Source organism: Pituophis catenifer, unplaced genomic scaffold (assembly GCF_029215685.1).
Source record: "Pituophis catenifer annectens isolate HBS135680 unplaced genomic scaffold, rPitCat1.0.hap2 SCAF_3, whole genome shotgun sequence".
Classification (NCBI taxonomy): domain Eukaryota; kingdom Metazoa; phylum Chordata; class Lepidosauria; order Squamata; family Colubridae; genus Pituophis; species Pituophis catenifer.
Genome location: NW_027256883.1, coordinates 27,334,649 through 27,623,006, shown reverse-complemented (window position 1 = coordinate 27,623,006; position 288,358 = coordinate 27,334,649). Strand labels below are relative to the sequence as shown.

The 288,358-nt window shown below is 39.3% G+C and overlaps 2 protein-coding genes and 1 pseudogene across 3 annotated transcripts; all 3 read left to right on the top strand.

Annotated features, from left to right (window-relative positions):
- The first annotated feature begins 6,623 nt into the window (after nucleotides 1–6,623).
- On the top strand, nucleotides 6,624–92,940 carry SDC2 (syndecan 2). Of its 2 annotated transcripts, none has more exons than XM_070940442.1 (5): nucleotides 6,624–7,264; nucleotides 79,844–79,955; nucleotides 85,439–85,578; nucleotides 89,847–89,985; nucleotides 91,728–92,940. In XM_070940442.1, exons 1-5 carry the CDS (start codon nucleotides 7,205–7,207, stop codon nucleotides 91,889–91,891), a joined length of 615 nt encoding a protein of 204 aa, XP_070796543.1. In that variant the 5' UTR covers nucleotides 6,624–7,204; the 3' UTR covers nucleotides 91,892–92,940. The 2 variants fall into 2 exon arrangements, with proteins under 2 accessions (XP_070796543.1, XP_070796542.1); XM_070940441.1 differs by lacking the exon at nucleotides 6,624–7,264 and adding an exon at nucleotides 31,663–31,879.
- A 16,696-nt stretch (nucleotides 92,941–109,636) lies between these two features.
- Nucleotides 109,637–275,404, top strand: CPQ (carboxypeptidase Q). The gene is made up of 10 exons (XM_070942106.1): nucleotides 109,637–109,721; nucleotides 136,947–137,397; nucleotides 142,275–142,482; nucleotides 157,026–157,233; nucleotides 212,590–212,701; nucleotides 223,918–224,009; nucleotides 238,305–238,506; nucleotides 272,896–273,044; nucleotides 274,328–274,385; nucleotides 275,305–275,404. The coding sequence occupies exons 2-9, from the start codon at nucleotides 136,968–136,970 to the stop codon at nucleotides 274,352–274,354; spliced, it is 1,428 nt and encodes a 475-aa protein (XP_070798207.1). The 5' UTR covers nucleotides 109,637–109,721; nucleotides 136,947–136,967; the 3' UTR covers nucleotides 274,355–274,385; nucleotides 275,305–275,404.
- On the top strand, nucleotides 206,962–207,970 carry LOC139315692 (transgelin-2-like; annotated as a pseudogene).
- Nucleotides 275,405–288,358: the final 12,954 nt, after the last annotated feature.

Sequence of the window (288,358 nt, the reverse complement as noted above, 5' to 3'; positions counted from 1 at the left end):
TCTGTTGAGGTTGTATAGCTGCCAGTATCTTCTTGACAGTTGCAGTAGCCCCCTTAGAAATGGAGGACAAAGGAAACTGGGCCTATTATAGCTTCATTGGAGAAAGTTCTTATGGATTGACAACAGCTGTGGGAATCAGATAAGGATTACAGCAATGGGTATTTGAAAGTATATCATCAGAGGGCACTAGAGTGCTTAGCACAGCTTTTGCTTGAGCAAATGTACCAGACTATTCCACAGTTGTGGGCCCAAGACATCTGAAGTATACAGCTACAAGAATTCTACTGTATTGTAGATGTATTATTTAAGTGTGGAAAGTGCAGTGCTGAGACTGATCAGAATTTAGTCAAAAGTTATTATACAACGTATAGATGGGTTTTTTTTAGCCGTAGGGCCATCACTTATTTTAGCCTTGCTGAAGAGTCCTATATCTGTTACTTTATTGGTATTTTGTTGTTTTTCTGCACTAATATTATTTAAATTATATTATTTAATATTATTTAATATTATTTAAATTATAAGCTTTTCTGAGAGCATGTGAGATGCAGAAGGACCCAAACATATTTTTCTCAGAGTCAATCATTAGTTATAAATGAATTTTAACAGGGCAGATTTTGTTATCGTACAACACATGAAACTGTCCTGTTCAATACAAAGAGCAGAGGTCTTCAAACTTGGCCACTTTAAGATTTGTGGACTTCAACTTCCAGAATTCTGGGAGTTGAAGTCCACAAGTCTTAAAGAGGCCAAGTTTGAAGACCTCTGACAAAGAGCATGGGGGTTGCCTGAATTGCTGGATCTGTTACATCCTTTCCCACCATTCCATCTGCATCTCATCTCTAAGTGTACCATTCCTAAAGTCAATGCCCTGGCAACAAAATCCATGATGCTGAGCCACATATATTCAATTCTACTCAGAAAAAGAATCAAAACTCCCCAACTACCACAAATAACTTTCTGAGCCAATCTGCCACATAGATAGTCACTTAAAAGCACACTTCTTTCATTTTCCAGGACTAACAATTAGTTAATTGTATTCTGGCTCCAACTTGCCTGGAGCAAAATAAATCTAGGGAGCTACTATTCAGAAAACGTCAGTGATATGTTTGTCTTGTTAAGTTAATATTTCCTTTCTACAATTACTAATTCAATTTTAAATGCTCACGGAGAGGGGAAGTGTTATGAAGCATGTTGAGTGGGCACTTATGTAAGCTAAAGAAAGGTTTTTTTAAAGATTTTTTTAAAAAAAGAATTACTTATTTGTATGCTGTTGCTAGGAGTTAAAAATGACTTGATGACATGTAATTGATCAATTAATTACAGGCATGGGTTCTAATACATTTGAGCTGTTTAATCATTTTTGAAATGTATGTTTGTAGTTCTACTTTACTAGTACATGCCTGTGTGCATGCACATATATAATACACAACAGGAAATTGAATTTCTGGTTTTCAGATAATGATTTCCCTAATTGCTAAAAATCAATTCTCCCCCCCCCCCCTTTGTTCTTTGTTGAGATTCTTTGAAGGTCTGAAGGAGGACTAATAACTTCTTAATGCTTTTCATGTGATTCCAGTTCTAGCTCTCTTCCATTTCCAGAGGAGAGAAAACCATTGATGGTTTCTATAACAAATGTTGTCTAGTGCCAAATAGTAGTGCTGGTTTTTTTTTGTAGTGCTGGTTTTACTGTTGTTGCAAGACATTTAGTCCTGCTCTAGATGCTGCTGACCAAAAAAAATCTCAAAGCTTGTTCATGGGTTTAAAAAGAATTTGATTCCCTTTCTAATCAGTTATAAATACACCTTTGTGAAAATAAGTTCTGCTGAACTCAGTGAGTCTTTCTCCCAAGCAAGCATGAGTGGACCCGTGGCAAGTACAGCGACTGTTGAAATCAGGAATCTGAATTTCAGCTGTTTTAAAATCTGTAACATATTAATAAATCTACTATTTAAAATATATATTTAAACTGTCACTACAGGAGAAAATAAAAACTTTAGAAGTAAACCATAAATAATTCAGTGAGACTAGGTAAGGAGACACGTATATCTTCCACTGTCAAGATGACTACTACAATTTATAAACAGAGTGACCATGCTGATGGTAGCTGTGATGAAGTCCGGCTTCCGGCCTGGGCACAGCACGGAAACGGCATTGGTCGCGTTGGTGGATGATCTCTGGAGGGCTCGGGATAGGGGTTGCTCCTCTATCCTGGTCCTGTTAGACCTCTCAGCGGCTTTTGATACCATCGACCATGGTATCATGTTGCACCGGTTGGCGGGGTTGGGGGTGGGGGGCACCGTTCTGCGGTGGTTCTCCTCCTACCTCTCTGACCGGTCGCAATCTGTGTTGACGGGGGGGCAGCGGTCGACCCCGAGGCACCTTGCTTGTGGGGTGCCACAAGGGTCGGTCCTCTCGCCCCTTCTGTTCAACATTTATGTAAAGCCGCTGGGTGAGATCATCCGTGGCTTTGGGGTGGAGTTCCATCAGTACGCTGATGACACCCAGCTGTACATCTCCACCCCAGGCCACCCCAACGATGCCCTTGAAGTGATGTCCCAGTGCCTGGAGGCCGTGCGGGCCTGGATGGGGAGAAACAGGCTCCGACTCAACCCCTCCAAGACCGAGTGGCTGTGGCTTCCAGCGTCCCGATATAGCCAGCTGACGCCATCGCTGGCTATTGGGGGCGAATCACTCGCCCCCACGGAGAGGGCTCGCAACTTGGGCGTCCTCCTGGACGCACGGCTGTCTTTAGAAGATCATTTGACGGCCGTGGCCAGGGGGGCTTTTTATCAGGTTCGCCTGATACGCCAGCTGCGCCCCTTTCTAGATCGGGACTCTCTACGCACAGTCACTCAGGCACTAGTCATTTCCCGCCTGGACTACTGCAACGCTCTCTACATGGGGCTCCCCCTGGGGTGCACCCGGAGGCTCCAGCTGGTCCAGAACGCGGCCGCGCGGGGGATTATGGGGGCGACGAGGCGCTCCCATGTGACACCTCTCCTGCGCGAGCTGCACTGGCTCCCAGTGGTCTTCCGGGTGCGCTTCAAGGTGTTGGTGACCACCTTTAAAGCGCTCCATGGCTTAGGGCCAGGGTACTTACGAGACCGCCTTCTGCCACCAATAGCCTCCCACCGGCCAGTACGCTCGCACAGAGTGGGCCTCCTCAGGGTGCCGTCCGCCAGACAATGTCGGCTGGCGACCCCCAGGGGGAGAGCCTTCTCTGTGGCGGCGCCCACCCTCTGGAACAACCTTCCCCCAGAGTTACGTATAATAACAGACCTCCGGATTTTTCGTCGGGCCCTGAAAACCTATTTATTTCAACAAGCTGGGCTGGCCTGAGTTAAATTTTAAATTGATTTTAAATTGGGTTATCTTAATTTCGGCCAAAACATTTAATTATTTTAATATTGTTCTTAAATTTTGTATTTATCTTTGTTTTTATCTTGGCTGTGCACCGCCCTGAGTCCTATTTGGAGAAGGGCGGTATAGAAATTTAATAAATAATAATAATAATAATAATAATGAATTGTATTTTTGGAAGCTACTCATCTTTGTCACAAGTTCCCACTAAGCAATGAATCATCAAATCATAGAATCATAGATTGGAAGGGACTTCTGAGGTCTTCTAGTACAACCCACTGCTCAAAGCAAAAATCAAATGGCTGTCCAGTCTACTTGAAAACCTCCCATGTGGGAGACCCATAACCCTAGGAGGCAAGCCATTCCATTTATTAATTGTTCTCACTGCCAGAAAATGTCTCTTTATTTCTAGGTTGGACCTCTCTTTAACAACTTTCCATCAATTACTTCTTATCCTGCCCTATGATGCCTTAGGCTTAGAGAATAAGTCAATCTTCTCTTCTTTATGATAGCCCCTCAAGTATTGGAAGGCAGTTATCATGTCCCCTCTAATCCTTGTCTTCAATAAACTGGACATACCTAATTCCCTCAACCATTTATCATACAATTTAGTGTCCAGATCCTTCATTATCGTTGTTGCTCTTCTCTAAATACTTTCCAGGGTCTCAACATCTCTATTGTATCATGGTGATCAGAACTGGGCACCATATTCCAAGTGTGGTCCCACCAGCACAGTGTAAACTTCTCTAAACAGCTCTCAAGAGAATAAGTAGAAAGTAGACTTAAGAAACAGGATATGGAAGCTGTTCGGTACAGATTAAAAAGTATTTTAATAAAGAATGTGATAGAAGTATTGTGAAATTACACTTACGGGAAGCATATAAAAAGAAGTGGATGATGATGAAGTGGAAAAGGCTATGGATAATTTAAAAAACAGCATATAACAGAATGGCCATTGCTGCAAATGAGGATGCAATAAAGATATCGAACCATGTGTATGTAGAGAAAATTCTGACTGAAAGGGAACAAGAGGTGACAGAGACCAAATTTTAGGAAGTGAAGAGTGATAATGGCTAAACAAACTATGCTATTAAGAAGGAACATTAGAATAACTGTTTGAAATACAGCTTTAACTATCCTGAAGTTTTAGTTATAACATTCTAATTTTAGCCCTTTCTTTGTTCCAATTCCATTAGCAATTTCCTTTTTTTTTTTTTTTGCTATTACAGATCTTGTGATAATAACCTTAAATATATTTCCCATTTATGAAACTCCTACTCTTGCAAGATTGGTTCTTCCTAGCTTGACATTTAGTAGTTTAGCTGGACTATTCCTTCTGTAATATTATCAGTTTGTACCTATACAGCATGTATGTCCAATCTTTTGGTTTGCCTGGACTGCATAGAGTGAAGAGGAATTGTCTTGGGCCGCATTTAAAATATATAATGTATTTAATGTGTACAAACAGCAAATTTCCCTTCATTTTCCCTTCATCATTTTTTTTTAAATTACAAACTTGTGGGCCCACATTACTAGCTATTCAGGACTGCATGTGCCCCATGAGCTGTGGATTGGACATGCTTCCTCCTTGGATTGCATAGCAACGTTTATTTAAAGTCATATCTTTTTGGATTTTTTATTGGTACAATACCATGGGAACCAAATAGGCAGAAACTGATTTATTGCTCTAGATAAATATTTCTGATCAGTTTGGTGTCCTTTTATTCAGGGTGTTTATAATGTCTGCTCTCGCTGTCAATATTTAATTTAATATAGCTGACGTCTCAATTTTTACTTAGAAAAAAAATGAAGAAAGGAAAAAGCTCACCCAAGAAACAAATGCCATTCATGTAATGATAGAGTAGTACAGTATGTCAATACTTTTTTCTTGTAGGAAAAAAGACCAAATGAGAGATTTCCAGTAAAAGACTTTGTCCTGGATTCCACATCCGTTCTGTGAAATTAGATCAATAAATAAGACGATGGCACAATAATAGCTTCCTCTGGAATCCAACCAACTTTCTAGGGAAACTATTAAGGATGTAAATGCCTATTGGAAGCCAAAAAGATGCCCCAATTGAATGTATACAAAGGGCACAATATTGAGTACATCAGATACACAATAGGCATTTGATAGGAAATGATGACACTAGCACAGCCAGCTTGTTTTTTGCTCCAGCGACTGATACTGAGAAGTATTCAGGCTTATACTCTTACCCCATCATGGTAGTCAAAGGTGGAAACACTACAAGAAAAAAGGCCATATGCTCAGAAAAAAAAATGTTTTCAGTAGTCAAGCAGTTCCTTAGCTACCTAGAGGAGATGGTCTGTGGTCAGGGAAGAGAGTCAGTACCAGTTTGGCATAGTGATTAAGGCACCAGAATAGAAACTGGGAGATGTGAGTTCTAGTCTTGCCTTAGGCAGGAAGTCAGCTGGGCAAACTTGGGCCAGTCATTCTCTCTCTGTCCTAGGAAGGAAGCAATGGCAAACCATTTCTCAAAAATCTTGCCAAGGACACTGCAGAGACTTGTCCAGGCAGTTACTAGAGCCAACACTGACTTGAACAGAGAGAGAGAGAAAGAGGGAGAGGGAGGATTATTTTTGGAGACTACAGGGACTCTGGAAACAGGAGGAAGTGCTTTTTCAGAGCATGTATGAAAACCCCTCGAGCAAAAAGCGTAGGGCAGCTTTAATCATAAGATGCCTCTGCACAGGGCATTTAAATAGTCCAAGCAAACCAAGATGCTTCTTCAATTGGACGGAGATGCTCCTTCATTAGCAAATGCCAGCAAAGCCCCCCCCCCCCTTTCAGTTGCACCTCTGCAAGTATGCGGCGGCACTTTGCTCAAAACTCTGCCTTTTCCGCCGGCAGAAGAAGCTTGAAGCGCCGGGGCCGATGTCGAGCGACGCTCTCCCCGAGCAGGGCAGCGCGACTCACTCGCGGCGTGGACCGGGAGCGGAGCGCTTTCCCGGGGCATCCAAGGTGGACTTGGAGCAGGCGCGGGAAAGCGGGGGAGGCTGGGCGGCCGGGCGGGCAGACAGACAGGAGGCGAAGAAGCGGAGGAGGAGAGGTGGGTAGCGGTCCCGGGGAGGGATTAGCCGGGCTTCGCAAGAGGCCAAACCGAGCCCCGGCTGCCGCGGCGAGCGCCCTCCCAGTGGCTGAAGGACCTGCCAATCTGTGTTGTAATCCTGCAGGAATTTCGCCAGGCTTTAACTAGGAGTCGCTTCTCGCAGACGGCGGAAGAAAAGCGAGGCCAGGCGAAGTGGAAGCAGCTGAGGAGGACCGGCTCGCTTGTGGCTCGGCTCGGCTCGGCTTTTCTTCCCCATCCTCCAGGGGGAGCGAGGAAAACGCTCGGGAGCGCGCGCGCCTCGGTTGCTCCGCTGCTGCTGCTGCCGCTGCCCGGACTGCAAACTTTCTTCTTTGCGCCCGCAGCCTCGAGAGCGGGAGAGCCGGGCAGGCGAGGTCGCGGGCCCGCGAAGCGCCGGGCAGCAGCCCACCCACCCACCTACCTACCTACCTACCCATCCATCCATCCGTCCACCTACCTCTCCATCCATCCACCCCCTCCGTTCCTCGCCAGCCGGCCAACTCCGCCCTGAAGCACGCCGACAAGTGAGGAGCGGCGGGTGAAAGGAGCCGAGGGGGAGAGAGAGAGAGAGAGAGGAAGGCAGGGGAGCGAAAGGGGAGCCAGCGAGGCCGTCGCTCCCGGCCGGATCGTTAGTCAGCGCTTTGCTGCCCGGCTTGGCAGATCGCTCCTTCGGGGGGAAGGAATCTGCGGGGCGCCTCTTTTCACGCCGCCTTCCTTTCGTTGCGGGCCGCAGCGAGAGCTGCAACGCGGGAATAATGTGGAACGTGTGGATGGTGCTTGCCTTCGCCTTATCGGCCTGCGTCTCGGGCGAGACGGTAAGTGGGGGTTGTTTTCATGTCCTGTGGGGAGGGGGAAGCTGGGCAAAGGGGCAGCTGCGAGGGGCGCTGGTGTGGATTCCCACGATTTCCGTCCACTCGGTCAGTGGGTGCCTCTCCTTTCCTGCTCTAACTCTTGGGGAACTTTTCCCGTCTTCTCCGCTCTGCCTTTACGGGCAGTCTAGCTCGACCCTGGGGCGATGGAAGAGAGCGGGTATATATTTTTAAACCAGCACCGAAATCCCCTTGCTTGGTTCGGAAACTGGCTTCGGCCTCAAATTGGAGAAAGAGGCGCCGCGGGACGGGGATCAATCCGGAGCGGGAGGAAGGATGAGACGCCCCCGCTGTTCCCACATCTGCTGCGCAGAAGTTTTGCGAAGGTCATTTGCAAAGATCAAAACTTTTTAAACAGGAGGGGCGCCCTGCTTAATGGTATGTGAAACGGGGGAGAGGGGGAAGGGCAGAGAGAGCCATTATATTTTTATTTGACGGGTGGAAAATGTTTTTTCCTCCTGGGATTTGGCGGGGTGATGGTGGTGGAAGCAGGCTTTTGAACTGGAGATTCTTTATGGATAACTCTTGGGATACGTTTTTATTTAAACAAAAATCTGCCCGAAAATTGCATATGGAAAAAGATGGGACAAGACAGAAAAACGGGTCGGGGAAAAGAGAGGAGCGTAAAAACAATATGTGAAGGTGGGAGGCCTGAGTGTTAAAGTGATGATTTAGCACTCCAGTTAAACTGTATGGTGTATTTATCATTCAGACCTCTCCTTCCTTGCTTCAGTCTGTTGAATTCAACGGAGGACTCTAGGAGAACATGATACCATGGTGATTCTGAATGTGACAGTTTTTGGATGTGTTTGCAGATCCAGTCTGGCATCACTGAGTTGTGTTTGATAGATCCAAATGGAAATTTGGATTATGTTGGGAAGAGGTGGATTCAGTTGGGTTGTTTTTTTTTTTCCTTCTGGAAGGGAAAAAGGGTGATGAACAATCATATTGTTTTTCTTGTAAATTAGAGGACTTATGAGAACGCTGGAATCATAATTCATGATTTTAGGGAAATAATATTTTTTAAAAATAATTAGGGTTTTATTTGCAGTTGTTGGCTCATTTCCAAAACCAGTAGGTTTCATCTTGTGAATACTCAAGAGTAGCGAATTATACACTACTTTTTTCCCCTACAATAATACACAAGAGTAGTGAATTATACACTACTCTTGTGTATTATTGTAGGGGAAAAAAGGACATCAGAGAAGAAAGACAATGTTTTGCAGGTCTCTTCAAATATTCTCTGGACTTTGTCAAAGGGTTTATTCTCTGGCAAGGATGGATAAAGTTGTGGCAAAAAAAATAAATCTGAATCTATTGCAGAGGAAACTGTGTCCTCCATTGCCCAAATTCTTCTGTGGAGAAGTTGTTGGAGAGAAAGTCTCTTTGATGGATAAAATCCCTGATGATCTCTGCTGGTTAAAGTGCTTGTGCCCTTTGAGAATATGAGTTCAGCTGCAGATCTTGAACATGCCTTTGTGGTTTATTCCAGTATATTTGTGGAATAATCAAAATACTGTTGCCTTATTCTTCTAGCGTTTCTTTTCCCCTTGTTCAAGGTTAGATGTAGTTCATCTTATGTTGAATCTGAGAAATTTGCAATAGATACTGAATTTCACTCTCTGGAGAAGAATGCTTGTATTTGTGATTCTCCATTTGTAATGCAGGCATCACTGCTGAATACCAAGAGTGAAAGCCCAGCTGAAATCTGAGAATGCTACAGACTTTCCTTTTCCTTCTCTGTGTTTTGATGTGGCCTTAATTTTACTTTCTCTGTTCTTACATAGTTTGATTCCCCCCATATGTCCCCCCAAAGAAATGAGGAGAATCCCTCTGCATAGCTTAAAATATTGTTTCGTCATTGAATTCTTTTTTTTTATATGTTAAAAATTACTTTAGTAATCTTTACATATAGTCAAACATGTCCTTCAAACTGGTTTTAGATATTCAGTTTGCTGTAATCAGTTACTATAACTGGTAGCCAGATCTTTAAATATTTTATATAACACATCTCTTGTGGTGGTGACTGGGAGTTGGATTGAATGTGGAGAGAATTAATTGTGCTTATACAGAAGTCATATGATCCTCTATTTACCTCAGATATGTATCTCTGAGTAAACTTAATGAGATGCATATATGTTTCTTGACTTAGGACCAGGTACCTGAAGGAGCATCTTCTCCCATGTGTGCCTACCTGGACTATAAGATCATCTAAATTAGGTATCTTCATCAAAGGAGATGAGGTGGGCCTTTCCAAAGAGGGAGGTTTTTCTTTGGTATTATCCTATTTTTGGACTTTTTTTCCCAGAGAGGCTCTGGCGCCTACGTTGGCATTATTTTATTACCAGATAAAGACCGTTCCAGGTTTTTTAATTGATTTTTATTTGATTATAATTCTTAGTTTTTGAAGAACTGCCATGCTGTTGCTTAGTTCATATGGTGTTTTGATCAATCAGAATAGAGCTGGAAGGGACTTTGGAGATCTTTTAGTCCAACCCCCTGCTCAAGCAGGAGACCGTATACCATTTCAGATAGGTGGCTGTCCAGTCTCTTCTTAAAAACCTCCAGTGATGAAGCACCTACAACTTCTGAAGGCAAGCTGTTCCACTGGTTAATTGTCCTCACTGTTAGGAAGTTTCTCTTTAATTCCAAGTTGCTTCTCTCCTTGATTAGTTTCATCCATTGTTTCTTGTCTTACCTTTTGTTGCTTTGGAAAATAAGCTATTATATAAATGGGTATTCTGCCGCCAATAGCCTCCCACCGACCAGTACGCTCCCACAGAGAGGGACTCCTCAGGGTGCAGTCAGCCAGGCAATGTTGGCTGGCGACCCCCAGGGGGAGGGCCTTCTCTGTGGCAGCTCCTGCCCTCTGGAACAATTTGCCCCCGGAGATACGAAGGATATCAGATCTCCGGGTCTTTCGCCGTGCCCTAAAAACTTTTCCATCAAGCAGGGCTGGCGTGAACCCCCCCCACCCACCCTTTTCTAGCTTTTTTAGTTTTTTAAATTGTCAATGGGTTTTAGTTTGAATGTTTTAAATTTTGGGGCCAAAGTCATGAAATTCTTTTAAAGATTTTAAATTTTGTATTGGTATGTGTTTTAGTTTTGGCTGTGCACCGCCCTGAGTCCACTAGAAGAAGGGCGGTATACAAATTGAATAAAATAATAAATAAATAAATAAATAAATAAATAAATAAATGAATGAATAATGAATAAATAAATAAATAAATAAATAAATAAATAAATAAATACAGTTGACCCTCTCTTCTTTGTGGCAGCCCCTCAAAACACCAGAATACTGCTATCATGTCCTCCCTAGTCCATCTTTTCTCTAGACTAGCCATACCCAATTCCTGCAACCGCTCTTAATATGTTTTGGTCTCCAGGCCCTTAAACATCTTCGTTACTCTTCTTTGCAAAGTCTCAACATCTATTTTGTAATGTGGTGACCAAAACTGGATGCAGTATTTCAGGTGTCGTCTTACTAAGGATTTATAAGGTGGTACTATTACTTCAGGTGATTTTGATTCTATGCCTCTGTTTATACAACTAAGGATTGTATTGCTTTTTGGCTGGTGCCACATATAGGTCTCTCTCACAGTTACTGTTTTTGAGCCAGGTTTTGCCTAATCTATATTTGTACTTTTGGTTTCTGCTGCCTAGGTGTAAAACCTTGCTTTTCTCCACATTAAATTTCATGTTGTTGGATAGGGCCCATTGTTCAAGTCTGTCAAGATCTTTTTGGATCCTGAATTTGTCTTCTGGAGTGTTGGCTATTCCTGCCAGCTTAGTGTCATCTGCAAATTTGAAGAGTTCCCATTCTATTGTTTCATCTAAGTCATTTATGAAGATATTGAATAGTACTGGGCCTAAGCTTCCTTCCTTCCTTGTAGATGTAGTACAGTTAAGGACTATTCGTTGAGTACAGTTTGTCAGCCAGTTACAAATCCTTATGCTGGTGATGCTATCTATCCTACATTTTTCTAGTTTACCAAGAAGTAGGTTGTGGTCTGTTTTGTTGAATGTATATTTCATATAAACATATCAAATATTTTATTTTTCATTTTATATGAATATTTCATTTTATATGAAATATATTTATTTCATATAAAGATATAAAATATTTCATATTTGATTTGATTTTATCATATGTTTTTACTCAGATTATATTTTTAGAGTGTTTTGTATGTTACCCAGAGAGTTTCAGCTACTGGGTATTTTAAATAAACAAGTGGAATATATTAGACGATTTTCAGTCTTAATTGTGGAAAATTGAGCATTGGAAAGGATACTTGTCAATTTCATCATGTTGAAAGTGAAAAATGATAAAGGAAATAATACATATCTGCTGTACTCCTGTTTTGGATTAACATCTGTACATTTTTGTGAACAGTAATCTAGTTTATAGATGTGAATGTGATTTTGAATTGTATACCCCAAATTGGAATCCTCATTATATAAAAAGTTGACACTATCAACTACCCCAGATTTACAGTCTAAGAATGATGAGATTTATATGCATTTTGCTTGTGAACTGGGTCTTTATTGATGTAATAGAAAAACCGATCAATGTAATTTTGCATGATCAAGATTTAATGCTGCATTTAAAAATAATACTTTTAAAAATAATACATATAAACAGAACAATATGTGTAACAGGTACATTGAATTGGATTGAAATTACCTGATGTTGAACCAATAGTAGTAAGAATTCCATGTGAGTTTTGTAGGAGACCATACCCCATAACTGACCATGCAGCTGAGAATATTCTTCTTGAGAATTTTGGCCCTTCTTTATGGGAGTTTGTGTTGCTTCAAAATCAGCCTCAAAGTAGTTCAGCTTCACAGTATCAATGATGAGTCCATGTATTGTGGGTTCACGTATGATGTATCTGAGGCTGAAGCAAAAATGGTCATTTTATTTGAATCGTTTTATCTTAAAAAGGGCATGTAAGCCACCCATTCTCTCGCTGGCAAAAATTTAGTTCTTGTCTCCTCCCCTTTCCTCAAATTTCAGCTGCTATAGCAGGGGGTGGCTAGGTAATTCTGGGAATTGAAGTCCATAGATCCTAAAGCTGCCAAGTTTCGACACCCCTGTTCTATAGCATTGTTCTCAAAGTTTTAAGGTGAAATCTGATTGTATTCAAACTCTGAAGAATGGAAATGCCCTTTGGGAGGTTTTTTTTTGGATAAACAGAAGGAAATTCCTCCATCTGGTCTCTTCCATATAATCCTAACTACAAGTTGCATCACCCTGAAGCACCAAGCTGGTTACTGTCCAAGACGTGAGGTACCTATTCAGATAACTCTGAATCACGTTTAACAAATGTTTATGTATATTTGCTTTGAAGTCTCTGTGAAATCATTGGGGACTGTGGTTCAAGGGAATATCTGGAGGAGTGTTTTACTGACTGCATTTCTGTTCAGCTTTCTCACTTCAGCTTTCTCAGGTTTTTTTCTGAATTAAATGCAAAAAAATCCCCACAGTTCTGTACAATTTCTATTTTATCACTTACAATTGACAGCATAATTTCATACAGATTTCCTCTGTATGGCTGGAAGCATATAGTCTTGACTCAGTAATGCTATGGTTGTGGTATCGATTCTTATTTTCAAATGTATAAACACAATTCTTTGATATATTAAACCAAAAAGTTATACTTTTCCATATCTAGTTATTCTTTTCTGATTTGTTTTGTTTCCGTTTCTTTGGAAAGGTACACAAGTTCTAGTCCACAGTTTTTTTAAAAAAAAAACAAACAAACAGAAGGAGAGTTGGTTTTTTGGCTGCAGTTACAAGAGAAATAAGGAATTACAGACGTTGTGGTGTGTTAAATGAGGGAGCATGTGTTGCGAAGAAAATTGTATCAGGATTACAGTAAATGCAGAAAGCCATCAATTGTGGTGGCAGAACTGTGGTAAAGTACTTGGCATCCTCTCCTTCAACTATATTTGGATGTCTTCAAAACATACACGTTGCCACCACAGAGTGTTTGTTCCAGCTGCAGAATTGTTCCTGCAGGCAATTATGAGGATATGATTTCATCAGCCACAGCTATACACTGTGATGACAAAGCTCAGTCTTTGCCAACCTGGTGCCCACCAGCTATGCTGGGATATCTACTTCCAATATTTCCAGCTAAGTTGATGTTTAATAAAGGAGTGATAGAACATTCCTGTTCTCCCTGCTCTTTTATCTGGCCAGTTGTTAATGTGGTTTGACACTTCTTATATATGGGAAACCAAGTGCTAAACTATTATCTTCGTAATCTGCCAAATCTACAATATTTTATTGTTGAAGTCAATACCCATAATCAATCAAAAGCTAAGGAATTATGAGAGTTAATCTAATAAAGGTTGGGATGCTTGTTAACCCAGTAAAATGAATGTTTATGAGTGCAATTTTAATTTATTACTATTTGTGACTAGAAATATGTGTCCTTTCCTTCCCAACTGAATTCCTCTGAAAATTCTCTGCATTTTACACTGCAGTTTAAAAAAACACTTTCATTGTTATTAGCAGTTTTGTTTTTTAAAGTCAAAATGATGGCCTCTCTGGGAGCAGAAGGGAAGGCAGAAAAGAGATCCATGGAGAAGTTGTGATTTCACCTATGGGTGGCCCTGATAGTAGACAATGTGATTCCAGTAGAAGATAGTCCTCATCTTATGACCACAGTTGGGACTGGGAAATTCATTGTTAAGTGATGTCATTAAATGAGGCATCACGTGATTGCACTCTTATTTTTATGACCTTTAGTGCTGCAGTCATTAAATGAATAACCATGGTCATTAAGGGAGACATCACATGATCACAATTTACAACCTTCCCTGCTGGCTTCCCCATTGACTTTGCTTGTCAGAAGTTGGTTGGGAAGATAGCAAATTGTGATCAGGTAACTGCAGGACACTGCAACCATCATACATGTAGCTAGTTGCCAAGCACATGAATTATGATCCATGGTGCGACAGTTGTAACTCTGAGGACAGGTGGTAAGTCACTTGTTTCAGTGCTGTGGTAACTTCAAATCATTGTTAAACTGGTTTTTTTGAATGGTCGTAAATCAAGGACCACCTATATGTAGCTCAGGGCTAAACTGTGAAATCCTTGATGTTCTCTGAGGATTGTTTGGTTGCAGTTGTAGTTCTAGTTGGGTAAGCAAACAACCAAGCTCAGAAAGCATCGGAGACTCCATAGACAAAATGAGGCAGGTGCCTCAGACAGCAGATATTAGGGTGCCGGAGAGCAGAGCTACGAGCATTCTTGTTATCTGTCCTGCATGTCCTATAGCCGTGCTGGTAAACCTATGGCACATGTGCCCAAAGTGGCACGCAAAGCCATATCGCCCGGCACGCACGGCCTTGTTTGTCTTCCGGTTTTCTGGTGTGCATGTGTGTGCAATGATCAGCTGTCCTTTGTGCATGCGGCAGTGCCGAAAACCAGGGTGCGCATGTGCGCCGGCCAGCTGATTGTTGGGTACGCATGCACACCAGAACCCAGAAGTTCAGCTTTTCCAGAGCACAATCCCTTCGTGCACGCCAAAAGCTGGCCTACACATGTGTGTTCGGCCAGCTGATTGTTGGGCACATGCATGCTAGAACCCGGATGTTCAGCTTTTCCGGAGCGTGGCATTTCCATGCGAGTGCCAAAAAAATTCACCATCACTGTCCTATAGTCACTTTGTAGTAAAGTTCAGCTATCACTCTAGTTGACTTCTTTTGGGGGGATATGGGAGGGGTGAGCACCATGGTTTGGGTTGGCCCTGTCTCTCTTGCTGCATATGTCACTTGAGGATTATATTTGTATACATTACAAATACATTAAGTATTTTACTTAATACTGTACATTCAACATTAATCTGAGAGATCCACCACATTTTTGCTTAGATTTGTCAGACAGGTAGAAGCTTTGAAAAGAAGTCCTTTTAAGTTCTGCTGAAATATTTCAAAGGGCCAGATGGAATTCATTTCTTCTACTAAGAAGTGGAATGCCGTTTATATGCACCCAGAATGACACCAGCCAAACCCAAGATTGAGATATTAGGAAGGCTTGAAGCAGTCCTGAGATTTGTAGAAATATTAAGAATTTTTAGAGAAAAAACTGAGGGCTATTATGGGGCATTAGAGCTAACGTTTGAGAGAGAATACATTCCCTTTTCTTCGGAGACAAAATAAATAGAAAATCATAAGAAAATTTATTGTGGAAGTGCCCCACCTATGGAAACTTTTATCCAGATATTTTCTTTGGTATCTGTTTTCTGCCACCATCTGAAGAAGTTTATAATTAAATGGATGTTTGATGAGAAGAGGAGAGGAGAGTTGAAGAGAAGAGAAGAGAAGAGAAGAGAAGAGAAGAGAAGAGAAGAGAAGAGAAGAGAAGAGAAGAGAAGAGAAGAGTTGGAAGGGACCTTGGAGGTTTTGTAGTCCAACCCCTGCCCAGGCAGGAAACCCTACACCACTTCAGACAAATGGTTATCCAACATCTTCTTAAAATTTCCAGTGTTGGAGCATTCACAACTTCTGCAGGCAAGTTGTTCCACTTATTAATTGTTCTAACTGTCAGGAAATTTCTTCTTAGTTCTAAGTTGATTCTAGAGAAGCTTATCCTATTTGTCATTAACTCTCTTTCTTTCAGTAGTCCTCTCAGGCTATTTTATGAGTGGAAGGGCGGGAGGATAATTTCATTAAAAAATTACTGTTTTATTGTTTGTTTGCTCTTTTGTTTTGCTAACTGCGTGGGGCCACTCATTTAAAGGGGGGGAAGTGCAGCATTAAATATTGTATGAGTTAAGTAAAGATATGGTATATCCTGGAATATGAAGTACTATAACTGAACAGAACCGTTGTGTATGGCAAGATATACAAGCCTCCTGTTTTGAACAGAATAATATAAGGATGCTTTAAGTCTCAAGTAGGGGTTTGAACCAGGGCAATTTCAACTCTGTTTCTTCTTCCTAATTAAGATGAAATGCTTTGGTGGTCTTTAGATGGATTAATGAGAGCCTGTCACCTATAATAATTATGATTATTATTGTGATTGTAAACTGATTTGTATATTGGCAGCAAGCCATGGAGAAGACCAGGAAATTAATGGTAGTGAGTTTGAATAATTATTTGCTCTAACTAGAGGAAGGAGTGAATGTAAACATATAAATAAATAGCATAGATAAATAGGATTTCTTGCAATTTTCTATTTCTTTATGAGGGTTTTCCACATGAAAAAGTCATACGCGGATAGTATTTGGACAATTGTGTATTCATTCACAATTCATTCAATTATTCTTAAACTATTTTATTTTATTTTATTTATTAAATTTATTGGCCACCGATCTCACCACAGGGTAGTATTGCCATAATACATCAGTTAAGTTTTTCCATTCACCATTTCCAATGTTCTACTTGTGAGAAATAATTATTTATGTTGTAGAGGACATAAAAGGGGACTTGGCCCCTTTTCAAAAGCACCCTTGTCATCTTATTGAACATCACTATTTCTTTTAAGCTATGCTGTTCTTTGAAGATGGAGTGATGGCATTTAGTCCCCCATGAGACACCACTTCTGTAAAAGTAATAAAAATCCCCTTTTTTCTGTTTGTCTCTCATCTTAGTTGAGTGAGTAGTTTGAGTTCACTTCAACACACAAAGTGCTGTGACATGGCTTCCTGTTGTAACTGGGGCTGGAGGGTGATTTCAGGGTATTATTCTCTGAACAATATTTTGTTTTGTTGACCATAGTGTCTGCTCACAAGGCAAGGGAGAGCTTGATGATCTGCTGCCCCAATAATTTATTCTAAGACTTCCCATGAATCAACAGTTCTCCAAAGATAACATCATTCTTGTTCACAGTAAAGCATAATTTGCAGCCCTCTTGAACAAAAACAACTAAATCATTTAATATGTAATAGAGATCCAGTTTGGTGTATACGTGGTACACGACTTAGAACAATTCATTCTCCTCCAGTCGGGCACGGCATTCAGGATGGGTGGTGACTTGGTAGAGTTGCTATTGGACCGGGTTAAGTTAGAAAGTCGGAAGTCCCTCCTCCTGCCTGCTGACTGACAGTTTTTCGACTCGGTCGAGTCAGGACCGGTCGTGTTTAGGGAGACTTCTGCAGCCTTAACTAAAAAAAAAAAAAAAAAAAGGCGAAAGACATCGGAAGGCAGAGATTCAAGCGAGGCGACTTCTCAGCTCAGCGTGGCAGCTTCTTAGCTCCGCTGTGCCTCGCTAGGTGGATTTGCCGGCTGGCGATCCACCTGCCACGCGCACGAGTTCGCTCCGTCGCGTCGGCCATTCTGCCTTGCAGCCGAGAGGAGCGCTAATTGGCATCGAGCGCCGGCTGCTTAATTATTGGCGCGAAGACTTCCCGCGCTATTCCAGTGCTTTGCCGGCTGGCTAGCACTCGGATTGCCATTTGTTTGCTACGGGAGCCTCTGGACAGCGGATCGAGGCTCACAGTAATAGCGGCGGCAACGGGAGCTCTAGAAAGACGGCAACGAGCCTCATTGGGACAGCGCTGGCCTAGTTAGCGCGGGAGCGGCCTCTGCTCCGTTTTCAAAGTGCTACGACCGGCTGGCTAGCACTCTCCCTCTATTGCCCTGACCTCTACTCTGGTTCAAGTGCTACGACCGGCTGGCTAGCACTCTTCTTCTATTGCCCTGCCCTGACCATCTATCACCGTTTGGACGCAGTGAGTACAGGGTGACTGCAGTGGCCTATTAATCTGTGAAGGAGCCTCCATTTTGTGTCATACTTGGAACCTTGCTTGTCCCAGCGGCCATTTTCTACAGGCCTCTATTATGGCTGATTCCATTACTAATAAGGGCAGGAAGGGAAAACGCCATCACCATCAGCGTGACCCTGAAAAGGAGATCCCCTGTGACTCTCAGGCTAAGAAATCTAGAACTAGTACTTCTCAGGAACCTCCTAGGTCCAGGGATGAACAGAGGAGGCACAAGGCCATAGAAAAAGTATGTAATAAAGCAGCCTCGGCCTCTAAAGGGATTCCGGAGCCTACCTCAAATTCAGAGTCTCTTCAGGCTTCTTCTAGAGGCGAGGCCTTATCCCTATCCAACCCGATACCTCCCCTTTCCCCAGATATCTCCGTTACAGGGGATTCCTGGGTACCTGACACTGCCACAGTCTTTCCTACTGAGATTACTGGAGTAGGCCTCTCCCAAGGGGTTCACAACTCAAACGAGGTCTCTGGTGAGTCGGAAGATCCTGAGCTGCAGGCCTCTCAGACTCATAAGCTGGATGTCACCCCAGCCTTAGCTCGGTTAATTGCTGATTCCATACCAGGGGTTACAAGAGAAGGCATCATCTAAAGTTTCAGAATACTTAAGCCACCGAGCTCCTTCAGTGAACTCTCAACCCTTGCAGGCCTCTGCTCATGCTCCTGACAGGGCAGCTTCCCCTTCTAGGGACAGTCAGGGATCCCTTTCGGGGGAGGAAGACCAGGCCGTTATAGAAAATGATTTGTCGGAGGACGAGGGCTTGGAGCCTGATCAACCCTCCTTTGTCGGTTTGTTCCGGCCCCAGATGTTTAGATCTCTCTTGCACAAAGCACAGATCACCACAGGGCTTGGCCTTCCTGCAGCCTCTGACCAGCCTCAACCTGGGACTTCAACGTCTTCTTCCTCCTTATTTGAAGTGCCTACAGTGCAGGCCGAGATAGTCCCAGCTCCTAAATTATTTACAGATGTTTTGCAGAGGCAGTGGAAGAATCCTAGCACAGGGCCAATCCCTAACAGCCTGGATAGACGCTTATTTAATGTGGCGGCGGAGTATGCCTCTCTCTTACAGATCCCCTCCGTGGACGCCCCGGTGGCAGCTTTATGCTCTCCTTCGCCTTCTTCGGGTCCCGCTGAGGAGTCCCTTCGTCCGGAGGAGAGGAAAGCGGAACGTACCCTCATCAAGGGCCACCAGGCGGCTGCCTGGTCCGTCCAGGCTTCTTCCTCTGCATCATTCTTTAACCGAGCGTCAATCCTATGGCTCAAACAATTGCAAGAGCGGATACCTGCCTCTGAGGTGAGAACACACCAAGACATTAACAAGATTCTGGCGGCAGTTGAGTATTCTGCGGACGCCACGTTGTCTGCAGCCAGATTTTCGGCCAAGGCCATTGGCTCCGCGGTAACTTCTCGACGGCTGCTCTGGCTGAAATATTGGCAAGCCGACGTTCGTAGTAAATGGCGTCTGGCTTCTGCCCCGTATTCGTGTGACAAGCTCTTTGGCTCTGCTCTGGAGCCTCTCTTGATCGAGACCCGAGATCACCGGAAGATACTTCCAGCCATGTCACGAAGATCGGATGGTCGCTCATCGGGCTCCTTTCGTTCGCAGTCCTTTCGAGCTTCGGACGTCGGTTATTCCCAGCAGAGGTCCCATCGTGCCTTCCAACAACGTGGGACCTTCCACCACGATGCTCAGGTCAGACAAGGTCCTAGATATTCCCCCAGGAGAGGGCAGAGGGGTGGTAGGGGCCGTCCCTTTCGACGGTCTCGTTAGTAGCCCTTCTCCAGGGGAGCTTGGAGGTCGTCTGGCCCTTTTCTCCCAGGCCTGGGAGGAGACGGTTTCTGACGCATGGGTATTAGAGGTCATTAAATTTGGCCTTTCCCTAGACTTTTTGTCCCGTCCCCCTGATAGGTTTATTCGTTGTCCAGTTTCCCTTGATAGCGCCAAAGGGCCCCTGGTCTCTGCGGCAATCCATCACTTGTTATCGATAAAAGCGATTGAACCAGTGCCTCCCTCCGAATTAGGGCAAGGATTTTACTCTAGGTTATTTTTAGTTCAAAAAGCTTCGGGGGGTTGGCGTCCTATCCTGGACTTGAAATCCTTGAACCGGCATATAACTTACCGCCGGTTCAAGATGCACTCCTTGCAGTCAATTTTGCTTGGCATTCGGGAAGGGGATTTTTTATGTTCCGTGGATTTAACTGAGGCCTACCTCCACGTCCCTATCCTTCCCGCACACCGTAGATTCCTTAGATTTTGTTTCAACAATAAGCATTACCAATATAGAGCCTTGCCCTTTGGGTTATCCTCGGCCCCAAGAGCCTTTACCAAAATAATGGCAGCCCTGATGGGTTATGTAGCTATGCTCCCTATTAGGGTGTCCTTTTACCTTGACGATGTTTTGATCTTATCGAGATCGTTACAGCAAGCACAGTCTGACCTTTCTAGGACCCTGCAAATTCTCCAGTCTCATGGCTTCTCGGTAAATGTCGCTAAGAGCCATTTATCTCCTTCTACTCGGATCCTTCACCTGGGGGCGGTGATTGACACCTTGTCTTCGGAGGTATATCTATCTCCAGACCGGGTTGATAGCCTTAGGGGTCTAGCTGGCCGAGTTCAGAGCCAAGGGTCTTCTTCTATCTTAGTTTTATCCCGGCTACTGGGAAAGATGGTTTCCACCTTTGGGATAGTCCCTTGGGCCCGTTTGCACAGTAGGGACTTACAATGGGCCCTGCTGCCCTTCCAACGCTCACACAGGGATTCTTCAACCATGACACTGGTGCTCCCTCCCTCGGTGATTCGGTCTCTGTCATGGTGGACGTCAACAGCAATTCTAAAGGGGTCCAAGTTCCGAGTACCGAGCCGTCTCCAAATCACAACGGACGCCAGCTTATCCGGCTGGGGAGCTCACCTGGGGCCCCATCTGGCCCAGGGTCTTTGGTCGGCACACGAGCGAAGGATGAACATCAATGTGCTAGAACTGCGGGCCATTTTTATGGCTCTAAAGGCCTTCGAAAACCAGGTTCTACGTCGGGACGTCTTGATCTTAACCGACAATGTAACGGCCAAGGCGCATGTGAACCGCCTCGGGGGCACCCGCTCCAGAACTCTAATGAAGGAGGCTCGGAAATTAGGCCTCTGGGCGGAGAATCACTTGGCGTCACTACAAGCGGCACATATCTCCGGAGTTCTGAATCGCACAGCCGACTCCCTCAGTCGGTCCCCAGTCGACCACTCAGAATGGTCCATCTCGCCTCGACTGTTTCAGGAAGTGGCCCACCGTTTCGGCCTCCCAACGGTGGATCTATTCGCCAGTGCCACCAACCACCAGCTACCTCGGTTCTTCTCCAGGTTTCCCTGTCCCGGGGCAGAGGCGGTGGATGCCCTGCGGAGTCCGTGGCCAGCCAATCAACTTCTTTATGCCTTTCCTCCAGTCAACCTGCTTCCCAGAGTGGTACGGAAGTTACTCCAGGAACGCGCAGAACTGATTCTCATCGCTCCTTCTTGGAACCGTCGCCCCTGGTTCGCAGATCTCAGATCCCTGTCAGTGGCTCCTCCTTGGCGAATACCAGACGATCTGTTGGTTCTCAAACAGGGACAGCTGGAACATCCAGATCCGCTCTGGTACCATCTCACCGCGTGGCGATTGAGCGGGAGTTTATGACAAGGCTTCCCCTTTCGGCCGGGGCTATTGCAACCATCCAGGCGGCTCGACGGGCCTCTACCACCCGCATTTATGATGCTACCTGGCGGGCTTTTTCTCTGTGGTGTGGAAGGCAGCTTATCTCACCGACATCTGCTTCAGTTCCCTGCGTCATCGAGTTCCTGCAGGAAGGCTTTGTGTCTGGTCTTTCTCCTAACACGCTTCGACGACAGGTAGCGGCACTTTCCACGGTCTTGTCCGGTTCCTCGTCTGATCCAATGTCACGGGATCCTCTGATTCGCCAGTTTCTCCGAGGCGCTACCAACATCCGCCCTCCGGCACTCCACCGCTACCCATCTTGGGATTTACCCAAGGTCCTCCGGGCTCTTACGGGTCCACCGTTCGAACCTCTACGGGACGTTTCTTTGAAATACCTTTCTTTCAAGGTCGCCTTTCTCGTGGCGGTTACCTCCGCACGTAGGATCTCTGAAATGGCAGCTCTGTCCATTCGTAAGGAGCTCTGTATCTTCCACCAGGATCGGGTGGTACTGAGATTGGATCCATCTTTCATTCCCAAAGTAAATTCTGTATTCCATCGAGCACAAGAGGTGGTGCTCCCTAATTTCTGCCCTAATCCTCGGCATCCTCTCGAAAAGCGATGGCATACCCTGGACGTTCGTCGAGCATTAAAAGTGTATGTTTCCCGTACGGCGACGTTCCGTCGATCGGACGCCCTCTTCGTATCCTTCTTACCAGCTTCCTTGGGATCAAAAATCTCCTCTACCACCTTGGGTCGATGGATTCGAGCATGCATTTCGGCGGCGTATGAGGCCTCGGATCTTCCAGTGCCACGCAGGATAACTGCTCATTCGACAAGAAGCGCGGCCACTTCGGCAGCTTGGTCTACCAGGGCCTCCATTGAAGAGATTTGTCGGGCGGCGGCCTGGACATCGCCTTCACCTTTTGTCCGCCACTATCGCTTGGACACGTTTGCATCGGCGGATGCGGCCTTCGGACGTAGAGTCCTACAAGGGGTTCATTCGACCTCCTAACTTGGGACCGGCCTCCTCCCTCCCGACTGGACACATGGCTTTGGTATGTCCCATCCTGAATGCCGTGCCCGACTGGAGGAGAATGGGCGTTGGTTCTTACCTGATACGCCTCTTCTCGGACTGTCGGGCACGGCATTCAGCCCCACCCTGCATGGGGAGCCCGGTCCCGGCACTTCTCTTCCGGGAGGGGGTTGGGGTCTTCTAATGTTGTTGGTTTCTCTCCCTAGACACGTCTTCCTGGGTTTACTCCCTCGTCTCAAAACTGTCAGTCAGCAGGCAGGAGGAGGGACTTCCGACTTTCTAACTTAACCCGGTCCAATAGCAACTCTACCAAGTCACCACCCATCCTGAATGCCGTGCCCGACAGTCCGAGAAGAGGCGTATCAGGTAAGAACCAACGCCCATTTAGCAACTGTTCGAAGATATGACAGTGCTGCAAAAAGAGACTTACAACTCGTTCTCACACTTAACAGTCGTCATAGTCCTTGCAGTCACATGATTAAAATTCAGGCCCTTGTTAACTGGCATGGATTGATGATGATTACAGCATCCCAGGATCATATGAACTGCCCCGTTAGCTTCTGAGTGTATGAGGGAAGCTGGATTCATTAAATGATTGCATGTTTCACTTAACAATCATGGCCATGGCAAAAAAAGCCGTAAAATTGGGCACAAGTCACTTAGCAAGGGAAGTTCTGGTCCCAATTTTCATCATAAGCTGCGGACTACCTGTAGCGCTTAAGGCATCAGGCTAGAAATCAGGAGATTGTGAATTCTAGTCTGCCTTAGGTATAAAGCCAGTTGGGTGACTTTGGGCTAGTCACTTTCTCTTAGCCCTGGGATGGAGGCAATGGGAAATCACTTGGCAAGAAAACTGCAGGGACTCCAAGAATTGGACATGATTGAATGGAAAAAAGAAAAGTAGCTGCTTGTTGTTTTCAGTTCTGTATTAATTGAGGAGCAATATAAAAAGAATGTAACTATCTTTAAGTGCCAAGCATTTTCTTAAGGGAAAATCATATGCAGAGAGTTAAGCCTTCAGGGACCTATTTCCAACAAGCAACGAGAACTATTTTTGTCCGGTTCTTGGTTTGCGTTATGTGAGCTATTAAGAAATACATAAAAACTATATGCATTCATATTACTCATAAATATCTAAAAAGAACAAAATAGTTATAAGGCTGGGTGTTTTTTTTAAACACACTAATGCACAAACTTTAGCCCAGTGCAAGTAGCTTTAGATCAAAGGTAAATGTATTTTGGTAGCTTCGCTAAAATTTGTAAAACTTCCCGGTGCGTGCATGTGCACCGGGTGGCTGCTTTTCCAGTTTCCCGCACATGTGCGCGTGTTCCTGTTTCTGCACTCAGTGCCGAAAAGGTTTGCCAACATTATCCCCATTTCACTAAGTTACCATTAAAGCTACTTTATGCTGAACTCAATGAACTTGGCCAGAGTAAACAGATACAAGATTACATAATTAATCAGAATTTTGTCCCTGTTAAAATAGGTGAGGACCAGTGGTGGGTTTCAAAATTTTTTATTACCGGTTCTGTGGGTGTGGCTTGTTGGGCATGGCATGGCTTGTTGGGCGTGGCAGGGGAAGGATACTGTAAAATCTCCATTTCCTCTCGATCAGCTGGGACTTAGGAGGCAGAGAATAGGTGGGAGTGGGGCCAGTCAGAATTTTTACTACCTGTTCTCCGAACTACTCAAAATTTCCACTACCGGTTCTCCAGAACCGGTCAGAACCTGTTGAAACCTACCTCTGGTGAGGACTCACAAATGTTTTAGTGGAAATGAGGTTCTGATTAATATAGTAGTTGCAGTAGAAAGTTATTTCAGGCTGAGTTGAACTCTCAGTTATGTTTGACATGGCTGTACATACCTCCATAGTTTTAAACCAAAAATTTGTTCAGGAATGGAATTCTAAGGAAAACAATGGAAAAGCAAGGTTTAATGCTCTCTTTAAGCTACATTGTCCACACTTTGCTAGCTGTTTAATAAAAAAAAGCAACTATGCAGGACCAAAGTATGTGACTAATGCCATGTTTGGTTTAACTCATAGTTAAGATCCTAAATAATTTACAGAGAGAATAAAATGCACAGAAGGTTGATTTTCACAAAAGTGCCTTGGATGTGGTGAGACTCCTTGATTCTATCTACTTCAGTTCCACCCTCTGTAACAACAATATGAACAATCAGCTCAGTTTCATGTATTAATAAGCTATCTTTGTATATCTGAGCAAACCCAATATTTGATTATGTAAACAAAATATATGTTGTGTAAAACTCATCTGAAGAACTATGTTAAGCCTTCTTTAAACCTTTATACAAGTCTATGCTTTTTTTTTTTTACATTATGATAACTTACTCATCTTTATTATTTTGTAACTAGTAATATCTCCACTGGTTTAAAACAAATAGAAAAAAATACACTTTGAGATGAAGCCCTCACTACATATCTGTGATTTGAGCAGAACTAAAGATTCACATTTCTATTGCCAGTAGCTTGCATTATTGCCTCAGGCAATTTTCCAATCATGACAGTCGAGCTGACACCAATACGCTCAATTATACAAGTTGATCATAGCCCACTAGCCATGGACATGTGGTACATCATCCTATTTTGATGCCTGTTTGACATTTAAAGTTGAAGTTTGTCAAATAACAATCCAATTATATTAAGTAGCAGAAATGTTATGTTTGGTCTGGTGGGTCAAAAGTTGCATCATAGATCTATCAATACTCCTGTTATTCCTGAGATGTAATTTATTTACTTCTGTCATATTGGCTCCAATATGTATTCCTATAGTATGTAGGAATTGCTCTTGGATAAAAAACAAAAAACAGCTAAGACACATTCGTGTTAGGTTATTCTGCCAATTTGACGTTTCCCATAAATACATTTGATTGATTCCAAATGAATCTGAATGAAATGGTAAAAATAGGGATATGAAAAAAATTGTATTTGTTTTAAAGCTTTTATATTAAGTGGTGTTTCACTTCATGGAGGCAGAATTGCCACCCCAGGATAGATCTTTGAACTAACATTATTGTTGTTTTTATTACTCTGAGAAATTTTTATATTCAGAATGCTTCCAGTTTTTTGTGGGTTTGCACATTATTTCTTTAGCCTAGTCTTTTTGATTATTACTTAGCTACGAGGCTTGGCATTTCAATTGTAATATGAGCTTTAAAATAAAGAAATGACATGAATCATGCCAGAGACTAAAGGGATGTCAAACCCTTGGTTTTTCTCATTGATCGTGGGTCCGGCGGTCAGGTTTGGGTTTACACCCCTTCCGATATGATGGATTGGGTCTGCTAGCTGGAAAGCTCCTCCTCCTGCTGTTGCCTTCCAGCTTTCAGACTCAATCCGATTTGGATAGACACGAAAAAATTGAGCTGTGACTTGATCGCTATTCCCATGATCAATAATTTGGTATTTTTATTATTTCTCAAATTTCCTAGCTTAGTTAGTGTTACTTTTAGGCACCAGCTCCTTGCGGTTTAACTCCCAGCGAGAAGGGCTTCGCACCCAAAACCGCTGAGGATCTCCTTGCGGTGGGGGTCGTAGGCTCCCTTGGGTAGAGCCTCCCCTGGCAACGCGAAGGCTTCACCACCGAAAACGTTGCCAACGGCCATTTCGGAGCCGTTAGAGCCTGCCTGAGCCAAGCCTCTTGCGCTCCGCTTAAAAACAAAAGACTTCCAGCCGAGCCTTTTGTGCCGTTTTAAACGGCGATCCCTGCCCCCTCACGCTAATCAGGAGCGCCTCGCTGGTTGCAGGCTTCGAGCTGGAGAGCGCGGCCCCTTAACGAGCGCCTCTCGGCTAATCCACAAAAACCGCTCATTCTCGGCATCGCGCTCCGCTGCCTCCAAACACCTCAGCAGCAGCGCGGAAGGCTCCCTGACTGCCGGACGGCAGCCACAGCAACTACAGTCTCCTGGACGTCGCCTACCACAGCGGACGAGCCGGAGACGTGGCAGCAGGACCTTGGACCAGCTAGAGTAAGTCTTCCAGCTGGACATTGGGGGATTGGGGGCCCTGTCCCTTTAGGCCTTCTTCTGACTGTTACCTCGTGGCGAGCCTCCATTTTGCCTGCTCATTCCCCCGGCCGCCATTTTGTTTAGATTTCGCTCTTAGTGAGGCTCCCATTGCTTATTCCTAGGATGGCTTCTTCCAGACTGCCCAAGGCTTCGAAGCATGGCATGCCAGACGGCCAACAACCGGGGACATCCTCCTCTGTTCCGGCCAAGTGCTCTAAGAAATCCTCCTCAAAAACATCTGATTCTAGATCCAAAGAGGAGTTGAGGCTTCACCAAGCCATCGAATGCTCAATACAAAAAGCGATTCAGAACGCCTCCATTAAGGAGGTGGAAAGCCCTGCTCCTCTCTTAGTCCAGGCCTCTACTCCATCAGGCCCCATAACAACACCCCCAACCCAAGCCCCAGCCTTATCCCCAGATGGGGATCCCCTCAATCTACCTACTCAAGGGCAAGTTAGTAAGGAACTCTTTGGAGCTCCAGAGGATGAGATTCCCCCAGTGGTACAGCCTTCTGTACCTGCCTCTGTCATCCCCAATTCAGACCCTCAAGCGGGTGGAGAAAAACCACAGACACCTGTGATTTCACCTTCCCTTGCGGCCTATATCCAGCAGGCCATTTTACAGGGCATAGCAGCGGACTGGCAACGCCGCACGGCTTCTTGGGTCTCTGAATCCCCATCTCTCATCGATGTGGAGGGCTCTGTTTTTAACACCGACAGAGGCCATCTCGTAAGCAGGGCCCCTTCCTTGGGCGCCTCCGCTCAAGCCTCTGTGGCTGGGGAGGATTTGAGGGATCCAGATTTATCTGATGACGATGATTTATCCCCCGACCAACCATCCTTTGTTGGTCTTTTCAAGCCCCATATGTTTAGGTCCCTTTTGCACAAGGCCAAGGTCACTACTGGCCTTTCGGCTGCACAACCCGGCCCTTCTTCCAGAGAAGGGACTTCCTCAGCTGTCCCCTTGTTCGAGGAACCCACAGTGGAGACAGAGGAAATTCCAGGTCCCAAATTGTTCCGAGACGTTCTTACCAAACAATGGGGGTCTCCTGCCTCTGGCCCCATTCCCAACTCCTTAAACTGACACATTTATAATGTGGCCCCGGAGCTTTCCTCCCTACTACAGGTTCCTTCGATTGACGCCCCTGTGGCCGCGCTGTCAGCAACCTCAAACATCGCTGGTCCTCCGGATAAGAGCCTCTGCCCGGAGGAACGTCATCTTGAACACGCACTCGTCAAGTCTCACCAAGCCACAGCATGGTCAGTCAAGGCCACCATGGCGGCCTCCTTCTTCAACCGAGCATCCATCCTCTGGCTGCGACAACTCCAAGGTCGTCTTCCAGTGGCTGATACACGCTCACATCAAGACATCAATAAGGTATTAGCGGCCTTAGAATACTCGGCTGATGCAATCCTTAACTCCTCTCGCTTTGCTGCCAAGGCCATGGGAGCTTCAGTCTCTGCCCGTAGATTGCTGTGGCTTCGACAATGGCAGGCCAACGCCAAGTCAAAGTGGCGCCTCGCCACTTCCCCCTTTCAGGGCCCTCTCCTGTTCGGTGCCCCCCTGGAACCTCTCCTAGTGGAGTCCAGGGACAAACGCAAAATCCTACCTTCTATGTCCCGTAGATCTGTGCACCAGGCCAATTCTTCCTTTCGTCCCTTTCGGGCGCCCGACAGTGCTTACTCAGGTCCCAGGTCCCAACGACCCTTTCAGGCCCGTCAGTCGCGTCCCCAGGACCGACAGGGGTTTCCTTCCCAGCGGGGCCAGTTCAGGCATTCCTTTCGCGGGGGTCGGGGGCGCCCCTCCCGCAGATCATGCTGACTGCACGTCCAACCCTCTCATTGGCGGCCGCCTGGCGCTCTTCGCCAGCCAATGGGAGGTCACGTCCTCGGACACTTGGGTCAGGGAGACGGTCAGGGTGGGCCTCTCCCTAGAATTCCTCTCCACCCCTCCAACGCGATTTCTGCGGTGTCCGGTCTCCAGGGATCGGACATCTCGGCTCCGGATGGTGTCAGCTATCCAACATCTTATCGAAATTCAGGCCATAGAGCTGATACCTCCGGGGCAGCACTCACGCCTGTTCGTGATTCAGAAGTCGTCGGGGGGATGGAGGGCAATTTTGGACCTCAAGTCTCTGAATCGACAGGTCGTATACCGTCGATTCAAGATGCAGTCCCTCCAATCCATCCTGGAGGGCATCAGGGTAGAAGATTACCTCGCATCAATTGATCTGACAGAGGCGTATCTCCATGTCCCCAGCCACCCCCTTTTTCGCAAGTACCTCCGGTTCTGTTATGCGGGTCGTCGTCATCAGTATCGGGCCCTTCCATTCGGCCTCTCCTCGGCCCCCCAAGTTTTTACAAAATTAATGGCCGCGCTAGTGGGCCACCTCCGAATGTTTCCCATCAGGATCCAGTTCTATCTCGACGACCTTCTGGTCCAGTCCAGCTCGGAGGTTCTAGCGCGCCAGGACCTGGACACCACCCTCCAGGCCCTGGAAAGCCATGGGTTTTCCGTCAACCTGGCCAAAAGCCACCTGATGCCCACGACTCGCATACAACATCTCGGGGCCATCATCGATTCTGTCCAGGGCAGGGTGTATCTTTCTCAGGACCATCTCTCCAGTCTGCGGTCACTGGTCGAGTCAGTGTTATCAGGGAGACCTGTTTCCCTGGCATCACTGTCTCAGCTCCTGGGAAAGATGGTCTCCTGTATAGGGATCATCCCGTGGGCACGTTTGCATTGCAGGGACCTCCAGTGGTTCCTGCTCCCATTCCAGAGGAAACGACTGGCGACCTCCAACCGCTCAGTCCTCCTCCCACACAAGGTCCTCCTGTCCCTCAGGTGGTGGATTTCAGGGGCGGTTCTCAAAGGCCGGGAATTTCGAGAACCACACTGCTTAGTTCTAACCACAGATGCCAGCCTTCAGGGCTGGGGGGCCCATCTAGCCACCTTCATGGCCCAAGGTCAATGGACCCAGGACGACCTGGGTCACAACATAAATTTTTTGGAGCTACGGGCCATCCACCTAGCTCTCAGGGTATTTTGGGACAAGGTACAGGACAGACACATCCTCGTACAATGGATGGACAATGTGGCCGCCAAGGCCCATGTAAACCGCCTGGGGGGGACCCGCTCTCGCTGCCTCATGGCGGAGGCCGAGAGACTGGGAGCCTGGGCGGAGAGACACCTGAGGTCCCTCCGGGCCTCACATATCTTGGGGGTAGCAAACGTCCAAGCGGACTGGCTCAGCCGAGCAGCAGTGGACCACGGAGAGTGGAGCCTGAACCCGGATCTGTTCCGGAGGATTACGGACGTCTTCGGCTACCCAGTCTCGGACCTGTTCGCCACCCGGGCAAATCGCCAGACAGAGAGGTTCTTCTCTCGATTCCTGGAGCCAGGGGCAGAGGCCGTGGACGCTCTCTACAGCGACTGGCCACCCGGCCGCCTCTACGCCTTCCCTCCTCTGCCCCTGATACCCAAAGTAGTCAGGAAGATGCTCCTCCTGCGTGCGGAACTTCTGTTGATCGCCCCTTATTGGCCGTGACGCCCTTGGTTCGCGGACCTCCGAGCCCTGTCAGTCGGTCAGCCGTGGCATCTTCCTCAGGGCGACGTGGTTCTCCGCCAAGGATCCCTCCTCCATCCAGACCCTGCTTGGCTACAGCCAGCCGCCTGGCGGTTGAGCGGCAATTGCTAGGCGCGGCTAGGGTTCCGGACCGGATTGTCACCATTATCCAGGCCGCCCGTCGACCACAAGAATCTATGACTCTACTTGGAGATCCTTCTCATCCTGGTGTGTCCAGAGGTCCATTGTCTCCACGTCGGCCACTACATTACATGTCTTGGAGTTCCTCCAGGATGGCTTCGAGGCAGGTTTGGCTCCTAACACCTTACGCAGGCAAGTGGCTGCCCTTTCTACCATCCTGTGTTGTGGGTCTAAAGGTTCCCTTTCGAGCTGTCCCCTTATACGCTTGTTCCTCAAAGGAGCTTCCAACCTCCGCCCTGCGCCCATCCATCGCTATCCCTCCTGGGATTTGCCCTGCGTTCTAGACGCCTTAACTCGGGGTCCCTTTGAACCTCTTAGGGAGGTAGCTCTCCACTTCTTATCCTACAAGGTAGCGTTTCTCCTGGCCATTACCTCGGCCAGGCGTATCTCGGAGTTGGCGGCCCTCTCAATCAGGGCCGATTTATGCATTTTCCAAACCGATATGGTGATCCTCAGATTGGATCCCACGTTCCTCCCTAAGATAAACTCCCCATTCCATCGGGCTCAGGAACTTATCCTGCCTAACTTTTGTCCCCATCCTTCCCATCCCTTAGAACGGGCGTGGCATACCTTAGACGTGAGGAGAGCCCTCCGGATCTACATCCGTCGGACTTCTTCCTTCAGGAGGACGGAGTCCCTCCTGGTCTCCTTCCAACCTTCCACCATGGGCCAAAAAATATCATCAGTCACAGTTGGGCGTTGGATTAGGGCGACAATAGCCACAGCCTATGAGTCACAGGCTCTCCCGGTTCCTCCCCGTATAACGACCCACTCCACTCGCAGTGCGGCCACTTTGGCTGCTTGGGTCACTCAGGCCTCCTTGGAGGAGATCTGCCGGGCTGCAGCCTGGTCGACTCCTACCCCATTTATTAGTCATTATCACCTAGATAGATTCACTTTGGCGGATGCGGCCTTTGGCCGCAGGGTGTTACAGCAGGTCCACACAAGGTCCACGGATGCGACCTTCGGCCCGGGCTTCTCCCTCCCTATAAGGTTGGCTTTGGTATGTCCCAAACCTGACTGCCGGACCCACGATCAATGAGAATGGGCTTTGATTTACCTGAAAGCCCCTTCTGATTGTGGTGGGTTCGGCGGTCAGCCCCACCCTGTTCTGACCCGGACCGATCCGGCATGGTCCTGGGGTTTCCTTTCTTCTCTTTCAGCTCACCGTGTCGGTCTGCTCCAAATCGTATTTCTTCAGAAAGCTGGAAGGCAACAGCAGGAGGAGGAGCTTTCCAGCTAGCAGACCCAATCCATCATATCGGAAGGGGTGTAAACCCAAACCTGACCGCCGGACCCACCACAATCAGAAGGGGCTTTCAGGTAAGTCAAAGCCCATTTTGGTTTTTTTTTTACGTATTTGCTGAGTTTGGCATTAGCTTTATGTTTATAGTCTCACTTGTGTATCTAGCAGCCTGATGTACAATTGGATCTACCTCCAAGTACAGATTTCGGTTGAGTAACAGCCCAACACTGTGCATGTTTATTTGAAACCTGAACCTCTGACTCAAAGAATCAAACCTAAATTCAGCAGGACTTTTTCTCTTGGGGCCACCCAATTTGTGGTATTTGCATCATTTCTTGAAAATCTTTTGTGTAGTATGTCCCACGTTATGTTCCATTGGGAAAGCTTAACTAGCTTTTCTGCTGTATAGATGTAACAGAACCTTCCCTGTAATTTTTGGCAATATGAGAGAAGGTTTAGCTGCAAAAAAACTTTGAACTAGAGACTTACTGTGTACGGTAGGGTAGTAATAGCAATAGCACTTAGACTTATATACCACTTCACAGTGCTTTACAGCCCTCTCTAAGCGGTTTATAGAGTCAGCATATTGCCCCCAACAATCTGGGTCCTCATTTTACCAATCTTGGAAGGATAGAAGGCTGAGTCACCCTTGAGCGGGTGAGAATTGAACTATTGGCAGTCAGCAGAATTAGCCTGCAATACTGCATTCTGACCACTGAGCCATCATGGCTCTTCCATGGGTAAGTCCCTAAAGGGCTTTAGGCAAGCTACTGATACTGATCTATTTTGCAGGATGATTGGAAGGTTAGTTAGATGTGACACAGTGGTGGGTTGCTACCGGTTCACCTCAGATCGGACAAACTGGTAGCGGTAGCGAGAGGTTCCACCCACCCATCCGGATGTCTCTGCGTATGCGCAGAAGCGTCATGCGCATGTGTGAGCGTGTGAGCGCCCACAAACGAACCGGTAGCGGCCGAAATTGAAACCCACTACTGATGTGACATCTAGGATTGGTACTCTTTTCTGAGTCCTGAATTGTTGCATATTCTCTCTTGGGCTACCCTCAATGATGAGGATTGCAAAATTCAGCAAACTCATCCAAGGGATTTTTTTTCCTGCAAAAACTTCAAAGTGTTCTTATATTATTTTCTGCAATGAGAGGCTGAAAAATACAAATATGCTATAATTAGTTCTCTGTAGAAGCAGTTTTTGCTTTACTATTTATGCTTGTCAGAATGCCAAGTTGGTTAAATAAATGCCCACTGGAGCTTATGTATCTCTCCCACAGAAGATATTATTGCACAGCTCTGTTCTCCCATATGCAGATATATTTGTTCAGATTGCTTGGTTTTTTTTCACACCACTCATTTTGTTTGCATTCATGAGTGCAGACTAAGTAAATTGTTGTTACAGCATTTATTTAAATAGTTTTCAGATTATAGTAGCATGAGTGATATTATACAGTACCATAGTATGAATGATACACTACTATTGCATGGTAATATTAATGGTGTTTCATTGTATTCTAAAGAACGCTGTATTTGTTTTGTAAGAAAATTCTCTGAAAAAGTTCAGATTGAATATCATAATGGCATAATGAGTGATGATCATCACTCACTCCAACTCATCTCACTGAGTGGTTATGGGGAAAATAGGAGGAGGAAAATGTATTGATATGTTCGCCCCCATGAGTTATTTGTAAAAATAATAGAGGCGGGATAATATAATATAGTATAATAATATAGTATATAATATATAATGTGATGTAGTGTAGTATATTGTAGTGCAGTATAATATAATATAACATATGCAATACAATATAGTATAATATTTATTATAAAAATATATATTTCATATATAAGTAATATGGCAGCCTTCTGTAATCTGGGTGGTGCTAAATTAGGGATGTCTATGTTGACTTGAAGGCATTACCAATTACCAATAATGTAATGTAAGTAATACAGGAACGTGGTGGCTCAGTGGCTAAAATGCTGAGCTTGTTGACTGAAAGATTGGCAGTTCGGTGGTTCGAATCCCTAGTGCCGCGTAACAGGGTGAGCTCCCATTACTTGTCCCAGCTTCTGCCAACCTAGCAGTTCGAAAGCATGTAAAAAATGCAAGTAGAAAAATAGGAACCACCTTTGATGGGAAGGTAACAGCGTTCCGTGCGCCTTTGGCATTTAGTCATGCTGGACACATGACCACAGAGACGTCTTCAGACAGCGCTGGCTCTTCGGCTTTGAAACGGAGATGAGCACCACCCCCTAGAGTTGGGAACGACTAGCACATATGTGCGAGGGGAACCTGTACCTTTTAAATGTATGTAGAATGTCAAGAATGTTATATGAATGGGCAGTCTTTTGTGGCTGAGTATACCACTTGACATTTTTGGAGATCTACGTGGCAGTGTCTATGTCTCATCCCCAATTGTTAATATTTACCTGATCCAATATGAAAGTAGTGTTTTTCTTCTTCTCTCAAAACAAGCTTTGTCATAAATGCAATTTACAGCATTATGATGGTGAAAATATAGTCAAGGATCTTTACACTTCCTTTTGATTGCTTTGTGCCCCTGTAGCTTCTGGGCATTTTTTCCTAGGTCTGTTCTGCTCATTGCAGAACTCGATTCCATCATGTGAGATTCTCCTTCTGTACCCATCCATTTGTTTTATCCTACTTATCCTTTATCCTCTTTAGGATAAGAGAATTGGCAAAAAAAAAAAAAAAAACCCAAATAGAGAGCAAGATCTCCCAACTTCCCCTGCTATCCCGCCTAGCACAAGTGGCAAGAGAAGCAGGGAGGCAAACAGTATTTTTAGATGCCCCACCAGTGATTGCACTGAATTAAAAAGTTGGTTCCCAGCCACCTGTCAGCCTGTTCCCACCCTCTCCAAATTTGACAGGAACTCAGTATATGTATCAGCGCAGTGAATCAGGAGAGATCCCATTAGCCTTAGCACTGAGGCAGAATAATTCTTAGGTGGGAATGAGAGCAGAGAAAAGTACGTTAGAGTACTTTTGATATGCCTTAAGAACTGGAGAAAATCATAAATACATTGTTATGAGGTATAGATCATAGATGTAGAATGGATGAGGTGATATCACGGGGAGGCCTTCTGATTTTTCCTAAATTGGGTGGGGAAGGACTTTTAGCATTTTAGCAAAAGTTGTTTATTTCCTTGTGCTTTGCTTGGGGGGATTCTGCCCAATTCATTGTTTGAAGTAGAAGGTTGGGGCAGTGAGTAGAATAAGAAAGATTAAAACAAACAAGACTCAACTGCATCTTTTTGAAAAGAAGATTTTTCAGTCTTTCCAAAAGTACAGAAGATGGATTCTAAACTTTCTTTAAACATTGCCTTTTCCCTTTGTATCTTTACTGCATAGTTTTCATAGGTAACATTCTGCTTAACAGTTGAATCAGTGCCTCTTATGTTAGAAGAGGCTGAGTTGTGACTAAATCAAAGCTTGGTTTTTTTCTCCAATTTTTTTTTCCAGATCAGTGTTCTTTGTGCTGCTTGGTATTATTCTTTTCTTTTAGTACTTTGTATTTGGTATAGGATACACTCTAGATCTGAATACTGCACAAAGTTTCTTCCATGCAGTATTCTCATCCAAAGCATAACTCGGTAAAAATACGTTGATTAAAATATAGGGATATTTTAATCACCACAATATCCCTTTGGTGATGAGGGATATTGTGTTGATTAAATTATATTTCTTCAAAAATAGATAATGTAAATAGCATAATCAACGATCTCCAAAGACAAAATGGAAATAAAATAATAAGACACAGAGAAGCAGAGATTTTAATTTGATGTCATTTAATATGACAGAGCACTCAGAAATAGGCAATATTGTAACTTTTGTGATTAATATATGATTGCTTTCTTTGCTCAGGATCCTCCAAAGGCTGGCTTTACAGCTCCCAGAGGGCCATAATGTAGAGGCATCTTCAGGAAATCAAGATTACATGAAAATGATGGCATGGATGCAGTGACTTCATAATGCAAATGCTACCCTTATTAATGTCACAGTATTTGATGCAAGTCATGGACTATATTATGACTCAGGTTTAGTCACATACCCTCTGAAGATATTGAAGCTGGCTTGACATTTTGGGAATTATGCTGTAAATTAATTTGGAAGGGAATAAATTGGGGAAAGGATGATTTATAATGGTGAAGAGATCTGTTAATGTGGTGTGTTAGTTGAAATGTTGGACTGGCACGGAGAAGACACAACTTCAAGTGTCTCCCAGCCTTGGAAACCCACTGGGTGACTTTGGGCCAGATACTGTACACTCTCAACCCAATTTATTTCTCGGTGTTTTTTTGGGAAAGAGAGAATACTTTGCATGACCTCTTGGGCTCCTGGACAAAAGTATAAATAAAGAAGACAAATATAAGACAGCACATACTCTTTCCAGTCTTCTTGAAGTAAATTTTGCTTCTAATACAGTGGATATAAATATTGGCTCCTATCTTTATTATTATCTTCTCTCACACCCCACCCTATGAAGCAGTTGCTGAGGTAATAGTTGGCTAGGAGAATAATGGTTTTGCAGCCTCCCCTTTGGCTTTGTCAGGAAAGAGATAAAAAAGAAGGTTGATTATTTAGAGTTTAAAGAAAGCTCTTAGGCTTCTGAGTCCTGGTTGCTGCTTGGTGCAGGAATCCAAATTAAAGCATCTTGATAGATTGCTGTCTTGTCTCTCCTTGAGCATTTCTGGAAATTGAGCACTCACTAGTTGATTAACTGTTGAATAGTTCTTACCCCTAGGAAGTTTTTGCTACCAACTGGAATCTAAGACTCAAGCCCTGGGGAATATAGGAGTGAGTTCTCGTTGGAAAGGGTACTTGGAAGAATGTTATATTACCTGATCCCTTTCTTTTTCAAAGCTAAATTTACCATGTTTCTCAGATCTCTCTCTGTGGAACTGGAAACTTTGTACTTGCTTTTTTTGAAAGCCCAAAGAATGAAAATTGCTCATATACATTTCAGTGGATCCTTTTTTGATTACTTATTTTGTGGAACAGAGGTGATTAAACTGTCCATAAGAAATTAGCTATCATCTATTTTCTTGGTAATAGTTATATATAAACTTATTTCTTAGGTAACTCTTTTGAATCTTATCGAACAGCATTTTATCTATATTCTAAACAATGTCTTTAAATGGAGCCATTTAGAGAAGTCATGGCCTATTGTTGTGAGAAAGGATGCAATCTGGCTTTTTCTTATTTATTTGTTGGGAAAGTCGAGGTAATTTTTTCATGTATTCTGTATACACAAAACTTTGCTGTAGAGCCTTTGGCGCAAACAGCAGCTTTTGCTAGGCCAGTGTTAAATATAGCATGAAGCTTAAGAGAACTGACCTACAATTAAGTTGTGGCAGTCCCTCATTTGGTGTTCTGCAGTTGTCAATTAGCCTTTATTATGAAAGATTTGTTTACTTGAAGCTTTTGTGAATGGAGGCTGAATTGAAACAGTTTGCTCCTTACCTGAATAACAAGAATGTAAATTTGTATGCCATTCTGCAGGTGCCTATTTTAAGGGCGAATTTTGGGATGTTCTCTTTACTTCTAATAATGTGTTTATTTAAAAGAGATTTTTTTCTCTCAGCTCCTTATTCGCAGAACGATGTATTTTAAATCTCTTTACCTAACCACTAACATATGCAATATTAGATCAATCAGACCTAGGGAGAGTAAAACAAGAGATATCAAAGAATCACCATCATCATCATCATCATCATCATCATCATCATCATCATCATCATCATCCTAGTGTTATCCTCGCAGGTGCTGGGTTCACTTTTTGGATTGGTGAACACCATTCTTGCACAATCAAACACAGCATCCTGGTCCAACTGGGCAACTTTCATGACTGCATTTACTGTGTCTTGCCATCTTTGCTTCAGCCTTCCACGCAGGGCGCTTGCCATTTGTGAAAGTGGAAGGCAATGCAAGGAGTGGTGTGGAGGTGCTATTCATATATAGGATATGATGTGTAAAGAATGCTTAAGCATTTGGTGGTTGACGATGTTCTAGGGGGCGATGTTCATCTCTGTTTCTTAGCCAAGGGAGCCAGCATTGTCTGAAGACACTTCTGTGGTCATTTAGCCAGCATAACTCGACTCACATTTGCCACCCCAATTGGAGAGAACCTGGTCAAAGAAGGCTGGTATAAGCTATGATTTTCATATTTTCCATCTAATTGACATCCTATCTAATATTTACCTTATAACTATCTCATGTCAGGGCACATTTAGATCATATAAAAAATAATAAAATCATACTAATAGTATTGAGTTCTCCCCTCCCCCTTTCCCTTTCCCTTTCCCTTTCCTTTCCTTTCCTTGAAAACCATAAAAGGATGCTATATTTGCAGTAGAAAAGGCTCAAAATTCATAGCTTTTGCTGAGTCAGAAGCATCAGTCAAAAGCATATAATGTGTCTGGAACATACGGTCTAACAATCTCAGGCCAACTGCCAAACTGTCTTGCTCAGCAAGAGAGAACAGAGACTTCATAACACAACTCTTGATGGATTATCTCCAGTTCAGCAGCTGCTATTTGAGAACGTGCTTATGAACATTCTGCACTTTGAACAATGTATTAACTCAGAAGACCATCTTTCTTCCAACCTGGTACCTGCCAAATGCATCAGGCTTCAATTAAAGAAGGCCGCCAAGAGATGGTGTAGCAAATCCGGAAGGTACCAGGTTGAGAGTAGGAAGTCGCTTACACATTAGTGAGACAATCTTGCCTTGAATGTATTCAGTCTGTCTACTGAAAGCTAACAAAAAGACAGATTACTTGGAAGTGAATATTCAGCAACTTCCTAAGTCTTTTTTAGAAATTCAGACTAAGGTTACCAAAGGGAATTCTGTAATAGAATGTGTCAAATTAACCCAAAACTGGTAGATATTGGACATTTACTGTTTCTTGGTGGATTCCACCCCCTCTCAAAAGTAGATACGTTTCTGGTGCTGACTGAAATCTGTGTAATGTGGTTGGCATAAAAAAAAAGAGTAAAGGAGGCAGGAAAGTAGATAAAAAAACTGGGAAGTGGGGGACAAGTGCATGTATGTAGCTTTAAAATATTATTTTGAATATTATCTTCTGAACTAAGAAGGAAAGTTCCCAAGACTTTTGGGAATCTCTTCCAAGAATTATTATTTTCTGTTTGGGATTTGTATTAATGCTTGCTTTTGTGTTTCTCTTTTTTTGAATTGCTTTTCCACACACAAATAATGGAGATAGTTACCCAAAGGGTGCAGCCTACATTGCAAATATAAATACTTGCTAAGTAGGTTAGTCTGCCTTATTTTCTCAGAGAGGTTAGAGAGTTGGATTTTTCAATAGTACTAGAAGTTATCCATTTAAGATTTAAAACCCATCTTTCAAAACTAGAGTTACTGTTGTTTTCTGAGGCATTGCTTTTAAAGTGTTACTTACCAAGTGGTTGCACCACATTATTTTTTTTACAATAATTTTATTAAAATTATAATTAAAAAGATAAAAACGAATAAAAACTAAAACAATAAAAATGTAAAAAGAAAAATAGAAAAGAAAGAAAAATAAGAATTAAGGAAAAGGAAAAGAAATATATGAAAAAATGGCTTCCCTCTTCATCACAAGTATAAATAATTATAATAATTTATAACCTTTTCTTAAAATACAACTGATCTCTTTGCATATTCCATCTCTTATCTAAAAACAAAAAGTTAAACTTGTGCTGTAAAACTTGAAGAAATGTTGGAATGAACATGGTTAAGCTAAAAGCAGAATTGTCTACCTTGGCGGAATGAAGAGCCAATGAGTTGACTGGCTCTTTGTAATTTTTGTCCAGATAAAGATAGGACTTGAGATCACCCATAAGTGCTCCATACAGTTGCTCCTCCCAAATAGATTGCAAGACCGTGATCTTTGTGGTTTAGAACTGTGGGAGATGAGAGAATAGCCATCTTTTTGTAGTCAGGACACTGGATTTGTATAATTTCTTTTCTAATTACTTTTGGAAATTGTTTGGTTGTGTCACTTTATTTGTACAACTCTGGAATTATAATAGTCCATCTATGTCTGTCCTGAGCTTTGTTCCTGAAGAGCTTCTGTTGTTTTTCCAAATGAATGCATTTTTAGCCAGAATTAGCTGATTATAAACTACTATTGTGAACTATTTCAGCTCAAAACATATCTATAAAAATTTGATATATTGATATATTGAATATTGAAATGGTACTGACTTTGTCAAGTATACCTCTAAGTATATAATTTGATCCCTTTAAGATATTTGGACTAGCTATTATAGCTGAGAACAAGAGATTATTAGACATATAGTCCAAAATATTAGGAGAGTATTAAATTGCTCAGTGTAGCACTGGAAATACAATGACTTGCTTCATACCTAATGCTAAGCTAACCTTCACTAATTTCAGTGGTAAATATGAATTTCACTAGGGAATTCTGAGACCTGCAGTCTGAATTAATGTAAAGCTAATCAGTTGAGAAAGACTACCATAAGATTCAATATAATTTGTCATTTTTTGCCCTGATAAGAACTCATCTACTATGCTTCACATTATTTGTTATCCAGGCTACTATAGCTACTTTAACAAACCACTATTTAAAATCCCAAATATAAATAATGCATTACATCTGGATTCCTTTCTTTGTCAGTTCTTCATTTAATTTGGAAGTTCCTCAGCAGTTTTTGTATCTTGGATTCAAAATTATTGTTATTTTTTTTCCAAACTATACAACTTTGGTAGACCATAGACAGGAAGCAATGGTTGCTGGAAGAATGTAGAAAGGTGTTCATATATTCTAATAAACATAAGACAAAATATATTCCTATCCTTAGAGGGTAAGGGGAATTTTATTTTCTCTCAGCATTGATTAAATCCATAATTGTTTAGCAGATAATTTTTACTTATTTATTTGTCATATTTCTACACCGTCCATCTCATCTAAATGAAAGTGGGTGGCTTACAATAAGAAGTGTATAGTTATCATAGTATAAAAGCACAAATAATAACAAAGTTAAAAACAAAATTTAAAAAGTAGAGTTACAGTATTAAAAGTTAAAAGCCTAACATGGTGGAGAGAACAGCCTCACAACATCAAACAACTCTAGGGTTGTATATCCCTCTTTGACAATTGGCAGGGCCAGGTCTTAGCAGTCTTTCTGAAGGCCAGAGAAGTGGGTCCCACAGGACTCTGAGGGTTAAGGTGTTCCAGAATTTTGCAGCAATGGTTGAGAAAACACCCTTCCTGGATCCGGTCAGCAGAAATTCTTTAAATGATGGGATCTCTCTCTAACTGGATAGAATGGGAGGTAATAATTGGGACAAGATGGTTCCCTAGGTAACTTGGCCCCATGAAGATGTTTAAAAGTAATAATCAACACCTTGACTTGGACTCGGAAGCAAATCGGTACCCATTTCTATCTGCACTTTTGGAATATTTCAAAATATGTTTTATTCTCTTCCCATCTTCAGTAAAATATTAAGTGCCCACGTAGGCTCTTGTACTCCAGAGAGACAGAGAGAGAGAAAAACAGCATTTTCATATTTTTTTTTACCACTCAAATATTTATTACAGATATTTGTATGTCTTTTGCAGGTATGGCTTTTATATGGGCAAAGGGAAAACCAGGTTGTAAAAGTTTGCATTTTTCAATTTATTTATTAGCTTGCGCATTGTGAAAATGAAAAATCTTCCAACATATACATGCTGTAATTTCACTACTGCTTCTATTCTGTATAAGATTTCTGCTGTTGTAGGATGCAGTTACCGAACCATGTGTATTTTAGATGCTCAATATTATCAGTAAATCAGCCTTAAGGCAATGAATACAGCACAAGAACTTTGTAATGGCTGCAAAGGTTTACCTCAAGCTCTTGAAGCTCGGTAGAAGAAAGACTGTGTAAACCTTATTAATACTGTTTACCTACAATAGGTCATTGCTTTTGAAAGCTTTGTTGTACTTGCATACTGGGAATCTAGTTCTTCTGGGAGAAATTAACCTCCTTCTCAGTGGAAAGGAAGAAAGAACAACAAAATCAAAAGGACAACAATAAGTAGAAAATATATTTACACAAATGGTTTCTGTTCGGGAAGCCATAAAATGTATATACAGTAGTTCAAGGGGAATATTTTATAGCAAAAGGAGAACAGGTATCTGTGGAGAACTAGATTGTATTTCTTGTTTTTAATTAATTATTTTGAATCTTTTTGGGGAAGGTAGACAATAGAGAATTTGTCTTCCTTTTTTCCTGTTCTTGCATAAAGATGAATTCGCATTCTACTTTCCCCTCTCAAAAGCTTACAAGATGAGAATTTAAGGAAGTTAAAGTGAGTTTGTAGGGGAAAAGATTGTTTTGTTTCAAATAGGTAAACTTGGAAAGATAAATCTATGTTAGAGGGAAAGACATTTTTAGTAATGTAGGGAAAAATTAAAAATAAATATTACAATAAGCCAAATAATTTCCCATTGGTTATTTTTTTCCAACAACTTATATGTTAGGATGTTTTCACATTTTATGTTTTCATTTTGTTCAGGAATTAAGTTTAAACTGATTAGATAGGTTTGTTGTTACAAAAATGACTAGTTTATGTTACTATGTAAAAGTAAAAAGTTGAGTTGTGATGCTATTTTCTTATTCTACCGCACCAAAGGGAGTTGGACGTCAACACCTTTTCTTTTCTTTTTCCCTTTGCCCTACACTTTTCCCTTCGCTTCTCCCTCCCTTACTTTCACACTATTTTCTTTTGTATTTTGTATTTATATTATAAACTAATAAAAAAAGGAATTAAGGTTTAAACTTCTACATGATACGTTTATTCATTTTATTTATTCAATAAATTTATACAGAGCATGCAGTTGTCTTATTCTTTTGTGATTATAATCACAATAGTGGTCTCCCTCAGGTTCCGTTTGTGCATTTTCTATTCAAGAATGTCAGGTTTTCTAACTGTCCTAAAGTCACCCAGCTGGTTTTCATGCCTAAAATGGATCTAGAATTCATAATCATCTAGTTTGTAGGCCAGTACCTTAAGCACTACACCAAACTGGCTCTTATATTTATTATAGATTTATGTATTAATATTTGAGATAGGTCAACATTTAGAAATGCTTTATTACTTCAAATGTTAAAATATCTCTCTGTTTTGCTGAGATTGCTAGTGACAAAATACGATGAGTATAAATTTGAAGAATACTAAAAAAAACTTGATCTTTTGAAGGCTTACATCAAAATCCATGCCATGTTACATGAACTAAACAAATTTATAATCAACAGTCAGCTATTTAAAGTAATAATTCCATATTTGTAGGATGAGAGCATGGTTCTCTTGCTGTTATAGAATAGAATAGAATTCTTTATTGACTAAGTGTGATTGGACACACAAGGAATTTGTCTTGGTGCATACGCTCTCAGTGTACAAAAAAGACAAGATTCATTAGTCAAGAATCATAAGGTACAACATTTAATGATAGTCATAGGGAAGAAATAAGCAATCAAATCGTATAAGGAAAAAGTCAATATAAATCGTAAGGATACCAGCAACAAGGTTACAGTCATTATTATGTTACATAATATACAGTTATTAGATCTCTCATCAGTTTTTTTATACTACTGGCCATGGTATTTTACTGGACCACCTACGAGGTTTTAGAATAGAGCACCAAGCTTTGATGGTTCTACTTCTGTTTGAGTGAACAATTCTGATCTGTAGTTATGGTGGGCGGGGATACTGTTGACAGTTATAAGTACTCTAGTATAAGGTACATGCAGATACATAAATATTTTTATAATTAATTATAACTGGATAAAATACATGTACTGTTATTATTAGCCAATTGCATCAGCATGCTTTTTCATTTATGATATGTTGGTTACTTTGCAAGAAAATATATAAACTAGAGGTAAGCTTAAATTACTGGAAGTCAGATTTTGTATGAATATATATCACACATATATCCATCTTGCTGTGGTTTTGGGGTGCATCACTCTCCCCCAGCTCAACTTATTTCATAGGGCTGTTATTATAAGGAAGAATTGGAGGAAGAAAAACTCTGTCCATTGGTTTGACCTCTTGGAGGAAATCCTGGATATAAATCTAACGAACAAAAGCAAAACAAAAGATTAAAAATGGAAGTTAAGACATGAGTTTAGGAAAAAGAGAAGGAATTAATCCTAGGCTACATCAATACATCTGTGTTCCTTTCCATCCTTTCAAATCAGTCTTGCCTCTTTCCCATCTAAACACTGTTTCATGCAGTGTCTTTATTCCTTAACCTTCTCATCTCCTCTTTTTGGAGGATCTCCAACTCCTTCCACTCACAAAACCTTCAGCCTTCCCCTTCCTCTTGGCTGAGCTATTTCAATATACTTCTTCATATACTTTTGTGTTCCCTCCACATTCACATAACAACCATTCATTCTTGACTGTATCCTTTTCTTGCTTTAGTGTGTGTTTCATAAGTAGGCCATTCCTCCTGCATTCAGTTTACATCAGATACATGCAACTCTCACCTCCATAATAAAATGAGCAGAAGCATATTATTAAAAATATTTAGAAATGCTTATTTTGACAAAAAATTCTCACAGCAGACTACATGCTAGCCACTTCTTTTCTGCAGTATCAGCTTTTTGTGTCTTAAATGTTTTCCATCCATTTCCCCATCTTTAGTAAGCATTCTATCAAGGTATGCAAATTCATCTACTAGGACCATTTGTGTATAAGCTGAATCTTTGCCGATTTTTCTCTCTTTGACTGTATTCTTTGCCACTATCTTTTTCTTAATACACACAATATTTTTCATCATTTTTCCCAGCAATCATTCTCTAATATTCACAGCCTTTTTACTTTGTTGTGATTCCTCCAAGCATCTCTTTTCATAGTTTCCATTAGCATAACTTTACACCTTTATGCGGAACATAATTTAGTTCCATTCACTCTGAAACAACTTCTGCATCTTTTTTCTTTACATCTATTTCTCATTCATTCTACTGGGAAATGTAATCTATCTTCTGGTATGTTTGCATATAGGACTTTTTCTTCTTGCTGTTGATTCTATTCTGTTCTATTCGGATCTGTTCTACCCTACCCTACCTTACCCTACTCTACCTTACCCTACTCTACTCTTCTAATTTTTTATTTTATTTATTAATCAAAAGATCCACTTTTGACATGACAGATTGCCTATCCCACATTCACAGTTCTTATTATAACACTATCCTTCCCTAATTCTCTTAACTTTTTATCATAAGCAAATTATTATACTCCTAGATTCACTCATTTGTCATGTGTGAATAGACTTGTGCTGAAACCACTTACACACCCACACCCAAACGCACAAAAAATATTCTCTTAACAGAGGCTCACCAGTCAACAATCTCATTTATTCTTAGTTTCCAGAAGGCCCAGTCATCTTTTCTGTATTTTCTCATCTAGTTCACACATGTCACTGAACATATTTTCCCTCAAAACCTTATTCATTCAGAACTTTGCACAATTTTCCTGCTGAGGTCATCCCCAGATATTCCACAATAACAATTCACTGCTGTATAAGACATAATTATCAACAACCTATGGGTGTGTATTGTTATATGGACCCATAATAACTTAGGTAAATCAATGCAGATATTGTACCTTATTGGATCATAAACCAAACATGGACCAACAGTGTGGTGCAGCTGCAAAAGAAAGTGCCATCCTAGGCTACAACAGCAGAAGGTATAGTGTTAGGATCAAGAGGAGTTATCCTTTCCTTATATGGTCAGATTGCAACTATGATGACTTCCTACCTTAGAAAGAATGCTGATAAACTGGAGCATGTCCAGAGGAGAGCAACCAAGAGGAATAATGGGACTGGTGTCATGAGAATGTTTAACCTGAAGAAGAGAAGCAAGTATATCATGATCCATTTTTATCTCTTCCCCAATAATTCTAACAGTGATATTGGAGGAATAATATAGCAGATGATTTTGTGGCATTTGAATTGCTTGGCATCTGACCATACCACAAGCATAGCATATCCAGGCAACATCTTTTTATGGCCATTTCAGGTTGATACCAACACACCTCCTTCCTAACATACTGAGACCCATTTTTGGACAACAATGAAATGCATCGACTACCAATTTGTAAAGTGCTAGTAGCACACAATACTGAGCTAATGACTTGGTATTAAGAGTGTTAACATCAATTGCAATGGCTAATTTTTACCATGCAAAAAGTCCTTTGCATTATTTTAAATGATATTAGAAGAAAAGGGGAATATCTTTTCATTTTGTATTGAAGAATGACAGTGGGCCTTCTTACTTCCATTGATGTTTTCACCTTGCACAAAATGTGTTGCTTAATCCATAACTTGGAGCCGTGTGATGTTGATGTTTCAAATCTATCCTTTTTTTTTTCAAACTGTCTCTCAGTTCTCAAGCTTTCTAAGAATTCTGCAGATGGTCATAGCCCCCATCTCAAAGCATTTGTTAGAGAGACATTTTACTGGCTTTACTGCAAATTTCCTTAGAAACACTTGGATTTCTAAACACTTTTAGGACTCTGTTTGCATTGAAACAATAAATTAAAGTTGAATGTAGAATCATGGAATAGAAAGAGGCCAATGCCTATTCAGTGTTGAATTTTGTTTTGGGCAGCTGAAGGAAACGTTGCCTGGAATACAACTAGCTGAAAATTTCTACAGAATTGAACCTTTTTAATAAAAAATATTTTATTTTAAAAAGTAAATTCTAATTTTAAACAGGTGCCATACAGTACCCTGCTGACCTTGCGGATCACAGAAAGATGGCCAGCAAACAAATTTAATAAATGATAAACAAGGTCCTGGGTGACAAACCAGCAGGAAATACCAGAACTGTAGACTTTACCACATTTTTATCAAAAAAAATCCCCCCCCCATATCCAGAAACTAGCAATGGTAAAGTCAACAAAAGAGTATGTCATCACCATATATTCACTAGAAGTTGACCTGAGCTCAAGGGAGAGTTTACCTTAATTCTAATATCATCGCTATCATTTTGAAACACGTCATGGAGCCAAATAAAAGCAAGTAAAAATATGATTCACATGTCATTAGTCGCCACTAAGATGACACTTTTAATTTAGTTTGTTTGGACGAGGATAAAACACATTTATGGGAGTGAGTAGCTTCAGGCCTCTCTTGTGACTCCATAACATTTTGCCTTGGTCTTCATAGTCCTATTCTGCCACCATGTGGTGACTAATCTGGCATCATTACAATAGAAACATGGGGTAGGGAAGCATAGGTTATGGAAGACATGGAATGCGTAGTCCATAGTCAACACTGAGGCATTAGATTATGTGCCGTAGCTCTGGAAGAATGTTGTTCGTGAAAGGTTTGCTTATTGTGACATTTAGTGCCATTGCTTGATACGGATAAGGCAGTTACTGCATTCTGAATCTTCTAAAGTGAAGCTGAAGATCCAAATCCAAACCATTTTCTACAGCATCAGGAACTGTGGGAATTTAATTTGTGGCTGGACCTAGTACAGTATGTATGGTTTATGTAACCATCGTAGTGGTTATTTACTTGTGTTGAATGAGCCACTATTATCTGGGCTTTACAGCATGCTCTAAAAATCACAGCGCCTGTGTTGAAACATTGCACTTTGCTAAATCCAATGAGGCATAATGTAACATAGCACAGTCTATGTGAAATAAGCCTTTCCAGATGGGTAGGTAAGTGTACATGTCCCCAGACATTGGATCAAAATTGTTTAAATAAACAGGCTTTTCCTCCTTTTATTATGATCTTTCGCAATCATTGTGAGGAATTACATGCTAATTCTGGAGTTTAGTGATGATTTGATTCACTATTTTGCAGTATTGCCATGATGAAAAATAAGTATTTTATTATTCCTTTACTTGCCTACCAAGTGTCTATGACAGGTATTACTACCTAGGATTTGGTACGGATATTTACTAATTTTAGACAATTCTTAAACTATTACCATTTTTATTCTAAATGCTATTACACTTTGGGTACAGATCTGCATCTACTCTGTGGCCTTTGATAGTTTTCTCAAGAAAGACCTGGGTTTTAAGATGTTGACAAAGCCTTATCACAGCCATCTACAGATTTCTGAGTTTAGCTCTGCAAAATTGGACAGGACAATGTAGTTCCTTTTTATAAAACTATTTCCCTGCCCCATTTATGGGCTCTCATTTCCCTCAGATGACCTGCTCATGAAATCAGTTTATGCAAAATGCACTTCATTTAAAGATCATGTTCATTTGATGTAATTAATCCAGAATTAAATTGGACTTGCACATTGCCTACATTTATCTTCACAATATGGTGAATGTTCCCTGTTTCAGATGATATAATAATATTACAATAGAAATCTTTTTAATGAGTAATCTTTTTATAGCAGAGTAGTAAGAAGATGATGAATTGTTCCATTCTGTTGCATGGAGTAACAGTAACTATACTATTGCATAGTAGGGAGCATGTAGCAAAGACCTTTCTTTCCTCTATAACTTCTGTTTTGTTTTAAATGATCCTTATCTTTTTAAAGAGCGGTTTACTAAAAACTCTTTACTAAAGGTTTTTAATTAGCAATTAAGCTGCTTTTTCATTTTCATTTTTTAATTTTTTGCATATTGTGTTGTTTAATTAGTGTCAGTACTCAGCCTTGAGTACTATGTTGAACAGAAAAGTGAATTGCTGTCACAGAGAGGAGGGGGTCAACCTATTTCCAAAGCATTTGAAGTCCAGACAAGGAATAATAGATAGAAACTGATCAAGGAGAGATTCAACCTGGAAATAAGGAGAAATTTTCTGACAGTGAGCGCAATCAACCAATGGAACAGCTTGATTTCAGAAGTTGTGGGAGCTTTATCACTAGAAGCCTTCAAGAAGAGACTGTACTGCCATCTGCCAGAAATGGTGTAGGGTCTCCTGCTTGGCAGGTGGTTGGACTAGATGGCCTACAAGGTCCCTTCCAACTCTGTTACTCTGTTATTAATAGTTTGTACTGATTTTCCATACTTACTTTTACTAGAAATGCCCACTCTCAAGATATGAACCCAGGTGCAACGGACAGACCTAATAAATGCATATTTGATTAAGCTGCATACGCATGTGTGGCATCTCCTTGTTATATTTAGTTTGTTAAAGTACATAAGCAATGTAAATAGTGGATTGCTGCTAAATCTTCTATGGATAAGTGGTCATTGAATATTCTAGAAACTGATTTAGAAAGATATTGCAAATTGAGAAGACTCTTGTACAAGGACAGTGGTTGCACAGATTCTTTGTGACAGAACAATTGGATATTTGGACAGGATTTTTAAAAAGATCTCTCTGGCTCTTTAGCGTTTTAGTCTTCGGGAGGTTAATAGAAATCGCCTTGTTCTGGAATGGTGTCCATCCTCCCCCCCCACCTCCAACTCCCCAGTTTGATCTACAGCCCAGGTATTTCTTTGGATTTCTTTTGGGTTGCCTTTTGGTAGCATTTGTTATTCCAGCCAATAAATCTTACGAACTTTGGATATAGGAAAGTTGCATATTTTTCTGCATTTCTTGCGGGGCATTTCTCCGGGGCATATTGGCCGGGGTGAAAATATTTCAGCATTGTTAGTCTTAATCCATGGGCGAATAGGTGGCAATATAAATCTAATATTCGGTTGGTCCTCTCGCCCCTCCTGTTCAACATTTATGTGAAGCCGCTGGGTGAGATCATCCATGGTTTTGGGGTGGAGTTCCATCAGTATGCTGATGATAACCCAGCTGTACATCTCCACCCCAGACCATCCCAACGATGCTTTGGAAGTGATGTCCCAGTGCCTGGAGGCCGTGCGGGTCTGGATGGGGAGAAACAGGCTTTGACTCAACCCTTCCAAGACCGAGTGGCTGTGGCTGCCGGCGTCCCGGTATAGCCATCGCTGGTTATTGGGGTGAATCATTGGCCCCCATGGAAAGGGCCCGCAACTTGGGTGTCCTCCTGGACACACGGCTGTCTTTAGAAGAGCATATGACGGCCGTGGCCAGGGGGGCTTTTTATCAGGTTCGCCTGATACGCCAGTTGCGCCCCTTTCTGGATCGGGACTCCCTACGCACGGTCACTCAAGCACTCGTCACTTCTCGTCTGGACTTTGTAATGCTCTCTACATGGGGCTCCCCTTGGGGTACACCCGGAGGCTCCAACTGGTGCAGAATGCGGCTGCGCAGTGGATTATGGGAGCGACAGGGCGCTCCCATGTGACTCCTCTCCTGCGCGAGCTGCATTGGCTTCCGGTGGACTTCCGGGTGCGCTTCAAGGTGTTGGTGATCACCTTTAAAGCGCTCCATGGCTTAGGGCCAGGGTACTCACGGGACCGCCTTCTGCCACCAATTGCCTCCCACCGGCCAGTTCACTCCCACAGAGAGGGCCTCCTCAGGGTGCCGTCGGCCAGACAATGTCTGCTGGCGACCCCCAGGGGGAGAGCCTTCTCTGTGGTGGCACCTACCCTCTGGAACAATCTACCCCCAGAAATACGAGTGATCTCCGACCTCCGGACTTTTCATCAGGCCCTAAAAACCTATTTTTTTCAGTTAGCCGGGCTGTCCTGATTTTACGGCTGGTTTTAAATTTGATATGGATTTTAATTGAAAAGTTTTAAATTACGGGCCAAATTTATCTAATTATTTTAAATTTATTTTTAACTTTTGTGTATAAATGTTTTTTATCTTGGCTGTTCACCGCCCTGAGTCCAAAAGGAGAAGGGCGGTATAGAAGTTTGAAAAATAAATAAATAAATAAATAAATAAATAAATAAATAAATAAATAAATGGTTCTTGTTTTATAAGTCGCTGTGTTATACAACTATTCCTCATATTGCACCAATATTCTTTTATACAGGGGTGAAATCCAACAGGTTCTGATAGGTTCTGGAGGACCGGCAGCGGAAATTTTGAGTAGTTCCAAGAACTGGCAAATACTACCTCTGGCTGGCCCCAGAGTGGAGTGGGAATGGAGATTTTGCAGTATCCTTCCTCTGCCACACCCACCAAGCCACGCCCACAGAACCAGTAGTAAAAAAAATTGGATTTCACCACTGCTTTTATATTATCCCTTCCAATTTTATGTTGGTCCATTCTCTTTGCTCTTTTCTCTTGCGGGTTCTCTATCCTCTTGTGAAGTTGTTAGAAATGGGAGAACCTGTGCAGTATTTTACTATAATTCCATTTTGAATTACTATTGCAACTTTCATGCATTTGATGTGGATTTTAGATTTCTATTTGTTTGGATATTAGTTCATTGGCACATGCTTTCTTTATTATTTGCTGTACAGTGATTGGCAATGGTTCTTCAGGGTTTTCTCATTGCATTATTGAACAGGAGTCAGCAACCTGCGGCTCTGGAGCCACATGTGGCTCTTTCACCCCTCTGCTGCGGCTCCCTGTCACTCAAAATATGCATCACAACCGACAATGTGTGACACCCGCTGGCACGCGATTTATTAAGCTTTTCAACCCCCGGTAGGCCAACCATGGATAAATCCAAGAAAAGAAAAGTTTCAGAAGAAAACAGAACGTTTAATTCAACTATATATGCTAGTTTTGTGGCCGTTCAAGAAATAATAGTCAGGCATGGGGAAGGTTTTGTGGCTCTCTGTGTTTTCTTTTCTGTGGGAAACGGGTCCAAATGGCTCTTTGAGTGTTTAAGGTTGCAGACCTCTACATTAGAAGATGCTGAAATGTGTCATGGCCTCCCAGTACCTCAGCACCCAGTACCTCATATCTTATTGATTATGGTCTGTGTCCCTCAGTGTTCCTAAATTATCTCTTACTCATATTTTTTTATTACTTTAATGGTGAACTTCATCATAGTAGGACAAAGATGGTAGACTTTTCTGTCTACACCATATATTTCTTCTAATTTACTATTGAAATATTCTTTGAGCAGGTTGAGCCTCACAAACACTTGTTTCCCTAGAAAAAAGGAATTTTGAGACTGTCTGCATTACAATCATGAGCCTTGGTACAAAATTAAAACATTTGTGTATGTTGATTAGCTTTGGAAATTAGTTTAAAATATTGTAAGGTTTGAATGTTATGGGAAACAAAAGAAGAATTTTGAATCATTTAGAAAACTTCATGTCATTTGAAAAAGGTTACAATAGAAACATTTCTGGGAAGCTGCGTGTAAAACAAGCAAGCATACACTCATATTCTTGATTTCTTGAAAATATTTGATTTTGATTTGATTTTCAAATATTTTTTCAAATACATTTGCTTTGTAAGAGTAGGCATAAAAAACTCAGAAATGTTTTATCAGTTAAGCAAACAGATTCACTATTATTAAAAGTCCCTAAGCATAGATTCCTTTTATCTATATTCTTTCCCCATACTTTCTGCCTTAATGGTTTCTGTGCAGGTTTTTAATACTGAATGGACATTCCTTCTGTTTCCTGAAGCATCTTGTCTTTGTTTGAGGATAGTATTTCTTCCTTTCATTAAGCTTATAAGAGTTTCTTAATAGTGAATGAAAAGAATTATTGGTATTTCAGGAATCTATGAATAGCTATTTCATAATAAAGGGCTTAAAAAGGAGGGGATTTGTTTTCTTTGTAATCTGATTTTTTTCAAGTTACAATACTGAGCCCTTAATCTTCTCTACATTTGGCTAACATTTGATATTCTGCCTTTGCAAACTTTGCATAGACTTCGCTGAGAGGTTGAAATGGTAGAAATACCATTTTCATCTGCTGCCCCCCCCCCCAAAAAAACCCTGGGTACAGAGTTCAGATTCATTGAAAGTTCAGATTCTTTAAACATAAAAGTTCATGTAGCTTTCGTAATGGTGCATATCATTGTAATTATTATTTAAGGGGTATGAAAACCCATAAAATAATGGAAACAGGATGCTTATCATTTTTATTAAAAACAATTGTTTGGATATACACCTCTACTGTTGAAATGTAGAGAGCTAATTTTGATTCCGATAAGATTGTATGCTTTATTAACTTTGTAAAATGCAGCTGATTTGCCTGATTAGTTTATGATAAATAGGCAGAATATCACTTGGCTTGAATTTTCATCCCATAGTGATTCTATCTTTCCAAAATTATATGAACATTCTTAATGCAAAGTTGAAAACAACCAGTGTAACAAAACTGGAGGCCTTTCGTGGAAGAATAAGATCCATGTAATTCTGGAAAAGAAGCATTAATGAAGAGCAGTTAAATCTCCCCTGTTAGTATATGACAGACCTGACTTAAATTAGGATTTCATCTACTTCCTTTCAAGTTCTTTTTTCCCCCCAAGAAAAAAAAAAAACTTAAGAAGATCAACTGTTACCTAATAATATGATATGCAATTGTATAAAAACAACTAAGTTTCCATCAAATGATTATATAGTTCTTGCATTCCTTTGCCTGCTTGATAATACTAACATCTGCCTTTGTAAAATGTGCAAAATTGTTACTAATTGTGTAGATAATGATGCCTCTTTAGCAGTAATGGGTTTCAAATCCCATAACTTCCGGTTCGCTTGTGGGTGCGCGTGCGCAGAAGCATCCGGGTGGGTGGGCGGAGCCTCCCGCCGCTGCTACAGGTTCACCCGATCCGGGGCGAACTGGTAGCAACCCATCATTGTTCTGTAGGTGACAGCACTTGGCCAACACTGTCTGGGCTTACTAGGCAAAGTCTGGCTGAAAAAAAAAAAGAAAGGGAAATAAATCCTATAAATGAACAGTGTTAAACCAAATTTTGCTGTTGCCAACAAGCATCCATATTGCCCAGTTCGACTCAATTCTATCTGTATAGGTAATCATTATAAAAGTATGGTTGATCACTCAAACCCAGGTTATTTCAGCAAGAATTGGATCCTCCCATTTTAGTATACATTAAAATCAGTATTTCTATGTACAGGATTGGGATTTTCATTAGAGAAAAGAGAGGATTAGGCAATTTAAAAAGATAGCTGAGGCACACAGAATCACTGCTTTTTTCACTTTGGCATTTATCTATTCAATCAAATCAAATCAAATCAAATCAAATCAGGTCAGCTGTTGAAATCGCATCATTTAAAAGATAGAATAATACTCTTTTGAATTTGCCTAACATACAGATTTCTTTCTTTCTTTTAACTGAAGTAGTTTTTTCAACAGAATTAAACAGTACAACTTTTGAATTGAAGAAGAATAAAGGAAAATAATAAGAAAGTGAAAAAGAAATACAGAAAAAGAAATAGGAAAGGAATAGATTCTAAAGAAGTGCTTCCAAATATGTTTATATTTTATCCTCTCTCTCTAAGGTTACATCATAATTTATTTCTTTCCATAAGCTTCCTTAGTCTTCAAACCCATACATCACAAGTTCATTTTTCTCTGTTTTCAACAAAAAGTCCATAAGGGGTTTACAGTCACTAATAAATTTAGTCGTTGATCTTTCTCTAATCAAACAAGTAATTTATCTCCATTTATCTTAGTTCTGTTGTTTTTACTAACCAATCTTCAGATGTGGGTATTTCAGAGTCTTTCCATTTTTGTGCATATAATAATACAGCAGTAAATATATAAAACAATAATCTTCCATGGTTCTTATCTAATTCTTTTTATAGAAAAGGGTATACTTAGAAAAGTGTAAGTTTCATGGAAAAGTGAATTGGGTAAACTCAAATTTCCTGACAGTTAGAACAATTAATCAGTGGAACAACTTGCCTCCAGAAGTTGCGAATGCTCCAGCACTGGAAGTTTTTAAGAAGATGTTGGATAACCATTTGTCTGAAGTGGTGTAGGGTTTCCTGCCTAGGCAGGGGATTGGACTAGAAGACCTCCAAGGTCCCTTCCAACTCTGTTATTCTACTTCTAAATGAAAATATAAATCAAAGGAATTTCTCACAGATCCCTGGGACTTTCAAACTGATTACAGAAAAGGCAGGAGCAAGAATTCCAATTTTTAATAATTACTGATATCATATTATAAGTGCATCCAAAATTTATTTGCATTCTTTGCTTAGGTAGCATAAAAATCAAGCTAATTATAAAACTAAAACTAAATATATAGACTCTTCCACCCTGCTTTTTTGAAATTACAAAGAAGATTAATTACGGTATATTACCAAAACATAATTTATTCTAGTGACTAGTTAAAGGTTTACTTGTCTGTTAGGATGCAACACCTAACTATATTCTGCAAAAACTATGGGCTATACAATTTAGATTCAGATTAAGGTTTGAATTACAGATTAAATAGCTGTCCAGACAAAATACTTCTTGCTCGTTTAAAAATTCAAAATCCATAGTGGGTGTGGTACTAATTGGAACAAACTAAAATTAGGCAAAAGTGTACTAGCTTCTGAGTTTTCTAGAATTCTTCCTCAAAAGTATTTTATAAAAAGTTGAAGTGGAAGAAAATCCAGAAAGCTGTAGTTCAGAATCATCTAAGGCAGTGTTGGTAAACTGAATGCATTTGTTAATGAGAAATAATTGACTCAATTCAGATCTTCCATTCAAATTTAAGAACTGGAAAACCATAGATCCATGATGGTAAACCAATGGCACGCGTGCCACAGGTGATACGCGGAGCCATATCTGTGGGCATGCGAGCGTTGCCCTAGCTCAGCTCCAGCTGATTTTTGGGCCTTTCAGGCCCACCGGAAGTCGGGAAACGGGCTGTTTCCAGCCTCTGGAGGGCCTCGGGGGGGAGGCCATTTTCGCCCTCCCTAGGTTCCAAGAAAGCCTCTGGAGCCTGGGGAGGGTGAAAAATGGACCTATTGGGCCCACCGGTAACCTTTTTGCTATCGTGTGCTGGGAACGGGGATGTATGTGTAATGCGCGCATGCGTGGGGGCGGGGCATAGGGAGCCATTGAATTATGAGTGTGGGCTCGTGCGCGACCCCCCCCACTCTCCCCACTTTTGGCACGTGATGGCAAAAAGGTTAACCATCACTGCCATAGATAATTTAGGCATGATAGCTTAAATATTGCACCAAGTATTAGTCTAGCTTTATATCTAGATGTGTATTTTAGTGGAAAGTTCTTTGACGTGTAGAGCAGACAGGAAGCTTGGGTCCTCCATCTATTTTGCTCTGTAACTTCCGCAATCCCTTGATGTTAGTCATGCTTGCTGAGTCTGTAGAAAACAGCTGAGTTGCACCAAGTTGCCTGTTCTTAGAACATTGGAGGAGAAATCTGTATTTACATAAATTGGGGAACATATGCCAGTAAAAGATTGTAGTCAATCCCTTTTCTGTTAATTTAATTCTGACACCTACTTTTCTCCTTTCTTGGGGCACAGCCGACTTTGTAAGATTTTTCAAGTGTTTGTTTGTAGAAAGGGTTGAACTCAGCTCAAGTGTTACGTGTGATTGTATTATCCACAATCAACAGTGAGGTCTAAGCTCTCCTTAATCTTCATTTTATGCATGAGCAAGGAATGTTGTTCAGAAATCCAGGTTTGTTGTATCTGTATGTTTACAAACATGTTAATTTAATCTTTTAAAAATGTGTTAATTTAGCCTTGTAAATAAGCCTGCAAAACTGTTCTGAGCTCACAGGGCTTTTTTCTTTTCCATACATGTAAATCCTATCACATATACTCATCCATCTTTACATATTGATTATATTTTCTTAACGTGATATTTTTAGCAGAGTTTCCTCTTCGTTATAGTTTATTTCAAGTGTTGGAAGAAATGTCCATCTGGGTTCAGTTCCAAGTGGGGAGAAAGACACTGGAAACATGGAGGCTGCTTGGAAGTATGGTTTAATGGTGAACAGGACCACATGGGTTTGAAGTCCTGGCTGAACACATGGAGTGCAGAGTGAATGTTATTTATGCTCTCTCTTGGGCTTTGAACTTGAGCTTCCTGTTACTGTGGCAAGGGTATGTATCCTATTGGTTGCAGACTTCCATGTGGAGTCATGTTTGTCTGAATCGAGTTTGGTTGAACCTTGCTGGGTGATGTAATATAGGGGCTTGGTTGTGCCATGTGGTGAGCTCTGCTGATAGATAATCCTATTATGTCTTGTAGGGTCATGTCTTAATCCCATCATCCTGGAGCTGAGGTCTTTTGTTTTGTAGATAGGCTGTCCTAGTCTTAATGTGCACCAAATATCTGCTGGGGGCAGGGAGCTGCTCTTTGTTTTTAAAAACCTGTTTCTTCTTTTCTCGTCCAGAGAAATATAATATTCTGCCTTTTTAATATTTCCTAAAATATTTCATTCTTATAGGAGGGGTGGGTGCTAACTTTCTTCACAAGCAAACCACTGTAGTGTAGGCACGGTTTCCTTAATTTCTTTATCTACAGTTCCATTAATCTCATTTTCCCCAAATGCATGGATCGTGAATGGACAGTCTTAGTTTGATTGTAGGCCAGAGTCAATCTTCTTTAGAAAGGCACATTTAAGGGAATAGTAATACAGAGTAGACAAGGCCAGACTTTCTGTATTTTCCTGAATTTCTTGAAGGAAAGAAAGGCATGGAATGTTTGCTTGTTTTTTGCTAATTTTGCAGGCTCCAATCTGAATTGGTCATTGGGACTAGAGGTTTTGTCTTTCAAGTTTTCAGACTCATGCTGGAGCCCATCCTCAGGGAACTTCTCTCTGTGCTTTGGGCTGTTTTGAGTGTGGTGCCTATTGTCTGTAGCTTTTTAGATGTAGAATGGGGTGTTGATGGCTGTCTATTAAGTTGTTGACTGTAGTTTCCTTGTGTTGTCAAGCCCTTCCCTTCCTACCTAAGTACTTCATAAGTTGGGGGTAAATCAAGATTCACTTCCCTGGCTGTTTCTGTGCCTGCTCGTCCAACAATCTGAGTAGCAGTTCCTAATTATCTTAAGATCTAAGATATTTGCGTTTCAGTGTTATCCTACTTCAACTGCTACCAGTTGATTTTGGTAATGATAATGAGGCAGATGTTTCCAGGTCATACTTTATGGCTTTGAGACTTCTATTTTCCTATAATATGTTCTTATATTTAAACAACAGTTTTGTTGCTGTTGCTGCTTGATTGTTCATTTGGGCTTTGGATTCACAGTATTACCTTCAGCAGAAACTGCATAACAACTTGCTAAGTATTTGCCTTGCAGAAATCATCAGTATCAAGAAGGAATGTTTTCCAACATTAATGAATTATTTATTTGAAACAATGCTATTCAAATCATATATTTAAAAAAACCAAACAGAAAAAATGGGAAAGGGTGGTAATAAAAATAATTTCTACAAAGCCAATGATATTTTACACGATATCATTAAATAAGTGATCAGAATTCATGTTAAATAAAAATAATAGTTATTTCCCCAATATTTGGTGCGCTCCAGGTACCCTCCCTTAAACATTGCCTCTTGATAGGATCTTGGTGTTTGCCCCAACCTTTTGAAATAACCTCCCACTGATATACAAGGGATCCCTATACTTTTAGCCTTTTGGAAGACCTGGTTCTTCCCCCCAAGAATTAGGATAGGATAGGGGTTGAGCTAGGAGACTCGTTTGGTCCTTGATGAGAAAGGGTATTTTTGTTTTTAGCAATGTTTTTATGGATTGTTGCAAGTTGCCTACAATCATTATATGAGCTAGGCAGCCATATATGTTCTTTAAATAAATCAATACTACATTTTGATAGCAAAGCCATCATGGAAACTCAATAAATTCTTCATGGAACAATGGAGATAAAATAAATTGAGGAAAATTAATCTCAAAATCTCTATCATAAAAGGTTATAAAAACAATATAAAAGTATAGTCTAGATATTGATTACAATGGCAAAAAAAATATTATCACTGTTAATTGCTTGGCAGTACAATTTCCGTTTTGTGTTTTGCAAAGGAACTGTGGTAAGTATGTTATTTCCTGTAAATAGCTGCTTTGCAATTTCTTGTAGATATTATTATTTGTCTTGGATAGACTCTTTGCTGAATAACTTTCTGAAAAGAACTTGAATGAATGAGCCTGGAGCTCCTGCTACAATGCAAGTACTATATTTGCTTGGAACAGAGCTCCTAACTGGAATGCGCATAGCAATCATCCATAGGGGGGGGAAAAACCATTAAAAAGGTGAGTTGGGAAATGATTCCAGATGTGGCAGATGTGCTCCACTTTTCCCATGCTGTGATCCAACACTAATTGTTAACTGAGGCAGTCTCCCCTTCTCTATCCAATATTCTTGGACATCTTTGTGTTCTATAAATGAATTACGGGTGGACCACAATTGAGCCCAAAATTTCCATTGCTAAGCAGATGAGTTTTGCTCCATTTTACGACTTTTTTGTCACAGTAGTTAAGTGAATCATTGCAGCTGTTAAGTGAATAATGTGGTCATTAAGCGATTCTGACTTCTCCCCATTGACTCTGCTTGTTGAAAGCCAGCTGAGAAGGTTACAAATGGCAATCAGATGACCCTGGAACAGTGCAACTGGCATAAATATATGCCAGTTGCCAAGTGCCCAAATTTCGATCAGATGCTACAATGGTTCGTGTGAAAAATTTAACAGATTAAATTTAACAGATTAACAGAGTTGGAAGGGACCTTGTAGGTCATCTAGTCCAACTTCCTGCCCAAGCAGGAAGCCCTACACTATTTCTGACAAATTGCTGTCCAATCTCTTCTTGAAAGCCTCCAGTGATGAGGCTCCCTCATCTCCCGAAGGCAAGCTGCTCCATTGGTTGCTTGTTCTCACTGTCAGAAAAATTGTCCTTATTTCTAGATTGAATCTCTCCTTGATAAGTTTCCATCCATTATTCCTTGTCTGGCCTTCGGGTGCCTTGGAAAATAGCTTGACCCCCTCCTCTCTGTGGCAGCCCCTCAAATATTGGAACACTGCTATCATGTCTCCCCTGGTCCTTCTCTTCACTAGACTAGCCATGCCCAGTTCCTGTAACCGTTCTTCATATGTTTTAGTCTCCAGACCCCTAATCATCCTGGTTGCTCTTCTCTGCACTTTTTCTAGAGTCTCAACATCTTTTTTATACTGTGGTGACAAAAACTGGATGCAGTATTCTAGGTGTGGTCTTACTAAGGCTTTATAGAGTGGTATTAGTACCTGATCTTGAAATGGTCATAAGTCACTTTGTTCAGTGCTGTTATAACTTCAAATGGTTACTAAACGAATGGTTGTAAGTTGTGACAGTCCCAACAGTTGTGTAAATTGACCAAATAATTTGCAACAGTTGTAGTTATAGAGGTATAGATTTGCTGCATTGAATAGTGTTTTCTCCACTTCAGAGATATTTGGTAAGTAAGTGAACTGCTATATTCACGTTTACATTTTATACTATACATTTTACTGCTGAACTGCGTAGTTTGACACCGCTTTCAACTATAACATTACATATGAGACAAGTTAGTTATCATGCAACCATCAATTACGAAAGTACAAATCTATAATCTGATGGACTTGTATTTTTAGATTCTACATATGTCAGCAGTGGAAATGAACAGTTTTCCTTAGTTGCCTATGATTGCATCGTGATTGCTACTTTGAAAAGATGAAAGGATTCTTTTTTATTTTTCAGTAAGGTATATGCATTTATATTTAAACATTCAGAATCAATGTTCAGGTCAGAAAGGCTGGGATTCAAGCAATAGTACTTTCGCATGGATGTTATTCAAATTTAACAAGGTTAAATGTTCCACTAGCTGTATGTTGTAAAAATATGTCTTCATTCACACATAAAAAAACAATGTTGTGTGCAGTCCAAAAGGAATTGTTACCCGGCTTCCAAGTTTTCTACAACACAGACCCCTCTCTAATCCAAACACCTCTGCCAAAACATTGATGAGATCTTCCCAAATGGTTCCTCAGAGAATTGGAGGAGCCATAATTGAGGAGATAGTCACCAAAGAGCAAGACCAAGTAGCTGCAACACATAACTAGGATCTGAATTCTTAATCTCATATTCAATTTAGTTCTCACTTAAAACTGGCAAATAATTGTTCCCAGCCCTATTCGGCCTCACGGAAGATAAACGTGCTTAGTAACATAGCCAATTACATCAAAAACTGAAAATTAGGTTTTGCATTTTGAAATGTCAATTCAAATTTCAGATTTTTTTTAACCTTCAGGCAGGTAGTCCTCAACTTACAACATTTGAAGTTACCATGGGCTTCCCCAGGGGGTACTTAGAACCCAATTCCAAAGTTCTGATAGCCACTCCCCTCATGGTCATGTGACCACAATTCAGACACTTGGCAACCATCCTGCATTTACAGCTGTTTTCAGCGCCCCACAATCACATGACTCCATTTTATAATGGTTTTGCCAAAAAATAGCACTTACTTTTAAAAATCAAAACCAGCCCATAGCAAACCATTCGTTTGCTTAATTATCATCGCAAAAAATGTCATAAAATTGGTCTGCCAACTGGGTGACCTGATTTATGATAATCACATCTTATGACTGTGATGGATAGGCTCCATACGGTTGTAAATCAAGGACTATGATTTACAGGGTACAGTCACTGGAAAGCTTGCAGATCTGGTAGCTAAATGGCTAGCTGCAAGAGACTGAAAGATGTAAAGTAATGCTTCATTAATATTGGGTAGGAGGGGAAGAACATATGAAAAGAATCAGTGTTTATTTTAATCAGATTGCAGAAAATTGGTCAAGTACGGTTACAACAAATCATCTTATGAATAAAATCATAAAAAGCCAGAGTGTTTTTCCAAAAATGCAATTAGCAGCAAAAAAAAAAAAAGAAAAGAATCAGATGGAGCAAAGGGAGCTTTTTGGGTGGATAGCATATGTCTCAGATGTTTTGTTCTCCTTTGAATCCCTGTTTTTTCTGCAAACCACACTTCACAACACAATTATTTTCCAGTGGTCCAAATTCCAAAGATGCTAGTAAGGTTTCCTTTAATATACATAGTTAACATGACATCATAGAGTAACTATTTTTGTTCTTTGTAAGTCAGGAAGACAGATGGTTCTAGCAGAATGTGAAGATATTCCTAACCTTTTACCCCATTGCCCTTGAATATGTAAAAGACACAACATTTTCCCCTGTGGACAGCAGGAAGGGGGAAAAACGGTTAGCTTTCAAGATGGCTATTTTCTCTTTAAAATAAACCTTTTATTTGATTTTGGCCAAACATCACTCATTTCTTTCTTAAACCATTTCCTACTTCATAATAGACGTTCTACAAAGAGCTGAAATGAAATTCTGTTTGGGGACAATTTATGGTGTTTCGATTGTGTGTGCGTGCGTGTAGAGAATTCATGTCCTTAGAACAAAAAGTACACCAATGATTTCATAAACCTTTTTATAAACCACTTCAGAACGGTGTATGTTGTTTTTGAGAGAAAAGTGCTGTTTGTAGTTTATGGACTGTAAGTGCTGTTTTGTCATGGTAAATGTCTAACAGTACTACCTCCCTGGCTATCTGGCTCTGCAGGGGTTAATTGACCACATATCCCATAACCCCTATAGCCACTCCTTACCTTCTAGCCCCTCCTCCTGGGTATAAGAGCTCCAACCACGAGGTACTCGAGTTGTTCCAGATGTATACCTGAAAGAGAAAGGTACAAGGTCAGTGACCTCTGGTACCACAGGGCCTAGGACCCACCTAGGCCTGCAATAAAGAAGTTAATTAAAATCCAGAACTTGTCTTTGAGTTATTGGGCTAGATCCATCATTGAACATGTTTAAAATATCTTCACTTGGTTTTGGGAAGAATAGAGATTTTTGTAGAGGCATCTCCTAAGTAGTCTGAAACGGGCCATATGTTGGGAAAGGCCTTTGAGATTGTGGAATCCGATGCCCTAATCAGAATAGGAATCCAAATTAAGATTTCTCTGACATCCCCAGTCAAGGGGAACCTACCATTCCCTTCAAGATTGCTGCTATTGTTAAGTTCAGCTGAACAGAACTTCCTGTCTTCCCGCATTTTGCCCTCTGGGGTGATAAAGTACAGGATTTGACTTTCTTTTGTGTGATAACCCTTCCAATGCCTGAAATATGTTGCTATTATGCCCCCTCAGGCATCTTTTTTCAAGACTAAACATACTGAGTTTCCTCTGTAGCCATCCCTGGTGGCGTTACTTTAATTTTTTGTTTAAAAGTTAATGTTCAGAACCAGAAAAAAAACCAAAACCTTCTATCTATATTTATACCGTTAGTTTTCTTACAAGCTGGAGTCTCATGACAGTGATTGTAAATTATCCTCTTTTATTGGCTAACAGCAGCTTTTGAAATTCCTTTAATCTCTTAGAGAAAAAAGAATTATGCACTTAGTTTTGAACTCCTATTTGCTTTTATTTACTATTGCCTGCTTATTGCACATTTCTTGTCCTTGAAATTAGCCAAATGTGATTACATCCCATGGTGCCTCTTTGCCTTAGAGAAAGAGTTTCTGTTCCTTCACTGCTGCAACCTTTCCTTCCATTCTCCATACTTTCTTCTACATTTAAGAGTAGCTTTTGGAGGAAGGAGTTGGGGGTAATAGAAAAAAAATTAAGGACCCTCCCTTGTATTTTCTGCAAATATAAAAGCATTGTTGGATACAACACACATACTATTTACATTCTTTCCTTTTAGGTCCTAATAAAAAATTGAATTACTGGCATTATTAATGAACTAGATATAAAGAGAAGGGAGAAGACAGAGACACAGAAACAGAAATACAGCAAAATTAATATATTTTTTTATTATAGCCAGCAATATGAGTAGAGGATTTGATTGACATTTATTAGTAACTGACTCTCACTTCTTTATTTTTGTTATAAACATTAGAATTGCAATGCTTCAATATTCAAGATTTTCATACTGAAATATAGCTGCTAGAATAGATGTTTGCCATATATTTCATGGAGATTAAATTTGAATCAGAATGTGCCATTGTTCTCCATCACTACACATTGGGCAAAGATAATATATTGAGTATTTTGCAGTGTAATATCTAAATGTATTTCAATTCAGTCACAAGAGTTGAATTAAGGGTTGTATCTTAAACTTGCTATGACATACAGCTTTCTTTTGCACTCAAGGATGTAGTTCTTATTCTCAGTGGCTAATAAACTCAGTAAATCAGAATTTTATGTGTTCTCAGTATTAAAATGATAACATATATATACATACCTTATTTAATAATATATGAAAATAAAATTTGAAAAATAATAGATAAGAGTCAATGTAAAGATTTCACAAAATGGTTTCCAAGAAATTCAGAATCATATTCAAATGCAGAATGCAAAATATATTTATGCAAAACGATGGGTGCCTTCTTTCATTCCTCCAGTACAAGAAGTGGTTGCCAAGAAAACAACATGAATGTTTTTGAAATCATCATCAGTCACTCTTGACTGGCTTCTCTTTACACATCAGTCTTTCCAATTTGTCCTCTTCAGATACTGTGGAACAAAAAAATATATATCCTTGAGTGTTTACCAAACAAAGACTACAACAATATATCCAAAGCACTAGACCTGTGATGGCGAACATATGGCATACGTGCCGCAGGTGGCATGCAGAGCCATATCTGTGGGCATGCGAGCGTTGCCCTAGCTCAGCTCTAGGCCAGCTGATTTTCAGGCCTTCTGGGCCCACCAGAAGTCAGGAAACGGGCTGTTTCTGGCCTCCGGAGGGCCTCCGGGGAGTGGGGGGAAGGCCGTTTTCGCCCTCCCCAGGCTCCTAGAAAGCCTCTGGAGCCTGGGGAGGGCGAAACACGGGCCTACTAGGCCCACTGTGCCATTGCTTGCCAAAAGTGTGGGAAGCATGGGGGAGTTGCATGTGCATGCGCGGGGGGACGGGGAGCATTGAATTATGGGTGTGGGCATGCACACATGCGACCCCCCGCACTCCCCCCGCTTTTGGCATGCCACGGCAAAAAGGTTAGCCATCACTGCACTAGACAGAGAAACATACATCCAGGCATATCTGGAAGGCATTGGCTTGAGATATCTACCCATGTTTAATGTAACTTTATTGATCAGAGTGTTTTCACTGTTCTGTATATTGAAAGATAGTAAGAACAGTCCACTTCCTTAGAAGAAGAAAAAAGGATGTCTTGAATCTTCAGGAGGAATTGGTTCTCTGTAGGATACATGAGTAACTCCCCCTTGAGATTAATTCCTCATACTGATAAGAAATCTAACCACACTTGTCAAAACAGTCAACAAATGCAGACTGTCCTGCCTTCATAAAAGAAATAAGTTTCCTTCCCTTTGCACCAAAAACGTGAGAAAAATTTACTAGAGTTTTGTTGCCATAATCTGCCTTTTATATAAATATCTCATTTACGTGTACTACTCATTGGGAATTCCTGAGTTGTACCTTTGGCCAGGACTACTGTTGCCGTGAGAGATTGTATTTGTTTGTTGCATGACTTGGCTAATAATTAAAAGCAAAATAACAAGATAAAACAACCACAGTTTTTAAAAACAACGCCAATAACATAGAATAGCTGCCAAGAACATTCACAACGTTCTACATTTAACTCACCTGTAAGATGACCTCACCTGTATTGTCAGTACCCCAAGCTAGATGGCAAAGCCATGTTTTTAATGCCTGGTGGAAAACCAGCAAGATTGGGACAAGCCTAATCTCGGGGGAATGATATTCCCAAGGATGAGCACCATGGCAAAAAAGGCTCACTTCCTAGATGCTGCTAGGTGAAGCCCTCTAGTGGATGGGACATGGTCACACCTCTCCTGCCAGATCTAACAGGATAGGTAAGACACCATCATGGGGAGAGATGGTCTCATAAGTAACCTGGCCCCAAACCATGAAGAGCCTAAAAGATAACCATCAACCCTATGAGTTGCAACCAATGTGTCAGTCTTGGAAGCCATCTTTTACTTGGATCTTCAGGACTGCCACATTTAGTGCTGTGAGAAACTGGGAGGGGGGATTGTATGGAGTGAAGTGATATCTAGCCACAATAACATTCTTTTCTTTGAGAGTCAAGGACATCTTGCTCTGTGACTGGGAGGCATCTCCAATTGGGACGGTGTATTGATTGGACCATGTGATGGACATGTGGGTGTGGGGCAGGGATTTGCATATTCTTTTGGATGGGGAAAACCTGGAAGCTTTCAGATTCGGGTTTTCCCAGATGTGCCAATATGACATCTCTAATAAAATGGAACTTTGAGGAACTTCTAGCCTCGGAGTCTTCTTTCATTGGGGGTGTTACTTGGAACCCTGACACAGTGCATAACACAAAGCTATGCAAAGGCCCTCCCAACCACAGCTTCCACTTTCTCTTTGAGTAGGAGCCATAGTCCACGAGGAACCCCAGATTGCACGTAGGGTAGGATAGGATAGGATAGGATAGGATAGGATAGGATAGGATAGGATAGGATAGGATAGGATAGGATAGGATAGGATAATTTTATTTCTATACTGCCCCTCTCCCGAAGGATTCAGGGTGGTGTACAGCCAGATAAAAACACAATACAAATATCACAATTTAAATTTAAAAATTATTAAAAGTATTACATTCAAGGCCAATTAGCTAAAAACCCCAAAAATTTAAGAATTCCGAATTTAAAACTCAATTATGAAGCTAGCTCTGCCTGTCGGAAGAGCAGGGTCTTAAGAGCACAGCGGAAAACTCGGAGGTCAGAGATCTTGCGTATGTCCGGGGGCAGTTCATTCCAAAGGGCAGGTGTCCCCACAGAGAAGGCTCTCCCCTTGGGTGTCGCCAGCCAACATAATTTGGCCGATGGCACCCTGAGGAGTCCCTCTCTGTGGGAGCGAACTGGTCGGTGGGAGGGTATCGGTGGCAGAAGGCAGTCTCATAGGTACCCAGGTCCTGAGCCATGGAGCGCTTTAAAGGTGGTAACCAGCACCTTGAATCGCACCCGGAAAACCACTGGGAGCCAGTGCAGCTCACGCAGGAGAGGTGTTTCATGGGCGCAACGAGTTGCAATGTAAGTTGCAACGCAACGTAGGATCTGACTGGGGTGATGCAACCCCATCTAGGACCAGAGTTAGAAGGAAGGCCCCCAGAACCAGAGGGTCCTAAAACCCAAAGCTATTCAGTCTTACTAAGGTTGAGTCAAAGCCTATGGCTCCCCACCCAGGCGTGTTTGATGGATTAACTGTTAGTCAAGTTAACCCAATGAACCTCAGATGATCATTTTCCTTAAAAAGGAAGTCTCGTGAAGTATGTGAAGTCTCCTCCTCTGCCACCACTAGCATTATCATCACTACTACCACCACCATCACTTCCTGGTCCTTCAAAGTTAAATAGTATATTCTATTTTTAATTTATACATTTCAGCCATATTGGAAGAATAACCAAATTTATTTCCTCAGACTGTAATGAACTAGATCACCTAGTCTTCTTTATTACACCAACAGGTCATGGTCACAAGAAAGTTTTCAAAATGAGATTCCATTGCTCTGACTGTCATTTTATTTTTTTGTTTTATAAATTTAATAAGTTATTATTATGGTTGATTGCACAAGTCAGGTGTTCAGACTGAATGTGACATTTGTATCCATCTATCAGTTCCTTGCCAGGGACATGGTGGCTCAGTGGATAAGACGCTGAGCTTGTCGATCGAAAGGTCGGCAGTTCAGCAGTTCGAATCCCTAGTGCCGCATAACGGGGTGAGCTCCCGTTACTTGTCCCAGCTTCTACCAACCTAGCAGTTCGAAAGCATGTAAAAAATGCAGGTAGAAAGATAGGGACCATCTTTGGTGGAAAGGTAACAGTGTTCAGTGTGCCTTTGGCATTTAGTCATGCCAGCCACATGACCACGGAGACGTCTATGGACAGCGCTGGCCCTTCGGCTTTGAAACGGAGATGAGCACCGCCCCCTAGAGTTGGGAACGACTAGCACATATGTGCGACGGGAAACTTTACCTTTACTTTATCAGTTCCTTGCCAAGGACCTGGGATAGATAGATAATGTTTAATAAAATTAAAGGTATTGTTGAAGGATATAAGCTTTTCCAAGTAAAGCTGCCTTTTGGAATTGATTGGTAGTGATTTTCTCAATGCTAATGCTATTCCAACGGTCCTCCAAATGTTTTGAAACTATTGATTCTCCCCTTGCTTTTTTTTGCCACAGCCCTGCAAGTTTTTATATTGTGTAATTTTCTATATTTCGTTCTCTTCTAGTCTACTGTCTCCAGGTATTACAGTGTCCAGTATTCTTACAGTCAAGTGCTTTTTGTTGCAGATATTCCAATGCACCATTGTCGTTACTTTATCATACTGTTTGGTTGTTATTATGATTTGTCACACAGTCAGCCACATGTTCAGGCTGGATTTGGCATTTTTGTCTGCCTATTGAGTCCTTCCCAAAGACCTGGAATAGGCAGATGTGGGTGTTTGATGGTGTTACAGATAGCGTCGCAGGATGTAATCTGTTCCTAGTAAAGCTGCCTTTAGCAATTAACGTAATGGCAAAAGATAGATGTATTTTATTTGGAATGTTTATCAGTGAGCCTGAAAATTAAAGGTCTGGCCGTAACATAGATATTAAAATTCCTGTAGCATTTTGATAAATTTAATTGGTTCATTTTATAGATTTATATCTGTTTTCCTAAGGAAAATAGTGCCAAAAGTAGATTACAATTATTCTGAAAGCAGCATTTTGTACAAGAGTAAAAGAGCAAATAAGCCATAAAAAAAATAATACTGGGAACACCATGTCGCTTCTCTAATGGTCATAGTAATGTTTTTCAAAATTATTAAAAACTCTCCAGTTATATTTGTCTAATTGCCTACTTCAGTGTTACCGTATTATGTAACAATACAATGCATTCATTGTTGACACTAGTTATTGCTCCAAATTAGAAGCAAGCTTTAGAAACGGGGCTTTTATTTCAGGTATGGTATTTAACTGGGGGAGGGGAGTTGTTATTTCTATTTCCCTACAAATAGAAATAAATGTTTTGCCCTATCTGTCAGGAAAAAAAACAATCAAAGTGAGACTTTAATAGGGTTGCAGATCTTTTCTTGGTACATCCAATTACTTATGGATATACAGTTGCTCAGATGAAGATGGAGGGAGGGAGGGAGGGGGAGAGACAGAGAGAGAGAGAGAGAGAATGAAATAGATAGATAGATAGATAGATAGATAGATAGATAGATAGATAGATAGATAGATAGATAGATCGCTGTAACCTTTAACAGGTTACCAGGGGAATGTCTTGCCATTTCAGCACTTAACTCCCAGCAAGCAGGACCAAAGAAAAGATTAAGGTTACCAGCATATAGGCCAGCTATGTTTAAATAATATGATAGGCTGGCCCTGGGAGTGAGGTCTTCCACGAGGAAGGGGGGAAAATAAGGGGCAGAGGAAATACAGGTGTATAAATTCATGCACCTTACCCTGAACTTCCTGGTTGTTAATAAATCGAAGAATAAATCTGAGTCATTAACAAATAGAGTCCCAAATGTGTGAGCATTACATTGACTCTAGTGCAATCTGGAAAATGTGTGTTTTCAGCCTCAGCAAGCATTTTGCTGTTTTCAAGCCTTTTTAGCAGGGATTTTTCTCTCTCAATAAGGAAGAGCGAGATCCGTGGAATTGTTAATTGAAGTAAATCCATTGATGAGGCAGCAGTCTAGTTAGCTCACTGCCTTGCTGCTGTTAATGGTTTGAAGAAGAAATTCTCTTTGTAACTCCAACTTGTAGTGTCTCTTACCAGTCTTGAGTAGTTGATTTTCTCAGACGTGCCTTTTTCAGATTTCTTCAGAGCAGTGTTCATCCACCAACCATTTCAGAGAGAAAGCTAAGAGCTTAAATATGGTGGCGGCTAAAAGCACCAGACTTTAAATAAATCGAGAAACAGAACATTTTTTAAAAATAAAACTGAATGTTATTCTTATGAAAAAAGAGATTTTTGGCTCCTAAAAAAAACAATACAGAAATACAACGGAGTAAGTACACAGTTAAATCTAAACGAAAAGGAAACGTGAAAAAGTCTTTTTAAAGAGGTCAGAGGAAGAAAGAGAAGCAATGCAATTCACACTGGCATGTTAATTAGGGAGTATGCACAGCCAGAAATAATTGAATAATAGACGTTACCTACCTAAGAACAATACAAAACATTTCCTTGAAAGTTGTTACATAATTTGGTTTGTTTCCTGTCTGGATACTTAAGGCTCTGTGCTTAAAATGAGGAGAGAGGATTTACATTTCCACATTGCAGTAATTTAAAGCCTGAGAGACACTTTTTTACTGTATAAATGTATACAGTTAAACAAGTACTGTGTTTCCCCCGAAAATAAGACCCTGTCATATTTTTTTGAACCCCGAAATAAGGGCTTGATCTTATTATTGTGGGGTCTTATTATTTTGGGGGTGAGGAGGCAGCAAACATGGCCACCTCATGGCTGCTGCTGTGTTGTGCTGCTGTGGCAACACAGCCGCTCATCAGCTGTTCGCTGGGGCAACCAAAGGTGGGAATCTCCCCAGCGTTCTTGGCACTCGCCCGCCTCCCATCCATCCATCCATCCATCCATTCCCCTTGCCTGCAAACTCCCACTCCAATCCCACCTCTCCGCCAACCCCAGCAGCCCTAGACGCCCAAATCCTGCGCCCGCCTGGCTCCCTTTTCCACAGAACCTGGCTCTTTATTGAGGGGAGTGGCATGTGGGGTGGGCAAAGAAGCAAGAGGAGCGAGATGGGGCTCACTCCTCTTGCCATCTCTTCTCCCCCTTCCTTGCTGGGGGCCGGGGTGATGCAAGATGCGCATCTTACCTGCCTTGCAGCTCTGTCGTGTGTCTCTCCGTTGTCTGCTAACAAACACATTGTAGGGTTTAAAAAGAACTTCTCACAAATTCAGTCAAACTTCTCGAACTCATGAGAATTTTTTTTTTACCTTACAACGTGTTTGCCTGCAGACAATGGCAAGACATGTGACAGAGCTGCGAGGCAGGTAAGACGCGGTCTCACATCTATCGGGCCCCAGCTCTCACCACCTGCCACCCCCAAATTGCATCCAATTTGGGCAGGGGCAGGAAGTCCTGCCATACCCAGCAAGGGGTGGGGAGAGAAGAGACAGTAAGAAGAGCAAGCCCTTTCTCGCTCCACATGTCTTGCTTCTCCCCCACTCCATCTACCACCCCCCTTGATAAAGAGCCGGGCACTGTGGAAAAGGGAACTGGGCGGGTACGAACTTTGGGCATCTGGGGTTGCTGGAGCCGCCCAGCAGAGAGGCAGGAGCAGGTTGGGAGTTTGCAAGCAATCGCTTCCCCTTTGCCTTCTCTCCCAAAAGCGCGCCTTGCGCGCAGCCACTTCTGCAGCAGGAAACTTGTGCCTCGCGCCAGCCTTCCGAAGGGTACTATAATATCCACAATTTTTTAACCCTTATTTCGTCCCGACTCACGTGGCCCAGTATGGTCAGGATGAAATAAGGGTTAAAAAATTGTGGATAGCTTCTGCTATAGCACCCTTCGGAAGGCCGCCGTGAGGCACATGGGGTGCATCGCCTGGCCTCCTGCTGCAGAAGTGGCCGCAAGTGGCACGCTTGCTGGAGGCGCTGCCGGAGCGGCACCCATGAGGCAGCTGTTCCATGGTCAGAATTGCCTGCTGTGACTGTAACCATTAGCTAAGGTGGGTGTGAGACGTATGGGGTGTGTCGCTTGGTCTCCGGCTTCTTTTGCAGCCGCAGTTGGCTGCAAAAGCAGCCGCGCTTGCTAGAGACGGTAACCTGAACGGCACTCGCGAATCAGCTGTTTCATGAATGGTGGCCTGAGTGGCTCAGCTGATCCGATTAAGGAGCCGAGAAGCCCTGAGGTGACCGGGAAAGGGAAGGGCTCCCTCCTGTGCTGGCCATGCCCACCCCTTCACTAGGGCTTATTTTCGGGGGAGAGCGTATATTTATGCCCACCCCAAAAATCAGGCTTGGCCTTATTTTCAGGACATGTCATATTTTCAGGGAAACACGGTAGGCATACTTATCTTGTATATTTTTAGCCATTTTAGTGGTGTACAAATACTTGCCTATGGAGATTTTCTGTCATCAAGGTCATGGTTGTCCCAAAGGTGCTTTTTCAAGAGGTCTGTCTTGTTTTTTCTTTGAAGACGTTTTGCTTCTCATCCAAGAAACTCCTTCAGCTCTGAAGTTGTGGGGAATGGAAGGATTTATATTCCTTGCAGATAGCTGGTAATTTGCATCCTTTTAGAAAGTTGTTAAGGACACTTAGAGGTTTATCTGTGTATTGTGTATTGTGTTTATCTGTGTATTGTGTAGAAGTACTCCTCACCAACCACAATTTGAACCAGCAACTCTGTCGCTATACACTGCAGTTGCTAAACAAGACATCACATGACAACAACTTTTGATTTCACTTCCATGTTCTCCATTAATTCTGCTTGTTGGATGCCAGTTGCAAAGTGTCCAAAATGGTGATCATGTGACCCTGAGACACTGCAAAGGTTGTAACTATGAGAACTGGTCATAAAGCTTTTTTGAAACTTGTTGTAAATTTAAATGTCGCTAACAAGGCAGTTAGTCACCGAGAACTACCTGTACTGGATTTTGTAAGCTGCCCTGAGACTACTGAAATAGATAGTAACAAATTTAATGAGATGAACGAAGTATTAATGTTAATTGGCAGTCATCTGTCTATGTCCAACAAAAGTACTTTAAGTCAAAGTATCATTACCAACTCGGAAGGGGAAGACTTCTGTGTTGTGGAAGTCAGAAATGTAAATATCTTTTAGATGGAGCACTCAAGAAAATTGCGGGGCTGACAATGGCAGTATAGCACACACACTGGGTGACTACACTTTTTGTCTTTAGCCAGTCATTGAAGACCTCCAGCCAATGGGGATATTTGTTGGTCCACAAGTATGGGAATAACAAACAGTTTTGCTATGGGGGATGGGGATGTTGTATTCTTACATGTTTGGAAGCAATTAATGAAGGATACTTGCAGAGCCTTCCTTATGTAAGTGTCAACCAATATTTACCATTCATACTTGTACACACAAAAGCATTAGTTTACGAATCTGGTGTTTGCCTATGGCCGTGATGGCGAACCTATGGCACGCGTGCCACAGGTGGCACGCGGAGCCATATTAGTGGGCACGCCAGCTCAGCTCTGGGGTGCATGCGCGCACCGGCCAGCTGATTTTCGGGCCTTCTGGGCCCACCAGGAGTAGGGAAACAGGCTGTTTCCTGCCTCTAGAGGGCCTGGGGGGGTGGGGAAGGCCCGTTTTTCTTTCTTACCTGGCTCCAGATCCTCTCTATGCATCTGGAAAGGGCGAAAACAGCCTTTCCCACTCCCTTGGAGGCCCTATGGAGGGTGAAAGGGCCCATTTCTCAACTCCTGGTGTGACAGGAAGTGACGTTTTTTCCTGTCCCCAGCCTCCAGAGACTCCTAGAGAGGCTCCTAGAGACTCCTAGAGAGGTTCTGGAGGCTGGGGATAGCAAAAAATGTCACTTCCTGTCCCACCGAGAGTTGGGAAATGGGCCCTTTCAGCCTCCACAAGGGAGTGGGAAAGGCTGTTTTTGCCCTTCCCAGATGCATAGAGAGGATCTGGAACCAGGTAAGAAAGAAAAACGGGCCTACCAGGCCATCATGTGCCAGGAGCGGGAGTGGGTGGGGCACGTGCGCGTGTGACCCTCCCCCGCCCCCCCTCTCCTGGCACGCGATGGCAAAAAGGTTAGCTATAACTGGCCTATGGCAATAAAAACTCCAGATCTCAAGATCAAAATTCTGCTAGTATTGTATTGATTGGATTGTTTTCATAGTTACTATATAATGTGGAGGAAGTAACAGCAATAATTCACATATTGTGTATCTGATGATGGATATGTTCCTGGGGCTGTATAAATAGTGATACAGCAAGAGCTGTAAACTTTCATTCTAAGTCTTTTAAAAAGCCACTTTATAAAAAAGTTGCAAACATCTGAAATTACATTAAAATGCTGCATAGTGGGATGAAAGAGATTCTTGAAAGTAAGGTCATCTATCAAAGTATATAAACATGATCTGAACTGTTAAACATATCTCATATCTTTGACGAGAGAAAGAGAAAAGAAAGAAGAAAGAGAAGAAAACAGAATGTTTTTGAAGATGCTTATTTTCAGGCATCATACAACAATTTTTGTGATAATCCTATACCATTTCAGACAATTGGTTGTCCAATCTCTTCTTAAGAACTCCAGTGTTGGCACACTCACAATTTCTAGAGGCAAGTCATTCCACTGATTTTTTTAACTGTCAGGAAATTTCTCCTTAGTTGTAGGTTGGTTCACTCCCTGATTAGTTTCCATCCATTGCTTCTTGTCCTGACTTCTATTGCTTTGGAGAATAGGTTGGCCCCCATCTTCTTTGTGGCAGCCCCTTAAATATTGGAACACTGCTATCATGTCACCTCTAGTCCTTTTTTTCCATTAAATTAGACATACCCAATTCTTGCAATTGTTCTTTGTATGTTTTAACCTCCAGTCCCATAATCATCTTTGTTGCTCTTTTCTGCACTCTTTCTAGAGTCTCAACTTCCTTTTTATATCATGGTGACCAAAACTGAATGCAATATTCCAAGTGTGGTCTTATCAAGGCATTATAAAGTGGTATTAACACTTCACATGATCTTGATTCTATCCTTCTGGTGATGCAGCCTAGGACTATGTTGGCTTTTTTGGCAGCTGCAGCTCACTGCTGGCTCACATTTAAGTGATTGTCCACTAGGGCTCCAAATCCCTCTTGCAGTTACTCCTATTGAGCCAGGTACTACCTATTCTATACCTGTGCATTTGGTTTTTCTTGCCTAAATGTAGAACTTTTTGTCACCACTGAATTTCGTTTTGTTTGATAGGGCTCGGTGTTGAAGTCTGTCAAGATCCTTCTGAATCTTGAGCCTATCTTCTGGAGTGTTGGGTATTCCTGCCAGCTTGGTGTCATCTGCAAATTCCCCCTTCTATCCCCTTGTCTAAATCATTGATGAAGATAATTGAAAAGTATTGGGCCTAAGACAAAGCCTTGTGGTACCCAACTGCATACTTCCCTCAATGAAGATACTGTTTCATTAAGGACTACATGTTGAGTGCAGTTGGTCAGACAGTTACAAATCCATCTTGTGGTGATGCTGTCTAACTCACATTTGTCTATCATATCAAATAGTAGGTTGCAGTCTACTTTGTCAAATGCCTTACTGAAATCTAAGTATACTATGTCCACAGCATTTCGCTGGTCTACTAATTCTGTCACTTTGTCAAAGAATGCAATAAGATTTGTCTGGCATGCTTACTCTCCATTCAGAGGGTGAAACCAGGACATGTCATGCTCTTCTCTTTTCAGCTTTAAATTAATTCTGTGAAGCAAATCATGGTTCATGAGTTTCATCACCTAGAGCTGATCAATAGACCTGTTTTTGTTCTTTTGTCTGTTGGTACAGCTTAATTCTTCTCACAAAGTTGGGCTGAGATTGAGTCTTCAAGCCTTGTTTCTCTGTCGAGGAGAGGAAAGAATAGTTGTTAACTATGATAAAACCCAAATAATTGCTTTCCCCAAAAGAACTGTCATAGTCATCTCGGCTGGAAAATCAGCAATTTAACTTCTGATTTGTGTATTTAAATATCTAGGTATTTCTTTTCAAATATCTGGAAAGAACAACAAAAGGCTGTCATTTTACCAAGGTTCACAATTTCTCAAAAGCTATCCTATAATGCAGCAAACTCGGTAACAATCATTGCCAAAAATATCTAGAGCAAGGAATCTTGTATCTGGTGGGAAGATTTGATATTTTATTATCTAAGTTCTTTTGAAGCTAGGGAGTCCAAATTCATATATCTGATTTGTTTCTGAGATTGGAAATTGATTTAATTGCTGTAAAGTAGCAGCATCCATAGAGGAGTGGGAACAGGAGGGGCTAATGATGAAAGTAGCATTATAGCACTGTGAAGCAAGTCATGCCACATGTATGTTCAAAAGGGGCAGAGCTTACACTATGATGCTGCTGATGAAAGCAACAAGCTCCTGCAGATACCCATGCAGGGGTGTCAAACTCAAGGCCCGGGGGCCGAATCTGCCCCGCAGGGCCTCCCTGGAAACAGCGAAGGACCGGCCCGCGGTGCCTCTGCCAGCAAAAACAGAGCTCGGGAAGGCTGCGGGCACCCCTCTGGGGCTCCATTTTTGCTGGCAGAGGGTTGCAGGAGGCTGTCGCAGTCGAAAACAGAGCTCGGGAGCACATTTTTGCTGGTAGAGCGTTTGGGCCACCACAGGCGCCCCTGACACGAGTGACATCAGCCCCCTGAGGTCAAACACAACCCTTTTGCGGCCCTCAATGAAATTGAGTTTTACACTCCTGCTGTAGAGATTCACATGAAACCTTGCTGAAATTTGGGCTCATATTTGGTTTCGCTTGCAGGTTGTAAGGATGTCATCATGGAAGGTAGTTAGTGACCTACATATAAAATTCCATAGGTTATCAGCTCAATACTTGATCTGACCTAACCTTGAGAAGCTTTGTGACAGCTGAAGCAATAGGCCCATGACAATAATATTCAGTATGACATTGGTACAACTTTTCCTTGAACCAGGTAGTTCTGTTTGCAAGACCTTTCTTCCATGCCAAGTATCTGTCTAATATCTTTGACCAGCTCGCAAGAGACTTCTTGCTCTTGTTCATTTTAATGCTCTGCCATCCAAATTTGCCCCTGCCTGTTAAGGGAAACACTGTCTTTGTAAATGGCTTGATGAACCTACCTATTAATGCCTTTATTAAGCTATAGCATAGTCACTGAGAGGTGAATGCTCTCATTTTAGCTACCAGGTCATCTGAAATTCCAAGAAAGCTTGCTAATCCCCCCCCCCAATCGTGACTCCTGTTTATTGTAGCATAACATTTATGTTGACCAAGATACCCATATAAGCTATTTAATGCTATGATAATGAATAGACCTGTGTTTTCAATGCATTCCTTTCATACACAATCTTTGTCATTTTGCTCGTTTCTTGGTTTTGACAGTAAATCAATAAAACTACAGTAACTATAACAAATATTACAGAAAGGCCGGCCCTAATGGATATTGCATTTAGAGCTTTTAGATAGTTTCACAGAGAGCACAGTTCTTGTAGCAACGAATGGCAAACCACTCTTTGCTGTTGCCAAGGGAAAAAAAAATCATGGACCTTTCTCATGTAGTCATTAGGAATCAACTCATCTTGAGAAAGTCTTCATCTTTTTTTACTGGATGAAAAAAATAGATGCACATACACATTCTGCATAGAACTGAATTCCTAATAAATACTGCATTCCTTCTAGCCTTTACTGAAGCAATGGATAAATTCAGTTTCCTTGAACTAATATGACCTCCCAGGTTTGTGGGGCTCTATTCATCTTCCTTTAGCTAGCAATTGCTGGAAATGCTAGGAATCCATAGGGTACCATCATGGGGAATGATAATGTCTATAAATAGGCAACCTTTTTTTGTGCATTGACAGGAATATTTGGGAATATTTCAGGTTGATATTCTATGTCACTGAAAACTTCATTGTAGAAAGAATGCTTAATAAAACTTATTGAGTCCTGAGGCAGATTCTTCCTTGATCCTTTATTAAATGTTACTCTCCTGACCCTGAAGAATTTGAGACGCTCAATGACAGAAAAGTGTGTATGGCTTACAGTGCCATTATTTGTACATTTACACAGACTTTTAAATAGATCTATTTAGAAATGAAATGCTATCAAAACTATTGATATTCTTAGCAAAATGTTTTAAATGCATTAATATTTTGCTATAATTCTGAAGATACACTATATATATTATACAAATATCAAGTAAGAAGAAGTAGTGAAAGTGAACAGGAATGGAAAATCATTTCAGGGAATACTTTATCTCAGCATTTCATATCAAAAAGCATCCTGAGAGTTATAATCTCTACAAGGATTTTGAGAATTCTTATATCTCTAAATCTTTTATTGAATTAGATATCATAGAAATAGCTATGAATCTATTATGTAGATAAATGAATACTGTTATGACAGAATAAGTATTTTTTTATATTTGCTTTGCCGTATTTCTTCTCTAGTTATTATGAAATGAATATTAGAATACTTCTATTTACTTAAATATGTTAGCTGAACAGGGAAGGGAAGCAATTGCCATCCTATAAACTTTATTCTTCTTAACACCAGAGAGTATCATTGAATATAGGTCTAACAGGAAATATTTTCAGTAGAAATACATTTTGAAATGTGTTGATGTCTTGTAATAGGGTAGCTATTTCTGGATGTCTGCATTCAGCAGATATTTGAGATGAAGCAACCTGTATTTAGTGCTTAGTAGGCACTAATCTATTGCACATCCATTTAGATTTATTCTTGTTTATTCAATATTCAACGGGGCACCAAAGATCATTGCCTTATAATATGTGAAGAATTTAGGTCAGAGGATTTTTCAGCATTTATACTCTAAGAATATCAGTGTAAGTGGGATAATAACTGCTGGATGGGAATGCAATCCATGATTAAGTGTGCTGAACAGAGTTTCTGCAGCTTTTTTATGAGTCTAATGCTAAATCTTCAGAAGGAAACCTATACAAACTGTTCTGGAAGTAAATCCTACTAAATTTTGCTGGATTTTTCTTCTACGTTACGTATCATATTGCATAGTAAGCATATTTACCTTGATTTAAGCTTTTTAAAAACATACTTGTTGCACACTTTTACTTCTAAGTTACGTCTCATATTGTATAGTAAACATATTTGCCTTGATTTAAGCTTTTTAAGATCATATTTTTGCACACTTTTACACATTAAACTTGAAAGTAATATGAATAAACTTCACTTAAGTCATCAATTATTTGCATTCAAGAGCAGCAGCTTTTCATGTCTTTTATCAAAGAGACAGAACAATGTTTACCATCTGGTAGTCTTGGAAGTGTTCTTCCCCTTTAAAAGGGTTCAAAGAGAATTCTTATTAGGAGCGTGCCTGTTTTGGAAAGCTTGCCTATGACTCCTAATATTACATTAGTTGTAATGAATGGTGGGCTGCATATCTGTGTGTTTGTGCATACACACATTTACCTTTTTATTTTGTTAGTCACATGATTGGAATGGCAGACGAAATATTAGCCAGAGATAATCCACCCCAGTTATCTGTAACTGGGATCAACAAACACCTGTTTTCTTGAACAGCTGTAAAAAAGCTTGGTTTATCCTGATCTTGAAACGAACAGTGCCTTCTTGCCCCCATGTTGGTACAGCTGAAGCTTGATAGACTAGGATATCTTCTTCTGGAGCCTGGAGCCCTAAACTGAAAACCTTAACCCTAGATTTTTGCTTGTCCACACTGCTCAGTGGCTAAGACGCTGAGCTTGTCAATCAAAAGGTCGACAGTTCAGTGGTTCGAATCCCTAGTGCCGCGTAATGGGGTGAGCTCCCGTTACTTGTCCTAGCTTCTGCCAACCTAGCAGTTCGAAAGCAGGTAAAAAATGCAAGTAGAAAAATAGGAACCACCTATGTTGGGAAGGTAACAGGGTTCCGTGCGCCTTTGGTGTTTAGTCATGCCGGCCATATGACCATGGAGACGTCTTCAGACAGTGCTGGCTCTTCGGCTTTGAAACGGAGATGAGCGCCGCCACCTAAAGTTGGGAACAACTAGCACATATGTGTGAGGGGAACCTTTACCGCTTTTACTCATTTATCTGTGAATTGTCACCTAAAAGGAAAATAAAGAGATCTCTCATCTCTTTTTTTCTAATACGTGGATCATGTCAGCAACTAACAATTTGCAGCATTGGGAATATTCTCCTGGAGGTTATGATGCACAGATATCCAAAGAGACGGAGGAGCTAGGGTCATTTTAATTTTTAATGTAACTTTTAATGCCCTCTTGAGCCAAAGAAATACAAACTTTACGCTTCAACAAATTCATTAAGCTCAAAGATGACAGTTAATGAATCCTCCATTTCTCTTGTCTAACTGTTTGGTAAATCCGTTTCAACACTGACTGTGATTTATAGTCTCATGGCACCGTTCCATTTTAAAAGTTGATATTTTAAAATAATTTGCCACTATCTTTTTGTCGCAGTTGCTTCCTCCATTCTTATACAGTATTGATGCACCAGGGCATCTCTAAATCAGAAGTTGTTTTGGTTGTTTTTGTAATATGGCGGTGAACTAATGATGCATTTGTTTTATGCTCATTTCCAGAGAGCAGAACTGACCTCTGATAAAGACTTATACCTTGACAACAGCTCTATTGAAGAAGCATCAGGAGTCTACCCATTCGATGACGATGATTATATTTCTGGATCAGGCTCTGGTAAGTCAATAGTCTGTAAGAAGAAAGGATTATGAATTATAGAACATGTTGCATGAGAGAATTTATTAAATCCTTAGCATCGCTAGGGTTTTGAGTTTTTTTTTCTTCAAATAATAATAGGCAGTAGGAAAGATTGGTCATCTCACTTGCCATTCTCATTAGGACAGCCAGTTTTTGGAGAGCTGAAGAAGCACATCTTTCTTTTGAGTCTGAAATTAGCCAGGAATGTCTCCTTCACCCTAATATCCCACCACTCTGCAGTGCAGAACTGCAGATTGAAATCAAGTCGGAATCCCATTTTTGCACCTGAAAGCTGCTCTAAACCTTGGTTACACACAAAACCAAAGCAAACTACAGCTAGTCCTTGATTTACAACCAACTACAGCCCTGAAAAAAAAACCATTTATGACCAGTTTTCATATTTATGACCAGCATCCTATGGTCACGTAATCAAAATACAGGCCACTTGGCAACTAGCATGTAGTTATGACAGTTGCACTGTCCCAGAATCATATAATCACCCTTTGTACAAGCCACATGTAATGACTGCATGTGTTATGGCCTGTCAACCACTGGCCCCTCCAGCAGCCGAATCAGAGGAGGAGGACGCGTAGGGGTCAGGGTCAGCATCAAGGCAACCTGAGAACTCTGACGGGGAAGAGGGAATAATGGAGCTGGCAGAGACAGAGGCAGAGTCAGAGTCTGGGCCGTCCATCAGTCCTCAGATAGAGAGTGAACATCCCCCAGGTCTGGAGGTGGCTGATGACGAAGAGGAGGAACAGCTGGGTCCAGTGCCTGATGTGCAGAAGGCAGAGGAGAGGAGAGCAGTGGAAATCTGTGGGCTGATCCTTGGGAAGGAAGAGCCACTGCTGTTAGTGAAGCCCCACCCTAGCTCTGGGGATAAAAGGCAGGGGGCGGAGATGAATAGATTTGGCATTCATCTCCCAGCCAGATGGACTTGTTAGCCTGCGGTGAGAGAGAAACTTTTTGCTGGGGCTGCTGGCACTCCTAATAAAGGAATCTTTGAGTTAACTTCAGAGGGTTTGTCATGTTTGGGTCAGAACAGCATGATTCACTTAACAACTGCAGTGATCTGCTTAACAACTGTGGCATAAAAGGTTGTAAATGGAGGCAAAACTCATTTAACAACTGTTGCTTAGCAAGAGAAATTTTCTCGTAAGTCGAGAACTACCTGCAATGTGTTTTTACTTCTTCCAACCAGATTTGGGAGACAAGAGATACAGACTCCTGTGCGGGTTTGCTGTGTACCCAATAGTTACTTTAAGACCTAGACAGCAAAACAACCTTTGTCTGGCTTTCTCTTCCAGCTGTTGGGTTTAGAGAGGAGTGAAGTATGAGCTGTCAAAGCAGATGGCAATGACTAGACAGAGCAGTAATCCAACTCAGTAATGCACAGCTTTCTATGTTCTCTGTATGTATCATCATGGCTGGTATTTATGTCTTCCTAACGGACTGTAATATGTGAGGCAACATTTACTCAATATGTACAGAATGTACCTAATTCATAGACTGTAGAAAATTCAGAAAGCATCATATGTGTGTATAGGGATGTTTGTGTGTGTGTGTGTGTGTGTGTGTGTGTGTGTGTGTTTATGTATTAATTAGAAGCAGAGGTGGGTTTCAGCGGGTTCTGACCAGTTCTGGAGAACCGGTAGTGAAAATTTTGAATAGTTCAGAGAACCGGTAGTAAAAATTCTGACTGGCCCCGTCCCCATCTATTCTCTGCCTCCCAAGAACAAGCTGATCGGGAGGAAATGGGGATTTTACAGTATCCTTCCCCTGCCATGCCCACCAAGCCATGCCATGCCACGCCCACCAAGCCACACCCACAGAACTGGTAGTAAAAGATGTTGAAACCCACCACTGATTAGAAGTATAATCTGGAACATAGATAGCATGTGTATATTCCTTCCTACATCTATTTTCCCTCAACAACAGTCCTGTGACCTAAGTTAAATTGAGAGAGAATGATTGGCTGAAGGTCACTCTTAAAACAGTGGTTCTCAACCTTCCTAATACCGCGATCCTTTAATACAGTTCCTCACGTTGTGGTGACCCCCAACCATAAAATTATTCCTAAAACCATTGAAAATAACTGTTTTCCGATGGTCTTAGGCGACCCCTGTGAAAGGGTCATTCGACCCCCAAAGGGGTCGTGACCCACAGGTTGAGAACCACTGCTCTAAAAGCTTCTGTGAATAAGTTTGATTCCACTCTTGTAATCTGATATCACAAGTGCCATGCAGCCTAACAGTGATGCTGTTTACATGAGATGCATTTTTTTTTAAAAAAAAATGTCTGTTTTATAAGAATGATTTTACTGGCCCATTGGATGAAATTATATGGAACCATGGAATGGATTTTGGGAAAGAAGCTGTGTTCATGGGTTCAGATAATATGAATTCACAGAAGTGAGGGCTAAAGAGGATTTGTGACTGGCCCAAAGCCAGCTAGGTACTCTCTCTCAGCCGAACCTACCTCACAGGGTTGTTGTTGTGGAGAAAATAGGAGTAGGAAGGTGTTGGGTATATTCACTGCCTTGAGTTATTTGTAAAAATAGGTGGGATATAGATAGACAGACAGGCAATGGGTAGAGGCAGAAGAGAGAATCTAATTTTAGATTAGATTCAACCTATAGAAATCTAATTTTAGATTAGATTCAACCTATAGAAACTTGAAAAAATAAAAGTTGTTGCTCAGCTAACACCTATATAATGGATTTGAGTTTTTCATTCAGATGACCCTCATATATTCAAATTATTGTCTTTTAAAAAAACACAAATCCTTCTTGTTGGCACTTACTTCTGTGCATATCTTGAAATGAATCAAAAGCTACAAACCCTAATTTTATACCTATTAGTTTTTAAAATACCACAGCATTCTTGAAATTGGACTTACTACCGTGTGTCAGATCTGGGCTGCCAAAATCCAAATGACCAGTAGATGGCAGCTACATGTTTTCCCTAGCTATTTGCTGTTATCTAGTAGTCATGTCGATTTTGCAGCCCAAATCTGCTAGTATAACCAAAACAAGTATTGCTTATGGAAACAATCCAACTATATAAGAATAAATCATTGTATATTGAAAGTTGTCATGTTGTCGTCTCATGTTGTCATGTGTAAATAACAGTATAACATCAAAAAATTGCCATAATAAGGCGAAGGGAAAGCTAAACAATACTGAGGTTTAAAATTGAAGGGTTTGACCAATGAGGTTTCTTTAAATCCACTAATACTGTGTTTCTCCAAAAAATAGGACCTACCCTGAAAGTAAGTCCTAGCTTGAGTTTTACACATGCGCCCAATATAAGCCCTACCTCCCAAAATAAGCCCCAATTAAGACTGCCCACTCCAGGGTGCACGGATAAAAATTAAGCTAGGGTGGAGATGGGGGTGGAGTTTACTTACTTTTGGACAATTGTAGCCAGGCCTCGCACCTGCACCTGCCCTGCCGGCCCATTTCACTGGCATGGCCGGCCAGGCTTTTCTGAAAGTCTCTGTAGCCGATAATAGAGCTCCAGATCAATCCGGAGCTCAGTTATCAGCTGCAGATACCTTCAGGAAAGCCTTGCCAGCTGCAGAAGAAGTTCCTGAAGGCTTCTGACAATGGAAAAGAGGCTGGGGATGATGCGCGCAAGTGAGGTGAGTCAGTGGACGACATCTCCCCACCCCACCCCCATGAAAATATGACCTGGTGCCTTTTTTGGTGGCAAAAAAAATATACGACCCAATCTTATTTTTGGGGAAACACAGGAAATTTCTTCATTTCTTAGGTTTCTTTACCCTAAATAGATAATGATAGCCTCTGACTGAGCAAAGGTATTTTCTGAAATTGAAGTTCAAAGATATGCCTTATACTGTATAAAATCAAAGTCTTTGCCTAACAAGTGATGTTTTGAAGATGGTTATTAGCATTTATTTTATTTTGAAAATAGTAGAAAAGAAGCCAAGTCATTATGGATTGGTTCTGAAGATTTGTTTTTTGCTTTTATTATTTAAAAATGTACACTCCACGTTTCTTTATAAAGCTCAAGTTAGATACAAAGGTGGGTTTCAGCAGGTTCTGACCAGTTCTGGAGAACCGGTAGCGAAAATTTTGAGTAGTTCGGAGAACCGGTAGTAAAAATTCTGACTGGCCCCGTCCCCATCTATTCTCTGCCTCCCAAGTCCCAGCTGATCAGGAGGAAATGGGGATTTTGCAGTATCCTTCCCTGGATTGGGGTGGGAATGGAGATTTTACAGTATCCTTCCCCTGGAGTGGGGTGGGAATGGAGATTTTACAGTATCCTTCCCCTGCCACGCCCACCAAACCACGCCCATCAAGCCAAGCCACGCCCACCAAGCCATGCCTCGCCCACCAAGCCACACCCATAGAATCGGTAGTAAAAAATTTTGAAACCCATCACTGGTTAGATTATCACCATTATCACATCCTATGCTGCAATGCTCTTTGCTAGTTACATTAACACAATTCCTCTTACTAAAATCATATGAAAGTCAAGCAGAAGTCTTAACAACCCAGTGCAACAAAATGGAGTTAATGCTTTAAAAAACACTAAAAGCAAAAGAATTATGTTTTAAGCAGTTTTAAGAAAAGGGACTCCTTTTCTTGTGACCTCCAGAGCTGATGAAAGAGGAAAAATATTTTGTTTTGTTTAAGTGGTTTTAACTCTGGCTTTCATGTGTCATTTTGTTTGCTGGTTTAAATCAGGTATGAGAAATCAGTACTTTTCCAGATGTTGCTAAACATTTTCTATCATCTATCATCTTTGGTTATATCCAGAGGCTTGCAGGTTCCCGACATCTGGTCTATATAATGCTTAGATTTCTCTTGCAAAGGCCTTTTTAAAGATTTGCTTGTAACACATAATCAAATGTGCTGTGATCCAGAATTTTCTAAAATTAACATCTAGCATAAAATTGTTTACACAGCCCTATTTAAAACAACACAACTCCTTAAATTACTGCTATGTCTCATCTGCCTTTTTCCATATCTACCTTTTCTGTGTCACCAGATGAAATTGGTTGTCAAGCTATTCATAGGTGGAAATAATCATCATAAGAAGCAAGACCGTTTAGTGTCAGTGGTCATTTGTTGGAATTTATTACTTACAAAAACTTGCTGAGTTGACTTGCTTGTAATTTCTTTTAAGATCATGAAACTCTTCTGTTCAGGAAACTAATTGTTTTCATTACTTTCAGTTGAGTCTGGAAAACATGGATTGAAATTTTCATTCTGCTAGAGATCTGAAATGTATTTCTACCTTTTCTCCTAAGTGTCCTTAGAGATTGTTCTGGGAAAAAAATGCATCTCTGAATGTCTTGGATTTGACCTGTAAATGCTTAAAACTATGACGTCTTTAACAAATTTATTATAACTAGTCTTAAGGAGAGCACATATAACAATAAAAAAGAATAACTGTATAAAACTAAATTTGCATCTCTTTTTTCATACTCTCTAGGAGATGAAGAAGAAGAGGAAGAAGAAAACACAATAGTGACGACCACTAGAATGCTTCCAAAGATGCTGCCAACAAGTGATGCTCCTACGATTGAGAGAACTACATCGAAAACAAAGACCAAGGTACCTACACAAACAAAGGTGTGTACAAGAGAAGGAGATTCCAGTTTTGGTTGTTTCAAATACTGTAATAAATTTTAGAGATACCACTTGGTTATGTTTTAAGATTTACTAGATTTCGGTGCAAAGCTGTGGGTCAGTTGTAAGGGTGACTGTATTTGATATTATAGCAGTGCAGTCTGTTAAGAGGACTATTGGACTTTCTCTTCTCTGTTAAAAGTACTGCATGCCTATTAAAATGAGGCAAATCTTCATGTGAGCTGACATAAAGCAATTCTTCAAAAAATTAAAACAGCAGTATCTTTCTCCAGATTTATGTAGCTACAGTCATATGAAAAAGTAAGTCCACCCCATGTAAAGCCTTCTTTTTTTAAAACATACTTGGAAATATTGATATGTTATCTTCAAACAGTATGTAAAGATAAAAGTGATGTTAATTGAGCAAAAAACTGAAAAATTGACTATGCAATCATTAATTCAAAACTACACCATTTCCTCCTGTGAAAAAAATAACTATAACCTTGCCTTTAATACCTGGTAGTACTCTCTTTGGCAGAACCAACCATAATATGTGTTTCTTATACTATAATTGTCTACCAGTCTCAGAGATAAAGTACAAATAATTTCCCCCACTCCTCCATTGCAGAATTTTTTTTCAGTTGTGTAATGTTTGAGGGGTTTCCTGCATGCACAACCTGTGTCAAATCACCCTACAACATCTGGATGGGATTTAGATGCGGGCTTTGACTTAGCCATTCCACAAACCTCAATTTCCTTTTTTCAGCCATTCCTTGGTGAATTGTTTAGGGTCATTGTCATGTTGCAAGATCTACTTGCAGCTGAGCATCAATCTTCTGACAGATGGTTTCATGTTATCCTCAAGAACTTTTTGGTACAATGAAGAATCCATAGTGAATTCTGTGAGGAGCTGCCCAGGCCTCATGCAGCAAGGCAATCCCAAACCATAACATTTCTACCATCAAATTTTAGTCTTTCCCTGATAGTCTTTTTGGATAGCAAAGGGTTCCTGCTTGCACATCTGCCATGTAAATCTAATTTGCATAGCTGCTTTTTAATGGTAGAATCATGTACTTTGACATCAATAGTGGGGAAAGCAAACTGTAGGTCATGTGACAAAATGTTGGAGTTCTTAACTACTTCTTTCAACAACTTGCATTCTGCTCTAAGGCTGAACTTTCTGGAACAGCCAAGTTGGCAGCTCTTTAAAATCTCCATTTGTAGATGATTTTCCAGGCAGTGGAATGATTTATGTCCAGTTTTTTGGCAACCTTTTTAATCTCTTCCCAGATTCATAGGCATCTATAATCTTTCGGAAGGTCTCAGACAGCTCTTTTGATCTAAGCATGGTGATGTCATACACTTCAACAGGAAGAGCAAACTCAAATGTCAGATTTTTAAATTACATAAGTTCTTCCCAGATTATCTGTCACAATGTTCTAATCATTAGCACCTGATCCTAAATGTAATTATTTGAGATGTCATAAATATAGGAGTGTACTTACTTTTTCCACATGTGAAATTTGCATCTATATTTATTTAAATTAAATCATGTAAATAATCATGATCCTTGTTATATCCCCTTCATTTGTCAATATTGTTGAATTGAATGTCAAATATTTGTATGGTGAAATATGTTGAAAAAGTCAAAATTTCAATGGAGTGTACTTTTTCACATGACTGTATTTCAGAAGTTTATGTCACTGCTATAACAATACAAAAAGGTGTTATTTTGGAATATACCCATAGTCCAAAACACTTAACTTTAACAATTTGCATAGCTCTATCAGCTTTATAAAATGTCATATTAAGCACACAATACTGTTTTCAGTTATTTATATCTCTCTTGCTGAAAACTTGGTTGCAAAGAGGAAAAGGGTTTTAATGGAAAGCATAGAAGAACATATGGAATTGTTTTTTAAAAAAGTATTTTTCTCCATTTAGGAATAGGGAGCCCACATTAGTTTAGACATTTTCTTTCCAGAACCAGATTGTTCTAGTGAAGAATCTTTAACTCTAAAGCTTCAAAATGCTTGTGTCCAGTTCAATATACATGTAAAGTCTCCTTTGTCAAGTTCAATTTCAGATATCTTTAAAGAAACATGGTTTTTGTTTTTTTGCTAAGGAAGTGGTTTATCGTTGCTCTTTTCCAGGATATTTTTTCAACTTCTCAGTCTAATTTATGATCCTGGAATTTCTTGGTGTTTTCTCCACAAAGTACAATTTTGGTCTGACCATCCCTAACTTTTCAAGATCAGCCAAATTTGGCTATGCTATCATTTACATGGGCAAATTCAACATACCTATAGGCAAAAAGATAGAAAGTAGGGTTTCCAGTCTTATAATTGCAAAAAAGAAGTACTAAGAAGGAAAACAGAGGCACTTAATTCTTGCTTTGCTCAATTGTATATTTTAAATCAGGAATGGGTTAAAGGAATGGATAATCTTTTAATAACCAATACCTGCTTTTGTTATGTGTTGGAGGATGGACTTACACTTCCAGAGTGAGTGAAACTATATAATGTATGTAGATGTGATTGGGACAGGGAGATGTTTTAGAAATGTTATGTTATTTTTAAACTGTGATGTGCCTTTTTAAAAGCTAGAATTATAGTCTTCTTTTGTTTCCCACCTAGAAAATGATAGGTAACTCAGTTTTAAACAGTCATGGTTAGAGAGGTTTCAGAGGGCTACAGTAATGGAATTCAGAAGCTGCATGCTTGAGAACACAGGTTGCCCACTTCTACTTTTATCCTTACTCTGTGGTAGGATTGCACTCATGTGGATTTCTGGAGGGATTTGGGAAGTTTGATTCCTTCCGTATATGAACTTATGATTATTAATCTGTCTGTGTGCACACGTACATCAGAGGTGGGATTCACTTACCTTCCCTACCGGTTCACAAATGTGAGTGCACGCGCCACCTCTGCGCATGCACAGTAGTCGCACATTACGTCCGGGCAGGTGGGCAGAGCTTCCTGCAGTCGCCGCTACTGGTACACGCGATCCAAACAGAACCGGCTGAATCCCACCACTGATGTACATGTGTAAATTGGATCCCTCAATTCTGAAAAATGATTTTATGGCACAGCATAGTTTTGAATAAGAAACTAGAAAAATGATTATTATGCAAATTGGGTACATTTACATCTGGTTGCTGGACTCCTCAGTGACAAAAAGAAAGTTGCTTCTCCAGGACGATTACTTAAGCTAGGGAATGAGCAGAAGCAATGCAAATACTGCTTCTAAGCTGCTTTTAGATATACCAAATATGATATCCTAGATTATTTGGCAGTTGTAAGTGTCAGCCATCCCCACTGAGTTATCTAATGTAGAAAGGCTCCTGGCCATTTGTTTTGCCAAGAGTGTACTTTACTGATGCTTAAATGGTTACCGAAGTAGCATAAGCTGAAATCTGAGATTTTCCTGAGCAAACAACACAAAGGAAAGTTGTCTCTCAACCACCCCGGCCATCCCCCAGTTATCTGCAAATGTCCTATCAGGTGCTTGTGTATTGTCTAGGAAACAGCCATGACAGTAAGTTTGAGGGATTTACTATTATAACAGCTTCAGTCCTTCAGTCCTATTCAGAAGGTAATGGTGTGAACTCTTGTTCTGCCTCATAGCTCTTGCCTGTTATATTGAGTCTTGCCTTTTTTTTTCATGCTTGAAGCCAAGAACTCAATCATAGTGTGATCAATATGCAGATTCTCTGCAGCTCTACTTTTTTCTTTCCTCCAACAATTTGCTGGAGTCACTACATCTAAATGGTGCCTGGAGACAGTATTGGGATGGATGGGAGGAGAGCAAACAAGCTGTGGTTTCGTCTTGATAAAATGGAAATACAGTTAACCTTTGAATCTGTGGAAGTACAGTATCTGACCAAGGTTAAGTGGAATTGCAGGTATCCTGAGGAACCAAATGGTCCTTGACTCAGTACGATCCATAGAACTCTATCTGATGTTGAACGTTTTAAGAGAAAATGAATAAATCGCCACATTCAGATTACCAGATGAAATATTATTGAACCGTATAATAATATATTTGAATCATTTTATATACAATCTGTAAAAAAAAAAAAAAAAAAAACTGAATTGCAAGGACAGTTTTGAGACAGAAGTTGAAGCTTCCAGAAAAGGAATGTATTTTCCTGTGCCAAGTAGCAAGCCTTGAAACAGTACTGTAGAAATGTAAAGCCAGAATAGTAGGTGTGTGGATGTTTCTGTGTTTTATTTGTCTGTATTGATTTGGTATTCTTGTTTTTCTCACAGTCACCTGAGGAGATTGATAAAAAAATACTTAAGCCTGATACAGAAAACAGAAATGCTCAAAATGAGCCAGTTGAAGATACTGATGTATTTACTCGGAAACATTCAGAGAACCTTTTTCAGAGAACAGAGGTTCTGGCAGGTAAGGGCCATGCATCAATATATTTTTAGTTTTAGAAAAAGCAAAAAAAGAAAAAGCAGTTCCTGATGGGTTCTTGCAACCCATTGCTATATAGGTTATACTATGTGTCTTCCCCACTTGAATAGATTTCCCCCTTTTTCCTTTTGTGCCCAAGTAAGTTATGTCAACAAGATAAGGCTGTTATCCTAAAGGTGCTTCCTTTTTTTTCTCAAAAGGCAACTGGACTTTCTTTGTAGTCGTCATAAAATACAAATAATTGAAGTTACAACTGCCAAAAAATCTTAGGGAGATATTTAGGTGAGCGAGATTTGAACAGCTTGACACAATGGTCAGATATGGGAGATTCCATTCTACATCTTACAATAAACGTCTCTGCATTTGGGGAGCGGCAGCGGTAGAAGACTTGGTTCACATCCTATTTGATTGTTGCTTGTATAAGGGGGTGAGAGACACCTTGGTCAATATACCAAATGAATGACCCATTGGGATCCCCATATCAAAACAACTTACTTTATGTGCGGCCAGAACCTGAAAATAACATTTAACACAGCACTTAAACAAAATGGTTCAGTTGAGATCTGCATACGTGGGACTGATTGGGTAGATTTTATGTCAATTTATGCTATTTTACATATTTATGTATTTATTTTATTTTATATCAAATTTATATACCGCCCTTCTCCCTGAGGACTCAGGGCGGTGTACAGCCAAATAAAAACATAAACTACAAACATTAAAATACTATTAAAAAGATATATATAAATTTGGCCCCGTAATTAAAAAACAATGACAAACCAGTTAAAAACATTTAAAAGTGTTAAGCCAGCCCGGCTTGCTGAAAAAAGAAGTTTTAAGGGCACGGCGGAAGGCACCGAGGTCTTGGATTCTCCTTATCTCTGGGGGCAGTTGGTTCCAGTAATAATATTATATTGTATCTTATCCTATAACTATTGTATTTTACCCTACTCTTATTTTAAATTGTTTGTATAGGATTTTATTGGTGATATGTGTCTGAACCTTGTGCTTTGATATGGACTATAGGCTAATCAATAAAGCTATCTATAAACAGTTCCATTCCCCACCAGTCAATTAGAACTGAAGAAGCTTCTTAGATGAGAAGCAAAATGTTTTCAAAAGAAATAAAACTAAGAAAGCCCAGTTGCCTTTTGAAAAAGAAAAGCACTTTTGGGACAACCATGACCTGGATGATAAGAGAACCTCCATAAGATATAAGACTTCTACTTTATAGAGTGAAGCTACCTTTCCTTACATCTTGATAATATTAAAACACTAAGAGGAATCTTGAGTGACAACCTGGGGGAAAAGTAAATATCCTTTACCTGTGCAGGATTGTAGCCAAGAGAAGGAGAATCTCAAGTATGAGATTCAAACACACGCTTTAATGTTGCTTCTTAGGATGCAATGCTAAATACAGCCGCCAAAAAATAAATCATTTTGAATTTGGCAGGACTTAAAAGTAATGATGATTAGCACTGAGCTGTCAAGAAACATTAGATACTGTTCTCTCCAGAAAATACTGTGATCTCCCTCCCATCCCCATTTTATGATCTGAGTTACTGAATCCAAGGACATGTTAATTTTAAGTTGTTATAGTCAGTCATGCTGTTACAATAAAGCACTTATGAAAAATCAAATTCCCATTTTCTCTCAAAGATAGACTTTGCACGGTTAAAAATAACTTCATGGAATTCAGTGGAACTTTTTTTTCTTCTTGTTTACAGCGGTTATTGCTGGTGGAATCATTGGCTTTCTTTTTGCAATCTTCCTTATCTTGCTTTTGGTGTACCGCATGAGAAAGAAGGACGAAGGGAGTTACGACCTCGGGGAGCGTAAACCCTCCAGCGCTGCCTATCAGAAGGCACCCACTAAAGAGTTTTATGCATAAAACTCTAAACGTAGTGTCTCTATTTCAGAGATCACTGAACTTTTTAAATAAAGCTTTTTTTTTTTGGCCTAGAATAACGAAGAACTTTTTTCTCATTAAAGAGCCTTTATGGCACCTTTATGATAAGAAAAAAAAAAGAGATCCCATTGTATTTAAAACTTTTCATGTATTCCTTTTAAAAAATGTAAAATAAAATCTTAACATTTTGCAGTATTCTGTGAATAGCAGTGGCAACGTATGATTTTATATAGCCGTTGATGTTCACCGAATTATTTACAAAAAATTATGCATAAGTGGAAATGATTGTTTTATCTGATGGTTCAATGGAAGTTGTTTAATTTTGTCAGCATGTCTGATGACTCTCACAAGTTAGTTTTTATTTCATTAATTTATCTGTTCTCCAAAATTAAAAATAAAATGACTTTTTGTAGTTGTCCTAGTGCAATTTGTGTTCATATAATTCAGATAATGTAACACTTAGTGTAAATGTATTTTTTCAGCTATGTAAACCTTAACCTCCATTTTGTATAAATTTTATTGTCAGAAAGTACATTTTACCCCGTTTGTTTCTCAATGGTTTCTGTAGCTTGATTGAAATTTAAAGCGGCAAATGTGTAAAATTGGACTACTACAACTTCCCTTTACAAAACAAATCTTTATAGGAGATCTTTCAGCAAGCTACTGACAAGCCTACATAAACCCAAAGACTCTTAACAGTATTGCAAGGAGTTGCTGCAAAATTTATTTGGCCACTTTTTTTTTATTAATTTCAATTTGAAGGTACGAGATGGAATTCAAAATGAATCTGAATCCTTTGTTCTTTTTTTTAAGCATTTAAAGTAAATGTCTTTTAAAGCCTTTGAAGTGCCTATGATTCTATGTAACTTGTTGCAGACTGGTGTTAATGAATATATAACATTAAAACAAAGAAATGTTGATATTTTATAAGCACAGACAATTCTAATGGTAACTTTTGTAGTCTTACATGGATAGACATAAATTGTAATTTGGAAGCATAAACACTACTGAATAAATCATGTGGCCTAATACTGAAATATATTATTTGGGGTTTTTATTTTCATCATCCTGCATATTACAAATAGCACCTTTATGTGACAAAGGGATTTGTGTGAAAATAAGGATCTCAGAAGACCATTAGCAACATTTTGCAGTAGAAAATCAATATTGCCTTTCTGTGCAGCTTATATTTAGAGCTGGGGTGGCGCAGTGGTTAGAATGCAGTATTGCAGGCTAATTCTGCCGATTGCCAGCAGTTCGACTCTCATTGGCTCAAGGTTGACTCAGCTTTCCATCCTTCTAAGGTCCCCAGATTGTTGGGGACAACATGCTGACTCTGTAAACCACTTAGAGAGGGCTGTAAAGCACTATGAAGCGGTATATAAGTAAGTGCTATTGCTATTTATATGGTTTTCCCACCCCCACCCCCACCCCTTACTTGGCTATTGAAATTAGTAACTTGATGTTAAGTAGTTTAAGGAGAAGGGACACAATTATTCTATAAGCAGGGAGGATTTAAAATATCTGTAGCTTGGCCAAAACGATTGTTCTGATAGACACCGAGTATGGCAGATATACATGGGAGAAGTCTGAAACAGAGAATGGGACAAATTAAGCAATTCTGCCATTGTTGCTAAGATATATTTGAAAACCAATTTATAGTAATATTATATACTAAAAAATCCAATTTTGGCCAACTGCTGCTTCTCTGAAAATCTCCTCTTTCCTTATGACTTTTCTCTGACCCAACTTCTATGCTCATTCTTGCCAAGCAAACAAGGATATCACAATAAAATGCATCTAATCAATTCATGTAAGCAAATAGTTATTCTGCATTAAATCATATTCTTCGCTGAGGTTACAATTTACAAGAAGGGGTTATTTAAGTATACTCACTGCAGTGGCTTATAAATTACAGAACAGAGGAAATTACAAACAGAGGTCTCTGCACACAAGAAAAACGTAAGCTTCTGTGCATTCAAAGTTCAACCACAGCCAGGTCAAACATCCCTCAGAATGTTTTAGCTATATAAATCTTGTTTCGTTGATTATAACTGGTTGCTTAGCGACCATTTGAAGTTACCATGGACTTCCCAGGATGATTTATAATCCAGATTCAAAGCTGCCCACCCCCCACATGTGATCACATTTTGGATGCTCAGCAAGCAGTCCACATTCATAGTTGTTTCCAGTGTCCTGTGATCACATGACTGCCATTTACTATGTTTTTTGCTGAAAACTGGTGTTTACTTCTGGTTTCTAGAAAAAAAATCATCCATTGCGGACAATGGATTCACTTAATGACCGCCGCAAAAATCGGGCCCAGTCACATGGTGAGTCATTTAATGACCGGAATAACCTATGACCATAATTTCAGGCTCAATTATAGTCCATCAGTAAAGGATTTCATTAATTTGATTCTTAATTCAAACAGTGATGTTACAACTGGTACCATTTTAGCAAATAGGTAAAACGCATGACTAATACAATTCCTGCCCATTTGGCTTAAGACATAAAAAGTGGACATCTTAGGGTTTTCTACATTCCAGAAAGGTTCTTAGGAGTAGCTGAGACTTGGAGATTGCATCAGGAAAACACATATATGGTTTAAAGGATTGTGCTCTTATAAATCAGTGACAGATGGACCATTTTTGACTCTTAATCTACAGATATTATTTTGGATGTGACGGGGGAACCACATTTTTTCACTTTATATTAAGAACAATGCTTAATAGAATGGATGAACAAATCTAGCAGAAAGATTAGAATTCATTCTTAGATGTAAAAATTGGCCATTTTGAAAAGATATCCCTGATATTGGGATCATGATGTTAATATACCCTGCTCTGGCAATATTTTAAAAAAAATATCGACAATTTTATAAACAATAAAAGACAAATCTAAATGAAAAAAGAAAAGAGAATAAAAGAAAAAGAATAAAAAGTGTGAAGAAAAAGAAAAATATCTAAAGCAACAAAAATAAGTGACTTCTGATTTTCTTTGCAACAGAAATTAACAAATTGATTAGCCATCCTCCCTCCCCAATATTATGAAAATCCCTTCACCTGCATATTACTTTTCAGTCATCAAATCCATAAATTGTCATTTACTTTTCTCTGATTTCAGCAAAAAATCAGAGAAAAAAATTATAAAGATTTTCCCTTCTAAGTACTTACCATTTCCTCTCTAACTAAACAGATTTTTGGGGGGTTTTTTGGCCATTTCTGTCAATTCTGTTACAGTCCTTTCTTCCATTGTAGGAATTTCAGTACTTCTCCATTCCTGTGCTTACAACCTTGCTGCAGTTACCATATATAAAACCAATCTTCCATGAATTTTTCCTAATCCAGTGTCCATAAATCCTAATAAAAGTAGTTCTTTTTTCCCAGTATTGGTCTTTATTTTTTTTTTATCACTATATATTTTTATTCATAATTTTTAACTGCTTCATAAATCTACCATGCATTCCAACATTGATTTGAAGTACCTACAGTATATACATCTTTTTTGTCTATGTAATATACCAGCAGTACATACTTTTTATACATGTTCTCTCTTAAACTAAAACAATGTGAATTTCAATCTATTTATCTACATTTTCTTATTTATCCATTTGTATATCATTATCAAAATTCATAGCCCATTTCATCATGTAGTTCTTAACTTATTCATCTCCAGTTTCAATTCTTAATTCAAAGCTGATGCATGTTTTGCCTCGAGTTACTTATAAAAGTAATGTGAAGTAAAAAATCTTATTAAAAAAATCTAATAATCTAATGTTTGCAATTACATGTTCATTTGTATGTAATTCATTTTCAAATTCTGTCTTATATTGTTCAATTCCACTCAGATTTTTTTATCTATATTAAATCTTTTTCTTGATTGTGCATATGAAAACCATTGAAAACTTATCAGACATGGGTGTATTTTTCTAGTGGTCTTTATTTTTAATTGAACCTTAATGCAATTTTACTATTTTAATGTAATTTTTTGTTTTTGTTTTGTTTGCTGCCCAGAGAGTTCCTTGGATAGTTGGGGGGAGGGAGGGAGGGATAGACAGACATACAGTACATTTTTTAAAAAACTGATGTTTAATATTAAATGAAGGTGGAATCCTCCTGCCTGTCAATGAGAACAATTAATCAGTGGATCGACTTGCCTTCAGGAGTCACTGGAGATTATTAAGAAGAGATTGAGACAGCCATTTGTCTGGAAAGGTATAAGGTACTCGAGCAGGGGGTTGGACTAGAAGACCTCCAAGGTCCCTTCCAACTCTGTTATGTTGTTATTAATTTTGCCTGATGGGAAGAGCTGCTGCAGACAATGCTTGCTCCCAAGTCCCCTCTTGTCACACCTCATAAGGATTAGGGTTTTCAACAAATGGTCTCTACAAACATGCTTTGGATGAGCATATTTTATTTGAAGCACATCCTCCTGGATTTATGTCTACTGCTGGGTGGGCATTGATCACGAGGATTTTTGCCCAGCTTTAACTTACCGTATTTTTCGGAGTATTAAGACACACCGGAGTATAAGATGCACCTACCTTTTTTGGTGAGGAAAAGAAGAAAAAGAAATCTGCCTCTACCTCTGCCTCTGAGCAATTTTGCCTCGTTGCAGCAAACAGCCTGCTTTACTGTCATTTTCGTTTTCAGCATAGCTTGATTAGCACAAGGAGAAAAAAAAAATCTGCTCCAGCAATTTACCTCTTTGCAGCAAGGAGCGGAGCCCTGCGCAAAACAGCTGAGCAAGGAGGCAAATCCAATCAACTTGTGCTAATTAGGCTGTGCTGAACCTGAAAGGAGCTGTTTTTTTCTTGCTGTTTGCTTGCAAGGAGGTAACTGCTGCGAGGCAGAGGCCAAAGGGTGGGGGTCAGTGGGTGGGTGGGGCTACATTCGGTGTATAAGACGCACCTAAATTTTCACCCCCTTTTAGGGGGGAAAAAGGTGTGTCTTATATTCCGAAAAATACAGTAAACAGCTCAATCTAAAGTGAATGGATGTTCAGTGATAATTTATCCCAACTTATTATAACAATAGCAAGGAGCTCTACAAAGGGCTGCCTTTGAGAATCACTTGGAAACTGCAGTTAAATCAAAATACAGAAGGCTACTTATTAGCCTCTGCTACTTACCAAGAACATTGATTATGGTGCAATTCAAAGTGACAGTTTTAACCTATAAAGCTCTAGATTAGGGGTGTCAAACTCACAGCGTTATCAATGAGTTTTTTCCCCTTTGCTAAACTGGCGTGGCCAGCATGTGACACATCCGGCCTGCGGGCATTGAGTTTGACAGCCCTGCCCTAGATGGTGCCTAGCGAACCACTTTCTATTTAAGTCTTTATTTAATATGAGTGAAAATATTGTTAGGTTATCATTTTCATGAAGTAAGGAGACTGAAGCAAGCAGATGTTGTTTTTCTGTAATGGCTCAGTTTTATGGAACAGCTATCTCTAAGAAATTAGATTTGTTCTCTCAGTGATTGTTTTCTGGAGGCAGGTAAAAATGGATCTTGAAAATTTCTGATGGTCCATTGGATTTATCTGTGTTTTGATGGGTTTTTTTTTTCTGTGATGGCTTCAATTATTATTTTAGCTAATTCATTTTAATTGAGCATTAATTTGCTGGCTATTAGCACATATGTTGTAATTTGGGTACCATAGATATTTTAACTATTTTTCTAGTACTTGTTCATCATTAGAATGATATAGAGATATACAAAAAGAATGAAAGGGGAAGGGATCATGCTGGTGCCAACAGAAAATAATGTAGTCATCAAAAATAGAAAAAAGAAGCATGGAAGCCAGCTAATCTGAGCAGGAGAGATTTAATAGCATATTTCCCATTGAATAAATGGTTCTGTTTTCTAGGCAACTGTACCTTTTCTTAATTCAGAAACTAATGTGGAGTGACATTTAAAATGATATATTATGTTTTTAGGGCACACAAAGCTGTAAAATTAACCAAACATTTTAGGATATGTATCATGAAAACAAACTTGGTTATGCTCACGTAGATCTACTGTAATTAGTGTTAAATCTCACTGATTACAGCAATACAGATGAATTACAACTGTCTGAATGCAATCTTTATTACGATATCATTTATAATTTTTTAAATCTCAGTATTCGGTTGAGCTAATTCCTTCTTTCTTGATTACTTATAAGAGGTTAAACAGCTATTTTTCTGCTATGCAAAGTTATTGAATAACACTTGAAAATTAATGAAATGCTACACTTTGGATTTGTCACAAGTTGAGCAATTTTAAAATTGTGTTCAGCAAGTGTTCCTTAATTGCACAATATGTGGCAAAGCTGAGTTCACAAAGTAGTAAAATAAAATGGCAGAATGTAATATTCTGTCAATTATCCCCCTCGACAAAGCAAAATAAAACTCTTTAACTACTGTTGTGAAGTATACTATGAATTTAAAGTTTTAAGATGAAAATTACTGTGGTCAAACAGTTTTCTTTGTACAGTTTGATGTTTTGTTCCTGATAGTTTACAATTCAATAGATCAGTGGTTCTCATCCGTTTCTTCAGCACGGATTCCCTTTAAATACCTTTTGTGGCCATGGACCATGGCCACAGCCCACCAAGACGTAACTCAAGATTTAAATCACATTTCTTCAAGCCTTCATAGACCCCATGACAACATCGTGCCCCCCCCAGGGGTCCACAGGCAACAGGTTCAGAACCTCTGCAATAAATTCCTTAAAGGTAGCCATATACTACATGGGAACAAATGATACGTTCTTGGGGTGATCAAAAGCATCTAAATAACCATCCTCCAGAAATCCTTAAATGGGTACAAAATATTCATTTGTTTCAATGTTTATATATTTCTAATATAGTGTTTCTTAACCTCTGCAACTTGAAGCTGTATGGACCTTCAACTTCCTGGTCTATTTTTTGAGGCCTTTTCAAGTTGATGCTGTCCCAGACAGCTTTGAAAATCCACAGAGACAGAGAAACAGTCACTCATTCTGGCAATGAGTTCATCCTTCACCAGATCTCTCATCTTAAGAAGGCTTTTTGTCAGACTTTATTGATAAAGCACGCAGAATACTACATCTAATCAATATTGATCCAAACCATAACTGATTTACTAAGATAACTGACTTTGTCTAGATACACAATATTTTTTTGTTTGTGTATGTGCTTTTGAACCAATGTTGATGACACCAATCCTGGAGTCGGCCTGGACTGGTCCCTGCAGTTTTTTTGGCAAGATTTCAGGAGTGGTTTGCCATTGCCTGCGTCCTACGGCTGAGAAAGAATGAATGGCCCAAGGACACTCAGCTGATGTCAGGCATAAAATGGGACTAGAACTCAAAATCTCCAAGCTTCACTGCACTACATCAAACTACCCCCCAATATATACAGTTGCTAAAATTAGCCAACTTCATGTTATTCCAACATTTTTTGGAGCAAGAAGCAAAATTTAGAGGAGCTACTTCTTTTTTTATGTTCAAAGGAGACTCTGTTCTAAAAAGGCATCTTTTTCAAGATAACTCCAGCCTCCTGAGAAATTGGACATTTTACACTTCTTGATGCATTTATGTATATTTTCAATTATCCCAAAAAGAATATCTGGAAATCGTATTTTGAAACTGGCAAATAAATAAAGCTATTGTACTACATATCCTTTCCCTCATATGGATTATTCCCACTGTCACTTGACAGGATTCCCATGACATCCGATTCCAGAAAATTAACTTTATGAAGAGTAAAAATCTGCAGCATCTGTTTTGTTGGAAGAGGATCAGGTACACAAACCCTGAACTGATACACAAATCCATTCTGTATATCATTTCCACCAAAATATTTCCTTGGGAACCCAGCTGCAGGAATAGTTTCCCTATCAGAGAAAAATACGTTGCACGAGACAGTATTAATGTAAAAAAATACAGTTGCATGAGACACCTATTAGCACTCTAAATGATTGCAAGAGGATATTCTTTTATATGTTGTTAATGGAAAAAAGCAATGTTATTGTTACATATTCAGAAAATAGATAGTCCTGCCTAGTCCTTACTAGGTAGTACTAATGTATCTGGGCTTCATTCCAGCTTTTCTCATGTCTGTTGTGTGCAACTAATTTGCATTTCTAATCTACATTAAATACATAGATTAAATTTAGTTATATCATACACATGCAGATAATACTTGTTCAGCTGGCTATTGTAGATATTCATCCTTAAATGGAAAATCACCTGCATTCAATTTTCAAATTATAACATCAAAGATTCAGTCTTTTTGATACCAATGTCAAGCTTGCAATTTCACTACTGTTGCCCAAAGAGTTCAGCTTTTGAGCAGAATTGCATGACTTTTACTTTTAACTGGCTGCAAGTTGTATCTCAGGACTAATGGACTAGTACAAAGATAGCATAATGTTTACCAGAAATAAAGTCCAAGCAAAGTCCAAGGACCAGCACATAGGATCTCATACAGAAATAGCCACTAAGATAGGGTAAGATGTAGTCTGCACTGTACATAATCTAACACTCCAGAAAATGAACATTTTTAAAGATGAATTGTTAAAGCCCTGCCTATCCCACTCTGTTGCTACCTACCCTGTTGAAAATAACATACCTTAAGATTGCATTTCATGTCTCCTTGGATGTCTCAGTATTCTTTTAACAATTAAGGACAACTTAAGCCTGTATATACTGACAATGAGATGAAGATGAATACCAAAAGGAGAAAAGACACTGAGAGTGTGAGTTTGTCGCCTGATTAGATGCAAATTAGAGTGTTATGCTATAGTGATGTCACATGTAGGTTGGAAAAAGCTGGGTTGTAGCAAAGTCATCTTATCTCCTAGTCATCTATTGTAGTAGTCATCTGGACTTTTCCAGCCCACATAGACTAGCCTGTTCCAGTTGTGAAGAGAGTGAAGAGATATTAGTTGATAGTTGGACTCTCTTTGACATATCTGCACAAACATTCCGGGCCAAAAGAAAGCAGACAAAAAGAAAATTTTCAATCAAGCCATAGGTTAAAATCCATCCCCTTCCCCACTTTCTCTAACCTACATTAAGTCGGGTGGAGGTTTCTGCACTAACAGAATATGGGTTAGAGTAGGGCAATCTGATGACATTTGTGGGAGGGAGGGAAAAAAACCAAGGGAGCCCATCAATCTCTGTCTCTTAGCATGTCCAATGTAGTGTAATTAATAGAACTATTTGCCAGCACTATGTCTATGATAGCATAGCATCTATATGAAAGCACTAGAAGGTAAGAAAATTGCTTGGAGTGAAGAATCACGAATAATGTCAACCTACAGCACTTGTAACTATGCTTGTACCGATAAGTGGTGGGAATGTCTTAACATTGTCTGAAAGCCATTGGGGTTTGAATAGGACAAAACAGGCTAAAGGTGAATCATAGCAAGATGGACCTGTTCAGCATGGCCTTCTTTAAGTTCAGGTTTTAAATCTGAATCAGTTGCACTCTGCACAAGAAGCAGATTTATGACACACAAATCCTCCTAGATTCAATGCACTTGCTGGAAGGGCAGGTGGAGGACCTGCCAGGGGGTTCATTTGCCCAACTTTGACTGATATGTCAGTTGTTGCTCTGTCAGGAACAAGAGACTTTAATGATGGTGACTCAGTCTCTGAACCAGTGCCATGGGAATGGCTTTAAAGCCAACAGAAAAATCAGTGAGAAATGTAATGGTCCATTTTTTGGTGACTATGAACTGCTTATGACGTGAATTTTCAACTGGTTTTCAATACATCTACAGATTCAACATATAGACCTGGTTTTAACCTGTAAAGCCCTATATGCTTGATTCCACGTAACTTCTGAGTTGCCATCTCCACATGGAATCGACCAACTCAATCTTTAAGCAAGGATTTATTATGTGATATCACATAATTTCTCATACACCATTACACTTCCCCAGATGTTGACATCAGATGTCTGGTTTTTCCAAAGATTTGCATAGATGGAATTGTTCTAAGGAATGAGGGCAGGTTGCTCTTAATTTGATGGCTTAGATCAGGGGTGTCCAACCTTGACAACTTTTAAGACTTATGGATGTCAACTCCCAGAATTCCTCAGCCAGCCTGGGTTAGAATATTATTGTTCTGATGAGTTTTCATTCTATTTTAATTTTATTCTACTATATATTTAATATTTTATTTAATATGCAACGATCATTCAACTCTTTCATGTAATCAGCTTTATATTGTTAACCATGGGGTTTCATTCTGTGACCAAGGCAATATATAATACTGATAAATAAGTAAGTAAATAATGCTATGCTGGTATAGTTTACTGCCAGCTTTATGTCTGGTGAATAGCACTTTAATTTTGCCATGAGAAGGAGCTATGTGCCCCTCCCCTTTCTTTTGGAAGAATATCAGTCACTGGCCAAAAGCTTGTTTATCTTCAGCTGTGAGTTGCATAAAGCCTCATTAATTGCAATAAATGGTCTATTTCCCAACTGGAATTCTGAACCTAGACTAAGTATACTTCATGCAAAAATACCTTCTTAAGTGTTTCATGGCCTGCTACTAAAGCAATACCCCAAAGAATCATGAAACTGCAAAAGTACTGAGTGGTATAAGCATTTTTTGGCAGCTGGCTTGCAGCTGTGGAACTTATTCCCAATTCCTATCATAGGATCTCAGAACATATGGTGATTCTTTCTCATCACTCCCTTGCCCTAAAACCCAGAAAACATCAAATGGCTTAAACTATCTCATGCTTCTGAAGCTCCTCTTCCTTCCTGTCTCTGAAGAGATTTTAATATGAAATTGATGGTAAATGGAATCAACAATGCAATGAAAGAAATAACCCTCTCTCCAAAGTTCATATTCATAGCAGGATTATACAGCTATAATGTAAAATCATGTTTCACGGGTGCAGCTTTATTATGATCCATTGTTGTTTAAATGCCACTTATTAAAGAGTTCTGAATTAGAACTAGTTAGTTAGAGTTAGTTCTGAATTAACTAACCACAGCATGAGCGTCACTGCCTTCATTTTGTCTACAGCCATGACTGAGGCACATTTAAAGAGGTCCATACAGTGGTGAAATTCAAATTTTTTTACTACTGGTTCTGTGGGCGAGGCTTGGTGGGCGTGGCAGGGGAAGGATACTGCAAAATCTTCATTCCCACCCCACTCTGGGGCCATCCAGAGGTGGTATTTGCCAGTTCTCCAAACTACTCAAAATTTCTGCTACTGGTTCTCCAGAACCTGTCAGTACCTGGGTCCATAGTTGTATTGATATTAAAAACAGTATTTCCTTCTTATTTTCTTCCTACCATTCAAATGCAGCCTTGAAATGCAGACAAACTTTACATTTTTTCATCCTTTGGGGAAAATTAAGTAATGGCCAATGACTGGGAGTTGATGCCATAGAGCAGGTCAGGAGGAGTGGGCCATTAAGTGATGTCTCCTTGATTAATTTCCATCCATTGCTTCTTAACCTGCCTTCATATGTTTTGGAGAATAGGTTGACCTCCTCTTTTTTGTGACAGCCCTTTAGATATTGGAACACTGCTATCATGTCACCCCCAGTCCTTCTTTTTATTAAACTAGAATATAAGAATATAAACAGATCTGTGCTAATTCATCCAAAAATTTGTCTAATCCATCATTCTGTTTCCCTGGTGAACATCAGAACAAGAGGATAATTGCCCCCTCCAATTTATGCTTCCTGTAATTAGGATTCCAAGCCTACCTTCTTTATTAGTAGATATAATTATGACAAAAAGCCACTGACAATCATATTCTTCATAAATTGTCCAACAGTCCTTCAAAGCTATTCAACTCCTGGGTATCTTATAGCAATGAATCTCCCCGAATTCCCCATGTTTCAGCTTCTGTATTTCAGGACATGGAGCAAATATTCATTGGTATCAGATGCACTGAGGACTACAAATTTCACAGAATCGTATAATGTAAGTTTTGAAATGTTCATTGAGATCATCAATTCCCATCCAAAGCAAAGTTCCACTTAAGAAGCTATGGCATCTCCCAGCACCTGTTATTATCCTCCTTTCTACCATACCAGAATTCTGCTGCTAATTGTGATTTTTTTTTTAAATGATAACGTATACTTTTGATATGTTTGTATATTGCTTTTCAACTTGTTTTTATTGGACTATTTTACCTTTTGTAAACCACCCAGTGTAACTTAAATGAGATGGGCAGCCATTCAAATCAAATCAAACAACAAAAGAAACAAAAGACAGAGTTGTTGAACGCCAGCTGAGAGTGAATATGACTTTCTGGATTTGACCAGCTGGTTTTGTGCCTAAGGCAGGATTAGAATCCACAATCCTCCCATTTCTAACCTAGTGCCTCTAACTACTATGCCAAGCTTAGCAATTTGCCTGCCCTGTCTTCTTTTTGAATGTGGCTGATTTATGATGTTTCAGAACCAAGACTGGGCTGAACTTGCTTAGAATTAGAAAGAGCTTTGTTGGTTTTCAGCAGACCTTCCTAGAATACCAGGGCTCTATATCTTGGAAGAAGGCAATGGCAAACTGCTTCCATATAGCTGCCAACCAAAATATACCAGTGTCCACAGCTGAACTCAGCAAAATCATACCAATCATAATCATATTTGTTTTATCATTTAATATATAAAGGCTTTGTGATAGCCTATTTTACTTTAAATTTCTTTGTTAATTAATCCTCAGAATGGAATTTGCCTTTTTCACTGCAGATGCACGCACATTAAATTTTCATTGAGCTATGCACCACAACCTTTTCTCACAAGTGTTATTACAGGTTTGATGCAGGAGTAGGAAACCTACTGTCCTAATCCCATGTATTTGTTTGCAGTTTGCAAAGCCAACTCAGAGGCCAAACCACTTTTCGAGCTTGCAGCTGATCAACACAAAACAAATTTGAATTCACCCTTACTGTTGGCCATGGTAAACCAGCAATCTCTAACGGGGTTATTGAGAGAAAGAAGGAAATGTAATTGCTTCCTCTAACCTCTTAACGATTGTGTTGGGAAAAGAGAGAGAAAGAATACTGGTGGGATGTGGAATGGCTAAATTGTTTCAAATCCTGGCAAGACAGCAGCTCTAAGAGCTGACAAAGATATCTACTTACAATATTTTTTTTTATTTAGTAGGAAAAACAGAACTCTAGAAACAGAGTCAGCAGCTCTTGAAACCTTATTGCTTTCCATTTAGTTAACTGAAACTAAAATTGTATCAACAAATCAGAAAGATTTAGTCTTGCTTGGGAGATCACTGTATAAAAGTACTCTTATCAGTAGCAAAAATCAGTGTTTGCATTAAATGCCACTGAAAGACCTTGTATTAAGATGGTGCAATGATTCTGGGAATAGCAGCGTTCAAAATTTCAAGTTGAATTCAGTATCAGACTGAATTTAAATAAGTTTTTGGTGGAAAGTTCATGAGGAAAAAAATAAATTTAAGAACTTTTCACCACTAGAAAGAAAAGATCTTATTTCCTCTGTTTGTAAAAATGAATAGAGGGTATGACAAAGATACAAAGTTAGGAGGGAGGGGTAAAGGAACAAATTTTCTTATAAAAGGAAAAGCACTATTGATAGATGGGGGGGGAGACACCTCCCCAGTCATGATGCTTTCCTGGTTAAGCATAATTGCAGACCTCAAATGTGGCAGTTTTATATGGATTCTCACATTCGTATCCTTCCCTTCTCCTTTCTTCTCTAATCTGAAGATGGTGAATGATTGACTAGCAATTCATTACGCTGGAGATATAACAATTTGGTTAATTATTTCTACTGTTAAATGCCAAATCCCTTAAGCTTACTTCAACACTGCAAATATGTGTACTATAGTATTCCCAGAACTCAGCTGCCTCCAAGAGAGATTCAGCTCATAACATACCGTAATTCAGCATCATAAAATGCTCAGAACTAATTAATGCCATCCAAAAGAAATCCCTCAAAACACCCAATTTTCTGCCTTTTCTCTATCAATTCTTTTTCAACATGATAAGAATTTATCCTGAATATTTTTGTCATAGGAGAATATAATTTCAGAAGAATTTCCATGGATAAAATGTGGTATACTTCAACAAGATGGACTAAAGAATGTGCATCTCAATAATACTGTATTTCTTTGTACAAACGTCTCTCCAGTGAGTTTCAGCCATTTCACACATTTTTTTCAAATTCAATATTTTATTCAGATTTTGAAGTGTGGGCAACAAAGAAGGCTTCAGAATGATGGAAAGTTGTGGAAAAGAAAATATATCATAGTGCCAGATGTAGGATCTTCTACCACTTCCAACAATAGTTCAGAAATACAACCAAAATAATAAATCAGAAAAAATCAAGGAAAAAAACATTTCTAAAAAAAAATGCAATGTGAATTTTTGCACACCATTACTTTCAATACACTCAAGGAAAAAAAGGCATTTTCCCAACCTATCTCCCCTCCTTCTCAAATATAAAATATGGGGGAAACAAAGTTGTTTGAAGATAAAAGCCGATTACACTTTTCTCAGTATTAAATTAGGCAGATAAATTAGTGCCGAGGAAATGTAAGAGTTGGTTCTCAGACTGTTCAAGATTTAATTGGTCATTATATAAACAACCAGCTGCAGACTTCTCAATTAACAGTGGAAAGAGCTGCTTTCCCTCATGTAGTATGAAACTGTGAGAAAAAGATTCACAAACTTTCTACCTAATGCTCCCTGTGATATACCGAGTGAAAATTATTTCACCCACTGAAATTCTTGAAAAACTACTCTTTTAATAAATCTTGCTTATAATGAATGCTGAGTTCATGCATGGGGACAAAAGTTATTTTCCAAAAATTATTTTTAGTTTAGGTTTAGGCAATGCCTGAAGGCCTGACAGCAAATGTAGGACATCTTTATTTGGAATGCAGAGCAACAGAATAAATTATTTTTCAGAACAAAAATAAGGAACTCAAGATAGTTGGGTTTTTCACCCACCTTTGAATTCCAAATGTCAAGTATGGTTTGTTCCTCCAACTTTGCTGTAAATCCTTGCCCTCCAATCTTTGTTTTCCTACTGATAATAAGCGGAAACAGCAGCCACAGAGAAGCACCCCTCATGCCTTGAATGCCATGGATCCTGCAAAAAATAATTTCCTAGGATATAGAAAATTTAAATTTCCCAGGTGTCCCAGCAGCCAATATACTATTTCTGCAATACTGATTCTGTTGTAGAAAGCAGCACTCAGTTGCACAATGAAATTGCCCAATTAATGTCTATTGCTAAAACAGGAGAGCATTACATTTCTGGCAATTTTATACTGTAACTGAAAAGCATTTTGGAATTCTAATATACTAATTGGAAATTTATGTACAGGTAGTCCTTGATTTAGGGCCAGTCATTTAGCAATTGTTCAAAGTTATGATGGACCCTCCCCAGGGTCAGATTTGAAGTTGCAATGGCCAGGCCCCCTCCATGGTCATGGTGATTGCATTTGGGGATCTTGGCAACCAGCTGGCAGATTTCACTCTTTTGCAGTGTCCCGCAGTCATGTGCTTCCAGTTTCCAGCAAAAATGGCCTTTGCAGACAAAGGATTCATTTAAGGACCACTACAAAAAAGGTCATTAAACAGGGCACAATCATATGGTGGTGATCCATTTTACAACCAGCATGACTTATGACCAGCATGACTTATGACCCATTTTACAAACAGGCTTAATTACTCTCAAAAATTGAAGACTACATGTATCCTGACAAATTTATAAGTCAGGAAGGAGGGGACAAAAATCTGAGAAAGATGATACCACTGAATAAAAGCACTGTTAATACTCCATAGGAAATAAACTATGAGAAAAGCATTTTGTCACTTTCCTCTGCTTAAATGCCACATAGAGAGGTCTTTTGCCCTGGCAGCAAATAGGAACATCTTCCAAGAATAATGTTTATTGGATAAAGAAATCCATATGAAGGTTTAGACTTGCACTTAACAATAGCAAAAACATGCCGGGGCAACAATTCTTTTCTGCCATATCCCCATAATACCGCCTTCCTCCCACTTCAGTTCATAAGCGCAAAGCCTTCAGCGCATTTCCCATAGCATCTCAGTATGAAGGCATTTTCCCCCCTTAACCTGACCTTGCTGAAAGCCAGTCCTGAGAGACAAAAGCTTTGGGCACCCTTTATCATATAGCAGTGTTGGTCAACTTTGGCAACTTTAAGGCCTGTGGATTTCAACTCCCATGCTGGATGGGAAAATCAAGCCACTCAAGTAGCTGAGCAGAAGCACCCAAGGAAGGATAGGGTTCAGCAAACAGCAAACAAACTTCTTGCTCTAATTTTCTGCTGATCCCAAGACAGATGAAGTGCACTTCAATTCAAACCCCCAAGATAAACCCACCAAGTTTCCCCACTACATGCATTTAGAAGTTTTTTTAAAAAAAACTTGGAACATTGTTTATATTACATTTTCCCCCCTTCTCTCTCAATAGCCCTCACTTTGCAGCAGACCACTGGGCTGTAGCTAAGAGGACTCTACTACAAGGGGTATGAAGTTTGTTCCTGTCGACACGCCAGCTGCTTGCCAAAAGTGGGGTGAAAGTGTATGTGTGTGGGGGGTGTACACTTCAAAGGATGGAAAACCTATTTGGCATTTTAAAGGCAGCTCAAAATAATGAAAGACTTCTCTCCTTTGCTCCAAGGACCTGGTGGGCTCAGGAAGCCCACGGTGATGCAATCCAAAAAGACCCTGCCCATGGAGAATAAGAGGGGGAGATGTACTCCATGTTGGCTACAACAGGGGTCTCCAACCTTGGCAACTTTAAGCCTGGCGGACTTCAACTCCCAGAATTCCCCCGCCAGCAAAGCTGGGGAGTTGAAGTCTGGGAGTTGAAGTCCTCCAGGCTTAAAGTTGCCAAGGTTGGAGACTCCTGTTTCAGATGACTGTTCTATGCAAAGGAGACTGCAGGACAATAGTTTTCTGGGGTTTGAGTGCCAGGAGACAACGGGATGAGCCACAGTACTTGCAACTGCAGTGGAGCCTTTTAAAGGACACTAAGATTGCAAACCTCACTTTCTAATCACTTTTGGGAACTGCCTGTTAATCCTCTTAAAATTATTAGAGACCTTTGGAATGACAAGTTTGAAAAGTCTTCATCAGGGTGAGTTTATTTTCAACTCTGAACAAAAGAAAAATTAATTATAAGCTTAAGACTTTAAAGAATTTGAAATAAACAGCAAAAAGCAAAATAAAATTCTGATCTAAGAAATTTATAATCTGATTAAGGATCCAAGTAAATTTGGAATATTGACTTTTACTATAAGATTTTGGAATTAACTATAAAAAATAAATAGCTTCTCATGGGAAACAGATTGTTTTGACTGTCCTGGTTATTGCAAGTCATAACAAAGATAAGTGATGATTTAGAGAGAACTAATTCTAAACATAAGAAAAAATATATATAAGCCTGTTCTTGATGTCAGTTAATACTGGGACTTCCAAAATGATGCAACATGTTGTAACATCAGAAATAGTAAAGGGGATCTTTGAAAAATGGAGCCATAAATTAGTAACCACAATATCAATATTGTCAGTAATAATGTCTGCTTCTATGGTTAGACTATGTTGCTGGCGGGGGAATTCTGGGAGTTGAAGTCCGCCAGGTTTAAAGTTGCCAAGGTTGGAGAGCCCTGGGCTACAATATACTCCTAGGCAAATCCACACCTGAAGGCTCCTCCTTTAAGGCCTGGGCTTCGGTGGAGCCGCCCCACTCCCTCATAAGAGCGGGCTCAGGAGAGGCTCCTTTCTTCCGCTTCTTTCTCAGAGAAGTCGCAGGCTAAAGACAGACGAAGGGGCCGCAGCCAAAGAACTACGAGGAGGTAAGTTAAAAGTTGCCTCGAGCGCGTGCACGTATGCGTGCACTGATTCGGGAGCGCACAGAGGGAGCGCGCTGTTGAGGCTGTTCCGAGCGGTCGAAATGGAAGCCCGGGAAGCCTCTTCCCTTCCTGAAAATGTCGAGAAACGGGAAAAGGAGGGAATCTAACTTTTAAGTTTGACGCTTTCTTTTCCCTCTTACGTGCCTGTGAGATGGACGCTCTTGTCACAGCCCGCTTGACTTGTTAATGCACGGCTGCGTATTGTTTTATGCAATAGAGAATTACTGAAATGGAAAGGGGGAAAAAAACCATGCGGAAGTTACAATGGGAGTAAGCGGTATTCTTCATTCTGTCATGCATTTAGTCTCGAAAGTAGAACTTTTTGGGTCAGGTGTTGGCACCTAAAGGGAAAATGAGCATTTGGTAAGGCTGCTAATCTGAAAATAAGGGTGTTATTTATATATAATACCGTGGATCATTAAGGATATTTGATCTTTCTATCCTGAACCAATGCAGCTACTGATGCCTTTCTGGCAATAGTTTTCTGTCCTTACTTGACATGCAGAAAATTTGCGTTTTTAGCCCAACTTTATCTGAATAATAGCAAAAACAACAACAAACACATAAGAAATGGACATATTTATCTGTATAAACAAATATAAAGATATCTGGATGGAAGAAGCTCCTTAAACATAATGTAGACAACATGCAAATTAGATTAACATGGCTAATTTACTCACTGACTCCTTGCTAACAACAAACAATAATTTGCCTATATGAATGAATGGTTCTTCTACAAGAAAAGATTGTGTAAGGAGCTTATACAAACTGTCCGCAATTGTGAAATGAGCAACATATAAATTAAATAAATAAGAAAAGACTGCAGCAGCAATTTAAAGACAATTAAATTGTGCAACAAGTCTTCATGTCCCAAACTCCCTTCACCAGATGCTTGAAAATGTTCTTCCTCAGTCTTCTTCACCTACATAGAATAGGGATAATTATTAAGGATAATAAAAATAGTATTGAAAATATAGATGCCAATATTATAAACCAGTGATGTAATTGCATTTGACAGATTGTGTACAGTTTTGGTCAGCACACCTCAAAAGGGATGTAAGAGAATTATAGAAGATTTGGGGGATGACATCTAAGATGATCAAGAGGCTGGAGCAGTTTCCCTATTAAGAAAGGTTGTGTGAAATTAAATCCTGGAATAATCAGGATTAATGAAAGGATTGTATTTTTACACAATATGTAATTAAACTTGAAATTTGCTATCATGGGATTGGTGCTGATTATCATCTTGGCTGGCTCAAACAAAAAGTGGGACTAGTTCATGGAAGTCATGGGAATCAGTAGCTCTTAGTTTTAATGGAAATGCAACTGTCTCTGGAAGCCATCTTCTGAGAGACTAAGGGGTTTCTTTGTGCACTTAGTTGGCTGCTGTGAGAAGAGACTGCTGGACTAGTTAGGGCAGGGGTGTCAGACTCATGTCACGGTGGTGTCACATGATGTATTGGGACTTTTTCCCCCTTCACTAAACTGGGTGTGGCCATGGCCAGCACATTTGGCCCACAGGCCGGGAGTTTTGACAGCCCTGAGTTAGGGGATGGATGGATCCCATCCACCTGGATGCTGTTTATAATCTATGTTTTTAAGAAGGCTGAGTTTGAGGAAAAGTGAATGAGCTAGATAGAATAATATTGACCTCACCTAACTTTGACTGAATTGTTAAACACATGGCCATCCATAACACAAAAAAGATTATTTTATGTTTTTGTTTTATATTTAAACAAAATATTGTAGATCTCATTGATTTTTCCCCCAAGCCACAGGATCTTGATTTTTGCCATCTCATTATATATACAGTACTTCTAAAGATGTGCTTTAAGTGAACATTTTGTTTGTACTTCATCTATCAATGAATAGTTCATTCTTCTAGCCCAAGGTATTCTCAGCAATCTTCTCCAGCACTACAATTCAAAGATACCAATATTTCTTTATAGAACCTTTCTGGTAGTACAAGTTTCATAGACTTATGCTAAGCCAGTGGTTCTCAATCTTCCTAATGCCGCGACCTTTTAATACAGTTCCTCATGTTGTGGTGGTCCCCAACCATAAAATTGTTCCTAAGACCATTGAAAATATGTGTTTTCCGATGGTCTTAGGCGATCCCTGTCGCCTAAGACCATCGGTCTTAGGGCCGGGGTATCTGCGAGACCGCCTTCTGCCGCCAATAGCCTCCCACCGACCGGTTTGCTTGCACAGAGAGGGCCTCCTCAGGGTGCCGTCGGTCAGACAGTGTCAGCTGGCGACCCCCAGGGGGAGAGCCTTCTCTGTGGCAGCACCCGCCCTCTGGAATGACCTACCACCTGAGACACGCACGATATCAGACCTCCGGACTTTTCGTCGGGCCCTGAAAACACACCTAGTCCATCTAGCCGGGCTGGCTTGATCCCATCCTCTCAGTTTTAATTGAATTCGGTTTTAATTGGGTTGTTTTTAATATCTTGGGCCGAAATTATTTAATTGTTTTTTAAATTGTTTTTAAATTTTATATGCAATGTTTTATCTTGGCTGTACACCGCCCTGAGTCCCGCAGGAGAAGGGCGGTATAGAAATAAAATAAAATAAATAAATAAATAAACAGTATGAATCTTAGTTGTCATTGTGATGGCTCTGAACTTTTAATATTTGTAGTGGCTTATGTTTTACTCTCAAATTTAGTCAACGAGCCTATAATTTTCAGATACAGATAGTCTTTGATTACAATACTTCATTTAGTGACCGTTTGAAGCGATGGCACTGAAAAAAGTGACATGACCATTTATCACGCTTACAACCATTGCAGCATCCTCATAGTCACGTGATCAAAATTCAGACACTTAGCAATTGACTCATATTTATGACAGTTGCAATGTCCCAGGATCATGTGATCACCTTTTGCAGCCTTCTGACAAAGTCAGTGAGAAAACCAAATTAACAATTTAACAACTGCAAGTATTCAATTAATGGACACAAGAAAGGCGGTAAAATGTAGCAAACCCATTTAACAAATCTTTCACTTAACAACAGAAATTTTGGGCTCAATTGAGGTAATTTGAGAACTATCTATAGTTCTCTACAGAAAGAATGCTTCATTTTCGAAACCAACCAAGGCCAGTTTAGTGGTGCTACAGTATAACCCTGTGACGGTGAACCTATGGTACGCATGCCACAAGTGGCATGCAGAGCCATCTCTGCGGGCACATGAGCTGACGCCCAGGTCAGCTCCACTGCGCATGCCCATGTGCCTCCTGCTGGCCAGCTGATTTTCGGGTCTCTGCTAGGAGATGTACGCTCATGCATGGGGCATGGGGGGGGGGGTCACGTGCGCATAGGTGGGGGGTGCAGCACACCCCGCACCCTGTTTTTGGTTCCAGGAGGCTACTTGCACAAAAATGGGGGGTTGCCGCAGCCCCTTCATCCCCCATTTTTGGTTCCAGGAGGCTTCAGGGAAGCCTGCTAGCATGAAAATGGGGGTGAGGGGGTGGGCGTGTCCCCCATTTTTGGTTCCAGGAGGCTTCAGGGAAGCCTGTTAGCATGAAAATGGGGGTCTTGCGGGGGACCGTGGAGGGGGTCGTGTGTGCATGCACGGGGGGGCGGGGCCTGAAGAGGGCATTGCATTATGGGTGTTGGCACGTGCGTACGCTATAGCGCGCATGCACGTTTTCGGCACCCAAGGAAAAAAAGGCTCGCCATCACTAGTATAACCTATGGTCTGGTTACTCATACAACATAAACTTTAATTTATACAATTTGCTGCCAAAAGATATGGTAGCTGCGACATGGACAGTCCTAAATAGACTTAGATAATCTTAGTAAGAATGAGTTATAGCGTCCATAGTTTGGATAATAATTGTTGGGAACAAATAGAAAAACCACAAGATGTTCATGTGAGCTTAGAAGCAATACACATCTATCCTGAAAAGGGAACTGAACTGGACAGACTCTCAAATTCTACAATACTCTTATATTTCAATTTTTACATGAATATTGAAGTAACCCAAAGGAATCACATATTTTAACAGGTGGTTTTTATTTCTGTAGGTCAAATTCATAAACTTAATTTTTCTATCATAACTAGTGCATGTCATCAATATGTTTATTCCACGGTTTCTAAAAATATTATTTTTCTTGACATAGAGATTGCAACAACTTCAGATAGTTTATCTAGAAATTCTTAGAGGAGATACATGTATAAATGAGATTACTTTTCTCTCTTTTTGTCATTCTCACTTTTAAATTACCTATACGAAAAGATGGGTGCACACAACCTTGCAATTTATATTAGAAACAAAGGAAATTGAAGTTGTTTGCTTCCTAATCTTATTTGAAATCAGTATCTTATCTGAAGCCAGTGGCTGAAAAAGAAAATAATATAGTGAGAGTTATAGGAAAATGTCACAATAAATTATGCATATGAAAATGGAACAAAACAAGAAGCAAAGTGTTTGATTGTTGCAAACCACAAAGGTTGCCAAGAGTCAGGTGGCATATAAGTTTAATAAATTAATGTAATTTTTTAATTATTAAAAAAAAACAATTTTTGTTCAATATTTTAAGAAGTGGCCTAAGTTCTTTTGTCTCTTCAAATTCCATTATTGTCTCACCATTTCTAACTGCAATATAGCAAATTCCAAAGTATTACTATATTTTGTGTGTAATTATTTTAATATCCTTGAGCCATTATTCAAGGCATGATCCTATGTGCATATGCATAAGGATTTTAAGCAGAACTGAATTTTCACCTATACCTGTACTAATGGAAAATATGGTAAGGCTATAATTTATAGGCAGTCACGGGTTTTTATGTTTAACATATTTAAAACCACATAGAAAGCCTTCTTAGAAATTTCACCTCCTAAAAACATTGCACATCAGGCTTTAGGCAACATGGCTCACAAGTATTAAGTATCTGATTACTGGTGCATTTCATGCCAATTCATGTAGTCCAGGGGTGTCAAACTTGTGGCCCGCGGGCCGGATGCATCACGTGCTGGGTCCGCCCCCGCCCGGTTTAGCGAAGGGGAAAAAAGTCCCGATATGTCATGTATTGGTGATGCCGCTGTGACAATGCAAGTTTGACATCCCCTGATGTAGTCAATGTAAGGCAGGGAGAAAGCTACAGAGGGCAAATGAGAGGTGAGAGAAAGAAAAAAAAAAGTAAAGTATATCCCAACATTATGCTAACCATAATGTGATTATAACCTTAATCAAGACATTGTTTATCAGTCACGGGTTATTGCTTAGTGCCACCAGCCCACTGTAACTAATTCAACAAATCATAATTATGCAAATCATAGCAGAGTTTGATTGATGAATCCTGTCTATGGTTGTGTCCATCCATCCTGCTGAGTCCTAATATAGGTAAAATCTAATCTTGGTTTTACCATGGCATCTGCAATTGTGAATAATCTACAGTTCTATGAAACTTTCTTTCTTTCTTTCTTTCTTCATTCAGCATCATTGCATGAAACAAAACTACAATGTAGATTTTTCATCCAATGGCAAATGTGGCATTGGTTTCTGAGGTTGTATTGATCTTAGAGAAACCTTAAGTAAGCAGATAACTCTTGAGTATCAATATTTCTGTTGGCAAATGATGCCCAATTATTTATTTTCCTTTCTGTCTTGTCAGCTGGGGTCTTGAATTAGTATGTGGCATAAATGGCAGAGAAGGTAAAGATTATCATTGAAAGTTAATCTGCATAAGGCAGAAGTATTGATGATGGGTAACCAAATGATTTCAGAGTAATGTAATGGTAATGGCATAGTAATGGTCTTGCATATCACACCTTACTTCTAAGATCTCTAAGTAGCACATGTGGGGAGAAGACTCTTATTTTATTATTAAAATAATAGCAATAGCACTTAGATTTATGTACACCGCTTCCCAGCACTTTATAGCCCGTTCTAAGAGGTATACAGAGTCAGCATATTGCCCCCAACAATCTGGGTCCTCATTTTACCGACTTCGGAAGGATGGAAGGCTGAGTCAACCTTGAGCCTGGTGAGATTCGATCTGCCAAATTGCAGGCAACTGGAAGTTAGCAGAAGTAGTCTGCAGTACTGCATTCTAACCACTGCGCCACTGTGGCTCCTATAATAACCCTGTAATATAAATTGGGTTGACTGGAAACTTGAATCTAAGTCTCCCTTCGCCCAGTTCAGAATTTTTTTTAAAAAATGGCTCCATATGAGTTTTGATATTGCCATGGTTCTTAAAATTTGCTTGCAGAGTACAGCAGCTATCTCTGTATATTTCATCTTTCAGGAGGCCCTGGATCTGCTTGCTTTTTCTAAAGTTAAACACAACTTTGGCTTATGTCTCTGTTGTCCATGTCTTGTAACATCTAGTAAAGCTAATAATGCAATGAAAGAATGTCTAGTTTCCCTGTGATCGTTAGTTTAGTTTCCTTGCAATTTCCTTGCAATATGTCCTTAAATTCTAATAATAGGAACTCATTTGATATACATGTAGGCTATACTAGATAACTGTGGCCCTTGAGTCATTGTTTCAGAGATATTTCCTTATCAGATTCTTCAATGCCTTCAACAATGGCAGAGCTTCTAATGTACTTGAAAAGGTCTTAAAAATTCAGGGAAATATTCAGAGAAGTATCCGCTTTGAAAGTAGCCATGTTGAACTGTACAGACCAGTTGGTCATCAGAAACTGACCACAGCAAATGTTTTATGACATTTTGTATTATCTCATAAAGTACTTAATGATCATTTTTATGCCATAAAATATTTTATAAAAGTTGCCAAATTTCAATTCTGTGGGAGTCATGGATCCTGAATTTTGGATGCACTTTGTCAATTAGCCCATTTGAGGTATCTTGGTTCAAAATACTTTGCCCTCTGTTGCTCTGTTTCACCCAGTTAAAGGTTACAGACATGGGAGTTTTAGTAGTATATTGATAGATGAAGATGAGGCTACTGTTATGTACCTTTCTCTGCCAACGTGACACATGCAGTGAGATATTACTGCTTAAAAACTAAATCACTCTAGAAGATTATGGCCTTCAAGCAGCATTAGCAACCTGTGTGTTATACAATCCAAGCATCCTGAGGCCACAGGAAGCAAACAAACGTTTATTCGGCAACTTGAATAAGAAATGATTGATATTTTCTATTAGGGTCTCTGCATTTCATTGAAATACCAAGCAAAAAAGCATGCACCCTCAGACTTTTATGTTACTGTCAAATTCTTTCCTAACACTGCCTGACATGATTATTGTGTCGTTGACTATCGATTTGAACTGTTTTCTGACCATGCTTAGTTTTGTTTGGATGTATTTTATTGTTTATGGGCTTTTCCTGTGAACTATATTGAGTATTATGTTAATAAAAATAATTTGCACTCTGATGAAATTGATTGGGGTTTGGGCATTTGTGGTGATCAATGTATATATTGGATGGAGAGTTCATCCACTGCAAGACTGGCATGTAAATAAATATAATCTCAACATCAAAGAGTTTAATATTTAGATATTGAGTTCTCGGTCATTAATAAACTTTTAATTATCAATAAGGTAGTCTTCAGTGTATTTGGTACAATAAGTGCCTGGGTTTAGGCTATGATGGCAGTTCTAAATATGTTTCTAGCAGGTTTTCTGTTGGAAATAGAATAAGAATACAATGCTTTATTCTTGCATCTTGCACAGTACGAACATCCCCTGTTATCATCTCTACTGTGCCATGTCTTATGGCCAGAGGTATAAATCAGATGCTTTCCTCATCTGTAGGAAAACCTCTCCATTGTTCTTTTTTCTTTGTCCCACAGAAAGAGCTGGGAAGTACCAGGTTTTGAAAACAGTCTTCTGAAAGCAGGAGACTTTTGGTCTTTAAATATTCTGGCCTTTCCAGAAAGGCTCAGTTATGAAAGCATTTGTGTGCGATTTTAGAACTATTTCAAAACTCTGTATAACCCCAAAACTATTCAGCTATTCAGTGGGGTTGTTAGTGAATTTACCCTCACCTGTTTTGCTAGGCATCATAAAGGACGACAGCATGGATCAAGCCATCAGTCAACAATCATTCCATTCCCAAGCCCCTCAGCCTTACTGCATCCTTCTATGATTACTATGACTAGAGGAGGATTTCCTGCCAGTAGTGATACTTTGAAGGGAGGGTAGCAAAGCCAAGAAGCAATTGCTTTGTGTAACCGTTGTGGCTCCGTTACCTGAGCCTGTGTCATTGGCAGGAGAGGACTCCGAGAGTGAAGAAGAGGAGTTGGCAAGGCCTCCCTCTCCAGGACCCTCCTCTCTGGCAATGCCTTCGGTGTCCGCCGAAGGGCAAGAGATAGGGCCGGGGCCAAGCATGTCCACCCAGCCACAGATGGGCAGTGATGAGGGTAATGAGTCTTGGCTGGATCCACGCCAGCGTCACAGAGATTAGGCTGAGTCACTGGACCACACCCCACAGGATATAAAAGGAAGTGTGGTTCGTCAAACCTTGTGACGAACAAAGCTGAAGGCTTCCACGCCATTCTGCATTGCCGGACTTTTGCTATAAGACTTTGCAGGATTATCTCTGGACTTGATTAAATCCATAATTATTGAGCTGTTTCTTTTGATGTATCAGAAGTGGGGAGAAGTTATCTCTCCTCTTCGTAAATAATAAACTCTTGGCAGGCAGCCACTAGGTTGTTGCCAAGTTCCGTTATCATAAGGAAAAGATTTTGCTGGCTGGTTTGGTCTTTAACTCTTGAACGTCTGTTGGTGTGTGTGCGTGTGGTTGGGGACAGAACAGTAACCTCCATTATGCAATATATGAAGTTAGGACTTCATCATTTGGCAGCAAGCTGGAACAAAAGTAATAGATGCAGGATAAGGATTAGCAGCAGGGACAGCAATTTCATGCTGGTATTGTTTTCTGCTGACTGAATGATTGAATTATTTTAATTTTGTAACAGAGGACAGCCCTGTATTAGTCATATTTTAGGACTGTCTATTTTATTTTATTTATTTATTTTGTCAAGCATGTATTAGATAACAGATATAAGTATAGACATAATTATGAATATATGAGATGGATACAAATAAAAGGGAACATTAGGACAGGGACGGTAGGCACACTGGTGCTCTTATGCACACCCCTTACAGATCTCTTAGGAATGGGGTGAGATCAACAGTAGACAGTCTAAGGTGAAAGTTTTGGGGGTTTGGGGAAGAAACCACAGAGTCAGAGAGTGCATTCCAGGCATTGACCACTCTGTTGCTGAAGTCGTATTTTCTGCAATCGAGTTTGGAGCGGTTTACCTTAAGTTTGTATCTATTGTGTGCTCGTGTATTGTTGTGGTTGAAGCTGAAATAGTCGTTGACAGGACATTGTAGCAGATGATTTTATGTACTATGCTTAGATCAGAACGAAGGTGGCATAGTTCTAAATTGTCTAAGCCCAAAATTTCAAGCCTGGTGACATAAGGTATTCTATTGCGGGTAGAGGAATGGAAGACTCTTCTCGTGAAATATCTCTGGACTCTCTCAATTGTATTAATGTCCAATATGCAGTGTGAGCTGTATTCGAGAATTAGTCTAGCAAATGTTTTGTATGCTCTAGTTAGTAGTACAATATTACCAGAGAAGAAGCTACACAAGACTAGGTTAACAACTTTTAATGCCTTTTTGGCAATGCTGTTACAGTGAGCTCTGGCAATTAGGTCATTTGAGATGAGTACCCCAAGGTCCTTGACAGAGTGAGGGTCGTCTACGAGGTTGTATCTGCCCAGCTTGTATTTTGTGTTTTGATTTTTTTTGCTGATGTGTAAGACAGAACATTTGTTGGTTGAGATTTGGAGTTGCCAGTTGTTTGACCATTCTGACAGATAGTCAAGGTCTTTTTGTAGGGTTGCAGTATTGTCAGTGGTGTTGAATAGTTTTACATCATCAGCAAAGAGAACGCTATTGCTTATAATATGATAACATCGGTCGTTTAAAGTATAAAGAGTGTGGGTCCTAAAACGCTTCCTTGGAGGACACCGCTGTTAACAGGTACAGGGTTTGATAGGGTGTTCCCTATTTTGACTACTTGTTGCCTTTTTGATAGGAACACAGCCATCCACTATGGAGATTCTCAGGCCATGTTTGTCCCAAAGGTGCTTTATCAAAGGCAACAGGACTTTCTTGTTTTTCTTTGAAGACGTTTCATTTCTCATCCAAGAAGCTTGTTCAGTTCAGTCTTCAAGGAAAAACAAAGGAAGTCCACTTGCCTTTTGAAAAAGCATCTTTGGGATTTAGGATCATCTGTTCATGTTCAACTTCTCAACATTTTCCTCATGCCCTTTGAAACTGACTTCTCTTTTTCAATTTCACCAACATGGTGTTTAAGAATGTATTTCACTTCAGTTTTGATAAAGCTTTTTGAATGTACCGTATTATTATATTATGGCAAATAATATTCTTTTTTTTCTACTCCAAACTTATCCATCACTTTCTTGTTGGCTACCAGAGGCCATCTGCAGTCAACAGGGGTGGGTGACATCAAATGATGAAAGCAGCATATGCATCCTCTTGTGCATTGCATCATGTTTCACAAAAGGGGTGAGTCTGAATGACAACAGCGCAACACTGCTTTGGATATTTTGAGGGAAATGTTGATCATATGAAACACTCTACTGGCTGACTACCCACATTTCTTGATTTGCAGAAGCCCAAGAGGGAGAGTTTCAGATTTTGAAACCTAGGAAGCCAGGGAGGCTGAAAACAGTTGGATGTTTAGAAGAAAGGAAAGGAGATTTGTACACTCTGTTCGGCCACATCCAACTAATTTCTGTCTGTAAAATATTCCTGGGATATTCCTAAGAAGAGAAATAGCATTGCCTTTGCTTCCTTTTCACATCAGTTTCATTGGAAAAAGAAAAAGATGGCTGTCCCCACTTAAGGCTTCCATTTTGAGTGTTTTTTGCACATATGCTTGTACATGCAACACAAAGCAACCCATTAGCTAGACTTAACTTTTCTAAAAAGAAAAGAATTGGTTCTCTACATTTACAAAGGGGAGAGAGAAAATCTATACACCACAATGTTCCATTTATTCCAAATATTTTTGTTGATTAAGTGAAGAAATTGCTTTTTTATTTGTATCATCTGGATGGGAGTGGATAATGGATAAATTAAAGAAAATACGAATTTAGGGAAGAGTAAAAAATAATCAAATAATACTGGGATGAGTGAAAATTAATTGGCTAGTTTATTTGTTGAATTGAATTGGATGGGAGATTGGCATCCTTCAGCAAAGCATAAATACTGCTAATTTCTAGCCTGCATGCATCTATGTCAATTAATGTGTGCATATATTATGTAAATTTGAGTTCAAGAGTCTTTTTAGAATTGAATAATGTGTGTTAGTCTGTTCTCAGATGGCTGTAAACAAATATAGGTGGACAGTGGACCAACGTGTGACTAAAAAAAAGAAGGTGCAAACACTCTCTTTTTCTTGTCCAAAAGAGACTTTCTATCATTTTATATCACATGGACTAAAGAGAGAAATATAAGAATTTAAAATTTGAAGGTGTTCATTATTCAGTGTGAATTGTATATCCTTGCAACCCAGGGAAATTTCCCACAGATTACTCCCAGATGGGACTTATAATTGCATTCTTCTTTCTTCATTATTCATTTATTTCCCAAGGTTATGACAATCATAAATCAGTCCTAAGTGGGATGCATTCCAATCTAGTGGCAATTTAAAATATAAGACCACACTATACCTTAATATGTGACAATATAATAAATAATATAAATAAATCATATCAAGCCGTGGAAAAACTACACTGAAATAACTCAAACTGGGAAGTTGCAAAAAAACAACAGCTAATCTAATGCCCAGACTAAATATGGGTTTTGGTGGTCTAACTAGACAGGCCACAACCAACTATAAGATCCAACGATTGTGACACAACAGCAAGTTTTATTAATGGCAGCAGGAGAGGGAGGCCTCTTTGAATAATGTTTTCAGTAACTAGGAGTTTCTTTGATTTATGTTTCTAGTTCTTTGAAGTAACAAAACAAGTTCTCCATGATGAATGTAGAGTTTAATAAAAAATGGTTCACACCTGCCAAGGAAAAGGATCATAGATTTGAACTTTAGTAACTCACAAACTCATTATAATGCAATAACTACACTTCTTGAACATGAGAATGAGCATTAACAAGCTCATGCTAAGGATATATGGGATGCTATGAAATGTTACATGGTACATATAAAGTTACTGAGCATACGTGCTACATCACAAATGAGTCAATTGATGCTAACCAATAAAGTGATTTTCTACCTTTCTGAGTTCTCTTTCCCTCTTTTTGGGTGAGATGCCTGTTCTTATTTGTGTACATAAAGAGATATTAATCTACTTTTCCAGCTTGGATCCTATTTGACACTCCAGGCTAACAGATCTTGTTGACGTTTACAGTTAACAATATATTTCTCCTCTTTGGAAGGAAGAAATATTGAAGCTTTGTTATGATTGCAAGATAGTGAGTGTAGTTAAGTCTATCCATCTTTCTTTAAGGATTTTTGGTGGGTCTTGTGTCCAAACAAATGTCAAGGCCTATGAATCTTCATGTCACATTTTCCACCGTATCACCGTATCTTTAACTTCTACCCTCTCAGTAGGAGACTTTGAACACCATTTTCTTGGCTTTTATTTCTAATTTTCATGTGAGAAGGATCTGAATACCATCCTGCACTGGCTGTTGCTGATGTTTTCGAAGATGACTTATTACATCTCTAGTGGCAATGGTTAAGACGTTGGGCTTGAGGCCTGGAAGGATTTGAGATCCAAGCACCACGCAACAGAGTGTGTAGTGGCCCACCAATAGCCTGTGCGGATCGTGGCTAATCCCGACGAGGAGGCTGGTGTGGAGTCGCGCCAGCAGCCTGCGCAACCGGCACTCACGTCGGACAGCGAGGAGGCTGAAGAGGACGTGGTACCAGAAGTAGAGACTCAGCCTGGGCCTTCAGAACCTCCAGAGACTCCTTCGAGTGGAGAGAGCTAAATGGAGGAGCCTCTCCTCAATGCTCGAGCACGCAGGGCTGCCAGAAGGCAGGAGTGGCTACTGAGGAGGAGGAGGTCTCCTCGAGAATAAGGTTTGAGGATAATTGGCCACTCCCTTAGTCTATTTAAGTCGCACGCAGTTAGTAATTTCTTGCTGAAAACGTGTACTTATTACAGAGCATCTTGGAGAGTGAGTGTCTTATCGTATCTTGTTTTCTGGGCTGTTTGCCAACCTTTGCCGGACTTTGTTTATTTTTGATACGTTATAACTTTGATAAGGACCGTTGGTGTGTGTCACAATCCTTGGGAATCCGGAGCTGGGGCAGAACAGAGTGAGCTGCCCCAACTTCTGCCAACCTAGCAGTTCAAAAGCATGCAAATATGAGTAGATAAATAGATACCACTTTGGTGAGAAGATAACAACACTCCGTGACATCATGCTGGCCACATGACCACAGAAATGTCTTCAGACAGTGCTAGCTTAATAGCCTTGAAATGGAAATAAGCTATTTATTCTGCTAGTTGTTGGCAACAACTAGCAAAATAAAATCCACAGGGACTCCTCTTTTTATTTCATCTTTGGCCAGGTCCTCCCCCATCCCTCAGTACCAGATTCTACCCAGTTGTTCATCTACCCATACTTTCTGCTAAATCACCTTACCAAATAGAAGTGCTCAATTCATTCTCCATTTTGGAGAGGGCTTTTTTTTTTTTTTTTTTGGTTCCCATTTTTCCTTAGGTCATTATCCATCACCTACTGTACATCAGATTTCATTTTAAATAGGTCGTGCATTTGATACACGACAGTTGCAGAAATTCTTTCAAAATGGCTTGTTTAGTTTTTCGTACAACAAATTTACTTATCAATTGTTCTATTTCTATTCATCTTGCTGGGAGAAGCTTGATATAGTCTCCCTTGGAGTAACATGAAAATGTGTCCTCTAGAGCTTTCTAAATGTCTAGCAGTGCTTCTTGATAGAGGTTTTTTCTCCTCCCCCCTCTTCTATGTAATGTGGGGAATTGAGAAAATCCTCTGTGAAGAATTGAGATTGAAGTCATCCGAAAGGCATCTGGTTGCAGTCCCCACTGATTGTAATAATTGGAACTTTCTATTATCTATCTAAAATCCTTCCAGAGGTATATTCCATATTCTGTTTGAATTTTTATTTTTCAATATTCAAGTTTGTCTTTAAAATATATCAGACATCTAAGTAATAAATGGAGAAACTAATATCATAAAAATAATCAGATTGTCCTCTGTCAGATAACCTGAATATCGGTAGTCCTCGACTTACAATAGTTCATTTAGTGACTGTTCAAAGTTATAATGGCACTGAAAAAAAATACTTATGACCATTTTTTACACTTACGACTATTGCAGCATCCCCAATGGTCACATGATCAAAATTCAGACAACTCATAGTTATGACGGTTGCAGTGTCTCAAGATCATGTGATCATCCTTTGTGACCTGACAAGCAAAGTCAATGGGGAAGACAACTGCATTGATTCACTTAACAACTGTGGCAAGAAAGGTCATAAAATGAGGCAAAATTCACTTAACAACTGTTTTGCTTAGCAACAAAAATTTTGGCTCAATCATGGTCATAGGTCAAGAACTATCTGTAATTTGTAATAAATATATAGCTTTTCAAAATCCAAGGCCCACATCACCGATATAAATATCTGTTTTAGTCTGTTTTAGCTTTCATTCTGGAGAAGAAAAAAATGCAGTTCAGTTTATATCACTTTATATCTTCAGACAATTGGAAATTATCAGTCTAATATGGGGTTCTCTGCAGTTCTTTGACCCTTCATGAAATTTCAATTTGTTCATCAACCTCCAAAATTTAATGAATGCTACTTTAACTAATAGTACCAGGAGTAACAATAATATCAAGCCCTTGGATAATCCATCAATCCTTAGAACCCTGGTGCAACACATGTTTTGGGAAATTCAGAAGAAAGGGTGTCTTTTAAATTACTTCTTTAGCCTAAAAAAGATTCTCAGCTAAATCTGAAATGAAACTCAGTAGAATTGGACATGTTATCTTCTGGAATAGGGTAGTATTTTCTGCTAATGATTCAGGGAATGTGGTTGCAACTCTTTGTCAAGAGCATGGGTAGGCAATTGATGGGCCACATGTCAGTCTGTTGGTCCCTTTTTCCATCCTTCAGGGTCCCCCAAGATTGCATCAGCAAAACATGTAGAAGATTGCCAGATTATGGTAACTGCCAATGTCAAGTACTTTGGCAGGGGTGGGTGGTGGGTGGGTGGGTGCCCCATCAGTGTTAAGTCCCAAAAATGTAAACAAAAAGGGCCATAAATTCCAGCCTCATCTCCTCTGTGACATCATGGTATTATTGCCACACGTCTTCAAGCCCTTGAAGAAATTCATTTAAGGTGCATAGATACCAACTACAAAAAGATTGCTTCCTCCATCTGCTATGTGATAAGGTGTCGTGCTAATGTTATTAATGGAGGCCTTGCAAGAAGATTGCACAATAAACTATAATTAAGTCAGAGATCAGTTTGACAGCATGGAAAGACCATGATTAATAATGACATCGCTGCAACAGCTATGAAAGATAATCAGAAACTTTTTGAGACCAACAAATAAATAAATACAAATAAGTTCTCCGCAATGCTGATCCAGTTTCAAGAACGTGTTATGTAATTTATTTTATTTGTTTATCAAATTTATTGGCCAACTATTTTACCACAGGATAATAATCTTTGATATTTCCCAAGTAACAATTGTTTAGAAATCAAATGTGTTTCCCTGAAATTAATGGAAATCTCTACTCTATATAAGGTATTGAAAATTAGGCTGATATATAAATGAAGAAACCTCACAACTATTTAGCTGCAGTTCAATGCATTCCACCATTTCCAGAAAAGTTTTCCAGCAAGTTTCAGAATTTGCTATCTATTTTTCAGCTTCAGAGGAACATTTTGCTAAGAGATGCTTAAGAGTGCCCAAGAAATGCCTTTATTACTAATATGTAATTTGACAATTTGATTGCTTTTGAATCCCAGCGCAAGAAGCTGGCAGAAAAAGAGACAGGATATACACATGAGAACTTTCACAGCAAGTACAGTTTCTTGCGTTATCCAGCTTACCTCGGGGTTGATAAACTTTTTGACAATCCAGAGGCCTTTTCATTGTTTCATTTCAGTGTTGACTTGGCAAATACAATGTAGTGTGTTAATCTTTTGCCAGATATGCTTTGCTTGCAGTTCTGTTGGAAGAAGCAGAGCAAATCAAATGGAAGTCCCCAGACTCCCGAAGATTATATGTTTTGCTTCTGCCTGAATACTTTACTTTTGTTTTCATATCTTATTGTTATGAACGCTATTTTTCAGAATGGCCTGTTGAGGTTCCCCAACTGGATGGTACTTGTGATCACAGGAATTCCTACTTTTTTCAGCTGTTCTTAATATTTGTAATAGAAGCAGAAGTTAGAGCATTATCTGAGGCAAAGAAGGGTAAAGACACGAAGAAAGACAGGCTGCAGATTGGAAATTCTGGCAACATCTATGGTCACATGAAAATGGCAAGAGCCATAGTTGACTTAACCTAAATAAGTAGATACTATTTCCCAGCTAATGAGAAATATACAGGTACCATAGTCCTCGACTTTGATCACAATTGAGCCCAAAATTTATGATGCTAAGTAAAACATTTGTTAAGTAAGTTTTGCCCCATTTTATGACTTTTCTTGCTACGTGAATCATTGCAAATGTTAAATTAGTAACATTGTTAAGTGAATCTGGCTTTCCCATTGATTTTACTTATCAGAAGGTCACAAAAGCTGAGCCAGAGACACTCAGTCTGTCATAAATATGAACCAGTTGCCAAACATCAGAATTTTGATGACTAAGGGGATGCTGCAATGGTTGTTAAGTATCATAAGTCACTTTTTTCAGTGCCGTTGTAACTTGGAAAGGTCACTAAATGAACTGTTGTAAGTTGAGGATTACCTGTGTAAACAAAAAAAGATTATTAAACATGATACTTGTCAAACTGTTCAAGCTATCTGTACTGCATACCTAGAACAGGGCTGTCAAACTCATGGCCCATGGGCTGGATGCGTCATGCACTGGCCACGCCCATGCCTGGTTTAGCAAAGGGGGGAAAGTCCCAATACGTCACGTGACGACAACATGACGACACGAGTTTCACAGCCTTGGACTAGAGAATGCATACCTAAGGGACTAGAAATTTGTACATAAAAACCAAGAGACCATGTGTTCTATTCCTGCCTTACAGTTGAAAGTGGGTTTGGTGACTTTAGGCTAATCAGTTTCTCTCAGCCAACCCACCTCATAGGGTTATTAATGTGAGGAAAATAGGAGGAGGAAGGAATATTAAGTATGTTTACCAGCTTAAGTTATTCATAAAAATAATAAAAGTAGGATAAAAGTAAATAAAGTAAATAAAAACAACAGCCCTATATCCTAAAAGGTTCCTGCAACTTTGTATTATTTATAAGTAGTGCTCATTAAGCTTCATTATCATTGTCAAATTCTTTAGAGCTAACATACTTTTTAAAAAATAATTCCCCTCATCATCTTCCACAGGTTGATGTTTATTTTCAGTAGTGCACAGAAAATAAGCTTCTTCATGCATGGAAAGAACCCATGAGAAATACAATGGTTTGTCCTTAAATATGCAGACCTGTTGCCTCACTGTTTGGGTATCAATCTGCTGTACAATGTATGTAGAAGGTTATCTCATTACATCACATTTAAGCAAGAAAGAGTGAAGTTGTAATTAGGAATAATGCTTGAATATTTGTTTTTCTAAATATTTATTTTTATATCTGTTGTTTTTATATCTTGTTTCACTCAATTGTTGTATGCTGCCCTCAAAGTCACTTTTAGTGAGATGGGCGGTGATGAATAAATTTGGCAACAGATAAAACAATGGTTGAAAGAGATATTAATGCAAAATATAGAATTAAAACCAGAATTCTTTTTACTGAGTATTATAAAGGACAAATACAATAAGGGTACAACTTATCTAGTGTTACATATATTATCAGCAGCAAGATTGGCCTTTGCACAAAAAATGGAAAATAAAGAGACGCCCATAGAAGAAGTATTAGCTAAAATCTTAACTTGTGCGGAAATGGACGGGTTGACACTGGAACTCAAGGATAAGAGCGATTCAGAGTATTATGAAATCTGGAACAAATCTTATTATTGGATGGAGAAGAGGAAGAATGCTGGGATAAAGGATTATTGATGAGTTGAATGTTTAGAAACTTTTATGTTAGTCGTCTGTGATAGATAGGAATGAACTGGGAATTGATGTAACATTCACAGATGAAAGAACTCATGTGTTTGAAATGTGATAAATAATACAAATATGTATAGTAATAAGGAATTGTATTTGTTGCAAGGTAATAATTGATGAAAATGTCTAAACTGGAAAAGTCAAACCCTGTCCAATGTTTTTAAATTTGTATTATTAATAAAAAACCCTTTTTTAAAAAAAACACACACACAAATTCGATGAATAAATAAATACATTACACGGACAATACTTTTTGCAGCTATTGTGCGGTTGTCCAGAATTTTGCACTCTGTTTTGCCTGGGTGGAGAAAACTTGTCCAGATTCTCAAAAACATAGTTAAATTGGTAAACCAGTTCCTGAACTGTATTTTAAATTGTGAGGGTTGGTGTAGTTGAAAGTCCTCTTATTAAAATATTATATAAAATATTATATATATAATATTATATATATATATATATATATATATATATATATATATATATATATATATATATAAAATTTTATATATTTAAAATATTAATAAGTTAGATGTTATCGAGACAGATTATTAACCATAGATTTTTCTTCTATACAGCAGGTTTTTCATAATTATGACCTTTCCTGGGATGGAGGTTCCATTTTTCTCCAGTCTCTGTAAGAGCTTAACAATAAAGATCACATAAGGAACAGGGAGAAGACAGTTTGATTTGAATCATAAATAGATGTATATTAAGTAAAAAATAATTTGTATATGTTCCTATTACACTGCTTACCTATCTTGGGTATATTTCTCTTCCGTAGATGATTTAGGGGAATTTTTATCAGCATGAAGACCTCTGGGTTGGCATTTTTCAAGATCCAGCTCTCTCAGGGTGTGTCACTTTATATGTCAGGGGTGTCAAACTTGCAACCCGCGGGCCAGATGCATCACACACTGGCCACGCCCACGCCTGGTTTAGCGAAGGAGAAGAGAGTTGTGATGCATCACGTGACGATGCCATGACAACACGAGTTTGACACTCCTGTTATATATGGATGTACTGTATCTTGTTTGTAGCATACACAAATATAAATGAGTAAATCTAGCACTGTGAAGTAGAACAGTCCATGCTACAACAGTTAAGAATAATTGCTTGTTTCTAGCTAATCTTAACTGATACCAGTTTTTAAATGCAAGAAAGAGATGATTTTGCCAAATATGTTACCCAAGAAGTGATGAAGTTTGCAGAGTGATATTGAAGATGCCAACAAGTAGGGGAATGTGTTTGTATTTATGTAGTTTTGTTTTACAATCTATGTGTTCTCATTTACTTAGGGCAGGGGTCAACAACCTGCAGCTCTAGAGCTGCATGCTGCTCCTTGGGCCCTCTGCTGTGGCTCCCTGTCAGGTGATCCCACCACTGGCTGGCCCCGTCCCTTGCCCTCCCCCCCCCAGTCCTCCGCGCCTGGCCTGAGAAGGTAAGGGTGACGGTGGGGGATGAGAGAAGTGGCCAGGGCAGAGACAAAGAGATACAGAGAGAGGGGGAGAGGGAGAGACATAGAGAGATACAGAGAGAGAGGGAGGGAGAAGAGAGGGAGGGGAGAGAGAGAGAGAGAGATGTCAAAAGGATTTTGTGGTTCCCGGTGTTTTTTAACAACTGGTTCTCTGCCCTAATGACCGCCTGGGTAGGCGTGACTAGGGGGTGTGTCATGTGACTGGTGGAAGTGAGTGACATCGAGTTGGCCACGCCCACCCAGGTTTTGTGGCTCCCAGTGTTTTCTTTTCTGTGGGAAATGGTCCAAATGGCTCTTTTGAGTATTTAAGGTTGCAGACCCCTGATTTAGGGGATTTCATTAGGCCAAAATAGTTCCGTGCAAAATCCACACCTCAGAGCACAGCACCGAGTTCCCAAAGTACAGAATAATGCTTTCTGGGAGAAAGTTTCAGTTTCTTTCATATTCCCATTTTTGGCCATTTTTGCTCTCTTTTCATGAAAGGAAATAGCTCCATAACTTTAAAACTCATAATTCCTCTTCTACTACATATTCAGCCAACTTCTGAGCCAACTTTTTCACAGCTGTCATAACAAACTTACTTCTGCATGCTACTAATGAAATCAGACTCATCAATGTAGTACTTGAAGTACTTTACTTTTCCTGGAAGTTTTAAAGTATAAGTCAGTGTTAAACAGATCACCTCTTGTATTTTAAGCATGTGATTTCATGTATTCCTTAGAGGAAAATAAAATAGAGAACATAGAAAACAAATTCATTAAATTATGAGAACTTTAGTTATTAAGTTTAGTCATGAACCTTATTTCTTTTTCACATTTGTCATTCTGCATTAAAAACAAACTGAGCCCCTTTTAAAATCCTTATGTTTGTTAGAATATTTAAAAAGTCTGCCAGATAAATAATAAAAGTATTGCTCAAATTTTATTAATTTGGGCTGTTTTAGTGCTTTCGCTCTTCTGGAGACTTTTGATTTAGCCCTTTATTGATACCTAAATTTTATGTTGTTTGGTTTGTCTCAGAGTCAGCTAGATGTTCAGACTGAATTTGGCATTTTTATTCACCAATTGAGTCCTGGGATAGGCAGAAGTTTATCCATCTATCCAAGGATCTGGGATAGACAGAAGTGGATGTTTGATGGTGTTGCAGATATTGTTGCAGGATGCAAGGTGTCCCAAGTAAAATTTCCTTTTGCAATTGACTGATGGTGATTTTGTCAATGCCTATGGTGTTCAAGTGGTACTCCAGTTGCTTTGAAATTGCAGCCAAGGCACCTATTACTATTGATACTACCTTTGATTTAGGGGTGAAATCCAGCAGGTTCTGACATGTTCTGACAACCGGTAGCAGAAATTTTGAGCAGTTCGGAGAACAGAGAAATACCACCTCTGGCTGGCCCCAGAGTGGGGAGGGAATGGGGATTCTGCATTATCCTTCCCCTGAAGTGGGGTGGGAATGGAGATTTTGCAGTATCCTTCCCCTGCCACGCCCTCCAAACCACGCCCACAGAACCAGTAGTAAAAAAATTTGGATTTCACCACTGCTTTGATTGCTTTTGCTACAGTCATTTCATTACTATTTGCAGGTCTTTGTATTTTGTTATCTTTTCCAGTTCTTTCTCTTCTATTCTGCTGTCTCCATGTACTGCCAAGTCCACTATCCAGATTTTTTGCCTTTCTTATTGACAATTGTTAAATCTGGCGTGTTATTTGATAGGTGCCTGTTGAACTCTAAAGTCCCTGCAGGTATTTTTTGCTAATCTTTCAATGCACCATTGTTGCTACTTCGTCATGCCATTTTTTGTATAGTCTTCTTGCAGCAGCTAACCAGGCGATCCACAGTTTCTTCAGCATCTTTGCAGAGGCAGCATTTGCTATCTGTTAGTATCTTTTGAATTCTGGCTTTGTTTACATTTGTTTGGGTGCTTTCCTTTCTGCTCAGGTGGAAAGAGCTTATTTTCAACTAGATGCTCTTGGACTGCATCAGCCAAAATAGTTAGCAATTTAAAAATTGTTGGTAAGCAGGTAGTTGGCCTGTAATTTCCTGGTGCTGCCCCTTTTGCTGGATCTTTCATTTTCAGGTAGGTTTTGCCAGATATTAGTCACTCTTCAATTTCATCTCCTTGCAGTATGTTGTTAAACTGCTTGGCAGCAAGTGGGTATAGACCAGTCAGATGTTTCAACCAAAAACTATGCGTTCATCTTCACCTGGTAATGAACAATTCTTTTCCACCTCCTTTAATCATTGTGTCCTTATTGTATTTCTTTCGGTTATCCCACATCTGTGCCCAGAACTGCACTGAGCTGTTTCTTTCTCGTCAGGAGTTGACTGATTCATTGCAGTCTCTTCATTGATGGATTGGTAGAAATGCTTCTGACTGGATTGGAATTGGAGATTCTGCCTATAATTTGCCATTCCAGCTTCTTGTGCTAATTGTCTTGTCTGTAGCTGTTATTTGGTGCTTTGCTATTTCCAGTGCTTCCTTGATCTTCCTTGTTTCTAGGTGATGTCTTGAGAAGATCTTCTTTGATTTTCTTGTGCTTATGCTTTTTTTCTTTCATCAGTTCTAACTTGCTTGCATCTGATCTTAGCTTGCTGATCTTATTTTCCAACCCAATCTTCCATTTTGATGATGTACTGTCTGGCTTTTTTCCTCTTCTTTGTAGATTTTGCTTCCCATGTATTCAGTTATAACTGCAGCTGTGTTGTACATTAGTTGGCTTGTTTCATGTAGTGAGATGGTGCTTATATCTGATATTATAATATTAGTATCTTTTAATGCTTGTGCTAGCTGGAACAAGCTTCAATGCAGGCAACCTTATTCTGTTGTTTTTATGTTGGTCAGTTATTCTTTGTTTCAGTTCTACTATTTCTTTAATTATTAGAGGGCTTTGTTCTTCCTAAAGAGGCAGAGGAGAGGATGTCTGGTTTCCTAATGAAAACAATTCAATAGCTATGCTGGCTTCCTCTACTGCCTAGTTCTCCCGGTTTGCCTCTACAGTCTGAGCTACTTCTGGCAAGGCTTTTATTTCTTTGCCCTGGATAGACCTTTGCAATTCTTTCAATTCTGCTTCTGCAAATACTTTATAATTTTTATTATTATTATTATAAATCAATGTTGCTCTGCTAACCTCTGTTCTCTTATTTCTGATTCTGGATATTGTTCTTTCCAGAATCGATGCATTCATTTCAAATATCCGCTTCTTGTTGGACTTAATTTGTAACACAGATAATTATTTCTTTGTTTTTTATCTCTGAATATTTGCAATGGGTAAACACTTCCCTCCCCCAGTAGTTTTATAGCTCCTGGCCCTAGGTTGCTTAGCCAATAATCCTGAGCCTTGTAGCCCATTTTTCACCAGGAACTCCAATACCTAGCATAATCCTTGTTGACTCAGATGACAATCTGGTATGGGTTTCTTTTTATGTCTCATCATATTTTTTAATGGGAGAGACACTCTTTGTCTGACTCCTCTAATGAGACCTATCCACTATGGTTCAAAGTCTGGCATAACTCTCCCTTCAGAACACATAACCACATTAAGGTAGTACCTCATTAGGGAATATTATTTTTATTATTAATGTATTTATTTATGTCATCTTTTTACTATCATTTATGTGTAGGGCATCAAGAATAGCAGCTTTAACTGCCTTAGGGACTTGTAATATCACACCTTTTACATGAATCTTTTTGTTCTAGTAACTAAGAGTGAGTAAAAAAATATATTCAATTAAATATGCACTGTATAATCAATTCTCTGTTTTGTATTCTAAAGCCAGTGAACCCTTTAATCAGATAAGTAACACAGCATGTGGACAGAGGAAATTCTCTATCTGTATTAGGGAAGGGGGGGAAGATGAAAAGTGGGCTTTGGTGAGAATGAATTCTGGAAAATCAGCATCTGGAAAGAAGTTGAAACAGTGTATAGGGGTGCTGAGCTGAGCTGCTGCGCTGTGGATTACAGAAGAACAATATGCTGTTCTACAGCTGTGCTTGTTCCCTGAAACCCATCTTTGTGGTCCTTCGTGTCATGTAGCATCTCTGATGCTCTCTAATCTTGGTTGTTTCCTTACAGATGCTTCATGACCCAACTAGGTAACTTCATGGTTCAACCCTGAACTACATATATTCTCCTAGGTATCCTGGCTATTGAAAACTGATAGCATTTTGAAAGTGAATCACACAAAAATTATAATGAAAGCTTTAAAGTAGATATAATAAGAAAGAAAGAAGAAATAATTCTCCACATCTGTATCATGGTCCTCTCCACTTTGCATTAGGACTCACAACACCCAGAAACCTTGCTCTTGCCTACTAAAGGCCTCTCAGTAAAACACTTAAGGGTCCGCTGTACTTTCTGTAATTAATGTAGAACCAGTTTGGTGTACTGGTTAAAGTGATGATTTAGAAACCAGGTGATGGTGATTTCTAGTCCCGCCCTAGGTGACTTTGGGTTAGTCACTCTCTCTCAATCCAATTCACCTCATAGGGTTATTGTGGAGGAAATAGGAGGAGGAAGGAGTATTATATACAATCACTACCTTGAATTACTTGTGACATAATAAAGTCTGGATAAACATATAATCAATATGTTCTTTGACTCTGGATGTTGCGTAATAAGGGTTCCACAAATATTTGGTCTTGCTAAGCAAAGATAGTTGCTTCCAACATTGAGACACATGATTGGAGATGATATGCAAATAGCCATCCAAAAGGAGTTAATATTTTTCTCCCTATCAAAGTCCAATCCCTAGCTTACCTGTGAAATACTACATGTATGAAATACAGCTTACTTGTGAAATATTACAAGTGGTGGGTTGCCCCCAGTTCGGACCGGTTCGAAAGAACTGATAGTAAAACCATCGGGAGGCCTTGCCCCCCATCCCGGATGTCATCATCAGTGATCTGCGCATGCGCAGAAGCAAGGCGCAATCCTGTTGCGAACCGGTAGTAAAGGTAAGTAGAACCCACCCCTAAATATTACATAGCAACAGCAGTAGCACTTAGACTTATATACTGCTTTACAGTGCTTTATAGCCCACTCTAAGCGGTTTGCCAGAGTCAGCATATTGCCCCCAACAATTGATCAAACAGAATATGTTGTTATTTGGCAAAGTTCCCCCTCCGCACGCTATTAAAAATAGTATTTAACAAAAAATAAAACCAAACTCTATTTGGTTTTTTTTTTATGACAAAACCTCTTATGATGTGACACACTCTAAAGCATTCCCAAGTGCTACCAACTGAAACAAGGCAAAAGAAGCCAGAAAAAAAATAGCTATTTTGGGTTGCTTTTTAAAATTAAAATCCATCCATGGCCAGGAGGCACCACTTGTGACATGCTAGAATGAACACAGCCATGCAAAGTAGTTCATAACAGAGAAAAGTTCTTCTCACTCCTGTGAAGTTGGAATTGGATGAGATCCACTTTCTCAGCAGAGCAAGTAGAGCAAGGCACAATTGACTGTTTACTGGAACAGAAAGCGTTCTTTCCATCGCCCCTGCTTCATTTCTAGGAGCACATCGTATTCGAGACTCGAGATGTACAAATCGTGATCAGAAACTTATAGAGATCCATCTCCAGACTGAAGCTGTAGGGGGTTTCTAAATTTAACTTGGTATTTGAATTATCTTGCTTCAGTTCTAGATTCAAGACTCATCCAATTGCGATGACAAAATTTCCTGTGTTATTACTTGTGTCAACAGAAATTGCTTTGGAGTTAGAGATATTCCCAGCAGAATGTACCCTGTAGTCCATGAAACGTATCTCAAAACAAAGGAGAGTTTAAAAAAAGAAAAAAGAAAATCGAAACAGCCATTTCAAAGCACTTTTAAAAATGAACTAATTAGCAGTCCACCTCTTCATGGAATAATTTGAACAACATTCTTTGTAGAACAAAATTCAATTTTGCATCTGGGATTAGTTCTTTAAAGATAAGCCTACTTTATTCTTATGACAATTATAATTAGTTTTTAATAAGAGTTTTTGAGACTCTAAGAAACCAAGGACTGCTTAGTTTTTGCTAAAAATTGAGTTTCAATATGAGATCCTATTGTTGAAACACCTCTTAAATATAAATTTAAATAAATCTATAGATTTATTTTCCCCTACCATTTAATATATAAGTGAACATTTATCGAACATCTCGACTTACTAGGACTAGAACCTGCCCAGTAAGGTTGTAAGTTGTGATGGTCATAAACCAGGTCACCACATGAGCAGCCTGATTTTATGACTTTTTGTCAGTTATAAAGCAACTTCTGGAGTCATTAAACAACTGCTTAAACTGTCACAGCCATTAAGCAACTGCTGCAATGATTAGGTAAACCCATTGTTTGCTGTGGGGCATTTTTGCCAAAACCCAGAAGTAAATGATTTTCAGCAAAAACATCATAATTGTGGTCATCTGACTGCAGGATGCTGCAAACAGCCATAAATGCAGGCCAGTTGCCAAACACCTGAAATATGGTCACATGATCACAGGAGTAATCCATCTTTCAGAACTTTGGAACAGGGAAATAAGTACATTGAGGGAAGTCCCACATACCTTCCAGCAAGTCTCTAAGTGACTGGTCATAAGTTAAGGACTACCTGTCAAATATTTGACATTCCATTTGAAGTCTGACTAATACTGTATTGAAATGAATGACTAACAGTTCTGGCCTCTTTTATATTTAACAATATTTGATTTTAATTCTGCATCTTAATTTTTCAGGTGGTTTCTGTTAGAAAAACATCCTTCTTTTAAAAATGTTTATATTAGAAAAAAATCCTGCTTTCAGTTTTATTTTTAAAATGTTCGAACACGTTACGTTTTAAAGCCTTAAGAAAGTACAAAATACCAGACTAAAGCATGAGCTAAATGCTGTCTAAAAGACTGGAAATAAGATTTAATCTGTTTGTATAGTATTCCTGTAGAACAATGTTTCTCAGACTTGGCCACTTTCAGATGTGAGGACTTTTAGCTATCAGGATTCTGAATTCCACACATCTGAAAGTGGCCAAGCTTGAGAAATACTGCTCTAAATGTATTGGAGATGGGAAATTATAGTACAACACAACTAAATAGCACCAGGTTGGGAGGGTTGATGTTGCCAAACTATATCTAAATCTGAGGTTCTTAGAAAAGGGGCACCGGAAAAGGAAGGCATTCCTGTACTACTTTCCCTAGGGATTCTAGTTCTCCATTTCAAAAAGTAGGTCTCTGCCTGCGCTTTACGTAGTGGACAATGGCTGCAGAGATTTTGTGTTCTCCCCTCTCCTCACATCACAAAATTAACCTCTTAATTTCTGTCACTGCACTGTCATATGACATTACTTAACTGGATTAGTTTTCAGACTGTCGCGCTTCATAACTTAAAACTTGCTGAGCTGATTTGTAATGTAATATTGTCTTTTTTCCTCCTACAGGTTCACAAATAATAGAGAAAAATGAAGCTTCTGTTTTTAATGATCTCCATCTGCCTATTTTCTGAAAGCATGACTTGTTTATTAAGCAACACCAGTTACGGCCACCAAAGAACATTTGGCGATATTGACAGAGAAATAGCCAATTATTCGGACGTTGCTGAGAAGATTATCAAACTTGCGGTTTATGGCAAGGCCCAGAATAGATCTTACGAAAGGCTGGCACTGTTTGTGGACACTTTTGGACCACGATTGAGTGGTTCTAGAAATCTAGAACTGGCTATCCAGTACATGGAGGACGCTTTGAGGAAAAATGGCTTAGAAAATGTCCACCTGGAGCCAGTAAAAATACCCCACTGGGAAAGGGGTGAAGAGAGTGCAATGATGGTTAAACCATACAATCATATCATTGCCATGTTGGGGCTTGGTGGGAGCGTTGCAACTCCTCCCGAAGGTAATGACTGCCTGATTTTTAACTGTTGCTACCCTTACTATTACTTTTTATTTGGAATATGGCCTATTTTTTATTTAATAGTTCTCAACCTCAGTAGCTCTGCTTGTTAGGGAATTGTCAGACTTGAAGCCCATGTGTTCTCCATGGTTTAATGCAGGGGTCCCCAAGCCCCAGTATCGGGCTGTGGCCCATTCACAACCTGGCCGTGGAAGTGGCAGGCGAGCATGCCCATGTGCACAGCTCCATTTGTGCGAGCAGCAGGCTCTCCCATGGAACCATCCCCTCTCCCCCCCCTCCTGCTAGTCTGCAAAACCAGAAAAGTTGGGGAACACTGATTTAAGAACCCTTAAAATCATAAAATGCCACCTTTTGGGGCCCAGCTCTGGAGGATCATAAAAAAGATGTCAGAGAAAAGGATCTGTTTTTTGGACTGCATCGTGTTCATCCCTGAAGTATGAAAAACCCAAGATGGTTGCTTCCTGTGGCAAAAAGGAAGATTAGATGGGGGTGGGGCCAGTCAGAATTTTTACTACCAGTTCTCCGAACTACTCAAAATTTCCGCTACCGGTTCTCCAGAACTGGTCAGAACCTGCTGAAACCCACCTCTGGAATAGGGTCTTTTCTGTAACTTCTCACAAAGAAGAGCAAACTGGGAAAATTTAATAGAATATCACTTAACAGAACCATCCCTCCTATTATGCAGCGTGGGGAAATGGAGGTGGGCTGGGGAATATCTGTGAATAGTGCCACCACCATTCATGTGTTTCAGCATTGGAAAATGCAGTCTCAACTTCAGCATGGAAGAAAATTTCAACAGCCAGCTCAGGCAGCCAGATATACATGGGAAGGGCAATTCTCTGTCTCCCAAGTCCCAGCTGATCAGGAGGAAATGGGGATTTTGCAGTAACCTTCCCCTGGAGTGGGGTGGGAATGGAGATTTTACAGTATCCTTCCCCTGCCACGCCCACCAAGCTACGCCCACCAATCCATGCCATGCCCACCAAGCCACACCCACAGAACCGGTAGTAAAAAAAATTGAAACCCACCACTGCCCTACTCGTATTTGTATAATGTGCAAGTTGAGGATAGAGGAATGCCTAACTTAAGCCCTCTAAGAGACAACTAAATCAATAGCTTAAAGCCGAAGAAAGATTGATACTCCTGCAATTTATTGCAAAGCTTTTTAAAGTCTATATGTATTTCTTCTGTATTTCTTTTGAACATTGTTCTTCATTATTCACTAGTGATGGCTAACTTCTCTTTTCTCCTTGGGATCTATCCTCCAAACATCCCGATCAACTCCAGAATTGATCCAGTATAATTGAATTGGGAAAGTGAATATGTAAAGCATTGCATGATTCAGTGGGCAAGGAACTTTGGATATAATGTATAGCTTGAACAATGGTAGAATATGTGGACAAAAGATTTAAAATTTACATTACATTACAATTTAAAAGAGAATTTCTATAAGATGATGTATCATTGGTATTTAACAGACAAGTTATCAAGAATGTATATAAAGGTATTTCAAATGAATGCTGGAAATATAAATGTAAAAGAATCATTTTATCATTTATGGTGGAAATGTGATAAAGCAAAGAAATATTGGAGTAGGATTCATATTCTAATACATAAAATTCTGAAAGTAAATATAAAGATAAAACTAGAAAGTTTTCTTTTGGGTTTGATTGGAAAAGACTGGGTGGGGGTGGAATTTGGAACTTTGATGTTATATATGTTTTGTACATAAAGCAAGACTACTTTATGCACAAAAATGGAAGGACATTTCAATTCCCACAATGAACGAATGATTGCAAAAGTTGATGGAGTTAGCAGAGATGGCTAAATTGACACAAGTACTTTTGTTTCTACTGGGAAACCGCTTCTGGACTTTGCTTGAGGTGGAAAAAAATGAAACTTTGATTTTGGGCTTTACTGATTAGATAGATTTGTTGTTATAGAAATGGCTAGTTTACACTATTATGTGAAAGTAAAAAGTTGAGGTTTGATGCTACTGTCTTATTCTACTGCACCAGAGAGAGTCAGAAGTCAACACTTTCCCCCCTTCTTTTCTACACTTCTCCCTTCCCCTTTCCCTCCCCTATTTTTCCTACTATTTGCTTTTGTATTTTTGTATTTTATATTATAAATGAATAAAAACTGAAAAAGCAGAATTGATCTAGATTTATGTTGAACCCTGATCTTGAGGCTCCCCAGCAACCCCCCTGAGTATGTCTCAACCAGGGAAGCAACTGTGGACAGTCCAACAGCAACAATTCCAAAGTGTTGCTATGATCCATCATCAGTAGATGCATGGAGATACTTTCAGTCCTACATCCATTAAAATCCTATGAATCATTGGCTGAGTCACAGCACTGTTATTCAATTTCTTTCTCTATTGTTGTATGTTGTATTTAGAACACATGTTTTTTTTTCATTAGAAACTAGGCATATAGCTGGAAAACCAAATTTGGAATAATTTTTAGAGTAGCTCTTTTGCCCTTCAAAAATATTGGAAATGTGACTCACAGGAAGCTGTTTCATGTAGCTCAATATTGTTTTGCAGTGACCTGTAGTAGCTTCTCAGAATTTTGGACAGGAATCCTTGCCATCTGGGGTTGCTAGGGGCAGTCAGCTGCAGAGCAGAGGCTCTATTATTTTTGTTACTTCTGTTATGCTGACTGGGAATTCTGCGCCCTGCAATCCCCACAACTCTAGAAGACGCCAGTTGAAGAAGTTTGTTACATAAACTGTGAAAGGAACCCAGGATATTGAGATCTTATTTGCAGGAAGCATCTTTCATTATTACAAGGAGCTGTCAAGAATTGCTACTATTCTTTCTTCCTTGATGAGCAATCATGAACCCATGTTATTATGTTTTATCACTTGGTGAGGATATAAATGGAGAGCTGGGATGAATTACCTGATGTCAATTCTACTCATTAGTTTTGAAAGCTGATATGTCACATAGATTGCAGTGCCAGCCTGCAGAGACCTTGATTTTTCTAGTGGAAAATGAAAATTTCCAGATCTCTGGCTTCCTCTCCACTGGCCTAATTCCAGCTTTGCATGCTCCTGTCACCAAGATGTTTTTGAGGCATGCAGCCGAAACTCTTACTCATTAAGAGTGGCTGAAGCCTATCAGTTTACTTCACTTACATGCCAACAATAGCAGCAGTAGATTTTGACCTGAGTACGCAAATACAGCACATCTTGCATTCAAAAAAAAAAAAAAAAGACTAGATTGAGAGCCAGGAAAGTGAGCCCATTAGATTTTTCATGCCTTTCTTACCTGTTTCTGGATGCAAAAGTCAAAACCTCATTTCCTACAGCCTGATTAATTTTTGTTCTCCTGAATCGGGGGCAAGCAGTTCATGGGCTGTAGGAAGCCTCTTGCAGACATTTTGCAAGCCCTGGAGCAGTCCTATTTTTTTTCCAAGCATGTGGGCAAAATACAATTCATACCAGATACTTTTTTGGTTTATATATTATATCTTTAATCTAAAACTTCTATTGCACCTTTTCACCCACTATTCCTTTCTGCTGTAATTCTTGACAATGGTTCCTAAGGCCAAACTGTACAACATGGGAAGAGATATGAAAATGGATATAAACTGTTTCAACTCCTCAAAACGACGCTATAGAGCACTGCACACCAGAACAACTAGACACAAGAACAGTTTTTTCCCAAACTCCATCACTCTGCTAAATAAATAATTCCCTCAACACTGTCAAACTAATTACTAAGTCTGCACTACTATTAATCTTCTCCTCGTTCCCATCACCCATCCCCTTCCACTTACGACTGTATAACTGTAACTTTGCTGCTTGTATCCTTACGATTTATATCGACTGCTTCCTAATATAATTTGATTGCTTATTTGTACCCTATGACTATCATTAAGTGTTGTACCTTATTTATTATATTTTTATTTTATTTTATTTCGAATTTATATACCGCACCTTCTCCCGAGGGACTCAGGGCGGTGTACAGCCAGATAAAAACATACAATGCAAACATTAAAAACAATTAAAAGAATATATACTAATTTGGCCCCAGTTTAAAATGACAAACCAATTAAAAATTAAAAATATTTAAAAATATGTTAAGCCAGCCCGGCTTGCTGAAAAAAGAAAGTTTTAAGGGCCGGCGGAAGGCACCGAGGTCTTGGATTCTCCTTATCTCTGGGGGCAGCTTAAGGTCCAACTTTTGCTTCCATAGAAGTGTCATAGGGAATACTACATATTGCATAAGTAATCTGGAAAAAAATTTTGGCATCTAAAATGGATTAGAAGCCTCCAAGACAGAATATCAGCCACTTTGGTGTGGTGGTTAAGGCATCAAACTAGAAAATGAGAGACTGCTGGGGAACTTTGAGCCAGTCACTCTCTCTGAGCCCTAAGAAGGAATCAATGGCAAACCATTGATAGGAGGATTTCTGGCAACTACCAGGATAAGTCCTTGCAGTTTTCTTAGCAAGCTTTTGGAAGTGATTTGTCATTTCCTCCTTCACATATTCTAACTTGGAGGCTTCTAATCCATTTTAAAGTAACTAAAGACATTTCCACAGTTATTTGACTGTTTTACCCCGAAATGTTGCTAACATCTTACTGGAGATGGTTGATGGGATAAGAAGATCTCACCCCCATGCCGTCTGTTCACTTTGATCTTAGTTCTTATGTAACTCTTTTTAAATTGTAATTGTTTTTATTTTATTTTTGTTTGTAAGCTGCCCAGAGTTGCTATATTGGTAAGATGGGGGGCATATAAATTAAATAATAAATAAATAAATAAATAAATAAATAAATAAATAAATAAATAAATAAATAAAAATAAAACTTGGCCTGTATTTCTAACATTGGTTTTTCATTTCCAGGTATTACAGCAGAAGTGTTGGTAGTAAGTTCTTTTGACGACCTACACAAGAAAGCTCATGAAGCCCCTGGAAAGATTATTGTTTACAACCAGCGTTACACCAATTATGGTAAAACAGTGCTCTACCGACTTCATGGAGCCGTGGAAGCTGCTAAATTGGGTGCAAAAGCTTCTCTTATCAGGAGTATTGCTCCATTTTCTATCAATAGGTAGGAGCCTGTTGTTTAAAGAGAATCACGCTTCACCTCTTCTTTCAGGTGTGTTCCTATAGAACAGGAAGCCCTTTTGTTGAAACCATTTTCTGGGTTTTTTTTTCATGTCTAAGTGGTAGTTGAAGTGGACAACCTGACATGTCAAGCTGTTTTCTAACAGGAGAATCACAATCATTTGAGCCATTTATGGTTTTGTTAGCAGGAATAATAGCCTTGCCTTTAAAAAAAGGGGGGGATTGCATTTCATACAATCATGAAGGGTTTCTAACATGTTGATTGTAAATTATTGTTATTAAAAAGAAAAACATTTCAAATTTAAATAGAAAGGAACAGTTCAGGAACAGCCTTTTCATGTTCAGTTACATATTGTCCCAAAACATTTTGTGACTTGAAGTATAAAGTAGAAAAAGTGCCCATTTTGCTATTCAATGAAAGTAAGTTATTTTGGCACATAAGAAAGAAAATCTCTCAAACATTGCTTTGGCAGTGAAAATACAATGAACCCAATTGAGAAGTCCAATCTATTTCACTCTGCTTCTTAACATTTTCCCAACCTGGTACTTTAAATGTGTGACTCTACAACTTTCAGAATTCTCATCTACATTGGTGCCTCCAGATAGAATTTCATTTATATGTGAAAAAGGAGGTTAAGGAAGATTAGTTTACAATGTGGCTTATAAAACATACATTAGGCCAATCCTAGAATATTATTCAACTATTTACAAGGGTTCTGTTTTCTCTGTATTGGTGATATTTTCGATGTAGAATACAATATTTTCAAGCCAAGTTTGAAGACATTTGGTTATGCTGTATGAAAAAAGCGGCTTCATCTGTAGTCAAGCGATCCCATAAAGAATTGCAATAAGAACACTAGCTACATCTTATTTCCCCAAAACAAAGAAAAAATGTTAAAGGGCATAAGCTGCTGTCCAGTGGTGATTAAGTCATGAACTCAGTGCAATTAGATTTTTAAAAATATTGTTGAAAAAAAGTTTATTCAAAACTTTATTATAGAAAATATTGAAAAAGAAGACAAACACAAATAATTAAAGTGTCGATATATTATTTAGCACCTAAAAAGAAGGTTTATGAAAGACAAATATAATCACACACCAGGAAGTGAGAATGCTTTAAAGCAGTGCTGTGGCAATTTCAAGCTGTGTGATTTTCAACTCGCAGAATTCCCTGACCACTATACTGGTTTAAAGTATCTTGGCTTCATTTTTAGATTAGCTATTCTACATTACCTTAGATTGTTTTTACTTAAAATTTTAGCCCTATATATCTATGCAAAGATTGCCTAAATTGCATGCTTAATATGTATGAAATAATTTTATTGCCAGTCTTGGGTTATATTTTTTTAAGTTGATTTCTGCAGCCAGTAGATGTCTGTAGTTCATTGCTCTGGCTTTTGCCATCACACAATGCTCCCTAAAAGTGTCTGCTATGATGCAGATTTTTAAAAATATATCAAATACACACGTTCCTTTCAACAGCATTTTCCCCAAACTGCATTATTGCATAGACAAATCTAAAAAAGAGATCTGATGCATACAATCTATCACGCTGTAATATGCTATATGTGTTCTGCAGTGTTAGATAAACTTCCCCATCTGTGATTTATTCAGAAGTTTAAGAATGTGTGACAGTCTGTACTTCTTTTAAACTACAGTTTAATTAAATGAAGAGATGGAATAGTGAAATGTTTTAGATCAATGGGTCTTCATTCTTGAACGGAAATTATTATTTGTCACTTTAAAGGGTATTGCAATATTGGAGTCTGTGGGGAAAAAAAGTTTTAAGTTTTAAAAACCCGAGTTGCTTTTCATTGTTCTTTTAGCAATACTCTGCCTGTCTGTCGCTTTCTCTCTCTTTCTCATCCCTGCACCACACCTGGGACTAATATCACTGCTGCCACTCTGCAGTGACACAACCTACCCTTTGTGCCTGCAAGTGACAAGAGACAATGTGCAAGTCTGCAAAGATTTTTCTGCCTCTCCGTCTTCCCCTTCACCACCTGTGGTGTCTTTTCTTCTCTGTCCTGCTGACAAATGGCATTGAATCAGCCCAGCTGGACACAGCGCCTTTTGTCAACCAGCATCAGGAGGTATTGTCAGCTTCCACTGCATTCCTTTTGGAACGTTTTTATTGTAGACCGATTGATTGGAAGCGCTGATTCCATCTGATGGCTTCATTGATACGTAGACTATCCAGAGGCCTGCTAGCTCCGGGGAAGGAAAAGTTAGTAACTGATTTCTAAATAATGGAGTACAGTAGAGGCTGAACCTTGAATGTTTCCAGGGGAAAAAACCCCATCCGCTTTTAAATCTTTGTCCTTTTCTTAGCCAAGCTGTAGGGCTATCCCTTCCGAGTGCTATGAAGACATTTTTAGGAGGCATAAATATTAGCAGGAGTAGAACTCTTTTAAGCCAAGGACACATTTAGGATTCTGTGAGAATATGAAGAATGCAACCAGCTCAGACCCTTTTATCAGCCCTCTTCAAGGTAGACCAGACTAGGAAACCGATGTCATGGTTGCTTGTCTCACAGTAATATAAAGGTAAAAGGTAAAGGTTCCCCTCGCATATATGTACTAGTCCAGGGATGGGCAAATGTGGCCCTTTTACAACCTGTGGACTTCAACTCCCAGAATTCCTGAGACAGCTTGTCTCAGAAATTCTGGGAGTTGAAGTCCACAGGTTGTAAAAGGGCCACATTTGCCCACCCCTGTGCTAGTTGTTCCTGACTCTAGGGGGCGGTGCTCATCTCCGTTTCAAAGCCGAAGTGCTGTCCGAAGACGTCTCCATGGTCATGTGGCCAGCATGACTAAATGCCAAAGGCGCACGGAACTCTGTTACCTTCCCACCAAAGGTGGTCCCTATTTTTTTTTTTTTTAATTTTTTATTGTAAACAAACATACACATATAGACGTTAAAACAAACTAGACATAAACTAACTATACAATGAAATCAAGTCATATAACTTGCACTTTGAAAGTAGAGTTACTTCGGTAATTATATATCAATATATCTATATATATTATCTTTCATCTTGTATCAATGTTTATAAAACGATATTTCCTTTTATTTGCTTATTTTTGTGTCCTTGGGTGGTATTCTCTTTTTTCATGTCTTTTTTATCTAACCATTTGTACCATTCTTGCCAAATTAAGTAAAAGTCTGTATCTTCTTTTCCTTGTATTTCTTTGGTCAATTTATCCATTTCTGCACATTCCATAATTTTTTGTATTATTTTCTCTTCTGGTGGCGTGTTTTCCAATTTCCACATTTGTGCGAAGACGATTCTAGCTGCGGTTAAGATGTGTATTATCAAGTATTGTGTCTCTTTTTTATAGTCCTTTGTCAATATACCTAGTAGGTAGGTTTCCGGTCTGAGGGGTACTTTTTGGGCGGTAATTTCTTCCAGCTGACTTTGAATTGTTTTCCAAAATTTTTTGACTTTAGGGCATGACCACCACATGTGGTAGTAGGTCCCCTTCTGTATTTTACACTTCCAACAGTTCTGATTAGTATTGGGAAACATCCTTGCCAACCGTGCAGGGGGGAGATGCCACCTATAAAACATCTTGTATGTATTTTCTTTGTAGGGCACGGACATTGTCAGCTTAGTATTTACTTTCCATATTTTTTCCCAGTTCTCTAGGTTAATATTATATCCAAAATTTTTAGCCCAAATAATCATATTTTCCTTCACCACTTCTTCTTCCAATTTGTATTTTAATAGATAATTATATATTTTAGTTATTAATTTATCATCTGATTGCATTATAATTTTATCTAATTCATTTCTTTCTTTTTGGATTCCAAATTTTTCCGTATCACTTTTATATCTTGATTTTATCTGTAAATACGGCCACCAATCAATATCCGTGCCCTGTTGTCTCAGCTCTTCTCTTGTTTTCATATCTCCCTCTGTGTTCAACAATTCGTCATAGGTTTTCATCCTGTCTGTGTCCATTGTGTTCGGGTAGATTTGGGCCTCCATGGTTGATAGCCATCTTGGGATTTTGTCGTAATGCTTTCTCCTTATTTCAATCCAAATTTTTGCCAGTGCTCCTCTGATATAATGTCTCCTGAAGTGTTCATGTTGTCTGGGTTTTTCCTCCCATAGAAATGCGTGCCAGCCTTTTGACAAATCAAATCCTTCTAATGCTAGTGTTCGTTTATCTTTGAGTGTCATCCAATCCTTAATCCAGGTTAAGGCTGTTGCAGTGTAATAGGTTTGCCAATCTGGTAGTCCCATGCCTCCCCTTTCTTTAGTGTCCTGTAGGTGTTTCAGTTTAATCCTGGCTCTTTTTCCTTGCCATAAATACTTTAATATCATTTTGTCAAGGTCTCTGAAGTATGATTTTCCTGGGTTTATCGGAATTGTTCTAAATAGATATAGTATTTTTGGTAAAATTGTCGTTTTAATTGAAGCAATTTTGCCTAGTAGTGATAATTTCAATTTACTCCATACCTCTAAGTCCTTCTGGATTTGTTTGGCCAATTTGATGTAATTATCCTCTTTGAGGGATGATACCTTATTGGTGAGCCAGATTCCTAAATATTTTATTTTTGTTGTTGTTTGTATTCCTAATGTCTCTTCCAACTCTTTCTCCTGGGTTTTTGTCAAATTTTTGGTTAGTAGTTTTGTTTTTTGTCTATTAATTCTCAATCCTGCCACTTCGCCATATTGATCTATCTTCCTTAGTAAATTCAGTCCTGATTGTTTTGGTCGTTCTAGAATGAATACTACATCGTCCGCGAATGCTTGTAATTTATACTCCTGGTTTTTTGTTTTTAATCCTTTTATTTCATTGTCGTTCCTAATTTCATTCAACAGTGGTTCCAATGCTAATATATATAATATAGGAGAGAGAGGACATCCCTGTCTCACTCCCTTAGATATTTTGAATTGGTCTGTCGTCTCTCCGTTTATCCATATTTTTGCTATTTGGTCTGAGTATATTGTTTTAATCATATTTAAGAATTTGTCGCCTATTCCCATTTTTTCTAATTGCAATATTAAAAATCCCCAATTAAGATTGTCGAATGCCTTTTGTGCGTCAAGAAAGAGTAGAGCCATCTTTTCATTTGATTTTTGCTCATAATATTCCAGTATATTAATTATTGTTCTTGTATTCTTATCAATTTGCCTATTTGGAATAAATCCATTTTGATCAGGATGGATGTAATTCACGATAATTTTCTTCATTCTCTGGGCCATGATTGATGTAAATAGTTTATAATCTACGTTTAGAAGTGATATAGGTCTGTAGTTTTTGGTTTGGGTGAGGTCTGAGTCTTCTTTGGGTATCAGAGTGGTAATTGTTTCAATCCATGATTTAGGAATTTTGGCTTCTAAGATTGCTTCATTTAGGACTTGTAATAAAATGTCATCTATTGGCTGGTATTCGATTTTGTAAAATTCCGCTGGAATGCCGTCTGGACCTGGTGTTTTATTGTTATTCAACTTCTTCTTTGCTTCCATTAATTCTGACATCGATATTGGTTTGTTCAAGAGTTCTCTTTGAGTTTCCTTTATTTCTTGAATGTTGGATTTATTTATATATTCTTTCACTTTTCCCAATTGAATTTCTTCCTGTGCATATAGTTCCTGATAAAAATTTCTTATGATTCGCTTTTTTTCTTCGTCCATGTGTTGTAATTGACGAAGAAAAAAAGCGAATCGTAAGAAATTTTTCCCTATTTTTCTACTTGCATTTTTTACATGCTTTCGAATTGCTAGGTTGGCAGAAGCTGGGACAAGTAACGGGAGCTCACCCTGTTACACGGCACTAGGGTTTCGAACCACTAAACTGCCGACCTTTCGATCGACAAGCTTAGTGTCTTAGCCACTGAGCCACCGCATCCCTTAGCCCACAGAAATATAGATTCTTGTTTATAATTTTCATGAATCTATGCATTTTTATATAGGCACAGTGCATTTTAATTGACAAATCTCTTTATGGAATTTGTGGATGGGTAGGGAGGATAGTAGTATTCACTGTCCCTGCCTACTCTACAAAATGCTACTCTACAGATGATTCAGTATAACTAGATCATCTTTAGGAACTGACATTTTCTGCTCACCTTATTTTTTTATAGCTAAGTCTCAGTCATCCTGATTTTTTAAAAATTCTGCAGTTGATATTGAAAAGGGTTCTGCTTAGTCCTTCCAGGAAGTGCCATGTATTATAGGAAATTAAAAGACACTGGATCTGTTTGTTGAGCAATGCACATTTTCTCCTAGGGGCAAATTTTGGCACTGACTTCTCAACATTACATGAGACTCCTAGTGATGCTGGGCCAAGAGCAATAAAACCTTAGCAGAAATAAACCTTTAAAAACAAACATTAAAATATTTAGTCTTTTAGGGAATGTGTGGTATTAATGTGCTTGGCCCATTCTGAAGCCAGAAGGTAATTATTGAAATAAACTTGAAAATATTAAGATTAAACAGGAAGAAAAATTCAAAGTGAACTACAGCTTTATAGGCAGAAGTCCTATGGATATTACTCAGTGTGAGATTATATAGAACTGCAGCATCAAGTTTTTTAATAATAACTAAAGAGAAAATGGAAAATGGATTCGCTGAGAGGCCTTCCCCAAATGAGTTTGATTTCAGTCCCCATATTCTTCAGCTTTTTTTGCCATGCTGTCTAGGAATTAAAAATCCTGAAGTCAACACGTTGGCACATCTCCAGACTGAGTAGGTTATCAAAGAGAATACTAATATTAGACATTTAATTGAAAACAAAAAGATGTTTGTGTTAGCTAAGTGAAGAAATGTTCATGAATCCCACTTCCATAACATTGGAAGGACTATAGGGAGGGCTGCACATGGTTCAAAAATGATTTGATAGAACTTCAGATCTTGTGTCAGCCTCAAAGAAGATATACTACTATAAGGATTTAGTAAGGGGGTGCTGCTTTAATAAATAATTAGAAGAACATGTGAAGTCCAAAGCACTTTTCCTAAACATTTGCAAAACACATCAAGTCCTAATATGTAGTCGGCCCACAATGTATCACAGCTGTTGAATTTGTGGGAACTGTTGCTAGCACCTGCATTCAGAGCTCAGATATCACTTCCTATTTGTACCATATGTTTCATTGTACTTGATCCCTTCTGTTTGGCAAAACTTCGATATGCTTGAATTGCCCTCAGTGTATTTTGCAGCCTCTTTTTCATGTAAAACTGGCTACTTCAATCTCATTTGCTTTTAGAATGTCTTCTGTTCAAGACAGTTGATCTGAGTTGATAGTCTGCAATCTAAAATGAAATTACTCTGAAACTTTTCCATGCATTTGTACTTGGTAGTCAATAAAGCCATTTTATGGTTCATCTCATTCAGCCACTAAAACATAGCAACTTAGATTGATGTTACTTGAAGTCTTATTTCAATCTTCTTCAATCATAAGAGCTGTGGTGGTGCAGTGATTAGAATGCAGTATTGCAGGCAAATTGTGCTGACTGTCGACTGCTGGCAGTTCAGCAGTTCAATTCTGACCTGCACAACGTTGACTCATCCTTCCGAGGTCGGTAAAATGAGGACCCAGATTGTTGGGGGCAATATGCTGACTCTGTACACTGCTTAGAGAGGGTTGTAAAGCACTATGAAGTGGTATATAAGTCTCATTGCTATTGCTATTCTCCAATTTAGTGCTAGCTTGTTACGTTGAGCTTCAGTGCCCATAATCATCCAGTTAGCATCTTAGTCCCAACCAGCAACAATAACTGTGAGATCAAAAGCTTTCAGCCATTTTGTTGACAAAATCCAAAGTTCTGATGATGTAGATTTTGAAAAATGAAGTATTAGTGGAGAAATGTTCTTCAACTTTTCTCTTATTTTTAAATTGGGAATCAGAAAGGCTTATTTACTATTTCCCTGTTCCAGGAGCTTCTTTTTGGCTGAAGAGCATGGTACCAATGCTTTACATAAGTAAAAAACATCACTTATACAGTATTTTGAGCTGAGAAGTCTTAACACAAAAAAGGTCTGTATATTAATCTGATAATGTACATCAGGATACACACACTGGACACCAGGGACCTCCTTATGCTTTCCAGATTCAGCAAGAATGTCTCTTAGGAAGGGTTCCAAAAAATTATCCAATTTCTGAAAAACGTTTTGTACAAAATGTGTTGTCTGTATTCAGAAGACCAAATTAGCTCTATTACCAACAAACTCTCTGGTATACACAATTCAAACATTTGTTGATTGCAAATGTATTTAGATTTGTAATAATTACTGAAGAGGTAAATAAACCTGAACATAGAAAATCCAGAATGGGACTTGGATGCTGTCATTTGTTTCAGCAACTGCCATCTGTTGTATTGCACCATTTGTCATCCAAGCTGCTGTTCCACTGAATCACAGTTTTCCCAGGGCATTTAAATTTAACCAAGAGTTTACTGTTTAGCTGACACCTGTTGGAAAGACTGGGAAAAATAAGTCTAAACCTAAAGCAAATTCTTTTTCCAAATCTTTCTATTGACTGTTTAGTGTTAATAAATGCTGTTTATACTATAAGAGGAATTTTGTGCCTTAGATTGAGGATAAACATTGAAAATGTCAAACATAAAAAAAGTTGAGATGTCAATTTAGAAATAATACAGCCAAATGTAGGTAGGTATCTTTATTTAATATTTCTTAAGCTCCTGAGAATATATAAATTACCTTCTATTGCAAATATTTTGGCATAAATTTTTAATTCTGTTTCTTTTTTTAAGATCAATACAAACCTTCCAAGAAAAATTGAAAAGCAAAAACAGTTTTTTGGAAGATGTTATAAACCTATGCAATTCCCATGTTTTAATTCATCCTCATGTGATTACTGAACATTTTAGGGATAGGTGATGCATGTCCTGTCAAGTGGAAGTTATAAAGTATACAAGACAGTACAGATGATATTTGGTCCATTTAGAATAGTAATAAATGATTCTTCATGGAAGTACACCTGTTTCTGTTGTTGCCATTTTTATGATTAATCTGTTTTGTTTTGCTTGGTTTTGCTCTTGTTTTGTTCACATGGCAACAGTGGAAATCTGACGATACTGAAGTCATAAGGCTAATCATATCAACATGCCACTCAGTCCTTGAAACATCAGTTGCAATCCCCATAATCAGACATAACAAGCAAAGTTAAAGCCACTTTCTAATTAATACACTCAGTGTGCTTTTTCTCCCGATAACTTTTTCTCTCCAAATGTTTGTAGATCAAATATCTTGCTAGATCTTCAAAGGTATCTCCAAATGAGAACCCTAAAGTAATGAAGGAGAGTTATATTGCTCTGCATCTGAACAGTGAGTCTGTAAGCTGCCAGCTTCTACAAGGTCCCAGTTCTTTCTTTCTATTGATTGCACTTATTCCCAAGCAAGTAACTTTTTGTTGCTTTATTAAAGAATAGGGTTTGTTAATTTGCTGAGCTTCCATTAACATAGCACTGCTATGTTCAGAACATGTGGTCTATCCATGCTGGGGATTTCATACTCCACTAAAATATTTAAAAGAGTTGGGCAGAAATGATAGAAATGCACTGTGTTAGCACTGACTACAGAGGATTGAAAATGGAAACTTATGTAGTAGCATTTTTTTTTTGGCTATAGGAAATATATTTTTGGCTTTTTTTCTAAAGTACCAAATGGGGAGGCTAAGGCTCAGCCTGGGTCTATCACAAGTTAGATAATTCTATGTTGAATTGTATCAATGATTTAATTCTGAAACACTGTCATCATCTGATAGAAGAAAATATTTGTAGTCCAGGGTTGAACTGTGGGGTCCTGGATGCTGTCTGAGCTTGGTAGTTTTCTTGCAGATGTTTCATTTTCCAAACTAGATAACCTCATCAGGAAATACTGGAAGTCATGATGATGTTACCTAGTTTGGTAATAAAATGTCTGCAAGAAAACCACCAAGTTCAGAGAACATCAAGGACCCCCACTATCATCATCTCTTACTGTGCAATGTTCTTCTATTTGGTGAAGATTCTAGGGACAATGTATATATGGCAAGTATATGTGAGAATTGTAATCCAGAATATTTAGAGGGCATCCTATGATGTAAAGAGGAGTGGTGCGGTGGCCTACAGGTGAAGCTCTCACCTCACAATCAGGAGGCTATGAGTTCGATCCTAGATAGAGGCAGATATTTCTCTCTCTGGGCACAATGAGAATATATATGCTGAACAAATCTCCGCATTGGCGTGAGGAAGGGCATCCGGCCAGTAAACACACTTCATTCAGCTTCATTCAGTTGCCCAGACTCCACCCTGCAATGGATTATGGGGTCGTTAAATGATGATGATGATGATCCAATGATTGTAGAGACTGGATTCAAAAGCCCTTATTGCCAATTCTTTTATTAGAAGAAACTGAAAGGCACACACACGAAAAATAAGCAAGCTTTTGGTTTCTCCAGAAGTCTTCATCAGGTTAAAAGTAATTGTGCCCTTGGGCACAATTGTGTACTTATAGCACATCATGACAAAGAAAATGGATGTTGTTCTATTCAACAAAAGCCATGGATTCTTTGTATCAGTAAACCATATCTGGACTGTAAAAATCTGGGCAACCACCAAAAGAAAAGTCTTGTTGCCACCTATTGATTGTCCAACTTTCTGCTGCCCAACTCTGGCAAGATTGTTTTCTTAGAGGTAAGGCTCACAGATACATTGGCATGAGAGAAAGCATAATTGAACATTACATCTACATCGGTATTTCTCAATCTCAGCAATTTTAAGATGCTAGTTGGAAAATTTTGGGAATTGAAGTCCACACATCTTAGTTTTTGAGGTTAAGACCACTGGTCTGTATAACTGGAAACATGCAGAGTAATTTTGAATAAAAAGTCAAATTACAAACCTTGTAATTGGAGAAGTTTGGGCTCTCTAATTGCAGAGTTGCTCTTCAAATGTATAAATATCTCCTCCTCTGGAGATAACGTGTAACTAAAGGCTCCTATTTTCCAGGGGATTTAAAAAGCAATATTAGCTATGTTTCTCCATGAAAGGCAGTTCTAAAATATATACTGCAAGAACCTAAAAAGGTTGCCATTTTTGCAGTCATATAAATTTATTATCTTCAAATTCCATGAATTTAAGAAAATAAGATTATATATGTAGACTTTTCACTTTCTGTTTTGTGTTACTAATTATAAATGTGCTTCCCTCCACCTTACGTTAAGGAGACAAAGTTTTGATAGCCACAAGATAGAGATAGAGATAGAGAATTCTTCTTTTTGGTTGTTGTATATGAAATTTTAGTGAGCATAGAATGTGGAAAATTAATATTTCAGTAATACAGCCTAGAAGAAAAGTATTTCCCTTTTCTGAATGAAAATTTATTTCCCTTTTCTGAATGAAGATATATTTAAGACACAGAAATAAAGTTCCTATAGGGAAAAAAAATCTGCTTTTTCCCCCTTGGATTTTTCCTCCCAAGTTTAAAGAGATATCCCACTTGCATCTCGTATGATGAAAGTGTAAAAAATGATTTATTGCTAATCTGATATCTGATGCATTTCAAATATGAAAGTACTATCCCAGGGCAAAAAAAAAATAAATGGAGGGGGAATCCAAAAATAACCTTCCAGTTTGATTTGTTGTGATTTATTCTCTTCCAAATTACATCTAAGTCAATAGGACTGATAGAACTTATTAAAAAGCAGCATTTGCATTCAGACAGCTGCTCACAAACTTTGTTTACGAGTTACTGGTGATTGCCATCTTGTTTCAAAGATATTAGGAAAGCCATCATATAAGCTACAGAGGCCATTGCTGGGGGAATCAATAAAATCAAGAAGGCAATCACAGCTATGTGACTGAAGCCTTTTTGTATGTGTGTCGACAACATATACACAAGGTTAGATTTAGATCTCATGGTCATGACTACCATGACCGTGACTACCAAGGTTGACTCAGCCTTCCATCCTTCTGAGGTAGGTAAATTGAGGACCCGGATTGTGGGGGCAATAAACTGACTTTGTAGAAACACCGCTTATGGGGGGCCAAAAGCCCTAATAAGCAGGTATATACAAAAGAATGAAGGCTATTGCTATAAGTGCATTGTAAATCGCCCTGAGAAGGGCGGCATATAAATTGAACTAATAAATAAATAAATAAATAAATAAATAAATGAATGAATGAATGAATGAATGAATGAATGAATGAATGAATGACATTTTGACCCTCCCTCCCACAGCCCTACGATACTATATAATACATCACCATTTGACCTTGCATATAAAGAATTCATATTATCCATTTCGTGTGCACATAAAGTCCCTGCATTTAATCCAGAATTTCTCCTAATGTTGCCACCAAACTGCAATTTCTAATGTGAGAGAGAAAAGAAGCCTTGGTGGCACAGTGGACTAAGTGCTGTTAAAGTAGCACTTAGTTGCCAGCTGCCTGCAATTACTGCAAGTTCAAATGTCACCAGGCTCAAGGTTGACTCAGCCTTCCATCCTTTCGATGTAGGTAAAGTGAGGACCCGGATTGTGGGGGCAATAAGATGATTTTGTATAAAAAAGAACACCGCTTAGGGGGCCCCGAAAGCCCTACTAAGCAGGTATATACAAAAGTATGAAGGCTATTGCTTAATGCATTGTAAGCTGCCCTGAGTCTCCAGAGAAGGGCGGCATATAAATCGAACTAATAAATAATAATAAATAAATAATAAAAAGTTATTAAACCGATGGAGTTAGAAATGTATTATATTAGCTGTATCAATTTAACATATTTAAATGAAGTTGAATTCTTACATCTTGGAGTGGCTTGCTGCACATTCATTATTTAAATTTATTGGCTGCCCAACTCCAATGCACTCTGAGTGGCACGAGAATTAAAAAAAAAACCAGCTAAAGATATGTTGTAAAGAAGGAAATTGTAAAAAAAGAAAATCTTTTTAAAAAATTGTTCAATAAAAAATATTTTTTAAAAAATAAAAAAAAATCAGCTAAAGATATTAAAATTCCCTAATAACAAAATCCACAAAACAAAACAGAAGCTATTAAACAAATAGCAAACATCAACCCCAGCCCTGAGATCAAAACCAGGTTTTACAACTCAGGAGAGACAGTGCCATACTTATTTTTAGGGGGATGTTGTTCCAGAGAGTGGGGGCTGTAACAGAGAAGGCATACTTTCTAGGTCTCACAAGAAGGCAGCGTTTAATGGAAGGGACGTGGAGCACACCCAATCTGCTGCAACATACCAGGCAGGCATAAACTGTACGAGACAAGTGGACTCTCAGCTATTCAAGCCCTATGCAATACTGGGCTTTATAGGTAACAAGGATCATATTGACTTGTACTCAGAAGACAACTGGCAGCTGATACAGTTCACATAGCAGTGGTGACAGATAAGCACACTGAGAGATACCTATTACTGCTCATACGTCTGAATTTTCAACCAGTTGTAGCTTCTGGTCTTCAAGGGCACTTTCACATAAAGTGCATTGCAATAATCCAATTGTGAGGTGACCAGGGCATGAGTGACTGTCTGAAGGACCTCTCGATCAAGGAAAGAGTGGAAATGTTCTGAAACCACATATATGTATTAGCCAAATTATAACTTGTATACTACTGAGTATTTTAAGTTGCTTTCATTTACTGAAGCAACAAAATTATATAAAGTATTGGGAGTCAATTTCCCTCTGAGAAGAAAAACCAAACATCATTTGCTATGGTTAACCTCTTATGAAAAGGTTTTCATATTCTGATCATTTAGACCAGGCCTGTCAAACTGGCGGCCCAGAGGCCGGATATGGCCAGCATAGGCCACACCCACCCTGGTTACGCAAAGGCAAAACCATCCTGATACGTCACAATATGGCCCAATGCCTCACAATACTGCCTGCAATGTGATCGGGTTTGACATTCCTGCTATAGTGCAACTATTAGCTGTCTGGGGGTCAAAAGTTTCCTGTTTCTCTATTTGTCCTTGTTGGCGAGACATCAAACAAACTTTATAGGTCAGGAGATCAGAGCTTCTGGCTTCATTGTAGATTGATTCCTGCTGCTAATTGAGCCTATTCTGAAAGGCATTCCGAAATTAAACTCTGGATGGGCAGTTTGTATGACAATATTGTTTTCTTTAAGGAACCTGATGACTCTGTAATGATAAAAACTGTTCCTAAGAATATTGATTCATTTTGATTGATAGCATCAGTTAGGGACCTATTCGCTCACATTTGCTACCAAAGGATCAATCTATTCAACTTTAAATGCATTTAGATTTAATCAGTGCACAGCAAATACTCTTTCAACAAACTCAAATATTAATAAACCAACGAACTGTAAGGTTATGTGACATAACACACCTAATTTGGGTACCAAATTAATCCATTAGCTGGCTTTACAAAATATATTGAATAATAAATTAACACATGGTTGGAATTGTGCAACAAGCTATCCCACAAGAAGTAAACCAAGATTATCATGAATCCAGTGTCACATTGATATAAAAAGCTCAGATGAACTTCCTTCAAAATGTAACAAAGGTAACATGCTTACTGTTTGTTTTTTTAACAGCCCCCATACTGGAATGCAAGCATATGAGTCAGATGTGCCTAAGATTCCTACCGCCTGTATTTCCATTGAAGATGCAGAACTGATGGCCCGATTGTTCTCTCGGGGTACTAAGATAGTTGTAACTCTGAAAATGGGAGCCAAAACATATCCCGATGCTGATTCCTTTAACACAGTTGCTGAAATAACAGGCAGTAAATACCCTGAGCAGGTGAGTGACATTTTGTATATTTCATGCTTAGGGTACAAACTGAAAATTTTCTAAGATTTCAAAATCATTGGAATACACTGAGTTGTGATGTTAAAAATTAGAATCACAAAATTGCTTTGCTAATTTCACAGTCTTCATCCTCAGACCTAGAAGTTAGTGGATCTCTAAATTAGACCATTTAAGAGAGAAAAAAGAAAATGAGAGCAACATCCAGGTTTGGTCACCATGATGTAAAAAAGATGTTTACACTTTAGAAAGAGTACAGAGAAGAACAATAAAGTTGATTAGTGGACTGGAGGCTAAAACATATAAAGAAAGGTCTCAGGTGGACCGTGCGAGACGCAATCAAAACACAGCAGCACCCCTTTCAGCTCTTTTTGGCACGCTGGTTTATTCGCGTCCGTGGACGGCTACATGCTGTGACTCGTAAAGACGAATGAAATCGGCGCTACAGTGTACTAGAAACGGGCATTTATATAGCCCTCCCTTCTCATTAACCCTTTTAAACTGCGCCCCTGTTTATCACCACACCCTTGTTAGCGCGTAAGTGTCCTCAGCTGGTTCTCAAAGGTGCTGGTTGCAGCGTCATTTGGAGACGTCCTAAGCCCGTCGCATCCGATACCACCTCCCCTCACCCCGCATACGGCCGCCTGCACCCAGTGCCACCACCACCAAGTATGTATATGTCCCTTGATGCTTTCAACACGCGTTAGCGGTGTCGAGCAGGTTGCTAGGCTTGACAAAAGGTTGCAAGAATTGGGTATGTCTAGTTTAATGAAAAGAAGGAGTAGGGGTGATATGATAGTGGTGTTCTAATATTTGAGGGGCTGCCACAAAGAAGAGGGGTCAACTTATTCTCCAAAGCACCAGAAGACAGAACAAAAAGCAATACTTAGAAACTAATCAAGGAGAGAAGCAACTTAGAACTAAGGAGAAATTTCTTGACAGTTAGAACAATTAATCAGTGGAACAACTTGCCTCCAGAAGTTGTGAATGCTCCAACACTGGAAGTTTTTAAGAAGATGTTGGACAACTATTTGTCTGAAATGGTATAGGGTTTCCTGTCTGAACAGGGGGTTGAACTAGAAGACCTCCAAGTTCCTTTCCAACTTTGTTAATCTGTTCTGTTATTTTCCAATATAACACTCTACACATGTTAGTATTTGGAATTTGGAATTTGTCATCAATTCTAGTTGGGTTCTAGCTGTATATTAAATATCTGAGAGAAGATTAATAATCTTGGTGTTTATCTTTTTATCAAAAAAGAAGGAGTCATATTTGCCATGTATGCCTATGCATATGTACCAACACAACTTCAGAAATGATTTTTGTGATTTAGTTTAAAATATGGGAACAGTCTTGCAAAAATTTCATGTATTTTTGTTTCATTACAGAAACTGGGAAGTTAACTACAGTTGCTTTAGAAACTTCCTAAAATTAGCCCAGTTTTCAGCCATTTGAATTTTGCAACAATAGCTAAGCCTATTAGACTACTCCTGTCTTCTTTTAATTTTATCTTTAATTTTACCTATCTAGCACTAACTTTGTTACTTTTTAACTACCTGAATATTGAACTTCAGTGAATCTTTTTAAATCCAGGAAGGGGTAGATTTTCCAAATGTCTTTAATAATTAATAAAGCCACATGAGACTGCATGATACTAAACAGTAAGTATTCCCTCAAGAGCCATCTGGTTTTTCCCATTGCTGTTCTACAACATAGCAGTGGCAACATTTGCCTGATCTTATCTAATCTTGGAAGCTAAGCAGAGCTGGGCCTGGCTAGTTCTTGGAGGAGACCCATCCTGAGAATTTAGGACTTGTAGGTTACAAGTCAATAAATATCCTAGAAGCAGATAGTAGAAAAGCCCTTCTGTTTTATTGCCAAGATTTGTCTGTGAAGTCATTCGAAGAGCTGGACTTGAAGAAGACCATTAACTTAGTCAACACAGTTTCAGAGGTATTAATTGATACGCCAGTTGCTTTGGATTTATCTTCAAAGATTTAGATTGGCAATTATTTTATTCATGAATTTTTAGTTAGGTTCCATGGCTCTGAAAGAGAACTGTTTTGTATTTGTAATCATTTAGTACAATAAAGACTGCACAAGTTGAATATCTGGCATGCGTGGGCTGATTCAGCTCTGAGATATAGATCATCAGGGTTGTAAAACTCCTTCCAGAATGAGAAAAGCATTTGGCTTTTCAATGGTGTGTCGCTCCAGAAAATAAGCCATGTCATGCCAACAAGTTGGATGGACCAGAAACAAATTCAGATTGACTTAATTTAATTAAATGGAGCTAATAATATACTGCATTTAATAATTTTCTCCTTCTGTTGCATTAAAAATTCTAATGTAGGTACTGAGGTGCCAAATACATATTTTGAGGGCTGCATGTGGTCCTGGAAATTGGATTTAGGGCAATTATAATCTGTCTTTCATCCTGAAATGCTCCTACTGTAGTTGTCAGATCAATAAGCGAAGCAATCTTTGTCTTCCGGTTTTGAATCTAAGAATACACAGTACAAAAATATAGAAATACAGTACAAAAATATATTGTTATTAAATGTCTTTAATAACTAATAAAGCCACATGATACTGCATGATACTAAACAGTAAGTATTTTCTCAAGAGCCATCTGGTTCTTCACATTATGTTCTACAACATAGCAGTGGCATCATGTGCCTGATCTTATCTAATCTTGGAAGCTAAGCACAGCTGGGCCTAGCTAGTTCTTGGAGGAGATCCATTCCGAGAATCTATGAGTTGTAGGTTACAACAAGTCAACATTATAAGGAAAGGAAAATAACAATAGATTCCAGAAAGGATTTTAACCTTTCCTTTGAGCAAACTAAAAGAATGAGATGACCAGTTTCAGGAGAAATTAAACCTGGTGGAATTAGCTTCATAAGAAAGTGGCATTGTCTCTTTCACTCCCTCAACCATAGGATACTAATTAACCATAATTATCACTGGTGAGAAGCAAAATCTGATGCAAAAAGAGTGACTCTGTTCAATGCCTTCACACAATATATAAGCTATGCTTTGCATAAACATGGCTCATTGAATAAACCAACATTAGCAGGGATTGGGAGCAGCAGAAAGATTTCAATTTGAAAAGATCGATGCAACCGCAGAATTAAAATCTTAGACTCCCAATATATGTTTTCTTTTTGTTTCTGGAACTGGCACTGGTTTAATGCAATGCAAATGATGAAAATTATTCTTGCGGTAATGATTTCCTATATGTTGCATGATGTTTTTATTATTTCAACTTTTCTTCCCCCCCCCCATCCTTATACTTTTCCCTTCCTTTATAATTTTTCCTTATTAAAAGAATTGTATAACATTTATAAATACCATAGTTAATTGAATGTTAATAAAGGCAGCTTTAGTTGGAACAGCTTATATCCTGCAACGATATCTTTAACCCTATAAATCAACTACCTCTCCCAGATCCTTGGGAAGGACTCAATAAATGAATAAAAATGCCTGCCTGACTTGGTGGCCATATTTTATTAAATGCATATGCCGCCTGACTCCCAGCAACACAGGGTGGGTTATAAATTGCAAGAAAAACAAAACAAAGAAACAAAGATGGCAGAGAAAACAAAACTGGGAATAAGAGAAAAGAAGAAAAGGGTTATCAATTGTCTTCACCAAAGGCTTGAGTAAAAACTCACATTTTCAAGATTCTCACCCCACCCCACCCCCAAAATCTCAGTCGGGTGGAAAACGTCATTTGAATCTTGAGAGGAACCTACAGTTAGCGGGGATAAAGCCATAAATCATAGTTTAGAAACCACAGCAAATGACTTTACATTACATTAAACCAAAACCAAACAGACCATGATATGGCTTAGTGTAAATTGAACTTCTCTCTTGTTTTTTTTACCACCCTGTTTCTCTATGTGTTTTACAAACTGTCTTTGGATGCAAGGATTAGATTTCTAGCAATTCAGGGTCATTAGTTTTCTTTCCCCCATCATCTGAACACAGAGTAGGACAGTAGCCTGGGAAAAGAAAATCCATGGTTAGAAAATAGGGAACGTTCCAGAGGTAGGTTTCAGCAGTTTCTGGCCAGTTCTGGAGAACCGGTAGCAGACATTTTGAGTAGTTCGGAGAACCGGTAGTATAAATTCTGACTGGTCCCCATCTATTCTCTGCCTCCTGAGTCCAGCTGATCAGGAGGAAATGGGGATTTTGCAATAACCTTCCCTTGGAGTGGGATGGGAATGGAGATTTTATAGTATCTTTCCCCTGCCACGCCCACCAAGCCATGCCATGCCCACCAAGCCACACCCACAGAACCAGTAGTAAAAATTTCTGAAATCCACCACTGGAAAGGTCCAATATTTTATATATCGTATTACCAAAAATCCATAATTAGAGTTATCTCCTCCAACAACAATTTCAGGATGTAGATTTATTTAGGGTAAGGGCACGTAATAATCTGGATCTTTTGAAGCTTGATTTCATAAACAGACTCCGAGTTGAATTGAGAAAAAGTACACATATCATAAAAGTGGTGGAATGTGTAGCAGTACAAAAAGATTTGTGTCTTGTTCTCACAGAAATCCAGACTGTCTAGACTTCTGCTTCTCGTAAAGGAGGACAGATTTCACTCAGACTATTTGCTAGCATTCCTGCTTCAGGCAGGAACAGATCAAAACACTGAAACTATTTAGAGTGTGGCTTTCAAGTTCAGGACTGTGATTTAAAATGTCCTTGAAATGTAAGTTCCGTGTATATTTTCACTCCCTTGTTTGTTTTTTTTTAATGAAACATTTTAGCAGTATTTCAGCCATTTCTGAAATGACATCATTCCCATTTAAAACGGATGTAGCCAAAAGGCACCGCTCCATGTAATGAACTCAGCAGAAAAACCTTATCCCATTTCTTTACCCTTTTTCTGTTGCCATATATATGATTTAGGTTGTTGAAAGCAACAACAGCACCCTGTTGAAAGGGTAAAATCCAGCAGGTTGTGGAGAACCTATAGCGGAGATTTTGAGTAGTTTGGAGAACCGGCAAATACCACCTCTGGCTGGCCCCAGAGTGGGGTGGGAATGGCCCACCCAGCCACACCCAGCAACCTACACCATGTCCACCAAGCCATGCCCATAGAACTGGTAGTAAAAAAAAAATTGGATTTCACCACTGTTTGAAAGGCTGTTGTAAATGTTAAAAATGGCAAGAATGTATACATGGTAGCTCTGGGGTTTTCTAAAAACCAAGCCACGGTTTAGACTTAGTTCCTAAGGTCTTCTTTCCCTGGGATTGCTGGACTCAGCTAGGAAGCCCTGAATCACATCTGGAGCCCTATTTCTACTAGATCAGCAGTGGCCTTTGAACTTTTCCTAAAATATATGGGGGCTGGGAAAGAGAGAAGGAGGGAGGGAGGGAGGGAGAGAGAGAGAGAGAGAGAGAGAGAGAGAGAGAGAGAGAGAGAGAGAGAGAGAGAGAGAGAGAGAGAGAGAGAGAGAGAGATTTCTAGGCTACCATTCTTTTTTCTTATTTTGACCAGGATAGAATTGAGGCAACTGGATGGAACTTTGCGCTTATTGGTCGGCTGCCCTTCCTGATGCCTACATGGAGTTCACAGCAGATATTTTTTCTTTGCACCCTAAGAGAGAAAAATCTGCTGCTAGCATGTCTTCACCACTAGGTGAAGTTATAAACTGCCAGCCCCGTGACACAAACCAATTTGCTGTGCAATTTGCCATTCTCGTAACTTGATATAATTTCATCAGTAAAACTGATATGCTTTAAATTTTATCTGACTATAATTCACAGCCTTATATATGAAGACAAACCACTTTGTGTGGTTATTTATGTCATGTTTCAACTTTAAAGCAGGGAAACTTTATCAAAATATTTTCCATTGTGAAAGTCAACATAAATGGCTATATGTATGATTTCTAACGTCCTTTTAGGATATAAATGCTCACAGATGCTTTTCAAATATTTTTATAATTAAAAAAGGGCAACGTGTGACATTCCCATTTAAGAAATGGGCATGAGATTACTAAATTCTCACAAGATTCCAGAGGATTATTTTAATATTTTGGAAGAAAGCTTGCAACTGAGAGGTTGTGAGAGACTGCAAAAAGAATGGAAAGGACAGTAGACATCAGTACTCAAGAGAGAGAAAGTGCATCCATGGATAATTTATTTCATAAATGTATCTCAGCCCAGGTGGCAGAAACATGGGAAGAAACATTTCAAAGAGTTCAAATTGAACTGCATTTTCAAACTTGGCAACTTTAAGGTGGGTAAACCTCAACTCCCAGAATCTATCTTAAAGTCACCAAGTTTGAAAAACACTAAAATAGACCTTATCTTAATAAGTGGAGAATTCGTCTTACATTTTTCAGACTCTGTATTTATTCCCAGACTTCCATTAGAGGTACATCATTTTTGCTTCACATTTTTGCTTCAAAGTGCTTCCTATTGTACAACTGGAGGGGCTACTAATGATGCTTTTAAGCACTAGATTGCCAATCTCCAATACATACAGACATATTGTCAGCGTTCCAGAAAAACCCAACTCCAATTAAAAACTCCGAGACAGGCATTTTCTCAAAGTTCCATTTATTAGAGTAGGTATACGGACACATCTGGGAAAACCCGAATCTGATAGTTCTGGGTTTTCCCTCAGTAAATCAAAACCCCCAAATCCATCCCCTGCACCCATTAGTCCATCACATGGTCCAATCATCTTCCGTCCCATCTCGAGACATCACTCCAACCACTCCTTCTCCAGATGAAGGACTGTCATGACCTTGACCGAAAAGAAGAATGCTATTTTGTCTAACTACATTCCCTCTACTAAATCCCCCCTCCTACTTTCCCACACACAAGAAGGTGGCGGCGTGGAAGCGTCCGGTGCTAATATGGTTTCCCAAGCTGACACATACATTCCAATGAACACAACACAACACAACATTCTGGGTTTTAAGCTAACTTCAGTTAGAATAACTACCACTAGCTAACTAGAATTAGAGTAAACTCCAGTTTCAAGAATGAAACATAGCAAAACATTTGCTCTATAGTCTAAAGACATATACATTCACTCCAGGGGTGGGTTCTACTTACCTTTACTACCGGTTTGCAGCGGGGCTGCGCGTGCACACTTGCTTCACTCGTGCACACGTGCATTCTTCTGCGCAAGCGCAGAAGCATTTTGATGACATCGGGGTCGGTGGGCGGAGCCTCCCGCTGGTTTTACTACCAGTTCTATAGAACCGGTGCGAAACGGGGGCAACCCACCACTGATTCTCTCTTCAATTATTATAATTGAAGATTATTCATTAGTTATAAACTCATCTAAGGCTATACATCTATAGGTCTATTTGGATATTTTATTTATGTTTATACTATTATTATTATTTGTTGCAATATTTTCAGGATCAGACTCAATAATGATAATAAGAGTTAGAGGTTTAAATATATTTCTCTTTAATTATAACAGGCATTCTATATTCACTGAATATTCACAGATAGAAGCCAGGAAAATGGTGAAGGTGGCTCCTTATATATACAAGGGGTGGAGCTAAGAATGGGAGTGGTGAATTATGAATACATTAGGAACCAAAGAATAAGTTAACCCCCGATGTCCCATATATACATTATTTACACATTAGGGAATAAGGCATTTACATCTCACAAATCCCCCTCTAAATGCCGGTTCGCTATACAACACCAATTACATTCAGATTCAGGACAATATAAGACATATAATTTTGATGTTAAATATTTGTGCTGTTTAGAAGGTAAAGGCTTCGTCAATATGTCAGCTAATTGTTCAGAGGTATCACAATGCACTGCTTTGATAAATCCATCTTGAGACAATTGTCTCACATGCTTAAATTTTATATCTATATGCCTGGACCTTTGTCCAATGGCATCGGATCTGGATATTTCAATGGCTGCTTTATTATCTTCATGCATAACAAAAGGCAAAGCAGGTTTTTTCCAAACATCTGAAATCAAATCATTAAACCATACAAGGTTATTTGCAGCTTTGGACAAACAAACATATTCCGCTTCTGTGGTCGAAGTGGCTACCAGTTCTTGTTTACCAGTGTACCAGTAAACTGGACAGTCATTTAATAGAAAAATATAACCAGAAGTGCTCTTTCTGCATGATATATCTCCAGCCCAATCCGCATCTGCGTAACATGTAAGTTTTGGTTCTTTATCATTACTAGGTTCTAATACTAAGCAAAAGTCTAATGTACTTTTCAGATATCTTAGAATTCTTTTGACTGCTTCCCAATGATACATTGTTGGTTTGCTAACATATCTTGACAATAAGTTGAGTGGTAATGCAATATCTGGCCTGGTCCAATTAGATATATAAAGAAGTGAACCTATGACTGATCTATAAAATGTATTATCCTTGAATTCAGGGGAAGATTCATCAGTGTTTCTAAGGAAATCAGTTTGCATAGGAGTGTCACAGGGTTTGGCATTGTTTAAATTGCATTTGTTCAGAAGTTCAGTGATTTTATCTTTCTGAGTAAGTTTGAATCCCCTTCTAGTTTTGTTAATTTGTACACCAAGGTATTTGTTTACTTTACCTAGAGATTTCAACGAGAAATGTTCGTTTAGCTTATTTACAAAGGTTTCTCTTCTCTCCTTGTGTTTTCCTATATATAAAATATCATCTACATAAATTAATACAAATTCAATATGATCATCACTCTTTTTTACAAAGAAACAGTTATCAGCAGTGGTAGCGTTGAAATCCATGGTCTTAAGTACTTTTACCAAGCAATCGTACCATCTTTTGCCAGATTGCTTTAATCCGTATAGACTCTTGTTCAATAGCCAAATTTCATTCTTATTAGTGTATTGACTGTGTGGTGCTCTTACATATATTTCCTTATCTAGTTTTGCGTGTAAATACGCAGTCTGTATGTCATATTGAAATACATCAAGATTGAGTGCAGATGCCACTACTAGAGCTGTTTTAACACTCTCTGTTCTCACTGTGGGGGAGTATGTGTCAGTGTAGTCCTCCGGATATTTTTGTGCATAACCTTGTGCAACCAATCTAGCTTTGTATAGAGTATTGCCTCCTTCTAGATTCTTAATTTTATAAATCCACCTGGTACCTATAATCGTTTTATCTTTAGGTGCAATCGCAGGTGTAAACACATTTAATCCTTGCAAACTTTCCATCTCTTTTTTCATAGCTAGTTCCCTTTTTTTTTTTTCTTCACGAGGGAGTTTTAATACTTCCTCATATGTATTAGGTGTCATTTGTTCACCATCCATATGCATTATGTAATCTCTGTATTTATTTGGTACTTGATTTCTATTGTTTCTAATAGCTCTTTCGGGTTTGCTATGGTTATCATGCAAATATCTTGCTTCCTTTTTTGTTAATGTGTCTGTCTTTATTTTGTGCTGACTATTTGTCCAAGTTTTGGTTTTGTTTTTATTTTTGTTGATATTTTGATTTTCTATTGTCCCTTCCTCACAAGATTTTGTATCTTTGCATTTATTTGGAAATATTTCATTAAGATGTAATTTAGACCAATTGGCCTGTTCATGGAACACAGCTGTTCTGGAGACTATAAATTTGTTATTATTATCAATGAATCTGTACCCTTTGGTGCCAGTTTCATATCCCATAAATCTTAATCTTCTGGATACGTTTTCTCCCTTTCTTCTCAACTGCTTAGGTATGTGTACGTCTGCAGTGACTCCAAATATGTGCATGTGTGCTAATTTGGGTTTCCTATTATACATCACCTCATATGGTGTTTTATTCACAATACTGGACCAGGTTCTATTTTGAGTGTAATTTGAATAATGTAAGGCCTCTGACCAAAATTGTTTGCCTAAACCAGCATCCTCTAATGTGCACCTAATCATGGTTTGTAGTGTGGAATTCTTTCTCTCTGCAATCCCGTTTTGGAACGCAGAAAATGGACTAGATGTGAAATGTAGCATTCCTCTATCCTTTAACCATTGGGAGAATTCTTTAGACATGAATTCACATCCCCTATCTGTCATAATTTGTTTTATTCTGATATTATGTTGTGTTTCTATGCGTTTGTAGAATTCCTTAAATTTCTGAAAGGTTTCATCCTTGTGTTTTAATGTGTAAACAAAACCATAGCGACTGTAATCGTCTACTATTGTTAGGAAGTAACGTTTTCTATAAGTGATTGATGGAGTTAATGGACCAACTAGGTCCATATGTACTAAGTCAAAAATTTTGTTAGTTGATCTGTTGGATTTTTTTGGTCTGGGACTAGTTTTTAGTTTTGTGGATTTACATACTGAGCATTCCAAATAATTTTCACAATTTTTTATTTTGAGACCTTCTGCGTGTTCAGTCATTTTTTGTACTACAGGAAAACTTGCATGTCCTAACTTCCTATGCAAGATGTGAGCACACTCATCATGAATTGGTTTACCTATTCTTGGTTTCTTCTCATTGTGTGTATTTGCGTGATCATGAGATATTTTACATTCATCATTGTCACTGTTACTAACATTTTCATCATCTGCCTCAATACAATCTTCCATATTTGAATCAATGTTATGTAACCATCTTTCTTTTGTTATTAGATAGGGTAGGCCTCCTTTAATCATCACAGTGCCTACATTTGTTTTGTCCTTCTCTAAAGTTGCTTTCCCCTTTGAGAAAACTATATTGATGTCAGAATCTCTGCTTAGTTTTATGGCACTTAGTATGTTATGAGGTATTTCTGGAATTAACAATACCCCCTCTATTTTTCCTAGGCCAGGCAAGGTCACATTTCCTCTGCCTAATACTTGAACCTTTTCTTGATTAGCTACCTTTATTACAAATTTATCTTCTGTAAATGAAGACAATATATTTTTGTTATTAGTGGTGTGGTTGGTTGCCCCAGAATCAATAAGCCAATTATTGTTCTCATTTTGTTGTGTTTTGGTGCTGTCTTGTTTATTTAGTCCATTCAGTGAACCAGATTTTCTCTCTTTTGAATTTTCTCTACCCCCTCTACTATCTCTGTAATTTGGTGGGCTTCTATATTTATGTCTATCTGTGGAAGACTGTCTATAATTGTATTTGCTCCTATACTCTGACCTATGTCTCTCCTTTGAGATTTTGGGACAGTCTCTTCTATTGTGTTCCCTGGACCCACAATTATGGCATTTAAAAGCTTCATTGTATTTTTCCTGGAAAGCTACCTTCCTAAAAGATTTGTGTTCTGTGTGATTGCTGGAACGATTTTTTCTTGAATTGTCTTCTGCTATCAATTTGTTAGATAGACTTTCTATGGATAAATATCCTAGATTGATGGTGTCTAAGTGTGACATAAAACTATCCCATGATGAATCAAGTGAATTGATAATAACACTTTTCATTGTTTGATCTGAAATCACTTCCCCCCTCAAATGCAGCTCAGCTCTTATTTTGTTTAGAGATATCAAATGCTCACTTATGGAAACCCCTGGTTTTACTCTGGAAGAAAAGAAATCCTTAGACATTCTTGTAGTGGTAGCTACACTATCGCTGTGAAACAGATTAAACATGCATTGAATTATTTCTGAAACAGTTAGGTTTGGTTTGATGCTATGATACATTGTAGGAGACACGCTAGATATTATTAAGAAAAATGCTCTATGATGTAAACAATCTATTTTTAAAGTCCAAGGTCTTCTTGGAGGACTAGTGATAAAGAATAGCAAATTTTCTTTCATAAAGACAACCTGGAGCTGTTGATACCATTCTTGCAAATTAATGCCATCAACTCTAAGTTTTGGGAAGTCACTGGGTAAGTTTCCCACATTATTTTGTTCATTACTTACAACCTGAGGTAGTCCGTGGTCTCGCAAGTGCAGGAAATTGCAAAACGGCATGGGGATGCTCGCAACGAGTCTGCGCGGTTCTCTGGCCAGTTCAAGTCTTTCCGGACCGTCTACGTAGTTTCGCACATGCGCGTTGCTCATTTCTTCTTTGGTGTCGTCGTGGAAGGTTCTCTCCATTGCAGCTCGCTCGCTCCGCTCCTCTTCAGACGAATCGGTTTCTGGCTCGGTTTTAGGAGTTTTGATGGCGGCGACTGCTCTTTTCTTTCTTTTGTGTGCGTTGGTACTTGATCCGGTCTGCGGTGTAGGGCGGAATCGACATGGCTCTCTGGGCTCGGGCGTCGTCGCTCTCGAAGTCAGGATGGGAGCGTGCAGGTCTTGAGGTATCGGCTTGTTCTCTAGCTTCTTCGTTGTCGCTTTGGAAATTTTTAATTTTGGCCCAAATGCAGCAAAAAGCGTCTTCATTGCTGACTTTACTTGGGATTTCGTTAAGTCGTCTTCGCTTTCTGATTCTGGTTCTTCTGAAGAGTTTGAATCTTCCTTTTCGCTTTCGTTGTCTGATAACGTTTTTCGCGCCAGAAATTTTGAACTGAGCATTTTGATTGGCTCTGCTTCGCTCACTTTGGAGGCTTGTTGGAACCAAGATGGCTGCCATTCAAAATTTCGCGCGGGATCACATCTTTTCTTTTTCATAACGACTTTCTCTGTAGTCATATCACTCACAGTTTTTTGGTCTTTGGGTTTCTCTTTAGCAATGTTTTTCTCTCTCGCTGCTCCGCTGTTTTTCAGCATTTCTTGGAGATTCGCGATGAGGCTTTCATCATTCTTCTGGCTTTTTAATAGTTTTAATATCTCTGACCTGAGTTCGTTATTTTCTATTTCGATTTCCTCCTGGTCATTATTTTCATTTATTAGTTCTTCTTCTTCAGTGGTGTATTTTTCGGATTCTCTCGAAATCGCGTTTGTGGATTCGTTGATTATTTCTTGTTCAGTTTCTATTTCTTTGCTGTAGGCCCTGGTGTTGGGCCTATCTTTCTTAGACATCTTTAAGTATTTATTGAGTCAATTAACCATCCTTTGCTACCAGCTTGTTGCAATATTTTCAGGATCAGACTCAATAATGATAATAAGAGTTAGAGGTTTAAATATATTTCTCTTTAATTATAACAGGCATTCTATATTCACTGAATATTCACAGATAGAAGCCAGGAAAATGGTGAAGGTGGCTCCTTATATATACAAGGGGTGGAGCTAAGAATGGGAGTGGTGAATTATGAATACATTAGGAACCAAAGAATAAGTTAACCCCCGATGTCCCATATATACATTATTTACACATTAGGGAATAAGGCATTTACATCTCACATTATTATTATTACTACTACTACTACTACTACTACTACTACTACTATTACTACTACTACTACTATTATTATTATTTAACATACCAGCCAGGGAATACATAACATTAATAATATTAAGTTTTGTAAAAATCAACAGTGTAAAACCAAGATAATGGACTCAGTTGTTGAAAACAAATTGATAAAAGATAATTTGTGACATACAAAAGCCTACATTTTTCATGTGGGCTGGCATTGATGTTGCTACTGAGACATTTTCTGAATCATTCTTCCATGACAGAGAATGGGCAGGGTGACACAGAAGAGATACTCCCTAAGGCATTGCAGAACCCAGCCATTTAAGGCATTATAGGACTTGAATCATGTCTGGGAAAACAATTGAGAATCAGTTCAGCTATGTTCAGTAACTGTCTATGGTGATTCTCAGTCATCCAACTCATGGTTGTCCCAAAGGTGCTTTTTCAAAAGGCAGCTGGACTTTCTTTGTTTTGCTTGAAGACATTTTGCTTCTCATCCAAGAAGCTTCTTCAGTATCTGCAGTAACATGCAGTAACCATGAGCAGAAGAGAACAAATAAATTAACATATATTTGGTATTGCATTTTGGACCATCTAGAAACCCTTTAAAGATTATGTATGTAGATTATGTATTAAATAAACACGCAGGAATATATTGACAGCTTGAGTTCAAAATATTTGAAATTAGAGAAGCGTGGAACAAATAAACCTTTGTATGTTTATCCTATGATTTTGAGAGTTTATACCTTCATGCCAAACACAATCAAGTCATTTATTGAGGATGCCTGCTACTTTATATGTAGTGTAACTCTTTCACAGAATAGCCAAAGGCAGATAATCTGTATTATTTCAGATATTGCTCAGCTGCAGTTACAGAATCCCCAAATAAAATGGCCAGAGACAAAGCAAGATCTGGGCAGACACAGATTTCCCAGATTAGTTTGCCAAATTCTGTAAACTTTTGGAAATATAATCCTTGTCAGTAGGGAGGCAGGGAACTTCCCAGCTGGTTCCATATTTAGCTTCTTAAAAAATAGTGATAAATATATTTCCTTCCCAGTCATATTGTTGCCTGAATACATTTTAATCTTAAGAAATTTAGGAAATGATGTGAACTCTAAAGTTGCTAAGATGTGGTACATCAAGTTCTTTTCTAAGATTTGACCAGCAATTTTGGACACAGAAGGTAGAAGCAGATTTCTTTTGCTTTTGCTTTGCTTTTCGGACTAGACCAATCCATTCTTGGAATCTGTTTTTGTCTTTTCAAATTGTATCCAGGCATATAGAATGGGAACAAAACAAAAATGAACACTGAAGATCTGTGTGTGTGTGTGTGTGTGTGTGTGTGTGTGTGTGTGTGTGTGTGTGTAGATAGCTGGATGGATGGATGGATGGGTGGGTGGATGGATGGATGGATGGATAGGGGGAGTGGGGGAAAGGGAGGGAGAGAGGGTTTTTGCTTTTCCGCAATGTATAGGGCAAATTTATGCATACAGTGGAGCGAGTAGGAAGGATGATGTGGTTGATTAAACTTTTAATTTGCTTGACTCTCAGCAATTCTGAAATGCCCTCTCAAGTTCCTTAATGCATACAACTTCCATTCAAAGATAAAACATTACAATAAAATCCCAAAGGTGCTTTTTCAAGAGGCAACTGGATGGCCTGGCTGACTGAAAAATCTCTGTAGACATTACAATAAAATCAATACAACGTAAAGATAAAAGATGGCAAGCACAAAGCAAGGTGTCTCATTCAACCTGGTTTTTATGGCTCTTCTAAAGAACAGAAAAGTGAGGGGCATCTATAATTAAGGGGGGACCTCATTCCCGAGGGCAAGTTCTGTTGCAGAGCAGAAACACTTCTTGGGTTCCAATAGATGATATTGTTGTGGCCCACCAGTTGCCAGCAGAGCTGGCGGCAGACTTGGATGATGAGGAGGTTGGGAAAGAACTTGGGCCAGTTCTGGAGCCTGGGGAAAGCTCTGATGGATGCTCAACGTCGGACACAGAGATAGAGCCAGGGCCATCCAACATTTCTCAGCCACCAGAGAGGCAGCTGCCTTTGGAGTCTGAGATGAGTGACTGACTCAGAGACAATTCCTCCTTGTCCAAATCTGCACAGCCTCCAATGTTTTTAAATCTGGGAGAATAGGGCTACTTACAGTTCAAAACACATCTGCATAGCTTTTTGTCACTTCTGCATAGCTTTTTGCAACCCAAGCATGCAAAACCCCAGCCCTTCAATGCCCTTCAATGCTTTATCTGAAGAGCCAATGAAGCTCAGATGGAGAATGATGCTGGAGATTGCTCTTTTAAGTCCCCCCCCCCCATTTTTAGGGTTTTGTGAGGGTTTTTTTTTCCAGCTATTCTCTTAGCAAATGTCTAAGGGGATTCTCAGTCATCAGATCATGGTTGTCCCAAAGGTGCTTTTTCAAAAGGCAACTGGACTTTGCTTTTCCTTGAAGGTTTTTCACTTCTCATCCAAGAAGCTTCTTCAATTCATTCAATTCATTCTTCAGAACTGAAGAAGCTTCTTGGATGAGAAGCAAAACGTCTTCAAGGAGAAACAAAGTCCAGTTGCTTTTTTAAAAAGCACCTTTGGGACATTTCCTTCGCAGTGTAGAAAATGAGTATGTGTCCCTGCCTGCCAGAAAACCACTGACTTTCAGAAAGCTTCCATTCCAGAAGCAATAACTTAATGAGAAAAGGTCTGTTGAGGGTAGAATACTATTTCTGTAGAAGAAACTGAAAGTTAAATTAGGTAGCTTTGTTGCTAACTATTATTACAATATTTGCACTCGTGTATTATTTTATGGAAATAACCAGGAAAGTTGTATTTCATTCATACGGGAATGTATGTGTTATAATTAAAAGAATAATTACAGCTCATATTTAATTTTTAATTTAATTTAATTTCCAATTTATATACCGCCCTTCTCCCTGAGGACTCAGGGCGGTGTACAGCCAAGATAAAAAACATAGAATACAAATATTAAAAAACATTTAAAAATATATATAAATTTTGGCCCAAAAGTTAAGAAATCACAGACTGATTAAAAGAATTTAAAAATTTCTTCTTAAGCCAACCCGGCTTGCTGGAAAAGATGAGTTTTCAGGGAATGACGGAAGGCATTGAGGTCATGGATTCTCCTTATCTCCGGGGGCAACTGATTCCAGAGGGTGGGAGCACCCACTGAGAAGGCCCTCCCCCTGAGGGTCACCAGCCTACATTGTTTGGCTGATGGCACCCTGAGGAGGCCCTCTCTGTGGGAGCGCACGGGTCGATGGGAGGTCGTCGGTAGCAGCAGGCGGTCTCGCAGATAGCTAGGCCCTATGCCATGGAGCGCTTTAAAGGTGATAACCAACACCTTGAAGCGCACCCGGAAGACCACCGGGAGCCAGTGCAGCTCGCGCAGGAGCAGTGTTACACGGGAGCGCCATGTTGCTCCCATCACTACCCGCGCTGCTGCATTCTGGACCAGCTGGAGCCTCCGGGTGCTCTTCAAGGGGAGCCCCATGTAGAGAGCATTGCAGTAGTCAAGGCGAGAGGTGACGAGGGCGTGAGTGACTGTGCACAAGGAATCCCGATCGAGAAAGGGCCGCAACTGGTGAATCAGGCGAACCTGATAAAAGGTCCCCTTGGTAACAGCCGTCAGATGTTCCTCCAAAGACAGCTGCCTATCCAGGAGGACTCCCAGATTGTGAGCCCTTTCAGTGGGGGCCAAAGACTCGCCCCCAATAGTCAGTGATGGAGTCAACTGACTATATCGGGATGCCGGGAGCCACAGCCACTCAGTCTTGGAAGGGTTGAGCTTGAGCCTGTTCCTCCCCATCCAGATCCGTACAGCCTCCAGGCACTGGGACATCACTTCAAGGGCATCGTTGGGGTGGCCTGGGGTGGAGATGTACAGCTGGGTGTCATCAGCGTACTGATGGTATCTCACCCCAAAGCCACGGATGATCTCACCCAGCGGCTTCACATAAATGTTGAACAGAAGGGGCGAGAGGACCGATCCCTGCGGCACTCCACAGATGAGAGGCCTCGAGGTCGACCTCTGCCCCCCTGCCAACACGAACTGCGACCGGTCGGAGAGAAAGGAGGAGAACCACCGCAACACAGTGCCTCCCACCCTCAACTCTTCCAGCCGGTGCAGCATGATACCATGGTCGATGGTATCAAAAGCCGCTGAGAGATCTAATAGGACCAGAACAGAGGAACAACCCTTGTCCCGAGCCCTCCAGAGATCATCCACCAACGCGACCAATGCCGTTTCCGTGCTGTGCCCAGACCTGAAACCCGACTGGAATGGATCTAGATAGGATGTTTCCTCCAGGAATTGTGGAAACTATATGGACACAAACACAATTTTATTACCACAGTGAGACTGACTACTTTCAGTTGTCATAGTTTCTCTGTGGGAAAGAAACAGTAAAGTATTTGGAAGGTTCCATTTTTTCCATTTATTTAGGATTGCTGTTCAGATGTTTCTTTAATTTAGCAGTAATACTGTGCTTGTGTGCTCTAAGGATGTTTCTACCCACACATGCATTCCCAGTTGATACTTCAAAATGGGCAAGACTTGTCTCGGGAAATATAAAAGAAAAACCTGAAAGCAGATTTATAGTATGTCTACTTTGTTTGTGGCTTTGTATTGCCTTGTAGAATCAAGTGTAGGCTGCTCAGAGTTTACATTTCCCAGGCTGTAATTTAACACAGTTTCAAGGGTGCTTAATTTTTTTGAATATTGTAAGCATGAGTATGCTTATAATGTAGTCCTATACATGTTTATTCAGAAATAACACCATTGGAATCAATAGAACTTGGATAGATCTGTTTAGAATTCTATCTTTGGTTAGGACTCAGTCCTTTGACTATGATGTCAGCATTTGGGAAAGACCAAGAAAAAAAGGCAAGGTCTTTTTTTAAAAAAACAAAAACAAATAAACAAACCCTAAAGATAAAAAATAAAACTATTATTGCTGCAGTATATTTTTAACAAGGGTGGATAAATAATGTGTTTTTGTTTATTGACTTTTCAAGTCACATCATTTAATGTTCTCATTTAGCATTGTTTTGTCTTTGAATTTTTTCCTTTTGTATTTAACCTTTTTGAATAAAATAGAAATTTGGCAAAAAAAGGGAAAATAATAACTATTCAATGTGGTCTGCTGATAGCTCTGTTTCAGTCAGCACATTTATTCTGATAGGTTGTGATTATGTTCCTTCACATAGGAAATTGTAGACTGTATTGCTTGTATTTCTAACTGGAAGTAGAAATCTGCTCCTTTATATTAGTGATTGGTAGCCATGGCATATTCAATTGATAGAAGGAAAAGAAAGAAAATTAATAGAAAAGTTCTTAATTTATCTTGATTGCACCAAAACATTCAATAGTTGATTCAAGATTTGATTCAGAATTCATATTTTGAAACTTGGTTGTGTATGTATTGAAAGAAGACAGATAATTTAAGAATTAAATTCATATATGATATCACTGATTTGAATTCAGTACTTTTAATCAAAAAATGTCTAATATGAACCAATTTTAAAAAAAATAAAACTAAAAATAAGAGAAATTGGAAGCACAGGTAGTTGTTGACTTAGGACCATGACTGAACCCAAAATTTCTGTTCCTAAGCAAGACAGTTATTGAGTTTTGCCCCATTTTAGGACCTTTCTTGTCACAGTTGTTAAGTGAATCACTGGAGTTGTTAATAATGTGATTGTTAAATGGATCTGGCTTCCCCATTGATTTTGCTTGTCTGAAGGTGATCACATGACCCCAGAACATTGTAGCTGTTATAAATAAATGCCAGTTGCCAAGTGTCCAAATTTTGATCATGTGTCTGTAGAGATGTTGCAATGGTTGTAAGTGTGAAAAATGAATGGTTGCCTTGTTGCTATCTATTTCTTTGCTTGGTCCTGCTTCCTCCTTAGATGCAGCTCCTGGCATGCTATTCAGATGCCAAGTGTGACCTTCAGCTTGAAGAAAGTTTTGCCACCCTACCATAGTGAATGTGAGCTTTATTTTAAAAAAAAATGAATTCCAATTCCTAGCATATGCATATTTAGTTAAGCACTTAAAATAATTACTGTTAATATTTTTGATGTAATTTTTCACAGTCTATTCAGGAGCCCAGATCACAGTGGAGTCATGCAATAAAAAATTTCTTAATTGTGATGCATTATATTATGATGAGAATAATTGAGCATTTTCAGTGTACTGTGATAGATTTAATTAACCATTGCAAAAGATCAGAAATGCTTAGTTAGACAAGGAACACTTGCTTAGACTGAAAAATCACTGAATGGGAAGGAAATGCCATCAGCAACCCAAGCTTGCAAAACCCCAGTCCTCCAATGCCCTCTAATGCTTTATCTGTTCAGCCAATGAAGCTCAGATGGAGAAGACTTAACAAAAACTGGTCCTTTTCCCATAATGATATTTGCACTGCAGGAAAGTAGTACATTTTCTTGGGACATCTTGTATCCATGTAAAAATAACTGATGTAAGAGATGGCCAGACTGAGCCCAAGGGAGGGGTCAAGCATGTCATCAGTCTTGAGTCCCTTTGTGCCCACAAGAGATCTAACTCCAGCCTAACTTGAATTCCATTGGCTCTTATTTACTGCCTACTTTAAGAGCCTGGTGGCGCAGTGGACTGAGTGCGGTTAAAGTAGCACTTAGTTGCCAGCTGCCTGCAATTACTGCAAGTTCAAATCTCACCAGGCTCAAGGTTGACTCAGCCTTCCATCCTTTCGAGGTAGGTAAAATGAGGACCCGGATTGTGGGGGCAATAAGCTGACTTTGTATAAAAAAGAACACCGAAAGCCCTACTAAGCAGTTATATACAAAAGTATGAAGGCTATTGCTTAATGCATTGTAAGCTGCCCTGAGTCTCCGGAGAAGAGTGGCATATAAATCGAACTAATAAATAATAAATAAAATAAACTTGCTTTGACCGTTAGTAGTTCAGATTCTTGTAGAGAATGGTAGCATGCAATAAACCTGTATTATTCTTTTTTTAAGTCATTCTTCATAAACGACTTAGATGAGGGAATAGAAGGAGAACTTAACAAATCTGCAGATGATACTAAGCTGGCAGGAATAGCTAACACCCTAGAAGATAGGCTCAAGATCCAGATGGATCTTGACAAACTTGAACACTGGGCCCTAGCTAACAAAATGAAATTCAATGTAGAGAAAAGTAAAGTCCTACACTTAAGTAAGAAAAACCAAAGGCACACATATAAACAGGGTGAAACCAGGCTTAATAGCAATGACTGTAAGAGGGATCTTGGAATCTTAGTGGACAACCAATTAAATATGAGCTAGCAGTGTGCAGCGGCAGCTAAAAAAGCCAATGCAATCCTAAATTGCATTAACAGAGGGATACAATCAAGATCAAGTGAGGTACTAATACCACTCTATAAAGCCTTAGTAAGACCACACCTAGAGTACTGCATCCAGTTTTGGTTACCACACTATAAAAAAGATGTTGAGACTCTAGAAAAAGTGCAGAGGAGAGCAACCAGGATGATTAGGAGACTGGAGACTAAAACATATGAAGAACGGTTACAGGAACTGGGCATGGCTAGTCTAGTGAAGAGAAGGACCAGGGGAGACATGATAGCAGAGTTCCAGTATTTGAGGGGCTGCCACAGAGAGGAGGGGGTCAAGCTATTTTCCAAAGCACTTGAGGGCCAGACAAGGAATAATGGATGGAAACTGATCAAGGAGAAATTCAACAGAGTGTGTCACATCATAAGAGGTTTTGTCATAAAAAAACAACAGTTTGGTGTTATTTTTTGTTAAATACTATTTTTAATAGCATGGGAAGGGGAACTTTCTGACAGTGAGAACAATCAACCAATGGAACAGCTTGCCTTAGGAAGTTGTGGGAGATTCATCACTTGAGACTTTCAAGACTGCCGTTTGTCAGAAATTGTGTAGGGTCTCCTGCTTAGGCAGGGGGTTGGACTAGATGACCTATAAGGTCCTTTCCAACACTGATAATCTGTTATTGTTATCTGAACTGCCTTGGCACCTGATTTCCTGCTCTTGATAGCAGCAACAGCCAGTCACTCTTGCCTTAACAAGATACTAAATTATTCTCTGGCAGAACACGTGGCCTCATTCTCCCAGGCTTTATCCGTTTTGGGTTCATTGCAGAGAATGAATTTAGAATAAAAACTTAGTGAAAACTGAGCATTATTATCTGAATAATGCCATGAGTCATACTCTATAGCTAATGTAGAATTAAGATGGTAACACACCTGCTTAGCAGGAAGCAACAAAGGGAAGCGTTTCAGATGAAACACCTAAAAGAAGTTTCTGAAAGTGTGAGGTTGACAACAGTGGAACCATTTTAATGAACTACAACTGTTTTATGGATGAAATACGGATATAAGGTAGATGCTACAGGTTCTACCATTGCTTTTTATCATGTTGGAAGACTTTCATTGTAAATGGTTCATGCATTCTAACTGTCTTTGACCCCACAAAAGCCTCACACTCCGACTTTCACTTCGCAAGAAAGAAAGAGACACTATGAGCTCTCATTTGGTCCATTTGCATGGACAATAGCTGGTGGTCCTAAGAATTGTAGTTCAGCAGCATCTGAATGGTCATTGTTGACTTTCTCTGTTTAAAGGAATTTGGTTTTCTGGGCCCTGAAAGTACAAAGCACAATTGATTCTTAATAAATTGATTCTTGTTCATGGTTTCAATTACCTTATTTGGTTATTTCCTATTCTGGTATCTCTCTTCAGCAATTCCTCCCCCCAGGCTTGTGTTCTCAAGCCTATTTCCTTGGATATATTTTGACAGCTTTATTGAACGTAGCTCGGATTTAAAATGGTGACACCAGACCTCTATCAAAAGTGGTACTCAAACTGTATCATTAGATTTTAATGCCTCTTTTTTTTTTTAGGAGTTTATCCTGTAGGGAGGCCAATGGTAAAAGGAAAAAAAAAAGAATCCAAGCAAGCTAATGTTTTGCCTCTGGCTTAATAATTAACAAAATGCACACAAATTAATTTAAATTCTTTCCCCTGTCCAATTCATCTTTTTCTTTTCCCCAATTTCCATATATTGTGTTACAGGATTGTTTAAGCAATACTGATACAGCCTATAAAGAAACAGCAGTCTGATTATGAATATAATTTTCCCATTTTGTTTATTTTGAAAATTATACAATTTGTTTTGCCATTCTGTCTTATATCATGTCAAACTAGTTTGGCAGCAGTAGTGAAGATATAAAACCCCATATTAGTTCAGGAGATACGAACAATAGAAGTGTACAGGTAGTTCTCAACTTACGACCACAATTGAGCCCAAAATCTAGGTTGCTAAGTGAGAAATTTGCTAAATGAGTTGTGCCCCATTTTACGACTTTTCTTGCTACAGTTGTTAAGTGAATCATTGCAGTTGTTAAATAAGTAACACGGTTGTTACTTAACCTACCTGTATTGCATACTTAAGATACCTGAAGCTGTTGTAAAATAGAGATGTGGTTGAATTATTTCATTTAAAATAATAGGTGATAACACACCAGTGATTATGGTCATAAGTTAACCCGGAAATCCCTGCTGGAGAGGATCTCAGATGGTGAAACAGAGAGCTACCACACATGAACATGAGGAGAACTTGGCCTTTGGTCTGGAGACCTTCTTCCCAGTTTCATACCAGCAACTGTATTCCAAGATGGCACTTAGAAGGAGGAAAAATTTGATGATTCCCCGCTCCCCAAAAATCTTGGTGGACAGCAGATGCAATAATAGTGGAGAAATATAAATCCTTTGCTGCTTTAACCCACATAGCATAGCCTCCAACCCAAGTTCTTACCTTATTTTATCATACATATCCAGAAGAATAAATTCTGTAACAGTTTTACATGACAAATTAGCTGTAGTTTGACACTGTCTGTCCCAAGGAATTCAGCAAGCGGCAAAGAAAAGAGTTGTGAAATGATGGCTGCCACAACTAAATGATGGAAACTGTTTGAAAATAATTCAGCAAAATGGTTTTCTATTTCTAGGGCAAGAAAAAGAACAGAACGTTTCAGAAGATTCTGAGAAATGTTGGCATAACTCTAGAAGTAGTATTCTGCATTTGGTTACAATATTGTATTTGTACTGAAATCCTGGTATTGAAAAATAGAATAACATTGCCAGAACTCATGAAATACATCCATCAAAGCACAAACCTATTTGAATTGCCACTTTCAAGTAGTGTGGCAGTCAACAGATAAATCCAAAGGAAGGATGTGTCAGAACCAAGGCTTGTAATATAAAAGGGCCTAGGGAATATATATTGGTATGTCTCTGTAGTTCTTGCTTGAAAGTTTAATGAAGGAGTAGATTGTGGCCACATAGAACAATTTTAGGGATGCCGAGGGCTGCAGTAGGATGAAAAAGATGAAAAGTATGTTATATAGAGGTGAGGGAGCTTGGCATGCTTTATTTAATTTGGGATTCTTCTCCAGATAAAGGCCAGGCAAGATCTTCAAGAACAAAGGAAGGAAACTGTTTAGATCACCCAGAGTTCGGGTGTCAAACTCAAGGCTTAGATCTGGCCCAGGGGCTGCCCTGGAAACAGAGAAGGACCAGCCCGCAGTGCTTCTGCCAGTGAAAACAGAGCTCGGGAGTACTGCATGCAGCCCTCCCAGGCTCCGTTTTCAGCTGGGACAGCCTCCTGCAACCCTCTACCAGTGAAAACTGAGCTCCTGAGCTCCATTTTCACTGGCAGAGGGCTGCAGGAGGAGGTTGCAACATGAGGGATGTTGAACTGGCCACACCTACCCTGGCCACGCCCACCAGGCCCACTGGGGTGAAACACAACCTTGATGCTGCCCTCAATGAAATCGAGTTTGACACCCCTGGTTTAGAAAGTGGCATTCACTGTAAGGTAAGACCATTCCTTGTTTGACTGAAGCATCAGAATGGTTCACACTTTCTAGCTTTTGCAAACTGTGATGGCATTTTATCTGCGGAATCTGCGGAATCGAGTTTTCCTAACAGATCTCCACACATACCCCATTTGGAAATACCCTGAGTAGACAGATAGACACTCACACTCATTAAGCCCAAGTTTTAGCGCAGTAAAGAGCAGTTTCCTATGTTCACATTGTCTTAATTCTTGGCAACAAAATAATCCATGAAATGTTGAGTTTCATCATTCTGAATCCTTGGCAACTCTGATGTGTGACATATGAAGCATGAAGTATTCTCTTCCCCTCTTTGATCCTTTCAAGAACTGAGACTAGGAATTGGGAGGCAGCTTTCTGTAAATGAAAATAGGAAGCAATATTGCAAACATACTGTTGCATTTTGCTTTGCTTCTCTGGCACTCCCAGAAGGAGGTGAACAAAAGATCTTGTTAAAAGATTGCATCACAGATCTTCAGTTGGAAGTTTTTATTTTTTTGTTATGAATATCCATTTCCCCTTATGTCTGGCTTCGTATTCTTCGAGCACATTTCTTTGCCAGATTTGCTCCAGGGAAATATTCATTGTAACTGGCACTATACTTGAAATACATTCTATTCTTACAGTTTCCCTTTGATGTGCTCTTTGCCTTCCACCCCATATCAACATCAATAAATCTGCACAGAAATTTAGGTTTTAGCTTCTGATAAAACTTTATAAGGCATTCGCAGACAGAATGTTGTACCTTTTATTAGGTCACTTAAACTCAAACATCTGTTTTCTACATTGAAATAATGGGGAAGGATACAAAAACTATAGTCCATTTGTTTCTGTTAATATACAATATATTTAATGTGGAATAGAGATTCATTTTATTGAATAACACTAAAGGGTGTTTCACATATGGAAGATAAATGCGCCCTTTCACTCCTATGTACATGTCAGACATAGCAAGAAACTTTTGTATAGTTATGTTTTGATGCATACGTGAACAAAATGTATGTGTATGTTTTAAATTTTTGAACCATTTTATATATTTGATTTTAATTGGTTTTAAACTTTGTAATTCTATGTGTTTTAATATGGCTGTACACCGCCCTGAGTCCTTCGGGAGAAGGGCAGTATAGAAGTCTAATTTATAAATAAATTTAAATAAAATAGACATACTTTAAGCAATAGTCCACATATCCTAAATTTACCATATTTGAGAAACACAGTGCTAAGTGGTTGATACTGGAGATTAGAACCTACTTTAGCTTAACATAGAAAGATATTCTTGTAAGGACAAAATGGGTTTCTTCTGAAAAATAGAGAAATGCACACTCTTGTGTTAGAGGAACATTAAAACTTTGGACCAGTATAGAAAAAAAATATTTGTTGCAATGCTTTATTAGTCTAAAGTGGTGGTAGACAGGAAAAAGGAGGAACATTGATGATTTCATTGCACTTTCCAGCAGTAAATACTCCTTGCTAACTAATACTTAGTAAGGAATATGATGAATTTAAGAGAAATTGCATTCTTTGATGTATTTTTCTAATAAATGGCAGGGGAAACCAAGAGGAGTTGCTATGGCACTGCATCACTCATCAAATCCTATTAGCCTCAGGAAACCTCTATGGCATAGCACAGTATATAAATCAGAAGGTGCAAATTTCATCTTAATTTCCCCCCCCCCTCCTTTGGTAAGCCAGCGGTGCCTTCACTGGTTGGTTGAGCTTGGTTTCCTTGTCTGGGCTCTGAAGCTAAGCAGATTAGCACTTGGATGGGAACACCAGGAATCTCCCAAAATATTGCCAAAGGAAGCAGGGACAAACTATTTCCACAATCTGGAAATAGTTTGTGGAAACCTATCAAAGGAAGCCTTGCTATTGGTATACTTAAACTCCATTCGATTTCAAGGATTGAGAATGGAGGGTGTCAGATGTAAATGCCTTATTCTCTAATGTGTAAATAATGTATATATGGAACATCAGGGGTTAACTTATTACTTGAGCTTTAATGTATTCATATTTTACCACTCCCATTCCTGGCTCCGCCCCTTGTATATAAAAGGAGCCATCCTCCCCATTTTCCTTGCTTCTATCTTGAATATTCAGCGAATATAGAATGCCTATTATGATTAAAGAGAATTATATTTAAACCTATAACTTCTATTATCTTTATTGAGTCTGATCCTGAAAAATATTGCAACAAGCTGGTAGCAGAGGATGGTTAATTGACTCAATAAGTAATTAAAAATGTCCAAGAAAGATAGGCCCAACACCAGGGCCTACAGCAAAGAAATAGAAACTGATCAAGAGATGATCAACGAATCCACTAATGCGATTTCGAGAGAATCCGAAGAATACACCACTGAAGAAGAAGAACTGATGAGTGAAAATAACGACCAGGAAGAAATCGAGATAGAAAATAACGAACTCAGGTCAGAAATATTAAAAATACTAAAAAGCCAAAAGAATGATGAAAGCCTCATCGCGGACCTCCAGGAGATGCTGAGGAACAGCGGAGCAGCGAGAGAGAAAAACATCATTAAAGAAAAACCCAAAGATCAAAAAACTGTGAGTGAAATGACTACTGAGAAAATAGTTGTAAAAAAGAAAAGATGTGACCCCGCGCGAAATTTTGAACGGCAGCCATCTTGGTTTCAACGAACTTCAAAAGAGAGTGAAGCAGAGCCAATCAAAACGCTCAGTTCAAAATTTCTGGCGCGAAAAACGCTATCAGACGAAGAAAGTGAAAAAGAAGTCTCAAACTCTTCAGATGAACCAAAATCAGAAAGTGAAGACGATTTAACAAAGTCTCAAGTAGAGTCAGCAATGAAAACACTTTTTGCTGCTTTTGGGCCAAGATTGAAAATTTCTAAGACATCAACGAAGAAGCAAGCAATCAAACCGACAACTCAAGACCTGCACGCTCCCATCCTGACTTCGAAAACGACGACACCCGAGCCCAGAGAGCCATGCCGATTCCGTCCTACACCGCAGACAGAATCGAGTGCCAGCACACACAAGAGAAAGAGAAGAACCGCCGCCATCACCAAAGCCCCAAAAACCGAGCCAGAGACCGACTCATCTGAAGAGGAGCGGATCGAGAGAGCTGAAATGGAGAGAACCTTCCACAACGGCGCCAAAGAAGAAATGAGCAACGCGCATGTGCAAAACTACGTAGACGGCCCCGAAAGACTTGAACTGGCCAGAGAACCGCGCAGACTCGTTACAAGCATCCCAATGCCGTTCTGTAATTTCCTGCACTTGAGAGACCACGGACTGCCTCAGGTTGTAAGTAATGGACAAAATAATGTGGGGAACTTACCCAGTGACTTCCCAAAACTTAGAGTTGATGGCATTAATTTACAAGAGTGGTACCAACAGCTTCAGGTTATTTTTATGAAAGAAAATTTACTATTCTTTATAACTAGTCCTCCAAGAAGACCTTGGACTTTAAAAATAGACTGTTTACATCATAGAGCATTTTTCATAATAATTTCTAGCGTGTCTCCTGCAATGTATCATAGCATCAAACCAAACCTAACTGTATCAGAAATAATTCAATGCATGTTTAATCTATTTCACAGCGATAGCGTAGCCACAACCACAAGAATGTCTAAGGATTTCTTTTCTTCTAGAGTGAAACCAGGGGTTTCTATAAGTGAACATTTGATAAATCTAAACAAAATAAGAGCTGAGCTGCAATTGAGGGGGGAAGTGATTTCAGATCAAACTATGAAAAGTGTTATTATCAATTCACTTGATCCATCATGGGATAGCTTTATGTCACACTTAGATACCATTAATTTGGGATATTTATCAATAGAAAGTCTATCTAACAAATTGATAGCAGAAGACAATTCAAGAAAAAATCGTTCCAGTAACCAAACAGAACACAAATCTTTTAGGAAAGTAGTCTTTCAAGATAAATATAATGAAGCCTTTAGATGCCACAATTGTGGATCCAGGGAACACAGTAGAAGAGACTGTCCCAAAGTCCCAAGGGAGAGACATAGGCCAGAATATAGGAGCAAATACAATTACAGACAATCTTCCACAGATAGACACAAATATAGAAGTCCACCAAACTACAGAGAAAGTAGAGGGGGTAGAGAAAATTCAAAAGAGAGAAAATCTGGGTCACTAAATGGGCTAAATAAACAAGACAGCACCAAAACACAACAAGATGAGAACAATAATTGGCTTATTGATTCTGGTGCAACAAATCACACCACTAATAACAAAAGTATATTATCTTCATTTACAGAAGATAAGTTTGTGATAAAGGTAGCTAATCAAGAAAAGGTTCAAGTATTAGGCAGAGGAAATGTGACCTTGCCTGGTTTAGGGAAAATAGAGGGGGTATTATTAATCCCAGAAATACCTCACAACATACTAAGTGCTATAAAACTAAGCAGAGAATCTGACATCAATATAGTTTTCTCAAAGGGGAAAGCAACTATAGAAAAGAACAAAACAAATGTAGGCACTGTGATGATAAAAGGGGGTCTACCCTATCTGATAACCAAAGAAAGATGGTTACATAACATTGATTCAAATATGGAAGATTGTATTGAAGCAGATGATGAAAATGTCAGTAACAGTGACAATGATGAATGTAAAATAACTCATGATAACAAAAATACACACAATGAGAAGAAACCAAAAATAGGTAAACCAATTCATGATGAGTGTGCTCATATCTTACATAGGAAGTTAGGACATGCAAGCTTTCCTGTAGTACAAAAAATGACTGAACACGCAGAAGGTGTAAGAATAAAAAATTGTGAAAATTATTTAGAATGCTCAGTATGTAAATCCACCAAACTAAAAACCAGTCCTAGACCAAAAAAATCTAACAGATCAACTAACAATATTTTTGATTTGGTACATATGGACTTAGTTGGTCCATTAACTCCATCAATTACCTATAGAAAACGTTACTTCCTAACAATAGTGGATGATTACAGTCGCTATGGTTTTGTTTACACATTAAAGCACAAGGATGAAACCTTTCAGAAATTTAAGGAATTCTACAAACGCATAGAAACACAACATAATATCAGAATAAAACAAATTATGACAGATAGGGGATGTGAATTCATGTCTAAAGAATTCTCCCAATGGTTAAAGGATAGAGGGATGCTACATTTCACGTCCAATCCATTTTCTGCCTTTCAAAATGGGATTGCAGAGAGAAAGAACTCCACACTACAAACCATGATTAGATGCACATTAGAGGATGCTGGTTTAGGCAAACAATTTTGGTCAGAAGCCTTACATTATTCAAATTACACTCAAAATAGAACATGGTCCAGTATTGTGAATAAGACACCATATGAGGTGATGTACAATAGAAAACCTAAATTAGCACACATGCACATATTTGGAGTTACTGCAGACGTGCACATACCTAAACAATTGAGGAGAAAGGGAGAAAACGTATCCAGGAGATTAAGATTCATGGGATACGAAACTGGAACCAAAGGGTACAGATTCATCGATAATAATAACAAATTTATAGTATCCAGAACAGCTGTGTTTCATGAGCAGGCCAATTGGTCTAAGTTGCACCTTAATGAAATTTTTCCTAATAAAAGCAAAGATAATATATCTTGCGAGGAAGGAACAACAGAAAATCAAAATATTAACAAAAGTAAGAACAAAACCAAAACTTGGACAAATAGTCAGCATAAAATAAAGACAGACACATTAACAAAAAAGGAAGCCAGATATTTGCATGACAACCATAGCAAACCTGAAAGAAATATTAGAAATAATAGAAACCAAATACCAAATAAATACAAAGATTATATTATGCATATGGATGGAGAACAAATAACACCTAATACATATGAGGAAGTATTGAAACTTCCCCGTGAAGAAAGAGAAAAATGGGAACTAGCTATGGAAAAAGAAATGAAAAGTTTACAAGGATTAAATGTATTCACACCTGCGATCGCACCTAAGGATAAAACAATTATAGGTACCAGGTGGATTTATAAAATTAAGAATTTAGAAGGAGGTAATACCTTATACAAGGCCAGACTAGTTGCACAAGGTTATGCACAAAAATATCCAGAAGACTATACTGACACATATTCACCCACAGTGAGAACAGAGAGTGTCAAAACAGCTCTTGTAGTAGCATCTGCACTCAATCTAGACGTGTTTCAATATGACATACAGACTGCATACTTACATGCAAAATTAGATAAGGAAATATATGTAAGAGCACCACACAGTCAATACACTAATAAGAACGAAATTTGGTTACTAAATAAGAGTCTGTACGGATTGAAGCAATCTGGCAAAAGATGGTACGATTGTTTGGTAAAAGTACTAAAGACCATGGATTTCAACGCCACCACTGCTGATAACTGTTTCTTTGTAAAAAAGAGTAATGATCATATTGAATTTGTATTAATTTATGTGGATGATATTTTATATATTGGAAAGCATAAAGAGAGCAGGGAAATCTTTGTAAATAAGTTAAACGAACACTTCTCATTGAAATCACTAGGTAGAGTGAATAAATACCTTGGTGTACAAATTAACAAAACAAAAAGGGGATTCAAACTTACCCAAAAAGATAAAATCATTGAACTCCTAAACAAATGTAACTTAAATAATGCCAAAACATGTGACACACCTATGCAAACTGATTTTCTTAGAAACAATGATGAATCTTCCCCTGAGTTTAAAGACAACACATTTTACAGATCAGTTATAGGTTCACTCCTTTATATATCTAATTGGACTAGGCCAGATATTGCATTACCTCTCAATTTATTGTCAAGATATGTTAGCAAACCAACCTTATATCATTGGGAAGCTGTCAAAAGAATTTTAAGATATCTGAAAAGTACATTAGATTTTTGTTTAATATTGGAACCCAATAATGACAAAGAACCAAAAATTACTTGTTATGCTGATGCAGATTGGGCTGGTGATACATCATGCAGAAAGAGTACCTCTGGTTATGTTTTTCTATTGAACGATTGTCCAGTTTACTGGTATACTGGTAAACAAGAACTGGTAGCCACCTCTACCACAGAAGCAGAATATGTTTGCTTGTCTAAAGCTGCAAATAACCTTGTATGGTTCAATGATTTGATCACAGATGTTTGGAAGAAACCTACTTTACCATTTATTATGCATGAAGATAATAAAGCGGCCATTGAAATTTCTAGATCCGATGCAATTGGACAAAGGTCCAGGCATATTGATATAAAATTTAAGCACGTGAGACAACTATCTCAAGACGGATTCATCAAAGCAATACATTGTGATACTTCTGAACAATTAGCTGACATATTAACAAAACCCTTACCTTCTAAACAACACAAATATTTAACTTCTAAATTATATGTATTATATTGTCCTGAATCTGAATGTAACTGGTGTTGTATAACGAACCGGCATTTAGAGGGGGATTTGTCAGATGTAAATGCCTTATTCTCTAATGTGTAAATAATGTATATATGGAACATCAGGGGTTAACTTATTACTTGAGCTTTAATGTATTCATATTTTACCACTCCCATTCCTGGCTCCGCCCCTTGTATATAAAAGGAGCCATCCTCCCCATTTTCCTTGCTTCTATCTTGAATATTCAGCGAATATAGAATGCCTATTATGATTAAAGAGAATTATATTTAAACCTATAACTTCTATTATCTTTATTGAGTCTGATCCTGAAAAATATTGCAACAGAGGGTTTGTGATTAACGAAGCAGGTTTTCCCCTTGCTTTGTTAATCACAAATCAAGGCATAGTTTATTGTTCTTGCTTGCTTACTATTAGTTTTCAACCAAGGGTAAACTGTTATTCAGGCTACCATAACCCAAATGCAGAAGTCTGGATGACCATGAGATAGCCACAGAGTTAATGTATTTTTTTTAAAAAAATAATAGACAGAGGTGGTTTAGTTTTTCTCCCCACCCAGCTGTGGTACTATAGTCTAGCCCAGGAGTGTTTGACCTCAGGGGACCAGGTGGGTGTGGCCAGGGTGGGTATGGACAGTTCAAAGTCACTCATGTCGCAACAGCCTCCTGCAGTCCTCTGCCAGCAAAAACGGAGCTCGGGGAGGCCATCTGCACACACCCCCAGAGCTCCATTTTCACTGGCAGAGGGCTGCAGGAGGCCATTATGGCCAAAAATGAAGCTCGGGGGGAACATGTGTGGCCCCCCCCATTTTTGCTGGCAGAGGGCTGTAAGAGGATGTTGTGGCCAAACAGAGCTCAGGGGAGGCTGCACACAGCCCCCCAGCTCTGTTTTTGCTGGCAGAGGCACTGCGGGCCAGTCCTTCGCTGTTTCCAGAGCAGCCCCACAGGCCAGATCTAAGCACCCCTGAATTTGACACCCCTGATCTAGCCCCTTTGGCAGCAGGTAAGAAAAGAAAGGACAGCAACCAGAAGTGTAGGACAAACTTTGGCCAAATCATTTGCCTGTCCAAGGCAGACAGCAAAATGTTTTAGCCAATGCTACAAAGGTCTCAGTAAAGAAAAAGCTGTTTGCAACAGCTGTAATAATCTCATGCACAATGGTAGGGCAGTCATTGGGAATGCTGAGTGCCTTGTAGCAGATCCAATGAGGGAGTGAAAATTGGATGTGGAATCATCTATATGTGTTGCACAATAGGTTAAAGCTATCGTGTTTCCCCGAAAATAAGACCCTGTCTTATTTTTTTGAACCCCGAAATAAGCACTTGGCCTTATTTTTGGGGAGGTCTTATTATTTTGGGGCGCATAGAGCAAGATGGGGCTCCTCTTGCTGTCTTACTGATTTCCAGCTCTGTGTTTAAATATTTTTGGGGAGGGCTTATTTTCGGGGGGAAGCTTATTTTAGCGCATGCACTCAAAAGCCAGATTGGGTTTATTATCAGGGGATGTCTTATTTTCCGGGAAACAGGGTATATGCTTAGAGATCTTGCAGGAGACATTCACGGTCCCCCCCAAAAAGTTTTCCTACAACATTTGAGAAATCCTGAGTTTAAACCAAAAATATATAAATGCAGCTGCTGTCGGTGAAATCACGGCAGTGGATTTTCCTCCCAAATATATTGAAGCATGAATGTTGCTTTCCTGAAAAGAGAATGGCAGAAAAAGTTTCCATAGTTAGTGGCAAATGATGTTGATTTATATCACTTCATAGTGACTTTATTGTAGGCAATGCAGCTTGACAGTTGTCACATCGTATTAACAGCAATGGATGGCATTATCTTTTCTTTTACACTTCACCTGCTGCAGTTCTAAAGGCTTTTGAGTGTAGTTATACAAAAAGTGCATTCCTTTAGTCTTTTTTACAACTCTTATGAAAGGGAAATTCTTTAAACTCAGTTTAAAAAAAAAATGGGCAATCATTTTGCTCTAATAATGAGGGAAAAAACCAAAATATTATTTATGATACTTTTGGGTGGGCTACCAAAAATATATATAAAGAAATAGTAACTATTGTTTCTCTGGTTCTGTGTCAATGAGAAAAAAGAAAGAAAACATGAGAAGGAAAGGAAAGGAGAGGGGAGGGGAGGGGAAGAAGGAAGGAAGGAAGGAAGGAAGGAAGGAAGGAAGGAAGGAAGGAAGGAAGGAAGGAAGGAAGGAAGGAAGGAAGATGTTACTTTTTGCCCATACTGAAAATTAATTTTCTGCAATAAGAAGTTAATTGCTGAAGTTAATTGCAGATCCATTAGGTAGAACTGATTATGCATTAAATGCTAATGATATTTCAAAAAAATTGCTGATTTGTATACTTTTGAAAGGCCCTAGCCTTCTGGGGGTTAAAATAGAAACCAAAAATACATCATTGCAATTCAGCTAATGTCTGTGCATTGAACTAGTAAACACAGGGAAAGAGAGGTTATTCTTCCCCTTTGCACTATAGTTTAAATGGGGGAGGGGGTGACCCATCGATTTTCTTGAAATACGTCCTTAATATAGGAAGTATTTTGCATGGTTCTTTCATAAATATACACTTTTTTTGTAATATGTTCCTCTAACACTCAGGATGTTTACCGTGAGAACTATGTATCATGGATTGAGGAACTATATTGTGAATGCGTGGTTTCCTATGTGAGCATGACCAAACCTGCATGGGAAACAAATTGATTCCTTTTCTGAGCAGTTGATGGATAGTTGGGTACTTTCTATTTTGGCAGGTCACACTTCCTTCTTGCTGTGGTGTTGTGTGAAGCACCAAGCAGTGCCTTTGTCTGATCAGCAGAAGCTCAGCTTGCCTTCCATATGGAACTGAAGCCGCATCTAGGAATTCTGTCTGTTTATTAAACACATTTAGCTGTATATAGCCACCCATTTTACTGAACGTGACTTTGGGCGGCGTAAAACCAACCATTTAAACAATGTTAAAAACATTTTTAAAATGAATTAAAACAAGATCACAGGAAAAGAACATTCATCTAAACACAATTGAATGGCTGTCTAAGTTCCAGAAAGTTTGGCAGTGACATGCAACGGAAACAACTTCTCCATTCTTAGTTGAGAGAGAGATTTGCTATTTTTGTCAAAGTTGGAGAAGAGTCATCTTAGTCAGAAAGAGAGAGAGAGAGAGAGAGAAGGAAGGAAGGAAGGAAGGAAGGAAGGAAGGAAGGAAGGAAGGAAGGAAGGAAGGAAGGAAGGAAGGAGAAAGAAAGAAAGAAAGAAAGAAAGAAAGAAAGAAAGAAAGAAAGAAAGAAAGAAAGAAAGAAAGAGAAATGCCATATTCAATAGGTGCCTGCAATATGATATTACTAGTGGTCTGATTACTCCTTCATCTCTCATAATAGGATTATTAGGTTTCCTGGGATTTTAGCCTTAAGCATCCACCATCTAACAGAAATGGCAGGAAAAAATACACAGCTGAAGTACTGGGACACCAATATAGGAGTTATGAGAAAGAGAATGGGGATTAAACTGTATGAACTTGGTCACTATCACTAGATCAATTATTTGAATTTATTAGTATATCTGATTCTAATATAAGGAGAGCTGATGAAACTTCTAGGGAATGATGCAAACATGGTGTTCTACATGCTTAATCCTCCTATTCATGTTCCATTGTATAGGAACCACCTTCTACCCATTAAAAGCAATGGATCATATTTGGAAGATCTCAAATGACCCTTAAGGGTCAATCCCTTACAGATTCAAACTGTTTCCCATCCTTTGCTAGAGGATATCTATAAATCTAGTTCCTAGATTATCATAGAGCTGAATTTCAATTTGTTTTTATTCATTCAATTATTATTTCATTTATCAAATTTGTACACCGCCCATCTCACCTAAGTGACACTCAAGTGCTGACCACTTTTTCCAAATATTTTCATAGAAGCATCTCTACGGATATGATCAAACTCATTAAATTGCATTTTGAAATAAATTATAGGATTCTCTTAAAAGTACATGTGAGTCAATTGCAATAGAAACTAGGCATATTTACTGAGAAGTATGCTTTGTTGTATTAAAAAAAATCCCAAATAGTGTCAGGTACGTATGTCTAAGACAGCATCCTAAAGAAAATATTGACTCAGTTCTGCAGTTGGTAATGCCTGGATAGCGCTGTTTGTATTCTGAATTTAAGAAGGATTGACTTTGGCTAATCCTTGGATGGGAATCCTCCAAGAAATAGTACAGAAGTAAACTAGGTGGGAAGTCTGTAAAATACCGTAGGTGAAACCAACAGCAAGCCATTTGTAAAATGTTTGACCAAAAACCTATATATTGTAAAAAGTGTCCATGAAGTTATCAGGAGTCAAGCTAAATTTGAAGATGACTTCCTTTTTCAGTGAATAAATGCATTGGTGTCTTCCTCAACTGATCCTCCAAATCTCAAAGTTATCTATTTCATGAAGGTTCAGATGCTTTGGAAGTAATTACTAACATTCCAGTTTTTAAAAGATTTGGTGTGTTTGAAGAACTGAAAGAAATTTGCTTTCAATTCTTAATCCATATGAACAGGTTCTATGCCAGTTCCTATTACGCAGCAGTTTATATGAAAAACAAGTGTAAATATCTCAGATTTCTTCTTGTTCAAGTCTCATTTTCTTATAATTAAATGTGTTCTTGGGCAACTTCAAGGAGGTTCTACAAATTCGGTTATTAATTTTAATCTAGTCTAATCAAATGTTAAGAGAAACATGGAAAACGATAAATTGCAAGTGATATATATCAGGGATCTCCAACCTTGGCAACTTTACGACTTGTGGACTTTTCTTTTTTTATTTTCCCACCATTCAGTTTTGTTGGATGATCACCAGATGTTACATTTCAAAAGAGGGAAGAAAAACTTCCTTCTTTGTAACATGCATCATTTTATAAATCTTCATGTGTCATTTCTTTTTCTAATCAACATGGTTCTTCCTCATCAGGCTTTTGAGGGAATGTTGCTTGATATGTAAGCAACAGCTTATAGGAAAATGCTAATAATAAACAATTTGGTCTTATATAAATACACTATTTGCCTATGACTTCCTCTGTTTCTCTGTTACCAGAATTATTGGGTGACTACTTGTAACATTATGGAAAATTGGATGAAATTCTGTCTATGGAGATTCTCAGTCATTCAGGTTCCATGGTGTTTTTTCACCCGGACTTTCTGGTTTTCTTTAAAGTCCTTTTACTGCTCATCCAAGAAGCTTCTTCAGTTGAATGAAATTCTGTTTTGTTTTTTTTTAAAGTAGGCTTTGTTTTCAGTATTTTAATAGATACTCATACATTAGGCTAATCCGTAGAATTCTTAAATTATATTTTGTTGTCTAAATCAGAGTTGACTGATTCATACACATACTAAACTATAAACCAAGTCTTATAAACAGCCATGACAAGCAAGCAAAGTTTGCTATGTAAACTAAGCCAGAGCATTAAAACAGACTTTTGGGATTCTTGAATTTATGATAGTCTCAGTTTAGAGTGTTGAGAATATTTATCCTGCTGAGGTTTTGATTTTTTTTGATTAATGTTTCTGCAAAAGTATTTGAAGATGATGATGGGTTTCTTTACATTATTGACTTTTATACTGATTTGTAAATTGTCTTGGACAATTCAAAAAATGAAATATTAATATAATAGATACGATTTATGTATTTATGATAACTGTGATTAAGTTACAATATGTAAACACCTGATATACAAGATGGAATAGATGTATTGGTGCAGGAGGTGGGATTTGAACAAATGGTTGCAAAGATGAAGCAGGTTCTACCTAGTCATCAGAAGGAACTTCCTTATTGTTCAAGTGTCTGTGGATATTGTTAGTCATCGAGGTCATAGTTGTCTCAAAGGTGCTTTTTCAAAAGGCAACTGGACTGTTTTTTCCTTGAGGAAGAAGAAGAAAACATTTCACTTCTCATCCTAGACCTTCTCACAAGTGAACTGATGAAGCTTCTTGGATGAGAAGTTAAAAATTTTCTTCTTCTTCCTCAAGGAAAAAACAGTCCAGTTGCATTTTGAAAAACCATCTTTGAGAGTTATTGTACAACATCTCAGCCAGTGGAACATACTGCTATATGATGCTGTGAGTTCTCCTTTCTCCTATGAGGTCTTCAAGTAGACTCTGAATGGTTTTCTATCAGGATATCATAGTGGACCATAGAGAGCCGGGGGCTGGATAGATGACTTTAAGATCACTTTAAGTTCTGTGATCCCATGATTCAGATATATACATTCCAATTTTTTTTTTGTATCCAAGTGCTAGGAAATATACATTGGAGTAAGGCAGGGGAGAAATGCTCCCAGTTCAGACCAGATCACCCGATCCGGTAGTGATGGCGGCGGGTGGTTCGGAGAACTGGTAGCAAAAATCCCTGTGCCCCCTCCCACCATTCCTAGCTGAGCTGCATGATCATCAGAGGCTTTTTTTTTTACTTTTAAAAGCATTTTTTCTACAACCTCTTCCGACGAAAACATGCTTTTAAAAATTAAAAAAAAAACTCTGATGATCGTGTGGCTCAGCTGGGAGTGGCTTTTTTAAAAAAGCCCCTGGGAGAGGCTTTTTTAAGCAGAGAGGCTTTAAAAAGCCCCTCTGACAATCCCAGCTGAGTTGCCTGATTGTCAGATAGGCATTTTTTTAAAAGCCTCTCTGACGATCCTAGCTGAGTTGCCTGATCGGCAGACGCTTTTCAAAGCATTAGAAAAAAATGCTTTGAAAAGTTAAAAAAAAAAAAGTTGGCCACATCCACCCAGTCACATTACCCCCCCAAGCCACGCCCACAGAACCGGTAGTAACAAATTTTACATTTCACCCCTGGAGTAAGGGTAAATATTACGGTATGATAAATCAAAACAGCAACGTGATCTTAAATCTCACAGAATTCAATAAGATATGCAAGTTGATATGCAATGGATTGAATTGTTAACGGTTGGTCTTGGTAGTTTCCGCTAATCTTAAATTTAAAAAATAAACTAAATTTGAAATGATGTCTAACCTACACTAAATATAAGACTATTGTATAATGTCTTATAAAAACAAAACTCAAGTACATATTACATTAATTTTAATTACCTGGAATTATTCTATTCAGTTTTTATTGCTTTAACTGATAACAAACTACCTTTTTTTTAAAAGGATCAAAAAGCAGATCTCGGGGTACTTTTCCCTGCCTTATTCATTATGTTTCCTTTTCTTCTTCATATTATTACTGTATTTTATATGGAATTTATAGATTTTCAGTAGGAAAAACTATTTTACCATGTCTAACAAATCACTTATTTAGGAATGCAGTATAACCAGTTTTTGCAGTAAATGGACCTCAAAAAGAAATTGAGGATAGAAAGGATAAAAGTGAGAATAGTTAAAAGTAGAAAATTCAATGAAGGTAATGTTAGATTTGGATGTAATCTAGTAAAAGATATAGTAACTCATTCAGTGGAAAAATGAGCATTTTTACATGGGGGCAAAGGTTTCATGAATTTCAATAACACTAAGATCCATATGACTTAATGTATATACTATGCACTCAAGTAAACAAGGAATTTAATATAGGAGTAGGGCTAGACTTCCCTATTTGGGGTCCTTCAAATGTATTGTCTACAGCTAGACAATTCTAGCCAATATGGTAGGCTGATAGCTAGCTAGTAATTATAATCAAGGGGGTTCTAAAACAGCTTTGACTACTCATTCATACTGCAATGCCAATGTCTAACAATCAGGAGTGTTTGGTTTTTAGAAAATTAGTGACAACAAGTAATATGAACATTATATTCCTTCAGTTAAGTAACATAGAAGGAAAAGATACATGTAGTTCTCTCCTGAGAGGAAATTTATTGAGCTTGTCATAATGTTTTGGCATTTGTTGATTTTTTGTTTCCTGAGGACAAAAGAACTTCCAAATTAATGTCACATTTTGTTTTAGGTGAAACCTGTCAACACCTAAGGGCATACAGATCACTTACCTTCTATGTGAAAAATAATTCTTGTCTTAAGCTTTTTTGGACTTTGTGAACTCTATAATCTTTTTTTTCAAAGTGATATCCAGAAATATTCTTGTCCTTTCTCTCATTGGAAGTTGAGACCTTCCTAAGTCTAATTTATTATCTACATTTTGGTGTGACAATACTTGTAAATAGGATGTCCAGTTCTGTCTATCACACCTTAAGAAAGGTGCTTTTATGTTGGCTGTGGTGCAGAAATTGTCATGCAAAATAGTTAGACCATTGAAACCTTCCTTGATGGAGGTAAAATCACAGTGTTTTAAGATCTTAACCAGAGAGAGAAAGCAAATCAAGAGTGAGATTGGCACTACTGGCATAATGCATGATATAGAAAAAAAGTAGATGCATTTTATGAAGGAGCAAATCCTGCATATAGCCATTTTTGGGAGAAAGTTCTCTGTATAGACTTAAAACTCGGAAATGAGCCCACTGCTCCCACATTTCTCAGGATGTGGTGACAGTTAAACTCCCTTTAAAAAAGCATTCAATAAATAAATGGAGGCTATCAGGATGGTTTTTGATGGTAATGGCCACATGTTATGTGCAGAATGAGAGGATCCAGGCCTTTTGACTCTCAACCTGGAACCATTTCCTCCCTCTTCCTTGTGAACTTGGATATTGTAATTTGGAGAGTAATCCAAAACCACAAGGGTCCTGAGACTGCAGGAGTCTGTTGGATTTGTACAACATACATATATGCAATCAGTTTGTCTGCAGTTCAGTGTATTATGTGAACATAGCCAGACATGCTAGGATGACTAAATTCTGCATCATTTATCATGAACACTGAGCACTGAATCATTGAACCCTGAATCAAGTCTCAATATCCTGCTGTTCATCTGTTGCAAAAAATAAAAACAAAACCCACAACTTTCTCTGTAGTTTAAGAATACAATTACTGTGTAGCAACTGTGCTTTTCCAAGTATAGATCATTGGTAAACAGCAGTTATACTGAAATGGCTTTCCGTGCTACTTCAGATGAAAGAAAGCGAGGCCTCTTAATCACGTTTGAGCTATTGGTGATATTTTATTATTTATTTATTATTTATTATTTATTAATTCAATTTGTATACCGCCCCTCTCCGAAGACTCAGGGCGGCTCACAATGCATTTAAAATCATTATAAAAAACATTTAAGAATTAAAAACATTAAAAACATGTTGAGCATGTTTTTTTGAGCAAGGTTGATATAATTTACTTCCAAATTCAGTGGTTCAGAAACAGAAACCAAAGAGCCTGACCTGTTTAGACTGCACCCATTCTGCATGGGTTTTGTACAATTGCCAAAGCTCTCCACATCAGTGACTTGAGGCCTGGTGTTCAAAACAGACTTGAGGGTTGATATTTCACTTTTTTCGGGTGCCTGAAAGCTGTTCACAATATGGGACTCCAATTCTGAAAACCTTTAAAAGGGAGAGTGGGAGTGACAGTCCATCAGGGATAGCTGTCAAGGAAATGAATCAAAGGAAATTATTTGTTTTGACTTCTTGGTGATTTATATATTTCAGCATTACGTGTTCTGTCACTAAGGTTGTTGTTTTTTTAAGCATAATGAAACTGTGGTTTTAAAATTCCAGCTGACTCCCAGGTGCTTTACTTTTTGGTTTGTGGTGGCTCCAGAGAATTCATAAGAGCTTGCAAACGATTATTTTTTTTAAAAAAGTCAGGGTTATTAAGCCATTTTTGTCTTAAACTGAAATTATTCCATCCCCTTTCCCCAAAATTCAGAGAACCCCAGTTTATAGGGGTGGGGAAGGAAGGACCCTATGTTCCCATCAACACTGATAAGCTTTTCTTTTGATTTAACAGCCTGTCATAATCTGCCTTTTGATTTATTAGTATTATTCCATTGTCTCCTCCTTTCCTAATGTTTATATTTCTATGGTGATGTGTTTGGGGCCTGCTCAAATTAAGAGTACTATGGATGGCTCTTTTGCTAGACATCCCTCTTAATTTAAGCAGGCTTACAATAAGTATGCATTCTTCACATGGGTTTGACAGCCATTTTAATATGACAATTGAATCTTTTCAGCCTCTCATTTTGTCTGCCAGCAGAATGATTCAGCATCCTTTTAACATACTGTAGGTGGAAGAGGGGGTTGGCTTTTTTGTGTTTTGGGAGTAAAATGCCTAGTTTCCTTCTGACTTCTCAAGAACTAAAAAAAGAAGAGTGCAAATGGGATATAAAGGAATATACTATTTCTCTCTATCCATTGTTGGTTAGAGAATATCTTCAGGGTTGCTAATTGGTTACATGGAATGTAAGTAATGAATTAGACCTGGGATGGAATAGATATCCATTTGTAGGCAAACAAAATGGCATCTGTTGTGGCAAACTCTCTGAATTGGCTGACCTAGTCTCTTTATATCTCTGACTTGCTCTTTATATCTCCAATTGTCTGGGTTTTTTTCCCCTCTTAAAAGGATGACTTTTTTTTTCAGTTAAACTGTTGCTTGGTCTTTAAACATTTATCACACAGTGATATCAAAAGAAGCCTCTTTGTTTATGATATGGTCTCTTTCCAATAAATTCTTTCTCCCTGCACACGCTCATCTCATTTCGGAAATGCATAGCTGTATTTCTGAAAAAAAAAACATTTGGCATTTTTGTAAGCGCATGCAGTCCATTTAATCCTATATTCAATATGTGCGCTTGATGTATGAGCAGATTCCCTATCTTGCAAAATACACAGCGCTATTTTTGCATGGTATAATTTGAACATTTAGACTGGGACTGGTGGGGATTAAAAAGAAATTTGGCAAATTTTGCTTGGTTACCTTCCTGAGAAAATGGTTGTTGTAAACAGGAAAATTGAAGAAAGAATTGAAAGTATGAGGATGGATAGCCCTGAAGAGAAAAGGGACTGCTAACATAAAGCAGACAGTTGTCTTTTTTATAAGTGTGAAAGGGTCACTTAATGAAAGTAATAAAGTACAAGTGTTTATGTTAGCTAGTGTTAGTATCAGAAAGGAAGAACAGAGGAAGCGCCATCAATGGACATGCCGAATTTGAAGGCACCAGGGCAACCCCCATAGTAAGGTCACCCCCTCAACTTATCTGATGTAGCATTCTTGGCCTAAGTGTCACATAATAGTTTACATTACCGTGTAACTTATTGCATTTCCTTGTAAGAGCATATAATTTGGGCTCTTCAGCATTTCTTTAACATGAGGTCCTATGTTCTCTTAGATTTATGCATGCCAGTAGACCATATTTGTTTGCATTATCTCCAAATCTTTTGGCTCTTTATTTAGTGGGCTTTTTTCCCACGACTTAATAGTGCTATAAACATCCCACACATGCAACCCTCCAACTCAGTTTAGAAGTTCCAGTATATTACACCAATTACTTCTTAACATCTGTAGGGTAGTATTCTTCATTTTCTATAGATGTGAACAACAATATAAGAATTTTTTAATCATATGGATGGCATGTTGTCCTTGTGTCCATGTGCTTATGCTTAACAGCTTCTATAAAACTGGTCCCCTAAGGATTAACTATATCCCCAGAATTGCTAGGAATTCAAAACAATTATTTCTGATATGTATGCCCAAGCTTTTTTGGGAAAGGAAGACAAAACATTCCCTGTAAACAACAAAAAAGCAGAAAATTCAAATCTGAGGCTGCTCATTTCAAAACCATTATCCTATCAAAAATATTGGTACTGTGAAAATATTTGCAAACTCAGAGTTGCACAAAAATGTGTACATTTGGGGAAGTTGTGTACAAAAGGTGTTTATATGGGAAAACCATATATAAAGATTTAGAATAGAATAACAGAGTTGAAAATTGGAAGGGACCTTGGAGGTCTTCCAACCTATTGCTCAGGCAGGAAATCCTATACCACTTCAGAAAAATGGTTGTCCAATCTCATCTTAAAAACTTCCAGTGTTGGAGCATTTACAACTTCTGGAGGCAAGTTTTTCCACTGATTAATTGTTCTAATTTTTAGGAAATTTCTTCTTAGTCCTAGGTTGCTTCTCTCCTTGATTAGTTTCCATCCATTATTTCTTGTCCTGCCTTCAGGTGCTTTGGAGAATAGCTTGACTCCCTCTTTTTATGGCAACCCCTGAGATATTGGAACACTGCTAGCATGTCGCTCCAGTTCTTCTTTTCATTAAACTAGACATACCCAATTCCAGCAATCATTCTTTATATGTTTTAGCCTCCAGTCCCCTAATCATCTTTGCTGCTCTTCTCTGCACTTTTTCTAGAGTCTCAACATCTTTTTTATATCGTGGTGACCAAAACTTGATGCAGTATTCCAAGTGTGGCATTATAAAGTGGTATTTGTACATTAGATATGCAGAAAAGCAAAGATAGGCAGAATAAACATGGCAGGAGACATTATATTCAAGAGCAAATGCAGAATTATCTTGCATATTTTTCTTTTTAAAAACTTTTTATTTGTGATATTGCCATATGGCGAATATAATTGGTGATGTACTTTTCATCATCTTAATTCAGGAGTGTTGAACAGGAAATCAGTGCAGAGTATTGTAGCAAGAGGACTTGTCTTTCGCTGGAATTGTTTCTCTTTCCTTGAGTAGGGGGGAAAAAAAATAAAAGTAGATGAATGAGCTGGAAGACAGAAAAGGTTTCCATCAGTTTTGGCTCTGGCCCTCTCCACTGATAGCTTTTGCTATGATGGAAGAAAAAAAAGTCACCAACCTCTATTTTAGGTGCTTTTCTCAGTTCTAAAGAAATATGCAGTTTTGTTGTTACTGAAAAGAAGATGGGAAATAACTCTTATTCTTAGAAAATACCAAATATTAGATTTAATAATCTACCTGAGGATGCATCATTAGCAAGTAAAGCATACAGGACAGGAAATAGTAGTATAGGACAATTGGAAAAAGACATGATGTTGAATACACAAGAGGAGTTGTATTATACATTGAATCTCTTCTTGTACACACAGTTGCATGCTTCAGTGGGCATAGATTGATCCCTTGGCACTTTGTTGGTTTTCTCATTTCTTCGTTCTGGTAAAATTTAACTATACGTTACATGTATTTTGTGATTGTGTCTCCTTTTAGTTGTAATAACATAAGTAATTTCAATTGCGCTGATTGAGAAAATGCATTTGGATTACAGTATATCATAATGGGCTTAAATCTTCCATGTGGTGATGAGAGAAGGAAGTAGTCGTAGAAGTGGGAAAACCCACTTCATCTCTTACACACATAAACATAGACACTACTGAATATAGAACCTTTTTTATCTTTTCTGACAGAAATAATTGCTGCCCTATGCTATTCTTTCACCAAGAGGCTGTCAATGTAATTAGAAATGCTAAAGCAACAATTTATAAAGCAACAGAAAAGCATATAGGCCACGTAAGAGAAAAAAAGTGTCCATCATAACAATCTATGCAGCATGATTCATAATACACATTCATATTTGATTGATCTTTCTTACGGAAACAGAATAGTTTCAAGCCCTCAGCTGTGATGCTGGAGTTTGTATAGAGAACTGGCTAGCTAAAAATTTTAAATTACGAATTTAGTCTAATCAGGCAACCAGGTTATAAGTGTTGGTCAGTAAAATTAGTAATAGGAGGATTTTGTTTTATTTCATTCTTTAGCATAGCCATGCGATAAGAGTTGAAATGATAAATTAGTAACCTGCCATTATTTTTCTGAACCAGGAAAATAGATATCAGTTTTACAGCGTTTTGGCAACTAATCAAAGTTTCTAAGCAACCTTCAAAGCTATGAATATATCAGGCCAGCACTGTCATGCCTATAGGCTGATAATTTCCAGTTTCCCAGAAATGTATCGATTTACTTAACTAAATTACTTTTTAAATAATTAATTCTCAAAGGGCAACCATCTTACACAGGATTGTTCAAATCTATTGATCTTTTAGCATCTTGCTTGAAATCTTATGATATTTGGAGAGGCAATGCTAAAGATATTTTAGTGAACTGGCTAAGAGATTTGCTGATGAATTCAGGCATTTATTTACTGGCATTTTATTTATTTATTTATCAGTCACATTTAGAAATTGGCCATCTCCCTCACAGAGGGACCCAGGCAGGTATACAGATGAAATGTTAAAAATATATAAAATGTTAAAAACATAAAAACTAAATATAAAAATATAAACTAGGGCAAGAATAATTAAAAATGTGACATTGCAAGTTAACTAAAGGATGGGAGGCACTAATCAGTCCCATGGTTGTGTACAGCTCTATGATCCCCAAGCAAGATGGTAGAGCCAGGGCTTTAGATATTTTCTAAATAATCTAAGAAGGTTGGCGATATATATGTTATTGCAGTTGAGTGTTTACACCCCTTAGAAGTATATACCCTGTTTCCCTGAAAATAAGAGATCCCCTGATAATAAACCCAATCGGGCTTTTGAGTGCATAGTATGCTAAAATAAGCCTCCCCCTGAAAATAAGCCCTCCCCGAAAATATTTAAATGCAGAGCTGGAAATCAGGTAAGACGGCAAGAGGAGCCCCATCTTGCTCCATGCACCCCAAAATAATAAGGCCTCCCCGAAAATAAGGCCAAGCGCTTATTTTGGGGTTCAAAAAAATATAAGACAGGGTCTTATTTTCGGGGAAACATGGTAGTGTTTATGAACAATTTGGGTAACAGGTTCTCAGATAGATGAACTTCCAAATATAGTCCCTTTTATCTTGTTATCTGTTATAAGATGAAGCCTAACAATTTTGTCCAAAAGTGTTCAGTCTCTACAGGACTGTGACATCTGCCTTTTCCTATTGTATAGAATGACTCAGTTACTGTATTTATTTATTTATTTTGCTTTCTGGAGTTTCCTATTTTCCACATCACTTTTTAAATTGAATTTTCATGTAGGAACCTTTTCTTTTTCTTGCACAAAAGGGCATTTCATGGTTTTAGGTTATTCCATTTCAAAGCGTTTTAGGCATTGTTGAAAAGAAATAAAATAGCTTCTCACATAACTATTTTAAACTCATTTTCATCCTAGTCACACCTGTTCACTTTGCTTGCCAAGGCTGATAACATTTTCTTCCACTTGTAACACTTGAAACTGTTGCTGAAAATTAGGTCTTTTTTTTCCTTTTACCCTTGCTACTCCCAATAGAAATATGGATTTCAGAACTTCAGACCTACTGAAACTTGATAATATAAAATGTGGACCAGGATATGTCAGTCTTTGCTGTTTAGAAATGCCCAAATATTGAGCTTTTCTGTTTTACTATCCCACCCCAACTCCATGCAACTGAACATCATAGAAATATGTTTCTGTGGGACATGGAAGTCCTATCAGTAGGTATTTGATGCCATCAAATTATTGTAAAATTCTAGAGTTCTACAGAACACAGTTTGAAAAACTCTGTTCTAGAATTCCTTCCTGAAGAAAGCAGTGGATTTTTCTCCTTAATGGCATTCAAGACATTAGCCCTAAATATTTATCTGTATAAAAGAACATTTCCATCCTTTAATGGAACTGTTTTAATAACATTAGCTTCACCTTCAGCCAACTTTAAAAAGCATCCCTGCATCTCTTTCAAACTGTTAAATAATTACTCTTTCCTTGGGACAGGCAAATAATGAGCACATCTGAGTTGTTCAAAAAGCCAGGAATTAATCTTAGCCTTTGGGGGCTATATCCCAGTGAGTAGATTTTATAAAATGTGTTGCCTTTGAAATAAAAAGTAATAGGATCCATGAAGTGGGGTGGCCTTGAATCCATGAGCATCCTTGCTCAACTAATACAAGGATGGGGGGATAACCCTTGGCAAAGGTCTCTTTGAAACTGGGACTTGCTTGTATCCCACTTACGCATTTCCACAAGTCAAAAAATCTTTACAGAAAAGGAAAGGCAAGAGTAGTATATGTGATAGTTTGTGCTTATTAATAACAAGAGAGATCCTGTGTATTTCTGCTTTCTCTTTCTGCTTATGGCACTGGATCCAATGATGAGAAATGATGCACGGAACATGTTTGGTATTATGTTGCATCTGTCATAGTATGTTCCTAGAGACCTTTACAGACAGCTATTGTACTTTCTCATGAATAACAGCATGAAAACAGAAAGGTCCTTTGAGGTTCTTTAATAGATATCTATATAGAAAATGGTAACCTTTTGTCATAGTAATCAATAAGTTCAAGTTGAAACCATATAATAAAATTCAGACCCACTATTATTCCTGCACATTTCCTTTTGATTTCTTTCATGGCATGTATAATAGAAATTCAGCCAATGACTTGTACTATTGCTTCTATTTGTTTGGTGTAATCTAGTTAGGTTTGGGCAGACAATAAACTATACATTTTCTCACCTGAAAGCAACAGCATAGTTTAAAAGTATTTTTACTAAGACACTGGTAGAAAAATGAGATATACAAAGAGGATGAGACAATCTTTTTGTAATACATTTTTAGTAACCAAGTCAGAAGATATAAAACACTTTTTACTATAATATTTTTGCTGCTGTTATACAATATTGCCTTACAGTCTAGGTATATATATGGTTGAGTAGCTTAGAAAAATTATGCAGACCAGTTAAGCATTCCTTACTACCAGTGATCCAATCCAATTTTCAATTTGTCTAATGTGTCTCTCTCAGCACTTCCAAATTTGATGAAGTTATCTGGAGGGAGGAAATAATATATTAACATAAATGATGTTATAATATTCCCACTATATTTATGGATTGCTGTGAGGAATACATTTTTCCTGTGAGAATTTTGTGCAAACTGGTAATTAGCAGTCAATTAATGATAAATGCAACTAATTAGATGCTGTTAACTGATAAATGAGTTCCAAAAATGATGATTAAAAAATAGTGAGAATATTAAATAAAGTCTAGCTATTCAAAGCATTTTTTTAAAACATGTAAGTTTTAAAGGAAGGAAAGGAAAATGATAATGCTGGATCCTCCATCTTCATTACCCTCCACAGGGTGAAAAGGGTTGACTAGCCTCTGTAGAGAATGAGTAACAATATTAGCAAGCCAGTTTGGTATAGTGGTTGAGGCAGCAGGCTAGAAACAGAGCGACTATGATTTCTAGTCCAACCTTAGCTCGGAGTCCCTGGGAGGCCTTGGGCCGGTCCCCGCTCTCAGCCCTAGGAAGGAGGCAATAGCAAACCACTTTTGAAATCTGAAGTCAAGAAAACTACAGGAGCCTCTCTAGCAGTTGACAGGAGTTAGCACTAATTTGAAGGCACACACACATAGAGGATGGGGACAGGGTTGTAAATAATGTGGAAAATCTCTGTATACAAATTTTGTATTTCTTTGCCCTTCTTTATCCTTTGCCCAAGGAACACAATGCCTTAACCACTACACCAAACTGGCATTCTAAATTCAATGTAAGAGGACTCTCTCTCCCTCCCTGCAAACTCAACCCTTCGTAATATTGAAAACATTGCAATCAATGACTCAGATGGCTGGCGTTCCTTCACTATATAGGATGCATACAGTGTAGGGATTGAACTCAGTAGTGTAAATGCCCCCCCAAAATTCAATGATTTTATGTCTCTCATAGAAGAGGGTCCAGGGATTAAAACTATTTTTAAGAAACATAATTGCACTCCAATTGCACAACTGAGCAATTCTCCTTAAATAAGTAGTAAAGATGTTATACTTCATAACAAAAGAGAAATTGAATGCTGGGTACATTGCAAATGTACAGTGACTAATTCAATTTCCTAAATGTCAACATTATGGTGATTATCAAGCACTAACTAGTCATGTGATATTTTCTCATCCAGACAAGCTGCATTTAATAAAAACAAGGACACTAAACAAAGTGATTCTTCATCCTCCCACTCACGTATGTATGTCCACTTTATAGAATGTTTCATTGCTTCTCCAAAAGCAATTTTCCCCCTCCCTACTTATTCTTCTGTACCAATAGAAGTGAATATTTGTAGCTCAGGGTTGAACTCTGAGGTTCTTGATGCTCTCTGAGCTTGGTAGTTTTCCTGTAGACGTTTCATTACCAAACTAGGTAACTTCATCAGTGCTAGCTTATTATTCTGTTCAAGATTCTGCTATGACGTGTGTGTATGTGCAAATCAGAGACTCGGATGGCTTTCCTTCACTGTATGGGATACATATAGTGTAGCGGCTAAACTTAGTGCCTAGAGAGTAAGGCACAGCTTTGCTTAATCTGGCAGCACTTGCAGCCACTCTCCCCAGAGGAAGATCACATTTTTTGGGAAATCCATCACCCATCCACCTTAGCGTCATGGCAAACCGAGGCCCTACTTATGGACTCAGTTGGGAGGTTCAGCAAAAGATCAACCGACAGTACGATCCTGACCTGGAACACATTCTCATCCAATGGATCAAGGCCCAGTGTGGGCCAGACATTGGAGAGCCTGAACTGGGTAAAGACAATTTCCAGAAAGGGCTGCTGCTGCTGCTGGAGCGTGTTTACAGTAGCTCCTCTTGGTTTATATTTTATTTTATCAATTTTTAGTATACCCATTGGACCCTTTTTATTTAAATAATATTTTTCGGAGACGATAACAGAGTAGACCACAACACAGACAAAGTTTTGGCTAATAAGGACTAATAAGGCATGGGGAAAAGAAAGAAGCATCATGGCACCAGCCCGGGATCTCTCCCACCATTGAAGAATGCAAAACAACCAAAAATTGATGAGCACTTTGCAGACAAGAGATTTGTAAGTAAAAATATCCCTCCTTTCATTTCCAACAATCTGGAGAGGTTAGAACGGGACCGGCAAAGAGATTTGACAAAACAGCAGATACTAGACTTTCCCGATCTGGGGGGAGGGGAGCAAAATGACAGTCAGCTGTTTTTTTTTTTTTTTTCACTCTGCCTGCTGCTCAACAGCCTGTATCCTAAGGGCCAGGGACCTGTAGCCAAGATCCATTTTCACCATGGCCTTCAAACAAATGGAAATGATTTCTCAATTCTTACACACGGCTGAGAAGTACGGCATCCTGGTGTCAGATGTTATCCAAACTGTGGATTTATGGGAAGGGAAGAACATGGCCTGCGTTCAGAGGACCCTGATGAACCTGGGTGGTTTGGCAGTCTCCAAAAAGGATGGCTTCTTCGCGGGAGACTCCAACTGGTTCCCGAAGAAATCCCAGGAAAATCGCCGGGCCTTCTTGGACGACAAACTCTGAGCAGGATAGAACGTCATCAGGTTGCAGCTGGGGACAAACCAAGGGGCTTCCCAGGCAAGCATGATGGGTTACGGGATGCCCCGTCAGATCCTTTGAGCACACTGTCCCGGCCTTCCCCTTCACCTCCTCCAATATCTTCCTTTTTTTTCCAGAGAACTTTCCGAGTTTCTTTTCTCTAAGAAACAATCCTTTCGGATTAGAACTCCATTTTTCCTCCAGACTTCCTCCTTTCGGCCATTTTTTTAAAAAATATTAAAACAAAAATCCCTCTAAGGGTTTCTTCAGTCGTATCTCCCCACTCCTGCTTTTCCCGTCTCAGCTGAGAATTATTTTTTTTCCCTGTCTCTCCATCATTTCACGACCCTTCATTTCTCCAAGGATGCTCAAATCTTGATATATGTTTCCCGCCCCCCTTCCATCCACTCAGGACTAATTCGTGTCCAAAGACAAGAAGGTGTGTTTTTTCCCTATCTTGCCTGCCCTTCTCAAAATATTTTGAAAAGATCCTAGATCTCCAACTTCCAAAAAGACCTTTTAAGGCAGCTACTTTGGAATCGAAACCCAGGTTTCACACTTCTCTTCCGGACCAAAATAATCACTTTTAAAGAAAGTCTTATCTAAAGTATTAGGGGGTTGTTTTGCTTCATCCCAAAAAGACCCATTCGATGCTATAGAATAGATGGTGAGCTGAAACTACTGCGTTTCTTAATTTTGGGTGAATTTTTGATAGTCGTGCACTCACGCCCACCTCAATCTGAAAGAACAGGAAAATCAGGTGATTAAATCCCTTTCTCCAAAAAAATCACCCCTGGGGAACGGGGTTCTTGGAAGACCCCTATCTACGCTACCTGGGTTCAGCTTTTAGTTTGAGGAGAGGGCGATGGTGTTAAGAGAGGACACAATCATATAGCGGAGTCTGCTGTAGTCTGTTTCTCTTGCAAAAATCCTTAAATCAGTCAAGGGGAGGGGGAGGAGAGGAAAACCAACCTTGGGGTACCCAGGTCCATGGTATTGCCTTTCCTGTATTCACCCCTCCACAGCTCAGCCCAACCTTTTGGTCTTGGCCTTCAGGAGCTTTTGTTGAGTCCCACAGCTTTTGTGGGGGCAAAGCCAGAAGCGATAACTACCCTTAACTTTGAAACGGTGGTGTGGAAAGTATTCTGCCTTGAGGCTCTTGATAAGAAATAAAGATTGATCAATTCTTTTGTTAAAAACAAACAAACTCAGTGCCTAGAACTGGGCACAGTGACAATCTACAAGATGTTGGGGAAAGTTGTGAGAAGGGGGAGGTCTTACCAAAGCAGAATAAAATGGAACAGCTTCCCATAATTCAGAAACTATGCTTCCCTTCAATTGCTATTCTTTATGCCATATCCTATTGCTGACTTTGAGTTTGCAGACAACTACTGTATTAATTCCAAAATCTATTTCACAATAAACATCTTCAAGTCCAATATTGTCCATCCTATAAGTGTACATTTCTGAATGAAGAACGCTATTAAATTTCATTCTGCTACTTTCACCCAATTTTTCTAATCTACCAATATTGTTTTGAATTTTATTTCTGAGAGCTCAGAAGACAAAACCTCTGATCCTGGTGACTGACCCAGATTGGATCTTGCAACATCCAACATCCAGGACACTTATATTTGTCGAAATTTGTGAGTTTTAATAATGTCAGACTACAAATTATTGCAGGGATTTGGATTATTGGTTTCCTTGCACTATTCAGGAAGGTATAGTTGAAGACATGGGAAAATCACTTAAAGCAAAGCCCAGAGATATTAACTTTCTGACTGAATTCCATGGTGTTAGTTCTTCTGCTTTGCATTATTTCAAATCCCTGGTGATCTGATCAGCCATATCTAAATTAATCCTTCTTCCCGTATCTGCCTGTCGGGTTCTGTAAAATGTTCTCCAAAGAAGTTGATAGCTATTTTTAAAAAATACTCATCTCATTTCCCATGCCCGCTTGTAAAAGGTGCTACAAAAAAGCTCACTCAACTGCCAGACTCTTATCTTTGATGTCAGGCAAAGAAATGCCTGACATCCTTCTCTGCTGAAGTGTTTAGAATTTCAGTCTCAGACTCGCTGTTTTAAAATTTCTCCTTTGTTGATCCATAATATTGTTGAATACATTATGTATCTGCTCAGAGAAGATATTGGAATGGCAAAAATAATAAAGAAGTAAGGAAATAAATGTATATTTCTGGCTTCCCTAGAGTTCTTCAAAGAGAAAACTGAAAACTTGATAAATGAAAAAAATTTGCGCAAAGTTTATGTGCTTACCCTGCTGTACTTGTTACTGATATATCGAATTGTGCTCCTTAAAAGCTTTTACAGAATCCTCAGCACCACAGAGTGGCTCATTGATAGAAAAGTCATGGGACAAAAAAATACCTCTCTCGGACAATGGAAAATCTGGAAAACTAACAAATAGGAACACTTCTATAGAATACCACAATTGTTCTATTCATTGTCAAATGTCTCTTGATTTGCTTCAGCATGGAACATGGAAACCATTATACCTAAATCAGTGTTTCTCAACCTTGGCAGCTTTCAGATGTATGGACTCTAACTCCAGCTTGGCTGGAGAATTCTGGAAGTTGCAGTCCACACATCTGAAACCTACCAAGATTGAGAAATACTACTCTAGAGGGAATAGCCAGTCAAAGCAGAGAGGGTTGCTGCTAGAAAGACAAGTGGCCAAACCCAGGGGTGAAATCCAGCAGGTTCTGACAAGTTCTGGAGAACTAGTAGCGGAAATTTTGAGCAGTTCAGAGAACTGGTAGCGGAAATTTTGAGTAGTTTGGAGAACTGGCAAATACCACCTCTGGCTGGCCCCAGAATGGGGTGGGAATGGAGATTTTGCAATATCCCTCCCCCAGGAGTGGGGAGGGAATGGGGATTTTGCAGCATCCTTCCCCTGGAGTGTGGAAGGGAATGGAGATTTTGCAGTATCCTTCCCCTGCAACACCTACTAAGCCACGTCCACCAAGCCACACCCACAGAACCGGTAATATAAAAAAATTGGATTTCACCACTGGCCTAACCTGAAAAATGTAGCTTTTCCTCTTTTGTTTCTCAATCTGCTAGAACTGCTCCTCTCTTGGAAACAACATTTTGAAATCTGTAGGCACACATGTCTAATCCCACGGCAGATCACACCACTTTCTGATTCAAAATTGCCTATTGAGTAGTGTGACTCCTTTCCTAGGAACAAAAAAAAATAATAATTCTCTATCAGGCAATACTTATGCCACTTTGGTTGCCAGGGAACATCATGCTGTGTTAGTACGACAATATTTCACTGTTGCTAAGAAGACATTGCTTCTCATTTAAATATAGTTTTTTCCTATTCATTTATAAACTATCCTATAATTCATTGCAAGACCTTCAAGCATTTTCTGACATCTGTGTTTGATGAAACAACTCAAGCAATTTATACTTGTGCCAGATTATATACATAGCAGTTATTGCTTTGATTTTTGTCCCCCTCATTACTTGGTGTTGAATAAGTGAGGTTGTTATGAAATGCTGAAATACTATAATCTTGGTTGGGTTAAAGTTTACTTATTTGGAGGTAAATTAACTCCTTCCAGAAGTATCATCCAAGTCTCTAGGTTTGTCCAGGGCAAAAGCAGGCCCTCTCTGGGCACTCAGTTTGTGTCATCCTTAGGCATTGATATAAAGAGTTGAGAAGGGACAGAAAAGCACCAACTTCTGAATCAGCTTTATTTCTAAGAATGTCCTTTGATCCCAGAGATCATAATCCTAAAGAATGAAAGAGTTGAAAAAACGTAATTAGGAGATTGAGAAGGATCTCATCAGTTTGCCTTCTGGGAAATCAGAAATGCCATTGCATTTGCCTTTTTGTAAATGAGCAAATTTCCATGCCAGCTATCTTCTCTTATCATCCATGACTTTCATTCAGAATGTCAAATTTGTAAGAACTGAGAGCCAGATTTTTTCAGAAAAGTGATGTCAATTTTTTTTATAAACATCTAATAGTTGCTCATTTCAGGATCAAAGCACCCAGGGCAAAAAGTCTGTTGGGAAGAAAGTTGGATAAAGAAGCGCTGGAATTAAAACTGTGATTGTTCTTTCATGTGACTGAGGAAAGTCAGTTGTTTTAAGTGGCTCCATCCTGGTATGGAATAAATATTCTTATTTAACACCTTGCCATGTCTTGGGTCTACACCAGAATTTAAGCCTTAGCATAACAGACCAAACCAAGTCAAATGTCTAGGAACTGCTTATGAGTTTTGTATGGTTGCCCAACTCAAATCTTGTGACTCTGAACAATACACAAAAGACAAACATCCAGAAAAAAATAATTCAAAAGAATACATAAAAACATACAAAGTCATAAAGGCAATCTTACTGAATGTATAAATACTGAGCTGTTCTTGTTAGTGACCTTCGCAATACGGTATATACCCACTAACTGAAAGATTGTAGAGCCATATCTTCAGTATTAAAAGTAGTAACAAGTTGATGGATATTCTTTTGCACTTGAAGTTCTTGCTTATCATAATTTCCCATTAGAACAAAATAATGGTCACAATGCACATTCCAATTACACTATCATAGTGTTGATGTAATTGTGGTTCACATTACTGGAATTACATCTGGTGAAAGAATAAGCCTATATACTTATCCCTGGGATGAACTGTCTAATTCAGCGTTTCAAATAAATATTTTTATTTCATTAGGTTGTACTAATTAGTGGACACCTGGACAGCTGGGATGTGGGTCAAGGAGCAATGGATGATGGTGGAGGAGCATTTATATCATGGGAAGCATTATCACTCATTAAGGATCTTGGTAAGTATCTATATAAATAGTATAGTGCTATAACATTTATGGCATTATCTTGCTTCTTAGACTTCCTTAACTTTATTTTTCCAGAGCTTCCGTCTGGCAGTAGCTATTTCTTTAGGAACTGTAATGTTTCTAATTTTCAAACATAGCAAACATTTCTTATTTGTTCAATTTGTGGTTTAAGAAAATCCAAAGCATCTGTGAATATTTGAAAGTCCTAATAAAAATAGTCCTGACAGTAGTGCAATTTTATTTGTTGAAATAATTTAAGAGCCACATCCTATTTGTTTGTAATCATTTTTTTTTAGTGCCTGGTTCATGATAAAAACAGCTTGTAACACCATTGTTGGCCATAAGGCTAGTCTCTGAGTGTAAAAAATAGATCTGACTATTAACAGCCATGTTTGCACCCTATCTTTTCTCAAAGTAATTTGATTAAACAGTTTTGGATGATAAATTAGGCTATGGATAAGCAACTTAACATTTATTATATGTTGGATTATACAGGCTCTAATACCTAATGCCCATAACATTTAGAAACTTATTTCTGATCTAATAGACAATGAATAGCAAATTAGTATTATTATTAATGTTACTGATTTCACGCAAAAAGTAAAAATTTGTGTCCCTGTATTTCTATTGTTTGGTAGTGAATTACTGCAGTGCAAAGGAGGGGGAAAGTCTAGAAACAAAATGTTGTCACATGGCTTACAAGTGTTAAAATACAATTATTACAAATATGGTCACAGAAACTGCTGTGGTTAAACAGCAGTTTAAGGAATGAAATATTTGGAATTCTGTCACAAAATTCTCAACAGAATTAATGGCCTGGGTTAGACTGGTACTATAAACAGGAGACTATTTCAGCAAATGCACAAAATGAATGGAAGTATATTCAGGTCCCAAATCCTTTTGGTTCAAAGCTCAGGGGATAACTAAATGGCCACTCAAAATGAAATATGACTGGTGGATATGTCTAAAGCATTAAATAAGAATCCTTGATGAAGCCTGACATATGAATTCAGTGACTATCCAAACAGGAAAAAGTAACTTTTCATAGTACAAGAATATAATTAAATTTGTTAATCATTCTAGTTTTACTTTCTCTCCCTCCCATTTTTCTCCAATCAGCCTAGAAATATTTGTCCAACAAGATTATAGTGCCCCTTTATTAATTTTTCACTAGTTAACAATGTTAGAAATATTTGCTACAGCAGTTGAAGAAGGGGTGTTTAAAATCGAAGCACCTACAAATAAATACCATTAATAGCTCAAAATTCTTAAAAATCTATATTTGAACTAAACATTTTTGTTTTTAATAAGCATAATATATCATGTACCTTTAATACTATGGCCAAATTAATAATTTGATAAATGTCAGATCACTGATGCAGTGAGTGATATTAACGATTATTGTGTATTAAGAAAATTTTGCTAGCATACAAGAAAAGGATGTAATACTATCAACAATGATGCTTTCAGTCTACAACCTCCATTTTGGGACTGACTCTGAACTGAAGCATGTAACCAGATTTTGGGGCTTGCTTGCATCTCTTGCTATTATATGTAGCCTGGTGAAGAGATGGAGAATTTAAAATATTGCATTCTTTTGTGAAATTTTGGTTGATAAAGATATTACTAATTACAGGATTCATACCCCCCTTGTCTTATCCATACCTTAATACAGTGGTGGGATTCAACCAGTTCGCACCACTTTGGGAGAACCGGTTGTTAACTTTCTGAGCACTTTGGTAAACTGGTTGTTGGAAGAAATCATTAGGGCAGAGAACTGGTTGTTAAATTACTTGAATCCCACTGCTGCCTTAATACTAATGCAAACAGAAAGTAAGGCAATTATAGGTCCAAGATCTGTTATCAGCATGTTGTAAAGCTTCCATCAATAGCCAAGACAAAAAGTTAAGAGCTGGTAATTTATGGATAGAAGAGAATATTTATAGCTCAGGATTGAACTGGGATGGCCTTGGTGTTCTCTGTTTCCTTTCAAGGAAACCTGCTGACCTCTGCTGCTCATCCTTCTTTGGGCAGTAGCATGACTGAGGGCTTGGCATTCTCCCTCAGCCAAGCTCAGACTATGAACCAACAGCCAATTGCAATCAGTCATCCACATTGCTTGCAGGTCGTCTGTTGTCTTCTTCTGGACCGTAGATAGAAAGTGTGCCAGCCTCAGCATCAGAGGAGGCCATCACCTCTATTGGTATTGCACTTATTATGAAATAGAGGTAACGATAATGATGTACAATAAAGATACGGAGATGAGGAGGTGGACAGAGAGATGGTATATTTTTTCCCCAACAGTTTTCATTCCTTAAAAGGAAATCTTAGTTTTATTAAATATGTAAAAAGTTTGTACAAATCATTTCCACAAATAAGGGTATTGCCACGATTTTAACAGTTCTAAGAAACTGAACAGCGATGGAACAAATAAAAAGATTTATCCAAGAACTTTTGCCCTCAGCTTTGTGATTCAACAGAAGACAAAGTAAAAGTTTTTCACCTTGCCACTCATTGGATAATATTCCGCCCAGATTCTGCACGACTAATTTGTTGTTGTAATGATTTAATTTTAAAAACCCGAAGCATTTCTAATGAAAATCATTCTGAATCATGGCAGCTATTTAAGCTGGTAATTGCCAATACTACTGAAGTATTCACCACTTTGTTTTTTTAACATAAAGATACATAGAATGTTCCACAGATGCTGACAGTGGTTGAAGAAGTTAAAGAAAATTTCAGTACTGAGGCTGAAAAGCATTGTTTATAAACACACCCTAACCCTAACCCTAACCTCTCAGAGGTATCTTTGATGTGTTCATAGGCCTAAATAAAGACAACAAAGGTAGAAATGTGATCAAATTGTCCCCTCATGTTTCATTTCTATATGGATGAAATGTGAAGAAACCAACATAATAAAATTGAGGGTTTTCTTCATTTAAAAAAAGCTTATAATTATAATTCATTATAATTATATAATATATAGTGATAATATATAATACAGTATAATACAGTGATTTTGCTTTTTATTCAATTTCGTTATTTTTGTAACCTTATAGCTAACCCTATACAATGAAAGATGGCTCAATAAGCTAAATTGACACTACAGTGTTAGAAATTCCATTGTGCTTTTAAACAAAATAACGGAAGAGGTGATGCGTATGTAAAGATGTGAATCTAAAACCAATTATGTGTTCAGCATATGGAGCCCATTCTTAAACCTATTCATTTTAGCTTTATCCAAAATTATTTGTTTACTAACTGCAAAGTACGTATGGAATGGCCAAAAACTTTTTGCTTTCCATGCTTTGGCTTCTTTCATCTTCTCATGTGTTTTTCAGTTTTCTTCTTGATCTACTATGATTCATTCCTGCTTGTTACTGTTGTCACTTCTGGGTACCATCATTCATTCATTCCAAGCTCCATTGTCTCCTTGCCATTTGGAAAGTAGCCTCTCCATTCTGGGAATCCAGACTACATTCACCACAACTTATAACTTTCTTGGTTCAAAATCTTTTTGCCATTTATTTCAAATTCTCTAAGTTCTTACACTTATAGTTAAATTTTCTTTTCTTCAGAAAGGAAGATAGACTCATCTTTTCAAACTTGTTCTTCCTAAGTTCTCTAAAATATAGTTAAGCAATTTCCAAAACTGATTAGAATCATACCATGTCCCCCTGGAGGTCCAGAAGACATTGACATTCTGAGGAACAATCTCATCCTGCTCCATATTAAGAAGGTATATATAAGAATACTGCCCAGAAAGTAGCCAAGATGTGTAAGGGAGTGAAATTTCCTGCTTGGGTTTAAAGAAGGAAAGAAAATCATAAAAGTCTGTAATTTGAATTTGAGATAATTGTGATTTATTTTTCTTTACTCTCATTCAAGCCACATGTCTAATGTTGTTTAAGGCAGATGCATGTCCATTTAAAATTTCAGCAGAATATCTCATGGGTGGTCAAAATGAATTATTCGTCATCTGTGGGTATCCTGACCATTGCAGAAAAAGTTTTAATTATTGTGAATTTTTATTTATCATGGAAGAAATGTCAAGGCCCAATCATTCCACAGTACATCATTGGAACCATTTTAGAGATTCTTGCAAACTTAGTTTTATTGCGTTCATGTTGTTCCTTGTTTGGAAAACTGGTCTAAACCTTTCACTTACTCACACTGGCACCTAGGTGGGAAGTGTTCTTTTTTAAAAAACAAATAGTCATAGTTAGGCTGAATATACCTGTGCAAAAGTCAAAGGAATAAGGCCAAGTCTTTTAATTCAGAGTCAAATCACATTCCTCAGCCAGATAGGTGTTTCTTTTCCCTCTACTACTCTGACTTTCAACAGAGGTTGGAAGAAACCATGTTTTGAGTCTTGGTTGAAGTTCCAATTCCTTAATTACAGAGGTCATTTTACCTCAGGACTGACTGTCCTGGAGATTAATAGCTGCATAGAGCATTCATCTTTAGAGGATGTTTTCTTGGCAGCAAGGTGAGAGGATAGATATCACAGTGCATCTCTAATGGAAACTGAACAGAAAATGGATACAAAGTGAGAGGACCACACTTGGGGATGAAGTCCTTCCTTAATTATTTAACTTCCAGAAGTGCTTTTGCTTGTCTTTACCTATGAAAGGTTGTGCTGTGCTATTTTACTCACAACACTAGATATAATCCAGCACTACATGCATTAAGATTCTTCTGCTCCAAGCGTGAAGTGAATGGGGAGGCAGCTTCAGTGCCCTTCATTGATGAGCTATTTGAGTTCTCATGTTGTCTTTTCTAAATTAGTGGCCTCAAACTATAGTAAGGCTGCTGAGAGTCAACATAGCGGAGAAGATGTTTACTAGAATAGAAGGGAAGAAGTTCCTGCTGGGGGCATATCATATTTGTAGTATAATATTTTTATAGATGAAGTCCAAGAGGGGGGAAAAAACAATAAGAGCCTGTAGTACAGTGGACTAAAGCACACTGCTATTAACATCTGCTGCTTGCAATTACTGCAAGTTCAAATCTCACTAGGCTCAAGGTTGACTCAGCCTTCCATCCTTTCAAAAGTAGGTGAAATGAGGACCCAGATTGTGGAGGCAATAAGATGACTTTGCATAAAAATATACAAAAGTATGAAGGCTATTGCTTAACGCATTGTAAGCCGCCCTGAGTCTCTGGAGAAGGGCGGCATATAAATTAAAGCAAAAAAAAAAACAAAAAAAACCAGTTTCAGTTTCTGATTTTCTGAATATGGCCACCTTGGTTTCTCGAATTTGTGAATGCCTTTTCCAAAAGTTCGCACTATGATTGTCATGTATTTTGACATACATTTCTCAACATAGGCAGATCAGTCATCAATCAGAATAGAGCTTAAAGGGACTTGAAGTTTTTCTAGTCCAGCCCTCTGTTCAAGGAGGAGACCCTCCAGCTATACCCGTGATGGTGAACCTATGGCACGTGTGCCCGAAGTGGCATGCGGAGCCATGTCGCCTGGTACATGCAGCGGTGCCCATTTCTTTTCCGGGTTTCTGGTGCACATGTGTGTGCGCTGATCAGCTGGCCTTTGTGCTTGCATCAGAGCTGATCTTCCATTTTCCGGCATGAACATGCAGCTGATTGGCGCGTGCGCAGGCGCCAATCTGAAGACTTGCCAGCAGTAAAGAAGAAACTGCAGTAAAGAAGAAAGAAACCTGAAGAAACCGCAAATACATTCTCTGGTGCGCGCACGCCCCTGGGCAACTCCTATTCCTGGTCTTGCCCCAGACATGCACGCTCCCTTTTTGCCATCACTGCCCTATACCATTTCAGTCAAGTGACTGTCCAGTCTCTTCTTAAAAACCTCCATTGATGAAGCAGCCACAACTTCTGAAGGCAAGCTGTTCCACTGGTTAATTGACTGACTATTTCTAGGGAGTTCAATAGTGATATACAAATTATCACTATATAGTTGAGTATCGATTCTGCATCCCTGGTCAACATGTCATGTATGTCCTGCTGCTGAAGGAATTGCAATCTTTTCACTCACCTGTTTAACTATACCAGATGGCTCTTTGCATTCAGAAGCAGCCATTGCCATCATTGTTTTATCTCTCTCTCTCTTTACGTGTGTTTGTAATTATATGAAAATGGAGTTTGAAAGAGAATGTTATGTGAGGCATCGAAGTAGATGAAGTTGGTGTCACAGAAAGGAAGAGAAAATTATATTAAAAGTATGAATCAAATATAAATGTCTACATTTCACTCAGAAAACACAGGAACATAATGACAATGACAGAGTGGGTATAGTTTAAAGGTTAAAAAAGTGTTATTTTAATTGTCAAAATAAGGATAAAGAAAACATGTTTTTTTTCTGCTCTAGACAGTCTTACAGTATGTCTATGGGTCTTAAGTAAACCTGGCTAAGAAGAAAGAAGAGTAAATTTGAGCATTTTTACGGAGAAAGAAATTTATGTAGAATAAAGGTAAAGGTAAAGGTTCCCCTCACACATATGTGCTAGTTGTTCCCAACTCTAGGGGGCAGTGCTCATCTCCATTTCAAAGCTGAAGAGCCAGCACTATCCAAAGACGTCTCCGTGGTCATGTGGCCGGCATGACTAAACGCCAAAGGCGCACGGAACGCTATTACCTTCCCACCAAAGGTGGTCCCTATTTTTCTACTTGCATTTTTTACGTGCTTTCAAACTGCTAGGTTGGCAGAAGCTGGGACAAGTAACGGGGGCTCACCCCGTTACGTGGCACTAGGAATTCGACTACTGAACTGCCAACCTTTAGATCGACAAGCTCAGCGTCTTAGCCACTGAGCCACCGCGTCCCTCATGTATCATGTATGACATGATAGTCCTTTGTCTCCAAGTATGGCAGTGGGATGATTTCATTGAGGGCAAGTGAGGGTACTAAACAGGCCAACACATTTGGCCTGTATATTTGAAAACTGAATAAGAGCCGAATGCATCATTTATTTACCTATCATCTCTCCAGATGCTTGATAAAAATACTTTGAGGAGTTATCTAATCAGAAGTAAATATTTAGGCAAGATTTACTTTATTCCCAATTTGATGTTAGGTTTCAACTGCCAGGATTTATATGATTTGGACAGGGTATCCCATGATAGCTAGGGAGTCAAAATGAAATCCACTTGGAGGGCAAAGGCTGGACTAGGGAGTAGAAATTCTTAACCGTCACCAGGAGTCAAACTAGACTTGAAGGCATCGTTTTCTTCATTTTCCTTTTTTAGTTTGCAGTAGCCATTGTCAAGCTGAGAGTTCAAAAGTTTAATCTTCTCTTCCCTGTTGAAATCTTTGTCTTAAAAACATTCTCCGTAGCACCTTCACATATTGTTATTTTTTTTCCTCTCAAAGAGCACAGCTATTGTCTCAGCACCAATTACTCTCAGGTGTACTTCTAACCTTTTCCAGGTTTATGTCTATTCCTGTCTATTAATCTTTAATTGACCGATTACTTTTCTAAAGGGAAGATGTCCAGGACTAAAAATCTTGAGCTTGTCTCTTGGCATATCTCTTTTCTCTTTATATGCCATGTTGTTTCTCAGATTTAGCTTTGAAATTATAGCTAGAACTTATTTAATCAAGTGCATTGAGCCTGCAGGAATTTTATTTATCCAATTTTTTATTCATTTATTTAATAAACATGTGTACGTGTGGCTGCCCTTGAAGAGCATTCGGAAATTTCAACTGGTGCAAAATGCAGCTGAATGGGTAGTAAATTGTACCAGATTCATGGTACGTGTAAACTACACTGGATGCTGGTGTGTTTCCAAGTGCAGTTCAAGGTCACCTTAAGCTCTGTATGCCTTGGGATTGGTTTACTTGAGGGAACGCCTTTGTGCAAGAGTCTCTACCTGACCAGTTTGAACCAGCAGATTGGACACATTGCATATGCCATCACTGGAGTGTTGACTGGTGGAAACTAGAATAGGGGCCTTCTATGCTGTAGCCCCTGCTTTGTGGAACATTCTCCCCCTCAGATTAGAATAGCCCAGCACAGCACAGCACAGCACAGCACAGCACAGCACAGAACAGAATAGTTTGGAAGGGACCTTGGAGGTCTTCTAGTCCAACCCCCTGCTTAGGCAGGAAACCCTACACCACTTCAGACAAATGGTTATCCAATTCTGCTGGCATTTCATAAGACTTTGAAAAATTAGCTATGTACTTGGGCCTGGGGTCAGAATGGCTTTACTGTTAGTTGGTTAATTATCTTGGCTGCGTTTCTAGATGTTTTACTGTTACTGTTTTTAATTGTTTTATAGTAAGCTGCCCAGTTGGTGGAAATGGATGGTTGTAGAAACTGAATATAAATGAATGAATGAATGAATGAATGAATGAATGAATGAATGAATGAATGAATGAATGACCCCAGTCATTTCATATACATGATTCCGGGTGGTTAACACTTTAAAAACAGAATCAAACATAGTAAAAAAACCAACAACTTTAAAAATCAGAAAAATAACATAAAATGAAACAGCACTGGAAAATCTTACTTAACATAACTATGAGCAATAAATGTGTTCACTAATACAATCAGAGCCATCCTTATTCATGCTTGTCACCGACATTGTCTGTCATTTTTTTAAAAAACCAACAAAATCTAATAGTTTCTTCCTCCATGATGTTAAAAAAGAAGCTCTTTTCTCCTCATCGTAAAATACCAGAACACTTTTCATATTCCTTCTTTCTTCACAACTTCCACTAAGAAGCCTGTTCAAAGTACAGCACTTACATATTCAGAAATTGTCTTGCTTATTTATTCTCTCTATATACTCAAACCAAAAATAATTGATTTGAAAACTGATCCTTTGGCTTCCCAGTTTTGACTAGTGCCTCCCAAAATAACTCCTCCATCTTTTCTCCTTAGCTAAGCCTTTGTGAAATGGTTGTGTTCCTTTCTGGTAAATACAACGTTCTTCTTTATGCTGTAAATTTAGAAAGTTGGATTACATTGTTAGAAAGAGAGGACTTGGCTGAAGTATTTCCACTGACCCACTGAATTATCACAGTAATATTTTTGATTCTGAATATTGTGGGGAAACTTTTATTTATTTATTGCATCTATTTTGCATAGATTTGTATCTTGTTCTTGTATCTGACACATGAGGCAAAGGCTGTTGCAATAAAATATGTGTCTAAACGTGTAGCTACTGGGCTTTATTTTTTGCATACAAGTTATAGATAGACTGGGCCATTGCCATGAGGTGGTCTTTAAAAGGTGTCAAATTCATTTCCACTCAGACCGTTAAATACTAGCGGCATTCAGGGAATTTCTTAAGTCTTGTGAAATCAGATCACTCCTTTCAACATCAACACCACCCCGAATGCAAATGACAGGAGAAACTACCAAAAGTAAATAAGCAATCCTCATGAAACATGTCCTATGCATCCTAGCTATATTCTATTTCAACTCTTTTAAATGGATTTAAAAGAAATCAACTCATGGATCTGTAATAAAAGAAAGAACTTCAAAAAAAGATGGACCAATTCCATTTGTTAATCTTTTTTGTCTAATATTGATATACAATTTACTTGTCATATGTGTAGCTCATACCTCTGTTTTTGTCTCCGACAAAAGGGAGAAGTGCATGGATTTTGAAAAGTCATGCCTAGTCAATGCATGTTTTTTTATATCCAGAGAAGAATTTGCTTCTTATTTGTACTGCCCAATAAGTTCCACTCAATATACTTGTCCATAATTGATTTTGGATTATGAGCGTTCATGTTGGTTTATGAAACATTTCTTTAGAATTTGTATGTTTTGGATACTTACTTTATGTTATAAACTATATTTAAGGAAACCATAAGTTAGTACACAATGCAAACCCAGTTATTGCTGTGTATGAAATATGGATTCATTTTACTTGGGTTTCTCATCTCGGGTAAATTTTTATCCATGCACAGTAACTATTGAAAGGGTAAAATAATTTAGTACATGCCTCACTTGGGCTGAATCTAATATAGATGGACTTAAATGTATTAGGTGGCTTTCAAATGGCTTATATTTAATTTGAAGGTTATTCCTTCATAAATATCATTAAAACACAGATGGCCTTGCCTTGTCTCTTGCAGTTAAAGAGCTCTATAGGAAGGCTTTTAAACCTTTCAACACTGAGTTTCAAAAAATCATAGATTTCTCTTTTGTGAATTTAGATTGGAAGAAATAGGACTATCAACTGGTCACACAAAAAACTATTGGGGATGCAAACAAACGCACTTCCTGGGGTTCCGTATCCTTCCTCTTTCATTGCCACAGTTTGCAAACTTTATTCTGGGAGATATTTATAGACAACAGCACAAGCACATCCTTTCCTCTTGGTGCAGGAGCACATGGGAGAAAAACAGAATTTTTGGCAGGCTGCCATAGAGGCAGCAGACACTGGGGTGGGTGCAACAGGTGACACTGGGGTGGGTGCAACAGGTGCCTTTGGGAACAGTTCTAGAAGGTTTTCTTTGTTTTGGGATCCTATGATTAGTTCACAGTTTGTGACCAGGCAGCAGGAGTGCTAAAACATTCCCTTCCTGTTGTTATTTATCTCTTCCTCCTCCCCAGACCATTTTCTCCAGCTAAAACCTAAACCCAAACAGATTATTTCTACACAATTGGAAGAGACAGACATTGTTAACAAATTGGTTGCCTTTGTGTGCAGCTTAAGCCTGAAAGCAAGGAAGATCTTCACCCTAGTATCACCTAGCCTTCACATACATCCTTAATGCAAACCATCTGCAGACCATTGGATCGCATGCTACAATGATGGGGAGTTGCCATAAATCGTTAGTTCAGAAATTCTGAAAGATGTAGAAAAATGATGGGGAGACAAAAATCAGAATGAAATAGCAGTGCTAGGAATGCAGAAGTGGGCTTTGGAAAAAGAAGAAAGCAGATAGAAAGAAACATAAAAAGGTGTCTGTGTGTGCGTGCGTGCTTAAATGGGGAGACAAAAAAAGAGAAATTAGCTTGATTGTAAACCAAAATGGGATGGGGTGGGGTGGAGATTTCAGAAATAGTGCCGAGAGAGGGAAAAAGGAGAAACAAAAAGATTGGCAGGAGATGCGTTTAAAATAAATGTTTTACTTTCCATGATAGACAAAAAATGTTATTTTTCTCCTAATGCACTAAGGCAGGTTTCTTGGGATGCTAAAAATGGGAAAGAAGCTTTCAAGGCTGAGATGAGAAAGATGTTTGCTTATTTTCTACCTAATAACAGGACTCCGGCCCAAAAGAACTCTGCGCTTGGTGCTTTGGACTGGAGAAGAGCAAGGGGGAATCGGCGCTGAACAATACTACAAGCTACATAAAGTAAGCAACCTGATGGGACAATATGTTTAATTCTTTGGATTCATTGTTTTTGTCAGAGTTTCTTGCAAAAATCAAATCCAGAAGCACACACAGATAAACTGATGCAGCAGGATTCATTAACTTCTTTATATACAAGAATATATATATACAATACCAATATAGATTCTTCTTACAAGCAAAACACAAGGCAGGAGAGAACAGTTAGTTTCTCAGATCAGATCAGCAGGCAAGTTCACACAGACTGGTTTCAGTTTCTCTTTACAGATTCAGAAGCTGCAGACTAAGACACGCCCTGGCTCCAGTCTGTCTCATCTCCCAATTGGCTGACTTAGTTGCTATGCCTATTTATTGGCTGGCCTTGTTACCATGTCTTCCCAGTCATGAATATTCTGACAGTTTTTTATATCATTGTTTTATGATTTTTATTGTATGCCACCCAGAGTCATGTTTCTCATGCGATGGGCAGCCATATAAATATGATGAATAAAATGATTACTTCATTTCATTAGCAGTCTTCTTGCAATTCTCACTTGCGAGCAGTAGAGTTGGAGGGGGGAAATCAAGCAGCCATAATCATATTATGGTTCGAATTTGGAAATTATGCTCATATTCTCAGAGAAAATAGACTATAATATAGTGAACAATGGGCTAAAGTTAATATTGTTCTAACCTCTGATAAACTTCATCAGGATGTATGCAACTCAACATATGTTCTGGTGTAACACTCCATACTGAATTTTAAACTAACTACACAGACTGGATTTTGCAACATGGTAGAGTAATCTGTCATTAGCTAGTCTCCATGTGTTGCATAAACACAGACATCAAATTGATAAATCTGGATTGGTACTGAAATATCAAAATCTACATTATCCTTCTAGAATAAAAAAAAGGGCTGTTTATGATAGACTTCCAGATTACAATTTGCATTAAATATCATTTAGTTTCCAATGCACTCCTTTGCTGCAATCATATTAATAAAACATGATTTGTCCAAGTGTCCTCGTTTTTCTATTTTCCCTGAGAATCTCCCCATTAGCTCAAACAGTAGCCTTCAAAGGTGAAGTAATAACTCAACATGTTGCCCCCAGGCTGCCTATATGCCCTTCCTTAGTACTCCAGCTTCTTCCTCCGCTTCCCTTTTTACACCTTGAGCAAAAATAATTAAAATAAATGGGAAAGTGCTATGCTGTAGTATGTATCTCCAGCACCAATGATTTCCCAAAGTATATCAAATGGATATTGTAATTTTCCTTTGAAAATACAAATAAAATCCAGTGGTTTAGAAGTTTGCTTTCCTAATAGAAGACAAAAAGAAGATAAAAAAGGGTGGCAAGTAATATTTTGGGAACTGAGTGCTTTGTAGCTGCTTACTTTCTTTCTGATTATCATTCTCAGCTGGCAAGATCTCTTCACCAGCCACTTTGCAAGAAATATTTGTTCTTTAAACTTCTGGTGTGCTCATCAGTACAAAAGAGTAATTCTCTATAGAGTAAATCCTCTATAGCTGTGATGGCGAACCTATGGCACGCATGTCACAGGTGGCACGCATAGCCATATCAGTGGGCACACGAGCTCCGCTCCGGCGCGCATGCACGTGCCGGCCAGCTGATTTTCGGGCCTTCTGGGCCCACCAGAAGTAGGGAAACAAGTTGTTTCCTGCCTCCCGAGGGTCTCGGGGGTTGGGGGGAAGGTTGGTTTTTCTCTCTCACCTGGCTCCAAAGCCTTTCTAGGAATCTGGTGAGGGCAAAAACAGCCTCCCCACTGGAGGCCCTCCACAGGCCAGAAACGGCTCGTTTGCCAACTTCCAGTGGGACCAGAAGGCCTGTTTTTTGCTGTCCCCAGCCTCCAGAGCCTCTCTAGGAGTCTGGGGAGGGTGAAAACGGCCTTCCCCAACCCCCCCAGAGGTCCTCTAGAGGCCGAAAATCACACGTTTCCCAACTTCTGGTCCCTAACCCTAACCCAGACTCATAGAAAGGCTCTGGAGCCAGGTAAGAGAGAAAAACAGGCCTACCAGGCCATCACGTGCCAGGAGCAGGGGGAGAGGGGGGTTGCGTGCACATGGGTGGGAGTGGGGCGCATAGAATTATGGGTGTGGGCATGCGCCCCCCTCCTCCTGGCACGCAATGGCAAAAAGGTTAGCTATCACTGCTCAATAGAATCCTCTTCTAGATCTTATTTTGTCAGTCACAATGTAATATTCAACAATATTTACAGCTCTCCCACATTCATTTTGAGGATTTGAGCTATAATCCAGATGAAAATCCTGTCCCCCTTGGCTAAAATACTTAGAGGGAAAACATGTCCATTATTACTATTCAGCGTTCTCGTACTGTTTACTGGTATATAATTTTCTTTGGGGAATAACCCTACATACAGCTTACACAAGGTACCAGATAAAACAGCAGGCTCTTCACTTGTTATTTAATTTAATTTTTTAAAGAATATATTAATAATCAAATTATTAAAATAAATATTTGATTTGGCCCGTAACTTGCTAACTTAAATTTAGGCTTACAAGGAGAAAAATAATCTTATCAGGGTCCATACTTTATATGACATGCCTTGAAAATTTAAAAGGGTTTTCTGTTGTGCCTGAATATTTTGGTTATCATCAGTGCTTTCCACAAATAACTAAATTCTTGTGATTTGTGAATGGAACAAGGGGTGAGTAAACATGTTATGTATTTCACTTACGTTAAAAGTACATTTTGCGACATGTTGGATTGAATTCAATCAAGCTTCTTATGAAAGGTTTAGATTTAATGTGCATTTTATCTCTAGAAAAGGAGGCATATTCTTAACATCACTGATATTTTTATGATATATTTCTAAAATTTAAAAATGAGCTAAAAGAACCATAGGATGACATCTCATCCTTGTGGCATTTATTCATAACTATCTCTTCAAAGCACGGTACGGCATGAGGGATAACTTAATATAATTGTCTCAGAGCTAAATATGATTATTTTATAAACATTCCATAGCTTAATTTGATTTTAATTGGCATTTCCAATATTTACTCAAACATGAAGGAAATAAACATTCCGCATAAGTGTCTTTCTGTTTCGTTGATGGTTGCAAAATACTTGCATGTGATTCTAAGGCTCAGACAAAACTATTTGCTGTTTCTAATAAGCATAAATACTCAAACAGACAAGCATACACATACACATACACATTTTATTCATTAAAAAGTGTGTGTTTGGAAAGCTTTGTCTTCACTTTGAAATGACTTCATTTGCATTCAGTAACATTTCTTAGGCCAAGAGAAATGAATCTCTGGCCCTGTAGATTACTAGAACTGAATTTCTTCAACCAGTATGGTCAGCAATCCAGTTGATGAGGATTGTAGTCCAGTAACATCAGAAGGGACACAACTTCATCACCCCCCACTCCCCCAATTTGGCCAAAGCTTTATAACATTGAAATGATATTTCATTCACTGTTTTGATTCAAACAGAATCCAAAAAATCCAAAGATGGAAAGATGGAAGAGAATTGCATCTAATACCTCTATCTCAAATCACCAAGCACCATGCCCATAGCACACCTATTTTACATTTTTTAAAATGGTCACTTACCTTGCCATGACCCAAATGGCCCTCAAAAATATGTTTTATATCCAGTGATGCCACCCCAATAGAGGTCTCTGGTGGCATGCAGATGCTAATATTTTTTAACATTTCAATGGGTATGGATCAGGGGTTGGTTCTACTTACTTTTACTACTGGTTTGCAACGAGATCGCGCAGGCGAGCGAAGTGAGCACGCTTGCCTTGCTTCTGCGTATATCGCTGATGATGACATCCGGGGCGGTGGGCGGGGCCTCACGCCAGTTTTACTACCAGTTCTTGCGAACCGGTCCAAACTGGGGGCAACCCACCACTGGTATGGATAAACCCTCTACAGCAGGGCTCCCCAATCCTCAGGCCATGGACCAGTACCAGTCCGTGGCCAGTTAGGAACTGGGCTGCCCACCTAGATGTGAGCAGCGCGTGAGCAAGAGAAGCTTCATCTGTATTTGCAGCCACACCCCAAGGCTAGCATCACCACTTCAGCTCCACCTCAGATCATCAGGCATTAGATTCTCATAGGAGTGTGAATCCTACTGTAAACTGCACGTGGAGGGATCTAGGTTGTGTGCTCCCACTCCAGTTCCTGAAAAAATTGCCTTCCATGAAAAGGCATGCATGACCAGAAATTGAGAAGGGAAAGATTAAACGTGCTCCTGGCATTTCTCTTCTCCAAATTCTCCCTGCACCAGTAGCCCTTTTTCTCCACAACAACATAAAGATGCTAGGGTTTATTACATTCATTTGTGTATAATATTTATTCTGCCCTGCACAGCTATTGAATTTTTCCCTTGCCATCACTTTCTAGTAGGCTAATTTTTCCTTGCTTGCCAAAGAGTTTGTATTTCTGTGCTGCTTCTAATCTTATTTATTGAAAATTTGACAGGAAAATGTTATAAATAGTTCCATTTTATATTCTAAGTATGAAAAGAATTGCCTAAATAATAGAGCGGGCTAGGAAAGAGGCCTTGGGCGTCACTAAATCAAATCTGAATGCTGCAAACATGCATTGGAAAGGGGGAGGAAGTTGCTCTGGGGGAGAAGGGAAGAAATGAACAAGGAAAAATGTACTTTTGGAGGAATATTTCAATCCTTCCTTAGATACCAAATTTGATCTGTTATAATTATAATTATGGTATATTTTGCCATATATCTACAAGCAGGAAAGTCTAATAAGAACTCTGTGGCAAAACAACAACAGATTAATGTTGTAAATAATCCGTTTGCATTAAAAACTTCTTAACTTTTTACAGAGATGTAATTCATATTTCTGAGAAATGGATTCTCAGAACAGAATACATCTTGTAACTGATAATTATTTGAATTGCAGAGGCATATGATCCATCATTTAAACTTGAAATCTACATTTTAAAGGGTTTTTTTTTTTTTAATGATTGGATTGCTCATTAAACACAGTGGTTTTATTATGAGCTTGGCAGACTACAAAACTGAACATAACTGAATCTTTTCTCTGATTATGATTAGCAAGAAATAGATGTTATGATGTAGCATCAATAATAATGTAGCCTGGATCTTCCTTTACAAAGTCCAGTCCTCTCTTTATTTTCTCTTGCTTGTGTATATACGTAAATCCCCTCAAATAAATAGCATTGTAATTAATTAATATTAGACAACTTTGTAACCTGTCGATCATCCTTTGAGAGAAAGGTACTGCAATCTGATGTGAGCATTATGAATGGTAAATTTTAGGCTGACTATGTTTTTTTTTACCCCAGTTCTTGACAGTCCCAAGTTCGTCTAGAAGAGTATACATCATAAATAGAAAAATAATTGCAATGGCAAAAAGCTTCAATAATAATAGGTCAATATTTACTTACCTAAACAGGCAAAGATATCACAGATGCACCAAAACAGTGGGAGCCGAAGTGATTTCTAACTTCCTTCTGGCTTTCCCATTGACTTTGCTTGCAGGGAACATTGGAAATCATGATCAAGTGACCATGGAAATGCTGCAACAGCCTCAACTTTGCAAATAAAACTGGTGTGAACCTTGTGCAAATTTCAGCTCCACAGAAGTAATGGGTCCCTGATGTTTTACACATTTGTTAAGTTCTTTAACAGTCTTTTAGATTTTAGATCATTCAGAAAGGTATAATAGACTGTTTGTACTAGCTTCAGGTAGAAACATAAATTCAATGAGAGTTTTAATAGTATATAGATCAGGGGTGTCAAACCCAAGGCCCACAGGCCACATCTGGCCTGCAAGGTGCTTGGATCTGGCCCGTGGGGCTACCCTGGCAACAGTGAAGCGCTGGCGCATGTGCGTCTGCCAGCAAAAACAGAGCTCGGGAGGGCCACACATGGGCTGCAGAAGGCCGCCCTGGCAACAGTGAAGGACTGGCTGAAAACCTGGGCCACCACAAGCACCCCTGATACGAGTGATGTTGAGCTGGCCACACCCACCCACCCTGATGTGGCCCTCAATGAAATAGAGTTTGACACCCCTGATATAGATAGATAGGCTAAATGTCAGGATCTCATCTATATTGGTATGTGGTAATAATTCAGAAGGCCATGGCAAATGTTACATAACTATCTTTTAAAAATAGTAGTAGAATATAATGTTTATCAAATAGATGGATAAATAATTAAAACAAGTTTATCAATGCTACCATACTTGCCATTGACCAGTGCGTCTCAAGAATCCCAGATACTTTTTTTAAAGCTTTAGACCAAATTGGTCTTGGTTTTTTCCAAGTCAGGAATTTTCTTGGTTTTTAGTCATTGCCTTCCATGTAAGATTTTTTTCCATTGCGGATGTCGAGATGAATATATTCATTCAAACAAATCAATGTCAATAATAGTAATTTTAAATGTTCTGATTTCCTTGGATACATTTTGACAGCAATATAGAAATTAGATTTTTCGTGTGTTCCTCAGTAAACTAGGAATACCTCTTGCATATAAATAACAATTCACTAGACATTCCTATGATCCAAGAAAGTCAATGACCAAGATGCAGCTTAATTAGGAGTCTATTCATAATAATAGCAAAGTTCAGAAGAAAATAGTTGCATTTTGAAACAGAGCAGCTTTGTAAGCATTTCCCTAGAATTGACAGACATAATCCCAATACATATATTGCTGCTGCTGCTACTGCTACTACTACTACTACTACTACTAGTAGTAGTAGTAGTAGTAGTAGAATTAGAACAGATAATATTTGTGTATTTTTCTTCCTTAGCAGTATGCAAAAATGCTGGAATGACACAATCTTCAGCAGAAACAGTTTAATTAAAAAAATCAATAATGAAATGAGACAGTGAAAAACATTTAATGTACAACAATTAAAATTCATTTAAAAGGCCATCAGAGGTTCAATGACCCAATCTTGCATATAGCTTCATAATCAGCTATATTGAAACTCCTGATCCTTTTTTCCTACTCAAAGTTGTCAAAGAAAAATAGCTGGAAAGAAAGAGTAGCTGAGAAAAGACCAGTTGTCATTTTGAACTCCATTCAGTGGTGAGTTGCTACCGGTTCACCCCGGATCAGGTGAACCAGTAGCAGCGGTGGTGGGAGGCTCTGCCCACCTGCCCGGATGCTTCTGCACATGTGCAGAAGCATTGCATGAGCGCACGCGCACCCATGAGCAAACCGGTAGCGATGGGTATTGAAACCTGCCCCTGACTCCATTGCTGGAGTCTAAAGCAGGGGTGTCAAACTCAAGGCCCGGGGGACAGATCTGGCCCATGGGATGCTTATATCTGGCCCGCGGGGCCGCCCTGGGAACAGCGAAGGACCGGTCCCATGGTGCCTATGCCAGTGAAAACGGAGCTTGCAGAGGGTTGCAAGAGGCCATCGAAGCCAAAAATGGAGCTTGGGAGCCTGTTTTCGCCAGCAGAGCACTCGGGCCACCACAGGTGCCCCTGACACGAGTAACATCAAGCTGCCACGCCCACCCTGGCCATGCCCACCCCAGCCCCCCAAGATCAAACACAACCCTGATGCAGCCCTCAATGAAATTGAGTTTGACACCCCTGGTCTAAGGAATAATGGAATATGGCTCTCTAATGTTTTTACTAGTTGGAGAGGCTAACCAAGCCTGTCCCTCTGGATCAGGTTGCTTTTAGACATTAATCCTGGAAGCAGCCCCAACTGAGTTTCTCACCATTTGAAAATGTTCACTCATATTCCCCCTCAAGTATCTTCACATATATTATTCTGTGCCTCAGCAGATTTTAAGGTTTAAGGTCAGGGTCATAAAAAGGGAGTTAGACAAGGTGAGGTACTCAATCAGAATTGAGGCTCCAAATCATTTAGAGCTTTGAAAATCATTACTAACACTCTGAACTCAGATGAAAAATGTATTGCAAGTTATTGTAAATCCTTTCTCTAAGGAGTTAGGTCTAGAATTTAGCCTAGTGAGCCAGCATGATGTGCAATGAACAGTTAATTCAGGTATTAAGGAGAAGTGTCCAAGTGTGTAAATCAGGTAGTATATAATATCATAGTCAACTTTTTACAAATGGATTGGCCAGATCTGGCAAGCCGCTCTTCTTCTGCCTTAGTTTACAGGGTGTTACCTTCAACTTGCTGACCTATACTTGTTTTCCTATTGATTTTGGAGCTTTGGCAGAGAGAATATTCCTGCAGCTTCAGATCTGATTGCAGTGTTCATCCCTCAGCCCTTTCAATTGACTTTGGGGAAATTCTACACCTATCAATCCAATTTGGTTGACTTATTTTTCCCAGTCTGTTGACATCTCCTGTGGGGAAGCTTTCACTGCACATCGTAGTTAGAGTCTAGCGCCCAGATTATTCCCTGACAAAAGTGATTACCTCAGTGGACTGATATTTTAATGAGCCTGCATATTTGAATGAGTCTTCCAATATGAGAAGAGGTAGAAGAAACAGCTGAGCCCACATTTAATCTATGCCTCAGATAGTCAATCTTGACTTAAATTACTTAAGAGAACACAGTTTGATCTGAACTTGTTTTGACATCAGTAGTTACCTTTTTGCTGTCTGGAGGGAACTGAAAAGAGATAGACAGAGACAAAGACACACATATCTTCCCCGTGGTTTCAGGGTGAAGTACCACCAGTACGCTGACGACACTCAGCTGTACATCTCCACCCCGGACCACCCCAATGATGCCCTTGAAGTGATGTCCCGGTGCCTGGAGGCCGTGCGGATCTGGAAGGGGAGAAACAGGCTCGGGCTCAACCCATCCAAGACCGAGCGGCTGTGGTTTCCGACATCCCGATATAGTCAGTTGATGCCATCACTGACTATTGGGGGCGAATTGTTGGCCCCCACAGAGAGGGCTCGCACCTTTGGCGTCCTCCTGGATTCACGGCTGTTTTTAGAAGAGCATTTGACGGCCGTGACTGGGAGGATTTTTCATCAGGTTCGCCTGATTCGCCAATTGCGTCCCTTTCTGGATTGGGACTCCTTACACACAGTCACTCATGCCCTCGTCACTTCCCGCCTGGACTATTGCAATGTTCTCTACATGGGGCTCCCCCTGAGGAGCACCCGGAGGCTCCAACTGGCGCAGAGTGCGGCCGCGCGGGTGGTTATGGGAGCGACATGGCGCTCCCATATAACACCTCTCCTGCGTGAGCTGCACTGGCTCCCGGTGGTCTTCCGGGTATGCTTCAAGGTTCTGGTTACCACCTTTAGAGCGCTCCATGGATTAGGACCTGGTTACTTATGGGACCGCCTGCTACCACAAATAGCCTCCCACAGGCCAGTACGCTCTCATAGAGAGGGGCTCCTCCGGGTGCCGTCGACCAAACAGTGTCGACTGGTGGCCCCTAGGGGGAGGGTCTTCTCTGTGGGGGCACCTACTATCTGGAACGAGCTCCCCCCGGAGATACGGAGGATCCCGGATCTGCGCACCTTCTGTTGCACTTTCAAGACCTTTTTATTCCATCAAGCTGGCCTGGTCTAATCTTTCCCCCTTTTTTCTTTTCTTTTTATAATGTAAATTTTAATCTGTTTTAAATTACTGGGGTGTTTTAAATCTGTCTTGGGCCAAATTGTTTAATTCAGTTTTATTCTGCTTTTAAATTTTTGTATTTCTGTGTTTTATTTTTGTGGCTGTTCACCGCCCTGAGTCCTTCGGGAGTAGGGCAGTATATAAAACTAATAAACAAACAAAAAAACAAACGAACATCAGGGGTGAAATGCTCCCAGTTCGGACCGGATCGCCCAATCTGGTAGCAATGGCGGCGGGTGGTTCGGAGAACCGGTAGCAAAAATCCCTGAGCCCTCTCCCCCCCCCCCATGCCCAGCTGAGCTGCACGATTATCAGAGACTTTTTTTTAACTTTTAAAAGCATTTTTTCTACAACCTCTTCAGATGAAAAAATGCTTTTAAAAGAAAAAAAAAAAGCCTCTGATGATCGCACAGCTCAGCTGGGATCGTCAGAGGCTTTTAAAAGCATTTTTTTATAACCTCTTCAGCCGAAGAAGTTGTAGAAAAAATGCTTTTAAAAGTTTTTTTAAAAAAAGTTGGCCACGCCCACCCAGTCACATTACCCCCCCCCCCTCCCCAAGCCATGTCCCCAGAACCGGTAGTAACAAATTTTACATTTCACCACTGCTCCACATGTATACTTTGATGACATTTAATAGTGAACTATTGTATGTACAACACAACATTTTCCAGTTGCCCCAGGAAAATAACCCAGGGTTCTACCACTCAGGAAAATTCCAAGTGATCACCCAGAAATCAGCAGCAAATAAGAAAAGCAACGAACAGGCTTGGCAAAAACTCTCAAGATGATCAAGAGTTACTGAATCCCATGGAAGCTACATGTTGGGTACACCAACAATCTTTCATATCTTTCAAAGCTATTTATAGGCAGAAGGAAATAGCCAGGCATGCATAAAATTATAGATTATCTCTGCATTGTTTTTAGAATGAAATATACACTGCTCAAAAAAATAAAGGGAACACAAGCAGAAGACAACCGAGATCTGAATGAATGAAATTGCCTTATTAAATACTTCGTTTGTTACATACAGTAGTTTTGTGTTCCCTTTAGTTGTTTTAGCAGTGTATAAACTACTGTATGTAAAGAACAAAGTATTCAATTCATTCATTCATTCAGATCTTGGATGCCTTCTGCTCCCTTTATTTTTTTGAGCAGTATATATTAATAATCTTTTCTGCAATAAAACCTGCTTGTTCCCAAATGAAAGTATCTATTAGAACAGTAGCCACAAACTCTACTTTTGCCCTGCAGTCATTACATGCCATGATTTCAGTTTGAGATGCAAAACTGTAAATGTTCTGGGCATTTCTTTTTTAAAAAAAGTTCTGAGCACCAAAATATTCCATTGTTTTGGTTTTTCGTTTTTTGTTCTATCATAGGGATTTTCTTTTCGTTGCAGCACAAGAGTAATATTTGGACTATGAATAGAATAACAGGGAAACATTTTAACACAATGTGGCCAGAACAAAAGCTAAAATAAATTCAGTTTAATTCCAGCATTGCTGAAATTATACTAAATTAATTCAATACTATCATCCAGCCTGGAGGGTCTGCTGTTGGTATCCATGTCTGACTCATGTTGAATTATTGCCATAAAAAAGTGTTCTTGTGAGATTTTTTAGAGCATAGTTCACTATTGCTTTCCCTAACCCTCCCCATTTATCCAGGTTTGGGACCGGCATATGGTTGATGAATGGGACCATATGCTTGGGTTAAGTTCAATGCACTTAATATAATTACGCCATTTATATTTCATCAGTTTCCCTGCATTAAAAATTACAAATAGGGGACAACTTTTGAAAAAGTTCTGGATATCTCACCAAAGGCTTTGAGAAGATTGCATGTGACTTTAATGACTTCACTCTTTTCTAACAAGTCCAGAATCCAGAGGCTGAAAAAAATGGAATGGTATGGCAGAAATGTTGAAGGGACAAGTTAATGATGTGCTTTACAACTTAAATGATTCACAAGGTTATCTGTAAGACCATATACTCAGCGTACCATTGCTGATCAGAGATCTGAGTGCAACTCAAACAATTATTCTTTCCAGGTAGAACCATGGTGGTGCAGGGCTTAGAATGCAGTACTGCAGGCTACTTCTGCTGCCTGCTGGCTGCCAGCAATTCGGCAGTTCGGCAGTTCGACAGTTCAAGTCTCACTGACTCAAGGTTGACTCAGCCTTCCATCCTTCCGAGATCGATGAAATGATGATCCAGATTGTTGGGGGCAATATGCTGACTCTGTAAACCATTTAGAGAGGGCTGTAAAGCACTGTGAAGCAGTATATAAGTCTCACATTTTCAGATCTGGGCGAACCAGTTGTTACAGTATGTGACTCCCACTTCTGCTTTTACCTAGACTGGCCTCTTAACCGTTATCATTACAGCTGCCCTTAGTTAGTTCATTTACTCTGAGGGCATTTGCTTTGAAGCCATCTATTATAAATCATTCATTAAAAGAACATAAGATTCCAATCCTCAGCCTGTCATGCTGCTGTTTGTAATGCATAGTTCACCATTAAAAACGATCCTACTCTTGACTATATGGTGATACACAAAGATTGTCAATTATTCACTTATGTTTTGATTTTTTTAAACCTTAGACATGGCAGATCTTACTTGTACAGGTAATCTTCAACTTATGATCACAACTGAGTCCAAAATTTCTGTTGCTAAGCAAGACAGTTGTTAAATGAATTTTGCCCCATTTTACGACTTTTCTTGCCACAGTTATTGAGTTAATAACACAGTTGCTAAGCGAATCTAGCATCCCCGTTGACTTCGCTTGTCAGAAGGTTGCAAAGGGGGATCATAATATGACCCCAGGACACTGCCACCATCATAATTATGGGACCTGGCAGAAGTAGAAATGGCTAGGATTAGCTATTCTGTCAACCTTATCTTCCTACCACTCCTATTCTCCTTTTCTTTCTTGCTTTCCCTGTCTTTAATTTTCTCACTGCCCTGTGAAGGGAGAAAGACAGATCCACTTTGCAAATTTTAAGGGGGGTGGGGGGTGGGGGCTTCAGCTGCAATTTCAAAAGATCCATTTTGCAATTTGCAATCCTGAAGCTCAGTGGGACCCGAGGAAAAGCTATTTTCTCATTTGTTTGTGAAAAACTCTCGCCTCACCCCATCTCCTGTACCCTGAACGTGGGGGCAATCTAATCAATTTCATAAGCTGGTTTAACAGAAAATCTGAAGCTTAATCTTTCTAGTAAGTTTTCTAGTCAGTCTAAATTCCAGGAAAAACAATCACCTTGATTTTTCTTGCTTATATATGCAACGTGTACCTGCCTCACCAAACATCCTAACTTCTTCTTCACACACATACATATCTACAATATTTACCTGTAAGGGCTATATACTATAATGTACAACCAAGGTCACAGCTGTCAGGAAAAATACCTGATTGCCAAACTGAAATTTTGAGGCACCATCATAGCTTTCAATGGGAATTTAGATGCAGGAAGAATATAGCAGGATAGCAGGTAACTTTCCCTTTCCTACCAACTCTTAATTTTTGCAAACCAGCCACCATATGCCCATAGCCATGTACAGAGAAACCTGAGGGACGGAGGGGTTGAGCAATGTACTTTTCCCCTTTCTGTGTGGAATGGATAATGACAAACACTGTGGAATGGAGATATTTTAAGTAGGAAATCTGACCAGACTGAATAGAGCAAGCTACCAGTCCTGAATAGGCTGCATGCCTTCCGAAGGACCAAGTTTGCAATATAGAGATTTATCTGAGCAAGTGCTAACTGGGGAGATATAGATTGCAGCAGTAAAGGAATGCTTTTTACCAGCATAGTATGATAGACCATTTGGTATGCCATTGTCGCTGGAGGATTATGGGAGTTGAAATTTAAAACTTCTGAAAGGCAGCTGGTTGGGAAAGGCCGCCATAATGAGCTAAAAATCTCCTTGTGCTATTAAGTGAAACATAAGCTGGGATTCCAGAGCCAAGACCGTTATATGGCTGTGGCAATGCCAATTGTGTCTCTTCTTTTTTGCAACTAAACATAGATGTTTCAAGATTTTAAAAAAAAGGAACTAAATGAAACTCCTAAATTCAAAATTCCAAGTTTTCCCTTAGGGCATCCAAGAAATTAATCAGCACTCCCATAGTGGAAGTGTTCAGTTTACTAATAATTACTTGCTACTTAATATCATTTAGAATAGAATAGAATTCTTTATTGGCCAAGTGTGATTGGACACACAAGGAATTTGTCTTGGTGCATTCGCTCTCGGTGTACATAAAAGAAAAGATATTGAAACCAATCTAATTAATGTTTGCATAGAACTTAGAAAAGGCATGCAATAAGCAGTAATTTATATCCCAGCATTTGTTTAATAAATGAAGATACATACCATATGATTTATCACTTGAAAAGGTAAAAATTTATTGACCTAGTTTACATTTATTTTATCCAGTATGATAATTTCCTAAGCAGAAATCACTATTTAACTCCAAACCTAGACATTGGGATTTTAAATGCTCTCACCAGCTATGACTGCAAAATACAATGTAATCTAGTCTGTAAACAAGGATCATAGACAACATTGAAAGAATTTCATGGTTTAGTCATGTAATTAAAATTGCATTTTATCAAAACAATGTGCAGTAGATAATTTTCCTGTCTAATCTTATGGCATCCCAGGAAGTAAAGTAACTACTGACATGGTATACTTGCCAAATTGCCCTTTCAACGTCATCTGTATTTGAACAGAAATTCACTTTCTGTTTTTCAGGTAAACATTTCCAACTTTGATATGGTTATGGAATCAGATGAAGGAACGTTTACGCCCACTGGCCTGGCTTTCACGGGCAGCCTTAAGGCTCGTTGTATCATGAAGGAAATCATGAAACATCTGAAGCCTCTCAACATTACCAATGTTTTTGAAGATGGCGGAGGAACAGACATTAATTACTGGATTCATGAAGGAATACCAGGTGAGATTCTTGAATGAATTTTACAAATTGCTAGGAGCATAATTGAGTTCCCTTTCATAGGTGATGCCCTTTTGTGGAACCTAATATTGGAGAACTCTTTTTCTTGAACAACTCTTTAAATTAAATGTGTGAACATATGTCAGGATTAACTACAGAAGCCTGGCTACATAATGTATATTTGAAGGACTTTAAAAAAAAACAACAAATATTTCAGATGATACATGGACAATATGTTTGCAATCTTCTTTTAAGCTTTAGGATTTAGCTTAATCTTCCCTTCAGTGATGGAATAAAAATAACATCCCACATAAAGGACATCCCCTCTAAAGGGGGCAAAAGGCACAAACCAAAAATAGCATAGGCTGTCTTTTTTTCTTCACTTGTTCACACGGCTGCAGATGAGGACAAGCATGTGGGGAAATTTATGGTGTAATCTATCCTAGTTCATATATACTACTGCATCAAATGCTTTATCTGAAAATACGCAGCTATAGGACGAGCGGTGGCAGGCAACATAGAAAACAGATTCCCTACAAATTGGCGATCTCAGTTTTATCTTGGTGTTATCTAATCCCATTGAGGAATTCTAAATGTTCTGCCTTTTCCCCCCTTTCTCTTTCCCTTTTTTCTCTGTCTCTTCCAAACTCCTAGAACTCTTTTTCATATCTGCACATCTACTTTATTTCCTGAACAGCAGAGATTGCACATTGTAAGATTTCTAATGGCTATCATTCTAGCATTAGGAAGACCCATTGACTGACCACTGCTTTCAAAGAAATAGATAATAATACCGAAGGAGCCTTCCCAATCCCCTCCCAGCTAGTCCTTAACTGGGCAGTCATTCTAATGGGATATTATTTATGCAGCCCCATCAGATAGACCAGACCAGGAAATTAACTCAACAGGAAGGCTAAAACTATTACTATTGAAAATGGCTATATAACAAAACTTTGCAAGTCTGATAGTGCTGTATCTTTTCCTCCTCTCCTCCATATACAGTATTTTTCGCTCCATAAGATGCACTCCCCCCCCCCCCGAAAAGTGGGTGGAAATGTCTATGCGTCTTATGGAGTGAATATTGTGTCAGTGCCACCTGGAACAGCTGATTGGCGGTATTCCGGGAAGCTGATCCAACCGCCAATCAGCTGCTCGGCGGCGAAGGCTCCAGCGTTCCCTGGCAGAGGCAGCAGACACGGTGGAGGCAGCAATGGCGGCGTTTCCAGTCAGCCAGCCCACTGATCAGCAGGGCTATGGGAGGTCGGGATCCAGCTGTCGCTCAGCTGATCAGTGGTGGGCGCAACAGAGCAGAATATTTTTTTTCTCGTTTTCTTCCTCTAAACCTAGGTGTGTCTTATGGAGCGAAAAATATGGTACTTCAGTGAACTATTGAGGTGTCTGCCTGAGCTGCTTCTGAATGCTATGTTGTTCTGGAATTTTAAAAATGTTTCAGTCCTTTTGTCTAGGTAGCAGGTAGCAGTTCCTATAGGCCTGCTTTGTTAAAATCAGCTTTGTTGTTCCCTACAGCAGAGTCTGCACTGCAAGGTGGCCTAATTGGATAATTTGGAGAGTAGTATACAAAGCCAGTTTGTTTTTCCCTTCCTTTCTCCTCAGTCAAGGTGCTGCTTCTCTTTGTGCCTCTGATACTGGCATTCCTCTGTATAAAGGAACATTTTGTTCCATCCAGAACAAAATAACAGAGTTGCAAAGACCTTGGAGGTCTTCTAGTCTGACCTCTTGCTCAGGCAGGAAGCCCTATACCATTTCAGACAAATGGTTGTCTAATCTTTTCTTAAAAACATCCAGTGTTGGAGCATTCACAACTTCTGAAGGCAAATTATTCCACTGATTAATTGTTCTGTCAGCCTAATTCTAGGTTGTCATCTCCTTGATTAGTTTCCATCCATTGCGCCATTTTTTCACCATGTGAATAGGGGGATGAGAAAAGAGCTATATTATTTTCTAGCAGATTGAGATGATAGGTGATTCGACAGAGAGAAGGGCATGCTGAGGTCACCCCTTGATGGCTTTAACTCCGAATAAAAATCTGAGATTTATTACTCAATTGACTGTAAAAGATTGTGACTTGATTACACTTCTGTTTATCTGCATTGTATGATAAAAAGTGGATTGAATTATTTCCAAATCTTACCCAGTCATAAACAGTATAAAGCAGAGCTGTTAAGCAATGCTTCTATCCATTTTTCCATGAAGAATGAAAAACATGTTTCAATGTTTTAATGTCCTGATTCTAAATAGGACTTTACTGCTGTTTGTTAAACAAGAAGATGTCAAGAGGTACAAACTGCGTGCTGGTTGCCAATGAAGTCTCACATTAAAAGCACAGGCTTTAGAAGGTTCTGTTTATCACCTCTGATCTACCTGTTTCAACATCCATAGCACGTTTTTTGGGAGATGACTAATTCCAGTTTTGTCTGGTGCCCTCTGCATCTGGAAAAAGGCCATTAAATTGTTTCATCTGATAAAAAAACATAGTATGTTTTATACAGTATTAGCAATGAAGGCCCTGGAAAAGATAGCCAGATCCCATCGTGTTTCTATAGCTACAAAGATCAGAATCCTGCAAGGAATAGTTTCCCTCCTGATGATCTATGGCAGCAAAAGCTGGATTTTGATAAGCTTAATTGAAAAATATTGACGGCAGCAGCCAAAAAAGCTAATACAATCCTTGGTTGTATAAACAGAGGCATAGAATCAAAATCATGTGAAGTATTAGTACCACTTTATAAATCCTTAGTACAGCCACACCTGAGATATTGCATTCAGTTTTGGTCACCATGTTACAAAAAAGATGTTGAGAAAAAGTGCAAAGAGCAACTAAGATGATTAAAGGTCTAGAGAGAAAAACATATAAAGAACGATTGTAGGATTTTGGTCTAGAGAAAGTCTAGAGAAAAGAAGGATGGGGGGGGGGGATATGTTAGCAGTATTCCAGTATTTGAGAGGCTGCCATAAAGAGGAAGGGATCAACTTATTTTCCAAAGCACCAGAAGGCAGGACAAGAAACAATGGATGGAACTAATCAAGGAGAGAAGCAATCTGGAAGTAAGGAGAAACTTCCTAACAGTGAGGACAATTAACCAGTGAAACAGCTTGCCTTCAGAAGTTGTGGGTACTTCATCACTGGAGATTTTTAAGAAGAGACTGGGCAGCCACTTATCTGAAATGGTATAGGGTCTCCTGCTAGAGCAGGGGGTTGGACTAGAAGACCTCCAAGGTCCCTTTCAGCTCTATTCTGATTGAACTTTGGGTTGGAGAAGGCTCCTAAGAATACCATGGATAGCCAAGAAAAATAAGGATCATCTACAAATCAACTACATTTCTTAGTTGAGGCACAAATTATTAAGATCAAATTATCATATTTTGACATAGTATGCAAAGACCTAGATTTCTGGAGAATTTTATAATGCTGGGAAAAGTGGAGGGAAAGAGAAGAGGACAAGGTGGTTGGACTCAGTTGCGGTTGTGATGGGTACACTGTTGAAAAGCCTGAAGATCCTGGTTGGGAAAAGATGGGGGAGAAATAGTTATGTGGTCACTAAGAACTGACATCAACTTGATGACACATTTATAGTCAATTGGATCACACTTGTGTCAGAAGCATCGAGGTGCTTCTGGGCTGAAAGAATTTGCTGGTGACAACACTGTTGCCCAGGAGACGCCCAGTTGAGGGCTCCTTTCATGTCCCCGTTAAGTACCCACCAAAGTGGTACCTATTTATCTACTCACATTTGCATGCTTTTGAACTGCTAGATTGGCAGGAGCTGGAGCAAATGGGGGAGCTCACTCTGTCACACAGCAGCACTCGGGTTTCGAACATGGGTTTGCTGATTGTCAACCCAGCACATTCTAACCATGTGAGCCATTGTGCCCCTCATGATCAGAATGATGCACCCCCCTATAATGTCACCAGGTTTTGTTTAATAGCCAGCAAGATTCAATAGAGACTTTATTAGACACAATTTAACTTAATTAAACTTCTTCCATGTTTAGTAATAACAATAACAATTAACCCTCATTATTAACTGTTCCTAGCTTTATTTATGAAGGTCTTAAACAAAGTTTAGCATTAATAGTCTCAATGTTCAAAATGATTTACCTGAATTATGAAAGCTTCACTTCTGCTGACAGTGTTCGATTTATTTTTATTGCATTTTGTTTTATTTATTTTATTTTATTTAATGCTTTATATTAAGTAAGGCTGATCAATGAGCAAAAGAAAGTGTTTTGAGCTTCGACAATTGTGACAATTTTTTACCTAGGTGAGACCTAAAAAGAATTATTGCAGGCAGCACACCCGTAGCGTATTCTGTGATTGTTCAATCATTTCACAGATTGTTTTGCAGCTTTTCCTTGCAATCCATGGTGCCCTCCTGATGGCATACTTAAAACTTTTTCTCCTCTCCACTAACAGTAGCCATCTGGCATTACTTTCTAATAAAAATCAAATAATGAAAAGTTATTATGAAAAGTTGGTGCCATGGAAAGATTTGTTTTGACTGTGTCAGGTGTGCTACAGCTGAAAAGGTGTCACTCATAAGCTGAAAAGGAAATAACCAGTTGAACTACTTGAAAAATGAAAATATTGTATATATTCACCAGTCATAAGAAGATGTAAAGCTGAAGAACAAGTACAAAAATCAAATGGGACTGCTTGCTGAGAATAAGAAGGTAAAGTGGCAAGACTAACAAAGGAGTCAAGATACAATGCAGATCTTTATTTCTACATTCATCATTGGAGATGTGACGTTCTGTCGAAGAATCTGTTTAGCTAATTCCCTAAAGAAAATGTATAACAGTTACATACAGCTCTTGCTTGATATTATAGAAATACTGGAAAAGATGATAGTTCTGAGATGAAATATCATACTTTTTTTCAGAAAGCATTCCAGTTTGGTTCCATTGTATTCATCCTGAACAATTATAAAATATCATATGGAATACAGTTGCAATGTGTGGCTGTGAAAGTTGGACCATAAGAAAGGCTGAGCACCAAAGAATTGAGGCCTTTGAACTATGATGCTGGAGAAGACTCCTGCGAGTCCCTTGGACTGCAAGGCGATCAAACCAGTCCGTCCTAGAGGAGATCAACTCTGACTGCTCTTTAGAAGGCCAGATCCTGAAGATGAAACTCAAATACTTTGGCTACCTAATAAGAAGGAAGGACTCACTGGAGAGCCTAATGCTGGGGAAGATTGAGGGCAAAAGAAGAAGGGGACGACAGAGAATGAGGTAGCTGGATGGAGTCACCGAAGCAGTAGGCATGAGCTTAAATGGACTCCAGAGGATGGTAGAGGACAGGAAGGTCTGGAGATCGTTGTCCATGGGGTCATGATGGAGCAAACATGACTTCACAACTAACTAACAACAATGGAATAATTGGATAACACATACACCACATGATGGGCTGAACTCCTATTCTTGCCCCAGTTCCTGCCAACCTAACAGTTCGAAAGCATGCAAATACAAGTAGATGAATACTGTAGATGCCACTTTGGTGGAAGTGAACAGCATTCAGTGTGCCTTGGTATACAGTCATGCCAGACACATGACCACAGAAGTGTTTTCAGACAATACTGGCTTCCCTGGCTAGTAAACGGAGATGAGCATCACCCCCACAACCCCATGGTCCGATACGACCATACAAGAACAAGTTGGGTTGCCAATTTGACCACAAGAATAAAGTTATTTCTAAAATATTTATTAATTATTAATTATAAAAATATTATATTCAGGTAGTTCTCAACTTACAACAGTTCACTTCACGACCATTTGAAGTTACAACGGCACTGAAAAAAGTAAGTTAGGACCGTTTTTCACATGACCACTGTCGTGTGAAATGGTCACCTGATCAAAATTGAGACACTCGGGAACTGACTCACATTTGTGATGTTTACACTGTCCCAGGATCCCCTTTTGGGACCTTTCAAGAAGCAAAGTCAATGGGAAAACCAGATTCACTTAACAACCGTGTTTCTAATTTAACCACTGCAGTGATTCACTTAACAATTGTGGCAAGAAATGTCATAAAATAGGTCAAAATTCACTTAACAAATGTTTCACTTAGCAACAAAAATTTGGGGCTTAATTGTGGTTGTAAGTCGAGGACTTATAATAATTATAAAAGCTACATATTTAAATCTTTCTCCTCCCATGGTATTTATGCTTTTTTTTTTTACATTCAATTAGCCATAAATAGATTTGAACTGTTTCAGATTGTTGAGTTGAACTGACTGAATTAAATTTTCCAATCAGTTTTTGCCCATGTTTCTGTGCTCCATATTGTTTTGGTGCCTTGATTCAGGAAGTAGACTTGAGTAAAAGAATGGGTTCTCTGGATGTTCAGTCATTTGGTAAGGAAGTACACAAACAAAAATCCAACCTAGAACTAAGGAGAAATTTCCTGACAATGAGAACAATTAATCAGTGGAATGGCTGCTCTGCACAGATTATTGGTATTCCATCCTGGAGGTTTTAAAGGATAGATTGGACAGCCATTTGTCGGGTATGGTATAAGGCAGGGGTATCAAACTCACAGCCTGCGGGCCAGATGCGTCATGCCCCAACCATCCCCACCCCCGTTTTAGCGAAGAGGGGAAAAGTCACGATACGTCACATGACGACAATGTGATGCCGTGAGTGTCAACGCTCCAAGTAATGCACCCATAGAAAGGAAAACTCTGAGGCAGGCAAGTTCCTCAAAGAACTATTTATTGGATACATCATATTGGTGTCAACTCGCAAAGCTTCTCTAACCTGCTCCCGAGTTGCCATAGGCAGGGGGATGGGGAATCAAGCCTCACAGCTGCATCGAGGAATTTGCACCTCAGTCAAAACAAAGCACATCCTAATTGGCCAAAGTCAAGGCCATCTCCACAGAAACCAGTAATGACTGGAGGGAGTGACTTCTATGACCCGCGAAATTGCTTCATTGGGGAACGTGACTGATGACACACCTTGGGGGGGGAGGGGGAAACAGGGTCAGAGGCAAGGTGCAAACTGAGTGGGGTCAGAGTTGGTTTCACTTGGTGTGTGCCGACATGTTGCTCCTAATAAACAGCTGGATTTTTCTTGAAACTTTGCTTGAGGCTCCTGCTTTCATTAGGGCATCGGTCAGAACTCTTAACAGCTGGCACAAACTAGTGAAAGCTGACTCTGAGTTTTCCCACAGCTTTTACCTAATTAAAAGCAAATGTTTTCTCCCCCCCCCCCTGGTCACGTTGTCCAATCCAAGTGCTGGCCAGTCGCTTGGTTACTGTCTCCTCCTCTGACCAGCCACCTCTACAAATGTCCTTGGTTCCCACAGGAAATTTTATTTTTTTGGCTACAAACTCCCATCTAACTATTTTCCCCCTCCCACTGGTGTGTGGCAACCCTGGAGCCTCCAAGATGGCTTCGGCCAGGTTTCCTTCAGGGTTGACAGTGAGTTTGACACCCCTGGTATAAGGTCTCCTATCTGAGAAGCGGTTGAATTAGAAGGCCTCCAAGGTCCCGTCCAACTCTGTAATTCTGTATTCTGTTTCAGATTGTGTGGATCACCTTAATTCAGACATTCAGACATTCAGACTGAAAAATGCATTTTGATTCCAGTTTAAAATAGAGCCTTCCTCCTTCTCATTTTCCAGAACATCAGATTTTCCAAAACATCAAATCACCACCTAGTTAACTAGTGAATGAACCATGTCAAATTTTCACAGATGGTTTTGTGAGAGGTTACAGTACTTGAAATTTGAATTGCAGGGTAGGAAAAGAAAAGAATTGGTCTTGTCATGTCTGCTTTTCTCATTTCCACTCCCAAAATTGCTTTCCCCCCCAAATAAGCTATTCCCTATTTCCTCTTCATCCTTGTTTGAATGGATATATGTCATTTTGTTATATGAAAGCTTAAAGTCATACAATCTTGGTTGAATGATGAGTGTGTTTATAACAGCAATATAATACAATATAATACATGTAAAACAAAATCCCCCCAGAAAAATAGATTTGAACTCAGACAGATTTGTACTAATGGCAAAATAGCTCAGAGGTTGTGGGAACACAACTTCAGTAATTATTATTTATTTAAGCAAATTTGTTATGACTGCTCATTCCAGAAGATTAGGTGACTTACAAAATCAAATGAACAATTACAAGCAGTTTTTAAAAGACATTGAACAATGTCTTGAAATGGTAGTCCAGACTAAAAAAAAAAACCATACCAATAAAAAGATGATACAAAACAGGATAGAGTTCCACAGACACATAACCTTCAGGCCTAGGAACAGACCCGGTTATGAAGGGCCTTCCAGACCTCAGCAGAGTGGATGGCAATTGTATCTTGGGGTGGGGGGTATGCTGCTCCAAATTGAGGAACACAACTCTGTATAGGTACATAAACTACCCTTTCAACTTTTCCAGTCATATTGTGAGCCATGTCTTATGGCCTGAGCACATTTTTCTCTACTTAGAAAATAAAATGATTTCAGGATAGGTAGGTATCCTTTAATGCAGGGGTCTCCAACCTTGGCAACTTTAAGAATTATGGACTTTAATTCCCAGAATTCTGGGAGTTGAAGTCCACAAGTCTTAAAGTTGCCAAGGTTGGAGACCCTGCTTTAATGTACAGTGCTTACAGGACTTCCTCCTAGAGTCATCCATTGTTCTTGAAATATGTCTGTGTGTGTCTCTGACAGGATCTCAGATACAAGGATCATTGGGTAGGGAGATAGATGACAAAGGAAAAGAAAATGAGTGCTGTCTTAGAAGTTGCCACTTCAGATTCCCAAGAACCTGATGTGAATGGAAGTTTCATGGATAGACCTCCTGGTCTTTCTAGTTGATGGATGCTATACAATCATTGGGTGAAGGGAAGGGAGAGTTAAGAGAAAAAAAATCTCAAAGAGGCATTCTGGCCAAAATATTCTGACTGAATGACCTACCAGTTTAAATCAGATTTAGTGGGAAACAAGCAGGTATTGTTGGAAAAAGTAGGTGTGCCAAATTTAACCCAAACAAAGCTATAGTAATACATCAACAGAATATACCAGTACTTAAACTAAATAAAATTTAGTTTTATTCAACTGCCCATGTCTTTTTTGAAGAGCTGAAGAACTCTTATAATCAGGCAATCTTTTACAGATATAGATACATGAAACTACAAAAATGCTGTTTTTAATTTAATTTAAATAGTCCACAGTATGTACATATGGGTGGTCTTTTCCTGTCTACCAAATGCAAACCAAATGTAGTGAAACTCAAAAAAAAAATCAATTAAATCTGAAGGCTTTTGATTTGTATAGATTGTCAGTCCTAAAAGACAGAACTTCATTAGCAGGAAGTGCTCCTCAATCAATTTCCATCAATTTTTCTTTCATTTCTGAACTTCAATTGCATAAAAAATATATTTACTACTCCACATGTATTCTAACCAACAGGCTCTGCTCAATGCATGAGTTGAGAACACATTGTGCATGCAGCTGTAAAGGAATCTGACTTGCTTGATGCTCTTTGGTAGGAAATGCCAGAATTTCAAGTAGACAGACATTCTAGTATTCCCTGAAAATAATCAAGACAGTAGATGAATAATAATAATAATAATAATAATAATAATAATAATAATAATAATAATAATAATAATACCAGTGGAATTGCAAAAAAGTGTGCTACTTGGAACATAGTACATCTTAAGAAGGTACTTGGTTGATACCTAGGACACTGGCAGCAATCCATATCAACCATTAGCACCAGTCAATGGTATTTGTGATGCCTTTTTGAATGTTCAGTTGACTGAGTTTCATATTTAATGAATAAAGATGATGATGATGATGATGATGATGATGATGATGATGATGATGATAATAATAATAATAATAATAATAATAATAATAATAATAATAATTTGATACCTAGGATGCTGGCAGCAACCCATATCAACCATTAGCACCAGTCAATGGTATTTGTGATACATTTTAAATGTCCAGTTGACTGAGTTTCATGTTTAATGAATAAAAGAGATAATAATGTCAAATAAGTTCTGAAGTGCAATGTAACTTGATGAAAGAGCAGGGTCCTCTGTAAGGCTATAGGAGGGATGGAGGGATAGAGCGATGGAGGGAGGAGGGATGGAGGGATGGACCCACATTCTCATTGCACAATCTATTTCATGAAACTATTCTTTTATTCTTTACTTCAATTGAAATGCAATGAAACTAAAAAAATCTTCTTTAGGACTGAGAACAGGCTTCAGCATAGCCTTAATTAAGCTTTCATACCTCTCAACATTCCCAGGTAGACCAGACAGGAAATACAGCCACATATGCTAATTCTACTTTATCTTAAGGCTACATTAACAGAATCTTGCAAGTCTGAAATTACAAATCTCCTTCTGTTTTCTTTACATCTGGAGAACTTGCTGTGGAGGTCCTTTCTGAGCCTCTTTCTCCACCATAATATAGTTGCAGGCTATGGCCTTTCTTATCTGCCTTATTCCCTTATTCCCTAGGCAGCATCTTTTCCACCATCTCCAAGGAACTTACTAATACTTAACTAAGTAACAGACAACACTCTTGCCTAATTTGCAGCTGCTTGTTTCCGAGGTAGTTCTTCACAATGCATTCATATTGCTTTTAGTAATCCATGGAGACAGCATGAGCTCAAAAATTCAAAATAAGTTTCAGCGTTTTTATTTAGTTAGCAAGCAGTGATACCATTACAAAGAGCAAGACAAAACCCTGTTAAATTTAACAAGTCAGAAATTGTTCTCATATTTCTGAGTATAAGAATTCTTTTTCTTTTCTTTCTTTCTTTCTCGTTCATTCATTTTTTAATTATACTCCATTTTTATTCTGTTTATAAATAAAGAGGTGAGCATATGTAATATTCCTTCCGTATCCTATTTTTTCCCATAAAAATAACCCTGTGAAGTAGGTTAGGCTGAAGTAGATGACTGGCCCAAAGTCACCCAGTTGGCTTTGATGTCTAAGGCAGGACTAGAGCTTTCTGTCTCTTGATTTCTAGCCTGATGCCTTAATCACTATATCAAACTACCTCTATCTAATGTTGTATGCTATAGCTACACCATCCAAATAGGAACCTGAAAATTACAGAAGCAGAGAAGATTATTTATGAATCAATTGTTAACAGGCATAAAATTACATATGGATGATTATTTATTTCTTTGTGTATTATGAATTTGTGTATTTTTTGATGTTCCAGTCATTGGTCTCTAAGAGGCTTCCATCAACAATAATGAAAGATTATCATCTTTTATTGAAACTAAAATTTTAGGTACAAGTATATATGTATGAGAATCTCTTCTTTTTCTTCTCATTTTCTTTTCCTATTCTGTTTAATTAAATAAATAAAAATGGTTAGAAAAAAGACGCAGATAAAGTGAGAAAGGGAGATTCAGCCGTATTGTTGGTATTGGTACCTGTTTAATTATGTCACGGACGGATCTTTTAAAACTGTTCAGAACTCTGGTGAGTATAACCATCTAGCTTCTTAATAGTATGATGGCTGGGTTACATAATGCGTTATCTAATATCAGGCTTGGTGATTGGTCAATTCTCTTCAGCCCACCTGAAAGGATCTTGGAAGTTTGCAGGATTATTGTTAGGTTTCTCCTGATAAAAACCTGGTTCTTTTTCTAAGAAGCTCCTGACAGTGCTTGAGATATTTATCAATGTCGACTGGCGGCCCCTAGGGGGAGAGCCTTCTCTGTGGGGGCACCTACGAGCTCCCCCCGGAGATACGGAGGATCCCGGATCTGCGCACCTTCTGTCACGCGCTTAAGACTTTTTTATTTCATCAAGCTGGCCTGGCCTAAATGTTCTCCCCTTTTTAAATCTAAATTTTAATTTGTTTTTAAATTATGGGGTATTTTAAATTTGTTCAGCCAAATTATTTAATTCATTTTTATTCTATTTTAAATTTTTGTATTTATGTGTTTTATCCTGTGGCTGTTCACCGCCCTGAGTCCTTCGGGAGTAGGGCGGTATAGAAATTTAAATAAATAAAATAAAACTTACAAATAACTATGACTGACATGAAGCCTGAAACAGTAGTTTGACCCTTCATGTTATTTACCTGTAGCCAAGCAATAATCAATACATAGAATATTCAATAATACTCCTGAAGCCATGCTATACAAACACAGCTATCTTATATAGGACAAGCTACTGAAGGCTACATTAACGAGATGTCTGTTCTCCAGAGACTCATTAAAAACATTAATTTAGTCTCCCGGCAGCTCATGGTCTTCTGAATAGCACTTCTGCCCATAAGGGGAGCAGAAACTGGGTTTTGCAAATCCTTTGAAAGAAGTCATTTGGAGCTGTAGGGTTCTGTTTGGGTAGCCAGCTAGATACAGGCTATAGAGTTGCTTTTGATTTGAGCAACTTTACGAATCTAATAAATAAAATAGCTTCATGGAAACATTTTCCCAGACAAAGTGGCTATGTGTGCACATGCTTTCTGAAGCCACCATAGAAACTTTTGAAGTAGTTTTTTTTTTTAAAAAAAAAAAAAAGAAAGACATGGCTGCTTTGAGGATTCTAGAAAAGATGTTTAAAGGATGTTGAATCATTTCCCTTCCTATTGTGAAAAACAGAATCAAATCCTGGTGAGTGACTAAGAGTAGAAGTATACCATTTCTACCCATTCCTCTCTTTTATTTTGAGACTGGAAAAACTGTGACAAGATACAAACATAAAGCTAGTCTAAATCTACCTGGGGATTCCGGAACATCCCTAGGATTACAGGTCTTTGGTATGAAGCGATGCCATGGAGAAGCCAATAATACTGAAGGTGAGCAGTTCATTGTAGCAAGAATGAGGTTATTAATGCTGAGCAACTCCCTTTTCCACAAGGGATCTTCTGTAGTTTAAGGGCACAATAGCTCTATGACCTTCCATTCACCCTTTCTACTCAGGCAATATCTCCTTTCAGTCTAATCCATTTTAAATTGCTACATTCACTGGAAGAGAAGAGAAGCCATAATTTCCTCTCTCAAAATGACAAGTACCATTAACAGAATAAAAGGAAGGTTGTCTAGAACGATTTATTACCACTTCTCACAGGGATATTTATTTATAACATTTTTATCTTATCCTTACTCACCATCACACCAAATTCTGAAAAGCAGCCCCTGGAGACAGAACTCACTTTAGACAGTGATTTACACAACCCTAATCCTGTAAAGATCTAGAAAATCTCTCCAGTTGGTTTTCCCAATAGAACTCACTGAAACGTATGCCAGAGGTGGATAAATTTTAGTCTTCCAAATGTGGCTAAATTATTTTACTTACGTATTCATTTAGTCCTTCATTCAGTTTAGACTCCAGGTGACTCTGGGCATTAAAAATTAGGTGCATTTAAAATGTTTATATCATATTTAGAGAGATAAAACTCTAAATAATAATAAAACAACCTATAGGGGCTCATCCACTCTACCCCAAGACCTGGGAGAATTTTCAATCTTTTCAATGACTTTCTGAATATCATTACATCTTAGCATCCTCACCTGAAATAATAAGAGGAAAATGTCAGCAACAATTGAAAAATAATCACAGCATCCTACTATTGAACAGTGAGAATTGTTGTTTACTACAAAGACTAAATAAGGATTTCAGCAATAATTGAAAAGATCACAGCATATCACCACTGAACAGCCAGATTTGTTGTTTATTACAAAGACTAAATAGGGATTCCTGGTGATAAGAATATAGTATTAGTTCTCTGGATCCTTCTACTAGAGACATACAAGTGGTGATATAGTATTAATTCTTTGCATCTCCTCTGTTTTATGGTGTCTCTTTATAGCACTTCTTCACCAACATCTTACAGGTGATGGTTTATCCCTTCAACTATCTTTCCAAAATCAAGTTAGGTGTAGTAGTTAAGATGATGGGACTAGGTCTGGAAAGATTTGGTTATAAGCCTACCCTCAACCACCCAAAAAAATAAAATAAAAATGGAGAGGTTCTCTGCATTAAGGACTTGCCTTCATATATATGGGTGGGCTTCCAGCTATAAGTGATCTGAACCCTTTGTATTAAAAAGTATTTTACATTTTCATCCTGGACTTTTCAAGGCTGGATCATGAAACAGAAGTAATAGAGTACAGTAAATGACCAAAAGTTCCTGGCAACTTTACAGTGCTTTCATCCCTAAACACACATTTACGGTTCTTGCATTATAGGGTAGAAGATTGGACTATTACTTCATTAAGCCTACTAAAATACTTTTATCTTGCTTCTGAAAAGCATGGAGGATTGGCGCCATCTGTACTTTTGGGGTTCCATATAAATTTTTTTCTTCTTTACTATATAACCCCAAACTATGTCCCAAACTCATATTTGTTTGAAACAGCAAATATTTATCCTGAAACCACAGTTTAATAGAAAAGTTCTAATTTAAAGAATCCAATTTCCACATTACTTTTTACTACCATTTATATGTGTTTGGGATTTAAACTTGGTGAGAATGCTGGAATTTTGTAGTCCTAAAATACCAAGTATTTCTTATTTGCGGTGTGTGTTTCAACAGATTGCAGTCTGTACTGCTTTCCACCACAACTTCCACAAGTCTTGTGCATGTCACTATGTTTGTGTGTGTAAAAACAACTTACATTAACCAGAAATTCCAAAATCACCTTTCATCTGGCTGAGCTGTCCAATTTCATTTTCTGCAACACTAATAGAGCTTCACTTCCTATTTCTAAATGAACTCAGAGTTGCAGGTTATGGGAAGAATCATTAATGTTTTTCCCAGACACCACTGAATAATCAACATTGTCATTTTTGGACTTTGCTGATTTACTTACCAACTCTGGAAAAATTTAAACTTGTGTGAATCCTGGTCATCCTTTAAACAAATCTGACATTTCTTTCATGATGAGCCAAATAAACAGCACTAACACCCTAATTGTTACTATTTATACATGGAAATATTTATGACTAATGAAGAGAATCTGGTTCTGTTCTATTAGTAGTTACCTTTGAAACTAGAGAACATAATATATACAGGTTTTTTTAATAACTGTAATGAACCATGTGTATGCAACTCTGTGTGTGGTTCTGTATCTAAGTATTTTACATGCAACTGTCTATTATATACACATGCATACATATGCAGAATGTGTGGGGGATGGGGGGGAGAGAAAATGAAAGAGAGAGAAATAAACACATTAAGTAGTGGGTCTCTCTGATGTAAGCACTGTCCTGCAATTATAAAACACTGCATATTGCATATTTGTTACAGCAATTGTCTTTCAACAATTGTCATGGCTAAATATTCTGGCTGCTGGACCTCACAAAGATCTCCCAGCTAGAAAAAGCAGCAGGACTACTGAAAAATTCTGAATCATTGTTTAAAACGTTTAAACAATGTTTAAAAGAGATAAGATATGTATATGTTGTATGTTATGTGAATGTCATATATATGTTATAATAAAACTATAAAAAAAAAGTTCTGAATCATTTAAAACTTTACATTACCATCATAAGTCATTGGAACAACCAAGACATTTTAAGGATTGCATATTGAATTTAATAACTGCTTGTGTATTGTGAGAAATTTCTCTTGAAGGGAAATTATTCTTAACCTCCCAACCATTGTCAGAGAGCTGGTCTATATATTTTGCTAACATTCCCGTACCTTATATAACAATCTGATCTTCTCCAGGTCATTACCAGATCAGATTAAGGTTATAATTTTATTTCCAATAATATCTCTTGAAGTGTCAGAGGGATTTCGAATAAAGACAGTCCTTTAAAGGAGTTGTAAGATGCCAAATCAATTTTTAAAAACTAACTAATTATTAATTTATTGGTTTACTCATATTCATCCTATAATGCAAGTTTCTTCAGAAGCTCACAATCAAAGCATAAATCTAAAATAGTATTAAAATCCAAGAAGAGCCCAAATATTAAATTGTAGTGGACCTCACAGGGGCCGTGCAAAGCCTCCCCCCCCCAAGCTCCATTTTCACTGGCAGAGTCCTTCACTGCTTCCAGGGTGGCCCTATGGGGCAGATCTAAGCACACCGCAGGCCTTGAGTTTGACACTCCTGTTTAAGAGCTTCAAAAAAATCAAACCAGCACTAAAATTAGACAGAGAAGGCAACTGATGCAATCCATCTAACAAAACACGGGAATATCATGATTTAACTGTTTGCCAGGCAACCGTGTTATGTACAAACTGCAGTTTCAGCACCACTTTTTAAAGGCAGCAGCTATATACAGTTTATGTCCTAGATTGAGATTACCATGATATGAACCTACTCATAATTTTCCCATTTCTTTTCTTCCATTAAATTGGATCAATTTCTTGGAGACTGCCTGGACACGTCCCTGCAGTTTTCTTGAAAATGCCTTTCAGAAAGTGTGCCTCCTTCCTAGAGCTGAAAGAAAATGACTGCCCCAAGCCTTCGTAGTACAGTGGTCTAAAGCACCCTGTTATTAAGACCAGCTGCCTGCAATTACTGCAGGTTCGAATCTCGCCAGGCTCAAGGTTGACTCAGCCTTCCATCCTTTCTAAGGTAGGTAAATTGAGGACCCAGTTGTGGGGGCAATAAGCTGACTTTGTATAAATATACAAAAGGATGAAGGCTATTGCTTAGTGCATTGTAAGCCGCCCTGAGTCTCCGGAGAAGGGCGGCATATAAATCAAATTTTTTTTAAAAAAGGTCACCCTGCTGGTTTTGGGCTAAGATGGGACTCCTGTCTCCAGTTTCTCTGACTTAACCACTTATACAAAACTAGCTCTAAGTCTTACCATAATCAGCACTGGTGATGCTATCTAGTTGGGTGATGAAACATCTGCAAGCAAAATACAAACACCAAGGACTCCACAGTTCAACCCTGTTCTAAATAGGTTCTATCAGCATTGTAATATTTTTCTGGGCTATGCTTTTCTTCTCTGGAGATTTATTTAGTTTGCCCTTCTTACAGATTTCTCTCCTTTTTTTTTTTCATCTGTTTGGCAGTGATTGGGACATAGAACTGGATAAGAGAAGACTGTGGTGTGATCCAACATAGATCTTATGTTCTAATGAAAAGGAGAATGAGAAGGGAGGGAGGAGAGAAAATATTCCCAGCCAAACTGCTTCAACAGTACCAATTGTACTCCTAACCTTAATATTATAATTTAAGGATAAAATAAATGGTATTCATGGGACCCAAGTGGTGACCATGATCTCACACTCTTTCATATATAACTTCCACATGGTTTTAACTAGTAATGCATGACTGAATCACTCCTGTTATCCTTATTAGGAATAAACTGGCTGACTAAACATTTTAATTCACATTTCCCAGCTTACATCCAGACCTCTGTCATTCTCAACTCCCCACCACAAACTGAAAGTCCAAAATTCTGGAAGCAGAATTTGGGGACTTAATTTCTGGAAATGCTACAAAAAGGTTGGCATATTTTCTTTAGCATTTCATCAGCTTCATCAGAACTGCACAAACTTCCCTAAACCACCCACATGGCAGGAGTTTGCACATCTGACAAACTATATGCTATGGAGCAGTTTCAATTGCCTAACACTTAGAGAACTAAGAAAAAATGCTAAATCTGTTTAATGCATACACAAAACAAACAAAAATAACTTGTTTTCATTGGAAGAACATATATTAAGTTGTTTTGAACTTTTGAAAATTTGAAATTCACACGAGCCTTGGGGAATGGTGCAAGTTCCCTGGCAGCAGTGGTGGGTTCCTCCCGGTTCGGCCGAGCCAGTAGTGGTGACAATATGACGTCACCGAACCGGTTCTCTCCCCCCCTCCCACCCACGTTATTCTTACCTTTTATTTGGTCCCACCCCCCAATCTATTGCGTCCCAGCTGATGACTAGAGGGAAAAAAACTGTTTAAACTCTTGCCGCGGGGCTTCAAAGGGCCGTCCTTCAGCTGATCAGTGTTAAAAGCAAACAAATGAATCGGGTCGTAAGTGTGAGGACTGGTCGTAAGTGCGAGGACCTTTCAGAAATGACTCTGACCAGCTAGCCACGCCCACCTAGTCACATGACCTCCAAGCCACACCCACAAAATAAGCCACGCCCACAGAACCAGTAGTAAAAAAATTTAGAACCCACCCCTGCCTGGCAGCCTACCGTTTCCCAAGATCTGTGCAATCTGCTTACTCTCAGGGGGTGTTTTCTTTCTGTTGACAGGCTCCTATGGCTTACCTGAGGCTGCTCCAGGTCATACCACCTCTTTGTTATTGAAGCAGCTTCAAAGGATGCTCATGTGCACACTAAAACCACACAAAATTGCCCCCATTCTTGCATGATCTTGGGGAGTTCCAGAGGCCCTGCAAGAGCTTGGTCCTCTCACACAACTTCCAGAGGTTCTGGAGGCCACCCAGAAGCACCCCTATTCTCTTCCAGACTCCACAGACTCCAAAAAATATGTGAGAATTGGGCATGCTAGTTATTGTCAGGTATGGGTGAACATACCCAAAATGTGATAGCGTGTCACCTTTGACAAGTATGTCATAGCTCATCATCATTGAGGTAGGAAAATGTACAGCCACAGTTGGTATTATTTTCCCCCCAAGCTGAAGGAAATGCACTTCTTGAAAGCAGCACTATTACAAGGGAGAAGAAGGAAACTATTTTACCACCTTAGATACTCTCATGTTAAGAAACTTTTTTCTGCTCCATCACCCACATCTGGTCTTCATATCTCAGTCTCAGCTATGAGTTATGTCATTCCTCAACACTAGATGCAAGAACTATGCACAGACTGAGTTACAAAGACCCAAGGTGGATGGTGAGGATAGATGTGGTTGTATCTGCAGCCTTTTCTATCCACTGCTATGTTAGGGTCAAACATGTTGCAAAAAGGGGATTGAGGGGTTTTTTAAAAGACATTTTTAAATAGACTTTTAAGGGGTTCTGAGGGGGGGGAGGTTATGTGGGTTTGGGGGAAAACCCATGGGGGTTGGAGACTAGTCCGGCTGCTATTAATGGTGCCATAGGAGGTGCGGACTCTGGGGGAAAGGGGACTGTTAGAATGCCCTCTAGTGAGGGCTTCTCTATTAATACGCTGAGTGGGAGGGGCAGGTATGGCGGGGGCAGGGGGCCATATCATGTGGTGGGGGCACGTGCTCGCTATCTCCGAGTGATTGCGTGCCCCGGTCCCCTTAGCTCTTCCCGTTCCCCAGGCTGCTTAGAGTCTCAGGGCCTGAGTCTCCGGCTGATGTTGTGTAATGCCAGGTCCGTAGTAAATAAAGCCCCCCTCATTTGTGATCTTATTCAGGAGGGGGGAGCGGACCTGGCAGGTATCACGGAGACCTGGTTGGGCCATGAGGGGGGAGTTCCCCTCGTGGAGATGTGCCCATCAGGCTTCCGTGCATTTCATCAGCCGAGAGCTCAGGGCAGGGGTGGGGGGGGTGGCGGTCATTCTAAGAGAAGGTCTTGATCCGAGGGAGACCACTGTACCTCAGATAGCCGGATGTGAGTCCCTTTTTGTGAAGTGGGGTCGTGGGGTGCAGATGGGTCTGTTGATCACATACCTGGCTCCCTGCCACATGGCAACGACCCTGCCCGAACTCCTCAATGTTATAGCCGAGGTGGCAGCTGATACCCCCAGACTTGTGGTCATGGGGGATTTCAACCTGCCATCCATCAGTGAAACATCTGAGGTAGCTCGGGAGTTCATGGCTTCCATGACGGCCATGGACCTGACCCAAGTAATTCATGGCCCTACTCATATGGGGGGACACACTCTGGACTTAGTTTTTATCTCTGGTCAGTGGTTGAGTAGCCTTGATATAGGGGATGTAGATATTGAACCCTTGTCATGGTCTGACCACTCGCTCCTTCGACTTGACTTTCTGACCGCCGTACCCCATCGCAGGGAGGTGGAGCCGACCAGGTGGTTCCGCCCCAGCCGCCTGATGGACCCTGATAGGTTCCAGATGGAGCTTGGGCCATTTCCTGAGACTCTAGCTCATGACTCGGCTGATGACCTGGAGGCCGCCTGGGATAGGGCAGCTGCCGGGGCTTTGGACCAGGTCGTGCCTTTGTGGCCTCTGACCCGGCACCGAACTCACTTAGCTCCTTGGTTCTCTGAGGAGCTGAGGGAGATGAAGCGCCGGAAAAGACACCTAGAGAGCGGTTGGAGGGCCAGTCGTTCCGAATCTGACTTGACACTGGTAAGGTCTCATATTAAGAGCTACCTAGTGGCGATAAAAGCGGCGAAATCTAGCTATTTTGCCGCTCTTATCGCGTCATCAGATAACCGCCCAGCCGCCCTGTTTAGGGTGACCCGCTCCCTTCTCCATCTGGGAGCGCGGGAGGACCCCTTGCAGGGCCGAGCTAAGGATTTTGTACAGTATCTGGATGATAAAATAACTCAGATTCGGGAACACTTGGCCGCCGACTGGGTTAGTTCAGACGAGATGACTGAGGCAGGCCTTGAGAGTGTTATCTGGGAGGAGTTCGATCCTGTGGCTCCCGAGGATGTGGACAGGATCTTGGGACAGCTGAACGCGACCACATGTTTATTGGACCCATGTCCCTCCTGGTTGGTGCTGGCTTCCCGGGAGGTTACACGAGGCTGGCTCCAGGGGATTATCAACGCTTCTTTGAGTGAGGGTGTCCTGCCGGCCGCCTTGAAAGAGGCGGTGGTGAGGCCTCTCCTCAAGAAGCCATCCCTGGATCCGGCTGTTTTGGCTAACTATCGTCCAGTCTCCAACCTTCGCTTTATTGCAAAGGTTGTTGAGAGTGTGGTGGCGCGACAGCTTCCCCAGTACCTGGATGACGCTGTCTATCTGGATCTGCTCCAGTCCGGCTTCAGACCTGGGTACAGCACGGAAACGGCATTGGTTGCGTTGGTGGATGATCTCTGGAGGGCCTGGGATAGGGGTTATTCCTCTATCCTGGTCCTATTAGACCTCTCAGCGGCTTTTGATACCATCGACCATGGTATCATGTTGCGCCGGCTGCAGGGACTGGGAGTGGGGGGCACCGTTTTGCGGTGGTTCTCCTCCTATCTCTCTGACCGGTCGCAATCCATGTTGACGGGGGCAGCGGTCGACCCCAAGGCGCCTTGTTTGTGGGGTGCCTCAAGGGTCGGTCGTCTCGCCCCTCCTGTTCAATATTTATGTGAAGCCGCTGGGTGAGATCATCCGTGGTTTTGGGGTGGAGTTCCATCAGTACGCTGATGATACTCAGCTGTACATTTCCACCCCAGACCATCCCAATGATGCCTTGGAAGTGATGTCCCAGTGCCTGGAGGCCGTGCGGGTCTGGATGGGGAGAAACAGGCTTCGACTCAACCCTTCCAAACCGAGTGGCTGTGGCTGCCGGCGTCCCGGTATAGCCAGCTGATGCCATCACTGGTTATTGGCGGCGAACCATTGGCCCCCATGGAGAGGGCCCGCAACTTGGGTGTCCTCCTGGATGCACGGCTGTCTTTAGAAGGGCATATGACGGCCGTGGCCAGGGGGGCTTTTTTGTCAGGTTCGCCTGATACGCCAGTTGCGCCCCTTTCTGGACCGGGACTCCCTACGCACGGTCACTCAAGCACTCGTCACCTCTCGTCTGGACTATTGTAACGCTCTCTACGTGGGGCTCCCCTTGGGGTACACCCGGAGGCTCCAACTGGTGCAGAATGCGGCCGCGTGGGGGATTATGGGAGTGACGGGGCGCTCCCATGTGACTCCTCTCCTGCACGAGCTGCATTGGCTTCCGGTGGACTTCCGGGTGCGCTTCAAGGTGTTGGTGATCACCTTTAAAGCGCTCCATGGCTTAGGGCCAGGGTACTTACGGGACCGCCTTCTGCCACCAATAGCCTCCCACCGGCCGGTTCGCTCCCACAGAGAGGGCCTCCTCAGGGTGCCGTCGGCCAGACAATGCCGGCTGGCGACCCCCAGGAGGAGAGCCTTCTCTGTGGTGGCACCTACCCTATGGAACAATCTACCCCCAGAGATACGAGTGATCTCCGACCTCCGGACTTTTCGTTGGGCCCTAAAAACTTATTTTTTTCAGTTAGCCAGTCTGTCTTGATTTTAGGGTTAGTTTTAAAATTTTAATATTGATTTTAAATTGACAAGTTTTAAATTACGGGCCAAATTTATAAATTATTTTAACTCTATTTTTAACTGTAATGTTATGTATAGATGTTTTTATTTTGGCTGTTCACCGCCCTGAGTGGCGGTATAGAAAATTGAATAATAATAATAATAATAATAATAATAATAATAATAATAATAATAATAATAATAATTATTATTATTATTATTATTATTATTATTATTATTATTATTATTATTATTATTATTATTAACCTGGTGATGCACGAATTGAAGATAAGCAGCAAGAAAAAATCACAAAGTACCGGGACTTACAAATTGAAGTTGAGCGACTGTGGAAAAAGAAATCGTGTGTTGTCCCGATTGTAATTGGAGCCCTCGGAGCAATACCCAAAGGGCTACCCCGCTATTTAGAAATTCTAAATTTGCCGGACTTGAACATTTTGACTCTACAAAAAACCACCTTACTCGGAACAGCTTACATCCTCCGACGATACCTTAACAGTTCCTAGGTCCTTGGTTAGGACTCGAGCTGCTGAGCTATTAACCAGCCTCAAAGGCTGTGAATCTCACTAAAGATTAACCAATAAATAATAATAATAATAATAATAATAATAATAATAATAATAATAATAATAATAATAATAATAATAATAATAATAATGTATTGAATAGTAACATCAAAACGTCTTCACAGCATCTTGAATCCTTTAAAAAGTACCTATTTCAAACCTACTAGAGGAATAGGGGAGAATAGCGACTAGGTTGTGGTCAATACATGATTTGCTTAATTTATTACCCTTCCTTAGGGAGATAGATAGAATTCTGCCATGAATTCTTGTGAAATGAATTGTGATATTTCTCGTCTACTGGACTTTAAAGACAGTTGTTAGCAACAGAGAAAACCAGCAAATATTTGTCTTTGGTGAGGAAAAGGCCCACAAACTAACAATTGCAACTGATTGATTTGATTATTATGTTGTCCTTAAGCTGCCAAATCGTCAGTGAACCAATTTAACACACATTTGTCTTTAGTCAAGTACAATTATGTAAAGCAGGCTGCAAGAAATTAGTAATTGTCACGCAGCAAATTTCGACATTTAGTTTTGACCGTCTTTGCTGGGACTTGCTGAGTAAACAGAACATTAACAAACAAAAACAACCCCTAAAAGAAGAATGAATAGATTCAAGGATATTCAAAAGACTCGCATGTTCATGAAGTCTTATCTGTGACAAAATGCTCCATCTATTGGTTTATTGCTGTGACATTATGAACTGGTTCCCTTCCAACTGTGCATTCCCTAAATAGATTCTATAAAATGCTGAGGTCCAGGCTTTTTCTAAAAGGAAATGCAGTCTTTTATTTCACAGAATGAAATAAAAATTGTGACACAGAAAATTTTTGCACACCTTATTTTGGAGAAAAATGAGTTCTAAACCAGAAGGAGTTCCAAGTAGGTGGAACTATGTAGCCCTGGTTTGATGCTGCTGTTTTGTTGTTGTTGTTATTGTTGTTGTTCATTGAACAGAAGAGAGGAGAAGAGAAGAGAAGAGAAGAGAAGAGAAGAGAAGAGAAGAGAAGAGAAGAGAAGAGAAGAGAAGAGAAGAGAGAGGAGAGGAGAGGAGAGGAGAGGAGAGGAGAAGAGAAGAGAAGAGAAGAGAAGAGAAGAGAAGAGAAGAGAAGAGAAGAGAAGAGAAGAGAAGAGAAGAGAGAGGAGAGGAGAGGAGAGGAGAGGAGAGGAGAGGAGAGGAGAGGAGAGGAGAGAGAGAAGAGAAGAGAAGAGAAGAGAAGAGAAGAGAAGAGAAGAGAAGAGAAGAGAAGAGAAGAGAAGAGAAGAGAAGAGAAGAGAAGAGAAGAGAAGAATAACAGAGTTGGAAGGGACTTTGGAGGCCTGCCAGTCCAATCCCCTGCCCAGACAGGAAGCCCTACACCACTTCAGACAAATGGTTATCCAATCTCTTCTTAAAAACTTCCGGTGTTGGAGTAGTCACAACTTCTGGAAGCAAGTTGTTCCACTGATTAATTGTTCTGTCATTTAGTTCTAGGTTGCTTCTCTCCTTGATTAGTTTTCCTCCATTGCTTCTTGTGGTGGCCTCAGAATAGCTTGACTCCTTCTTCAATTGCACGGTCAGCCAGTTGTTTAAACTGGATTTGAAACATTTATCCAACCCAATCATCTAGGACAAGCAAATGTTATTGTTTGATGATATTACAGATATTGTTGCCAGATGTTCTAAGCTGTTCTAAGTAAATCTACCTTTTGCAACTGAGTGATGGTGATTTTGTCAATGTTGAGGGTGTTCAAGTGATGCACAATTATTTTGGGATTGCACCCAAGGCACCTCTTACTGTTGGCACTATTTTTCTTTCTTTTGCCACAATTGTTCCATTTCTATTTGCAAATCTTGGTATTTTGTGATTTCTCCTGTTCTTTCTCTCCTCTTCTGATCTCTCCAAGTACTGCCACATCAACTATCTAATTTTTTTTCTTTCATACTGAGAGTAAGTCTAGGGCAGGGGTGAAATGCTCCTGGTTTGGACCGGATCGCCCGATCCGGTAGTGATAGAGGCGGGTGGTTTGGAGAACCGGTAGCAAAAATCCCTGCCCCCCCATTGCTCAGCTGAGCCGCGCAATCATCAGAGGCTTTTTTTTTTATTTTTAAAAGCATTTTTTCTACAACCTCTTAAGCCGAAGAGGTTATAGAAAAAATGCTTTTAAAAGTAAAAACAAAGCCTCTGCCGATCAGGCAAGTCAACTAGGATCGTCAGAGGCTTAAAAAAAAAGAAAAAGCCTCTGCCGATTAGGCAAGTCAACTGTGATCGTCAGAGGCTTTAAAAGCATTTTTTTAACAATTTCTTCAGCCGAAGAGGGGTTTTTTTTTTGTTTGTTTGTTTTTTGCTTTAATTTATATGCCGCCCTTCTCCGGAAACTCAGGGCGGCTTACAATGCGTTAAGCAATAGCAATAGGTTGTAGAAAAATGGTTTTAAAAGTTTTTTTAAAAAAGTTGGCCACGCCCACTCAGTCATATTACCCCCCCCAAGCCACGCCCACAGAACTGGTAGTAACAAAATTTACATTTCACCCCCTGGTCTAGGGCGCTATGTGGCACAACATTATAAAAGAAAAAAGCTGAAAAGTAACAAAAACATCTGTAAAACAAAACAAAAACATATTTAAAGACATACATGTGCTAATAAACTAAAACGTGATTCATTCCATTCATCAATAGCTCATCTATATTAATCAATTCTGCAAACTACTGAGCAGTTGACTCATTTGTTTGCCTTTCCATGCCAAACAGAAAGTCTTTTGACTGTAAGCCCCTTTTTTTTTTGTCCAGAAGTCAACTCCCATCTGATAAAGATAGAATATAAGCACCTGGAAATATTAAATCTCAAATTAATTTTGCTTCCATAATTGTGTCTTAATGAAATGGAACAATATATTTAAATAAAGCAATAACTTCGCTGCATCTCCAACAACATAAATGCAGTGAGGTCATTTTTACAGTGTTATTTCTTCTTGAAAATGATATCATCTAAAATTCCATCATTATTATTATTTTTAAAAAATCTTCTGTTTTATTAGTTTAGGTAAAACTTGCATGTCTTACTGGCCCTGGTTAATTTTGCAAAGTTAAATACACTCTGACCTGATTAATCCTTAACTGAGATACCACCAAGAATTTCAGGCGTTTTAGGGTAGATTGGTAAATTGAGCATCTCAAGGCAACCGTACTTCAATATTGTTGACCGAAAAAAGTCTACTTAGATGTCTGCCTAAATTCTGCAGGAATTACCGTATATTTTGGAGTATAAGACACCCCTAAAAGGGGGTGAAAATTTAGGTGCGTGTTATACACCGAATGTAGCCCCGCCCACCCACTGGCCCCTACCCTTTAGCCTCTGCTGCAGCAAACAGCAAGAAAAAACAGCTCCTTTCAGCGTCAGCACAGCCTAATTAGCACAAGTTGATTGGATTGGCCTCCTGACTCTCAGCTGTTTTGCTCTCAGCTGTTTTGCGCAGGGCTCTGCTGCTTGCTGCAAGGAGGTAAATTGCTGCAATAGATTTTTTTTTCCCTTGTGCTAATCAAGCTATGCTGAAAATGAAAATGAAAGTAAAGCAGTCTGTTTGCTACTTTGCTGCAATGAGGCAAAATTGCTGAGCCAGAGGGAGAGTTCTTTTTCTTCTTTTCCTCACCAAAAAAGGTAGGTGCGTCTTATACTCTGAAAAATACGGTAATATATTTTAGCTAAATAGAGTTAAAAAAGAAGCAAACTTTCAAGATGTTAGGAAATTTTAGGGACTGCCTCTGGGTTGTAAAAGGAAAATGAAAAGAGTGGACAAAAGTTCTCAACTCTCTGCAATATGGCAGCTTCAAAGGACTAAGTTACTTAAAAGAAATTTTAGAAGTAGCATGTGAATCAAGAAGAACAAGACTGGGAGGCAGAGAAATGTCAAATCTCTGGAATTCTGACCAAAGTTTTGGCACTTTGACTAAACATCAAAGTGTTCAACATAAATTATAAATAATAAGAACCAATCATCCCTACAGTGAATGGCCAATAGGGCATTGTGTGTTAAAGTATATCAATATGTGCAAAATAAATGAAACATCAATTGATCAAAGACAGCAGAGTAGACTGAGTGGCATGCAATTGGCATGCTAACTGGTGGAGAGTTCTGTATTCATAGTACAAATGATGATATCATTTGTACTAGGCATTAGTACATCGGTATAGTATTGCCTATACCGATTCACCTCTTTCACCTTGATCCAATAACTAGGGCTGTGGAAGATATGTTGGGAGCTGAAGTTTCCCAAGACAGGAATGTAAGTCATGACAAAAAACAACTACCATCTAGTACCAAGCCTGACAAATGCAGAGCAAGGTGTTTGTAAATATATGGGAAATGCTGAATATAAATCACAGTGGAATGCATCCTCATGGTCGCAGAAGGCAATCAGTTGTTTAAAATCAGACCTGTCAAACTGTCGGTCCGTGGGCTGGATGTGTCACACATAGGCCACGCCCACCCTGGATCCACAAAGGGAAAAAAAAACATCACGATAAGTCACGATACGTCACGTGACATGATCGAGTTTGACACCCGTACTTTAAGTGGTTTCAACTCACATGGAAATACTCAGTACACTGGTTTGATTGGATTGGTTATTATTTGGTTGTTTTCGTCCGGGCTGCCTATGGAATTGAGGTTTTAACAGTTTTTATTGTTTCATATTTGTAAATAACCCAGAGTTTATGGGACTGAGTAGCTACAATAATAAATAATTAAAAATAAGAAAATATATTTCTAAACAAATACTTTATGAAAAACTATATAGGAAATAAAATGTGAATTTTCTTGCAGTATTCATAAAAACCTGGAACCTTACGGATTTGTGTAGGAATGCAAGCAAACTAAGAATTACCCATACACCTATAGAAATGATACAATTAATCTGTTCATTCTTATTTCTTCTCCAAATAACAGGGCTATTATTCATTATTCATAAATTAGAAATCTGGATTTTTTTTGTCAGGTAGAGAAAATCCATTTCATTCAATACTTAATATATCCTTTATATATCAGCATACCGGAGATACCATTTAGCTAGTGTAGATAAGAAAGAAATTGTCTGAGTGTACATTCTTATTTGCAATTGCCATCTTATCTGATATAACTTTCTAGTTGTTTAGGATAGACTAAATTCAGCGATGAAATTAAGATATAGTTTTGCTTTAAATTATTGGGGATTCAATTTATGGCATTTGTTGCTCATTTAAACTTCCAGTTATATAGATGATATATTAAGATAATTTATATATGTTCTGCCATTATTATACAGTACTATATGTTAGCCTGGGACGCGGTGGCTTAGTGGCTAGACGCTAAGCTTGTCATTCGAAGGGTCGGAAGTTCAGCAGTTCGAATCCCTAGTGCTACGTAACGGGGTGAGCTCCCATTACTTGTCCCAGCTTCTGCCAACCTAGCAGTTCGAAAGCACGTAAAAAATGCAAGTAGAAAAATAGGGACCACCTTTTGGTGGGAAGATAACAGTGTTCCGTGTGCCTTTGGCGTTTAGTCATGCCGGCCACATGACCACAAAGACATGGACAGCAATGGCTCTTCGGCTTTGAAACGGAGATGAGTACCGCCCCCTAGAGTCGGGAACGACTAGCACATATGTGCGAGGGGAACCTTTACCTTTACCTTTTTATGTTAGCCCAGATGGAAATAGAATTGAAAGAATGAAAGAAAAGATCATATCAATCTCCAAAATCCAATAATTTGGCAGTGGGTAATCCATTCTGTTTAATAGTAAAGAATCTTTGTCTAAAATGCCTGGAAGAAATGGAGATGGGGAATGCCACCAGAGTGTTCTTATAAAACAAAGCCTACATTTATTTTGGCTAACTTGGGAGCACTTTAGGATAAATTATTTTAGATCCCTGTCCCACATTTGTGCTGTAGAGTGAAACCTCTTCCTTCTCGGAAGCCTGATTTCACACCAGTTGTATACAAAGGCCTAGTTTTTATCTCTAGCTGCTGCAACAGATTCTGGGACACAAAAGCGAAAGTTGTGCTGCAAAGTAACTGTGATAATCTGAGCTATAATTCAACCTATTTACTGCATCAATACAAATGAATAAAAAATGGATTAAACAGAAAGGGAAATTGGACGCACAACATATATTTTTTTTTCTCCTTCCCCTTTGGCAATCCTCATTTAATTAACCGCAAGGCAGCTGAATAAGTGCTTTCCTTTTCTCCATTTTGTTTAAATCTTGAATTTTAAAAGCTTTAGAGAAGAGTGAATCAGGAGGTAAAACAGCAGGACTTCTGGTGTTATTTATAAACTCAGTGCCGGAAACTATTTCAAGGTCTGTAGCAGGATAACTCAAGCACCATTTACTTTCCTCAGTAATTTCAAGTGTGGAGGCTCAGTGACAGAGTTAATGGCACTGGAACTACATTAACTTCTTGATCACTTTGGCTTGATTTGACAAAAATTCTTAGAGTATTGTCTGTTGCTGAAGGCACAAATTGGCTCACTTAATCTCATGGAATGATGCAAGTTCTAGAGGTTGCAGCGTCTGAAGCAAAAAATAGAAATGATACATGCCGTCCAAAATGAATGTTGTTAAGTGAGACATTTCTTAAGTGAATTTTGCCCCATTTTATGATCTTCCTAGCCACAGTTGTTAAGTGAATCCACTTTCCCCTTTGACTTTGCTTGTCAGAAAGTCGCAAAAGTTCACATGAGTCCAGAATACTGCAACCGTCATAAATACGTTGTAACTTTGAACGGTCGCTAAATGAACAGTTGAAAGTCGAAGACTACCTGTCGTGAGCCAACCAGGGTTGTGTTTTATAAGATGGCCAGCCATATAAAACTTTTAAATATAAACGAACGTTCATCAGGGCAGGGATGCTGAAAAAGATGATAAAGTGATATAATGTAGATCCCAACATTGGCAGTGATTTCCGAGCATCACTATCACATCATATGTGCATCTTGAGGTTGCAATTTTAAATGGAGAAGGAGAGTAATGGAAAATCACACCTTAATTTCAACAATGCATCTAATCACTCATCTAATCTGATCCTACACGGATGTATCCAGATGAGAAACAATTTGGTAATGCAAATAAAATTTCTGATAGCCAGGAAATCTCAATAAAGACTCATATGGTTTGTGATATGAGGGCATTGTTAACAGCAATTAAAGCATCAGGAAAAGATGGTCTTTGGTGTAAGTTCTTGAGCTGCCTTCTCCTAAGGCGGGCCAACCTGATACCCCAGAAAAATGTATAGGTAGTCCTTGACTTACAATCATTCCAAATAGTTAGCAACCATTCAACATTACAGCAGCACTGGAAAATGTGACTTATAACCAGTCTATGCACCTAATGAATATAATAGCATCTCCACAGTTACATGACCAAAATTTGGGCATTTGGCAGTTGCAGACTCCCAGTGTCACCTGATCACCATTTGCAACCTTCCCAGATGGATTCTGACAAACCAAGTCAACAAAGGAAATGGGATTTGCTTAATGACTATGTGATTCACTTAACAACTCTTTTGCTTAACAACCATGGGAAAATAATGTAATAAAATCAGGTGCGGCTCACCTAAAAACTGCCTTGCTGAGCAATGGTCTCAATTGTGGTCGTAATTCAATCTGTACTATCTGTACAGCTTCTGACATCAGATTTTGCAACCCATGGAACACCTCTGATTTTCTATCAGTTTACTCTAAAGTAAACCTATGCTGAATGCCAATTACACTGTAAGCCCAAAAATAGCTTTACATAGTTTTGTTAACACAGAGATCCCTGAGCAGTGGTGGTAAGGGACCAAAAATACTAATTTTGCTGCTGTTGCATTGTGATCAATGCCATCTTTAAAATATTTAATATAATTCCTGGTTGCACAGCAGACTTAAGGACTGTTATTAACATCAGCTGCCTGCAATTACTGCAAGTTCAAATCTCACCAGGCTCAAGGTTGACTCAGCCTTCCATCCTTTCTAAGGTAGGTAAAATGAGGACCCAGATTGTGGGGGCAATAAGCTGACTTTGTATAAATATACAAAAGTATGAAGGCTATTGCTTAACACATTGTAAGCCGCCCTGAGTCTCCGGAGAAGGGCGGCATATAAATCAAATAAAAAAAAAATCCCCCAAAAAATCGTTTAAGAATTTCAGTTAGGATAAAAGCTAATGAAGAAGAAAAGTACTGAACATTTTTCATAATCTTTTGTAGTATTATTAAAGATCAGCAGCACCCAAACAGCAGCACCCACAGAGAAAATACATTTGTTGTGTTTTATAAAAGCAATAGCAATAGCACTTAGACCTATATACCGCTTCACAGTGCTTTACAGCCCTCTCTAAGCTTTACAGAGGTTTACAGAATCATCATATGCCCCTCCCCCAAAACCATTTGGGTCCTCATTTTACTGACCTCGAAAGGATGAAAGGCTGAGTCAACCTTGAGCCGGTTAGGATCGAACTCCTGGAATAAGCAGTCAGTTAGCCTGCAATACTGAATTCTAACCACTGCACCACCACAAGTCACAGGGACTATCTTGAATACCAGAAAGTCAGTAATTCATGAAGGTTTTTGGTATCTATCTTTCCAGATACCAAAATACCAACCATAGATTAGCCTCCTTTCCATTATTAAGCAGTTTATTAGAGTGGAGAAAACTGAATGTGGAGTAAAAGGAAGATTCTGAATTCCTAATTGTGCCAAAGAAAACTTTGGTTTTGTCCGTGGAGCAAAAGAATTTTGGATTTGTTCAGTAGTGATGCTTTAACTAAAGAAACAAATACATTTATAAAATATTTTATTCCAGCCAAATCTCAGATTGCTGGGTAGCTTGAATTAGCTTTCTATGTACTGTTTTGAAGCCTTGAGAAGGCTAGAATTTGGGTACTACCAGGGAGAAACGGTAAGATTGATTGATTGATTGATTGATTGATCAAATTTATTTGCCTCCTATCTCTCAGTTCAGGTGATTCTGAGTGGATAGACCTCCTGCATAATGGTTTTTATTTACTTATTACATTTTAAGCTATCTCTTGGCTTTGTAGAGCCTGCCAAGTGCCAAGCACTTTGGAGCGCAAATAGTCATGGTGGGTGGCACATGGCTTGCTTTTCAAACACCCAATCAATTAAAAATGAAGCTGCTTAGTCATCTACTTACTATTCAACATCAATACACTCAAATCTCTCACCAGATTTCCATGCTCTTCAAACATTCAAGACAGCTTGCTAGCCCTACTTTGTGAAAGCAGTAGATAATGCAAATTCAGATTTATCAAATGACATTTTCTCACATTTTATGATCTTCCCTCCCTTCCTTTTATTGATTATGTGCCATCAGATTGGTGTGAACTCTTAGCAACTACATTGATTTTTTACATGACAATATAGTTTTTCTCCATGAAAATCATGGATTGTTTATTATAATATTTCTATTTATTAGGCTCTATGTAAAAAAATCAAACCCGACATTTGTGATATATTAGAATTAACCCTGGGAGGCTGATACTACTATTAGGCTCTATGTAAAAAAATCAAACCCGATATTTGTGATATATTAGAATTAACCCTGGGAGGCTGATACTACTACCTGGGAATTCTGGGATCTTCAGTGCCAACACATCTGGATGTTTCCATCATGATGAAGATTGCACACCAATGGATAAAATATGTGGCTTTCCTTTCTGCCTCCTTTCCTTAAATGTGTGCATTTGAATCCGGAGCCTTTAATGCGGAACCATCTTAGGACACAAGTAAGAGATAATGTGAGGAAAAGCAAACAAGCTTTTGCACTTCAGAACCTGCTAAATATATCTTCTATCACTGTCGATAATTCTGCCTTTCCTTCTCTTATTCAGGAGGAAATAGCTTAAAGTATATACCTTGACTGTAATTAAAAAGGAAAGAATACTCAGCTCTAAATGTCAGGTACCCTGGGACTAGATAATTGAAGAGAACTACTTTCTCATCTTGCATCTCCTATTGGTCGGGGTCCCCTAGGAAGATGCACCTTCTCTATCTCTCATGAGGAACTTTGTGGTTCCATCCATCCATCCATCTGGCTGTTTTAATATTTGTTTTCATTTCTCTTTTCATCTTCTGTTTTTCTTTGAATGTATTTGAAATGCGGGTTTTGAGACCACCCATTTTCTACTTGTCTGTTAGGATGATGTGCAATAGGCATGAATTCATCCCATATTTCAAAATACTAAAGCACTTAAAAGAGAAATGCAGTGCAACATTTATATGCTGAATAACCAATAAATGTAATTATTACTGTGCATTGGCTTGAACTCATCCCATTATTCTTACATAGAAGCATGATACTGTTCATGTGGCATCTGGTTGAAACTCTTCTTCTACTTAAACAGATATTTTAGGCACCATCTCAGGCTTCCTGTCAGTTTTCTTCATTGCAACATCTTTTGGGAGCTGATTTGTGTCATATTTCCCAGTTTTGCAGATGCTCTGAGCAATGGAATCATTAAGCTCCCAGTAAACTCTTGGAAGCTAATGCGATTTAGGTCCAGACCACAATATCATTCATGACACATGCCAAGAATTTCTTGGATTGCAGCAAATAATGGTTTCAATTTAACCAGGATGTTATTAAGCGACTCAAAGCCAAAGGCATATTTTCATTTATTTCAGGGGAGCAACGTTTAACATCAGGGTAAAGGGAAAAATTAAGCACTTTGGCTAGGGGTCAAACGTCTAGTGAATCTGTCAGTTTTATTTCCTTCAATTTTGTCATTTTTGTGAATGTGCCAATTCCGGTTTCTCTCAATTTTCCCTCCTTTAGTGGGATTTGTTGCATAATGTAATTGTTTGAGGTTGAGTTTGGGATTTTTTGGGGGGCAGGGTGTTAAAATATCAGGAGGAGGAGGAGGAGGAGGAGGAGGAGGAGGAGGAGGAGGAGGAGGAGGAGGAGGAGGAGGAGGAGGAGGAGGAGGAGGAGGAGGAGAGATTTTGTAATTTGCTCAATGTTTCCAAGCACAGATGGCAAAAGAGATTTAACTTCAGAACATGTCTCAAGGTCTCATACCCCTGAGAACCATATTCCCTAAAATAAGTCTATGGGGAATAATAAAATGACCAATAGAATTATTAATATTTTTAAAATAATTAGTCAGCATTTGCATTTGCGTTTAGTTTTGCAAGAGTGATACAAATTATTTAAGTCATTACGCAGTGACAAAAACAGAGTGACTTAAAAACATTTCACACACCTTATGGAACGTAGGACAATCATAACCATAGATTTACAACCTACCCTTCATCCTGTGGAACTTCTGCTTCTTAAGATTTCCTCCCATTCCAAATAGTGGGAAGAAGATAATTTTAGACTGGTGTTTCTCAACCTCAGCAATTTTAAGATGTGTAGACTTCATCTCCCAGAATTCCCCAACCATCATGCTTAAAATTTAGAGAAAACATGGCTTAGACAACAAAATAGTTGGTCTAAATGGATCAGGAGGGATGGAAAAGGCCTGGGAGGTATGGAATGCTTTTAATCCTAATCTGTTGCCAACCTAGCTCCAATTTGGCTAGGGTCACAGGATTTCCTGACCTCAGAAAAAAGCAACAATAGAAGCTGAGAGGATAGCACTGGATTCCATCCTTTCTTTTCTAGGTTATCTCCTTCTATATTTCTATGTCTTCCTTCAGACCATAAGATCACAGATTTACCGTTTCAGAGTTAATGAAACGCAATCTAAAAGGTTCTGTCTAAATTTATAACATTCACGTGACAAGGAAATACCTTTGTTCTGTTCTCCACAGGTGCCAGTTTGAGTAACGATATCACTAAATACTTCTGGTTTCATCATTCCCAAGGCGACACAATGACGGTTCAGGATCCAGTCAAAATGAATCTCTGTGCTGCTCTTTGGACTGTTGTGTCTTATGTGATTGCTGATATGGAGGAGAAGGTACCAGTGTAATTCAGAAATAAATCAAGAAAAAGTATTGATTGTTTTAGCACAGACTAGGAATGTATCTGATCTAACTCTGTGATGAAACTCTAGGTTTCTTCCAAAAACTAAACTTTTCTTGATTCAACTCCGAACATGTCCTTTTATCATGTATATGTATTTTTGAATTGTGGGTCTAATACCTTCTTCTTTGGACAACTTCCTGATGCTTAGTTTCAGTGCTTTGTTCTTGTTGTTATTGATCTTTACTCAGCAATATCATAAAAGTCGCTGATTATTAAGTTACCCTTTTATCTGCTAAATACTTAAAATAAATATGGTGTTATGCATGAACTCCCGAGTCTAGCCATCTGTCAAAATCTGCCTCCTCCCCCAGCCTCACCCCACATTAGACACAGCAATCTGTGGCTGTTTTTCTACTGATAGAAAGGGGATGCTCAGTGAAAGGGTAAATAAAGCCAGGGCAATCCACCAAACACCTTCCTTAAATTGTCCCTTTGTAAAGGATAGCACCACTAGCTGGACTCATTACTGAGAGAAAAAGATTCAGCAAATGTTATAGTGGGATAACATATATTGTTTATTAACCTGACTCTCTGACTGTGCCCAAAGGCAAACATTAGAATAGTTGTACCAAGGAAACATCTACCTGAAAGGTTCTATCAAGAGAACCGCTGGCTCTATTCGCCAATGATTGGATCATCTCAACAAGTAGAGATTTAGCTCTGAGTTCTACATCTCTTTCTCAACTATACTCGAAATTTAAGTGCCCCACTTTGAGCCATGTTTTCATGTCCAAATATATTATTTAAACTTTGTGAAAGATGTAACTATTTGATCCTTGACAGAATGTCCATTGAACAAGCTGGCTCTTGTTCCTTGCCCTTGCATTCCCACATCTAAATAAACTCTACACTGGGGTTGAATCATTGGCTCAGCATCTTGTTTTCTTTTTGCTTGCCTGGATGATTGCCCAGCCACTAAATGTCACAAAGGTCCCTTAACACATGGTCCCGCCCCCCACACTGTAAGAGTGTATAGTCATAGTGAGATGAACATGTTATTATTTATATCATTTAAATGCTGATGGGATTCCAGAGAATGATATTATGTTGGCGGTCTTCGCGGTGGTGCTGTAAATCCTGCTACCACAATCCCTGTGTGTCTTTTGGTTCCCATTCCTTCTGTTTTTGTTCATTTCTTTTAATAAATGAAAATACTTGGAAGGCTGGCATGCTGTAAAACGTGGCATCGACTGTAAATGCAATCCACCTTTTCAGGAATACAACAAAGAAAAATGCAATTAAGTGAGGTTGGCCCTGGAGAGAATTAACAAAGGTAAGTGATTTCATCTAGCCATGGTGAAAGGGGGGAATCTTGATGTTCTGCAGGAGTAGCATAGCCATAGAGCAAATATATACCCAGTCTGTGTATTTCATGTTTTAAAATAGATACAAATCTTCTACAGCTTGTTCGTAGGGTTTCCATACGTGCTCTGCAGGAATCCAGGCAGTCACAAGATGGTAGCAAAGAGAACACAAATGTTCTCTGTTGCCACCTCGTCATCATTTGGATGTTGGCGGCTCAGATAGGACAGCCTATTTTTTCATTATTATTCTTGGTAGTACAGTAGTGTAAAGCACCCTGTTATTAAGACCAGCTGCCTGCAATTACTGCAGGTTCGAATCTCGCCAGGCTCAAGGTTGACTCAGCCTTCCATCCTTTCTAAGGTAGGTAAATTGAGGACCCAGTTGTTGGGGCAATAAGCTGACTTTGTATAAATATACAAAAGGATGAAGGCTATTGCTTAGCGCATTGTAAGCCGCCCTGAGTCTCCATGGAAGGGCAGCATATAAATCAAATTTTTTTAAAAAAATTATTCTGAATGCTTTTTCACAGCATGAATATATTTTGCCTGATTTTTCCTTGAGCATTGAGTGCGCCAAGTCTATGCATTGTCTGAGTCTGTGCATGTTTTTCTGAGTATCCCAGTCACCCCTCTAAAATATATAAAGTTTATATAAGTTGTGCTTTATAGCAGCCAACTGTATGGTTTGATGTTTGGACTTACCAATAGATCCCACTAAATGTAACTGTTGAAGATTCCCTACAAGTTACTTTTCAGTTCTTTTTTGTCCACTATTAGTTTTAGTGAATGTAATCAATTGGTGTGATATTGTTGTGATTATGGCATGGGTATATAAATTTTCAGAGGTACCTGTCAACCATCGATCGATAACTGTAACCCATTTGGCAGGGGTGAGGAAAGCAGGAGATACCGCAATAAGGAGACATAAACAACTGCGGTGTGAAACTGACTGGAGGAGAAAACTTTTCAGCAGGCAAAAAAGGAACAAGAGCTTACATTTCTTTCAGTATGATCACTTTGTGAAATAGGCATTTTATGCTATCCATTCATAGAAAAACACCATTTTTTTGAGTTGGCACACTCCCTCACAGCCAGCTTTTTTGTGAAAAGTCCTACGACTTCAACTCCGAATGAGTCACTAATTTAAATTGTCTCATATTTGAAATGTTATGGTCTTGTTTATGTCATATGTATAAATATATGATTAAGTTGTGTGGTTCATCATGATTCAATACAATTTAGAAGAATATAATGCACGTAATCATATTGTCATTGTTCATTTTGTTACAAGCATATTTCATTATGTTGTATTATTGACATTACTTAAACCAAAATTCTAGCTGAATTTCTGAAATGCGATAATTAAACATATCTTACATTAACAACTTATTTCAACTCCACATGACTACCTGGTGGCCACTACACAAGAACTGACACATGTACATCAGCCAGAGTACAATATTTTCATAAGTTGTTTGGCGGCATCTTGTTTGATCTTGTATCTATCCTGTCTTCTTCTGAAATGCAGGACAAAGAAAAGGAACCTTATTCTAACCTTATAGAAAACTTGTAAGGATAGATGTTGTCCTCTCTTTTCCTCCATTCTGGAAAATGGGAGAAAAGCTTCTGTTTGATTCATTCAGCCTTTCCTTTTCCAAATTTAGTTCTGGAAATATTAAATCTTGCTTTGTATCCCAGTTAGTTTGGATTTCATATTAATGTGAAAAAAACTAAATTAGAAGTGAACGCTACTATAGAAATTTCCAATAACCAGAAAGCCAGTCACAGAGGTAAACTTTATTTTCTGCAAGCAAGAGATGCCCAATATTTTTCTTAAGTGAAAACAACAGTTCGCCCTTCTCACGTGTATGTGTTGAAATAAGTATAACTGAGATCTGAACTTTCCCATTGATGCAAAAATGGGAGAAAAGGTGGGGGGGAAGAGTGTTGATAGCTAAAAGTGGTTCTTAGATAGAGAGATGATGATAAGAAGAGAGGCTTTCCAAAGGGGAAAGCACTCTGCAAATGCCATTATCAACCAATCCAACAACATCAATTATTGGCAGGTCCAGTAGGAAGAATCCTTGGGCTTTGCCACTCTCCAAACCTGGGAATGTTAATATGACCTGTACACAGATTCTAAATCCAGGTGATACTGGCTTCCTAACCACATTGAAAAGTGAAGAAAACCCTTAGAGTAATTAACACTATCAGTGTAACAAAACCTAAAGCACAGTTGGGAATCTTGCGGGCCAAAAGCTATTCTGGCCTATGAAGTCAATCCATCTGGTCATAAGGATTCCAGCAAAGCTTCCCCACATCCTCCACAATCATCACTAGGTGCCGTAGCTGACACTTGGAAGCATCCCAACTAGACCACCAGGCACTAGGTTTGCAAATATTGACTTTTCCTTATTTAGATTCATAAAAGGTAGGGCACTTTCTAGAAAAGATGAAAGTCTGGAGAGAGCGAAGGGCTTCAAGAATTGGTTTCCTTTCTTTTGTTTACTTTCCCCAAAGTTCATCCTTCAGACATTATCTGGCCAAAGAAATTGTGAGGAAATGAATCCAGCCCTTGAAGGTTCAAATCGCACTGAAGCATCTAGCATATTGCTCCCAACAATCTGGGTCCTCATTTTACCAACCTCGGAAGGAGGGAAGGCCTTGAGCCAATGAGAATCAAACTGCTGGCAGTTGGCAGAAATAACCTGTAATACTGCATTCTAACCAGTACGCCATCCTGGCTCTATCATAACTGGGTTGGAGAGAAAGTAGTTATACCTACTTCTGGACTTTTTCATTCAGAAATGTTGCGAGGAGGGGGTTGTGGGGTTTTTTAGGGAAGTTTTTAGATAGGATTTTAAAGGGTTCGGGGAGGAGGGTGGGTTGTGTGGGTTCGAGGGATAACCCGTGGGGGAGGGGGCTTGGTCCGGCTGAGGGGTGCGGCATGGGAGGTGCGGGACTTGGGGTCAAGGAGGGGGTTAGAGCTTGTGCCGATGATGGGCATTACATCAGTACTGTGGGTGGGAGGGGCAGATATGGTGGGAGCAGGGGGCCATATCATACGGTGGGAGTGTGCGCTCGTTGTCTTCGAGCAGTGGCGCACTCCGGCCCCCAATGCTCCTCTCGTTCCCCAGGTTGCACAGATCCTCAGGGCCTGGGCCTTTGGCTGATGTTATGCAATGCCAGGTCCGTGTTAAATAAAGCCTCCCTCATTTGTGATCTTGTTCAGGAGGGGAGAGCGGACCTGGCGGGTATTATGGAGACCTGGTTGGGCCAGGAGGGGGGTCCCCCTCGTTGAAATGTGCCCACCCAGTTTTCGCGCATTGCATCAGCTGAGGTCACAGGGGAGGGGAGGGGGTGGCGGTTGTCATTAAAGAAGGTCTTGGTCCGAGGGAGACCACTGCTCCTCAGACTGCCAGATGTGAGTGGCCTCCTTGTGAAGTGGGGTCATGGGGTACAGATGGGCTTGCTGATTAAGTACCTGGCTCCCTGCCACGTGGCGGTGGCCCTGCCCGAGCTGCTCAACGTTATAGCCGCGGTGGCGGTTGATACCCCGAGGCTTATGGTCATGGGGGATTTTAACCTGCCATCCGTCGGTGAGGCGTCTGAGGCGGCCCGGGAGTTCATGGCTTTCATGACAGCTATGGACCTGACCCAGTTAGTTCATGGTCCTACTCACATGGGGGGAATCACGCTGGACTTGGTTTTTGTCTCTGGTCAGTGGTTGAGTGATCTTGAGATAGGGGATATAGTGATTGAGCCCTTGTCATAGTCGGATCACTCCCTCCTTCACTTTGACCTTCGAACCGCCACACCCTGCCGCAGGGAGGCGGAACCGATGAGGTGGTTCCGCCCCAGGCACCTGATGGATCCGGATAGGTTCTAGACGGAGCTTGGGCCATTCCCTGAGGCTCTGGCTCACGACTCGACTGAAGACCTAGGGGCCGCCTGGGATAGGGCAGCCACTGGAGCTTTGGACCGGGTCAAGCCTTTGCGGCCTCTGACCTGGCGCTGGTCTCACCTGGCTCCTTAGTTTACTGAGGAGCTGAGGGAGATGAAGCGCCGGAAAAGATGCCTGAAGAGCAGTTGGAGGGCCAGCCTTTCTGAATCTGACCTAACACTGGTAAGGTCTCATATTAGGACCTACCTAGTGGCGATAAAAGCAGCAAAATGTAATTATTTTTCCACTCTTATTGCATCATCAGATAATTGCCTGGCCGCCCTGTTTAGGGTGACCCGCTCCCTGCTCCACCAGGGACGCGGGAGGACCCCTTGGAGAGCAGGGCCGTGGACTTTGTGCAGTATCTGTATGACAAAATCACTCAGATTCGGGAAGACTTGGACTCTGACTGGGTAGATTCAGGAGGGATGATGGAGGCAGGTCTTGAGAATATTATCTGGGAAGAGTTTGACCCTGTGACTCCCGAAGACATGGACAGGATTCTGGTAGACTGAGCGCGGCCACATGTTTATTGGACCCGTGTCCCTCCTGGTTGGTGCTGGCTTCTCAGGAGGTTACACGAGGCTGGCTCCAGGGGATTATTAATGCTTCATTGAGTGAGGGTGACTTTCCCACCGCCTTGAAAGAGGCGGTGGTGAGGCCTCTCCTCAAAAAGCCTTCCCTGTACCCGGCAGTGTTAGCGAATTATCGTCCAGTCTCCAACCTTCGCTTTGTGGTGAAGGTTGTTGAGAGTGTGGTGGCGCGGCAGCTTCCCCAGTACCTGGATGAAACAGTTTATCTAGATCCGTTCCAGTCGGGCTTCAGGCCTGGGAACAGCACAGAAACGGCATTGGTCGCGTTGGTTGATGATCTCTGGAGGGCTCGGGACAGGGGTTGTTCCTCTGTCCTGGTCCTATTAGACCTCTCAGCGGCTTTTGATATCATCAACCATGGTATCATGCTGCACCAGTTAGAAGAGTTAGGGGTGGGGGACACCGTGTTGCGGTTGTTCTCCTCTTTCTCTCTGACCGGTCGCAGTCTGTGTTGGCAGGGGGACAGAGATCGACCCTGAGGCTCCTTGTATGTGGGGTGCCACAGGGGTTGGTCCTCTCGCCCCTTCTGTTCAACATTTATGTGAAACCATAGGGTGAGATCATCTGTGGTTTCGGGGTGAAGTACCATCAGTACACTGATGATACTCAGCTGTACATCTCCACCCTGGACCACCCCAATGATGCCCTGGAAGTGATGTTCCAGTGCCTGGAGGCTGTGCGGATCTGGATGGGGAGAAATAGACTCAGGCTCAACCCATCCAAGACCGAGTGGCTGTGGTTTCTGGCGTCCTGATAGTCAGTTGGTGCCATCACTGACTATTGGGGGTGAGTCGTTGGCCCCCACGGAGAGGGCTTGCAACTCCAGGGTGTCCTCCTGGATTCACGGCTGTCTTTAGAAGAGCATTTGATGGCTGTGGCCAGGAGGACTTTCTATCAGGTTCACCCCATTCGCCAGTTGTGTCCCTTTCTGGATCGGGACTCCTTACGCACGGTCACTCATGCCCTCGTCACCTCCTGCCTGGACTACTGTAATGCTCTCTACATGGGGCTCCCTTGAGGAGCACCTGGAGGCTCCAACTGGTCCAGAATGCAGCCGTGCGGGTGGTTATGGGAGCGACGTGGCGTTCCCATGTAACACCTCTCCTGCATGAGCTGCACTGGCTCCCGGTGGTCTTCCAGGTGCACTTCAAGGTCTTGGTTACCACCTTTAAAGTGCTCCATGGCTTAGGACTTGGGTACTTACGAGATCGCCTTCTGCCACCAGTAGCCTCTCACTGGCCAGTACGCTCCCATAGAGAGGGGCTCCTCAGGGTGCCATCGGCCAAACAGTGTCGACTGGCAGCTCCCGGGGGAGAGCCTTCTCTGTGGGGGCACCTGCCATCTGGAAAAAGCTCTCCCCGGAGATATGGAGGATCCTGGACTTACGCACTTTCCGCCGTGCCCTCAAGACCTTTTTATTTCAACAGGCTGTCCTGGCCTAACCTCCTTTTTAATTGTTAATTTTAAATTTGTTTTTAAAACAATAGGGGTGCTTTAAATTGTTTGGGCCAAATTATTTAATGTGCTTTTATATTGTTTTTAAATTTTATATTATGTATGTTTTATCTTTTGGCTGTTCACCGCCCTGAGTCCTTCGGGAGTAGGGCGGTATACAAATTCAAAATAAAGTAAAGTAAAAGTAAAGAAAGAAACTGCATTCTCAACTACGCTCAAGGAGAAATTAAGATGATAAACTCAATGTTCTCACTGTGTATTTACTCTGATAGATTGTAGCTCGACTTTACTTATCCTTGATCCAGGGAACTGGACAATTTACCTTTCAAATTACTTGAGCTCTGAACACTTCACCTAATTATATAAAATTATATCATGTTAAGAAAGCTATTGGCTAAGCTAAAAGTCAAACATATGAATCACATACCTCAGTGCTGCAGGCATCAGTTAGCCCCTGAATCTCCAACTGTGTATGTATTTAAGCTTAATTCATAAAGATCTGGGCCACTTCCATTTATCCATTACTGCCAGTGGGCATCAAAGTATTTGCAACATCCATAGCTGCCTCATGAAATATACATTCGCTTCAGCTGTACCCAAATGACTAATTTTCTGCTCTTTATTGATTAGCATAATAAAAATCTCATGACAACAGGAGATGGAAATGTTACCATTAATTGCCAGTTGAAGTGAGCAACGTTTCCGGCATAAAAATTAACAAAGCAAATGTCTCTGTTCTCCCAGATGCATTGCATAAATGCAAGACATTTCTTAAATTTAAAAAATGTTACTTAGGTGCCTGCAGTTTTCCCTTCTGGTCGAGGTGTCCACAGGATGTAGTCACTCCAAAGAGTCAAGATAGTCAAGTACAATGGTTTGAGCTGTGGTGCTGGAGAAGGCTCCTGCATATTCTTTGAATAGCAAAGGTATTGGAGTGCATAACACCAGTCATGTCAGTAGAAGGCAAAATTACAAAACTGAATCTCACTTATTTTGGCTATGTCATGAGGGAGAATTCGCTGGAGAAAGCAATTCTGTTTGGAAGAGTTAGCAGTAAAAGGAAATCAGGCTGCCAAAGAACATGGTGGCTGGACACATCAAAGCTGACACCAGCCAAAGCATAGAAAAAGTCAAAGAAATAGGACAAAATCAGAAGACGTGGAGAGACCTAACCCATAGAATTTCCAAGAGTCGGACCATCATCATCACACAATGATGTGATTGCAGCTCTACCTGTTTTCTATGTATGTCGCATGTGCAATCATGCACGCCGACCACAATAACAACAAAAAACACAGGCAAAGCTTTCAATGCCACATTGCAGCCGCCATCTCTTTTTTTTAGATTTTTTTTCTATGATACCCTGCAAACACCCTTTTTTCTGGTTCAGAAAAATCAAATTAAATTTATTTATTTATTGGTTCAATTTTCGTTATAATAGGACTGTCCATTATGCAGCATTTGTTGAACAAACTATGTCAAATGCAAATTTAATCCAATCAGTGATGTACTACTACATTATTCAAATAAATAGAGTAAAATTGTTTCACCTCTTTGGGGACCCAAGAGATGGACCCTAAAGGATTCAGTGGTTCAATGCTAGCCATTTTTCATTGGCTGAGGCAAAGAACAAGATCATTCCTTCTTTCCATTCCATTTGAAAAAGCAGCTGGTCAACAATTGACATATCTCCAGCCAACCTGATGCTAGATTAGAAGCAGGTTGCATGACACATGGCTCGCACTTCGTTTCTCTCTCAATGTCTTCTGCCTGAGACCAAGACCTCACTTGATCTAATACAAGATGGTAAATTCATAGGTCACGCATGGTCTTTGTTTCTTTTTTATAGTCCAAACATTTTCTGAGAACAGCTAACAAGCCACTGAAACTATTGCTGTTTGAGGGCACAACTTCTGCCTTTCAAACCCACACTACAAAAAGGTTTTCCAAGATTCTGGTATCCTTAAAGCAGGGGTCAGCAACCCGCGGTTCTGGAGCCGCATGTGGCTCTTTCATACCTCTGCTGCAGCTCCCTGTCGCTCAAAATATGCATCACCAACCACCAATGTGCGACACCTGCCGGCATGCTATTTACTGAGCTTTTCGACTCCCAGTAGGCCAACCATGGATAAATCCAAGAAAAGAAAAGTATCAGAAGAAAACAGAATGTTTAATTCAACTAAATATGCTAGTTTTGTGGCCACTCAGGAAATAGTCAGGAACAGGAAGGGTTTTGTGGCTCCCGGTGTTTTCTTTTCTTTGGGAAACGGGTCCAAATGGCTCTTTGAGTGTTTAAGGTTGCCGACCCCTTCCTTAAAGGATCTACTTTACTTTAACAAACAAACAAAAATCAACCTTATAAAAGGAACTTTTCGACTGATAATACGTTGCAGAGTAAATTTATTTGCATTTGATACACTACTGTATCATAATATTTTAAGCTTTACTGGTACATGTACTCTGGCTATATAAGACAGTTAATATAATGAAATATTTACATGTATTTCATGGGATTGAGATCAGTTGTGCTTAAAACACTTCCTGATGCATTAAATTAAAGAATTTTTGCTCTCTCTATTTTACTTTATAATTTTTATAATTTTTCACAGAGCACTTTAGTTCTATCTTCTTTCAGGCAGTTCTGCTTTTGCCAGAAATTTTTGGCCTGGTCAATGAAGTGTTTTGTGCCTGGATGTGCCTGGATGAAATTGTCCTTGCTCTCATAAGGCCACAGAGCAACAGAACGGTCCCATCTGAACATATTTTATTGCAAAGCCAGTTTTACTTTGTAACATCTAATGAATGAAGGCATTTTGCTCATGAAAATCAACCTATTATCTCTGATCACACTTCAGGTCTTCTAGCATTCTCCACCCTCATCACAAACTCTATTTTTATTTGTAAATTTGGTTATTTTAAATTTTGATTTAATTAAAAAAAGGACTCTGATAAATTAGGAATGAGATTCCTATGCACTGGGGAGCTATGATATTATGCCAAATTGTCACAATAATTGTGATTCAGCTGACACGCTGCAGCTGGCTTCGCTTGAATATATATTTCCTGCTTGAATCAGAAGGAATGTTCCTGGCTCTCTTTACAGTATAATTTGTACTTTCTGCTAGGTAATATTTTAAATTTACTTATCCATGACTATTTGGTTCTAATGAACCACTTACATACACATTTTCTTATCTCATGTTCCTTATCTGAGGCCATTTGTGCTTAATGACAGTTGCAATAATGGCAATTACTTTTCTGTTGAGCTTCATTTAAGTGGACTGATTTAGTAAACAATTTCTCAAGATGTATTTCTACTGGTGTCCCTCCAGAGAACTTCCTGGCTCTCGACCAGCAGAATGTTTGAGATGTCTCCTCTGCAAACAAAGAAAGTTTAATCTCAAAGGGGGAGGTCCAATTTTGGACCCCCCCCTCTTGTTCCTTTTGTGATCCTTGTCTACCTAAGTATCCCTTTTCCTTAATAGGAACAAAAAATATGCATTAATGATATTGTAGGTCATTTAAAATGCTTGAAAGCCATAGTAAGTTTGTACCTTAGACCAAAACAGTCTTAGAAATGGCACAGTTCTTTTAGAAAAACATTTTTAAAAATGCTTTAGGTTCATGAATCGAGGTTTGTGGCTGGGTGAAAGTTTGAAGCTGGAATGATCCAGTTGCAGTTCAATATATCTACCTATCTACAGTGGTGAAATCCAATTTTTTTTACTACCGGGTCTGTGGGCGTGGCTTGGTGGGCATGGTGTGGCTTGGTGGGCGTGGCAGGGGAAGGATACTGCAAAATCTCCATTCCCACCCCACTCCAGGAGAAGGATACTGCAAAATCCCCATTCCCTTCCCACTCTGGGGCCAGTCAGAGGTAGTATTTGCCAGTTCTCCCAACTATTCAAAATTTCCACTACTGGTTCTCCAGAACCTGTCAGAACCTGCTGGATTTCACCCCTGCCTATCTACCTATCATATCATATGTGACATTGGGTTCAAGCAATACTCTGGCTTCAGTGTATAGGTACTGAGGAACTTAGGTACATATAATAAATTTTAGAGGTATCTACAAAATCCCCAAAACCAAGTGTTCACCTAAAATGCTTGGGGGAGAGCGTTAATATTGTATAGAGAACCAGACTGCAGATGCTGGACCCATCACTACCACTCTACCTGCACTACAGGGGTGAAATCCAAATTTTTTCCTTACCAGTTTTGTGGGCGTGGTTTGGTGGGCGTGGCAGGGGAAGGATATTGCAAAATCTCCATTCCCACCCCACTCCAGGGGAAGGATACTGCAAAATCTCCATTCCCACCCCACTCTGGGGCCAGCCACAGGTGGTATTTGCCGGTTCTCCAGAACCTGTTAGAGCCTGCTGGATTTCACCCCTGCTGCACTACCTGCTCATCCCATTCCTTGCCCCACTATAGTGTGGAGAAAAGTATACACAATGTACACTTTTACACCAAAGTAAAATTTCCCTCAGACCTTGTTCTACACAAAAATCAAAGACATTGGCAAAGGGTAGGTAGGTATAAGTAATCCAATGCATTGTCTCCATCTCGTGTTCAGTCAAGCATGAGCAAATGGTCAAAATGTGTTGTTAAAAAGTTATGAAAGATAAAATAAATATCAACTAATCATGATGGGGAAGCTGGTTGATGGGCAGTTGCATCAACCTCTTTCCCTTTTCATAATATCTCACATATGCAACTGAGATTGTATTCATTTTACTGAGTTTAAAGGACTGCGGGGGGGGAATTCCTTCATTTTTCTTTTTATACAGGGTGGTTTAAGTTCGTTTTTTTGTTGTTGTTGTTCTGTTTTAAGTAATTGTTTGAAACTGATGCGTGATTTATAAAATGGGTTGCTCCAAAGTATCATTTTTCAAGCCCTTCATTCCTGGGTCAGCATTTCATAACACACAACAGTTGAAATTGCATATTATTAATAATTACCCCCACTTGGATACCTTTTAGACTTGGAGGTGCTGTTTAGATGCTGTCATCACATTTCATTATCAGTAAAATTCAATATTTTTTTTTTAATTTGATTTATATGCCACCCTTCTCCAGAGACTCAGGGCGGCTTATAATGCGTTAAGCAATAGCCTTCATACTTTTGTATATTTATACAAAGTCAGCTTATTGCCCCCACAAACTGGGTCCTCAATTTACCTACCTTAGAAAGGATGGAAGGCTGAGTCAACCTTGAGCCTGGTGAGATTTGAACTTACAGTAATTGCAGACAGCTGGTGTTAATCACAATGCTATCAGTCTGCTGAGCCACCAGGCCCTTAACTGCAATTTTCCTGCAATGTATCATTACATTGTAAGAACTGAAATACAAAATTGAGACAGAACACCAATGAGCTATACTGACATCATTCACAATGCCTCCAAAGTGGGGAAAAACTAAACAAATATTTATTTGATGTGCTGTATTGTCAACTATGGTTTCCTCCATCTCTGACATAGATTCCACGTGTTATTTTAAAGTTTCCATTTAAGGTAATAGATTAGAGGAAAATATCAGCCACTGGCAAACTTTACAAAGTGAGATTCTAATACACAGCATACTACAGTATCTACATTAGCAGCAGGCAAATTCTGTTGGTTTAAGAAATGTACCAAAATTAATCTGGCACAACAGAAGCTACATCAGAAACAGATGAGACCAAGCCCTGCATTGAGGGTTGTTCTGGAGCATTAAAGAATAAAATGACATCTTCTATATTCCCAAAGTTCAAAACAAACAAAAAGGGTGAGATTTATATTCTCACCACATAGCCAATGTTTATTGATATGCAAGGAAAGAACCATTTTCATAAACAGGAATAAAAGTCTGGCATGTCTTTCTAAAGTTTTTCAAGTGAAACACCGAGTTTGCACAGTTTTTTCTTCAGATGGATGGAAGTAACTATTTATCACAACACAACATATATCAATCAAGTGGAACACCAGGAACCTCTGATCCAGAAACATTTGTGTGTAAAATTTATCTATACAATGACAGAGAGCACATGGGGAAGCATCTCCTTTCCCTACTCATATGTTATTGCACTCTCACAGATACTGTGTTCGAACACAATGTTATTCAGAGTAGAAGCTCATTTAGTGAGCTCAGGACAAAAATACGACTAAATATTATTAGTTAAATGTACGGTATATGTTCAGCTCCCAGCAACCTTCTAATTCTATTAAAGTATAATTCCCATGATTTGTATTTAGCATGATTTTTACAGGATGTCTTCATCTTAAACATATCTTTTGAAGAAGTTTGGGCAGAAAGGGATTCTAACCAGTGGTGGAATTCAAATTTTTTTACTACCGGTTCTGTGAGCATGGCAAGGGAAGGATACTGCAAAATCCCCATTCCCACCCCACTCCAGGGGAAGGATACTGTAAAATCCCCATTCCCTCCCCACTCCTGGGGGAAGGATACAGCAAAATCCCCATTCCCACCCCAGTCTGGAGCCAGCCAGAGGTGGTATTTGCCAGTTCTCCGAACTACTCAAAATTTCCACTATCGCTTCTCCAGAACCTGTCAGAACCTGCTGAATAGCACCCTTGATTCTAACAAAGGGATGTTTTCATCAATAACCCAGAAGGTGAGCCTTCTTAGTGATCAGTCCCATCTTTGAAGTATTCTTACCCTGTTTTGGAAGGACTGCCCCTTCTCTACTAAGCTCCCAAAGAGCTCTGAAGATAGGGCTTTCAGAGGGCCTTGGAGGATAAGGTGGAAGGTTGATTACTCTGGAGATGAAGATGAAATAATGTGATGGATTGGGAACAGGTTATTGATTTGTTGGAGTTTTGTTGGAGATTATTGTACTGTTTTAATTGTATTTCTGTAGGCTGTTCAGTTTTCAGGTGTAGAAACCAAAGTAAAATAAGTACAGATAAATGAATAAAAATGCTGTAAGACTTGCAGATTATAGGAAAGATCATCCAATAGTTTTGGAGACTGCTGGAGTAATGAAATAGCCAAATTTTACAATGTTATGATTCACTGAGGATGAATTGTTTTTTCAAGCAACAGTCTTGGGCCGAAAATTAGAAAATTAAAGAATGTATAATAGCAGGCTTCCTCAAACTGTTGTTCCCAGATGTGTTTTTTTCATATCCAGTCAGAATGGAAGGAAATACTTTACAGCTTTGTATCATACACACATACTCTTTCTTTTCTCTCTCTGGGAAAAAATATGAATAATCTTACATTAAAATGACTCATGGGATGAAATCTGAAACTGAAGATAAAGAAAACATAATTATGAGAGACTTAACTATGAGAAATATATAAGCACTATGTCATACTAAGATAAGCATCAGCCATACTTCCAAGCTTTCTTTAAGAACCAGAACAAATATGAAACAACGGTGGCTAATGTGTTTTGTAGCTTGTTCGTTTTTGTAACATTTCTCCTCCGATAGGCCCCACCACCCCGGCCAAGAAAGCAATGCAGAATAAACTAGAATAAACATTTAAAACGTAACATTGAATTCAGCCTTAGCCACACTTAAAGCAGGCCCACTGAATCAGTGCGATTTTATACCTCACAGATCTTCAGTTGATCTGTTCCAACTACATATTGAGGGAACCCATTAAAACTGATTGATTTTTAACATGGGTTTTAGTTTTTTAAAAAATGGTTCGAATCAAGTACTATAATCTACTGCTGGTATTTTTCACTGAAAACAAGTTACACTTTCTTGTTTCGAAACTTTCGCTTTAATTCTTTGTTATATGAATTGGTTTGGGGCTCTGGTTGGTGAATCTTATGGAAACAAATGAGGACATGAAATAACTCAAGTAGTGAGAGATCCAGTTAACAGGCTGGTCGTGGAGAGTTTGTGGCTTTGCATTTTAAATGACTTGTGCAATAGCAGATAAACATATACCCACAAAATTGCTCAGTGATCAAGCATTATATACATTCCCATGGAA

Bases quoted from the DNA above. Each gene is read 5' to 3' on its own strand.
- SDC2 (XM_070940441.1), top strand. From the start codon at position 31,688: ATGGTCCTGGGGTTTCCTTTCTTCTCTTTCAGCTCACCGTGTCGGTCT. The intron at 31,880-79,843 runs GTAAGTCAAAGC...GCTCATTTCCAG, and splicing joins CAATCAGAAGGGGCTTTCAG to AGAGCAGAACTGACCTCTGA. The intron at 85,579-89,846 runs GTGTGTACAAGA...TTTTTCTCACAG, and splicing joins AGGTACCTACACAAACAAAG to TCACCTGAGGAGATTGATAA.
- CPQ (XM_070942106.1), top strand. From the start codon at position 136,968: ATGAAGCTTCTGTTTTTAATGATCTCCATCTGCCTATTTTCTGAAAGC. The intron at 137,398-142,274 runs GTAATGACTGCC...TTTCATTTCCAG, and splicing joins CGTTGCAACTCCTCCCGAAG to GTATTACAGCAGAAGTGTTG. The intron at 157,234-212,589 runs GTGAGTGACATT...TTATTTCATTAG, and splicing joins GCAGTAAATACCCTGAGCAG to GTTGTACTAATTAGTGGACA.